Below are 288,358 nucleotides of genomic sequence, written 5' to 3'. Positions count from 1 at the left end.
GACTGAACAACAAAAACAGCAAGGCGGATGGGCAAGGAGAAGGATCTTAGTCAACTCAGACTGCCATAATAAATGCCACAGACTGCATGGCTTACACAACAGGAATTTATTTCCCTCGGTTTTGGCAGCGGGAAGTCCAAGATGAACGTGTCAGCAAGGTAGATTTCCTTTAAGACCTCTTGTCTTTGCTTCCAGGCAGCCACCATCCAGCTCTGTGCTCACATACCCTCTTCCTTATGCAAGTGCGTGAGAAAAAAGCTGTCTGGTGTCTCTTCTTATAAGGGTGCTCATCCTATCGTGAGGACCCCACCCTCATGACCTTATCTAATCCTAATTACCTCCCCCAAACCCCACCACCAGATAATATCACATTGGATCTTAGAGCCTCAACATATAACTTTGTGGGAGACACATTCAGTTCCTAATAAAAAGTGTGTTTAAGTGTTTATACTGGACAGGTGTTGTGGGACAAGGAAGTGGGAGTGAAAAAGCTAAATCTTTCTCCTAGTCAGCATAGCAGGTAGCGTCACAATAGAACATGTGGTGGTCCCCTCTAAATAGGATCACTTGAGGAGGGTTTATTTGCAAAGGAATGGATGTAGAGAAATCACAAGAGAGAGTGTAGTAACCCAGGGCTTAGAAGCCAGTGCACTGTTACCAGCCTTGGGCTCACAGGGATGAGTGGAAAAGTACATGGGGATCACAATCTAGAATGAGAATCTAGATTGAAAGAGTTTAGAAAGTCTCCTGTTGAGGACACAGCCTGCTGGATTAGGTGGTCAAGGAGGGAGCCAGGAGACATTCTGATCTCACAGTCTTTTCTCTCTCGCTCTGATCTCCTCTCCAGGTTCTCCCAATAGGAGAAACACAAACTCATCTGGAAGCCAAAAGGCCCATTCATCAGCCCACTGATGTGCTCCATACAGATGAGTTTCTCTGAACAGAGAGCAAGGAAAAGGGTAGAGAATAGATCCAGAGGACACAAGGGAGATAGCCAACACAATAAGAAAGTCGAAAAACAAAGAAATCAAAGGCATGATCCTCTTATGTACCCAGCAGAGAATTCTCAAAGAGTTTAAAATAGTTGCCTTTGTGAAATAAAAATCAGAAATTAGGAAATCAGGGTTGGGAACTGCTTTATATATGAGTGAGTGAGTGAAAGTTGCTCGGTCGTGTCCGACTCTTTGCAACCCCGTGGACTGTAGCCCACCAGGTTTCTCTGTCCATAGCATTCTCCAGGCAAGAATACTGTAGTGGGTTGCCGTTCCCTTCTCCAGAGGATCTTCCCAAATCAGGGATTAAACCCAGCTCTCCTGTTTTATCTTTTAGTTTTGCTTCCTTTTTGGTCTTTATCCTACTGGGGTCTTTGGGAACTGTGCATATGTGTAACAGCATCTACCATACCTCTTCATTTTAGCTTAGGCTGGATCTGAAGAGCCAAAAGAGGAAAACACTTAAGGAGACCTGAGACTCTCACAGAGGAATAAATTAGAGCTGCTGTTTCTTTTAGCTTTGCTTTCCTGTTCTTTATTATTATTTTTTAAATGTAATCTCTTCTTTTATCAACTTTCATCATTTCATACTGTAAGAAAGTAAAATCACTAAAGGCAAATAAGCTTATGAATCTGCTGAGTGTGAAGAGAAAAGGCCATGGTATAGATGAATGGATTAGGAGGGAGACACCTAACTTTAGGAGTTTACAGTTGGTAAAAACTCAGGCTTTGTTGTACAATAAGTATCATTATGTGTTACACAATGACTGGGTACTGATTATAAACTTTGTAGAACAATTTGACTTTTACAAACTAAATGTAAATTTGACAGAAATAATTTTTAAGTGCTCTTTGGATTTGGAATGAGAAAATCATTGATAATCTTTTGCCATGCAATTTCAGTTAAGTACTGGGAGTTGAGGTCAGATTATAGTGGGTTAAGAAGAGAGGCTAAGACGAGTGGGAGATGAATTCTAAAAAGCAGCCAAATGTTATTAATCAAATGTTTAAATAATGTCTTTAATAGCTAGTCTTTTAGTTTAGCTAGGTCAAAGGTGTGGTGCATGGATTTGTGTTTAATGAGCTCTGCATATTGGGCCCACATATGTAATTCATGTGTCTAGTATATTCATGTGAAGTTTTAGGATTCAGAACTTTGTTTTGTGCTTTTAATTATTAAAATGGTTTCTGGCTGTTATTTCTTAACCTGTCCCTGAAATAATACCTTGCCTTTGACATCCATTCCTCCTGCTCTATTTTCTTTGTACACCTTTGTATACCTTCTCAACTCAGTCAAAATTTGAACCTTCTTTGACCTCTTCTTTCAATTCTAACATGTCCTTGCCAAATGCTATACATTCTACCTATTAAACGTTTTCAGCTCCTTCTTTCCACCCTGGCCAACCCTGACAGAGTGTAAGCCATCAGGATTTGTTGATGTCAGTATGAGACTAACTCCTCTGTAAGCCTCTAAATTCCATCTCCACTAGGTCCCCTTGTTAAATAAATTTTCCTGGTCTTATTAAAAACTATTCTTTCAGCCACAGGTCTTATTACTTCCCCTTTCTTGAGCCAAAAGCTCCTTTGGTGCTTACCAAGAGTTCCACTCCCCAGGACTGCGTTCACACTGCCGCTTCTGCTTGCAGCACCTCACTCTCGTTTTCTCTGTGTACCAAATCGTTCCCAGTCTTCAGGGCCCAGTTCTAATGTCTTGAATTGGCTTCTGGAGATGCTTTCCAGGAAGGCATGAGCACTGTTTCCAACCACCCTCCCCCCCACCAACCCCGCCCACCACCATCACTTTCTCTGAAAGAAATCCTTGTATTCTGATCCTTGGGGTGTTTCACTTAAAAGCAACTTGAAGAAAACTTCCCTAATTCATCTTTGTTTACCTTGAGCAGATAGCATGGCATCCTGTACATACACACACTCAATACATTTGTTGAATTTTAAATAAAATAGCCGATCAGTATTTTTCCTACTTTATTGATAATATAACTGGTATACCAAAAATTTCACATAATTAATGTATATCTTTTGGTGTGTGCTTAGTCGCATCAATCATGTCTGACTCTTTGCAACCCTATTGACCATACCCCACCAGGCTCCTCTACCCATGGGAATTCTCCAGGCAAGAATACTGGAGTGGGTTGCCGTTCCCTCTTCCAAGGGATCTTCCCAACCTAAGGATTGAACCTGCGTCCCTTATGTCTTCAGCATTGGCAGGTAGATTCTTTACCACTAGTGCCACCTGTGAAGTTTGAAAAATTTATACACTTACGGAACCATCACCAAAATCAAGGTAATAAACATATCCATCCCCTCCAAAATTTTCCTTGTATCTCTTTGTTTTAGTTTTGGCTTTTGGTAAGATGACCTAACATGAAATCTACCTTCTTAACAAATTTTAAGCACATGACATCTTATTGTTAGCTATAGGCTTTATGTTGTACGGAAGATCCCAGAAACTTACCCATCTCATATAAATGTAACTTTATATGCATTGAATGACTCCCCTATTCCTGTCCCCATGTCCCTTGGTAACCACCACTCAGCCAGTCAATATTTGACTCTATGATATGCCGGAGTCCGGCTCCAGCAGCAAGGGGATCAGCCTGAAGGGATGAGCGGTTTCGGTGGGAAATAATGTAGCCTCTGACTCAAGGTATGGGACTACATGTTTATTTCAAGCATCAGGTTCTCTTTTATACTTTTTCAAAAGCATTAAGTCAGAGGTTTGACATTTTCAGTTCCCCCTCACCCAGATTATTGTCTCCTTGTTGCCCTTCAAACAGAGTTCCTGCTTCAGCTATTCTCTCAGAATCGTGTTTACTTGTGATTACATTGTAACTCATGCTTATGTCTGGGCTGCATACCACATTCCTCAGTTTATTTCTTATCTTTCTAAATCCTGCTTGCCCCTAGTATCTTAAGCTCAGATCAGATCAGATCAGATCAGTCACTCAGTCGTGTCCGACTCTTTGTGACCCCATGAATCCCAGCACGCCAGGCCTCCCTGTCCATCACCAACTCTCAGAGTTCACTCAGACTGACGTCCATCAAGTCAGTGATGCCATCCAGCCATCTCATCCTCTGTCGTCCCCTTCTCCTCCTGCCCCCAAACCCTCCCAGCATCAGAGTCTTTTCCAATGAGTCAACTCTTCCCATAAGGTGGCCAAAGTACTGGAGTTTCAACTTTAGCATCATGCCTTCCAAAGAAATCCCAGGGCTGATCTCCCTCAGAATGGACTGGTTGGATCTCCTTGCAGTCCAAGGGACTCTCAAGAGTCTTCTCCAACACCACAGTTCAAAAGCATCAATTCTTTGGCTCTCAGCCTTCTTCACAGTCCAACTCTCACATCCATACATGACCACAGGAAAAACCATAGCCTTGACTAGACGAACCTTTGTTGGCAAAGTAATGTCTCTGCTTTTGAATATGCTATCTAGGTTGGTCATAACTTTCCTTCCAAGGAGTAAGCGTCTTTTAATTTCATGGCTACAGTCACCATCTGTAGTGATTTTGGAGCCCAGAAAAATAAAGTCTGACACTGTTTCCACTGTTTCCCCATCTATTTCCCATGAAATGATGGGACCGGATGCCATGATCTTTGTTTTCTGAATGTTGAGCTTTAAGCCAAATTTTTCACTCTCCACTTTCACTTTCATCAAGAGGCTTTTGAGTTCCTCTTCACTTTCTGCCATAAGGGTGGTGTCATGTGCATATCTGAGGTTATTGAGATTTCTCCCGGCAATCTTGATTCCAGCTTGTGCTTCTTCCAGTCCAGCGTTTCTCATGATGTACTCTGCATAGAAGCTAAATAAGCAGGATGACAATATACAGCCTTGACGTACTCCTTTTCCTATTTGGAACCAGTCTGTTGTTCCATGTCCAGTTCTAACTGTTGCTTCCTGACCTGCTTCTCTCAAAAACAGTAAGCACCTTTACATTCTTTCCAGCCAACTCAACTGAAGAAAGGAAGAAACAAGTCAGAATCACAAGAGCTAACTCCTTCATCCTGGGCCCATGACTGTGAATGAGGAGAGGGGACTGGAGCTGTGCCTCCATTTTGTCAGTAATGCCTAACGTGGCTCCCGACAGTGATATACTGTCATTTGAAAAGGCAAAAAAGAGCAGTGATCTTAAGAACTGCTGTCATAATAAGACCAGCTAACTTCAAACCCCAGGTCCCAGGAAGACAGGAAAATATTATATGGTTCTTAAGGAAAAGATAAAGAGTAGGGGAAGTGAAAGGTTCTATTAAAACTGAGAAGCCAAAACCCCATATTGTGGCCACCATGTAAATAAAGTATGAGTACAAAGGTATTGGAGTTAGATTAACCTTAGTTAAAATCTTGTCTCTGCCCCCAAGGGCTGCATTTTCTCAGACCAGTTAGCTTCTTTGAGCCTTCTTTCCTCGGTTTCCTTCTTGGAAAAATTTATACAATAATGTTATCTACCTCCCAAAGTCATTCATATATTTAAGTGAGATACAGGCATAGTTCATTTTATTGCACTTTGCTTTATGGCACTTCGCAGTTACTACATTTTACAAATTGAAGGTTTGTGGCAACCCTGTGTTAAGCAAGTCTTCTGACACCATTTTTCCAACAGCATTTGCTCATTTCATGTCTCTGTATTTTGGTATTTCTGTCAATATCACAAACCTTTACATTATTATTATATATACTATAATGTTCTGTGATCTCTGATCTTTGATATTACTACTGCACTCACTGAAGATTCAGATGATGGTTAGCATTTTTTAGCAGCAAAGTATTTTTAAATTAAGGCTGTACATTGTTTTTTAGATATAATGCTATTGCACACTTAGTATAGACTATAGTATAGTGAAAGTATAACTTTTATATGCACTGGGAAACCAAAAATTCATGTGACTTGCTTTAGTGAGATATTTGCTTTATTTTGATGGTCTGGAACTGAACTCATAATGTCGCCAAGGTATGCCTGTAATACACATGAAGAGTTTTGCAGAATGCCTGGAATACATCATGTACACTTTGTAAATGATAGATTCTTTTTTTTGTTATCAGTGTTGAGAGCTGTTAGGCAGTTGTCAAGAACACTCATTAGTTTTTAATCAAACAGAGCTGGGTAGTTCTTATTAAAAGTGATGAGGGAGGGGACTTCACTGGTGGTCCAGTGTCTAAGAATCCTCACTCTGAGTGTAGGGGCCCAGGTTAGATCCCTGGTCAGGGAACTCATCACACACATCACAACTAAGAGTCCACATGCTGCAACTTAAAAAGCTTCTGTACAGCATAGGAAACAATCAACACATGGAAAGGCAATTTGTAGAATGTGATAAAGTATTTGCATACCATGTATCTGATAAGGGGTTAATAACAAAAATATATAAATAACTCTTATAACTTGATAGGAAAAAAATAAGAGGTAAAAATGGGTAAAGGGCCTGAAAAGACATTTTCCCAATAAAGACATTCAAATGGCCAATAGGTATATGAAAAAGCATTTAATATCACTAATCATCAAGGAAATGCAAATCAAAACCACAATGAGATATCACCTCACACCTGTTATCATGATTAGTACCAAAAGGCAAGAGTTGGCAATGGTTGGATAAAAGAGAACCCCTCTTGCACTGTTGATGGGAATGTAATCCAGTCCAACAATTATGGAAACAGTATGAAGATTCCTCAATCTGGGTATATCAAAAGGAAATGAAATCCGAATCTTGAAGAGATATCTGCTCTCCCATGTCCGTTGCAGCATCATTCACAATAACCAAGATGTGGAAACAACTAAAGTGTCCTTCAACAGATGAACGGATTAAAAAAAAGGTGGCATATTGCTAAAATAAAATAAAATGAAGACTGCTTGAAAACCCTTCAGGCAGAAAAAACCATTTAAGCCACATAAGCAAAACTCAAATGCAGCTTATATGATGTATGTAAGCAAAACTCAAGTTAATTCTTCCTCCACTCTTTCCAGTTGCTATAAAGTTAAAGAATTAGTTCTGCTGATCAGTTTCATAGTAATAGCTAATCATCATTTAGTATTCACAACACGGAAGACACTGTGCTAAGTACATGCTTCATCTCATTTAATCCTGTTAGCCTTGCAAAAGTAGCTTTTGTTATCTTTGGTTTGTAGATAACAGTAATAACAATCCTTATAGTGCAAACATTTTTGACTGCTTGGCATGGCCCAGGCACTATGTTAAACCTTTAATATAGATTGCCTCTCTTTATTTTTATTAATAACACTATGTGGTAAGAACTAGTTTTAATCCCCATTTTTTAGATGAGAAACTAGAAGTACAGGCAGGTTAAGTAACTTGCCCAAGGTCATACAGCTAATAAATGAGACAGATTCAGACCTCTGGTCTCTGTGATTCTAGAGTTCAAGCTTATTCCCCTCAAAAGCGTGGCCCAAGTTTAGGCACAGACATATCTCTGTGTAAGTCTCAAGGTTCCTCAAAATCAAAAAGTCTGTTATCCCTCTTGATAGCTCCAGCAGCAGTTTCCTTCAATAAATCATCTGTTGCCTGACTAGCTTCACATTTAATGACTTTATTAATCTCCAGTTTGAACTTCCCCTTATCAACCTGTTTTAACTACCTCAAATGATTTCTCCATGTAATGTTGTCCCTGAGGCATTGGAAAATATATCATTTGAGAAAAAGTTGTGTAAGATAATATACAAAATATGTTTAGGGTATTATCTTAGTCTCCATTAGTCTCCATTGAGACTAACCATAGCACAATATGTTAAACAGGATTAATATATTTCCACTTTTGCATTTGCATGTATTTATTGGCAACTTCCTCTCTGCTTAGCATTGTACTTGACATTCTGACCTCTCAGATCCATGACCTCATTCCCCCCCAATGATTCTTTACTCCTTCTCTCTTTAGCCACTAATCCCCATGGTCATACCTGGCCTGGCCATCACAAATAATGTCAATACTTTGGACTTCCCTGATGGTCCAGTGGTTAAGAATCCGCTTGCCAATGCAGGGGACACAGGTTTGATCCCTGGTCCAGGAAGATTCCACCTGCCGCAGAGCAATTAAGCCTGTGCACCACAACGAAGAGTAGCCCTCACTCACCGCAGGTAGAGAAAGCTCACACAGCAACAAAGACCCAGTGCAGCCAAATAGTAAATAAATAAATGTTTTTTAAATGTCAAAACCTCAACGTTCAATTAATGCACTCCTGTCTCTGATCATCATGTTCTATTCTTTTAGACATTCTTATTCTTACTCTTCCTCACTCTAGTTTTTGACCCTACAGGGAATCCATTGACTCTACCACTTTTTTATTATCCATCAATCATCTTGTGTCTTCCCTTCTCTTTGAGCCCATCTTATATTACACAGCCTTACCATGACTCCCTTTGAAACACTGTTAACTTGCTTGCCTTTCTCTCTCTCCATACTCCTTGTTTGGCAAGTTGTCAACTGGCTAAACTCAAATATTTGCCAGGCATCCACACCAGCTCCTGAGTTTTTAAATTTTTTGACTGCACCACGCGGCATGTGGAATCTTAGTTCTGCAACCAGGGATCAAACCCTTGTCCCCTGATATGGAAGCACAGACTCTTAACTACTAGACTGCCAGGGGAGTCCCTCTCCCTTTACAACAGAGGAGGGGTTCCTTCTCTCATTAGAGGTGTGGTCTATGGATCTTGCTTGTTCAGGCAGACCACTGCTAGTGTGAATCCCCAGTTTCTTGCATCTTTAAGTTCTCCCCACTGGATAAAGCATAAAGGCATCTCCCATTATCTTTCATCTTTAAAATAAATCTCTTGAGCACACTTATTTATAGCTTCTGCCCATTTGTCTGTTTCACTTCAGACCAGAGGTGTTCGTGCTCAGCATCTCCACTTCCACACTTCACACTTACTCTTTAACCTGCTCAGTTATACCCCCATCCCCACCACTGCCCTGAAACCACTTTTATCTGACAATAAGGGCAGTGTTGCCAGATCCAGTGTTCACTTTTCTGTTTTGATTTTCCTCCAAATCACAAAGGTTTGTGAGATGATGAACTAGCCCCCTCATGTTAGAAATGCTCTTTTTTTTTTGATGGTGCTAGAAGTCATGTGGGATCTTAGTGCCCAAACCAAGGTTGAAACCCGTGCTCTGTTGTGGAAGCATGAAGTCATAACCGCTGGACCACCAGGGAATTCCCTATATTTATTTGTTTTTTGACATCTGAGAAAATACTCTTCTGGTTTTCTTACCATCTCATTGGCTGTTCCTTCCTCTAAGTGTTCTTTAAAGGCTTCTCTGTAGTACTCTGGCATATTCCAGGGATTGTTCCTCAGCTTATTTCTCTGTCTACCTACACTTGATCCTTAGGTGGTCTCATTCAGTCCCACAGCTATAAATGCTGTCTATATGCCAATGATTTCCAAATCTCTGTCTCTAGACTAACATGTCCAGACTCCTGTATCTAGCTGTTTCCTAGACATCTCCAGTTGGATGTCCAATCTGCATCTCAAATGTGACATAGGTAGAGAACTCTTGATTCTACACATTATCCCCAGTCTAGCCTTGGGTAAGCAGCACTACTATCCACCCAAATTCTTGAGTCAAAATCCTAGAAGTGGAAACTTCCCTGGTGGTTCAGTGGCTAAGACTCTGCTTTCTCAATGCCTGGTGTGGGATCTAGATCCCATATGGTACAACTAAAAGTTTGCGTACCATAACTAAAGATTCCGCATGCTGCAGGGAAGATCAGAGGTCCCGCATGCTGCAACTACAACCCAGTGCAGTCAGGTAAATAAATACATTTCCAAAAACCTTGAGGTGAAATGTCTACAATATTCAAATCTACTGAGACAGAAAATAAAGTAGTGATTTCCTAGGTGTCCTGCATTGAATGATGGCCCCTAAAACGATACGGCTGTGTCCTAGTCCCAGGAGTTTATGAATATGATGTTGTTGGAAAAGAGTCTTTGCAGATGTAATTGAGAATCTTGGGATGCAGGCATCCAAGATTCCCCAGATGGGCCCTAAATCCAATGATAAGTGTCTTTATAAGACAAGAAGAGAAGACATGGAAGAGAGAAGGCCACATGAAGATGGAGACAGAGACTAGAGTGATGCAGCCACAAGCCAAGGAATGCCTGAAGCTTCCAGAAGCCAGAGAGGTAAGGAAGCATTCTCCACTCGAGCCTTGGGAGGAGCACAGTCCTGCTGACAGTTGATTGTTGACTTCCGCTTTCCAGAACTATGACAGTAAGTTTCTGTTGTTTTCAACTATTGAGTCCTGGTAATACACAGGGCTGCCAGGTGGACAGTATTTATGAATGACTGCCAATAGGCGGGAGGTTTCTTTTTGGAGTGAATGAAAATGTTCTAAAATTATAATAATGGTTGTACAACTCTCAATATAGTAAAAAACCATTGAATTAAGGCACCAAATGGATGAATTTTTTGGTATATGGAGCATATCTCAAAAAAAAAAAAAACCTAAAAAATGTCTCAGAGTTATTTTTTCACTCTGAAATTTAAAAACTAAAGATTTCTTTAGGCTCAAATCTAAATCCACCAGCAAATCTTTGGACTGTCTTCCAAAATGTGTCTCAAATATAACCACTTCCCTTTATATCCATGGCCACCCTTTTAGTTCTGGCCTTGTCATCTCTGGACAATATAACCACAAGAACCTGTTTCCCTGTTTCCACTCATTTAATCCCTAGTCCTTAAAGCAGATAAAATGGTTCTCTTACAGTGTAAATCAAACCATGTCACTCTCTTGCTTAACCCCTCTCTACCCATCCCCCATGGCTTTCCTTCATATTTGGAATGGAATCAAAACTCTTCACTTGGGACTTCCTTGGTAGTCAGGTGGTTAAGAATCCCCCTTGCAATGCAGGGGACACAGGTTCAGTCCCTGGTCAGGAAACTAAGATCCCACAGGCCTACACACTGCAACTACTGTTGTGCACCACAACTAGAAAGTCCACAGACTGCACAAAAGATCCTGTATGCCACAGCTAATGCTAGAAGCAGCCAAATAAGTAAATATTAAGGAAAAACCCAAAACACCTCTCCACTGAGTCCCAGTGGGCCTTCTATGACCTACTGGGCCTCTGTCCACATCTGATAGCTCTTCTCCTTACATATGGCCTTTGCTCCACACTTTATCTGCACAGATGTCCCTTTAAGATCCTGGTGGTTTAGTCACCAAGTTGTGTACAACTCTTGTGACACCCTGGACTGTAGCCCGCCAGGCTCCTCTGTCCATGGGATTTTCCAGGCAAGAATACTGGAGTGGGTTGCCATTTCCTTCTCCAGGGCATTTCCCAACCCAGGAATTGAACCCGCATCACCTGTTTTGCAGGCAGATTCTTTACCGACTGAGCTATGAGGGAAGCCCCTTATAATCCTAGGACAGATAAATCTTGTTTTTGCCTCAAGGCTTTCACCCTTGCCATTTCTCCCACATGTTGCACTTGGCTTCCCAGTTGCCCCACCACGTCTTTTTGTCAAAACCATTCTGACCACCGTGTATAAAGTTCAGTTCAGTTCAGTTGCTCAGTCGTGTTCGACTCTTTGCGACCCCATGAACCACAGCACGCCAGGCCTCCCTGCCCATCACCAACTCCCGGAGTCCACCCAAAGCCGTGTCCATTGAGTCAGTGATGCCATCCAACCATCTCATCCTCTGTTGTCCCCTTCTCCTCCTGCCCTCAATCTTTCCCAGCATCAGGGTCTTTTCAAATGAGTCAGCTCTTCGCATCAGGTGGCCAAAGTATTGGAGTTTCAGCTTCAACATCAGTCCCTCCAGTGAACACCCAGGACTGATCTCCTTTAGAGTGGACTGGTTGGATCTCCTTGCAGTCCAAGGGACTTTCAAGAGTCTTCTCCAACACCACAGTTCTCAGCTTTCTTTATAGTCCAACTCTCACATCCATACATGACCACTGGAAAAACCATAGCTTTGACTAGACAGACTTTTGTTGACAAAGTAATGTCTCTGCTTTTTAATATGCTGTCTAGGTTGGTCATAACTTTCCTTCCAAGGAGTAAGTGTCTTAATTTCATGGCTGCAGTCACCATCTGCAGTGATTTTGGAGCCTAGAAAAATAAAGTCAGCCAGTGTTTCCACTGTTTCCCCAATTGACTCTCACTCATGTCACTTTGTGTTATTATTCAGCAGTTTTTATGTGAAATAACCTTGTTCATATAATTAGATACTTTTTATAGTCTATTTCTATTTTAAAGATAAGTTCTATGAAAATAAGGACTTTATCTGTCTTGCTCATTGCTAAATCCCTGCTCCTGCCACAGGGCCTGACAAAACAGATGCTCAATAAATATTGCAGATGTGAATAAATGAAGGATACAAATCATATTGCACAGCCTTTTGCCCTGGAGATGCTCACAGTCTATCAGAGAGCTAAGACATACTTGTACTCTCAGGAAAGATTCAACAGCATGGGACTTCCCTGGTGGTCCAGTGGCTAAGAGTATGTACTCCCAGTGCAGGTTCGATCCTGGTCAGAGAACTAGATTCCTACATGTCGCAACTAAGAGTTTTCATGCCGTGACTAAAAATCTTGCATGCCACAACTAAGACCCAGCACAGCCAAATAAATACATTTAAAAAATAAAGATTGAACAGCAGTGTAGAAGTGAAAACTGCCAATATGTAAATAGAATTATCTTCTGAAACAAATCTGATGGCCATCCCACAGTAAGAAGCTCTGGGAAACATTCTTTCCCAAGCCTGCACCAACTGGGCAGCTGGGGAGACTGAAGCGGGTGGTGAGGTCCATGAGCTGTGCAGGTGCTCATGACTTTTGATGACCTCTGCTAAGATGCAAAAGAAAGTTCGGGGACCCATGGCCCCTTTGGGCCAAATTCCAGGACCAGTTCCTGTGTCTTTACAGCATGTATTCCTCATTCTTATCCTTTGCACCTTCTAGATTTCAGTCTCTACACTGTGAGTTCAGTGTGTGTGTCTGGCTCAACAGTCTTGGCTTTTGTGGCATTTTGAAATGTCCCTCTGTTGGCCCAGTCCTTTACAGGACTATCCCCTGAATCCTGGAGCGAGAAATTCCCTTCCCCAACTCTGGTGTCCCAAATGCCCCTCTTTTCCCCTAAAATCTCCTCTCTCTACCACAGAGGAATTCAGGCAACTGATATCAAGGTTAAACCAAGATGTGGTATAGAAGAAAAAAGCATGAGACTTTGTGTCAAAAGAAAAATTTGGATCACAGCCCTACCACTTACTATTTGTGTGATCTTGAGTCTTCCTTTCATCCTTTTTGAATCTCCAAAGTAATGTGTTCATGACAGGGTTGTTGAGATGAAAAATAAGGAAAAGCCCTCTTTTAACCGCTATTTCTCCATCACTCCCTTTTACAATGTATTCTGTCTGGGCATTATTACCATTTACCTGGTGGCTCAGACAGTAAAGAATCTGCCTGCAATGCAGGAGACCTGGGTCTGATCCCTGGGTCGGGAAGATCTCCTGGAGAAGGAAATGGTAACCCACTCCAGTATTCTTGCCTGGAGAGTTGCATGGACTGAGGAGCCTGGCAGGCTACAGTCCATTGGGTTGCAAAGAGTTGGACATGACTGAGCAACTAACACTCACTTCACCCAGCTGCTCAAGTCAGAAATCTGGGACACATTCTTTAGGGTTTCTCCAGATCTACTGCCTGCTGTTCCAAAGCCAAGACAGCTATCATTCAGGTTCACTTTTTTTTTTCCCCATTTCATTGTCCTAGACAATCATCTTCCACCTAGAATATAACAACAGTCTTCTAAAAGAGTTTTCCAACACTGGATCCATTCTTCACAACAACCATGGTTATTTACTAAATGTAAATTTCAGCATCTCACTTCCTTGAAATTTATCTAAGGCTTCTCTTTGGTATCAGGACAAAGTACACAAAGGTTGCCATGACCCCGATCCCTCTCCAGCTTTACCTTGACCCCTCTTGTGCTGAGCTCCAGACATACTGGTATTTTGTCCCTTCTAGAACCCTCCAAGCTCCATCCTGCCTTAGACACCATCATATACTCTTCAGTCTGCCTGGAGCCCCCTCCTTCTCTCTCCACCTTTCTGTTCCTTGTATCCAGTTTATTTCTGCCTATTCCTCAGGTCTCAATTGAAACATTTTAACATTCTCAGAGATTTCTCTCACTCTCATTTCCCTCAAACCACAGTATGTCCTCCATGAAGTGCCTCCATCACACACACACACACACACCCCTCATCACTCTTTCAGTTGATTAGTATCTTAGTCTCAGCTGTCATCTATGCTCCCTGAAGACTGTGCCATTTTGCTTAGCTTTGGTCTCTGGTGCCAACAGTGTATAGTAGGTGCACAAAAAAATGCTTGTCAGATTAATGACAAGTAAGAGTACGTCTAAGTGTTTTTTAAACTATAAGTGGATGGACTATAAAAATAGCAAATTTCACTTTTTTATTGCAGTCACATAATTAGAACATGAGGAATCTAGCTTTGAGCTTATGCAGTCATCATGATGCCCATAGCTATGGCATATTTGGGTTCCTGGCTATTTGATACTAATCTAAATAACTATAAAAACTTCTGACACTTACATTTCCTTTATCTTTATCCTATAGGTTTCTTCAGCTGATAAAATCAATGGAAGATAGCATAGGCTTCATAATGGCAGAGACAGTCTCTGCCTCATTCATTGCTTTCCCTTAGATGTAGACTGTAAGCACATATTACATGCTTATTAAATTGTTTGCTAATGAATTATCCCTTAGATGTAGACTATAAGCACATACTACATGCTCATTAAATTGTCAGCTGATGAATGAATCAGCCAGGTTTAATGACAGTTCAAATAAAGCACTCCTACCACCACCAACATATCCCAAACTCAAATTTTCAATGTAAGTAATATGTATATAGGTAGATGATATTTTATTAAAAAGGAAAAAAAAAAATCACTTAGTGTGCTCAGAGAGGAACACAGGTTAATCCATTTCTTTGTTAAAAAGAGTAGACTAGGCCGCGGCGCTGCTGCCCAGTCGGCGCCGGTTCCTGCAACTGTCTCCTCGTGGCGCGAGCCTGGAGCCTCGCTTTCTCCGGCAGCGAAGGCAGCAGCAGGAGGGAGCGGAGGCGAGCGTGCGGCGGGCTCCATGGAGAGCGGCGGACGCCCGAGCAGAGGCGGCGCTTCCCCCCCCGGCACCCGGGCTCCAGTGAGCGACGCTCGCGCTCTGCCCCGCGTCGGAGCGGTCGTCTGCTCCGGGACTGACCCGGCCTCGCTGCCCTTCCCCGCGCCGCCTCCTCGCTTCCCTGCGCCCCGATTCGCCCTCGACCCCACTGCCCGGGGGGGTGGCGGCGGCCAGGGCAGCAGCGGCAGCAAGAACCCGCCTCTATGATGAAGTTCAAGCCCAACCAGACGCGGACCTATGACCGCGAGGGCTTCAAGAAGCGGGCGGCGTAAAAAAAAAAAAAAAGAAGAAGAAGAAGCGGGCGGCGTGCCTGTGCTTCCGGAGCGAGCAGGAGGACGAGGTCCTGTTGGTGAGCAGCAGTCGGTATCCAGACCAGTGGATTGTCCCAGGAGGAGGAATGGAGCCTGAGGAAGAGCCTGATGGCGCTGCTGTAAGGGAGGTTTACGAAGAGGCTGGAGTAAAAGGAAAATTGGGCAGACTCCTGGGCATATTTGAGAACCAAGACCGAAAGCACAGAACATACGTGTATGTTCTTACTGTCACTGAAATATTAGAAGACTGGGAAGATTCTGTTAATATAGGAAGGAAGAGAGAGTGGTTCAAAGTAGAAGATGCCATCAAAGTTCTCCAGTGCCATAAGCCTGTACGTGCAGAGTATCTGGAAAAACTAAAGCTGGGTTGTTCTCCCACCAATGGAAACTCTTCAGTCCCTTCCCTTCCAGACAGTAACACCTTGTTTGTAACTGCTGCACGGACCTCTGGGCTGCCGTCTAGTGTAAGACAGAGAGAATCGGAAAGACCTCTTCCACCCTGTGCAGTCTTGTGGGCAGAGGCTTCTTTATTATCCTTGACAAACATCTGAATGACGCTTGCAAACTGTCTGAATTTGCCATGCAGGATTTTCAAACAATTTGCATGTTTTTTAGATGCTTTCAAATCGTCTTTAAAAAAAAAAAAAAAAGATAGTGTAAAATATTTTAATAAGCCAAAGCCATGTGGAATTTTTTTTAGATGCCTTAACTCTACCCCCCTTACTCCAGTCCACCCACCCACCATGTTATTTTGGTTGGCATTTCACAGCATATTGTTTTTCCGTGTTTGTCCATTTGCCATCAGTCTGTGGGTTTTGTCACATCAACTTATTTGTGGGTATGTTTTCCCCCCTCAAATTGTTTTGTCATTTACAAAGCACACACACACACAAAATCATTTTCACATACTCAACAAATCCTTCTGTTTGGGGAATTTATGACAATAATTCTTGATATTAAAGCAGTCCATGAACCCAAAAACTTGTTTCATAGGATCACAATTTTAATTCATAGATCCCAGATTTGGACTGTTTTTTCTATATGATCCTATTTTCAGGAATTTGTCAACTTGTCTCAATTTTCACAAGGGGTATTACATCACCTGGTATGGCCAATTCCTGTAAAGGGACTCAACAGTCACTTTAAGACAAAGTTGAACTCTATAGAGCTAGTGATTGTTAGGCAGGTACTATAAGCAAATTGCATGTAGTAGATAACATCTTATCATGAAAACTGTACTCCTAGAATTTGAGTTAACATGCTCCATGGCCAGTTCCCTTTATCCATAATCTCTCTTCACACAGAATACATGAGAACTATACATCCCTCAGTGTAAACTAATTTTAAAAACATTTGGTTTTCTAATTTAGTGACATCAGTTAAACTTGCTGATAAAGGCCAGTCGATGCTGACTGCATCACAGTTGAGTGAAATGGCCTTGTTCAGCTGTTACAGACCTAGATTGTTAAGGCACCTTAGAACATCTCATCTTTTATAGCTGGTCAGTAGGTATTATGTAACTAAATACTGGGGCTCTGGAACATACCTGGACTAAGAATTTGTCTTACACTTGTCTTTATATTCACTTAAATCCAAGAATCCCACCTAACAGAAACACATGAATACCTTGTCTGTACTTTGCTGACCAAGCGAGAAATGAGGTGGGGTAAAGTGAAAGATGATTCCATATGTAGACATTAGCTTTTTGTAAACATCATAACTGATGAATATAAAGTAGAAAGTAAGCATAGTTACACACTTGTTCTCTAAATTGTCAACCTTTAAAACATAATTGCTGCTAAAAATAGAATACTGTTACACTTACGGAAAATTGGTGCCACTGTTTTGAAAATGAGATCTTGTGCCGTAAATGCAGCTGAACTAAATATAAATATTAGTTCACAAATGAATGCTGTCAAAGGAATAAGTAAAGTAAAAAAACTTAACCAATGACATATCATCCTAAATTATGTAATGTGATCAAACATGATCATCTAGAATTTTTATATTTTTCTTTGTACAGAGGTTATGTATTCTGGGTGTTTTTTTTTTTTTTTTTTAAAGGAAACATTTTAAATCCCACAGATTGACACTTTGTAGTTTTTTCTCAGTAATCTCTGAAGTTTCTTTAAATTATATACTTAATGCAGCAGAGAGAACTGGATTGTTTTTGTATATAAGACTTGTGTCCACCTGAAATGTCAGAAGTACTGGGGGAGGGGGGCTGGGTATCTTGTATATGATATTATTAGAGGTAATAATGCATGAACTTATTTTATAAACTCCTGGACTATGTATTTGACATGTAAAATATGTACAGTATTAATGTCAGCCCATTTCTTAAAAGTGAGCCTATAAATATTGTTGTATAATTTTCTTTGGTCAGAAACATTTGACCAAAGGGCTGCTTCTTTTCATCCTAGTGGATAAGGCTCCTGGCACATAAGACCCTGGACTTTCCTCTGAGACCAAACCTGGTAGCATACCAACTAGTCAGAGCCACTGTGGTTTACCGCCATCAACTTCACCTAACTCATTCCCACCTCTCCTGCCATGTGGAGCCCTGGGTCCAGAAAAGCCCAACCAATCACTTTCCTTCTTCAGGAAGAGGCTCCTCAAAGCCTTCCCTGTTGCCCAAAGCTTGGACAGAGATGGATATCATGGAACATGTTGGGCAAAAGCTCTGGAATCACAAGGGGCGCAGGGTTCTACGACTCCGCTTCGTGTGTCAGCAGCCAAGAGGTAGTGAGGTTCGTGAGTTCTGGTGGCATGGCACTTCATCATTGGACACTGTCTTCTTGTTACTGTATTTCAATGACACTCAGAGTGTTCAGAAGACCAAACCTCTCCCTAAAGGCCTGAAAGAGTTTACAGAAAAAGACCCTTCTCTTCTCTTGAGGAGGGCTCGTCAAGCAGGCAGTATTGCATCTGAAGTTCCTGGCCCCTCCAGGGAGCATGACGGGCCTGAAAGTAATCTGTGTTCCCTCCACCCTTTTCAAGTCAGCTTCCAGCAGCTGGGCTGGGATCACTGGATCATCGCTCCCCATCTCTATACCCCAAACTACTGTAAGGGAGTATGTCCTCGGGTACTACACTATGGTCTCAATTCTCCCAATCATGCCATCATCCAGAACCTTGTCAATGAGCTGGTGGATCAGAGTGTCCCTCAGCCTTCCTGTGTCCCTTATAAGTATGTTCCCATTAGCATCCTTCTGATTGAGGCAAATGGGAGTATCTTGTACAAGGAGTATGAGGGTATGATTGCCCAGTCCTGTACATGCAGGTGACAGCAAAGGTACAGATAGATCAGGTTTGCCCAAGAAATTAGAAAAGGATTTATAGTAAACAAATATTGTTAAATCTGAAAGTGCTCAACCCAAGTGCTCTACCCAATCTGTAGATTCTATTCCTTGCCTTCAGCACTGTACTTTAAGTCTTCTTCCCCTATTTATGAGTGTCTCACTTTATAAAAACAGTTCTGATGCCAAATATCAGTATGTTTTGACCACTAGTCCGTCTTCTGAGGATCTAGAAGGTTTGGGGTGAAGACAGTAACTTGAGATTTTATACTCCTCTTCCTTGCCTCCTGAATCCTAGAAACTATTACCTAATTGAAGAGACCGCTTGCTTCTGTGTTTGGATTTCCCTCTAAATCTAAAACTGTTTCTTAGATGGACTAGGAAACTTTTAAGCAGTAATCTCCCTAGAAATCTTTTGAAGGAAACAGAAGGGAATCTTTTTCTAAGCCATCAGGGTTTTTCCTCTCAGGCTCTGAACCTGGCAGAAATGCCTGGGATGATCCCTTTATTATCCTGCTGTGAAGAGAGCAGCCGTTAATAAAGCCAGTAGGGAAATGTGAATGGAGCAGAGATGACAATCATTTCAAAACCTCTTATATCTATAGTGAAAAAATGAAGAGTTGTCATTGTTGATTAGAATTATGTATGGGGGAGTCATTTTAAATTTTCTCTGGAACAATAGATTTCACAGGGTATTTTCTCATTTTAGGTAATCCTTAAACCCTTGTTAATAATCCTACAGAGAAAGCTTGCTGGTGGCTCAGAGCCTGAGAGGTGGCCTGGTTGGGAGTGGAAGGCATAGAAGGCTGCAGTTAGGAAGGTCAATAGGGCAGTGGGGGAAGGGTGAAATGTGTTGAGACCTGGGGCTGACTTCATACTGGGCTTGCTTGTTTGTGTGTTCAGCTGGGCTCTGAGCATGGGTCTCTGGGGGAGACAGGCTTGCTGTATTGGGAGGCATGGAGTTCTGCCTTGGACTAAATAATGCTTGCACTGTGACTCTTTTCTATTCCTGTGCTGTATTGAAGTGATGGGGACTGGGTTGTGTTGCAAATAAATCATTTTTGTTGTTATAAAAAAAAAAAAAGAAACATTTGGAGTAAGTAGTACCACTGGGTCAGGATGTTCTTCAGTGCTGTTTAGCAGACCACCTGTCTTTAGTCTGTGCAACTAGGAAAAATTTGTATAATGCATCAAAATACTTCAGTTGTCACACTTTAAATTTCACACTTCATTATTCTTTTGGAACCCAGCCTAGCAAAATTTCCTACAGGAAAGGCCCTAAGGAGACTTATTTCTGTTAAGAGAAAAAGCCGACTTTTGCAGACTCAAGAGCTGACCCTACTGTAGATAACCAATAGTGTCTACTAGCTCAACTCTCCAGAGTTTACAGAGTGTTGGGACTGTCACCTGTGCTTTCTGTGGGGTAGCAAGATAAATTTGGGCAGCTAAAATTTTCAGTTCATTGTGCCTCCTAATTTAAAAAGTTTATAAAATAACTTGTAGACACAAAGTAGCAACTGGCTTGCATGTTTGTTGCTGGGTTGTTGGTGTGTTTTTTTTTGTTTTTTTTTTTTTGTAAACTGGTGAAATTTTTCAACCAGGCATATGCCATTCAATTTTCTGTCAATCACACAGAACTGAAGGGGAAATGATTGTTGTATACACTTTACTTTGCATGGTCTCATTTGAGATAATTGGTGTAAGAATCTTGACTTTTTTTATATTTGGAAACATCAAATAAAAAATGGAAATGAGTTAAAAAAAAAAAAAGAGTAGACTAAATGAACACAGAATTCCCTTTAGTTATAAAATTCGGATTCCAGGATTATATGTTAGATGATTTGAGAACAGGTAGACAAGCTTACTATGAAATAATTGGGTTCATGGGACAATGGTGCAACTGACACCCCAATTTAGTATTGACTTTTCCCAGGACATTAACAAGGACTTTGCATTAATTAGTTTTAAAACTTGATGACTACAGCATTCCTGTTAATAGATCATCTTGTAACTTAAGAACAGTTTTTCAAAGAGACTCAGAAGAAGGTTCTAAATTCTTCCTCATTAGTACTGGCTTACAATGGCAAGGCCAAGTACTGGAACAGAAAGAACAGTGGTCTGGAGCCAGAATTGGGGCAAATCCTAGTTCTCCACCTGCACTGACTGTATGGCTTTAAATACATCATCTACCTCCTGTGAGATTTAATTTTTCTTAATATGTAAGTAAAACTTTACCAAGTAATCTCTAAAGTACCTTCAGGTTCTAAAGACTCATGATTCTAAGAAACTATAAAAGCTTATAAACATGCACATATTGTTCCCATGCTTTAAAATTCCCAGTGCTTTCCACTGCACTTAAAAAATCCAGATTCCTTATCCTGGTCTAAAATCTCTGTATGGTCTGGCTCCTACCTACTTCTCCACCTGCTCTCAATTCTTAACACTTGCTATTTTATTGTCTGTGCCAGGCATGTCGCTACATCAAGATGGAGCATGTACTTTTCTAGCAGGTATAGTCTAGAATATTCTGCCCCTAACTCTCTACTTTGCTGGCCCCTGATCTCATTCAGAGTCAGCTCAAATGCTACCTTGTGAGAGAGGCCTTTCCTGAATACGCAACATGGAAGATGTCCCCACTCCTCAAGCCGTTCTCTGTTGCTTCATCCTTACCTTATTTCCTCCGTTGTACTTACCCTGATCTGGAATTATCTTGTGTAGTTATTTGCTTCTTCGCTAATTGATTCACCCTACTAGTAGGTGCAGACACACCTGGAGATACTGCAGGTTCAGCTTCAGTTCACCACAATAAACCCAGCCACACACATTTTTTTGGTTTCCCAGTAAAACATGTAAAGTTATATGTGTACTCTGCACTAGCCCATTAAGTGTGCAGTAGCATTATGTCTAAAAAACCAATGTGCATTCCTTAATTAACAAATACATTTTTGCTAAAAAATGCTAACCATCATCTTAGCCTTCAGCAAGTCATTGTCCTTTTGCAGTCATAGCATCAAGGATCACTAACCACAGACCATCATAACAAATATAATAATGAAAAAGTTTGAAATATTGAGAGAATTACCGTCATGTGATAGAGATACAGTGTTGGAAAAGCAGCACTGATAGACTTGCTTGAGGTAGGTTTGCCAACTTTTAATTTATCAAAAATGCAGTATCTGTGAAGCAAGAAAGCAAAGCACAATAAAACCAGGTAAGCCCCTGCTGCTGTCCAAAAGCAGTAAGTAGTACCTGTCTAATGCCCCACTGCAGTCCCTGTACCTGCCCAGCCCAGTGCCTGCAACCAAATTAGATTCTCAATAAATATTTACTAATTTTCAGGCTCATGGTCAAGTCCAATTGTTCTCTCTGCACCAGCATTATTTATTTGCCCTGTTGACTTTTTTGCATAATTAAGATATACAATATAACTTTTGTGCAATCAAGCTATGTACCCAAATGTGAAAATGTGCTCAGAAAGAAGACAAATCAGAAGACATTACTTTAGCTTTAACAACACATCACTGGTGGTCCAGTGGTTAAGACTTTGAACTTCCACTGCAGGGGACACAGGTTTGATCCCTGGTTGGGGAACCTTAGTTCCCAGGTGCCATTTGGCATGGCCAAAAAAAAAAAAAACACATCACTAAAGTGAATGGATTGGGGCTTGCAATTACATCACTGAAAAGTTATGGTGAGACCCAACAATCCCACTACTGAGCATATACCCTGAGGGAACCATAACTGAAAAAGACACATGTACCCCAATGTTCATTGCAGCACTGTTTACAATAGCCGGGGCATGGAAGCAACCTAGATGTCCACGGACAGATGAATGGATAAAGAGGTTGTGGTACATATATAAAGTGGAATATTAATCAGCTGTTAAAAGGAATGCATTTGAGTCAGTTCTAATGAGGTGGATGAACCTAGAGCCTATTATACAGAGTGAAGTAAGTCAGAAAGAGAAAAACAAAGATTGTATATGAATACATATACATGGAATCTAGAAAGATGGCACCGACGAACCTCTTTGCAGGGCAGCAGTGGAGACGCAGACATAGAGAACAGACTTGTGGACACAGTAGGGGAAGGAGAGAGAAGAGCAACTGAAAGAGTAACACCAAAACATGTGCATTACTATATGTAAAATAGAGAGCCAGAGGGAATTTGCTCTGTGATGCAGGGAGCTCACCCAGACGAATGCCCATGGCTGATTCATGTTGATGTATGGCAGAAACTACCAATAGTGAAGTGAAAGTCACTCAGCAGCGTCTGACTCTGCAACCCCATGGACTAAACAGTCCATGGAATTCTCCAGGCCAGAATATTGCAGTGGGTAGCTGTTCTTTTCTCCAAAGTATCTTCCCAACCCAGGGATCAAACCCAGGTCTCCTGCATTGCAGGCAAATTCTTTACCAGCTGAGCCACAAGGGAAGCCCAGGAATACAGGAGTGGGTAGCCTATTCCTTCTCCAGGGGATCTTCCCAACCCAGGAATCAAACCAGGGTCTCCTGCCTTGCAAGCAGATTCTTTACCAACTGAGCTATCAGGGAAGCCAATTATATTGTAAAGCAATTATCCTCCAATTAAACATTTTAAAAGTGATGGTATCACTGGATATCTAAAATAACAACCTTTATCAATAAGCAATGAGGGGCTTAGAAGAATGCCATCAATTCATATTGAACTGCTAAAATTCTTCTCCAATAACTATTCACTTTTTTTGCAATCTATAATTTGTCAATGGCTGGAATCCTAAAAACTAGCTTAATAAATTTAAGACTAAATTTAGTACTGAACTAATATATCAGGTCCCCATGATTCACACTGCTTCTATAAAAAAAATCGACTATTTAGACTCCCAGAAAATTACTTCTGGAAGCATCTCTTACCTTACCTTACCCTATCCTCTCAGGCTTCCATGTTTTTGTTTTTTAAAATTTTTTAGTTCTTGCCTTCTCTTCCTTGCCACAACATTAGGCAGTATAAACTGAGGAGCGCTTCTGTAAATTCAGCGGAAGGTAAGAGGATGACTCAGTTGTGCTTCACAGTTTCTCATCTGTATTCAGCTTCATGAAGGAGTTCATGAAATTTTTGCCAAATACTCTGATGGATCCCCATCAATATTGCAGTCGTCTAAATCTCAGCCCGGAGAGAAGAATTGACTTCACAAATTGCAATCACAACTTTCATGAAACATTAAAATGAACAGTGAAAGTGAAAAAAGGGAAAGTGTTAGTGGCTCGGTTGTGTTTTCGCGACCCCGTAGACTGTAGCCAGCCCGGTTCCTCTGTGCACGGAATTCTCTAGTCAAGAATACTGAGGTGGGTAGTCACTCCCTTCTCCAAGGGATCTTTCCAACCCAGGGATCAAACCTGGGTCTCCTGATTTGCAGGCGGATTATTTACCATCTGAGCCACCAATAAATATTCAATATTATGTACATGAATGGATTGTTGGAGCTGGGTGTGAAGATGAAGATCACATAAGCTGAACCTTTATGTCTCACATAAAAGAGAAAACTGACATGGGGAGACTAAATAACTTATCCAAGGTCACACAGTGGTAGAGCCAAGGTTCCGAGTGACTGCTCTTTCCAATAGGGGATAGAAGAATCCACTTTGATGGTCCTCTCACATTGCAGCCAAGGGACTGCTTTAAGGTTCGCAATAAACATTTGTTGAATAAATGAGACTTTTACCTTCAAGTTCTAGCCTTGTTTTAGTCCATAAAATAAGGTATTTATCCATAAAATAAGCTAGACACATATTTTCATGACTCAAAACTGACCCTTGATGAATTTTGCTCATTGGTTCAATGCAGATGGTATTCTGCCCATTTTCCTTCCCCCCACTGCCTGGAGTCCATGGATAAAATTTAGGAAGTCCATAAAATTTAATGGGAAAAAATTACATCTTCATTATCACTAACCTTCAACTGAAATACAGCAATATCTTCAATTATGGACAGAGAAAACAAACCACGGTATTATTCACATTGACCACCCAGTAGTAATAACAGATGTTTTATACTTTTCATTATAATTTTTGCAACTATCTTAAAGTATTATTTATAATAAACATTACTTAAATGTTACAGTAGTTATTGGGTCCAGCATGCATCATGTTATTTAATATATTTTTAAAGAATCACATGTATTACTGTATCATAAATTTGTTTTCATAACTCTTCAGTAGACATAATAATGGTTCCCCAAACAGAATCAGGGACATAGAGAAAAGACTGGTGGTTGTCAAGGGGATACTTTGTCAATACTTTGGCCACCTGATGTGAAGAACTGACTCATTGGAAAAGACCTTGATGCTGGGAAAGATTGAAAACAGGAGAAGGGGACGACAGAGGATGAGATGGTTGGATGGCATCACCAACTTGATGGACATGAGCTTGAGCAGGTTCTGGGAGTTGGTGATGCTGCAGTCCATGGGTTGCAAAGAGTCGGACACAACTGAGTGACTGAACTGAACTGAACTGTCAAGGGAAAGAGGAGTAGGAGAGAGTTGGATTGAGAGTTTGGGATTAGCAGATGCCTGTGCTCTGCAACAAGAAAAACCACTGCAATGAGAAGCCCTTGACACTGCAACCAAGAGCAGCTCCTGCTTGCCACAACTAGAGAAAGCCCACACGCAGCAACGAAGACCCAGTGCAACAACAACAACAAAATAATAATAATAAATAAGTAAATAATTTAAAAACTAGTTCCCATCCTAACCTTCAGAATGTGAATACATCACCCTACAGGACAAAAGGAACTTTACCAATGTGCTGAAGGATCCTGACATGGTTAGATTATCATGGGCTATGCAGCTAGGCCCCTTCTAGTCACAAAGGTCCTTAACAGGGAAAAAAAAAAGAGAGGAGAGTCAGAGCAATGGGGCTGTGACCATGGAATCAGAGGGATATAATTGCTCGCTGGGTGTCCTGAGCCAGAGAATGTGGGCAATATCTAGAAGCTCAAAACACAAAGAAACGGATTCTCCCCTACCTAGAGCCTTCAGAAGGAGCACAGCTGTGTCAACACCTTGATTTTGGTGTCACAAGACCTGCTGTAGATCTCTGACCTCCAGACCTGTGAGAGAATAAATATGTGTTGTTTTAAAGCCATTGGGTTTGTCATAATTTTTTTACAACAAAAGGAAATCAATGCAACATTTTATTAATATGATCATTCATTGCAGCTATCTTCCTTTGTAATTTTCTCTGCAGTTAATTTTTTGATTTAAAACATTTTAGTTCTGCCAGTTACTAGCTGTTGTGATGCAGAGCAAATTATTTCCCCTCTGTTTCCTCACCTGTAACATGGGAATAAAAAAATATCTGCATGCCAGGGTTGTTGTGAGAATTAAATGTGACAATTTATGTAAAAATCATAGAGCACCAGGCTCATAGGAGGAACCCAGCAAAACATTCTTTCCATTGTTTGTTCCCCCAAACCCTAATGATTATGAATTTCTTAATAAATTTCAAGATAATAATCAGCGTATGGCATTATGACATTTTCCAGACCCAAACAGTGTTGTTAAGTCTTCATTGTAGCTACTGCTAAAAATATCTAGGACCAAGTTGCTTACTTTGACTTTGACCTTGAAATATTCAAATACTCACAGTGTGTTTAGAAGCCTAGTTCCACTTTTGACTAGCATTTTCTGAATAGCTCTAGGCAAAAAAAATTATTGTTTCTATTTATACCATTGCTTCCTTCCTTTGCAGTAACCTTTGGTACATAAATTCAAATATAATTTATAATTGAGATGGCAATTAAGACAGAAGGACGTGACTGGGTATTTTCCCCAGAAAGCATGTGCAAGAAACATTACTGTCTTAATGATTAAATTGTACTTAATGAACCCCGTATTCTGCCAGTGTTTGAAGCAGTTCCTTGTTAAATAGGCACCTTTGAAACCCTTAGACTTTGGGTGTCTATTTGATATCAGGAAGGCGTGACAGAATAAGTAGCCAGATTATCCAAGTTTCAAAGTTCAATGCATTAGACATCCATAAGTACTTATCAAATCCCTGCTTTTCTATTAGTTCCTTGAGGACAGGGATTTTGTAGTTTTCTTTCCTCACATTTTTGGATAATTTGGACAAATTATTTAGTATGTATTACATTCAGTGATGCCTTCAAAAATTTTAAAGCAGGATAAGAAAACCCCAAATTGCAAACAAATTACTTTACAAAAGTTTATTTTTTCTTAGCATAGTTTTCTATAGAAATTGTGTGTCTTATTTTCAAGCCATCTCTCTTTTTAAAAAAATTTATTTATTTATTTATATATTTTTGGCTACGCTGGGTCTTCCTTGATTTGCTTGGGCTTTTCTCTAGGTGCAGCAAGTGGGGGCTACTCTTTGATGCAGTGCGCAGGCTTCTCATTGCGGTGGCGGCTCTTGTTCTGGAGCATGCGCTCTGGAGCAGTCTCAGAAGTTGGGGCACATGGGCTTAGCTGCTCCGCAGCATGTGGAATCTTCCTGGACCAGAGATGGAACCCGTGTCCCCTTCATTGGCAGACAAATTCTTAACCACTGGACCACCAAAAAAAATCCATACCTACCTCAGGACTTCTTGCTATGAGAAAAATAAAAGCCCATTTGATTGAACCAGTATGGGGAGAGGTACCTTCTCCACCAAGGTTTCAGTGGGTTTGGGGTAGGGCTTTGGAAAGGGAGTGAAAAAAGGGAAAGTCACTCAGTCCATGGAATTCTCCAGGCCAGAATACTGGAGTGGGTCGCCTTTTCCTTCTCCAGGGGATCTTCGCAACCCAGGGATTGAACCCAGGTCTCCCTCATTGCAGGCAGATTCTTTACCAGCTGAGCCACAAGGGAAGCCCTTTGGAACCTGCATCTTTAACATGAGCTCTGAGTGATTCTCAGAGCAGAAATCCAAGATCATCCTGAGGAAACTCTGCTTCTGCAGGTGTAAATAGGAAATTTAGTGACAACTGGGGAGGAGAGGAGAGAACCATCACAAACTTAATAAGTGGTAGCAAGTCAAGTTACAAATTGCCAGTGACACATAAAAGCTTACAGATGATTATTCAGGCTTTACATTGTAATCTACCAACATGATCCTTATATTTTCTAACTTACGAGATATCAAAGAAAAGAGCTGTTGTTCAACTCAGTCAAGTCAGACTGTTTGTGATCCAATGGACTGCAGCATGCCAGGCCTCCTGTCTTTGACTATCTCCTGGAGTTTCCTTAGACTCACGTCCATTGTCGATGATGCCATCCAACCATTTCATCCTCTGTCACCCCCTTCTCCTCCTGCCCTCAATATTTCCCAGCATCAGAGTCTTTTTCAGTGAGTTGGCTCTCCACATTAGGTGGCCGAAGTACTGGGGCTTCAGCTTCAGCATCGGTCCTTCCAATGAATAATCAGTGTTGATTTCCTTTAGGATTGATTGGTTTGGTCTCTTTGCTATCCAAGGGACTCTCAAGAATCAAGTTCTCAAGAAAAGAGAAATGGCAAAACTGGAAATCAGTTTTAGCAGATGCAGTAACCTCAATCCTCATTTAGCTTTATTATGAAATCCTACTGAGTAGCTAAAGTGAGAGGATTTTCCTCCTAAGAATGGTTGCTCTATAAAATATTGTCTTGGGTGAACCCATACCAAGAAGTATAAGACCTATCTGATTCGCCTAAGTGCAGTTCAAACTCCTTTTCTAAGAGGCAACACTGAATATAATAAATGGATGCCATCTGTGTCTAAATAAATCAGTGATTTTAACTGTTGACGTCAGGACGAAAAAAAATTCTAATTTGCTTCTTCCTGAGAGTTTCTTATTTACAGACATTAGCCCTAGTCCTCATTTTTAACCATGACAGATCACTTGCTGAAACAAATCCAGACAAAAAATAGTCTATTTCTCCAGAAGAGATACTTTTGTTAATGTTCCTTTTTGTTATAAAATAGCAAGCTCCTTAATGAGTTTAAAATTGGGCTTTACTGAGACATAGCATTAGAATTCTTAAACCGAAAATTTTCAAAAAATGTATATAACAAATATAATGTCAACGGAGTTTATCTTATGCAGGAGTCAGGCATTTAAGTGTGCCCAAAACACTCAGGTGTAGACATAAATTGACTTTGGAAACCTCTTAAATCATCCATGCAGTATAGCACCAACAGCAGTTGTCTCTGGTCTTCAAAGACATGCATGTTTAATACAGAATCCATCCTTTCATACTTTCAGGGCTAAAAAGGAGGAGTTGAGAAGAACTGACAAAAACAGCAGGTTGAGATTACCCATAGCTCTGAATCCTCAGAGGGCAGGGGATTCAGAGAAAAAGAGCAAAGTCTTGACCCACCAGGGGTTCAGTCTGGTGGAGAAGACAGACCGGAAAACAAATGGGGTGAGTGCTATGGGAGAGTTATGGATTAGTTGCACCATGGACCCTAAAGGAGCAAGTTCTGAGCTCAACTTGAGCTGAACTGAGCCAGAGTGAAAGGGGGGCAGCCAGGGCAGACATCTGAGAAGGTGCTGGCATTGCAGCCATTTCACAGCAAGACGTAAGCAGCTGTTTGTGTTGTCCCCGGAAGCAGGAAAAGAGGCTGAGGTTGTCTCCCAGGGCTGGAGCATAGTGTGCTGTAGGAGACAGGCCCAATATTCGGTAAGAGACAGATGAGGCCCATGGCACAAAAAGCCTCAGAGACAATGCCAAGGAGCTTTAAATGTATTTTAAAATGAATGGGCAGTCATTACAGGATACTATGCAGAAAAATGCACTGATTAGACATCCGCGTGAAAAAATGTACTCTGATCAAATTTGGGGTCTATGGTCATTTCTGTAATGAACTTGGTTTTAGAACCATGGCCAGAGGACTTCCCTGGTGGTCCAGTGGCGAAGACTCCATGCTCCCAATGCAGGGGGCTTGGGTTCGATCCCTGGTCAGGGAAAAGATCCTGCATGCTGCAACTAAGACCCTGCACAGCCAAATAATAAATAAAAATTAAAGAAAGAAAGAAAGAAACCCTGGCCAGGAATTTCACCTTCTAACATGACCACTCTGAGCTCTTTATATGTCCTCTGAAACTGGCACTCCAAAATGAAGATGATTTCCCGGGCAACCCTGTGTATTTTTCTGACTTTTTCTTTGGACCATTCTAACCCTTGAAGCCTTCTCTTTGAATCCAAGAAATTAACTTAAAAATAATTCAATCGAAACTATCCACTCCTTTTCATTCACTTATTTCCCTTAAAAGTCTAGTTTTTTAATTAATTAGTTAATTTTTTTTTTTTTTTGGCTAAGCTGGGTTTTCTTTCCAGCCTGTGGGCTTTCTCTAGTTGCAGCGAGTGGGGGTTACTCTCTGGTTGCAGTGGGCAGGCTTCTCATCGCAGTGGCCTCTCCTTTTGCCAAGACTGGGCTCTAGAGCACAGGCTCTAGAGTGCCAGCTCAGTTGCCCTGAGGCATGTGGAATCTTCCAGGACCAGGCATTGAATTCATGTCCCCTGCATCGGCAGGAGGATTCTTAACAGTGGTTAAGGTAAAGGTAGATAGTTGTCCAGATCAGAAGTGAAAGATAACACTAATAACAGGAATAAGTAAATTCATATAGTGTTCTGAGAGGGGCTATTCTAAGTACTCTGCATTTCTTGACTCATTTAATCCTTAGAGCAACCCTGTAAAGGAAGCTGGTAGCAGTAAATTGTACTACCTCTTTTTGTTTGTTCATTTTATTGATTTATTTATTTCTTCCCCATTGGTAGGTCCCCAGGGCTAGCTTTTAAGTGAATCTATATAGGGGGGATACATGTGACCAGGGACCACCACTTCGTGCTTTAAATGCAAATGATAATTATTATTGAAGGCAATGAAAGATTAGCCCAAATCTCTAGTCCTTGGGGCAGTATTTCTATCATATGACACTTTGTATTAGTCTATGCAAAGGAAATTTAGAATCAAAACCAATTGTAAAGGAACCAGTTTGGAGGATAGAAATCCTGAACAATTATTCCATTTGCCCAGAGGCCATGCACAAGGATAGACTGCCTATCTATGTTTGTTTATCACATAAATCTGCGGCTTCCCTGGTGGCTCAGCTGGTAAAGAATCAGCCTACAGTGAGGGAGACCTGGGTTCGATCCTGGGTTGGGAAGATCCCCTGGGGAAGGAAAAGGCTACCCACTCCAGTATTCTGTCCTGGACAATTCCATGGACTGTATAGTCCATGGGGTTCCAAAGAGTTGGACACGACTGAGCGACATTCACTCACTGAATGTAAGGTCACAAGTAGAAAAACCTTCTCTAACCTGAGCATATTTTAAAATAGAACTCAAGGGACTTCCCTGGTGGTCCAGCGGGTAAGACTATGTGTGCTTCTAGTGCAGGGAGTGCAAGTTCGATCCCTGGTCCGGGAACTAAGATCCCACATGCCAAATGGACAAAAAAATGAACAAACAAGCAGTGAAAAATCCCGAATTCAAACTGTAACGTACATCTTCATTTGTTTCTCTGTTAATTGGGTGTGCAGCGTGGTGCCATAGTTGAGAGCAAAAGCTACAGAACTAGACTAACACGGTGCAAATTCCAGCTCTGTCTCCTGCTGTGTGATTTCGGGTACATTCTTTAACTTTCCAGAGTCTTCATTTCCTCATCTATAAAAACGGTAGTACAGGACTTCCCTGGTGGCACAGTGGATAAGAATCCACCTGCCAGTGCAGGGGACACAGGTCCAATCCCTGGTCCAATAGGATTCCACATGCCAAGGGGCAATTAAGCCCTTGCACAACAGCTACTGAGCCCGTGCTCTAGAGTCTGGGAGCCGCAACTACCAAGCCCACGTGTTGCAACGACTGAAGCCCTGGCACGCATGCGCACATGTGCCTGGAGCCTATGCTCTACAAGAGAAGCCGCCACAGTGAGAAGTCCGTGCACCACAAGGAAGAGTAGCCGCACTCACTGCAATTAGAGAAAGTCCACACAAAACAGAAATAAAAGACCCAGCACAGCCAAAAATAAATAAGTGAATAAATTAATGTTTTAAAAAGTGGTACAGGGTTGCTCTAAGGAATAAATTAGTCAAGAGATGCAGAGTAATTAGAACAGTGTCTTTCAGAACATTTTATTTATTCCTACTAGAAAGGGTTATCTTTCACTTCTGATCTGGACAACTATCTACTTTACTTTTTTAAAAGCCTGAAAACTATTTTTAGTGGCACAGAAAAAATTCTAAACATATGACTATTTGCATGTTTATTTTCCTTAAAATCAAAATAGGCACTGTGCAGGTAAAAATATAATAGATTTGGGATATATCCCCCAAATACTAATGCTTGACCCTATTTAATGATCTCTGATAAAATGAGTTTGTATAAACAATATTTCAAAACAATCTTAACATCCTTGGGTGAATGAAAACTGAATAAAAAACTTCACTGAAGTAGAGCTGATTTACAATGTTATTTAGTTTCCAGTGTACAGTAGAATGATTCAGATATATATATGTGTGTATATCTGAAAAAGACATATAACATATTTTATTTTATATTTTTTCAGATTATTTTCCATTATAGGTTATTACAAGATATTGAATAGAGCTCCCTGTGCCATACAGTACATCGCTGTTTATCTATTTTATATATTGTATTGTATACCTGTTAATCCCAGACTCCTAATTCATCCTCACTTCCCCTCTGGTAACCTAGGTTGTTTTCTATGTCTGTGAGTCTGTTTCTGTTTTGTGAATAAGTTCATATGTATCAGTTTTTAGATTGCACATATAAAGCTATGTCATATGATATTTGTCTTTCTCTGTCCTATTATATATACAGTACATCTTCTTTATCCACTCATCTGTTGATGGACACTTTAGTTGCTTCCATCTCTTAGCTATTATAAGTAGTGCTGCTATGAACATTGGGGTGCATGTATCTTTTCAAGTTTGAGTTTTTGTCTTTTCTGGATATTTGCCCAGAAGTGGGATTGCTGGATCATATGGTTTTTAATGGAACCTCCATAGAGTTCTGCATGGTAGTTGCACCAATGTACATTCCCACAAACAGTGTAGGAGGGTTCCCTTTTCTCTACACTCTCTCTAGCATTCATTATTTGTAGGCTTTCTGATGATGGCTATTCTGACTGGTGTGAGGTGATACCTCATTGTAGTAAAACTGATTTGTAATGGAAATCACTCTCTGAGAACAGTACTGGTGAGCAATAACAGCATCATTGCGTGACAGGTCCAGACACATGCTCTCCAGCCTGTTAGCCAAGAGAACAGACTAGAACAGAGAATTTCCTGCTTTTAAACTTTGACTTTTCTAATCTATGTTAATGCTATGCTATGCTAAGTCACTTCAGTCGTGTCCGACTCTGTGAGACCCCATAGACGGCAGCCCAACAGGCTCCCCCATCTCTGGGATTCTCCAGGCAAGAACACTGGAGTGGGTTGCCATTTCCTTCTCCAATGCATGAAAGTGAAAAGTGAAAGTCAAGTTGCTCACTCATGTCCGACCCTCAGCGACCCCATGGACTGCAGCCCTCCAGGCTCCTCCATCCATGGGATTTTCCAGGCAAGAGTACTGGAGTGGGGTGCCATTGCCTTAAGGCAACCACCAAATGGATGGAAAATATTACCAGTTGCTTAACAGTAGTATTCTCTTTCTTTTGTGATTATTGAGTACGTGTATAGTCACATTGAAAATTTATACTAATTATAATTAATTTACATAATTATATTAATTTATACTATAGACTTCTGTTACCCTTACTGTATCCTAGAGGCCTAAAAAATTTTAAATATGCACACATCTGTCATTTGGATTGAAGGTCCCAATATAAGTCTTTTCACTTCTTTTTAAACTATATATGTGCTTGGTATCATACAACTATATTATATATATTATAAACATACACTAAGATAGAACTTTACAAAGAATGAGTTAAAATATTTGTTAAAGATCTGCATTAGCTCCCTGTTGCTGCTGTAACACAAACTTAGTTGCTTACAGCAACACAAATTGAAACTCTTATGGTTCTGAAGGTCAGAATCTAAGATTGAGGTGATGGGGCTGTAGGCTTCTAAGAATTCATTTCCTTGCTTTTTCCAGCTTCTAGAAGCCACCTACATTCCAACCCTTTCTCCACATCATTCCAGCCTGTTGTTTCTGTTTTCCCATCTCCTGCAATGCACTTTGATCCCCCCCATCTCCCTCTTCTAAGGACTTTTGTTATTACTTTGGCCCACCCAGGTAACCCAGGAAAATTGCCCCATCTCAAAGTCTTTAATTACAGCCACAAAATTCCTTTTACTGTGTAAGGTAACATATTCACAAGCTCCGGGAATTAGGACTTGTGCCTCTTTGGGGACCCATTCAGCACACCACAAAGTCTGGTGTTCCTAAAATCTTCTGGGTTGCATGAACCTTGCTGTAGAGATGACCAGTCTGGATACCCGCTGGGTGGCTAAGCCCAGGGAGCTTCACCAGAAAGTCCTCCTGGACCATCCTGTTTCAGGCTAGTAAATCCTGGCAGGCTCTGAACACATATTTGTTATTCATGTAATTTGTTATACCCGGGGCGGGGGGTGGGGGGGTGGGGGGGGAGCAGTAATCACACGAAAGGAGGATTGAGTCTCTCTAAACCCTTCCCCGGCGTGACCATGTGAGAAAAGATGTACAAGTCTGTGGGGACTGGATCTTTGAGCACGGAATGAATCAGCTGAAATCCTGGAGGAACAAATTTGAGGGGTGTGTCCTAGATGGGGATCAGCATCTTCCATGGTTCCCATCCCCTTCTGAATGAAAGCCAAGAAGTTCCACCAACTGCTCACAGCCCATTCAGGATCAGACCCTTGCCTCTCTGTCATCCTCTCCCTGAGCGCCCCCTAGTGGTACGTTAGGTGCCAGCACAACCAAGGCCCCTTCAGTTGTCCTGTCCGTCACATGGATTCCTTTGCCCCAAAGACCTGCCCGGCACAGGAGCTCTGTGAGCAAAAGTCCTCCTCTAAGGAATTCCTCCTCCCTCGCTGCCTCAGTGAAACATCCCCTCAGACTATGGGTTCTCTTCTCTACCCTCTTTGTAACGTTAGTAATTCTGTACCTATTCTAGTGACGATGGAGCTACATAATTTGTGGAGCTCTGTGCAAAGTGAAAAATGAGGGGTCCCCTTGTTAAAATATTATTAAGAATTTTAACGGAGAAGGAAATGGCAACCCACTCCAGTATTCTGCCTGGAGAATCCCAGAGACAGAGGAGCCTGGTGGGCTGCTGTCTATGGTGTCGCATAGAGTCGGACACGACTGAAGTGACTTAGCAGCAGCAGCAGCAGCAAGAATTTTAAGACAGCAACAGCAGAGTGTTAAACCAAGGACAAGGCCCTTTTAAGCCCCTGGCCATGCACTGTTGCACAGGCTGCATACTCGTGAAGCTCGCCCTTGACCCAGCGTGGGTCCCCAGGCCTAGGTCAGGGCCCCCTGCATGCTGGCACAGAAATATGGCAGTAGAGTACACCCACCCACAAACGGATGAGGTGTAGCTGCTTCATTCCGGTCCGACTCCATCAGCACATGGCCTTCTTTCCTCTGTGTGTGTCTTTGTGCATCATCTTGTCTTCTTCTCTTGACTGTGCCACACGGCATGTGGAATCTTAGTTCCCCAGTGAAAGGAAAAGTTGCTCACATGTGTTGGACTCTTTGCGACCCCATGGTCTGTATGGTCCATGGAATTTTCCAGGCAAGACTGGAGTGGGTAGCTTTTCCCTTCTCCAGAGGATCTTTCCAACCCAGGGATCAAACCCAGGTCTCCCACATTGCAGGCGGAAGCCCAAGAATACTGGATTGGGTAGCCTATCCCTTCTCCAGCGTATCTTCCCAACCCAGGAATCCAACCCGGGTCTCCTGCATTGCAGGCAGAGTCTTTACCAACTGAGCTATCAGGGAAGCCCCAGGTTATCAGGTTAATTCTCCAAACAGGGATCAAACCCATGCCCCCTGCAGTGGAAGCGTGGAATCTTAACCACTGGACCACCAGAGAATTCCCCTCTTTTGTTCTTATAAGGACAGCAGTCATTGGATTTAGCACCCACCTTAATCCAGTATGACCTCTTCTTAACTCATCACTTCTGCTAAGTCCCTATTTCCAAATAAGGTTACATCCTGAGATTCCAAGTGGAGATAAGTGAGGAGGAGGGGGCTCACTATTCCACCCACTTAATTTGCTAGAAAACCTTCTTCAGAATGTGGCAAGAATATTGTTTACGGATAGGTATTTAACAGTTCATATGACTTATAACTTAATTTGTATTTGCTACAGAAACTTAAAGGAGTCATAATGCCACACAAGCTGTAAAGAGGCATGCATAACAAATAGACCTTAATTATAACCTGGAGAACTAAAAAAATTGGATGTGATCATGTAACTAATAACATTTATGATCGAGCATCTTGGAAATATGAAAAGTAACAAAGAAGGCGGGGAGGAATAGGATAACATATTTTTTTCATAAGAAAAGTAAGGTGAAATTCAGAACTACTCTGTTTTCTTCCAAGTCTGTTTGTAAATGACTGGGACCTAACTGGCTAGAGTTTCCTAGGTAGTTCCCCTCCTCGCTGGAGAGACTAGGGGAAAATCTAAGAGTTTAGAATCTCTTTGGGACTCAGCAGTTGACATAAGTGTTCCTATAAGGGTTAGGAACAATATATCACTTTGCGCATGTTAAGTAGATGGGGATCTGAGAGAGGCCTCTTGAGAGTTTCATTAAAGTGTTGAGATTTTGCAGTTCTTTGCTGAACCATTACTTCATTAACTGTTTAAACTATTACGGAAGTATGGAGGATTTAAGGAATTTTTTTTAGTTTCATTGAGGTATAAAATAACAATAAGTAAAATTGTAATGAGCTTCCCAGATGGCTCCATGATAAAGAATCCGTCTGCAAATGCAGGAGACTCAAGAGACACAGGTTCAATCCCTGGATGAGAAAGATCCCCCGGAGTAGGAAATGGCAACCAACTCCAATATTCTTGCCTGGAAAATCCCATGGACAGAGAGAAGCCTGGTAGGCTACAGTCCATGGGGTCAGAAAGAATTGGACACGACTGAGCACACACATACACACACACAATTGTAATATATTTAAAGTTGTACAAAATAATGATGTGATATATGTCTACATTGAAAAAGGATTCCCACAATCAAATTAATTAAAATATCCATCACCCCATACATCTTTTTTTTTCCCCTTTGATGAGAACACATAAGATCTACTCTGTTAGCTGACATTAGGCCCTCAGAACTTAATCATCTTATAATTGAAACTTTATACACCTTGATCTTTATCATCGCCCCATTTCCCCCACCTCCCACCCCCTCAGAACCACCATTCTGTTCTGTTTCTGTGAATTCACCTTCAGTCTTTGTTTAGGTTCCACATATAAGTAAGATCATATAGTATTTGCCTTTCCCTGTCTGCCTTAGTTCCCTTAGCATAATGGCCTCCAACTTCATTTTATTGAAAAAACAGCAAGATCTCTTTCTTTTCTATGGCTGAATAATATTCCAGTGTGTGTGTGTGTGTGTGTGTGTGCGCGCATCACATTTTCTTTATCCATTCATCCATCAACAGGCAGTTAGATTGTCTCCATATCTTGGCTATTGTGAATAAAGCTGCAGTGAACATGGGGGTGCAGATATCTCTTTCACATAGTAATTTCATTTCCTTTGAATATATACCCAGAAGTGGGATTGCTGGATTATATGGTAATTTTATTTTTAATTTCTTGAGGAAATGTAATACTGTATAGTGGTTGTACCAGTTTCAGTTCAGTTCAGTCGCTCAGTTGTGTCCGACTCTTTGCGACCTCATGGACCGCAGCACGCTAGGCTTCCCTGTCCATCACCAATTCCTGGAGCCTGCTCAAACTCATGTCCATCGTATTGGTGATGCCATCCAACCATCTCGTCCACTGTCATCCCCTTCTCCTCCTGCCTTCAATCTTTCCCAGCATCAGGGTCTTTTCCAATGAGTCAGTTCTTTGCATCAGGTGGCCAACGTACTGGAGTTTCAGCTTCAGCATCAGTCCTTCCAATAAATATTCAGGACTGATTTCCTTTAGGATGGACTGGTTGGATCTTCTTGTAGTCCAAGGGATTCTCAAGAGTCTTCTCCAACACCACAGTTCAAAAAGGTCAATTCTTCAGCACTCAGCTTTCTTTATAGTCCAACTCTCACATCCATACATGACCACTGGAAAAACCATAGCTTTGACTAGACAGACCTTTGTTGTCAAAGTAATGTCTCTGCTTTATAGTATGCTGTCTAGGTTTGTCATAGCTTATTTTCCAAGGAGCAAGCGTCTTTTAATTTCATGGCTGCAATCATCATCTGCAGTGATTTTGGAGCCCCAGAAAATAAATTCTGTCACTGTTTCCATTGTTTCCCCATCTATTTGCCATGAAGTGATGGGACCAGGCACCATAATCTTAGTTTTCTGAATATTGAGCTTTAAGCCAACTTTTTCACTCTCTTCTTTCACTTTCATCAAAAGGCTCTTTAGTTCTTCTTTGCTTTCTGCCATAAGGGTGGTGTTATCTGCATATCTGAGGTTATTGATGTTTCTCCCGGCAGTCTTGATTCCAGCTTGTGCTTCATCCAGCCTAGCATTTTGCATGATGTACTCTGCACATAAGTTAAATAAGCAGGGTGACAATATACAGCCTTGACATACTCTTTTCCCAATTTGGAACCAGTCTGTTGTTCCATGTCCATTTCTAACTGTTGCTTCTTGACCTGCATACAGATTTCTCATGAGGCAGGTCAGGTGGTTTGGTCTCTTAAAGAGACTCCCATCTCTTTAAGAATTTTCCACAGTTTGTTGTGATCCACACAGTAAGAGCCTTTTGTGGAGTCAATAAAGCAGAAGCAGATGTTTTTCTGGAATTCTCTTGCTTTTTCGATGATCCAACAGATGTTGGCAATTTGATCTCTGGTACCTCTGCCTTTTCTAAATCCAGCTTGAACATCTGGAAGTTCATGATTCACATACTGTTAAGGGCTGGCTTGGAGAATTTTGAGCATTACTTTACTAGCGTGTGAGATGAGTGCAATTGTGCAGTAGTTTGAACGCTATTTGTCATTGCCTTTCTTTGGGATTGGAATGAAAACTGACCTTTTCCAGTCCTGTGGCCACTGCGGAGTTTTCCAAATTTCCTGGCATATTGAGTGGAGCACTTTCACATTATCATCTTTCAGGATTTGAAATAGCTCAACTGGAATTCCATCACCTCCACTAGCTTTGTTCGTAGTGATGCTTCCTAAGGCCTGCTTTACATGTACCAGTTTACATTCCCTCTAAACGTGTATGAGGTTTTCCTTTTCACCACACCTTTGTCAGCATTTGTTATCTCTTGTCTTTTTCATAATAGACATCCTAACAGGTGTGAGGTGGCATCTCATTGTGGTTTTGATTTGCATTTCTCTGATGATTCGTGATGCTGAGCACCTTTTCTTGCTCCTATTGACCATTTGGATGTCTTCTATGGTAAAATGTCTCTTCATTGCCTTTGTCCATTCTTTAATTTGGATATTTGGTGTTTTGTTTTGCTATTGAGTTATAAGAGTTCCTTATATATTTTGGATATTAACCCAATATATAAGGGTTATATATTATGTACATGGTTTGCAAATACCTTCTCTCATTCCATAGACTGCCTTTTCGTTTTGTTGATGGTTTCCTTTTGGATGCGGAAGATTTTTAGATTTGTTACTGAACTCAGGTTCAGGGGTGCATTGCTCAAGAGCCTAATAATGAGAGACAAGTGTTGGGTAAAAAGAAAGATAGCTTTATTGAGGAAGCTGGCAGTCCTGGGTGAAAGTGGACTTGTGGCCCCTTGTTGTGATCTCTCAATTCTCTCAAATCCCCAGGGATTTTTTGAAGATTAGATAGGAAAAAGAGGAAAGGGCTACATGCTGTGGAGGGGTTAATATTCTGTTTTCATAGATGATTATTTCCATCACGTAGTTCTAAGTAGCCGTCCTGTCTCACTTGTGGTTGGAACATTACCTGAGCCACAGTTCTCTGGTTAGCTGGTCCTGGTGTTAACCAGTTTGGGGTCTACATGCTAGTGGTCAGCATACAATTAACTTCTTGATCTGGGGGTTTCAGTATCTGCAAAGCAGCTCAGAGGGTATGGATCAGAATAGAATCCATGTATAAGGAGAAACTAAAGGTCCTTGACTTTGTTTAATAGCTAAACTATTATTATTTCTGACTTGTTAGACTATTTTCATTTGTTTCTGCATTTTATTTTTCTGATTAAATTTATACTTTGCCTAAAGTTTTTTGTACAGACAAGAGGCAGGCAGAGGACATAGGGTGGGGGTGGAGGGGGCAGTCTGTCCTGGGAAGGCCCCATAGGGTCCTGCTCAGTTACAGCTTTATGTAGTCTCACTGGTTTAATCTTGCTTTTGTTGTGTTTGCTTTTATTTATTTTATTTTTATTTTTGACCATGCCTTTAGGCTTGAGGGATCTTAGTTCCTGGACCAGGGATCACACCCAGGTCCCCTGCAGTTGAAGTGCAGAGTCCTAACCACTGGACCACCAGGGAATTCCCATGCCTGAGACTTTACTGTCATGCCCAAAGAAATCATTATGAAGAACCGATGTCAAGGAGCTTTCTCCTGGGAATTTTATGGTTTCAGGTCTTACATTTAAGTGAAGTGAAAGTTGCTCAGTCATGTCTGACTTTTTGTAACCCCATGGACTATACAGTCCATGGAATTGTTCAGGCCAGAATACTGGAGTGGGTAGCCATTCCTTTCTCTAGAGGATCTTCCCAACCCAGGGATCGAACCCAGGCCTCCCTCATTGCAGGCAGATTCTTTACTAACTGAGCCACCAGGGAAGCCCTAGAATAAAATTCCATAAAAGGAATTTTATGGCTTTAGGTCTTACATTTAAGCCTTTAATAATTTTGAGGTGATGTTTGTATATGTGTAAGATAAGGATCCAAATTTATTCTTTTGCACACGGATACACAGCTTTCCCAAAATCATTTATTGAAGAGAGTGCCTTTTTCCCATTGTGTCTCCTTGGCATCTTTGTTGAAAATTAGTTGACCATATATGCGTGGATGTAAGGTTTGATCAATGCATTCCTTGTAAAATTCCTCATGCCTCAGTATGTGAAATTTTCTTCCATTAGCAAGAAGCCTGGGGGCAAAATTTTAAAAGGGGAAATCTGAAAATATTTAGGATGGGGGAAGTGAGAGAGGAGAAAGGTGTTAAGGGGCCAAGCTAAAGAGAGGAACGGCCGCCACATCCCAGAGTGGGTTTGCCTGGGCAAACAAAAAGACAGGGAGGCTCCCCAGAGCCCTGACCCACCAATGTGGGGAGACCCAAAAGGCCACACAGATGCATACAACTGGAGTCGCAGCTGACCAGAACCCTCTTAACCCCATACTTCAGCATCATCATAATTTTGAAATTATGTCAAAATTCCAGGTGCAAAACTATAGCCCGGTCCTCAATGGTAAGATTCTATCAGTTGGGAGGAAGGGAACCTTGAGGATAGAAATTAAATTGAGTTACAGAAAATAAAGCAGCCCTTGCTTGTTCTAAACGTAGTGGATAAGTATCAGGGGCAATTCACGGCCAAGACAAGGAGGCTCTCCTATTTAATTTTCTCTCCTGAGCTGCACTGATGTAGTTGGCATAGGGAAGGGTAATGCTGGATTTTTCTTTTCTTATTTTGGCTTACACAAGAAATGTAAACTTTTGGAAAATCCTCAGCCAGCACCCACTTGGTTTAAAAATTAAAAAAAACAAAATTAATTTGGCTGCACTGGGTCACATAGATCTTTGTTGTGTCACTGGGATCTTTCCCAAATAGACTCTCTAGCTTCCGCACGTGGGCTTCAGTAGCTGCGGCCCAAGGGCTTAGCTGCCCTGTGGTATGTGGGATCCTAGTTCCCTGACCAGGGATTGAGCCTGAGTCCCCTGAATTACAAAGCAGACTCTCAACCACTGGGCCACCAGGGAAGTCCTAAAAATTTCTTAATAAAGGATCCAATCACATTGTCAGAGAGATTACCTATTAGACTCTTTTTTCCCCCCTATTAGACTTCTTAAGACAAATGGGGTGAATGACAGGAGATTCTTCAGAGGAAGGCTAAGGTGAGCCCCAACCATCAGATGTGTGTCTTTGCCTGCCTCCTGCACTGACTGCGCTGCTGACGTCTGATAACCAGGTTGCCCTTTTATTCCTTCCCTTCTCATGACTTAGAGCGATCGATGTTCCTGTCCTAGAGCAAGTTTCTTCTTGTGGGATATTTCTTTATGCTGTTCTGCCAAAATGAGAGCTAAACCTGAAAACTTGAAGACTCCTGAGATTGGAGAGTGAATTTGGCATGATTAAGATGGGAAGGCTGGAACATAGAACCAGCAGCTCTGGGCTTTTGTGCTTTATTCTCCCATTCTAGCAGTTTACTGAGCACTGTGTGCTTTTAGTGAGTTAGAAGAGTGTGTCTTCGTGAGTAAAACTTGTGTTGAATGTGATTTTTCATTAGATACTCTACTTTAAAAAATTTTGTATGTCTAGTGTATTTATGATTATATGTGCTACATTATTGAACATATTCCTAGCAGGAGACAACTTCCATTTTAACCAGACATTATCAAGAACTGAATCTTCTGTTTAAAATTGTACCTGTCTGGGGACTTCCCTGGTGGTCCAGTGGCTAAGACTCTGCGCTCCCAATGTAGGGGGCCTGGGTTCTATCCCTGGTCAGGGAACTAGGTCCCACATGCCCAGCTGAAGATCCTGTGTGCCCCAAAGACCTGGCACAGTCAAATAAATAAATATTTTTTAATAAAAAAAATAAAATTATACCTATCTGAAGATTAAAGGAACTTTCTGTACTCTAGTTACTGATGTCTTACTTTTGAAACCTGGTTTCTCCTCCACAAATAGTGTCCTTCCAGAGCTTAGCACCAGAGAACACATTCATGTCATCGTGTGACAGCTGGCCTGCATTTTTGTGTCAAGATGCCCGTGAGTCAGCAGTCAGCCATAGGAGTATACTTCTCAAACCTGAACAGCTAGCTAGAACTTAACCACACATGGAAGTGGATTGCAGCACACAAGCGCATCCCACTAACCCCCAATTAAATGTATTCTCTTCTCAACCTGCTCGGTCCCCAGACTGTCTGCAGCCACTTGAATGTCACTCTTCAAGAAGGGAAGTGGCCCAGGCGGAAAGCGGCATGGGGTAACATGGTGATCTTAACCATTTGTGGTGAAGACATCTTTACTTGTGCAAATTTTACCCAAACACATGACCTTGTGAAACAGTGGTGAAGGGTCCCGTGCAGGGCCTGTGGAAGGGGCCTGTGCAAGTGAAGGAACCCGAGCTTTTAGCTTCATTAATGTCACAGTAAATCTTCTGAGAACAGGGAGCTCACTAGCTGCTGCTCTGCTGAGACTGAGTCTTGTGTACCCACCTTAACTCAGCTGGTGAGGTGGCTACACGTCTGCTCATCTAAAGCAGAAGAGCCTGACTCTGAAATAGTCATTTCTCTCTTATTATTTTGGCCACACTGCACAGCATGCAGGACTTTAGTTCCCTGACCGGGGATCAAACTTGTACCCATTGCAGTGGAAGTTCAGAGTACTACCCACTGAGTTGCCAGAGAAGTTGCTGAAAAGTCATTTCTCCCTGAACAGTTATTTGCTGTGCACCTTCTCGCCCAGGCACTGTGCTGAGGGTCAGGACAGAAAGAAAACGTGGACCCCTGCTCTTGAAGGGGTCACTGTCCAGCCAGGTGGATTTCTGTACTCAGTGGCATGTGCCACATGTGAAAAATGAACAGCAACTTTAACGGCCCCCTAGAAGAAGCATGAGCCCCTCCAGACGTGAGGGTGTGGCCGAGGCAGGGAGGGAGGGATGGTGTTGGGGAAGGTAGGGGAGATGATGCCTGAGTTGAGTTTCAAGGTGAGGAGGGTGCAGGTGGAGATGCAGGATAGCAACGCCCTTCAGCCTTCTCCCTAGGCTGTGATAGGTCATCCTAAAGCCTGCAGGTGGATGGACTGGCCAGGTGGGTAAGAAGCATCCATTGTGCAGAAGGAAAGGGAGGAGTATGTTCACAGAGCCCTCACTACGGCCACACAAAGGAACTGAAGCAATCCCTCCAGTCCATTTTCCCATGAACACACCCCTGCAGAGACCTGGTAACACATGTGCATTCAGACTAAGTGTTCACTGGCCCCAGGCTTTTAAGCCAGCAACTCTAATCTCACGAGCTCTAAACTTTTTATCTGCATATTTTATTTATAAATTTTGGAAAAGAGTTATAGTATTGATGTATTATGTACTTTATTAAATATATGCAGATATGGAAGTTAAAGATATGAGATGTCAGGAAGCATTTAACAGGAGGCTTCCTGTGTGCTGTTTTGGATCTGTCAGGAATTCTCTGTTCCTTATTAATTCTTGAATATTCAGGAATTAAGAGGAGAGGCAAGCCTTTCCTGGGGACTGAGAAATCCAGGCATTTCCTTCGTTAGTTTTTCTATATGGTGATAAGTACCCTCTTCCTTTTTCTGAACCATATGGTAAAAGTGATTATTTACAACTCTCTCTCTCTTTAATATGGATCGCCTATGTTTTGTAAGTCTGGAATTTTAATCTTTATCTTTGCTGAAAATACCTACAGTATATATGCCCACACCATGTTGATTAAAACACCTTTGCTCCATCAGAAGGAGAAGGCAATGGCACCCCACTCCAGTACTCTTGCCTGGAAAATCCCATGGATGGAGAAGCCTGTTGGGATGCAGTCCATGGGGTTGCTGCGAGTCGGACACGACTGAGCAACTTCACTTTCACTTTTCACTTTCATGCATTGGAGGAGGAAATGGCAACCCACTCCAGTGTTCTTGCCTGGAGAATCCCAGGGATGGGGGAGCCTGGTGGGCTGCCATCTATGGGGTTCCACAGAGTCGGACATGACTGAAGCGACTTAGCAGCAGCAGCAGCAGCTCCATCAGAGCACTGGTTCCCGTGTCTTTCTTTCTTTCTTTCTCTCTCTCTCCCTGGATATTTTCTTTGGAGGGCAGAGGTCCTCTGTGTTCATATTCCTGCCCGGGCTTCTAAGACCTTCTCGAGAAGGTGCTCTGCACCTTCACCCCATCGAGAGGGCACTTCGTGAACAGAGCAAGCCCGGTGAAGGGGCTTTATTGGCTTTCTGCGTAAACCAAGGAATATCAGCCTCTTTCTCTCTCCTTTACTTTCTTATCAGTCGATTCCGGACCACCAGGTTCTGGTCCATTAAAGGACCTCAACAATGACATATAAAAAAAATGTGAAATTTGAAAAGTTTAGTATTTCCCCTTCTCACCCACTGGGACCATCTTGCATACTCATGGGGTGTACTCATCATTTTGGAGCCTTCTGAAAAGCAGTGTGGTCAAATTGTTCTTAGAAGCAGTATCCGGAGAGTGGTTAAAAATGTAGATGCAGGGACTTCCCTGGTGGTCCAGTGGCTAAGACTCTGCACTCCCAATGCAGGGGGGCTCAGGCTTGATCCCTGGTCAGGGAACTAGATCCTACGGATAGATAGTATATTCAAAAGCAGAGACATTACTTTGCCAACAAAGGTCCATCTAGTCAAGGCTATGGTTTTTCCTGTGGTCACGTATGGATGTGAGAGTTGGACTGTAAAGAAGGCTGAGCGCCGAAGAATTGATGCTTTTGAACTGTGGTGTTGGAGAAGACTCTTGAGAGTCCCTTGGACTGCAAGGAGATCCAACCAGTCCATTCTGAGGGAGATCAGCCCTGGGATTTCTTTGGAAGGAATGATGCTAAAGCTGAAACTCCAGTACTTTTTTGGCCACCTCATGCGAAGAGTTGACTCATTGGAAAGGACTCTGATGCTGGGAGGGATTGGGAGCAGGAGGAGAAGGGGACGACAGAGGATGAGATGGCTGGATGGCATCACTGACTCGATGGACGTGAGTCTGAGTGAACTCCGGGAGTTGGTGATGGACAGGGAGGCCTGGCGTGCTGTGATTCATGGGGTCGCAAAGAGTCGGACATGACTGAGCGACTGATCTGATCTGATCTGAAAGGAACCCATGTGCCACAACTAAGACCAGGCACAAGTGAAAATGTAGACTCAGGGGCCAGCTGATCTTCATGCAAACCCTGGCTCCACCACTTCCTCCCTGTGTGATAATTTCAATATCCTTTTCTTTAAAACACAAATAATAAGAGTACACACCTCACTAAGTTCTTGGGAAGGTTAATTAAAACATTGACATCAGTGCTTGGCACATGGTAAGCACTTGTTAAATGTTAATTATTATTTTTCTCAATTCCCCTATTGAAAACAATTTAAAATATTTTGCTTTACATTGTCCTTAAAACAAAACAAAACAAAAAAATCCAGATGGGAGGAGAAGGAGAGAGAAGCCTGGAAAGACTTCCTGAAAAAGGTGATCTCCAATCTGAGTTGGAACTTTCAGAAGCACACTAGCTTGCTGGGTGAAGGTAAACAGGAGTCTGCTCAGCCTTTTCTTAGGTAAACTGTACATTTTATGAACACTTTTTCCATGGATGCTATTCTTGTCTCTTAGGTCTCCTTCCTGTCGTTCTTCGAAACTCCTCTTCAGAACTCTCGGTTGTTTCCAGGGGCTTTTTCACCTAGTGCCTTAGAGGAATGTCAACTTAGTGCCTGGCTTTTGCTCACTCTCCCTTATGCATTCTTGATTAATTCCACAATCAAACAGTAAAACCAACCCCATTTCCAGCCTCCATAGCTGTCAGAGGATGGCAGTAAGACCCCTTTCTGTCCCAGAGGGGTAGGCAGAAGTCCATGCGCAGGCACTTCTTGTTTCCTCTAGCTCTGCCCTACTCTTTCTGCCCCAGTGAGCTCACAGAGCCAGTTAAGGTAATGCCCGTCTCAAAACCACAAGGATAAAAGGATCTCACTGAGGCTGAGAGGGAGCCTGGTTAACTGAGGACTTCCCTGAGCAGCTACACCAGCCCTGGACTTTTATATTTAAAATTTATACACTTCCCCAGCTGCTGAAGAGCTGCTGTTTTGGGGGTTTGTATTACTTGCCGCCAAATACACTCACACGTCTGGATTTACCATGTCAATAAGGGATGTCTAATAGACATTAATGAATAAAGGCCTATTGGAAAGGATAGGCTCCTTGAGAAGTGGGTTAAATCCAAACCGTTTGAAACCCAGGAATTCAGACACTTCAACTACTCTGGTACTGGTTATTGCTGCCATCTAGTGGCAATATTTAGGAACTAAAATTCTTTCTGGCCATGAACTATTTTCACCTGCAGATTTTTCTTCTTTCCTCATTCAGTTACTCATGTTCAGTCTACAAATATTTTATGAGGAAGTACTATGTGTGGTGAGACTTCTTAAATACAGTAAGGAATATGATAATGAGTAGAGGAAATCCGGTTTCTTGCCACTTTAAACGTACACATCTGGGGGAAGATGGCCATTAATCAAATTTAAAGATGAAAAGGTATTGGGAATGGCTATAAGAGAAGACTCTGATGCTGGGAGGGATTGGGGGCAGGAGGAGAAGGGGACGACAGAGGATGAGATGGCTGGATGGCATCACTGACTCGATGGACATGAGTCTGAGTGAACTCTGGGAGTTGGTGATGGACAGGGAGGCCTGGCGTGCTGTGATTCATGGGATCGCAAGGAGTCGGACACGACTCAGCGACTGATCTGATTTGATCTGATCTGATCTTGTGAATTGTAGTGACCACAGAATTACTTTATCTGAGCATGAACTTAAAAAGGAATCAGCTAACACACAGGCCTGTTAGCTCCACCACCACAAACAGAATACATATTCTTCTTCTCAAGAGCACATGGAACATTCTCCAGGATAAACCATATACTAAATCATAAAACAAGCCCTCATAAATTTAAAAGAAATCATACCAAAGTATTTTCTCTGACCACAGTGGACTGAAATTAGAAATCAGTGGCAAGAGGGACTTCCTTGGTGGTCCAGTGGGTAAGAAGCCACACTCCCAATGCAGGGGGCCTGAGTTTGATCCCTGGTCAGGGAACTAGTGGAGAAGGCAATGGCACCCCTTTCCAGTACTCTTGCCTGGAAAATCCCACGGATGGAGGAGCCTGGTGGGCTGCAGTCCATGGGGTCACTACAAGTCTGACACGACTGAGGGACTTCACTTTCACTTTTCACTTTCATGCATTGGAGAAAGAAATGGCAATCCACTCCAGTGTTCTTGCCTGGTGAATCCCAGGGACAGGGTAGCCTGGTGGGCTGCCGTCTATGGGGTTGCACAGAGTCGGACACGACTGAAGTGACTTAGCAGTAGCAGCAGGGAACTAGATCCTGCATTCATGCTGCAACTAAGAGTCTGGATGCCTCAATGAAGATCCAGTGAATCACAACTAAGACCCAGTGCAGCTAAAATAGATTTAAAAGAGAGAGAGACTAAAGAAGGAACAGATTTTTTAAAAAAAGATGACAAAGAGTTGGACGTGACTGAGCAACTGTAAGTGTCACTGTCTAAGGGAGAAAGGCTATTAAGTGCAAACAAATAGCAAATCAGAAGCTAAAGAAGGAATCACCGTGTTAAATAGATATAATGTGGAGGGGAGAGGGTGACACTTTTGAGTGTTTAATGAACGCCTCACAAGAAGATAACCTGCAGACAAATCTCCTGGCATTGTATCTTCTGGGGAAGGCCATTTCAACAAGTGTAGAGACAAGAGCACAAGAAAAAGTCTGGCCTGTTTCAGAAAGCGAAAGGAGACCGGTGTCCCTAGAGTGTGTTTAGCCTTGAGAATAATTTCATCTCAGGCTGAGATTTAGGTGCCAGATTTAGGTGCAGCACGAGACTAAGGGAAGGCTTTCTCCAAATATAGGGCATCATTTCAGGTTCACGTCTCTCTTTTGATCGGTAAACAGCATGAAAGAGCGTGTCTGAGGCTTCCGGAGGATACCAACTAATTTGAAGTTTATAAATCGACAGTTCAAGTCGACTAAGTTTGTAAGTCCTCCTTGTTACTAATTTTCGTATAGGCTGGAGCAAGTAATGGTTGACCTCAACAAAGATGGCGGTGACGGCTTCACACCCAACGGCGACCCCGACACCGTTCGTCAACAAGGGAGATAATGTAATTTAGTTCCGGCCTGCCTGTTTGACGTCACTTCCGGCCCCCGGCCGGCGCTGTGCGCGTTTTTCTTCCTGTTTTATGCGTGGATGTGCAGAGGCAAAGCAGAGGGAGTTTCGTGGAAGGAGTCGGAGAGAATGTGGGGCCAGCAACATGGAAGGGGCAGGCGGGAAGCCCACGGCTGTTGTTGCAGTTGTGACTGAGCCTCGATTTACTCAGCGATACAGGGAATATCTCGAGAAGCACAAACTCCTGGATAGACAGCACCGTGTGAAAAAGCTGCGGGATGGCACCGTGGCGCTACCGGTTCTGAGAGAGGCCCTCCTTGAGCAGCATCTGCGAGAGCTGAGGAATCGTGTGGCTCCAGGCAGCACCTGTGTGCCGACGCAGCTCCTGGATCCTGTTCCTTCAAAGAAGGCCCAGAGTTACTCACCTGCCCAAAGGCTGTGTCTTGAGGTGAGTCGCTGGGTAGAGGGCCGCGGAGTGACGTGGTCGGCCGAGTTGGAGGCTGACCTGCCCCGATCTTGGCAACGACACGGTGATCTCTTGTTGCTGAGTGAGGACTGTTTCCAAGCCAAGCAATGGAGACATCTGGAACCAGAACTCTGGGAGACGGTTGCCTCGGCACTTGGCGCCCAGCGTTTGGCCAAACGAGGGCGGGTGTCCCCGGATAGCACTCGGACTCCAGCAGTGAGTCTGCTGCTGGGCGACCACGGCTGGGTAGAGCATGTGGATAATGGGATTCGGTATAAGTTTGACGTGACCCAGTGCATGTTCTCCTTCGGAAACATCACTGAGAAGCTTCGTGTGGCGTCGCTGCCCTGCGCCGGAGAAGTGCTGGTGGATCTCTATGCGGGAATTGGTTATTTTACCTTGCCTTTCCTGGTTCATGCCGAGGCTGCTTTCGTCCACGCTTGTGAGTGGAATCCCCATGCGGTAGTTGCTCTGAGAAATAACCTTGAACTCAATGGAGTAGCTGATCGATGCCAAATACACTTTGGGGATAACAGAAAACTGAAGCTATCAAACGTTGCCGACCGGGTGAATCTGGGGCTGATTCCCAGCTCTGAAGAAGGCTGGCCCGTTGCCTGCAGAGTGCTAAAACAGGATGCTGGAGGCATTTTGCATATTCACCAAAATGTGGAGTCTTTCCCAGGGAAGACTCTCCAGCCTCCTGGAAGCAGTGAGATGGAGGAGCATTGGCCTTCTCCTCATCAGATTATCAGCAACCAGTTGAATAATGGAGCTACCAGTGATTCTAGGAGGAAAACGCTGTCAGTGGCCACCAAGCCAGAGTGGCAGAGGTGGGCCAAAGCTGCAGAGACTCGAATTGCCACACTTCTTCATCAGGTGCATGGAAAACGGTGGAAGACACAAATCTTGCACATCCAACCAGTGAAATCCTATGCTCCCCACGTGGATCACATAGTCTTGGATTTGGAATGCCGCCCCTGTCATCTAGTTGGCTAGAGGAGGTGGATCCTGAGATGGGAGGATCTACTTGTGAGTGACCCTGAGAGCATCAGCTCAGGCCAGGTCTCACCCCTCTTGTCTCCTGGTAATCTAATATTTTGTGACCCTGAAAGCAGGCCCTCAGTCAATACATATAATTTCAGTTGTCTTCCATTAACATGCTAACAGAATGAGCCACATCTCTGGGAGAAAGCAGTGTGGCTTATTGAAATGAGACCTGTCTGCGCAGTTACAAGGTCTGAATTCTGGCCTCGGTTCTGTCAAGTGGAAGACACAATGCAGTTTTCAAGATCACTGCAGCTGTAATATGGAAACTTGCCTGGAGTGGTGCCAGAATGGAAGCAGGGAGATGGGTGAGCAGGGCTTCTGTGGTTATTGAGGCATGAGATGATGGTGGCTTGTAGTATGGTGGTGGCAATGGGAGGAGAATGGACTTGAGAAATAAAATCTGTCTAAGCAGTGGTGTCCAAAGCAAGACAGAGTGGTGCTGTTTGGTTATTATGACTGACTAAATTAGGGAGGGATGAAGACAACACTTACTCCAGTGTACTGACTCCATTCCCTACTTTAGCATTCCTAAATGAGTGTGTGGGGAGCAGGGTGGAGAGAGTGTGTCTTATGTTAGGTTTATTGTGGCAGAGAAAGTGTTAAAGAATGACTACATTAAATGATAGGAAAACTAGATTTCCAACTGTAGCTTGTGCAGTAGCTGCCAATTGCTAGATATTTTTTAAAGTTTGAGTTAAAATCAAGGATCTTTACAGGCCCCAATTCCCTTTCCATCTTCCTTCCTGGCAACATGAGGGCCAACATAAGGAGCCCTAAGGAATGTCAGAAATTGTGAGTTTTCCAGGCCTCACCTTGGTTTACTGTTGAAATGACTAATTATAGGGAGTCAGTTTACCTTTGGGGTGACTAATAGTCAAGAATCACCTTTCAGAGCTTTGTTTTGGGGCACTCTGAAGCCATATGGGCCTGTTTGCCTGATGAAAGAAATACAGAAAAGTGTGGCCTGAGAATTCATGGTGGCCTAGTGGTTAGGATTCCAGGCTTTTACTACTGTGGCCTGGCTTCAGTCCTTGGTCAAGGAACCAAGATCCCAAGAGCTGTGTGGCCTGGCCAAAAAAAAAAAAAAAAAAAGCCAAGTGTGGCTTTCTCAGGATTGTGATTGTACCTGGCATCGGGCTGGGTTGCCTGTCCTTCTCTTGCAGCAGTGGCAGTAAGGACAGGATTGCTGCTATGTGTGTTATTCTGCAAATATTAAATGCCTGCTGTCTACATGAGCCACAGGAAATATGAAGAGACATTAGATGCTGTCTCTGAGGGTCTCCCAAGCTAGCAGCAGACCTAACAAATGCAGAGAGTTGGGACACAGTAAGTGCCACGTGGGTGATAGTTGTCGTCGGAATGTGAAAGTGGGGAAGAAAAGCTCTCTCAGGGAGGTCTTCAGAGAGGTAGTGTTTGAAGTGGGTCTTAAAAACTGGGTGAGATTTTGTTAAGTGGAGTTGGTGTGGAAGCAGGTGCTGCTTGAAGAGACTACCAGGTGCCAGTTTGCTCAGAGAGTGTTTGAAGCGGTGCCAGTAGATCAGTTTGGAACAGAAGCAGCAGTGAGAGGCAGGCTGAAGATGAGTGTTGACGTAAGGATTAAAAGGAACAGTGTCTGGTGCAGAGCAGACTGTCATGTGATCCTGCAGAGGGAGCCTGGGTTCCATTCCCATCCACAGAGTGGCCTTCCTGTGTTTGCCTTCATCATTTCCTCTTTCACACACTGGGTTTCTTCTCACATGGGTGCCTACTGCTTTCTCTCCTCAAGCTCAAGATGGCAGGCTGGGGCTTGAGCCAATATGGGGAGGAAGGTGGCGGGGGGCGGGGTACTGAGGAACGACTCAGGGAGCCACATGTCCAGGGGCTGAGGCTGCCTTCCTGCCGTAAGGTGTGGGAGAGGCAGCTCATGTCAGGTGCGCCCAGGTGAATTCACTCACCTTGTCCTGCATACCAGGCCCTGAGTGTTAGTGGGGAAGGGAAACATGTGGGCTCTGCCTTCATGGAATTCAGGTTCATTCATTCAGTTCCTGGCAGGTCTACACAGAAGTGTGACCTGAGGCAAATCGTCAATCTCTATTTTGTTTCCTCACCTGTAGGTTGGAGTTAACAACTGAACATGTCCTGAAAGGAAGGTGTTTGGGTTTAAATGAGTTAACATACGGTAACTGTCATCACAGTGACTGGTATATCTTGAATATTTCCGTCAGTCTTTGTATGAGGGTTACTACCATTTCCCAGTTCGCCTGTGAGTGATTGCTACACATCTGCTTTACTTATAGCAGAAGGTCCTTATTTTGAAGGCCATTAACTGGCTAATGAGGATTTTCTATGAATTCTGCACATCAGGCACTGGGTAGAGGGCCAGGGACACAGGTGAGTGAAGCTGAGTTCTGCCTACATGGAATCACCATCTGGTGACATAGACATGGGGGAAGCAATGTCAGTGCCATGTACTAAGTGCACATACAGAAACAAATGGGTATTTGCAGGCACACGTCGGGAGGCACCACCCACATTTGGGGATCTGGGTTGTGGGAGGTGGAGAGGGTGACTGGGAAGGTGGGAGCAGGGATGCCTAGGCTGAAAGTTCCAGAGTGAGCAGGAGTTGTGTGTGAATGGAAGAAAATAAGGGTCCCTTAACCTTTTTCTCCAGTTGAGTATATCCATTTACATTACAGTTTTCTCCAAGCACTTGCCGGATGGCCTGACCCAGAAGAGACGTCTAATGAAACCAAGGAAAAAAGACTAAAGGAGTCAGGAGGCTCACTGAGTTCCTTACAGATTCAATCTAGGAATTTGTAGAAGCTCTAAAGCTTTCCTTCGTAGGTGTCAGTATTAGTTGCTGATTAATGCTCCCACTTGACGGAGAAGTTGTGATTAAAAAGCAATAATTTTATCAAACTCTTAACTGTAAGCTGTATTCATTAACTCCATAATTTTATAAATTATATATTTGTATTAATATACCAGTATCATGTATAATTTTAAATATGCAAATTTAAAATGAGAAACTAGTTTATAGAAAAGCATTTTTTTTTTCCAATTTAAACCATATCTTTAGTGGTTTTTTTTTTTTTAAGAAAAATGGATGGCATTAGGTTTTTTTAATAATTATTACATTTTGCATAATACATTTGATATACAATAATGAGCTACATGAATCAGGATTTAACTGGAACGGAAATATAGGCGTTATGAGGTCATTTTTCTCTTAGAAAAAGCATTTTTAATTTCAGTTTTTCCCACCCTGAACACATGTGTGAGAAGAAACTCAATATATGTCATTCTGAACAGCCTCAGGGTGCAGCTACTTCACATTGGACAAGCCATTAAAATAGTCATTTTCAAGCCGAACTATTATTTTAAATGATTAAAACTATTTTCATATTTCTAAAAACATTTTTGAGTTTTGTTCTGGAATACAGGTAAGTTACTTGGAAACAGTTTGATCTTTTGGAAACTTGTTTTGAGCATTTGTCAGAGCAGCATTTAGTCATTAATTTTTTTCCATCATGAAGCAAGACCGTTCTTCATTCTCTGACTGATGCCTTGTGAATTAGGACATTTGCCGCTCTTGCTGGTAGGAACAGGAATTATCCACACCCTGTGTGTGTGAGCTCTGAGTATTGTTTCCTGTAATCCTTTCGGATGGTTCTTCTGTTGGCCTTCGGTAGTTTCCTGTCACGTGGGCTGGCCATTACTCAGCTGAATGCTTTTAGGGCCTGGTCAGCAGATCTCTGGAGTTCCCTCTGTGTGTGGCTCTCTGCTTCCTGGCATTCTACCCTGTGAACTCCACAGTTACTTGGGCTCCCAGGACTCCCAGCCCCATCTCCTCACCACAGGGAGTCTGGTGGCCTCCCCTGGCCTCTTGTGCCACAGCCTAGAATGCTTCTCCAGGCAGTGGGCCGAAGCAACTGTATGGCTCACCTTGTTTGTTTTCCAGCTCTCGTGGACCGTTGCCCCCTTCGTTGCCTATGTCCAGTGGCTTGTGTTGTTTCATAAATTTTGTCTAGTTTTTTAACTATTTAGAAGTTTACAATAATTGTTTTGTACATAAATGTACAGCTTTCACAATCATTGAAGAAATTCACTCTAGCAATAATAAATATATATAATGCACTTCAGTTGACATGTTTCAATGTGTAAAGCACATAAGAATTTCTTGCTACATTTATGTTTTAGCAGTGATATCTTTCTGATTAGATATGATAACTTGCAAGATTTATTGACCAACAATCACACATGATTTCAGAGAGGCCAGAAACAGTAAGAAAACAGGTATCTGCCTCTGGGTATTTAAGAGGTCAAGGCTGAATCAAAAGTAAGCAGAAAATATTGAATATGAAGCTAAAACTGAATTTTGGTATAACATGTTTAGGCAGGTAGATATAGATGGATAGACTTAGTAATTGAGTTTTATTTTAAAATCAAAGCTATGTATACTTATGAAAAAAAAAAAACAAAACAGTTCTGAAGCTCATTTCCCTTCACTTTGTCTACTTTCAACATTCTCAAGTGGGCCTATGTGCCAAAGGAGATTCAGGACCTAACCTAATGTACCAACAGGAACCATGAGTCTGGAACTGGGCCTGAGGATGTGGGGTCAGAAGCAACTGCATTCATACAGGACAGAAAACAGTACCCATCTACCCTCTGTCATAATATAGTCTGGAGAGACCTGGACCATCTGAACCTTCCACAGAATGTCACTATTACATTCATGACATCATTACTACTTGGGCCAGATAAGTGAAGTCGCTCAGTCGTGTCCGACGCTTTGTGACCCGTGGACTGTGGCCCACCAAGCTCCTCTGTCCATGGGATTCTCCAGGCAAGAGTACTGGAGTGGGTTGCCATTTCCTTCCCAAGGATAGGAAATAATCACTAGTAGGATAGGAAAAAATCACTAGTAGGAACCAGCATCCTTTTTTACATCAGTGAAATTTTTAGGGTCCAGGGTGGTCTGCTTGAATGTCAAGATGTCTCCACAATAAAGAATGAATTTTTGCATCTCACTCATTTTATCAGTATTATTCTGCCACCAAGGATCCACATCAAGCTCCAGCCTTAATTCAGAACCTGGGAATACTGCTCTGATTCATACACTGGGTGACTGGAAGGCTGCCAGTTTTCAATGGGATGCAGAGCACATAAAGGCTATGTAGCAGGTACAGGCTGCAGTGTAATTAGCGTTAATGCATGAGTCATTCGATACAGGAGATTTTCTACAGGACAGGGGTACCTGATAAGCAAAGCAGTCAGAGTTTATGGCAAGACTCCAATGGGAGAATCCCAAGGTAGACTTCTAGTTTCTGTAGCAAGGCCAAGGAATCTGCCATGGAGAACATGTCATTCACAAATGGCTCCTTGCATGCTGATGGGCCTTGGTAGGAACAGCATCTCGTGGGGCATTAAGTGACCCTATAGCCCAAGTTGCCCGTGATGAGCTGTTTTGTCAGACGCACCAATCAATCCATCATAAGGTGGAAACAGTACACCTGGGGTTGATGACAAGTAGGCCGGGGGAAAACAGGTGCACAGGCAGGCGGCCCAGGCTCCCACATCACACTTACAACTCTGGCACCATGGTCCCTCCCACAACTCACAACTAAGGCTGCTTGAGAGGCTCTTTGTTTAGCTGATGGAGGCCAAAAAAGCCCAAGCTAAGTTCACAGATTGGTTTGTGGGGATATGGGTTCAAAACAAAAACAGACTTTTGCTGCCCTATAGTCCTACTCAGTAGTTAAATGACAGGGGAGTTTGGGGTAGTATTCCTGATCATCCATTTTGTGTGGAAAGGGAAGTGGCTTGAAGTAAAAATAGACCTTCTTGGCAAGTGGCAAATAAGTTAGGGGATTAGGGGCCTGGAATGAAAATGATTAGAAGACAGGGGACAAGGAAGCCTGGAGAAGCAGCAGTAGAGTCATCTATGGGATTGGGCATGTGAGTAAAGAACTTTGGGTTGTATAACAATGCCTACTGGGGACTCCACCACAGTAGAGGCACTCAACAAACAAGAAAATGGGTGTGGCTAGTTAACCAGCAGCCGTGTCACCAGCTAACCCAGTACTGGGCTCATGTATGTAGTCATGTCCAGGAATTCGGGTGAGAGGCCAGCAACATGGCCTCCACTCACCCACGGGCCACTCCCTCATGTTCAGCCCTGAGCACTTCATACAACATCATCTGCTTGATAGCATGTTGACTACTCTGGACTTCTATCCTGAAAGGACAGTGATTGACCCTGACTAGAATCTTGCCGTCGCCAGGTATGAGTTTGCCTTTCCTGCCCACAAGGTGTTGGTCAGACTACTTAGCCAATGATTTCCAAGTGTTTGATCCATCAATGTGTCCTGCATAATACTGCCTTTGACTTAGGGACCTGATTTACAGCAAAGGTGGTGTTTCAGTGGGCACATGGCCATGGGATTCACTGGTCTTGATAAGTGTATCTGAAATTTAATGAGAAAAACTATAAAGTAATTTAGGATCAGAGATTATTTTTTAATTAATTCCCAAGGTCTGAGATAAAGTTATGGTATGTATTTATCCTTTGGGGAGGGCTATCAATCCCTACCCTTCAAACTAGCATCCCCATCTTTCATTCAAAGGAAAAAATACATAATACATTGGGGGGGGGTAGAAATTCTAAGTGCTGGTTTCCTATTTTCTTCCACTAAGGAAGCTGCTTGTATCCACCCTCTGCTGCAGCTTCTGTACAGATGCCTGTGTGCTGACAGGTGTCTGACTCTTTTGCAATCCCACGGACTGTAGCCCCCTCAGGCTGTCTATCCATGAGATTTTCCAGGCAAGAATATTGGAGTGGGTTGCAGTTTCCTTCTCCAGGGGATCTTCTCCACTCAGGCATCGAACCTGCATTTTTTGCATCTCCTGCATTGGCAGGCAGATTCTTTACCACTGTGCTACCTGGGAAGCCCTGGGTACAGATATATAATACAATACGCTTGACCAACTGCATGGTCACTCTTGGAGCTTGAAATCTTGAGGACATAATTAAAACAATTCTCTAACAAAATCTTCTTTTGCTTCAGATAGCCCAGAATCAGTTCCTGTTGCATGTAACAAAGACTTGGCTGATGAAAATATAAACTGAAAATTCAAATTAAGTTTTACACATTTGACATCTAAGGGCTCTTTAGAGCTACTGAAAAGGCTTTTGAACCACTAATGTCAAATGAAACATTTGTATTTTTGAACACTGTAATTTATTAATACATAGACACCACATTATTTTTCTGAGTAGACTCAGTTTACTATATACATGAGCTGTGCAACATTCAAACCAATGTAGAAGCCAGAGAGATTAGATTCAGTGAATTGCAGCTGTTTCTTTGAAAGTTTATCTTTTATCTTAAAAATTCCTAAAATTTTTCTAAAAACTACCTCACTCATATAATTTTAAGGTAGTATTTTAAAGTCCTTGCCAGTATCTTATTCAAACCTTCATTTTTACAGATGGGGAAAGTGAGAACTAGTGAGTTTAAAGAGACTTGCTTGAAGTCATATCTGAGTAAGACAAGAACAACTGTGCCACCATCCTGAAAGTTCTGGTCCCAAGGTGGTATTTAGTTTTAATTAGAAATTCTTATACTAATAAAAATATGTGCATCAGATTTAAATCAGAAACTGCTAAAACATGAATAAGAAAGTGTAGGAAAGAGACAAACGCCTTTTCCTAGGTTCTGTGGCTGGGGTCCTGGAAATTAAACTGATAAAATAAAAATTAAAATTAATTAACAAGAGAAAAAGAAGAGTTTATTGACTCATGTGGTGCACAGACGCCTGGGAGAAGCTAAGTGTCGAATAACTCAAAGAGGTGGCTACAGTTTGGAGCTTATACAGCATCTTAACAAAGAACAATGTATTGTAGAGAAATGGATACAAGAAAAAGGGTTTATTTAGGCTTTCAAGGATGGCAAACTCTGGGAAGGTAAACATTTGGGGGAAAACTAATGGAAGATAAGGATTAGTTTAATAAGGTTTGAGGGTGTTTGAGCTGTCCTCTTGGTAAGGGGGCGGTACACAACTTTTACCAATAGAAATTTACGTCTGATTTTTAGGCAAATGGAGGACTTCCCTGATAGCTCAGTTGGTAAAGAATCCGCCTGCAATGCAGGAGACTCCGGTTTGATTCCTGGATCGGGAAGATCCCTTTGGAGAAGGAACAGGCTATCCACTCCCTTATTCTTAGGGTTTCCCTGGTGGCTCGGCTGGTAAAGAATCCACCTGCAGTGTGGGAGACCTGGGTTCAATCCCTGGGTTAGGAAGATCCCCGGGAGAAGGGAAAGGCTACCCACCCCAGTACTCCGGCCTGGAGAATTCCAGGCAGAGTCGACACAACTGAGCGACTTTCACGAAATTAAGATCATTTAAGCAAAGGGAAGGGGGGAAGTGCTGAGGTGGAAGGATTTTTGTTTGTTCCTGCTGTGTCCCAACTATCTTCAGCTTAAAATAATCATGTCAAAATGTCTTATTCTGGAGTCTTATGTTCTAATCCGCTACAGAAACATTAAAATGTATGGTCTCTTCCGCCTTGAGAAGGGATTGCCTGGGTATTCTTACCTCAAAGATGTGACCCAAATACCAAGGCCAGAGGTCTTGTCCTTGACATCCTAATGTGGCCAACTAGGGTCCGCAGTTCTGCCCAATCGGGTAGGAGACACAAGGATAATGTGCAAAGGGATGTTTTTCTCGGTATCGCTTACCACACCCTGCCCAAACCACAGCGTCTGCTCCATAGCCCGCGAGCAGCGACGCCTCCAACAGAACCCCAGGAGGCCTGGTAGCATCTTTGCCGGAAGGTCGGCCGCTGAGACCCGGCCTGTCGGTGGAGTTCAGTAGCTCTGGCGGGCGGCGCCTTTTGGCTTTCCAACTCCAGCAGCTCTGAATCATGTTTATGGGACGTTTAATGGGCTCTAATAAAGCACCTAGTAATTCCCATCCGCGGAAACAGGGAAACCCGCACTGCCCCGACGCTTTTAGGGTGAGGCGGCTACCCGGAGGTTGCGCCACTGGGTGGCGCCAAAAGCCGTGAAGGCGCCGAAACCATGGTAACGAGAGGGTCATCTGCTACGCCGAGCGTGATGACTGCGCCGGATTATGACGCAACCGTCGGCGCGCAGGCTCAGCGGTCTCGCGTGACCGCGGGCGTGGCCTCCCGGTCTGGCAACAGCAGCAACGGCAGAGGCGGGCAGGCGAGGTCAAGATGGTGGCTCCGCGGGCGGGGGAGGCGGTGGAGGGAGGAGGAGCCAGACCGTAGCCTGCCGGAAACACCGACACCCGGAGGCCTCCCGGGAGCCGCCTCAGCCGCCGCCTCCGCCGCCTGCTCCAGCTCGAGAGACGCGAGCGGGCGGCGGGGCGGGCCGTGAGAGAGACACGAGAGGGAGGGCGGGGGCGGAGTCGCCTGCCTTCGCCTCCGCCCCCGGCCGCCGTCCCGGGCCCTGCCCCGCGCGGCCCGCCCAGCCCCGGTGTGGCAGCGGCTCATGGCGGCGGTGGGGCCCCCGCAGCAGCAGGTGCGGATGGCCCATCAGCAGGTCTGGGCGGCGCTCGAAGTGGCGCTCCGGGTGCCCTGCCTCTACATCATCGACGCCATTTTCAACTCCTACTACGATTCCAGCCAAAGCCGGTTCTGCATCGGACTCCAGATCTTCCTCCGGCTCCTTGGTGAGAGGAACGGGGTAGGATGCGTCCGGGGACGGCTCAGCAGGCCGAGAGGTGCAGGAGGGGGAAGTTGGCCGTGCGCAGGTGGATGGGGGTGGGGGCGTGTGTGTGTCAACTAGTTTCGTTTCCCCCCCGAGTTGGAGGGGGGGCGGCGTCTTTGTGGGCCGGGCGGGAGGAGATGACACTTGTCTCGGAGTTGACAGCAGAGCGGTCCTTCCAGCGAGTCAGCCTCCTGTTGGTTTTTGCCTCTTGAGTGAGGGTGGGGAGGAAGCAGCGATGTGCGAGCATGTGGCCCTGTGCCTGCTGCTCTCTTGGGGAGTGAGTCTTGTCTCACCGCGTCCTATGCGACAGCCTTGGAAAAACAGCACCTCTGCTTACGTTTTGCCATCTCGCCGTGTGTGACCTTGGGCTCTTCGTGCCGAGACCTGGGCCTCAGTTTCCCCCTTTCCAAAATGCGCAGTATTCGTGTGTTGTCATCTGAATGACATCCACACGAAAGAGAATGTCAATCAAACCTTGAGACTTGCCAAAGACCTTCATGAAGAAGGTGATACTTAATAATGAGTCCTAAAATTTTCCGTGAATAGAGGAGAAGGTATTGAGAACGGTTATAAAAAGGTGGCTAGAAACTGATGAGATTTATGAAAATCAGTATCTTCGTTGTGTAAGAGTGGAGTGTGAAAAGCATCATGTACTTCATTCCCCATTTTCTCTTGCATTGCCAGAGTGAGAAGCATTTATGTTTAAGTTTTTAAGGAATTGAAACGTGGCAGATTTTGTTGATGAGGTAGAGTGTCAGGTTTTAGTGAGGTAGTGCCTTTGAAGTGTTGCTGAGGACAAGCGGATGGTGAGATCTTTTCTAAGCCTTTCTGAGTTAGAAGCCATCTGTTGCTACTTTATTCTTTTTAAAAATGATAATATTGAGTTTTCTTTTCAGCGATAAATAACAACACTTGACATTTTTTGATACTTTACTTTTGCAGCGCATCTTCACTGGTATTATCTAAGCTGATTTTCAAAAATCCCTCAAATCCCTCAAAGGAGATTGGGTGGTGTTATGAATAGTTTCATTTTACAGATGAGGAAACTGAAAGTCCTAGAGGTTGATACACAGCAAAATCCTAGACTTAACGTTGTCTTAAGACATCAGGTGTGCCTCATTTTCTTCCTCAGTACAGCTGTAATCCAGATACAGAATGGTATAGTAATGATCATAGCACTACATCTTAAAAACTAACAGATGTGAATGTGATGTTCCTTAGCACAAGACTTCTCAGTAACGTAATCTCACTTACCACTGCAAAAATGTGATGCCCTCATCATTTGTAGCAAAAATGGAGCTGTGTGATTTCCTGTATATAGAAATAGCAAATCATTATATTGGTCACCTGAAACTATTATGTTTTCTACCACAATATAAAAAGAGAATTAGCAACCTTAATGTTTTGTACTTAACATATTTTGTTTAATCCTGATAGTTGCGGGGGGGGGGGGAGGATAAAAATGAAATTAGTTAAATAATGTTACGGTGAAATTAATAAGAACAGGAACCTGATGGGAAAGCATTTTTTTCCTGTCATTTAGAAGTTCCTCATCATAATAAGGCAGTTGCTTGTCTCATTATATAAATAGAAAGGTGGTCCCAGCTGAGCCCATGACTGCCAACCCCTCCCCCCCCCCCCCATACACACACTCATCCACCTTAAATGATGACATGGTAACATACATGCCTGCAGTCAGTACCTGTACTGATTCCTGGAGTGGGGAGACTGAGAAATGGAGAACATTGATCGTTTCTATTCCTGAACCCCATAGGAGAAGAGAAAGTTTGCTAGAGAGTAGAAGCTAACAGACTCCTAGAGAACTTCATGAAATTTGAAATTACGCAGTTCTGTTTTGGGCAATAAATAACAAATGTAACATGGACTTGAGGGTGGTAGGAGGGGCTTCCCCTGCTTCTGCTTTGAGAGGAGGCAGGAAGAGGCCAAAGTGGAGGAGCCAAAAAAACCCACAAAACTGGGTTTGAGAGGATTCACAAAGTCATTCTGGCAGCGGTGTAGCCAATGCCTTGAATGTTCTGGCCTGTATACTACAGAATGCAGGGCGCTCACGGTTGAGCTTCAGGCTGCTGTGGCTGCTAAGTCGCTTCAGTTGTGTCCGACTTTGTGCAGCCCCATAGACGGCAGCCCACCAGGCTCCCCGTCCCTAGGATTCTCCAGGCAAGAACACTGGAGTGGGTTGCCATTTCCTTCTCCAGTGCATGAAAGTGAAAAGTGAAGGTGAAGTTGCTCAGTCGTGTCCGACTCTTGGTGACCCCATGAACTTCAGCCTACCAGGCTCCTCTGTCCATGGGATTTTCCAGGCAAGAGTACTGGAGTAGGTTGCCATTGCCTTCTCCGGAGCTTCAGGCTAGGGAACTTTGAACGAGTATTTTCTTTGATTAACTCTTTTGTAATTCAAGAACACTGAACTAGTATTTTCTTTGTACTATATCTATGCTTCTTATTTATGTAGCAAATCATGGAAGTTAGTATTTGACAGGTTAAATAAGAATGTGACTCTGTCAAGTTACTTACCTGCTTTGTGCCTCTTTTCTTCACCTTTGTGAAGATGAACCATAATACTGTATTTCTCTTATAGAGTGTTAACGGCAATAAGTAAGGCTATAAGCTCTTATAACCGTATCTGGAATCTAGTAAGGAACATGTCATTGTAGCTACTAGTAAACATGGTATTAATAGCTTTTAAACAAAATTTTTATACTTCAGTTAAGACCATACTACTGTGTTACAGATATTTTGGTTTTTGGAAGTCATTAGCAAAATGTTGGTGCTGTTTATTTGAAAATTTTGATTGCAGAATGTTCTCTGGGTCAGATTTTAATGAAAAATACAAAATATTTTCCAAGTCTGTCTCTTGACTGCTCCTCACATTGTGTGTGTTAGTTGCTCAGTCATGTCCAACTCTTTGCGACCCCATGGACTATAGCCCGCCAGACTCCTCTGTCCATGGGATTCTCCAGGCTCAGAATACTGGAGTGGGTTGCCATTCCTTCTCCAGGGGATCTTCCTGACCCAGGGATTGAATCCAGGTCTCCTGCATTGCAGGCAGATTCTTTACTATCTGAGCCCCAAAGGAAGCTCCTCACATTATGACAATGTAATTATACTAATTTATCATATTTGTAAGAATAATAAAATTATTAAAAACTGGTTTTGGTGGGGGAAAATTTCACCCTGAATAAAAATAAATGTGCTAAATATTTGAGGATCATTCATTGAAGGACAGGAGAGCCTGGTGGGTTGCAAAGAGTTAATCACGACTTAGCAGCTGAACAACAAAACAATGAAGCATCTTGTTTATTATTCAGAGTGAGGGTTTGTGTGTAAAAGATACCCAAAGATGGTTGAAGTCAATTGTTCTCCCTGGGTAGTTTTTTAATAATTGTAGACCTCTCTGTACTACTGAATATAAATCTCAAAATTTGTCAATCTCACCTTTTTCTTAAAATGGAATTGTCAAATGGAGATCTTTTCTGCATCCAGTTTTATTTATAGTGTCCAAAGAATTTACTCTCCTACAAGAAACTATTACTACTATACTTTTATTTGTTATTAAACTAATACGAGAATTCTGCAGATCAGAATATAAAGCATCTCACTTTGGAGATCCAAATTAGATCCTATCATAATATATATAATTTTTAAGAATATTAAGCTATTCTTAGGAGGTGTTAAGTGCTAAATGAAATGTAACCCAGTGCAGTGTAATGCTGAATTAGCAAATCTAAATCCAAGGCAGAAAATGCAAGCATAGGAGTTTGTTTTAATAGTATTACTCATATAATGACAATTCATCGACGTGGAAAGGCCTTTCTAAACATAGGAGAAAATCCGGAAATTACAAGGGAAGTTTTGATAAATTTGAGTACATAAAAATGAAATACTTCTTGATGACAAAATTCTTTTTTACAAAGTTTTTTTTTTTTAATGACACACCAAGGGGGAAATATTTGTGTCATATTTAGTTGAAGTACTAGTAAGAGTTTTACTCTGCCGATAAGAAAAATATTTACTCCCGGAGGAAAATAGGCCCCAGGATAAGCATATCAGAGTAAATAAAATGTACAAGGTCAATAAGCAAAACAAAAATTACTCAGCCTCATTTATAATTAAAGAAATGCAGTTAAAATTTTACTTGCAAGATTGGTAAAGAATTCAAAGTTTGAATAAAAACTAGTTTGGCAAAGGTATGGGGAAATAGATGATGTTAAACAGTTTTGGTGAGCTGTTGTTTTTATGTAAAGCCACTTGGCACTGTCAACTGAAATTAAAATTCATTAGACCTTTTGACTCACAATTCTAGTTCTGAATATTTGTCCTGAAGATACAGTTTTACAGAAAATGTGGGCAAGAATATTCGTTGCAGCATTGTTGGTAATAACAAAACAAAAATTGTTAATCTAAATCTCTGTTGAAAGAGAATCTATTCATTGTGTATGTGTACTAGTTACAGCCATGCAGTGAAGTTGTTGAAAAAAGTGACTGACTTTTGGTGCTGTAGAAGGAACTCAGAAAACCTGTGACTGTAAAAACAAAGTGAAGTGATTGTAATGATTGACTGCATTGGGATAGCCTAGGGAGTTTGAGCAGATACCGTTGACATTTTGGAGGAATAATTCTTTGGTGGTGGGGGTGGCGGGATTGTGGCCAAATGATTGGTGCAAAATCTGATCCTGGTTGAGAACCACTGAGATGGACAAATAGACCAATAAACAGCATAGAGTTCAAAGCCCAGAAACAGACCACCTATGTATGTGGAGAAACTTGATGTGTTTCAGAGGTAGAATTGAAGTACAATTGAGGTAAATTAGATTATTCTATTTGTGGCCATTTGGTTACTTAAATGGAAAAAATTATATTGAACCCTACCTCACATAAGTATATAAATAGTTCAAAGTGGATTAGTATCTTAATGTGAAAAGCAGAACTTTAAAAAGTTAGAAGAAAATGTAGAACTTTTTTTTTTAATCTTAGAGTAAGGGAAAAGTTCTTTAAAACTATATAAAAGCAAGTGTATGAAATAATAAATTCAGTGATATTAAAATTAAAAACCTCTGTTAATCAAAGGGAGCATCAGAAAGAGAAAAGAGCAGTCCTACATCTGGAGAAGATGCTTGCATTACAGATAGCTACAAAGAGTCTGTAGTCAGAATATTTTTTAAATGACTATATTCAGCAAGGAAAAACAGCTCCATAAATAAATGAGCAAAAGATAAACTGGCATTTCACAGAGGAAGAAACATGAATGGTCAATAAGTAAGAAGATGCCCTCTTTGAGTATTCAGAAATGCAGTTTTTTGAAAAGGTTAAAAAAGACTCCATTATTATAATGGGATCTCCTTTGGGTAAAAAGCAAAAAGAAGTATTTATCCATGAGTGTGTTTATTTATGCAAAATTTGGTTAATTCTTCATTTAATACCTATGGGATTGGACTTTTTAAAAAATCATGTTCATATGTTTTTAATAAAAACATACTTGTTAAAATTTAAAAGCAATTTATCTTATTAATAAAGGACTTAGTATCATTTTTTTAAGTTTGATAGAAAAAATTTATCCTATAGTTTGTCAGGTACATCTACAGATTAACATTTCAAGATGTTTTATTTGTTCTACTTTTCATTGCATAGGTTTCCCTTGGGAGTAGTAAGGCAGTTATAACACTTATTTTAGTACTGTTCCATCTTTATTCTGTCAGGCGTTGAAATGTTTTTCCACAGCTTGCTTTAGGTTATATGTTATATATTAAAAGTATTTAAGGTACTTGGAGAGTTGTATTATTATTATTTCCTTCCAGTTTTTAGTCCCGAACTTCCAGAAAGGTTGTGAATGGACTTTACACAGAAAAGAGTTGAACATTGTGTTGTATAACGTACATGGTGGTTTGTTTTTTTGGTTTGGGGTTTTTTTTTTTTCTTGTCTGCTTGTTTTGTTTGCTCACTTTTGGTAATCCAAATTGAAAAGGCCCTGAACTCTTTTATGAATTGAGTTCATATATATCTTCAGAGCGCCTGAATTGACTTGGATTCCTGCCCCTTTTCCTGCCTTGAGGACTTAAGTAAAACTCGAATTACTGGAGAACCAGATCCCTAAATTGTGATGCTAGTTAGTTCTATTTGCCACTGTCCCAAGGTGCTTTTTCCTTGTAAAGCAGCATTTATATATAGCCTTGATTACTCATTGCAGGTCACTCTTAAATCTTAACGAGGAAACTTCTGTCTAGGAGCTAAATTTTCTTAGGCCTACAGGTTAAATATCAAGAGTTGAATGTCTGGAGTTGGGAAAATGAAACCAAACTTCGGTGTTATTGCCAACACTTCCTGAAGGCCTTGAGAGGGAAGAGTACTTGAGAGACTTGGAGAGTTGACTTACTTTTTTGCCATGAAAATGAGAGCTGATTCTGTATTCCATACACAGGAACATGAGTATAAAGGAAAAATTTAAGGGCCTCCTATGCATACAGACTTTGGGTAGGAATTAAAATCATTTTATACTATTCTCAAAATGTTTGTGGTGGCATGCATGTGCTCAGTTGTGTCTGACTATTTGCGACCCCATGGACTGTGGACTGTAGTCCACCAGGCTCCTCTGTCTGTGGAATTTCCAGGCCAGAATACTGGAGCCGGTTGCCATTTCCTACTTCAGGGGAGCTTCCTGATCCAGGGATCAAACCAGTGTCTCTTGCACTGGAAGGTGGATTCTTTACCACTGAGCCACCAGGAAATTCTGGTCATTATTAAATCTTGGGAAGTGATTTTAATCAGGAAAGAGATAATAGTATAAGATTGTTACTTACAAGGAGATATCCAGTCTTTGAAGTTGTAGTCTCACTGCCTTATTTGCCTGTCATATTCTCTTTTTTTCTTTTGGTACATTTGCACAAAGCAAAATGGCAGTTTTTATCCAGAAGTATTTCTAAAAACCCAAATCATTCCTTAATCTGTGTGTAAAAATAAGCTTTAGTGGTGGGGATAAAGCTATTAGAATAAAGTCTGGTTATAAGTTATAGCAAAGTTCATCAATATTGACAGGTAAAGATTAATTTACCACTTTGTGAATAGCAAGTTAAAAATAATTTACAGTTCCTACTTAACTCTCCCCTTTTAAAAAGTGGCATAAAGTAGAACTGAAGTTATCTTGATTTAGTTTTGACTTATTTTAGATTAAATTTTGTCTCAGGAAAAAACTACTGACTTTTGTTTTTCTCTTTAGAGAAATTAAGATTACATATGGCAGCTGATTAAATTCCATTTCCTGTTACCTTCCATGGAAGGGGTTTCTAATCCTGTTCAAAAAAAAAAAAGCCCATTTTCTATTGAAAGGGCCATTCCCAGCTGTCAGCTTTTGGGGAGATTATTAGTGGCCCACTTGCTCAGGAAAGCAGGTAGTTAGTTCTTGCACGGAGGTTGCTGTATTTATATCTTCCAGGTGATTGTTTCCTTCTGTTCTGTTTTTCACAAATGACCTGACAGATTGGCACAAAATAAAATTTGTGGGCAGTCATCATTTGGAGGAACTTCATTCTTGCTTCTAACTGCAGTGGATTGTGAAATGCCTCCATTGTAATGTGCATTATTGGTCTTGGTTACATACTGAAGTCACATGGGAAGATGGGTGTTTAATTTGGAGTTTGTCACTTTTTCTGTACTCCAGGGTTTCATTTCTCAGCTTTGTCTTGTCATAGTTTTTCATTTCCAAGTGGGCTGTGTTTCATGGATGCCTTTAAAAATATAATTCAGAATCCAACAGAAATGTTTATTTCCCTAGTGAATACTAATTGCACTTTATTTTCTACAAAATATTTTGGGATCCATAGACATAAAAGTTCAGATCCTTGCTTGCTATCAAGGACATATTACATAATCAGTTCAGATCAGTCGCTCAGTCGTGTCCAACTCTTTGCGACCCCATGAATCCCAGCACGCCAGGCCTCTCTGTCCATCACCAACTCCCAGAGTTCACTCAGACTCATGTCCATCAAGTCAGTGATGCCATCTGGCCATCTCATCCTCTGTTGTTCCCTTCTCCTCTTGCCCCCAATCCCTCCCAGCATCAGAGTCTTTTCCAATGAGTCAACTCTTCACATGAGGTGGCCAAAGTACTGGAGTTTCAGCTTTAGCATCATTCCTTCCAAAGAACACCCAGGGTGATGTCCTTTAGAATAGACTGGTTGGATCTCCTTGCAGTCCAAGGGACTCTCAAGAGTCTTCTCCAACACCACAGTTCAAAAGCATCAATTCTTCGGCGCTCAGCCTTCTTCACAGTCCAACTCACATCCATACATGACCACAGGAAAAACCATAGCCTTGACTAGATGAACCTTTGTGGGCAAAGTAATGTCTCTGCTTTTGAATATGCTATCTAGGTTGGTCATAACTTTCCTTCCAAGGAGTAAGCGTCTTTTAATTTCATGGCTGCAGTCACCATCTGCAGTGATTTTGGAGCCCAGAAAAATAAAGTCTAGCACTGTTTCCACTGTTTCCCCATCTATTTCCCTTCTTTCACTCTCCACTTCCACCTTCATCAAGAGGCTTTTTAGTTCCTCTTCACTTTCTGCCATAAGGGTGGTGTCATCTGCGTATCTGAGGTTATTGATATTTCTCCTGGCAGTCTTGATTCCAGCTTGTGTTTCTTCCAGTCCAGCGTTTCTCATGATGTACTCTGCATATAAGTTAAATAGACAGGGTGACAATATACAGCCTTGACGTACTCCCTTTTCCTATTTGGAACCAGTCTGTTGTTCCATGTGCAGTTCTAACTGTTGCTTCCTGACCTGCATGCAGATTTCTCAAGAGGCAGATCAGATGGTCTGGTATTCCCATCTCTTTCAGAATTTTCCACAGTTTATTGTGATCCACACAGTCAAAGGCTTTGGCAGAGTCAGTAAAGCAGAAATAGATGCTTTTCTGGAACTCTCTTGCTTTTTCCATGATCCAGTGGATGTTGGCAATTTGATCTCTGGTTCCTCTGCCTTTTCTAAAACCAGCTTGAACATCAGGAAGTTCACGATTCACATATTGCTGAAGCCTGGCTTGGAGAATTTTAAGCATTACTTTACTAGCGTGTGAGATGAGTGCAATTGTGCGGTAGTTTGAGCATTCTTTGGCATTGCCTTTCTTTGGGATTGGAATGAAAACTGACCTTTTCCAGTCCTGTGGCCACTGCTGAGTTTTCCAAATTTGCTGGCATATTGAGTGCAGCACTTTCACAGCATCATCTTTCAGGATTTGGAATAGCTTAACTGGAATTTTGTCACCTCCACTAGCTTTGTTCGTAGTGATGCTTTCTAAGGCCCACTTGACTTCACATTCCAGGATGTCTGGCTCTAGGTCAGTGATCACACCATCGTGATTATCTGGGTCGTGAAGATCTTTTGGTCAGGTTATTATAAACTGGGGCTTCCCTGGTAGCTCAGCTGGTAAAGAATCTACCTGCAATGTGGGAGATCTGGGTTCTATTGCTGGGTTGGGAAGATCCCCTGGAGAAGGGCATGGCAGCCCACCCCAGTATTCTTGCCTGGAGAATCCTCATGGACAAAGGAGCCTGGCGGGCTACAGACCATGGGGTCACAAAGAGTCGGACATGACTGAGTGTCTGAGCACACACACACAACTATAAACTACAATATTAGGTGATGTCTCAGTGTCTGTAGGATGGGTAGGATTTGGACAGTCAGGGATTTGGGAAGTTGAATGGGGCCATCCTGCCAAGCAAAGAGAAGAATGTAAATACAACTGTAATTACGGCAGAGAAGAAGGGGTGTGTTTAAGAAAGAAATCTGGAGTGTTGGTTCATGTGTTTAGAGGAATATTATTGATACTTTAAAGCAAATTGGGTCCTTGAATGTTAGAACAAGACCTGTAGATTTTAATCGGTAATATCAGAGCTGCTGCAGTATTTTGAGCAAAGACATGAAGAAAGGCAGTTTGGTGGCTTGCAGATGAATTTGAATGAAAGAGTTTTTGAGACAGACTAATAGATGAGTGTCACTGAGGGAAAGGGGAGGTATAGATATTAGTAGGTTTTGTCACTAATTTTCAGAGTTTGAGGATGGGGGTCTAAAGGTACAGTTAAAAGAATAATAATGGTATCTCTGACTGAAATTGGAAATCGAAAGGAAGAGCTGTTTGAGGTCAGTTTAGGCTTAGGTTTTAGAAATTCTGAGTATAGTAGTTGCAGTGCAGAAGTAGAAATAGATGAATATTTGGATGTGGTTTCTATAGTTGAGACCTTAGATAATAATGTTTATTGTAGTCTCACTTAAAAATTTGTCAGAGCACCAAGAAAGAAGGTGCTGGATGCACCTTATGAGACCGTATATTGGTGCTTATAGTGTGGGAGAGGGGGAAACTTACTAAAATACGTTTTGGTTTTCTGAATGCTGTTTTAGTTTGAAGAATTAGAAGGATGACTGTTTGAAGAAAGGGCTTCCCAGGTGGCGCTAGTGGTTTAAAAAAAAAACAAGAAACAATAAACCCACCTACCAATGCAGGGATTTGTAAAGAGATGCGGGTTTGATCCCTGGATCAGGAAGATCTGCTGGAGGAGGGCATGGCAACCCACTCCAGTATTCTTGCCTGGAGAATCCCATGGACAGAGGAACCTGGCGGGCTACAGTCTGTGGGGTCACAAAGAGTTGGACATGACTGAAGCAACTTGGTACACACACACATTTGAAGAAAAAGATTCAAAAGGAGAAAGGAAACGTGGAGGACATATTTGGTATCTGTAGGAAAGTATATACAGAAAAAAAGTGAACTTGGACCCAAGGGAGAATTCCCAAATTCAAGCAGCAGGAAAAATAAGAGCCAGCAGGAGTTCACAGTTTGAGTAAAAGGAGGAAATAGAGGTAACTATAAATGTAAAACTTAAACTTGACATTCTAAAGAACACTTTAAGAAAAATCTCAGATTTAATAGGAACAAATGTCCATTTTGCTTATTTTTAGTGTTTTTGTAATGAAGTAATCTTAACTTTTTTTAAGGTTTTCTTCAAAATTTTTTACATTATCAAAGTATGATAACACATAGACAAGAGATTTGGAAAATACAAAACAAGGTTATATATAGTTCAGTTATATATTACAATTAATTTTTAAGTAGATAAATTAAGATTTTTAGTTGGAGTTTCAATATCAAACTCTCAAAAAATAATAGAATTAGTATACAGAGAAGTAGGATATAATAGACCTGAAAAGCACTGTGAACCAATTCAACATAATTCAGATTTATACAGTTTTCACACAATAACAGGATACAAATTCTATTAAGTTCCCATAGACTGTAAACTAGGAGACACTGGAACATATCCAGGGGCATAAAACAAGGTGAAAAAATTTCATGGTCCAAAGATATTGAGATCATGTAGAGTCTGTTCTCTTATCATTGTGGAATTATGTTAGAAATCAGTATGAAGGGATATTTGAAAATAACCCACATATTTTCAAGTGCAGTGTGACATTTACCAGGAGAGACCTTCCATCTACCCATTGAAAGCCTCAATAAAGTTAAAGCTGAAAAAAACACGGAGGGTAATTTCAGAGAAGAAAGCATTTAAATGCTTTGGTATCAAGATGAGATATTAATATTAAAGATACTTTAAACAAAATCCCATGTATTTGGAAATTAAATGTCTACTTTTAAATGACAGGCGTATCTAAGAAAACTAGTTTTGAATAATTCTGAAATTATAATATACATTCTTTCAAGTTTAAAGCTTGTTAAACTGTATTATCACAATAATCTCATCTTGGAAATATTTTAGTAATTTGGTTTCTGGAGATATAATGCTACTTGAATTACTCTGAAAATTAGAAAATAAGGGGTAAGATTTTAAGGATGTGTTTGATCTGTCCTGGTGAACTCTGATTTTACAAAACACTTACGGGCCTTTAAGCCTAAACTGTCTTGAGGCATAATGTTCATCAGTTTGAAAATGTTCACGCTTATTAAAGGAAGAACATCATAACTTTTAGTGGAAAAACATGCTTTAACAACGTTTCGTTCGAATGACCTCTTTCTCTCTCTTTTTTTAGGTATGTTTGTATCCAGTATTGTTCTGATCTTGTCACAGCGATCACTTTTCAAGTTTTACATGTACAGCTCCGCCTTTCTATTAGCTGCGACTTCAGTGTTGGTAAATTATTATGCTGCTTTGCACATTGACTTCTATGGTGCCTACAACACATCAGCTTTTGGAATTGAGCTGCTTCCTCGAAAAGGGCCCTCGCTGTGGATGGCACTCATTGTTCTACAGCTAACGTTTGGAATTGGATACATCACACTACTCCAAATTCATTCCATCTATTCACAGTTAATTATTTTGGATCTCTTGGTTCCTGTAATAGGCTTAATCACAGAACTGCCGTTACACATCCGAGAGACTTTAGTTTTTACTTCTTCCTTGATTCTCACATTAAATACAGTGCTTGTCTTGGCAGTGAAACTTAAGTGGTTTTATTATTCCACCAGATATGTTTATCTTTTAGTGAGACACATGTATCGAATTTATGGATTACAGTTATTAATGGAGGACACATGGAAGAGGATTCGTTTCCCAGACGTCCTGCGAGTCTTCTGGCTAACAAGAATTACAGCTCAGGCTACAGTATTAATATACATTTTAAGAATGGCCAATGAAACTGATTCCTTCTTTCTCTCTTGGGATGATTTTTGGGACCTCATTTGCAATCTCATAATTAGTGGATGTGACTCTACACTCACTGTACTGGGCATGAGTGCTGTAATTTCCTCAATAGCCCATTATTTGGGTCTTGGAATATTGGCTTTCATTGGGTCAACTGAAGAAGACGATAGGCGACTTGGCTTTGTAGCACCTGTTTTATTTTTCATTTTGGCTCTTCAGACTGGTTTAAGTGGGCTAAGACCAGAAGAGAGACTTATCCGCTTAAGCAGAAACATGTGCCTTTTATTAACAGCAGTCCTGCATTTCATCCATGGAATGACAGACCCCGTATTAATGTCGCTCAGTGCCTCTCATGTGTCATCTCTTCGTAGACATTTTCCTGTGCTCTTTGTTTCTGCTTGCCTGTTTATTCTTCCTGTTATACTCAGTTATGTTCTTTGGCATCACTATGCACTAAATACATGGTTATTTGCAGTTACAGCCTTTTGTGTGGAACTCTGCTTAAAAGTAATAGTTTCTCTAACTGTGTATACGTTATTCATGATTGATGGCTACTATAATGTCCTCTGGGAAAAGCTTGATGATTATGTCTACTATGTTCGTTCAACAGGCAATATTATTGAATTTATATTTGGAGTAGTAATGTTTGGAAATGGGGCTTATACTATGATGTTTGAGTCAGGAAGTAAAATCCGGGCTTGTATGATGTGCTTACATGCCTATTTTAACATCTACTTACAAGCAAAAAATGGGTGGAAGACATTCATGAATCGTAGAACTGCTGTAAAAAAAATTAATTCACTTCCTGAAATAAAGGGGAGCCGCCTACAAGAAATAGATGACGTATGTGCAATCTGCTACCATGAATTTACAACATCTGCTCGCATCACACCGTGTAATCATTATTTCCATGCACTTTGCCTTCGGAAGTGGCTGTACATTCAAGATACTTGTCCAATGTGCCATCAAAAAGTGTACATTGAAGATGATATCAAGGATAACACAAATACATCTAACAACAATGGATTTATTGCACCCAATGAAAACCCAGAGGAAGCTGTAAGAGAAGCTGCTGCCGAATCTGACAGGGAATTGAATGAAGATGACAGTACAGACTGTGATGACGACGCTCAGAGAGAAAGAAATGGAGTGATTCAGCACACGGGCACAGCAGCTGAAGAACTGATTAATGACGATACTGATTAAAATAGCATTTACTGATCATTGAGGTATTTGTTTAAAATTAAGTTCATCCAAAATGGAGTAATCTGCTTCACTTCGTGTGTAACCAAGCACAAAAACAGTATCAATGTTGAATCTGTGAATGGTTTTCCGTTTACTGTGATGTGCTACTGTAAATATACCTCTTTAATTACTTCTGGTCTCTTTGGTGACCTATTTAAATTTGTGTACATTATTGTACATAGAATAAAATGTTTTCACATTTTTATGACAAATTTGAACAAATAACTTTTTAATAGATGTAATAATATGGTGCGTCAACTGTGCCAAAGATTCCTCAATGAAAGTCTGTGATGTATCCAACTCTGGACCCTAGTTTTTTTTTAAAATGGGTGAGAGAGAATAAAAATGCAAATCAGGGGAAACTATGTTAAATCAAGGAAATAAAACAACTTGGACCAGAGGATAAATTCTATATGTATATAGAGTATTTTGCAATTAAGGGGAAAATAGGCTGTCAGAAGTGACTGAGACTTTTTTGACACTTGATATTAGCATTGTAGTTGAGCTGGGTTTGAAAGTAATGATTCAAATCAGAGACTGTGAGAGTTCAGAAGTAGGCTTATTTATATCAACTAAACTTTGGTATAAACCAGGATGTGCTAATGGTTTTAATTTTGATGTAAAAATCAGTATATTTATTAGCCATTCTGTGTTTGCAGCATTGTCATAACATTGTCCTTTTGAACTTTTAAAGAAATTATAAAATGAAATATTTTGGGGGGTTTTCACTATTTTAAACCAAAACATTAAGTGATTTTAAAAAATTCTGATCTGACTTCATGGGTGGTATGCAGTGATGATACCTCTTTAGACAACTTCCAGCGAATTCCTTTATTGAAACTTAAGTTTTATCATGAAATTTTATATACATGGTGGGAAAATGGGAGACATATCAATTACATATCAGGAAAAAATATTTTAATAGTGTTGTTATATAGTGTATTGGCTAGTTCCAATGGATCTTCATCTCTTACTGCTGACATTATCTCCAGTATTTGACTAAAACAAAACAAAAACAGATAGTTAAACTTCTAAGTACATATTCTGTTTTAAAGATATTTATCTTTTTCCACATAAAAGATACTGTTTTAGCATCTTTAGCATAAAAAGCCTAACAGTATGTATTAAACTTTTCAGCAGTGTTAACAGAAAAGTTTAACTGCTAGGATATTTAAAACAAAGCAATTACAGATAGATTTCTGGGACAATCTTGCATGTCACTAGAGCCAGGAACCAGGTTCAAGTAAATTATAAAACCAGCCCACATGTGTCCCACAATTGCAGAACTAACCAGTGGAAATGAAGAGTCCTTTTAAACTGGGGGGTCATTACACATTAGTGGGTCATAAGGAACTTTTAAAAAATTAAAAGTACATTTGCATTAGTAAGAGAAATAGTGTTCCATTTTTGTTCAGGTTATATTTATATATGCAAATATGTACCAAGTCATACTGTGGTATTGTGGGGATAGCAGTCAGTTTGAAAGCCATTGCTTAGAGAACTAGTTGTAAAGGGCAGCAAGAAACTGCCGCATCATCACCAGCACAGTGACAGCAGAGGAAGTTAAGAACAAGTTACTTGGAAGTGTACGGTTATTGGGGGGGAGGGGGGAGGGCGGGGAGAGAAGCGCTTTCTCTTCCTGTAGGTTTTGCCCTGCAACAGAAAGGTGCCAATCTTTCACTTTCTTTGCCTAGAACGATGGTAATTATCAGTAGTGTTTTCTAGCAGTATTGCAATGTAGACAGAATATTTCTTACGCATGAATCAGAAAATTCAGTCGAATTAAACATTAAATATTCTTTGTCTTAAGCTTTTTGTTTCCCTTTATGGGTTTTTAAAATATGAACACCTAGAGGAATCAGAGACAGAGATTAGAGATTAACTGGAACTTTTAAGTTCTATAATAGGGACAAATGCTTTGTTTAACATACACGAAGTGACTGAAACTTTTATCTGACAAAGTATGCTAAAAGCAAATCTATTAACATTTAAAGTGACACTAAAGACCCAGTTTTCTTAGCAAATTACAGAGTTTTCTTCTATTAACTACTTGGAATTGGAAATTGACACATAATACTGAGAAATCAGTATGATTCCTGCCACCAGTCTCCCTTCCAGTCTTTTCTCCATACGGATTGATACCAGTTAAGTAACTTTCCTGCTTAAAATCCTTTGGGTCCTGGTAAAATCTAAACCACAGATGGTGGCACACGAGACACACTCTCTGGCCTATCCTCCCTATCACTTACTGAGCATCCTACTTTCTGCCACACTGCGGTCACTGTTCCCAGCTCTTCCCCAGCCTGCCTTCGCTCAAGGTGTGTGTGTATCTCGGTCTGGCCTAACTCCCAGTCCAGCTTAGAAAACAGTTGAAATGTCACTTGACTTAAGCGCTCTTATTTCCCCTCAGGGCAGGCAGCTGCTCTGTCCTGTGTATGTTCCTACCCCTATAACAGCACTACTGTCTTGGGTTATACTTACTGTCTGCTTGTTTGCTCCAGGAGGATCTTTGTCAGACTTGTTTAATGCCTTACCCAAAGTGCCCAGCACAGTGTACCTACTTATCTGGTGGGGTAAGGGTGGGAATGGTCTTCATTCTTTCGTGTGGCCTCAGTAACCTGTATCTCCCCTCTGATACTTGACAAGAGCTCCAGAATGTATTTCATGGAATTTACAATCTAAAGTGTGTGTGTATGTGTGTGTGTGTGTGTGTGGGAAATCTCTATTCAAATAATTAAAACAAAACTGTTAATAGATGCTAATTAGTATTTAGCATTAGACCAGAGGCATGTTTATTTCTGAAATGTAGTCTAAAATTTTTCAGTTTGCAAATGTTGATTTTCCCAAGGAAATAAAATTCTATAAAGTTCTGCACTTTTTTTCAGTTGGAAAAAGGAAATCCTTTCTATGATTTGTCCTTTTGTTCAGAGGCTTAAAGAACAGTGTTATTTCTTAGGTTTATTCAAGCTGTGAAATCATTTGGGTCTCCTGCTAAGATTGTGCTTTTATAACCATCAGCAGGAAACCTGCAAGATAACAGAACTTAAGCCAGGTACGGTAATTCTATCTATGGACAGCTTTAAGAGCTTTCCCCCTCCCTACAAAATGACAAATGACCAGAATTACTTAAAGTTCTTACTGCTATAATAAAACCACTTTGGGTTGAGAGGGTATGAAAAAAAAAAACGAGCTGATACAAATTCCTCCAAATCACTGCATTACAATGGTCTTTGATAACTTCATTTGGATTTCACCTTTAATTCTGTCCCTTGAATTCATTTTGTAAACAGTATTGGTGATTGACTTTAATATTCTGAAGGCCATGAAAACAAGACACTTACATTATGTGGCAGGGTTCATTTCTGTCTTTCAAACAGTGCCCGTTTTCCCACTTCTTTTTGGTAGGAAATGAAGTTTTTATATATTTTGATCCAGCATGTGTATTTTTGACTCCACACCAAGGTGCATCTAAAGATAAGCAAAGAAAGATTCTCAAAGATATTTACCTTTTTAAATTATTTTTTTAGTGAATATTATCAAACTATTATATAACCTCTAAAAAAGATAAGCCATGATTCAGCTTAAATGGTAAAAGGCAAGAGAAAACAGCTTTAAGAAAAGTACAAGAAGTTATGTATAATATCATATATGAAATGGGTCACCAGTCCAGGTTCGAGGCACGATACTGGATGCTTGGGGCTTGGTGCACTGGGACGACCCAGAGGGATGGTATGGGGAGGGAGGAGGGTTCAGGATGGGGAACACATGTATACCTGTGGCAGATTCATTTTGATATTTGGCAAAACCAATACAATATTGTAAAGTTAAATAAAATAAAATTTTTAAAGTACAAGATAAAATCTTGAACTGTACAAATTCTTTTAAAACTTTTATTCCTCTTCCCCCACTAACAATATGCTTTAAAAAAAATGATCTAAAGCTAACTAAAACAAAATACAGTAGTAACATGAAAACATTTAAAACTTTTTTTGCCTCCACTGAATGTAAAACAGTGGCTTTTTTTTTTGGCTGCACAGTGTGGCATGCAGGATCTTAGTTCCCTGACCAGGGATCAAACCCACGCCCCCTGCATTGGAAGCATGGAGTCTTAACCACTGGACTGCCAGGGAAGTCCCCAACTGTGCTTTGAATACTGGGATTATTTACTTACCTAACTCTCTAATAAAGGATTAAAATAGTTTACATATTTTACAACCATTAATAATTTTCATAACTTCCCTAAGGAAATATACCTGATTTCTTCAGAATGCCTCAGTCTTGACTTATTTAAAAACTCCATGTGTATAAGAAGAGCCTCGAGTTAAGGCTATAGACAGAATTTTTAGCTCTGAACTTTGTATTCCGAGGCAACAAATTTCTAAAATTCTTAAACCCAATTTGATTTAAATGTTTGCATTACTTTAAAAGTATTGTACAATTAAGCCATTGTATAAAGAAATTCTGAATAGTTTTTGAACCCATTCTTATTTAATAAAATACCTCCTTAGTTACCACATAATCTCACATTTTTAAATGCTTAGGCTTAGTCAAGCTTCTAAGTTGAAAAAATTGCTTGCATGAATATTTTTCCATTACAACTCCCCAAAGACTTTCTGACAATTGTTGAGGTTTGAGCATGCTTTTCAAAATAAAATATTTGTTATTACTTTTCTCTAAGTCTTGGGGGTATGGTTTAATATGAAAATTAAGTTCTAAAAGCAAACTTACCGGTCTCAATCATTAATTTTTCACTAGGTATTGACTTTAGAACTTCCAAATTAGCCTCAGTTTTCAGTGAGCTTTAAAAAGAAAAGTTACTCATATATAAAAGTGTATTTAATGAATAACAACTTTTTCATACTATAAACTTGTCTAAAACAGATTACAAAACTAACCCAAAATCCTGAAGGACTTTGGTTGGCTACAATGGAAGTATACTTTAGAAAAGTGTTTGCACATCCTGTCCTTATAGAATCTAGATTAAGATCTGTTCCAAGCAGATCTGACTTCAGGGGATGAAATTGTGTGTGTGTGGGGGGGGGGGGGGGGATGAAATTTTTTATGTTTATCAGTTGGTCATACAGTAACTTTCTGTAACAGTCTATGTTCATCTTTTAAAGATTTTGAACTGCACCCCTCATTCCTCACCCTCCCAAATCTGGAAACTTGTACGATCTTCCATTGCTCTAGACATTCTGAAACTTGATAATGTGTTTGGGCATGAAACTGTTTCATCCTTTTAGGCAGTTGGAACCTTCTGATTGAGATTTCCCCCCATGCCTAACTCAGGGAAAACATGGAAAAACAGGATGTTTCCTCTTTCATTTTCTCTCTTCCCTCTAGGACTTCTATTAGTCAAGTTTAGGACTCCTGAATTGGTCTCCTAGGCCCTGCTTCTTTCATACCTCTTTTTCTGGGGGATTAATTTTCATTTTCTGACTGTGAGACAGACTGGATTATTGGTCCCAGTTCTCTCTCCTTTGACAGAATTATATATCTGCACCTTTGCCATGATTTCTTAGTAGGAAGAAGGAACCTGAATCTGGCCATGGCCTCAAGACTTGCTTTGACTAACGGGATGATACGGCCAGAGGCTTGGAATGCACTTTTGTGATTTACAGTGGCACTCAGGATCTTCTGAGATAAGCAAGCACTAAGTAGCTGTTACCCGGGTGCCTAGGCGTCCGGAATGAAAACACAGGGTGAAGATCTGAACCCAACATGTATCCTGTGGCAGAGAGCTCACATTACCAATTAAACCCCACCTGACTCAGACCCATGTGTTAAAGTTTAATGTAATATGCCAATGAGTTTTGGGATGGTTTGCTATATAATGTGATGATGACTAATACTTTATGTTGCACTTTTTATTTCAAGACCTGTTATAACTATTTATGGAGTTTCAAATAGATACATAACTAGAATATATAGAACTCTCTGCCTGTATTTATTATCTAACCCCATCAATTATCAACTCCTGATTAATCTTGTGCATCCACTTATCCCTACTGTCTCCCAATAAGTAAAGTCCAAATGTAGTATAGATTCAACATTTTAACACATCTCTAAGCATAAGGACTTTTTAAAAAACAATACTATTATGTTAAGAAAAATCCAACTCTCTATCATATCTATATCATATCTAGTATTCAAATTGTCATACCTACTTTTGTTTGACCTAGGGTTCACATGAGGGACAAATATTACAGTTGGTCATCAGTGTTCTAAATTTCTTAACCTATTAAGTTCTGCATCTCTTTTTTCCCCCCGTAAAATATGTTGAAAAAATCCAGTTGTTCGCCCTGATAATCTCCCCGTCTTGATTTCATCTGTGCATTGTCTTTTAACAGGGTCCTGTGTCCTCTGCATTTCTTCAAGGAGCTCTAAAGTGCAATCCAGAATCTTGATCGGATTCAAGTTGAATTTTATTTTTTGGCAAGATTTTCATATGTATGATCTTCTCTCCAGAAGCACATAATATCTAGTTGTCCTTTAAGTCAGATGTGGATGCCCACTGCCTAGACTGATTAGTTCATAAGGAGTTGGCAAAATGATGATACTATAATTTCCATCAGCCTGTCATTAATTAGCTAGAATACCTGTATAAAGCGAAAGTTCCTGACTACTAGGTACTCAGTGGTAGAGGTAAATAACAAAGTCTTTTAAGTGTGTTGATTCCCTAGCTTCCTCCAGTGGTGCTATTATTTTTAACACATTAATTTTTAATCTTTTTTAAAAATAAAAAATGTTTTAAAGTTTTTCTTAATCTTTAAGATCTTCTGTATTTTTCCTGTAGCATTCTGTTCATATTTTATGGATGCAACATCTCAAATCTTTATAGGATCTCTTTTAAAGTGCTTTTCCCTAGTTTGCTCTAATGTTCATTTTTCTGTTTATCTAGGTCTCTTTCTTTCTGCTGGTTCACCTCATTTATCTGATGGTTCCCTGGTTATGTTTAAGGAAGCCTGGGTTGCCCATGTTGGGTTTCCTCTGCTCTTGTGTAAATAGGACTATTTTACTGCCAGCTCTCTGAATGGAGATTCTTCCTGGAAGCTCCTTGTGGGACAGGCCAGAACTGGGTATGCTGACCCACAATTTCATTTAAGGGTGCTGCTGCTGCTGCTGCTGTGTCTGACTCTTTGCAACACCATGGACTATAGCCTGCCAGGCTCTTCTGTCCATGGGATTTTTCTGGCAAGAATACTAGAGTGGGTTGCCACTCCCTTCTCAAGGGCATCTTCCTGACCCAGGGATCAAACCCTTGTCTTCTGCTTAGCAGCAGGATTCTTTACTACTGAGCCACCTGTAATGTACTATAAAATTAATTAAATCACTGGTTAAAATATGAAAGAAGCATCTAGGACATTTACTTAGGTCTTAATTCTAGAGCAAATAATTTCATGTTTCTATTCTCAAAAATGGAATTTAGTAAAATAAAAATAATGAACTAAAACACTGAAGAGGGGAAGGAAGTCTTACTATTTTGCAATTTATTTACTGAGCTACACTGATATCCTGAGAAAAGACACTGGTAAAAACTCGCCAAATTAAAAAACTCATTTGGAAGAAATTGAGCCCAGGGACCCAGCATGCTAGTGGACTGCATTGGGTGCCTGAAGTTTAAGTGTGTATAAAAGCAGGAAGGTCACCAAGTGAGGAAGAGCATAAAGTTCTCACACTGAGTGACTTTACACCTGTATCCTAACTTCTCTGTGCCTCTGTTTCTTGGCCTACAGAGACGGAAGACGACTGTCATAGCGTGACCTTTCCCTCACAGATGGATATCACTCATGTATATGCAATGCTGGGAACACATACATGTTTTAAAGGGATAAAATGATCTGGAAATACACTGCATTGCTAGAGAAAGCTAGCTGCTGACCTCAGCAGAAAATTGTTTTCCATCACTGGAACACAGGATGGCAGTTTATAATTTTCGAGCTTTAATTTGGAATAGTAACATACTATTTAATTTCTTACATTTATTACTAAAATGCACAGACCAAGATCAATGCAACACAAATTTTAATAAAACAAATTTAAATCTTTATCAGCATTTCACTATAACACAATTTAAGGAATCTGTTTAATATAAAAGTTAAAAAAAAAAAGCACTTAAGGACCTACCAACCATTGAACCCTATATAGAGACCCAAGTCCATCAAAGCAGCTGCTGCTTCCTTGGTACCATCAAATGAATGCACCTAAGGACATGAAGGCACAATTTTATTATAATACTTTTTCTTTAAAATTCTTAATAACCTTAATAAGGCTTTCTAAATAAAAATATAAATGCAATATGGATATTTGGAACATGGGATTCCAAAGGTGGTCACTACAGTTTTTATTTTCAAATCAAATTGCACAATTATAACCTGTTGTCTCCAATGTGATGAGGAAAGGAGGAGATGGTTGCCTAGAATTTCTGTCTGTGGCTGTGCTGAGGTCTCTGTACCTCTAGGAAGGGGACTGGAGGAGGGAGCCACATTCTAGGCAAGGCGTAAGTTAAAGCGACATGTACACAACTATTTAAAATTTTAGATGTTCATTTTTCTGTTAGAGGATACTTTTCTCCCTAAGAGAGAATTAAGAGACAAACTTTAAGATCTATAGAGATTGTAAGAACATCATTAAATTGAAAATTGTTACATAGTCTATATCAGCTCAAGCAAAATGGATTAAGATGGTCTTTTTCTCCTTCAAAGATAAAGGTTAAAGCAAAAATTTTCACACTTTTTGATATATTTGTTATTTATGTAATCAAAACAATACGTGAAATGACTTCTTTAAACACTAAACAAATGATGTCATGTTAATACAGAATCTAGAGTCTGAACACACTTGTGGATAATGTGTTTCTCAAAAATAAAGAAAACTTAACACAGCTGTTCAAAAGGGTTGGTTCCACCTCTCAGCATTTTCAGCTGAATAGAAAGAAACAGAGCCTCTGATAGCACCAGATAATTTGAAATACAACCCTCATAAACCACTGTAGATTAGTTCTTTATTTGGCAATTTTTAAAATAAATGTCAAACAGGTTGGATTTGTTGTTGCTGTTAATTTTTTTAAACTACATCTGACCCTTTAACAACACAGGCCTGAACTGAGAAGGTCCAATTACATCTGGTTTTTTTCAGCAGTAAATTCTACAGTACTACATGATCCTTTGTTGGTTTAATCTGCAGAGGCAGAACCATGAGGGCCATGCGCATACACAGGGCTGACTAAGTTATACACGGATATCCGATGCACCAGGGTCAGTGCCCCTAACAACCACCACCACACTGTTCAAAGGTCAACTGTATTATTGTTGCTGTTTAGTCACTAAATTGTGTCTCACTCTTTTATGACCCCACGGACTGCAGTCCACCAGGCTCCTCTGTCCATGGGATTTCCCAGGAAAGAATACCAGAGTGGTTTGCCATTTCCTTCTCCAGGGGATCTTCCTGACCCAGGATCAAACCCTTGTCTCCTTCATTGCAGGCAGATTCTTTACCACTGTGCCACCTGAGTATCCAACTATATTATAAAATCATCCAAATAAATTCTATTTACAAATAAAGAAAATGGTCTGAGAGGTAGAGCCTGAAGGTTCTAAGTGCCATTAATAATCTTAAGGGCATTAATGAAAGCCTCCCTCAATTCCCAAGGACAGCTTCTAAAGGACAAATTATAGCATCAGTAAAGTACTGATGATGATGGCATCTGTATAAAGTACAGGAGATGGCAAGAGTGAACATTGACATTTTAGGAATCAGTGAACTAATGACCCATTATATCTTCTACTGTGGGCAAGAATCCCTTAGAGGAAATGGAGTAGCCCTCAGAGTTAACAGAAGAGTCCGAAATGCTGCACTTGGGTGTGTTCTCAAAAATGAAAGAATGATCTCTGTTTGTTTCCAAGGCAAACCATTCAATACCACAGTAATCCAAGTCTATGCCCCAACCACTAATGCTGAAGAAGCTGAAGTTGAATGGTTCCATGAAGACCTACAAGACCTTCTAGAACTAACACCAAAAAAAGATGTCCTTTTCATTATAGGGGACTGGAATGCAAAAGTAGGAACTGAAGAGATACCTGGATTAACAGCTTAAGTTTGGCCTTGGAGTACAGAATGAAGCAGGGCAAAGGCTAATACAGTTTTGCCAAGAGAACACACTGGTCATAGCAAACACCCTTTTCCAACAACACAAGAGAAGACTCTACACATGGACATCACCAGATGGTCAATACTGAAATCAGACTGATTGTGTTCTTTGCAGCCAAAGATGGAGAAAGCTCTATACCGTCAGCAAAAACAAGACCGGGAGCTGACTGTGGCTCAGATTATGAACTCCTTATTGAAAAATTCAGACTGAAATTGAAGAAAGTAGGGAAGACCACTAGACCATTCAGGTATGACCTAAATCAAATCATTTACACTTATACAGTGGAAGTCAAATAGATTCAAGGGATTCAATCTGATAAGAGTGCCTGAAGAACTATGGATGGAGGTTTGTGACACTACAGGAGACACTGATCAAGACCATCCCCAAGAAAAAGAAATGCAAAAAGGCAAAATGGAAGTCTTACAAATAGCTGAGGAGGCCTTACAAATAGCTAAGAAGAGAAGGCAAAAGGCAAGAAAAGGAAAGATATACCCATCTGAATGCAGAGTTCCAAGTAATAGGAAGGAGAGACCATAAAGCCTTCCTACATGAGGAAAACAATAGAATGGCAAAGACTAGAGATCTCTTCAAGAAAATCAGAGACACCAAGGAAACATTTTATGCAAAAATGGGCACAATAAAGGACAAAAAACAGTATGGACCTAACAGAAGCAGAAGATATTAAGAAGAGGTGGCAAGAATACACAGAAGAACTATATAGAAAAGATCTTAATGACCCAGATAACCACAATGGTGTGATCACTCACCTAGAGCCAGACATCCTGGAGTCCAAAGTCAAGTGGGCCTTAGGAAGCATCACTATGAACAGAGCTAGTGGAGGTGACGGAATTGCAGCTGAGGTATTTCAAATCCTAAAATAATGATGCTGTGAAAGTGCTGCACTCAATACGCCAGCAAATTTGGAAAAAGCAGTGGCCACAGGACTGGAAATGGTCAGTTTTCATTCCAATCCTGAAGAAAGGCAATGCCAAAGAATGTTCAAACTACCTCATGATTGCATTCATCTCACATACTAGCAAAGTAATGCTCAAAATTCTCCAAGCTGGGCTTCAGCAGGACATGAACCAAGAATTTCCAGGTGTTCAAGCTGGATTGAGAAAAGGCAAGGGAAGCAGAGATCAAATTGCCAATATCTGCTGAATCACAGAAAAAGCAAGAGTTCCAGAAAACATTTGCTTTATCCACTACGCCAAAGCCTTTGACTTTGTAGATCACGACAGACTGTGGAAAATTCTTAAAGACATGGGAATACCAGACCACCTTACCTGCCTCCTGAGAAATCTGTATGCAGGTCAAGAAGCAACAGTTAAAACTGTACACAGAACAACAGACTGTTCCAAATTGGGAAAGGAGTACATCAAGGCTGTATATTGTCATCCTCTTATTTAACATATATGCAGAGTACATCATACAAAATGCCAGGCTGGATGTAGCACAACTGGAATCAAGATTGCCGGGAGAAATATCAATAATCTCAGACATGCAGATGACACCACCCTTATGGCAGAAAGTGAAGAACTAAAGAGACTCTTGGTGAAAGTGAAAGCAGAGAGTGAAAAAGCTGGTTTAAAACTCAACATTCAAAAAACTAAGATGACAGCATCCAGTCCCATCACTTCATGGCAAATAGATGGGGAAACAATGGAAAAAATGACAGACTTTATTTTCTGAGGCTCCAAAATCACTGCAGATGGTGACTGCAGCCATGAAATTAAAAGACGCTTGCTCCTTGGAAGAAAAGCTATGAGAAACCTGGACAGCATATTCAAAAACAGAGAAATTACTTCGTTGACAAAGGTCCACCTAGTCAAAGCTATCGTTTTTTCAATAGTCATGTATGGATGTGAAAGTTGGATCATAAAGAAAACTGAGCACTGAACTGTGGTGTTGGAGAAGACTCTTGAGAGTCCCTTGGACTGCAAGGAGATCAAACCAGTCAATTTTAAAGGAAATCAGTCCTGAATATCCATTGGGAGGACTGATGTTGAAACTGAAACTCCAATACTTTGGCCACCTGATGCGAAGAACTGACTCACTGGAAAAGACCCTGATGCTGGGAAAGATTGAAGGCAGGAGGAGAAGGGGGACAACAGAGGATGAGATGGCTGGATGGCATCACCAACTCAATGGACATGAATCTGAGCAAGCCCTGGGAGTTGGTGATGGACAAGGAAGCCTGGCGTGCTGCAGTCCATGGGGTCACAAAGAGGTGGACACGACTGAGCGACTGAACTGACTGAAAGGACAGATCAAAGTGTGCAGGATGGAAACAGCAGAGCAGTGCAGGAAACGTGATATCACTAGTAGTATGAACTAGGAAGCAGAGGCTAAAACCTTGAGAAAATATACACAAAACTATCAAAGCAATGCAGTGTGGGCATACAGTATGCGCTCCTTGCCAGCTCCACCTCCTTTTCTGGCACAGTATAACTATGGGATTTCATACACCTGGGCAACAGCTTTGCTAGAGATCAGTGAGTCTCCCCTAAAATTACATGTGAAAATTGTAGACATGAGCATTTTTCTGAGGCAATTTTCAAAGGAGTCTATGATTCAAAAAAAAAAAAAAAAAAAATGCTATGGATATCTGAGCTAAGTGTTAGATAATATTTATGGAACTGAATGACCACAGCTCACAGAAGCAAACTACATAAATGAGAATATGTCTCTAATCAGAGTGACAACAAATACAGTTACAAGAAATTAATGCAAAGCTGAAAACAGTGCTGAAATATTTTAAAATATTAAATTTATATTTTTGCTCAAAATTTAAATGGAAAAACACTGAGGAATGGCTGAGGGAAGAAGCAGAGAAAAAGATCATGCAGACAATTACAAAGTGTAGAACTAAATCATGGGATTTTCTTGTGAACAGAATTCTGTACTCATTCTTGTACTCTGAACAAAGTAAATGCAACTAAAAAACTGTGGTTTATATTTATACCTTATCTGGTCCATAGATTCAACAGTAAATTTATATGCCCTCAATTTAAGAGAGAGCAGAACCTTAGTAACTTTATTGCTGACATTTAAATTACTTTGTAGTGGCCAACCTTAATAACCAAGGTGCTTTTGTGCATCATTAAAAGTAATTTCTATACTTACCACTCCACCTACACACCGATCTCTATTTCTTCTCATTATGTCTGTGAATTTAAAACAGAAATACCTTTTAGCAAATAGTTTGATTTCTGCAAATTCTTATATGATATTAGCTTTAGCTCACCCAAAAATTCAGCATGTGAGTTCCGACAATGAAGAAACATGGGTAATTTCGTTTGTTCTGACAGTTCAAACTGTTTTTCAAAATACCTGCATGATGCAAAAAAAAATTTTTTTTCCTCATTAAGAATTTTATTTTAGCATGAGAAAGATAATTGCCAAATGATTTTTAAGTTAAAGGACTTTTATTCTCTAGAAATTATAGAACAGAAATAGTGAATTCAGGCATTTAAAATACATCAGACCTAGCCAAAGGCTTTTATAAAGACTCCCTAAAGTGATACTTGATTTTCTGGGATTACAAAATTATTTTCAGAAATGTCTGTTAGTTTTTCCATTATAACTGCCAGGTAATTAGGTAGTTCTTTACCATCTCATTGCTGGAAGTAAAGAGCTATATAAGGTTTAAGTTTACAGTGATGGGGACTGTTTTCCCCCAAATAATTACTTTTAACTAGCTTTCTGACTAAATCCCAACAAATGAGGTGGACACCCCCCTAATACCCATGGATCCCTTCCCCCAAAGCAGGTGCTGGTGGCAGAAGAGACACGGCCAGCTCCTTGTCCCCAAAGCTGACTGGCCACCTCCAGTGGGAATCAACTCATCCCAGGGAGCAGCCAGGTGTTACACTCAGTGGTTTTCACGTGCTGTTATACAAGAAGTTACTGCCACTGAGCAAAAAGGAGGAGTCCCTGAAAAACAACGCAGAGGATTTATTAAACGAATGAGCACAAAAACTGCAATACTCTTTCAGAAAAATGAAAACTACATGATAAAGTGGCAGTCCTGAACATTTTAGAGGACTTTAGAAAAAGGTTTTTCAAGCACCTCATACCATTATCTCGTCTAATCCTCAAAGTAACCCTAGAATAGGAAAGAGCTGATGTCAGAGCGGGTATATGACCTTGTCTAAGATCACAACACAGAAGAGGCTTTCATATAATGACAATATCACAGGACATGACAGGGTGGAAGTTCATGTCTCCTTTCATTTCAGTGGTGGTCCCTCTCGATTTCATTAATGGTCATGCAATTTAAGCTCAACCAGGAGTTGCAGACAAGGGTTTAGCTTTTATTAAGGTGTTTGGAAGAACAACTTTTCTATTTAACTTAAATCTCCTTTGCTGTGTTTTCCTATATCCCATCTCCTAGAAATGCCAGACAACTATTTTACTAGAGCACCTCCTTTGTAAAACTCTTGACAGTCTTCAATTTTAAAATCAGAAATAGAAATGTACTTCTCAAAGAAACAGTCATCCTGAAGTTGGTGGTCTATGTATTATCCATCATTTTTTTGTTTTTTGTTTCAGATTCTGCTGGACTAGAATAAGTAAAATTACTTTCAGTTAATTATCATGGTGCTGAAACTTCACAGTGCAGGAAATATAAACAAACACTTGGTAATTACTACTAGTCATTACTTCCATAACCTCTAAAGTAATTCAAATGTCAGCAGTGAAGTGTTCTCTAGTCATTATGTAAACTTCACTCTGTATCTGGCTTCTGGCTACACACAGCCACACAACCAAGACACAGATTTACAGAATCTAATGTTCAGCTTGGAAATAAGCCTTCCTATCACAGAGGAGGCAAAAGCACAATTTATGAAAATAACAGATGCCCAATATGCTTACAGGGATTTTATATACTTTGAGGAAAGAAAGGTTGATGTGCTCAAGCTAATAACTAGGTATTATATAAGAAAACTAAGAGGTAAAACAAAATTCCTAATAATACAAATTGAGGATAATTGGTACTTAACATCCTATGACTACTGGCTTTAAAGGAAAAACAACCCACATTGGTAATGGAATAACAGAAGCTAAAGGGCAGGAAGTGGCACCTATTAAGAGACTTCTCAGCTTCTTTTATTTAGGGTTTTTAAAAATTCAGAAATGGGAATTAATCTTTACTTCAGTTAGATTTGCTCTTTTTAGCAAAGTTTTAATTTGCTTCTGGTTGTAGTACTGCTTCTTTGATTTCAGGGTCAACAAAAGCTAAGGACAAGAGCTTGAAAAGTTCAACTTCAGAGTACCAGTAATTATTACAGACATATCTTGTTTTATTGAGCTTCTCAGATACTGTTTTTTTTTTTTTTTTTTTTTTACAAATTGAAGGTTTGTGGCAACTCCACATGAAACAGGTCTATTGGTGCCATTTTTCCAATAGCATTTGCTCACTTTGTGTCTCTGTGTCACATTTTGATAATTCCTGTAATATTTCAAGCTTTTTCATGATCATATTTGTACTGTATTGTATTACCGTATTTTCATGATTGGATCTGTGACCAGTGATCTTTGATCTCACTATAATTGTAGTTTTGGGGTGCCACAAACCTTGCCCATACCAGACAGCAAAACTGATCAACAGTGTGTGTGTCCCCTCGGCTCTCTTCCTCTCCTTGAGCCTCTCTATTCCCTGAGACACAACAACATTGAAATTAGGCCAACTAATAATCCTACAACGAATGGCCTCTGAGTGTTCAAATAAAAGGAAGCATTTCGGGTCTCACACTTTAAATCAAAAGCTAGAAATATTTAAGATTAGCAAGGGAGGCACTTTTAAAGCCAAGACAGACCAAAAGCTAGGCCTCTTGAGTCAGTTAGCCAAGTTGTAAACGCCAAGTTAAAGTTCCTAAAGGAAACAAAAGTGCTATTCCCCTGAATACATAAATGATAAGAAAGCAACACAGCCTTACTGCTGACATGGAGAAAGTTTTAGTGGTCTAGATATTAGATCAAACCAGCCATAACATTCCCTTAAGCTAAACGCCTGATCCAGAGCAAGATCCTAATTAACTTCAGTTCTATGCAGGCTGAGAGAGGTGAGGAAGCTGCAGTAGGAAAGTCTGAGGCCAGCAGAGGGTGGTTTGTGAGGTTTAAGAAAACCTCTGTGTTATCTCTATAACATAAAAGTACAAGATGAAGTTTGGGGTGGCTGCAGCAATTCTTAAGACAACCACGAAGTCTGGTTTAAAGGTGGTTTAAGAGGGAGGGGACATAGGTATATCTATGGCTGATTCATGTTGATGCATGGCAGAAACCATCACAATATTGTGAAGGAATTATCCTCCAATTAAAAATAAATTTTTTTTAAAAAGTGCAAGGTGAAATAGCAAGTGCTCATGTAGAAGCTGCAGCAAGGTATCCAGAGATCTAGTGAAGATAATTAATGAAGGTCACTATACTCAACAACAGATTTTCAATGCAGATGAAACAGCTTTATGTTGAAAAAAAGATACCATCAAGGACTTTCATAGCTAGAGAGGAGAAGTCAATGCCTGGCTTCAAAGGATACACTCACACTCTTGTCAGAGGCTAATGCAACTAGTGACTTTTAAGTTGAAGCCAATATTCATTTACCAACGTGAAAATCCTAGGACCCTTAAGAATTATGCTAGGACTTCCCTGGTGGTCCAGTGGTTAAGACTCTCTGATTCCACTGCAGGGTGCATGGGTTTGATCTCTGGTCAGGGTAGTTCCTCATGCCACGTGATGTCGCCAAAACAGTGCGGGGGTGAGGGGTGGGAAGGGAAAGGAGAAAAAAAGAACTATGCTAAAAATCTACTCTGCCTATTCTCTACAAAGGGAATAACAAAAGCCTGCTGTTGCTACTGCTACTGCTAAGTCGCTTCAGTCGTGTCCGACTCTGCGACCCCATAGATGGCAGCCCAGCAGGCTCCTCTGTCCCTGGGATTCTCCAGGCAAGAATACTGGAGTGGCTTGCCATTTCCTTCTCCAATGCATGAAAGTGAAAGTGAAGTCACTCAGTCCTGCCCGACTCTTTGCAACCCCATGGACTGCAGCCTACCAGGCTCCTCCGCCCATGGGATTTTCCAGGCAAGAACACTGGAGTGGGGTGCCATTGCCTTCTCCGAACAAAAGCCTAGATGAGAGCATGTGTTTACAACATGGTTTACTGAATATTTTAAGTGCACTGCTGAAGACAATGCTCAGAAAGAGAGATCCCTTTCAAAATACTACAGTTCACTGACAATGCACCCGCTCACCCCAGAGCACTGATGGGGATGTACAATGAGATTCATGTTGTTTTCATGCCTGCTAACACAATATCCATTCTGCAGCCCATGGATCAAGGAGTAATTTTTACTTTCTAGTCTTATTATTTAAGAAAAACATTTTGTAAAGTTATAGCTGCCATAGATAATAATTCCTCTGATGGATCTGGCCAAAATAAACTGAAAACCTAGAAAGGATTCACCATTCTAGATGCCATTAAGAACACTCATGATTTGTGGGAAAAGGTCAAAATCTCAACATTAACAGGAGTTTTGAAAAAGTTGATTTCAACCCTCATAGATGACCCTGAGGGGTTTAAAACTTGAGTGGAGGAAGTAATTACAGATGTGATGAAAATAGCAAGAGAACCAGAATTAGAAGCAGGGCCTAAAGATGTGACTGAACTGCATCATCTTATGATAAAACTTTAATGGATGAGAAATTGCTTCGTATGGATGAGCAAAGAAAGTTGTTTCTTGAGATGAAATCTATTCCCGGTGAAGATGCCGTGAAGACTGCTGAAATGACATGACATAAACTGAGTTTGATAAAGTGGTGGCAGGGTTTCAGAGGCCTGACTCCTATTTTGAAAGAGGTTCTACTGTGGGTAAAATGCTCCCACACGACACTGCATGCTACAGAGAAACAGTTCGTGACAGAAGAGTCAATCAACGCAGCAAACGTCATCGTCTTATTTTAAGAAATTGCTGCAGCCACCACCCTGGTCAGTCAACAACCATCAACGCTGAGGCAAGACCTCTACCAGCAAAAAGCCAGCAAAAAGACTGGCTGAAGTCTCAGATGATGGTTAGCAGTGAAATGCTTAGCTTCATTTTTCAGCAATGAAGCATTTTTAAAGTCTGTATATTGTTTTTTAAGACATAATCCTATCACGTACTGGACAGACTACAACACAGTGTAAACCTAACTTTTATATGCACTGGGAAACTAAAACATGCCCGTGACTTGCTCTGTTGTGATGGTCTGGAACTGAACCCCTGATATCTCCGAGGAATGCCTGTAATTTGGCTTGATGTAAATCCAAAACCTAAGCATTCCAGCAGGACACCTTAATCCAGTGTTAATCCTGCCTCAGCCAAATGGGAGAGTGAGACACTCCATGCCATCAGCCCTTGTGTTCCTTAATGCCCCAAATGATTATTTTGAAATTCTGTCTGATGTCTGATTAAATATGACTGCACAGTATCAACATTCTAAAATCCCAAGAAAAATGCCCAAAGCAAATTCTTCCCACTCAAATGAACGTAACTCTTAACCTGCAACAAAAAAGGAGTGCAGCACCAGGCAAAGCAACCGAAAATGCAGGGTATGCTTAAAGGCTAATCTTTCCATATCCAAATCAGGCCTTTTCCTATCTACTTGCTTTTCAAAAGCCCCAAACAAAAACTATAGCCAGTGTCTTCTTTTAGGATGGCAGTATTTCTAACACTTATTCAGTACTGACTCTCTGTCGGGCACAGCACAAGGGACTTTACACACCCAGTGTTAAGAAAGGTAGGCACAGTATCCCCGCTTTGAAGACGAGGAAATTGAAATCTACGAAGGAAAACACCAAAAGGCAGGTATGATTCAAACATAAAGATCTGCTGACTCAAAAGGTCTTATTTTTAATACGACGTTATCTATTGCCTTTTTTTGTTTTTCAGGTATTTTGTCTAGCATAGTAGCAGGTTTGTTTGGTTTTTTTTTTTTGGTCTTGCCTCCTCCTTAATCCATTATACTAATTTATTTTCTATTTGTCTCTTCTCATACATCATTTTCTTGACTATACATTTTTACTTAAAAAAGCAAAACAATGACAAATTGCACACTAGTAATTGTGTCAGATGGACAACTGGCGTATGTAAGCACAGACCAAAGTCTAAATTCTTCCAACAGACTCAACAGTAAAAGCTGAATTATAAACTTTTTATCCATGATGCTCTATAGGCATCAGAAAGATGCCTCCCTCATTATTAAAAATTCTGTGCACATTTACATCATGCTCAGAGTACTGTGCTAGGTGGCATAGGAACTAGAACATGAGGAAGACTTGGTCTGTGCCTTTGAAGAACTCAGACGCTAATGCGTTGTGGGAGTGGAAGGGGTTAACACAAACCCACTTATTACAGTGTGAGAAATGCTGAAACAAGGACAGAGTGCTATGTGGCAGAGAATAGGGGTGATGCCGTCGGTACACCTTATGGGAAAGGAGGAAGCAAAGGCAGATAACATAGCTATCTATGACAACAATCCAAATACAATCACTACTGGTGAGTTTTTTTTTTAACTGTCATTTGATGTTTTATAAGAAAATGAAATCTCAAACTGAACTGCCCGTCTGTTTAAAACTTCTACAGTACTTTAGTTTGTCCTTAGCTTCACCTGCTCTGGAAGAGGCCTCGGTCACATCCTGTCACCTCAGCAAAGCCATCTGACTGCCCCAGAAAGTGAGTCCTTCCCTCTGCTGTTCACATACTTTCTGATAGCTTTTCCAACCAATTTAATTATTTATGTCCTCTACTGTCTGTAGAGGCATAAGAACCAACTCTTTTTTTAAAATTTTATTTATTTTAATTGGAGGATAATTTACAATATTGTGATGGCTTTTGCCATATTTATTCTTCTTTGTATCAGACCGAGGAGACACTTGATAATCATTTACTTAACCAATGGAATTTAACTCTCTCTTACAGGACAGCACCTGGACAATTGGCATGTGTGCTGAAGCATAAACTATACGTTGTTGTTTAGTTGCTAAGTCCTGTCTGACTCTTTCTGACCTCATGGACTGTAGCCTGTCAGGCTCCTCTGTCAGTGGGATTTCCCAGACAAGAATACCGGAGAGGGTTGCCATTTCCTTCTGCAGGGGATCTTCCCAACACAGGGCAGCTCTCGAACCTGAGTCTCCTGCACTGGCGGGCGGGTTCTTTACCACTGACCCACCACAGGCGCCCATGAACTATGCACTGCTATACATATACTGTTTTTAAGTTCCAATCTCAAGATGATGGTGAAGTATCCACAGAGCTGATACTATCAGTGTTTTCATGTAACACATGCAAAAATCAGGTTTAAAGCATTTCGGCTGCATATCAGAATCAGTTTATGTCATCTGGATAAAGTCAAGGGCAAGAAATCTTGGGGGACTCTGCCACTGCCCTTGATGATCACACCACATGATCTGTTCACTTCCTGAGGCTCATCTCGACCAAAAACAGCCATGAAAGTGGAGGTATTATGACCTGCAGGCTTAACCTAAGAAACTATTACAGACAACTGCTCCTCTATTTAAGTGTGAATGTGTGAACTTCTAAGGTTAAGTGAACTGACCTACATGGTATTCAGAAGAGGTACAGAGATTTAGTAATCCTACCAGTAATCAGTCAGTGTCCCTGAAAAAACACAGCAAATAACAAGCTACCAACTAAACAGCTCTGAAAGGCTCTATTACCATGGAGCCTGAAAGGAAAGGTCCATAGAACATCACCCCATCGTGTCAGGTGGTTATGGTCCTTCAGGAATTCTGGACCCTGGAGTCCAGGGTACGACAGACTCGCTGTCAGTCTGCTCCTCACTGCAGGCACTTCACGTGGGCCAGACACACTGGGGCTGTCGTGTGCAGGCAGGGGAGCGCAAGAGGAAGCACACTTCCGGCAGGCATAATTTACAAAGCCCCTTCAGGCCACCAAGCACTGGCTTAATCCAAGATCATATGACAAAAATGGCTATTAAATATTATGAGCAAGCTAGACAGTATCTGAAGAGAGAATCTGATCCAGACTCCTCTGTCTTGTTTGAGAACCTAAGCAGGATGAAGGGCTGTTTATTCTTAAATGCTTGAGGAGCAGATATTACACCTTATTTATAGTTCTGTATGCTATGAGTTCCCAGCAGGTTCTGGCACATACCACTCCATAAATATTCACTGAATAGATGAATACCTAAATTAGCCTCCTCCAGAAGCTCATTCTGTTTTACCATCTGATAATACACTGTACCTGAAACTCAACAAAATGCTTAGGTCCTAAATTAAGCCCATGACACAATTTTTCTTTTCAGCCTTCAACACAACCCAACAGTCTGGCGACAGGAACTCCAACTAACAGCTATAGGCGAGGCTATTATAGGAGGTCTCTGAAGCTTGTGAGCTTGGCGTTTTCTCAGAAGACACCACTCTCAACATGGCTCCTACAAAAGGATTCGCAACTTCCAATCACAATATCCAAAGCCCAACAAGAGTGAAATATGCTTTTGTAGCTTTGGTAATTGACCCTATACTCTTTTTTAAAAATATCTTTTAAGTCATATGCCCCACAACTGAATTTATTTCACTGGAATTGTTCATGTATGAATGCACTTATTATCAAACAAACAAAAATCAAAAGTCTAGCATCTAAAAATCATCCCTGTTTCTAATAAATTAGATGGTTAAACCAATAGGGAACTGCATTCTTCCACCCCTCACAAATTCCATACAAGCGTGCATGGAATCTGTTTCGCTTAACTTCTTATATACAAAAGGGGAAAAAAAAAACTCTGAAGCTTAACCTAACTACATTCTGAACTGATAAAAACTGTTTAAAAACCACCCTTAAGATTTTACAAAAATTTCTAAAGACAATAAATTTCCTTACTTGAGCTGAGTATCTTTGGAACAAAACTGTAGTCGGTCAAAATCTTTAAAAGATAAAAAAGAATCAAGAATTACTCATGACTTGTAAAGAACAAATCAGCTATTTTCCTAAACTGAGTCACTCGAACGGGATGAGTTGACACTGACCAAGTCCACATTCCCCTATGGCTACAACTTTCCCCTTGTTGCTTTCAGCAAGATTCAGCAACTCCATCAGGTAATGATCAGGGTCATTCTTTTCGAATTCATCACATCTTGTAGGATGACACCCAACGGTGCTGAAAAACATATCTAGCACAAAATAATGCTTAGGATTATTTTCAAAGTATTTTTTCCGTATTTATATTTAATATGAAAAAAGAATATCACATAATTTCAACTGGTCCATTTTTAACAATACCCATAAACTAGTCAAACTATCAGAAATGCACTAGATTAATCATAAGAATTTTTGGAATACTAATGCCAATTTTGGACATGAATATGAAAACTGCTTTAACATGCAGAGGAGTGGAAGAACCGAGAACTTTTAAAAGCCTATCTGTTTGGGGATAACAAGTAAGGAAGGTACTATGGAAGTAATATTATGTATGGAAGGTAATATTCTTATACACATCAAAAGCCTCTGGGAAGATGTTTTTAGGACTTTAATCACTAAAGTGTCAGTGAATCCTAAAGTATGCATTTTCAAAAGATTTTAATAAATAACAGCTTTTAATGAATAAATCAGTATTTTGAAAAATAACATGGAATGCCTAATTCTTTAGTGTCAAGCACATGAAGTATGCTCCTGGCCCCTCCCCAGCAAAAACAAACAACAAAAAGGTTAAGTAAATAAACACCAGATAAAGGAGGGTGTTTTATATAACTAGGGTTCTTGTAGGAATCAACTCCAAAACTTTATGTTCATATGCCTGTATTTATTTAGCCTATAAAGTGAGCATATGAAGGGTTATATACTAAATTATTACTTGCATTCCTGGGGTCTTACACGGTGTCTCTGATCTGAATGATAAATATTTTAATAAATGATCTTTTGTAGCTTAAGTTAAAGAGCAAATAAAAAGCAACTCATATCTTAAACATATTACAGTATACACACAAAAATTCTGTATCGGGAATATCTGAGGTTAAATTCTATGCCTAGTGAACTTAATTCTCATTAACTGAAATCTTAAAATAATCCTTATTAAATACAAGAGGGCTCATCTGATATGACAATGGGCACTTTGAATCTTTTCATCTTAATCAGTCTATCTTCCTGCTGTGTCTACAGTCATGATCTGCTGTATCTGTACCTGAGGCAGTTCTCAGAAAGACTTCTTCAAAATAACTTAATTCACATTGTGGGAGGTAAAAGTAATATGAGGATACCATTTGTTTGTGCCAAATGCAGTGCATCTTTACTGTCTTGTAGATTTCCACCTGTAATCATAAACTGAAACAGAAAGGAATAAAATAAGTCCACTTTAACAGAGTGTCAACAAGCTTCCCAAACATGCTTTCCTGCTTTTTTTCCCAAAACGCTTCTCTCTCTTCGACTGTCACACACCAACCTGCAGAACTCAACTGGTCACTTTTTAAAACTGAGGTTTATTTAACTTACAAGCAGTAGCTACTAAGTGCCCTGATATCACACTATGGAACTTAAATCTTCATATATATATGTCTCTGTGTGTGTATATATATGTATATATATATATAGTTTATTTACTCATTATTTTTATTTTTGGCTGGGTTGGTCTTCATAGCTGTGCGGGCTTTTTTCTAGTTGTGGTGAGCGGGGGCTGTGCTCTGGTTTTGGTGGCGGAGTTTCTCATTGTGGGGGAGTGTCTTGTTGCAGAGCCTGGGCTCTATCTAGGGTGTGTGGGCTCAGTAGTTGCGGCTCCCAGCTCTAAAGCACATGCTCATCCAGTGGTTTAGCTGCTTCACGGCATGTGGGATTTCCCAGATCAGGGATCGAACTTTTGTCTTCTGCACTGGCAGGTGGATTCTTTACCACTGAGCTACCAGGAAGCCTTATGGAACTCAAATCTTATTCCCTGTGCTCATGTGTGGGCTAGCTTGCTACTTTAAAAAATGCCAGTTAAAGAGAAATATCTATTCAAACAATTTGACACTGAGCTAAAATTCATTTGCTTAGAACTCTGTAAAAGTAGTAGGAATTCTCCTGATTATCAAATTATTACCACAAAAATTAAAGTGTTCTCACAGTTGCTTGAAATGTACATAGTATAAAAGCTAAACACAGTGATTAGAGATATATCTTTTTGATGACTGCTTGCTGCTGCTGCTAAGTCGCTTCAGTCGTGTCCGACTCTATGCGACCCCATAGATGGCAGCCCACCAGGCTCCCCCGTCCCCGGGATTCTCCAGGCAAGAACACTGGAGTGGGTTGCCATTTCCTTCTCCAATGCATGAAAGTGAAAAGGGAAAGTGAAGTCGCTCTGTCATGTCTGGCTCCTAGCGACCCCATGGACTGTAGCCTGCTTACTTCTACCCAAAGCTAAATTATGTTATAAAATCTACTAATAGTTGCCCCTTAAGAAACCTAGTAATTCAGATGGATTTTAAAAAACTTCTTCAAGAAGACTTGGCCATTTACTAAATTTCTGATCACATGGAAGAACCACCCACAAGGTGTGTGTCACTTAAACTGATGAGAACATAAAATTTTGACATTTTATTTCATTAACTTGCTAATATAACAATACATATCACAAAATGCTAAGTGTGGCATTGGCTCTTTCTCATTGCAGTATTTTAACCAATATTTAGGTGTTTTTTTTTAAATCATAATAACAAAAATGAAACGTTACCTTTTTAACACCAATCTGAACAGCTCTCTCTATTACGTCCTGTAAGTCATCTGCAAGAGATGAAGCCCACATTAAAATCTGGTAAATAAAAACTCACTTACCTATAATTTAATTATCCTATATTGAATACATAGAAATCACAGTTACTAAATCCAAGTGAAATCAATACTATTTGATAAGTGCTTATCATATAATAAGACCTAGCAATACCTTAAGAAAAAAAAAAAGAAACCCATATAAGGCAAAATAGGTGAACTGTACTTCTGTTTTGTTGATCAAAAGGGCGAAAAGTCTGTTTGGGTTTACGGTTTGCTTTTTTTTATTTAGAAGCTTTTATTTCAATAATAGTAAATGGAAACTATACTGATTTACAATAGGCCTGCACCTCTACCTGATACTGCTGTTAGTTTCTAACTGGCCCAAATCTTAATTTTCTCATTTAGGCACATCTTTATAAACTTTTTTGGACCCTGATATTCAGGGTAAGTTAACTTCTTCCTTGGGGCAGTTTAGTATGAAAATTATGTTCACTGGCTAGCTTCCTTTAACTAAAGGCGTCTAGACTCTCAGGCAACCTGTCCTAGCTTGAGACCATACTTTATATAGATATTTAAGTGAATCACAGTATAAGGGAGGGAGATAATCCAGCAAGTTGGAATGTACTGTATGAACATACCATACATTTCTGCCATCACACATAGTCAAACACTAGATAAGGAGGCCTACAGTTAAGTACCAAATTACTCTTCCCAGACTGCTGCCCTCAGACACAAAGATGTACACTGGTATCCCCAGAAATCTGAAATGAACCCACACAAAAAGCAAATTAACAGATTATTACCTATGTGGTCCCACTGTCAAATTATAAAGCAATTCCACTATTAAAATTATAGGAAGCAGTTAATGGGACTACGAGAAAAGCTTCGTCCCACATACAGTAATATTCATCTAGTTTTCCATTCATCTATCAGCTGTTTTCACAAGATTAGCATTAAAAAAAACACAACCCCAAACACATCTAACCCTCAAATCCCCGCCCACACCAAATACTGGTCTTTGTCCATTCTGAGAGGACAGGATGTCCCAAGAGTGACGGAGGTGGGAGCCAATTCCCCTACAGCCTTCTTCAACCACCCCATCAACTGCTCTTCATTTCTCGAACTACCTTTCTTTTCCAAAGAGGTAATGCTGAGGTCAGTCAGAAAGGCTTTCTGAGAAGCCTGCCCTGGATTTCTGCGTCTGCTCCAGTCGTTTCACGATGAACCGGCTTGTATCAATGAAGCGCTCAACGCAGTTCACGAGACAGGCCTCAGCCCGGCTGTCCAACCTTGGTCCAGGCTTGTCCACGCACTTCTCCCAGCAAAGTTCCGTCATCTGGTGCACCAGCTGCTGGAAGCGCTGCTTCTGGGTCTCTACCTCGATGAAATGCCGCAGCTGCGGGTCGACTGCGCCCATACCCAACGCGGAGGAGGACGACGACGAGGGATCCATCCCAGCGCCGCCCCGCGGCCGGAGACAGACGCCGCGCCAACTCACGTGCCTCCGCGGCGGAACCGGAAGCACTATGGCTTGCCTTTTATGCATATGGTTATCTCAATTTCTATGTTCAAAGTTTTATACTTTATAACATTTTGTGACAATAGCTAGTTTACACATGTTCATGATCGTGGTTTACCAATATAGCTGATATGGGTTTCACTTCGTTTAGTTTTATCCAAGACGCACAATAAATCCTTTAATATTTCAATTTTAAGGGTGGGTTAAGCTTTTTATGCTCTTGAGTCAGAATATGTCTTCATAAATAGCTTAACAAAAGAAAAGTTTACCTTGATGCTTTTGAACCCCCCTATAAATTCCTCTGAACATAGGATCTGTCAAGTTGATACCAATATCTGTGGAAAGCAAAAACAAAACATATAATCATGCAGGGCCTCTATTTGAAATTTTTACTTTAAATAAAAGGTCCAGTTACTAACTTTTTCATTCACACAAAATCTAAGTGCCTATTGCTTGTCAGTCACTGTGCTAGACACTTGGGATACCAAGATGAAAGCCAGTAGTCCTGCTCTCAAGAAACTCACTGCAGAACTGGGAAGGCACACCCCTTAATAGCCAATTAAGACATTACAATTAGGGGACTTCCCTGGTGGTCCAGTAGTCAAGAATCTGCCTTGCAATGCAAGAGATGCAAGTTCGATCCCTGGTTGGGGAACTAAGATCCCACATGCCATGAAGCAACTAAGCCCACCAGCCACAACTAGAGAGTCCAGAGATTCAGGGTGCCACAACTACGATCTGACACAGGATCTTAAATATTGAAATAAACAAGCTGATTTTTTTTAAATAAAGAAATCACAAGAAGATACTAGCACTGTGGGACACACAAGAGGACCACCCAACTTAGTCTGCTAGTTAGTCCAGAAGAAGCTTCCAGAAAGAAGCACTTCTTGAACTGAATCTTCAAGGATGAGTTGGGGAGTTACCCAGCAGAAGACAGGAAACTCCAGATAAGAGGAAGCAGCAGAAACAAAGCATCTGGGGTCTGAAATAGCACAGTGATAGTGAAGAGATGGGAGTGACCAGAAAAGGGCAGACTCAACCATGTTACAGATACTTGTCTTTAAAACACCAGATGCACCAAGAAGCGCTGATGGCTTCCAAGACTGGAATTCTGGACCTCTCGTTCTGGTGTCTTTGTAGAAGGTGGGATCTGAATGGGGCAAATGGAGTCAGGATAGTTCATCTGGAAACAGTCAAGAGTTCCTACTTGCAATGAAGAGAACCTGAATTAGGGTTATACAAGTGGAGATGCAGAGAGGGCAATAAATTATTGTCTTTATTCACCAAATAGTTATGAATACCAATACTATGCCAAATATTATGTAAAGAGTTAGGGGGTACAGAAATGAACAAGACCTGTCACTTGGTCCCAGCCTTCTAGGAATTTACAGTCTATATAGGAACTGCAAATAACATTTGTGATATAAAATAAAGTGGTTTGACAGAAAACAAAATTATGTAATACAATTATCCTTCAATTAAAAAAAAAATAAGCTGGACTGTAAGCAACATGAGGCAAGACGTGTTTATCTTCTTCAATGCTCTATCCCTAGAACCTAGCATAATGGTTGGTATATAGTAGGAGCTTTATATACGTTTAAGCCTATAAATAATCACTTTACAGCTTTGTGCTTCAGAGTGCCAAGAAGGAGCATAGTTTTGGCAAGAATGATGAAAAGGCTCCACAGAAGATCGAGATCTTGTAGAAAGCTAAAGCTTAAACGCTGACAGACAGAAAGGGCATCCTGCATACAGGGGTGTGTAGAAGTCTGGAAGAGATTCACTGTGCTGTAGAGGTTCACAGTGGAGAGTGATTTTACAGTCCCTCTCTTCTTTTAACCTCTCCCCTCCCTGCCAACCCCTGCCCCCAACATCCAGCAATGTCTGTATTCATTTCTAGTCGTCACACTGAGGGGAGCGCTCCTGACAGTTCCTAAGAGATAGAGCTGGTTGACCCCACAGGATCAACCTGAGGTTGAGGTAATTGTTATTAATTACTGCCAGCTGCTCTCTCACTGGTTCATCTGATGGGAGTGAGCACAGAGGCTACTAGATGGGCATCTTCTAAACCTCTGCTTTTCAAACGAGGGGTATTCCAGAGTATGTAACACCCTGAGATTTCCTGGAGTATCCATTTTACTTTGGAAAATCTTGGGGATAACATAGCCTTTAATTTTAGAAGGGCACTATATTATTTCAAAGTTAAACACAAGACATCCAGAGAAGTTCTGTAAATGCATCAAGATTTACATACCACTGCCGCCACCCCTATCACCCGGAGGTATATCCTTCACTCTGGGTCCTTAAGTGACCTTTGGTGGGTGAGTTTTAGAGCAGGAGGGCTTCCCTGGTGGCTCAGCTGGTAAAGAATCCACCTGCAATGTGTAAGACCTGGATTCAATCCCTGGGTTGGGAAGATCCCTTGGAGAAAGGAATGGCTACCCACTCCAGTATTCTGGCGTGGAGAATTCCATGTACAGAGGAGCCTGGTAGGCTACAGTCCATGGGATTGCAAAGAATCAGACTGAGTGACTTTACTTTTTAGAGCAGAAACTCACCATCATTGAAAAGGGAGCTTCCACTCCATTCCAAATTTTACCACTTTGCAATGATTAAGCATAGATTCTTATTGCTATTCAGATTGAGAAGACGGTCACTTGTGGTATGATATGCAGACAATGTCACAGAAATTAGTCTCAAGTATAACCTAAGACACAATGTTGAAGTGTCTCCTAGGAGGGAGCAATATTTCCCATAAAACACAAATACTTCTGCTTCCTGCCCTCCTTCCCCAGATTAGAAACACAGGCAGCCATTGGTTATGCAATTTGAAAAGGGGGTAATGTAGGATTACAACCTGGGGATAGTTAGCTGTCCTAAATAAAAATCTAAGGTTGCTTTTATAACACTGGTTTAATTTTTCTATTATTAAAAAAAAAAAAAAAGTTGGCCATGCCGTTTGGCTTATGGGATCTCAGTTGCCCAACCAGGGACTGAACCTCAGCCATGGCAGTGAAAGCACTGAATTCCACCCACTAGACCACCAGGGAACTTCCTCCACTGGTGTAATTTTTCATGCAACTGCTACATGTAAAGCTTGTTCATGGAACAACTGTCCATGGGTCTAACAGGTTGTTTTCCAAAGTACTGCTCATGAATACTACAGGCAGAAATTTGTGTAGTGGGTCATAGGCAGAACTTTTTAAACGGCATGGAATAAACTCACATAACAAAGACAGAATGCATAGTATGATCCCATTTTTGTTATAAAAAGACACATCTGATATGTTTGCCTATTTTTATGTCTGTATAAATTTAAAAATTATGGAAGGATATAAACTTTAAACATTGTTTACCCCTGGAGAGTGGAAATGAAGAGCATACAGAAAGAAATATGTTTCAATTAAACCCACCTTCTGTAAGAAGTCTTTTCTAGCTTATCTGGTTGAGATTCCTTTATCAATTTTCTTACCACCTATACTAAAATTACACATCTTTTACCCACTCATTCATACTTCCACTGAACAGTCACTGTACTAAATAAGCCCCTGGGAAACAAAGACAAATACCACAAATACCACCAAGTATCTGCCTTAAAAGAGTGTAGACTAATGGGAAAGGCAGATATATAAGTATTTTAATTATAAAATAATGTGGTAAAGTAAAGGGTAGGTAAAAATCAACCAGGCAAGAGGATGTCAGAGACAGAAGGGACATTATGGTCCCAAACTGCCACTCTAAAACCTTTTCAGAAGGAAGAAACAGCACCTCCAAGTGTTTACAGAGCATAAAAAGGATGCGGTTGGAAAAGCGGGCAGGGCCAGACCACAGAAAGGCTTTGTATGCTATTCTGTGTGCTAGGTCGCTTCGGCTGTGTCTGACCCTTTGTGACGCCACGGAGTGTAGCCCATCAAGCTCCTCTGTCCGTGGAATTCTCCATGCTAGAATATACTGGAGTGGGCTGCCATTTCCTTCTGCAATGCTATGTTAAGGCACTTCAACTATGCTGAGGACAGTAACTAAAAGATCTGAAGCAGAAGAAACATGTAGCTGACTTTTTATACAGACCACTCTGGAGGCTAGAGAAAGGATTAAAGAGACATAACTCGAGGCAAGGATTAAGTTTTTATTACAAATGCACAACTTTTAAAAAGTGTGTTTCCTTTTCTTTGTGGAGGGTTTCGTGGCTCTCACCCCATCTACCCCATCAATTATATCACAGATTGTAATAAAGAGGCTGAGAGACACTGCACCTGCAAAGTGTCTCCAACTTCTGAGGACCTACCTGTCCCCCACCCCAGGCTCTCCCACAGTATTTTAAGAAACCTCTTTCGTGGCACTTTAAGGTGCCACTTAAACACTCTCCGCTGCATTCGCTTTGACTGTACATACCTCTCCAGCCTGAAAACTAACTGTACCACTAGATTCTTTATAATTCCACATACTTAGCACAATATCTTTGTAAAAAAAATGCTGCCCAAAACAACTCTTAGATCTAAGTTTATAATCCTAACCTCTTTGAATGCAAGACATTTCCAACTGACCAGTAACTGTCTCCACCTGATGTCCTGTAAGATTCTCACATTTACCTAATACAAATGGATTTCCTTACGTCTCCCACCCACTTCAGGCTTCCATTTCATATTGAGGTATTTATCCCAACCCTGAATCATGTTTACTCTCCCTTACTTGTAAACTCTCAGCCACTAAACGCTGCATCTGTACCTCTTCCCCATTTCTCTCTCCCTTTCCAATGCCCTTGCTCAAGTTCCGATATGCTTCCCTGCCTCTCCCTGTGAGCTACCAAACCTACACAACAGCTGTCATTTTCCCACTTCAAGTGGCTAGAAAGTTCACAAAGAAGGCACATGCCCTGCTTTACCCACTGCTGTATCCCACAGCCCAAGGCTCCCAATGTGAAACTGGCATCCAATGATTTGCTTAAGGAATGCTCCTTGTCAAAAGCCTCCAGTGAACCTCCACTCTATACACAGTAAAATTAAACTCAGCAACACATTCAATTCCCAAGTCAGCTTTCCAATCCTAGCTCCCAATATCCGTGCCCTCCCCTCGCCCCCGCCCCCGACCTTTCCTGAGTGCGTGGTACTAAATGCGCGTACTCCTTTAGTTCCTGTCGAATTCTTCCTCTCTTGTTCTACCGATGCTGAAAGGTTAGTGTACTTGCCAAGTACACAACTTGTTTCTCTTCCCATTGTCTTCCAGTTTCCCCACCAGATGGTGATGCCAGCAGATTAAGGACAGATCTGTGTTCCTAGGACGATGCCTGGCCCACCAGAGGCGCTCAGTAAATGTTATATGAACTATGATACGAATACAGTGAGTGAACACGTCCCTCGAAGCCATACCCGTCCTCCTCTCCGCCAAACAAGCGGGAAGGGGTGGAAGGTGCACGTAGGCTAGAAGCGAATACAAAGTCTGGCTTTGAGTTTTTTAGTGGTTGTTCTTTTTTTCTTTTTATTGAATACAACAACATATTGGAAAGAGCACAAGTCATAACTGCGAAGTTCGTCAATTTTCACAAATAAGTACACCGGTGAAGCCAGCACCCAGACTGAGCACCAGAACATTACCAGCACCCAGAGGCCTCCCCGCGCCCTCTTGCGCGGAGTGCACGTTCAACCCGGCAAAGAGCTGGAGAGCTCACGTCCTGGGCCCTCTAGCAGCGGTGCGCGATGCCCGGGAATCGAAATGCCCCAAATCCTGGCAAACTCTTACCCACGAATTTGAAACGACTCATGACTGCAGCCCCAGGTTCTCCTCGGCGGAAGCGGAAAAGGCCCTCTATCGCCCCGCCCCCTCGCCGCTGACATCCGGTTTCCCGGGAGCCCCCAGGGCCGCTGAAGGTGAGCCGGCCATCATGGCATTTTTGTCGTCGGGGGCCTATCTGACCCACCAGCAGAAGGTGCTGCGGCTTTATAAGCGGGCGCTGCGACACCTGGAATCATGGTGCATCCACAGGTGGGAGATGGGGACCCAGAGTGCGGGGAGGTGACCCCGGGGGCTCCCACAGAGGCCGAGAGGCCCTGGTACCGGGCGGCTCAAGGACTTCGGGGACGGGGTGGGAACGCAGCTCCTCGCCCCCAAAGCCCGCCTCTAGACCCGGGTTCGAATGCGGAATTCATCGCCCACATCTGGGAGACCTTGAAGACTTGTTTATCTGGCTCGGGCCTCGGTTTTCTAATCAGGAAAACGAACGCGGTACCCACGCAGAGGGTTGCATAACAAGAGAAAGAAAGTACCACAGATGGACTGTGTTGTGCCTCCAGCGCTCACTCAATAATAGCTTCCTTCGTGACCGCGTTCCTAGTATTGGCAGTCATAACAAGTGCGTTCTTTTCTTTAGTTCTCGCACCTCTGGGAGTTAGGGATGATTTAGCCTTATTTTATAGATGAGAAAAGGCAAGAGAATAACTTGCTCAAGGCCCTACAGCTGGTAAGTGGCCTAGCCAGGATTAAAACTCAGGTGTCTTAACTCTAAAGCATCATCACCCCCACCCCACCCCCATCAGCTTTCCTCTTTATAGCTTCATCCCACATAATTCTTTATCTCCCACATAATTTTTTTCTTTTCCTCTCTTGTCCATCTGGAACTAGTCTTAGAACACAATTTTAGAACCCAATCTTAAAACATGGATTTTTGTGATCTAAGTGCAGTGCCTGCTGGAGTAACAACCCAAGATGTATGAATGCAAGGGCTCTACTCCCTTAGCAGAATCCTAAGTCTAAGGAGAAGGGCTTCTGAGGAAAACTTCTAAGCTATAGGAAACTGAGTATGTCTGGAAAAGCTGTGAAGGGCATCCTTGAAGCCCAGATTTTATATATTTGGGATGATTGTAAGTCATCGGCTTACTTCTCTTTGCTAGGCAGCAGGATGGCCCGGTTCAAGGCTGTAGGGTTCGTTACTTTCCTGATTCTTTTTATTCATGTCAGAATTTGCCGTTCAGGTTCTATGCTGGCTGATGAATAAATAAATATTAACAAGGATTTTTTTCTCAGCTGTTGCAGTTTATGGATTAATGGGAAAGAAGGACATGGAAACAGCATAGAGAATTATCAGTTTTATAAGATTAAGGAAGTCAAGCCATCAAGAATTTAGGCAGTGCTGAACTACATCTGGGAATATTAATATTAGCTTTGGAGGAAAGGGTAAATGTAGTTACCATGATAACACTAACTCAGCGTTCCTTTAAATCTCCTAATGTCTCTTCTCTGTACTTTCCCGATTTTTTTTTTATTCCATTTGCCCTCACAGTGCTATTTGTTCTGCATGGGTCCATCCTAGACGCTTGATTATTGCTGTATATACACTGTGCAGCCTCATCTATTGTTGGGACTTGTCTCTCGAGCTGTATTTCCAGCTATTTGTTAGATTACCTACAGTGCTCTGAAGCTGAACTTACTTTTATTTTCACTACCTCATTTTGACTCTTCCCAAATTCCCTGTCTCAGCTAATGGCATTACTAGTAATGTAGTCACTCAGCTTTAAGTCTTAGTATTATTTTCGGGTGCTCAAAACTTACCCCTCTGCCAGAGTCATACACATACATACTTATATGCCGTGTACAACTGGACCTTGATTTTTGTAAGTTCTCGTCCCACTGTAATAATATTAGTAGTTGACATTGAGCACTGAGGATGTACCCAGCACTGTGTGAAGTGTGTTTATATGTTTTAGCTTATCACATCTTTAAGGACAGCCTGAAGATATAGATAATGTTATTAACACTTTAATGGAGGAGGAACCCATGGCCTAAAGACTTTAAGTAATTTACCCTAGATCACACAGCTAGTAACTGCAGAGCTAAGATTCAGTCTTAAGCAATCTGACTCCATAGCCTGCTCTCATAAATTTGTAGTCTAAATGTTTCTCTCCTGTCACCATCTGTCACTGTGGCTTGCTTCAGACCCTTATTATCTGTGGCCTGTATTATCAAAGCCCTGTTATTACTCAGCCATAAAAAAGACTGAAATAATGCTATTTGTAGCAACATGGATGACCCTAGAGATGATTATACTAAGTGAAGTAAGTCAAAAAGACAAGACTAATATGATATCACTTATATTTGGAATCTAAAATATACAAATGAATTTAATTACAAAACAGACAGACAAAACAAATTTATGGTTACCAAAGGGGAAGTTGGGGTGGAGGTATAAATTAGGAGTTTGAGATTAGCAGATACAGACTATTGTCTATAACAAGGATCTACTGTATGGCACAGGGAATTATATTCAGTATCTTATAATAAGCTATAATGGAAGAGAATATGAAAAAGTATATGTATGAATATGAAAAGTATGTATAACTGATTCATTTTGCTGTACACCAGAAACTAATGCAACATTGTAAATCAGCTATTGTTTTACAAATTAATTAAAAAAATTTTAAGCCCCATAAATGATCTCTGTATCTATAGCAGCCCACTCAAGTATCCTTGCCTGGAAAATCTCATGGACAGAGGAGCCTGGTGGGCTAGTCAATGGGGTTGCAAAGAGTCAGACACAACTGAGGAACAGTTTCACTAACACTTTCTAGAACCTGACCAGAACTTGCCTAAGGTCATGCAGCTAGTGTCAGATTCAGAATTTGAACCCAGGTGTGTTTTGAGCCACACTGTTGCCACCATGTTAATATCTGCCTTCCACATCTCTGTGTCCAGAGTTTAGATCAGTGTCTAGCACAAGGTAGGAGGAAGTTCAGTAAGTTGTCATTCAATGAATTGAATGATCCTCCTATAGAGGAGATGGGGAAAGAGGTTAGGCTGTGTTTATTAATAGGCTGTGTTTATTACTACAATAGTTTTTTGCTGCTGGTGTTTGGGGGGGTACTGCCAAGAAAGCTGTTGTAATGATGCGGCCGCTCCATTGACAGGGTCCAGGGAGGGGTGGGAAGTTGCACTACTCACCTGGGAGGCATTAGTGGAAGTACCGCCTCTTGTCAGATAGTTCTACTGCCCGATTGAGTAGATTATATTTCTAATCTCCAAAACCATTTTGGTTTAAGGGATAAATACCGGTACTTTGCTTGCTTGTTGAGAGCCCGGTTTGATGAACATAAGAATGAAAAGGACATGGTGAAGGCCACCCAGCTGCTGAGAGAGGCAGAGGAAGAATTCTGGCATGGTCAGCACCCCCAGCCGTACATCTTCCCTGAGTCTCCAGGGGGCACCTCCTATGAGAGATACGAGTGTTACAAGGTAGGTGAGGACCACAGGTGTGTTGAATTTCAAACCTCAGCCCCGGAAACCACTCGCCTTTTTAAGAGCAGCTAGATTTCTTTTCTGACAGTTACACATTTTTTTCAGTGTCAAGTTTTCTCTCTCCCAGATGCCATCAAGACTTTTCTTTCCAAACTCAGAGCCAGGGTCTTGCAGTAAACTCTTTGACAAAGGAAGGTCCTTAAGGAATGGGTAAATAACTCATTTTTGGATCTGGAAGTTAAGCAGTTTCAATTGATGCTTCGTATTCTAAGTGGTATTTCCAAATAACGTAAAGCCACATTGGATGTTTAGAGAGCTCAGGTAGGGGAGGGACGATCCCAGTTCTCTTTGGACTGATCTTGCTGTTTTTCAGCCCTAGGCTGTTTCAGTCTAAGGTGTTCTCCTTTATTTTGGTCCTCTGCTGTATGGCTTAGTGTCAGAAGCAAGTCTGGTACTTAGAATTGTTATAAAAATGCATTGATTTTTATCTCCTGAGAAGGCCCTCCCTGTGACATGTAAATGTGTTCTGTGGAGTGATGCTGTGATTTCCCCTCCTGACAGGTTCCCGAGTGGTGCTTAGATGACTGGCATCCTTCGGAGAAGGCGATGTATCCTGACTACTTTGCTAAGAGAGAGCAATGGAAGAAACTGCGGAGGGAGAGCTGGGAGCGGGAGGTGAGTCTTGCCTATACTTTCTCTTTCAGCTTGTGTTCAACATTTACAGCCACCTTAGAAATAGGTTAAACGTGTTTCCTGGTCTTCGGGCTTTTCTCTTCTTTAATTTTGCTTCTCCTTCCCCTCCATAATCCTTTGCTTGACTTTCCTCTACTCTGTAATCTTTTAATCTCCTCCACCAGCGCCCTGGGTATTTTTCCACTCATGATGACTGATTTATATATGTATTTAAAACTTACTCATTTTTTGGCTGTGCTGGGTCTTCATTGCTATGAGGACTTTTCTCTAGTTGCGGCAAGCAGGGGATACTCTCTAGTTGCCACTTGCAGACTTCTCATTGCGGTGGCTTTTGTTGTTGTTGAGCGTGGACTCAAGGGCATGTCAGCTTCAGTAGCTGCAGCTCCCAGGCTCTAGAGCACAGCCTCGATACTTGCGATACACGGGCTTAGTTGCTCTGTAGCCTGTGAAATCTCCCTGGATCAGGGACTGAACCTATATCTGGTGCATTGGCAGGTGAATTCTTCACCACTGAGCCACTAGGGAAGCCCTGATTTGTATTTTAAAAAATTCAGTCTTGCTGTAGTGTGAAAAAGAAATTGGAGAGGGCATGTGGAGAAGGGAAGAGACCGGTCTGGGTTATTGCAGTAGTTTTGTCCAGAGATTACACAGCTGGCACTAGGATGGGTACGGTGGGTGTGGAAGGAAGCAGCTCCAGGATATTGTTTGCAGGGATGTGATGAGGGATTGGATTGGGGTGGGGGGACTGTGTAGAGTGAAGGACAGGGGAGAATCAAGAATGATTTCCAGGTTTTAAGCTTCAGCATGTGGAGTTGCGTGGTGGTGTTTATTGAAATAGGGAAGAGAAGAGAAAACAGATGTCAGAGGACAATCAGGTGTTCAGTTTTAAATGTTTAAAAATGTTAAAGTTGAGAATGCTGTGAGACATCTGGTGCAGGTGTCAGAGGGTGACTTTGGATGTGCAGATTTGGAACTCAGAGGAGAGATTTGGGCTCAGAACAGAAATGGGGGCGTTATCAATTGTTTTAAAAGCCACAGAAGTGGGGGTGAGGGGCCTCTTCCCAGTTCCCTCTCCACAGCAGAGGAAGTGGATTAAGTGGAGGCTGGCGGAGAGCCACAGAAAGGTTTGAGATCCTTAGATCCAAGAGAAAGTGTTTCAGGAATAGTGGCCAGGGCCAGTCATCTTTGACGTGGACTAGAGTCCTGGAATAATGTCAAAAGGTGTTAGTTACAGAAAAGGCATTAGTGGCCCTGACTTGAGCTTACCTGTCACACAAAGATTGATTGGAACCTGAGGAGAAAACGGGAGGGAGAGATGGCTCTTGAACATTTGCTGAGGAGAATGAAGAAATGGGGCAGTAACTGGAGACCGAGAGATTACTTTCTTTTAAAATAATAATGCATATGTGCTGGTGAGATTTGGGGTGAGGGAGAGTCTGGTAATGCCGAATTGAGATGGAACAGGTACAGAAGGAAAATTTTTAAGGATTCCGAGCCTGTGTGGGGGCCTTTGAAAGGAGAAGGGATTCTTCCTCCATTCTTATTGGACAGAAGCTGTAGGTAAATACTTTTGGGTTAGAAGTTTTGATAATGGGGAAATGACAGACTTTCATGTGCTGGCTTCTCTTTTTTAAGTGAAATAAGGAAAAGCCAGGGAGTGGGCAAAGCATGTTTGCAGAACATGGAAAGGGTGTGATAATTGTGGGCCAGAGGATGAGCTTGCTTGAGAGGAGCAGGAAGATTGCCATGGGTTGCTGAAGGCCCGTGTGAGCCTGGGAATAGATGCGTTGTGACTCCAGTTTGTTGCAGATTTTTTTTTTCTCTTTAGCAATACTAAGCTGTACGGGTGCAGGCCTGCAGGTAGACGGTGTGGCTATTCTCTGTCAAGAGCGACAAGGAATTGAAGTTTACTCCATAGGGAGTGATTTTCGTGATGGAGTCTAGTCTAGCTGGATCAAGTAGGGAGGTACACAGGAGACTCATGCAGAGAAGGGCAAGTCATGTGGGAGAACATGTGAACTGGTAGCCTCTGTGAGTTCAAGAAGGCCCCTTATTTTCAAGGGGCCTTTAAGTAAATGAGCTGGAAGAGGCCACTGGTTACTGGGATATTGGGTTACTTGAAATCATGATTTTGTGATCAAGGAGGGCAGTGTTTTCCAAGAAGTATGTGAGCATTTGGCAACTTGAGGTGTGTTTGTTCATGGAGAGCAGCAGATTCGTTCTGCAGTTGACCGCTTTGGTAACCTCTCCCCAAAACCTTCCTCCTTTACTTATTCCATCGACATTATTAAACAGCACATGTCCTGTAGCCCAGGTTTGCCACAACCCAGAATTGGTTTTCTGTAGGGAGGTTCAAAAAATCATGGCTCTGGAATGTGGGTGCCTTGGGTCTCCTCCTCTGTTAGGACAGTGGTGGTCTCGGAGCTTCGCTGGAACAAGGGGTAGCTGGGCAGCAGAGGGCAGGACTGAACACGTTTGTACCTGATTGCTATTTGGAGGGCTTTTAAATTAACATCCCTAGTGTATTCAAATGGAGGTTTCTTAACAGTGCTTTTGGAGACCACTTTGCAGAGATACGAGAACATGGAGGGTGGTCAGGTGAAGGGGCCATAACAAGGGGAACTTGGAGTAGTAATTGTCAGGGTTTCGCTTAATGAGTAGGCAGTAGGGTAGGAGGTTTTGTTCTCAGCTTTGCTGTTTTAAGAATGGGAAAACCTTGAAGGAGAACAGCTTTTGTATCCGAGTTAAAATATGGGCATAAAAATAATGCAGTTCTGTATAAACAACCCTTTTCTATAGTGAGGATCAGAGTGTCACGTGACACAGTAGAAACACCGCTGACACCGCTCCACAGCAGAGGTCGGACCATCAGTTCGACTCCTTTTCTAATTGTTCTTCCTTACCCCTCTTCTAGGTGAAGCAGCTGCAGGAGGAAACCCCAGTTGGTGGTCCCCGAACTGAAGCTTTGCCCCCAGCCCGAAAGCAAGGTGACTTGCCCCCTCTGTGGTGGCATATCGTGACCAGACCCCGGGAGCGGCCCATGTAGAGAGAGGAAGATGCCTCACAGTCACACTCGCAAGTGAGATGAGTTAACGGGACACACACTTGCCCTAATAAAATAACTCCACCTGTGTGACTGATGTGTTCTTCAGAGCAGTGACATGCCAGGCGACTGGGCCGCTGTCCTTTTCTTAGCGGTTACACATACAAAGAAAAGTATGTGAAATGTAGTCGGTCAGATGTGTCTGTTCTTCCCCATTAAGTCATATTGATAAATATGCTATCAAGGGAAAACTACACAGCAGAACCAGATACAAGATTTACTTGAATAAACTTGAGTTGAAGGCTTCACTCAGCTGTAATGAGTGGAAGGCATAAGAGGCTAAGAGAAAGCACACCAGTAGTGAGGGTGTAAGATAACTTTTCTGTCCTAGATTCCACTCATGGAATTTTAGCTTTGATTAAGGGACCACTCTTAAGAAGCACACATTCAGCAAATAAGCATGCAGTTTATGGGGTTCTCAGGATTGGAGTTTGGTGTCTGGGGTTAAAGTGTTTGATCTGAACGGCACTTTTGTGACAGTCATTTCAAAGGCAGTTTTCCAGCTTTGCTTCCTCTACTGGAGCTTGGATTGTCTGCAGACACAAAGGTAAGGGTGGCAAAAACGAAATGAAGTTTTTTGGTTTTCTTCCTAAAGGTAAAGCCATTTTAGAAATTCAACCAAACCCTGCTAGTTGCAGTTCTTAGTAACTCACTGGAACTGTTAACATTAAACTCACTGGAACCTAACACTTAGGTCAGGCAACTAAATGTTCTTAGGGTGCACAGAAATGTTTCAGCCCATCTTCTTAACATTTGACCAAGACCTCAGCCTAAATTTTAATAAGACTTGAAATGCAGGGCTTTTTTTCTAGTGGTTCTTTATTTATAATGTAGGCTGAAGCAACTGTTACAAGGTAGAAGGGAGACACGTTACACAATTGTTATTTATACAAGTTTAGAACAAAAAACTGCACAGGGAGAGGTCAACTCTCAGTACAAACTAGCAACTAAACCACAATAATTTACCTTTAGAAACAATTTCTTTATTTTTAGCTGTGACACTGCTTTTACAATATGCAAAAACACAAACAGAACTACCCAAGGTGTTTTGTCACATTCTTTCTACATTGAATTTGGCAACATTTTATATTAAATTTATTCAGATTATACTAACGTTTAAAAACTAAACAAGTGAAAAGCTGTACCAAGGTACAGTTACATCCATTTATTTCAAAGGTTTAAAATACCACTTTTATCTAACGTAATTACCTTGCAGTGATTTCTGCTTTTGCAAAAACCATCTCAAGCATCATATGCACAATGCATCAGCTACTTTGAGTCATCAAGATTGGTGGGCTAAACCACAGGCACTACTGTTGCTTATATTCTGTAAAAGGAGCTTGTTTTTCAAAGAAAAAAAGCTTAAATAGTTTCTAATAATCATGCCTTTGCTTTAAAGCCATAACATAAAATGTCCTTGAGCGATCACAGCAGTGTTAAATGTTAATATATAGAACAGTGACTATACAGGTATGTTTCTTTCACATCCAATGCAGTTATGTATTAAAGCATAAGAGTATGTAGCCGAAGCTTAGCACCAACAGAGATCTGCAGGCCCTGGGGGACCTGCCAGGCTCTTTCTCCTTGAGAGGTTCGGTCCCAAATGAGCACTTTCAACTGACCCTACTAAGAGGCTGGCTTTTTTTTTTAAAAAAAAAAACACCGATAGAGTCCCCAGATGTGATCCCTTTAAATCTACAAATCTCTGTTGGCTTTAGGGGATGGGCATTATAACAAATTTAACTTTCACTTAAAAAAGAAAAGACAGAAATCCATTCCAAAAAACATTACCTAGAATACAAAAAAGAGGACAGTATAGTGGTCAGATTCCAGGTGACAAGAAAGAAATCCTCCTCTCCAATGTTTAGTATGAAGCCAGTTAACTGCCACTTATTTAAAAGAAGATAAGAAAAACAAGCCCCCAGACTGGTAAACACATTGGCAAGTTGCTAGACTCCAAGCTGGTTACCCTTGTTAAATCCGCTCGAGTTTTTTCAAAATATTTGGGCTTTTCAACGCACCCAGCCTGCTGGGCACAGTTAAGTAAAAGGCATTTGCTATATCTAAGAATTCCCTGCTATCATTTTTAAATGTTTTCACATTTTTAAAACTGCCTTACCATTTTGGATGCATTTGGACTCAATGAAAGTGGGTATAACAGACGAGTAACTGAAGTGGGGGTTCTATGTCTACCCGGTGGCGGCCGCATGCACAGGACTGGAGGTGGGTGCTGTGTGCAGTCAGGAGGAATCGTGGGAGAAAGGAAGTCCTTAAACACCCTACAGAAACAAACACTGCAATCCAGTATGGCTTATTCGGATGCATTTACCATGAAGCTACTAGAAATTCAACCTACGAGGCTACCCTTAAACGTAACAGGATTGGCTATGTTGACAGTGTGCCCCTCCCCCGGCCCTCCCCCCAATCCCAACACAGTCTACCATTTCCAGAGTTACTTCACTCCAGATATTGCTCATCAACTGACTCCCGCATTTCTCATCCCGAAAGTAGTTTGCTTGGATAAGGATTTTTACTCCTTATCCATTTTGTTTGTACATTAAAATAACTTGAATTTGCTCCTAAGCCAGACTACTACAATGCATCTACAAAAGCTTGCAGGAAAACAAAAGAAAAAAAGCTAAGTATAGTTATCCTTTCTTCTGAAATCACTAACTTTGTGGTTCCCCTGCCCGACCTCCCCCCGCCCTTATGCATTTAAAATTTTACAAAGACTTGTAAAAAAGTTAAATGGAATTTGGCACCTTCAGAAAAATCAAAAGGGAAACTTAAGATTAAAATGTGCAGAAAGAAAACTGTTGATATTTACAAATTAAAAGATCAAGGTTATGTCAGTTACGTATGTTGCTTTTAATTCTTATCTAAAGGTGTACTTTCAAAAGAGCTGTGTTCTGAGTTGCCTACAAAATCTTTTGATTATAGATTGGAATGGATCAAGACAAATTAGGTCTTATTAATTAGACAGTTCATTCCCCACTGGCAGCATTTCTTGTGAGCCTAAGAGAGCCTAAGAGAAGCGCGGGGCTGAGCGGTCATTTGTTGTGGTCTTCTTCAGTTTCACGCCCCTTCGGATGGCGTTCAGCATGTCTTCTCCTTGCGGGACGTCCCTCGGGCTCACATCTGCAGGGTCGCTCTCTGGAACCTGGCCTGGGGAGGCAGTGGCACTTGGGGGATCCCTCTCCTGGTCTTCGGCCTCACTTTCTGGAATCGCCTGTCTGTGCTCCTCGGGGATGCTCGGCTTTGGGCCTGGAAGAGGGGGGTTGACGGAGGCTTGGCCGCTCCACATTGAGGTGGGCACACTGGTGACACCTTGAGGGCTCTCAGCCACAGATGGCGACTCTGGGCTGTGCTCACCCCGCTCCTCAGGCCCATCTGGAGGGGCTGGCAGCACCCCAGGGAGGTCTGGGACCGTGGGGGTCTTAACAGGGATCACGGGTGTCTTGATGGGGATGGGACCGGCTCCTATGGTCCCCCGGCGGACAGAAGGCTTGGTGGAAGGGGTCCGTCGGATGGTTGCAACCCCTGGGGTGACCATAGCAGGTCCGAGGGTGGTGGGAAGGCCCGCGGTCGAGGCCGGGCGCTTGGCTTGGAACATCCTTCGATAGGACTGGCTGATGTCACTGTTTCTCGGGATGGTGGAGGATTTGTCAAACTCCTGCTGATCGGCCTCCTGGTCACCACTTACAGAGAAATAATCGTAATCTGAAACTGATTATAGGATCCAATTAGAAATCTCCGAGGTGGTGGCTGTGCTTTTTCATTCTCTGTGTTGGGAGGACAGAAGGCCAGGGACTTCACCCGCAACTTCACCCCAAGCCTCCCTGGGTTTCCAGGCCCCCACCATCTAAGAACTCCTTGATGGGGATTGTCATTTTGTTCACCAAGGGAGCCCTGAGCACCAGAGAGCACTGGACACAACAGGCCTGCACTCAGATACCGCTGAGCTGGAAGGATGCAAAACGCTGCCTCCGAGAACCTCTGGGAGGAGTAAAGAGGGTGGAAGGAGGAAATAGCCTCTCCAGCCTAGAATGCGATGTGAGAAACAAACCCCACATGGACCATACAGACCTCCCCCATGATCAGCCCATTCGTGCAAAGACTAGAAAAACAACGGAACTGGCAGCGAGTCTCTGAAAACTATGCACAAGACAGGTTCCATCAGTGCAGTGTGCTCACTTCCTCTCCCAACACAGGGTCACATGGGAGGGGAAAAGCGTCCAGCCTGAACACCTCAGAGCACGTTTCTGAACAGCAGCACTCTGTCATCTGGGCCAGGTCAGTTCTGGGGCGGGGTGCGGGGGTCTTTGGGCTGTATTATGGGATGTTTAGCAGCATCCCTGGCTGTCTACCAGATGCCAGTAGCACCCCCTCCAACTGTCACAACTAAAAATGTCTTTGCTGCTGCTGCTGCTAAGTCGCTTCAGTCGTGTCTGACTCTGTGCGACCCCACAGACAGCAGCCCACCAGGCTCCCCCGTCCCTGGGATTCTCCAGGCAAGAACACTGGAATGGGTTGCCATTTCCTTCTCCAATGCATGAAAATGAAAAGTGAAAGTGAAGTCGCTCAGTCGTGTCCGACCCTCAGCGACCCCATGGACTGCAGCCTACCAGGCTCCTCCGTCCATGGGATTTTCAGGCAAGAGTACTGGGGTGGGGTGCCACTGCCTTCTCTGAAAAATGTCTCTAGATGTTGCCAAGTGTCCTCTGAGAGAAAGACGGTCCTCCACTGAGACCCACTGTCTGAGAGACCTGAATGAAGGACTGCCAATGGGCTTGGCCAACTCTCACAGATCTCTCCTACTGGCTGGAATGCCATCGTGCTGGCCTTGTGGCTGTCTGGGGAGAGGCATCAGAGAGGTGGGTTCATAGAAAATTTGGCTGGAACAGGTTAAGAATTTGGGTTTCAGACTCTTGACAGATCTTAGATTCAAACTCTAGCTCTGCTTATTACTTGTGTGAACCCTGGGCCTCAGTCTCCAAGTATGTATATACACATGGGCTTCCCAGGTGGCGCAGTGGTGAAGAACCTGCCTGCCAATGCAGGACACACAAGAGACACAGTGTGATCCCTGGGTCAGGAAGATTCCCTGGAGGAGAATATGGCAACCCACTCCAGTATTCTTGCCTGGAGAATTCCATGGGCAGGGGAGCCTAGTGGGCTACAGTCCATGGGGCTGCAAAGAGTTGGAAACAACTGAGTGAGCATGCATACATGTTATATAAGTGGCTGTGACAAATAAATGGGACAATAAAGTGCTTAGTCTGTTTTTATCTAGTCGCTCAGTCATGTCCGACTTTGCAACCTTGTCCGTGGGATTTTTCAGGCAGGAACACTGGAGTGGGTTGCCATCCTCCTCCAAGGGATCTTCCTGACCCAAGGATCGAACCTGCGTTGGCCGGTGGATTCTTTACCCTCTGAGCCATCAGGGAAGCCCAGAGTACTTACTACAAAGTGCCAAACACAAATGATACAGTACCATTAATAGCATCTTGTGTTCATATGGGAACTGCCCTGAACCCTGAAGGTGAAGAACAAGCAAAGCTGTGAACGTCTGGCCACTTCCTTGGATGGCAGCCACCTAACAATCACAGATGGATCCCCTCCCAAGAATTCCAAGATGTCGATGGTGTCTGGACGGACTTCTGCCTCCTCCCAGCGGGGAGGGCCCCCCATCCTCACCTGGCACTGCTCAGGAAGCCCGGCTGGAAAGCCTAGGCTGCCTCCTACCTTGGGAGGGGATGGTGTCCTCAGAGCAGCAGGGGGTGGTGGTCTGGGTGCTGTAGCCACTGGAGCACTGAAGTGAATCCCGGCTGCTCCTCTGGGTGTCCAGCTGGAGGCCCCGAGACAGGGCCAACGCCAGTTCCTCACAAGCCTCCATCTCCTCCCCGGGCTGCAGGTGGGAGGAAAGAGAGGAGATCCCGGGGCTATGAGTCCCTGTCTGATAACCCCAGAGCCTTTCTACTCTTCCAATGGGGCTTTGACTGGACTCCTACTCTGTTCCCATGACCACCACTGGGTCTGTGGGCCCAGGAGGCTGTCAGCTTGCTTGGGCCCTAACCAGGCTCTAGAAAGTTCTAGAGTCTAACTCCCATATGAGACCTTCCCTGGGGGTCTTCTAAATGCCATAGACCAGGGAGTTGGGGAAAGGGGCTCAGGTCCCTCCAGCCGCTGGCCAGCACGTGGCCCCTGGCCAGGTGTGGAGGGCCCCGGCCAGCCGAAGAAAACAAGAGCGTTACCCTGGTGGCGGCTGATACGGTCATGCTCCTTGGCCTTTGGGCCTCCTCGGTAGCAGCAGGGGCACCTCCTGCTGCAGCGGGGCCTCCTCCGCTGGGGTCTGGCTCTCGCTTCTCTTTGCGGCGCTGAAGGGTGTTCACAAGAGGCTGATCATAAGGTCCTGGCTTGGCCCAGTCCTGAGTGGAGCAAGCGTGGTCAGGCACCAGGGCCTCGGCCTCCACTTGGAGGCCAGAGAACCCTCCAGACAGCTGCCCACCCACGGAAGGCGGCTGGTCCCCGCGGAGGAAGCTCACACTGGGACAGGCCAGCAGCCCCTTCTCCCCTCACCCAGTGCTAGCAGAAGGGAATGGACAGTCCTTTGGGGACCCCCTGGGTACCTCTCCTTTCCTCATATCTGCCCAAAGACAGAAAACACACAAACTGGGCATGGATCCTGGGGGAGACTCTTACAGCCACCAAACAGCTGACCAACTGCCTGCGGTGTCTAAAGGCACCAGCCAGTGGAAAGACATCTCCAGGGACTAGGCCTGATGTCTGAGGAAGACCCTGGCCTATGGGCTCAATTGATCGCACTTGCATAGCCTGGCCACCAGGGGGCACTAAAGGAACTTCAGACACTTTTCCTGAGGCTGAACCTCACTTCAGGGAAGTAGCCCCAAAGGGCACTTGGGGATGTGCCATCTGAGGTCCTCACAGAGGCAGGGAAGGCCCCTGGGTTGGAAGAAGGATTCTGAGGAGTCTGAGAGGTGTGCACCACTTGCTCAAAATGCAGGCTGCCTAGGGGCCTACTATTCCAGTTAGGGTCCTCCCAAAATATCCTCTGGGCATCTATTGTACTTGCTAGGAAATAATATAAAAACGTGTTTGTATATTTAAGCAATGTTTAGTGCTTTAAAGCAATGTTTATTGGTTTATATGTCTTAATATAAACCATTAAGACTAAAAATAAAGTCTGCATTTACTTTGAAGATTAAAAAAAAAAAAAAAGCCAAAACCTATCTGGAGGCATGGTTCTATTACCATGGCCCGATAAGGGACTCAGGGGAACAGTCTGAGGTACACAGTCCTCTATATCAGCAACTCCCTCAGGAATCCCCTAGGAGGGCAGAACTGGGATGTACACTTTGGAACCAAACATCCCCACCGTGCTCCATCTGGGTCTACTGGGGTCTAACCAGGGTTAACTGGTGTCTCCTAAAGGCAGCCCCTCCAATCCCAGCTCCGTGTGGACATCCTGTCTCAGAGCTGTCTCAGAGCTGCCTGCTGGATTCTGGTTCTCCTCCTGGGAGAATTTACTCAGGGAGGAGGTGTTATGGGGAAGAAGGCAGAGTGTGAGAGGAAGGGGGTGAGGGGAGCATCGGGGTGAGAATTGTAGGGGGAGAAGGGGGGTGAGCACAGAGGCAATGAGGGAGGGGGGAGAGGGCGGAGAGACACAAACCTTCCAGCTAGGGATCTGAGATGACGGGAACATGCCGGGCCCAATGGTGTAATAATGAGCGTAGTCTGGAAGATGGACAGAGGTGACCCGAGGGAGCAGGCGGGAGGCGGGCAGGCAATGAGGGAAAAGGCTCGCCCCTACGGGCCCCACATGGGACTCACTTGATAAACTATAGTGAGAAAACCCGTTAGACAACTGGAAACAAAAAAAAGGGGAGGAAAAAAGGAAAAAAAATTAATATAACAGGATGAGTGTGGAGGTACAAGACGGCATTGACATTCAAGGGACAGGGGAGACCTGAGTATTTACAAATAAACATCAGGGACTCTGCTGCTCATGGACAGTCCATGATGCGAGAGAAGAGCTCCACAGTGCAAAGAATGCACGTTTATCTGACACCAAGCATTCAGTGGGGGAAAATACTGTATCTACTTTTAGAATAGTTTGGAAATGATCGGTGTCCCAGTGCTCAATGGTCTTCGATTATTTCACTAATAATTTCATAGTGATGGTGATTTGCTCATCTCATTATGCAGCTTTCAAAACTTAACACCATCAGCTGAAGCTGTTTGTTCCAGGTTTCCAAATCATCAGAGTGTTCAGGAGCAGATTCTAAATTGGGGCGAAGAAGGGGGGGCTGCAAACGAAAAGGCGGGAAAGCACACAGCCTCTGACGCGGTGGAATGTCACATCCAACGACAAGGTGACGAGGTGGCCACGGTGGGTGGGGTGCGGGGGAGGGGGAGGAGGAAAGATGGATGACCATCCATGTCCTGGGAAGAAGCCTTCACACCTCCGAGTTCCCCATACCCCTTCCTCTCCCTCTTGATGACTGCAAGGTCACTGCTTCAGGAGCCAGGCACCCCTTCCCGAAAAATCCCTCAGTCTTGTCCCTCCCTCTGTCCCAAGAGGGTCTACTCTTGGTGGAGATTTTGAGTTTCTGGGTTTCTGCGGCTGTGTGGGAAGTAGCTGGCAGAGGGGTGTTGGGGGAGAGGCTGGGACCCCAGCCGGTCACCTTCTCCGTGGACGCCCAGGCGCCCATGGTGGAGCCTGAGCTGACCGAGGTGGGCGAGCTGCACTCGCTCACCGACTGGCAGGTTTCCGAGGCTTCGGAGGAGGCCGAGCTGGACGAGTTCTGCAGCAGGGGAGGGACCACACGAGGGGACCACGTGCCACCAAAAAAGAACATCCGTAAAAAATAAAAAGATGGGGGAAGGTGGGGGCAGGGGGGAGGAAGGTCACGCAACAGAGAGAGAGAGACAGATGTGTACACAGAAAAGGGAAGGATGAGAGAAGCAGAGTTAGGGTTATTTTTTTCCCCCCAAAGCTGCGCCCACACAGAGGCTTCCAAGCCCTGGAAAGGAAGCGCGACACCCAGTGAGACCCAGACCCGCTGGACCGTGAGGCTCCCAGGACCCTGACGTTGGCATGTGTGTGGTGCACGGGCTGCGTGCCTGGCTCGGGGATGCCATGCCTTTTACACCTCTCAGGTGCCCGGATGTTATGACGTGAGGACTGACCCCCCAGCCCGGGCTTTTGCTCCACGTCTGCCTGTTGTCGTTTAGTCACTAAGCCATGTCCGACTCTTTTGTGACCCTATGGACTGTCACCCGCCAGGCTCTTCTCTCCATGGGATTTCCCCAGGCAAGAATACTGGAGTGGGTTGCCATTTCCTTCTCCAGACGATCTTCTCAATCCAGATATTGAACTTGCGTTTCCTACATTGCAGGTGGATTCTTTACCGCTGAGCCACCACGGAAGCCCCTTGTCTCCTTAGAATAGCTCCAATTCCTGGATTCTCTCCCTTTATCACATGCAGCCTTTGGATCCCTAAGGGGTGGTTTCCAGCTGTGAAGCTGTATCTTCACAGGACATGATTTTAGGTCTTTCTGCCTGGGGGGTGATTTTGAGGCTTTGGGCAGTGAACTCCAGTGGTTAGGGCAATGTTTCTAGTGGCCATCATAGGGAGGGTGAACCATCCAGTGAGATCTGAGACATCACAGAACTGAGGTCTGCCTTGAGAAAACATCTCTTCAGGCTGATCTGATTAAACCTCCAGTCCCTACCCGTCTCCCAGTGCCAACCAAGCACCTGCTCCCAGGCCCTAACTAACCTTCAGCCGAAGCAGAGACTGCCTGTTAATTCAGTACTGCATCTTGACATTCTGTTCCTGTCCTGGCACGTGGCAGGTGCCTAACAGTGCTGAATGGATGAGTGACAATGACCATCTCTTCCATGTAACTGTGTCCTGCCCCCGCCCCCTCCCACCAGGGGGCATGCTCTGGGCCCACCCAGGCATGTGCTTTCCGTTTTCTTCACTGTTAACTGCAATCTCATCCCATCCGTATAAGCAAGTCTGAGCCTCTTTACTCTTTCCCTGGAAGTGCCCCTGTTTCACTGGCAAGGAGGCCAGATTCATGTTTCTGTCCCCCAGCTTTCACCCGCCAAAGGAAGGTTCCTCCAGCCTTGCTGTGTGTGTGTGGATCAGGCTGAATGAAGCAGGGTTTCAGCCTCCAGTTGTGTCGCGGGAAACAGAAGGTGGGCCTATTGGGACTGACTGAAATCTGAAAGCCAGTGAATCCTGCAACAGCAAGGAACCAAAAAGGCATTCCATGTGCACGTGGCTCCTTGGAGCCAAAGCCAGGGCAGACCCCACAGTGGAGGTCCTGGCTGCTTCCCCAGCTCAGTGTTTGGTTAGCAGTCCAGGATCTGAAGTCTGAAAATTTGAAGTCCTTTTTCTGCCACTTCCCAGGCTAGGAACCATGGGTTTAATCTCTCTAAAGCCTCATCTTTCCTCCTCTTTAGAATAGGGATCAATAGTATCTATTGGATGAAGATTAAATGAGATTGTATGTGTGTGTGTGTGTCTATGTATGTAGTGCTTAACCAACTGTAAACAAAAGCCGGTTATCATTATAATTTACCAGAACTACTTATTTTGGCTCCTCTAATTAAAATAAGTTCAATTTGAAAAAGAAACAGTAAAGCAGCCCAGGACTACAGGTTCTTATTTCCTTTGACTTCTGCTCATTTTTTTCTGAAGAGCCCCTTGAGTGGATGGAGTGAAGGGTTCTAGGCAGGAGCCCCACTGCAGACGTGGTCCCATCTCTCCTGGGCACACGTGGCACAACTTGTAAAGAGCACAGTGGAGGACGCGGAGAATCCTGAATACATCCTGCCACGTGGCATTCATTTACACCCGTGCACCCGAGGGATTTCGCTGCTTATGGATGTCTGCTCCCTTCCTCCCACCCAAATAAAGGTAATAATACTTCCCCTAGAAAACCATATACCCTCTGGCCTGTGTGAGGTGTACTGCTGCTGCTGCTGCTAAGTCGTGTCAGTCGTGTCCGACTCTGTGCGACCCCACAGACGGCAGCCCACCAGGCTCCCCCGTCCCTGGGATTCTCTAGGCAAGAGTACTGGAGTGGGGTGCCATTTCCTTCTCCAATGCATGAAAGTGAAAAGTGAAAATGAAGTTGCTCAGTCGTGTCCGACTCGTAAAGACCCCATGGACTGCAGCCTACAAGGCTCCTCTGTCCATGGGATTCTCCAGGCGAGAGTACTGGAGTGGGGTGCCATCGCCTTCTCCGTGTAAGGTGTACAATCTCCTTAAATTTCCCCTCTGCCTTAGAAGTAGCCATAATGCCTTTTTCAAGAAAAACAGAATTCTCAATTAAATTCTGCAGCATCCCTGAGTTTACTCAAACTACCCTAGAGTTGCTTTGCCAAGCATTTATCTGAGGCACCGGCTTTCAGATTTAAGTAAATCCCAACAATCCCGCCTTCTGTTTCCCTTGACATGACTGGAGGCAGAAACCCTGCTTCATTCAGCCTGATCCACACATGCACAGCAAAGCTGGAGCACATGGCCTCTTTTTTTAGAAAGGGGCGTCAGTGCACGATATTTTGTTAATGCATCAGTTGATTAAAAACACACACAGAATGACACTGCACATTAGAAAAGCCTTTGAGGAGCTGCAAATCCCTGCTCTCTCTCTACCACACTCACTGTAGGCTCACGAGACACACAGGTGCAGTTTAGTGCCACACAAGGCGGGACCTTGTAGAGAGTGAGTGAGCCAAAGCACCCAGCTAGGACAAGTAGAGGACTTAAAGCTGCAGCTCCCAGCTCCGAGCATTTCTGCTTAAAATTGAATCTCGACCCCAGGAAGACAGAGAGTGGCAACAGCGCTCCCAGGGACAGCTGTGAAATGACAAAGGCGGGGCTCCAGGCTGAGTGGCTCTGCGTTCATCAATGTCAGACGCATCACGTGAGTGGCTGTCTGGCTCCTAGAACATGACAGATGCTTCCTCGACGTGGAGTGCTCCCCAGAACACTCTGCTAGGGGCACCTTATGGCCAGGGTGGCGCAGAAAGGCCGCTGGACCAGTTGCTAGAAACCCTCGTTCCAGATTCCCACTGCAGGTCACATAACTGTGCCACTCGGGCAAACTGCTTTACATCTTAGCCTGTTTCCCCCCAAAAAACAGGGATAACAACACTCCAAGCGGCTGCTGGCCGGACTACAGACAACAGGCAGGAGCTCCTAGGACGGTGCCTGGCACCCAGGAGATACTTGCTGACTCTCAGGCAAATTGGATACCTGGATGAACAAGACAAGCACGTGACCTTCTGAATCCAAAGGATCTTGGGCCAAAGTCTGTGACTGGTCTCAAAATGTATTATATTGGGTTGACCAAAAAGTTTGTAATGTCTTACTTTGGAAAAACCCTAAAGATCTTTTTGGTGAATCCAATATGCAATGGGCTTGCAGTCACCACACTCCCCAGCAGATGGCGCTGAGGGGACATCCTGGATATTTCCTGGTTGCCTGTATGCTGTGCTTGCTAGTCTAGACACCAACCCACTGACACAAAAAAGGGACATAGAGGAGCAGGTGAAGGGTGTTCGATGCCCAGCTCCTGCCTTCTGCTCTTCTGCAGCTCTTGGGCTGGGCGTTTAGTGCCATCTAACCCAAGTGTATTCAAAGAGACTCAACACCTCCCCTTCTCCCAGGAGGAAGATGCCAACAGAATTACCTGCATGGGCTCTGAAGATACAAGAAGCTGAAACTGCCAAGGAAGGGCTCTGAGGCGTTGTTCAACAGCAGAATCTCTGTCCCCGTGTGCAAATGGGATAATGACTACATCATGCCAAGCCAGCCACAGGGACACTAGAGAGCAGCCAAGACTCTTGAGTCTGTCTACATACCTTTCTACACAAGTGTGAAAACTCTCCAAATCAATGGGGTGACAACCATCACCCGCATGGTGATCATAAGCTTTGAGTGAGTGAAAGTCACTCAGTCGTGTCCGACTCTGTGAGACCCCATGGACTGTGGTCCACCAGGTTCCTCTGTCCACGGAGTAGTTAGCCGTTTCCTTCTCCAGGGGATCTTCCCCACCCAGGGATCGAATCCAGGTCTCCCGCTTGTAGGCGGATTCTTTACCATCTGAGTTACCAGGGAAGGCTGATCATAAGTTTTAACCCCCACTTATATTATCTCCCCCTAAAGGGAGATCAGCTCATCTAAAGATGAGAAATTAAACCAGAGGTTCCCGGTGTCAGACGACCAGGGTCTGTCCAAGCTCTCTGGTTCCCTCTCTGGTTCCAGCCATCAAGACTGATCCAGGGCCTCAGGTGTGGCGGCTGCTCCTGGGGCCAAGGACACCCTTACCTGGTTGGGGGCCTCGGGCGGCATGGGGGACGGCGACTTGGACTGGAAGGCGTCCTGGGAGATGAACCCTGAGTCGTGGGAGGACACGCTGGACAGCCGCACGGGCGCCTGCTGGGCCAGGCTGGAGCCGCGGTAGCGGTAGTGGGAGCTGGGCGAGTGCGAGTGGGAGCCGTGGGAGCCGCTGGACCGCGAGTCGCTGCTGTTGACGCTGTTCAGGCTGCTGCGGGGGCAGCGGGACAGATGACAAGGGGGGACGGGGAGAACGGCATCACACAACCAGCCCCCAGCCCCAAGAGGCAGCACACACGGGGAGACATATTTTCAAAACACCCAATCATTAAGAGAGTAAACAAAAGGTCTTTTCTCTGTGAGCAAGGGGCGAAAACCAGCTATGGAGACGTGGTTCTCCAACGGCGCAATGAGGCATCTTTAGGATGGAAGGCTGTGATTTTAAAGAGTCAAGTGCTGCCCAGCTCTGCTGTGTCACCGACCAGCAAAGCCAGGGGACTCAATGTCTGTCTGAGGCACGAAAAAAGTTTATATCCTCTACTCACAAAAACCACAAGAAGGCTTTGGCATGACCTAGCTGGACCCAAGTGTCTTCCTTAGGTGAACCATCTGGGTCAACCTGGCCAACCATCACTTGGCACCAAGAGACTCCTCAAGGTGATTGCATCTTAAGTGTGCCTAATTCAAGATGCCCGTATGTGAGGCAACTCTGTCTGTGTTCGTGTATTTTACATTTTATTAATATTAACAAAGTTGGTGGTTTAATGAATGGCTTGACCCTGAACACAGGTACTTCTCTGTCCAACTATCTGTGAGCCCAGCAAACAGAACACCTGGCAAGAGGCAGGCAGCTTTCAGGGACTAAGGGTCGTCAATTGAAGCTGTTTGCTTCCAGGATGGAACAGTAAACAGGATGTCAGAAAATGACACTTGCCCTCTGGAGTTCTGCCTGTTCCGTTTCCAGTCGTAAGCAGTATGTCCTACACTCTGTCTCACCACTCAAATTACGAAACCCAGAAAACTGAACAAAGTCTCCTGGTCCAAACAGGCAGAGCTGACAGATAAAGGGCAGCTGTAGCAGCATGAGAAGGCGCGAAATAAACAACCCAGACTGGGATTAGAAGATTTGTGGTTTCTGCTCCTAACTCTGCAAGAGATTCTCATCAGATTTCACAAACTCGGCCAGCTAATAAGACAGTCAAGGGCTGACTACTGTGTTCTGGTGCTCTATACTGGAATGATTTGGTGCTAACGTTCCAACAGATATAGCCAAGTGTGTTGGAGGAGATCAGGGATAATTATCATGAGTTTTGCTTCCCCGCCCCGCCCGTCAGCCAGAACAGGGCATGTGGAGACTGACAGCAACGTTCATGGCAATTTCACTACAGCAAGCTCAGGGCTGGCGCTGTCCATATGACAGGATTTTCTGTTGACACTAAAACTGTAGTTTAGTGTCACGCAGCTTTGTTTTATACTAATGAGATAAAAGTTTTCTTCGTTATCAAACAAAAAGAAAAAATCCTCAATAGAAAAAAACCTCAGATCAGAGAAATGCAAATCAAAACCACTATGAGGTACCATTTCACGCCAGTCAGAATGGCTGCGATCCAAAAGTCTACAAACAATAAATGCTGGAGAGGGTGTGGAGAAAAGGGAACCCTCTTACACTGTTGGTGGGAATGCAAACTAGTACGGCCACTATGGAGAACAGTGTGGAGATTCCTTAAAAAACTGGAAATAGAACTGCCTTATGACCCAGCAATCCTACTGCTGGGCATACACACTGAGGAAACCAGAATTGAAAGAGACACGTGTACCCCAATGTTCACTGCAGCACTGTTTATAATAGCCAGACATGGAAGCAACCTAGACGTCCATCAGCAGATGAATGGATAAGAAAGCTGTGGTACATATACACAATGGAGTATTACTCAGCCATTAAAAAGAATATATTTGATTCAGTTCTAATGAGGTGGATGAAACTGGAGCGTATTATACAGAGTGAAGTAAGCCAGAAAGAAAAACACCAATACAGTATACTAATGCATATATATGGAATTTAGAAATATGGTAACAATAACCCTGTATACGAGACAGCAAAAGACACACTGATGTATAGAACAGTCTTTTGGACTCTGTGGGAGAGGGAGAGGGTGGGATGATTTGGGAGAATGGCATTGAAACATGTAAAATATCATGTATGAAACGAGTCGCCAGTCCAGGTTCATTGCACGATACTGGATGCTTTGGGCTGGTGCACTGGGACGACCCAGAGGGATGGTATGGGGAGGGAGGAGGGAGGAGGGTTCAGGATGGGGAACACATGTATACCTGTGGCAGATTCATTTTGATATATGGCAAAACCAATACAATATTGTAAAGTTAAATTAAATAAAATTTAAAAAAATTAAAAATTAAAAAAAAGAAAAAACCTCAGTAGACGTGTCACACACACACACACACAGAGCACACAAAAGATGACAGGAAACCAACCACCACCCTCAGGCTGCAGAATGTCAGGCTGTAGCATCTCAAGTCTGAGCTTCCCGTTCCCTGTACAGTGCACGAGCTCAAACATGAAATGAGAGGCACACGCATACACGTGTGTAGAGAGAGGTTCTCACACACAGATTCGGCAGCTCCATCCTGTTCTTTACTCCCAACGCTAAGTCACAGGAAGAGGAAATCCATTCGGCTTTGAAAAGTCAAAGGAAAAGATAGGCAGGGAGAGTGTACCAAGAAGGACATGATGCATGGGGGTGTTTTTACCCTCACAGGAAGGGAATAATCAACTTGGCCATCAGCAAGTCAAGAATGGTCTTGAACAGAACGCTGCCAGGGAACAGTGTTGCTGACCGACGGCAGAACTATTCCAATGGACCCTGAGTCACCAGGTTAACAATAACACCTAACAAAGCAGTGATGGTGGTGATTGTGGAGGTTAACAGACCAAGAATTCTATTCACTTTGTGAAGCCCTGAGACAAAGACTGGGGGGCGAATAGAGCAGGAGCCACGCTCACTGCCTTCATCTGTTCTGGCCACAGCGAGATGCATCTGCATGAGAACCGACCCCGTTCACCCTTTGGGAGCCCATGTGGTTTCTACTCTGCTAAACAGGAAAATCCAGTGAGAATTTATAAAATGGGGAGATTTTGTACCATGTACCCTGACAGAGAAAGCTGTGTTCACCAATTTAAGGTCTGATGGGATTTTTCCTTCTAACCCAAAATTAATTCCAAAACTAAAGAGTAAGACCAAAATCATGAGGGATCCTTTCACCCAATCACCATTTCCTGTTTAAAATGCACTATTTCAGAGTCCAAGACTGGCTCCAACATTCACAATTAGTGTAAAGCAAAATGCCACTTCCCAAGGCAACAGCCCAGCCTGGCTTCACCTACCTGCAGACGCTTGACTTGCGGGACATGGTGGTGCTCGGAGAAGAGGGTGGGGTCTGGTACGACCAACTGTAATCAGAACCTTTCAAGTCCAAAATCACCTAAGGGGACAGAGCAGGAGGGTCAGCAAAGTGCTGAGAAGGGAAACATAATCCGTCAAATCTTAACAACTGTCATAACGTCGAAATTCCACCATCATGGAAGAGTGGGGATCAAAGAAAAACATGTTGTGAAGAGTTTTCTTTTCAATGGAAGAATCATAGTACCAATCCATCAGTGTCATAATCCTTTTTCTGAGACAAGCAAAGACATAATTAATGGGGGAGAGGAAAACCACAACATACCTGTCAAAAAGAAAAAGATTTACAGTTATAATTCATAAGAGACATTTACACCAAGGTTAGAATTTATAGGGTTTTTGTTTATAGTACAACATAGATGATAATGCTTTTAGGATGTGTTGATTTTACACAATGGACATGAGTTTGAGTAAACTCCAGGAGTTGGTGATGGACAGGGAGGCCTGGCATGCTGCAGTCCATGGGGTCGCAGAGAGTCGGACACAACTGAGTGACTGAACTGAACTGATCTTACATCTTAGTCACTTGATAGTTACTCATGCCCCCATCTGACCAATAAAACCTGACAGAATTAAGAACAAACCAATTTTTCATAATTACTTCTACATCTGTCTCCCTTACTTAACAAAGAGCTAGTTGAATGTAAGCTCTACTTTCTATTCACATAGTAGGTGCTCAATAAATATCTGCTTACTGAGTGAATGCCTGCAGGCTGTAGTCTAATAAAGGCAATTTTGCAAGATGGAAAATATAAGCTCCCAAATTTGTCTGCTGAGCTGGCTTCCAAGGCAACAGTAAGAATTTTATACGAAAGGCAAAAGCATGTGATTTTTCAGCTGTTGCCCCACTGAACATAGTGTTAATGTCACATGAACCAAATGAATCAACATAAAGTCACCTTTTTCATAAGTGAGACCCTCATTCATTCCTTACTTAGAATGGGAGAAATCCAGAGAGAATGATTTACAGTGATGACCAAGAGACCCCACCGTCATATTCCTGGAGGAGTTTATCTCTAGAGGGTCAGCGAACACATGATTAAGAGCATGGGCTGAGGAAACTGACAGCTTGGTTAAATCCCAGTTCTACCAGTAACTGCCTGGTTAAGTGACTCTATCTCTCAGTGCTTCAAGGTCCTCTGTAAAGTGCGGATATTGGTGGAGATTCACAGAAAATCTATGTAAAGAGCTCAGAGCAGAGCCTGGCACACAGTAGGTGCTCTGTGATAACCTGTGCGGATGATGGTCACATATCACAATGTAAAAGATGATACCATTTTAAATGAGAGATTACCGCAAGGACCCTCAGGACTTTGAACCTTCGTCTCTTGGGTTTGTTGTCCTGAGCGCCTACTCCACGATGCCTACCTGTTCACTTGAGGAGGGCAGTTTGTGAGGGTCCATGGTCAGGCTTTTCAGATCTTCTGATATGGTCTGCAGGTGAGTGATTTCCCCCAGCATTGAGATTTCTTCTTCCTGAAAGTAATTCACAACCTGTTACCGTGCATGATTCACCTTACCATCTGGATCTGGCTGTTTTTATTAGGGAGACTATCTACACTTTCAACTTCTCAGAAAAGGAACACAGGAACTGGTTTATCTCTGCTGAAGCCATTTACCAACCCTTTCTTTGGGGAAATGGAGAACAAGGAATCAGCCATAACCATGGAGTGACTTGTGTGCTACACAACAAACACACAGGCCTTCCTAAAAGTGTCTGGGGGCTGGCACCCCTGCTGGGGGCGGAGAGGTCTGCCTGTGGGTGGGATCCTGCAGCACAGCCCCCTCCGCAGGCCAAGGCTCACCTGCCCCCTCCCCCTGGAAGTCAATCGACTTCAGCAGATGACACCATTTGGGGATATTCTGGTCCAGATTTGGCAGACCTAAGTGACAGCACATGTGTGTTCACTGGAGGTTCACTGCCCCTGTCTTTGTTTTTTCCATCAACTTAATCAATGGCAAGTGAGGCAAACTATGGGCTGCGGAAGAATGACATCACCAAAGCAGTAAGCTGGGGTTGTGGACCCAGGTAAGAACGATTCACGGGAAAGCACTATGCTCAGGGGGACAACTCAGATCTGGGCATTTTGCCAGGGCTGAGGGATGGCAGCTGGTGCATTTTTATCAGCCTCAAGAAAAGCTCCAGCAGAACTTTTCAAGGCATTCAACTAATTGACTTCAAAAATAAGTCTGCGTTGATTCACTGAGGCTTTTCCCCTATTAACCTCACAGTCACTCCTTGGCACTCATCTCAGTCACTGGGTCTCAAAATCAGCTGGAGGACTTGTTTTAAAAGCCCAGATGACTTGGTGGGGTTCCCAGCCCCAGAGCTGTGGATTCAGTAGGTCTGGGTTGGGTCTGAGAATGCACATTTCTAACCAGTTCCCAGGTGATGCTGCTGGTCTGGGGACCAAATTTGGGGACAACTCTGTGGGGCCATCTTGAGGAGAAAAAGTAAGCGGAACCACCACTGCTCAGAACGCAGAGAGGGCCGGCCATCAGCAACTTGCAGACAACTACTGGTCCACAATCCTGACTCCATCATCATGATTCCTGACACACCGCAACTTCTCAGTGCCTCCAGATAAACAAGGAGGGTCTCCTCAGAACTGGCAGTTTAAGCCTTCTGGAACTTTCCACTGACTCACAATCACGGGCCGCAGCATAGAAATGAAGGTGCAGAACCGGCCGCGTTCTTCGATCAAAGCCTTCCGGACAGCCTGCTTCTCTGTTTCCTCCAACAGGAGATACTTATCATTGACGTCTTGGAGCGCACTGTCCAGCTGGGGCTGGATGTCACCTCGCCCTGCAAGTGAAACAAAGCCCGGAGCTTGGCTTGCTGAAACAGCAGCTCTTGGAAGCAGTGTCCTCCTCCCTCTGGTCCCTGCTGGACTGGAAACCACAATTCCCCAGGACTTCTAAAAAACCATTTATTTATACCCAGAAAGGATCTAAAAGAAGCTGTTTTTCTAGGATCAGCCATTTCCAATTTCTAGTGCCCAAAGGGGATGCTTATCCTGGTTTATTTATGACAAATAAAATGTTCTGGGGTAATGTCTCCTGACTTGCATTCTGAAGAGGCTAAGGTATGAAGAACAAGGTGAAGGCCTGTGGATGTTTCCAAAAATGGGCACAACCTGGTTTTGTTGGGTCATGCTCAATAAAAGAGCCTCTGTCTGGAAGAGAAGTATCTGTCCCGGAATACAAAGAGGCCTAGCATCAGCTCTCCTGGCTCCGGGGAGCCCCCTGGGACTCCTTGGCAGCTAGTTTAACTCCCTAGTGGAGAGTCCTGAAGTCTCTTCCTGCAGGACAAGCTCAGCAACAAAAAGACCCGCAGAGCTCTGCTGGTGGAGGACTTAAGGGGGCCTGGGTATTGAGGCTGGCCCATGCCTGGGAACCACCTGGCCCCATCCACAGACCCCAGATACGCAGAGGCACCCATTTCTAGACTTTTCAACAACTCAAGAACTTGGTGAGGCTACTGTCTTTATAAATAAAGTTTTATTTGCACACAGTCACGCCCATTCATTTACAGGCTGTCTATACCCGCTCTCATCACAACTGCTGAGTAAAGTTGTTGTGACACACACCATTTGGCCCCTGGACTGAGAATATTTACAGAAGAAGTCTGGATAAACATGGATAAACATGGATAAACCTGGGCAAATAGACACTGTATCAGAGGGCGTGGCTATTGTAAATCTGATCTGAGGACAAGAAGGTGACCATCAGGAGACCAGCTCATGAGCTTCCACACTGGGCTCCCATGCTCACCTACCACCAGAACCAGAAAAAGAATCTCTAAATTCCTTCCGGACAGAGGCTTGGACTCTCCCAGCCTAGCCTGCAGTGAAATGCTGTCTGTGTATACAACAAGTACTCAATCGGTGTTTAACAGGTGTATACAACAGATACTCAATAGATGTTTAATAGTTGTATACAACAGGTACTGAATAGGTGTATACAACGGGTACTCAAAAGGTATTTAATAGGTACATACAACAGGTACTCAGTAGGTGTTTTAAACAGAATGTTAGCATGGAGGCGGCACTACGGGTTATCCAAACCAATCTGCTCCCAGTTCAGAGGAGGGGAGAAGGGGAGGACTGTCCAGGGCCATGCAGGAGCGGGCAGTCAGAGCGCACACAGCCTGACCCTCTGATGCTGGATTCCTCCTCCTCCTCCTCCACCAGCTGCCTCAAGTCGAGGGACTGGATTCCACCCACCACTTAGAAAGGGACCTGACTAGTCACCATGTACCCTCCTCTTTAAGAATGCCGCAGAGAACACTTAGATGCAATGTGTTATCTGGTCTGAAAAAGTACAGGGTCAGGGAAAACTGCCTTGAATGTAGGAATATATTCTGTATTTTCTCACAAGCAGATGAGAAAGCTTCCTCTGGAGCCAAAAAGGCAGTCAGGCGTCAAGAACATCCAACTAGCAAAAGTCATTGGATTTTTGGCAGGGGTTAAGTTCTAAGTTAGCACAAAAAGGGAAAATCAGGGACAAAGGTCATCCCTGAAAATGCCTTAGATGGCATTCCAGTACAGTCAGTGGTCTGTACACGGAGTCCTCACTGGTCAGGTGAGCATATGTGCTGGGTGCAGCAAAACAGTGTTAAAGTCCATGCGGAGGGATTTTATCCAACAACTATGTGAAAATTTGCTCTGACAACTTTTTGGTGTTATCAGCCACCATCCCTCCCTGACCCCAATAATTCTACCTGTTCTTCCAGTTTCTCTGCCTGGGAGCCAGTTTCACACATTACCCGGCTGCAGAGTCATAGGTTTCATGAGTTTTGTGGACAAGAAACTTGTTAAAGCACCCTTCCATTCTCCAAGGGGACTTGCAGGGAGGCGAGTGTGCGGGCACTCCAGTCCCATGAAATTGAGAATTTTCCCTATTCTTTTTTTTTTGACTGGGTTGAACCGCAGGCAGGATCTTAGTCCCCCGACCAGGGATCGAACCCACACACCCTGCAGGGGAAGCACGGAATGCCAACCACTGTACTGCCAGGGAAGTCCCAGTGGTTAGGACGCTGTGCTTCCACTGCCAAGGGCCCGGGTTCCATCCCTGGCCAGGAAACTAAGATCTCAAAAGCAAGGCACAGCCAAATACTTTTTTAAAATAAGTAAACAAAATGCTGGCTTGGGCAGCTGAATCCACACCCACTGATTGTGTATATGATACAAGCCCTTTGGTAATGTAACTCCCTGTTTCTCTACCACCTGTCAAACAGCCTGACCAAGCCTGCACAGTGAGGCCATGTGGTTGTTTGTGGCTGGTCCCAAGGCCTTCTTGTAAGCCTCTCAATCTCTCCAAGGATGCTCCAACTAAGGGACCACGGAGGACCACGGACCAAGTCAGCATGTTCTTAACTCCAGAGGCAAAAAGTTTAATTATGGTAGCAATTTCTTTCAATACTAGCCTATAATTATAAGAAATTGGGGAAATGGGTATCTTTACTTCCTTTCACAAGTTGTAAGGTGCACATCTATCTATGATTAATGACACTGAATTCTAAAAATACACTGACATAGGAAAGCAAAGTGACTAGAACCAAGTGTTACCTAATCTGGTAAATATAAATTTAAATCATTCTATGATTAGTCAAGTTATTTTAAATATGTATTATGTTATAATTAAAGGACTTTCAAATTATAGTATTCTAAAATAAGTATAATCTGTAAAGATTGCTATAATTATAGTCATAGTGAATACATTTCCATGTGGGATATATCATAACCTAGAAACACAATGTTTATTTCTTAAATTCAGTAACCACAACATATATTTATAAAAAAAAAAAAACGTGGAAGAAATTATTCCATGTCTCAGTTGGATATACTGGTTCTTACAGTCATTTTTTTAGGTCCACAAATTTGGAGTTGTGTTAGCACTGATTTAATATACAAAAGCCCATTCATTTCCCTCCCATCAGCAATGTTGGGAGAGCCGCTGCCGATGACTGCAGCAGCTCCCGTGTGGACTTGACTCCGTCTCCTCTTTCGTCTCTGCTACTCCCACCCTTCCTGCGCCACCTTGATCTCTCACCTGGACGGCTCCATCAGCCCCTGATAGGTCACTCTGACCGCATTTGGACGAACTTGCCTGGAACAGCCCTGAATTACTTTCAAAATGCAAATCTTATCACTTTTCAGTAGCTCCCACTGCTTTCAAGAAAGTTCAGTGGGGACTCCCTTGGCGGTCCAGTGCTTAAGATTCCACACTCCTAATGCAGGGAGCACGGGTTCGACCCCTGGATGAGGAACTAAGATCTTGGATGCCACCGCACTGTGCGGCCAAAACAATAAAAAGTCCAGCGTCGTGAACACACCTCAGGCCCTCCCCCTCCTCTTCCCTTGCTCCAGCGTCCGGCTCCACCCCCTAAACATCCCCTCTCCCTCCGCCCCAGCTGTCGGGCATCTGTTCATTCTCAGGTCACAGTTCTTCACAGAAGCCCTCCCTGAACCTTCTCACCAGACTAAATTCTCGTATTTAATTCTCAGAGATTCCTTCTACACAGCCTTCACGACACTCCTCCCAGTTCTCATTTCATCTTTACGCCTCCAGTTCTTCCACGGACGGCAGTCTCCCCTGGTGATCAGGAAACCCCACGAGGACAGAAACCACAAATATTTTTGCTCAGCACTGTGTCTTCTACCTCAGCACACCTGCCTGGAAGGCAGGTACTCAAATATTTGCAAATGAATAAGGCCTTGATAGGAGCTTCCCAGGTAGCTCAGTGGCAGAGAATCCCCCTGCCAATGAAGGTGCCACAGGAGACTCTGGTTAGATCCCTGGCTTGGGAAGACACCCATGGAGGAGGAAATGGCAACCTACTCCAGTATTCTTGCGTGGAAAATCCCATGGACAGAGAAGCCTGGCCGGGTATGGTCCATGGGTTGCGGGGGGTGGGTCACAAAGAGTTGGATGTGACTGAGCGCCATGAGGCACTTATAATAGCACAATGTGAGTTTGCTTACTGGTTCAACCATCATGCCCTTAAATGGCCTAACACTGGAAAACGAACAAATTCCAGGGCCGCCCATCAGCCAAAAGAAGAGAGGGCTTAAACAGGCTTTCCAGACAAAATTCCTCAGTAAAGCACTGCTTGTGGCCTTTTCTGTAAAAAGTCATCTCAGTCTCGAGAATTTTTTCCCCTGCGAGTTTCCAGGTCTTGGCTGGATTCATGTTGGAGAATTCTGGTGAATACAGCCAGCAGCTCCTTTACTTCCCCCAACAGGGGAAATCATATGATTATTCTCTTTACAAAAAAATGCTCCTGGGGCAAAAGCACTATTAATAGGCAGCAGGTCATGGACCAAAGCAGAACCCTCAAAGGAGAAAAAAAAATTTGATCAGTAGGTAGGGAGAATTCACAAAGCTTTCTGGAATGAAACCAAGATTCCATATTTTCCCAACATTTACATTTTCCTTAATCTTTACATAAACGTTCAAGGCAGGAATTAACACCCCCATTTGACAGAGGGGTAAACTGAGATTAGGGTGGCTTGCAAGAGCCCCTGAGCTAGGAATGGATGCAGACAGTTGCCAATTCTCCATCTTTCCCATTCGGAAGCCTGGTTTCTTCTAGCTTCATGCTCATAGCACGCATAGGCCCTGCGATTAGAATCCCATAAAATGACTTCCATATGTCCCTGACACACTCATGCAAATACTGTGTTTCATCTGAAGATGCCTGATTTTTCATGTCTATACTTTAAAAATTAAGATATATCTTACAGTCAGTAGAAGTCATAGTTTACACGGCATTTAAAAAATTTTTTTAATCAGTGAGAAAATAATAATGCATCTTACCACTGATGGCATCTGCAGTCAATGCAATAAGGGATATAAATACTGAAATATGGGATATAATTTCAGAGACAGACATGCAAGGTGATCTGGAGATTAGAATTTGGAATGAAAAATGCCCCCTTTCCACCAAAAGGTAGCTGTCATTATTCCTACATACATCATCTTCTACTCTTAATATCCTGCAGCAGTTTTTGATTGATTTTTCCAAAGCAAAACCAACCAGGGATCAAAAGGAGGAGAGATTTCATCAGACAAGACTGGAAGCTTTTGGGCTTGAACACTTTCAAACAAAGTCTATTTCTGCTATTCTTTCCACAGGCTGTGCCTCAGTTTCTACTCACATGGTTGTGAAAGCAGATGGATTCATTCACATCACGCACTCAGCACCAGACCCAGCACGTAGTGAGCTTTAGGAAGTGTTAGGCGCCACTGGCAGGAACACAGCATCTTTAAAGCCCTCCTCCTAAACCCTGGGCGTCTCAGCAGGAGACAGCCTGCCTCTATAACCACTAAATGCAATAAAAACTCTGGAGCAGCGAGCTCCAATGAATACACTGACATGCCTGGCAGGGGCACGGAGACTGCACCCACCTTGCATCCTATGGAGCGCCTCACCTGGGGGTTCATTTCTTTCCTTTATAGTAAACCAGCAGCCCTAAGAAACACTGCTTTCCTGAATTCTGTGGGTCATTCTAACAAACTTGTCAAACCTGAGGGGGTTCATGGGAGACCCTAAATTTGAGGTTGGCTGGGCACACAGGTGGGTAGCTTGTGGACCCCACTTGTGGCTGGTGATTGAAGTGGAGAAAATCTTGTTCTTAGTGCATGGGGTCTAAGCCCACCCCAGGTAGTTAGTATCTGAACTGATGTGACTTGGTGGATACCCAGTTGGTGTCAGAGAACTGATGTTAGAACGTAGATGCCTTTGCCATCGTGGAAACGGCTTGAGGGCAGAGGCCACTTGTGCCTCCATAGCCGCCAAGGGGATCTAGCCCAGAGGAGGCCCTTGATACCTACTTCCTGAATGAGTGAAGACACGCTCAGCTCACCGGGCTCCTCTGTGGCAGTCATGGAGAATTTATGAATAAAAGAGAGGCACCAGAAGTGAAACAATTTAACCCTGTGAAAACTGTGACGAGCTTGCAACTCAAGAAAGGCAGGACTATACCCCCCTTTGCCCATCTAGCCCTGCACCACACCACCCACTCAGTGTTCTCGGGGTTAATCAACACCATGGCGTGCGGGGGATGGGTATTTCAAGCACGTCCTCCTTTTTAGCTTCTGGCAAAACTAACACCAAGAAAAGCACTGGGCTCCTGCTGTGTGCTCCCCCTGCCCCTTAAACGCATCTTGCCAGCTTCTAAATGCAGCCACAGGGAAGCCAGGTGACTCACACCTTGACAAAGTCTCCTCGTGCACAGGGACATTTCTCCACACCTTCTTCGACTCCTGCAATCAGCCGTTTGCAGCCAGAGTCACAAGCAAGACACCCGTGAGCTGTATCAGGCCAAGGCTTTCCCAGAGACCAGCTCTGCAAAGGAAAGGAGCGCATAGCTCTGGGCCTCGGGTGGATCTGTTTAGTCTGTTTATAACCCAGCATTCCCAGGTATGAAATAGGAATCCCCTGGCCTCCGAAGACTCCACACTTTTACCACATATGCAACAGTCCCCTGCAGGAGCTTCTTCAGTTAGATTCCCACATCTCTACTGACCACAGTCAGGGATAGGTCACTGAACCACATGGGGTCTAAAGAGGAAAGCCTGACCACTGCTGCTGTTGAGACGAAGAAGTCAGGCTGCCCCTTTCGTATGCTTTTCCTCATCAGCCTGTTAGCCCAGGATGGCACGGCTGGCTGCATCCACTGACCTCTCCCTTCTCCCTGCTCACTCTGCTGATGGCTTTACCTGGCATTTCCTGGGCCAGAACGTATGTCAGGCCGCAACTCTCCAATGATGACTCATTAAAAAAAAGTCCTCCCCTGTCCACTTGACACAGGTTGTCCCATTGAGTAAAACTGCACCCATTCAAATATTTCGCAGGCTCCTATCACACCTTTCCCAAGCGTGGAAAGCAGCAGTGACCCAACGGTCTTCCCTGCTGTGTCACGTGCACTTGCAGCTAAATGTCCAGAGAGAGCGCAAGGCTACACGTGGTCATACAAGCCCTGGAGCGTCTCAGTGACCACCTGTCTGCATTTACAGGCACCCCCTGCCCTCAGAGGGAACTTTTCCAGCTTTGGTTCCAATAGAGAACAATCACTGCTTTTTGCTCAAGGTACACGTTTCCCAATCGCACTGATGTGGCAATCTACCCCTTCCAGGGATGCTCACTGGAGGGAAGAGGAAGTGGAGAAAACAGCCTAGAACCATGGACCAGCTCTTTGTACCTCCTCATCTCAGCATTCAGGAAGGATTTTTCATTTTGGGGTGTCACTTTGCAGAGAGCTGACATGCATCAGAGGGAGGTGGTTAGAGAAAACATCCAGGGGAGATTTCTGGCGCTGCTGCCTCCTTCCAGGGCTGGTCTCGCAATCCGGATCACCAGCAATTCAGGGCAGGCCACCTCCAGCCCCATGCTCACTCCGGTGGCCCAGGAGGTCCTGGGGGGACAATTTCTGACCACACCTGGAGGCACACCCATGGCAGATGGGGTTAACCACTAGAAGGGTCTCTTTGTGTGGGCCACACCTCTTTCTGAGCGGTCTGCTCTTCTCTATCTCCCCTAACTCAACAAAGGGAACAGAGCCTCTGCACTATGTCCAGCGAGGAAGCCAGGTGACCCACTAACAGATAACCTGGACTTCAGATTTGTAGGTGGGAGGTCCCTCTGGGCAAGAGGGTTCTCAGGGCTACTCCTCTTTAAAAACTGAAGCACGGGGGTGGTTGGAGGGGGCTGAGACACCTCGGTTTTTACCACTGAGGCAGGGAGAACCATCCACTCAACGACTGTAGTTTCTGGGGCATCAGGGGTTTCTGCCAGTTTCATAAAGCATTGAAGAAACCAGCCAGGAAATGCAAACATTCACGCTGATGCGGCCATGGAAACCACTGAGCCAGTGAAAAGGATTCGGCGTCACTCCAGCTTTCTGCTTTCTCCGTGTGGAGGAAAAGAACGGTGATGGGGGGAAAAGTCAGTCTAGAACGGGGTCTGATCAGAAATGGGGCTGAGTAATAGAACCATCTGGAGGCAGGTAGCCGAGGATGGGCAGTGGAGGTCACTGTGGCTCTCAGTTCACCCCTAAAGCTGACTCAGAGTCACACATTCCACAACCCCCACCCTGCAGCATGGTCACCCTTCCTTTTGGTTCTGGTGCCCCCGTGTAAATGATGATGGCTCACACACTTCCCTGAACCTTGAGCAGCCCCTGCCCCATTCTCCACCAGCCAATCCCTTGTCATCTTGCTCATCACCTGCCCACACCAAGCGTAAACGGGTTTCTTGCGCCTTGCCCCACTGCCGCACCCTCTGCTGATACTCATCATGGCTCTGAGCACACCAGACTGAACTGCAGTTGACCCTTGAATAATATGGGTTTGAACACAGGTCCACCTGCACATGGATTTTTTTCAATAAATACAGAATTGGCATCCAAACTCATGGGTTTTGCATTCGCAGACTGAACCAACTGTGGCTCATATACTGTTTACAATCCTTGGTGGAGTCCGTGGGTGTGGAATCGTGGATTTGAAGGGCTGACTATAGGACTTGAGCATCTCACAGTATGCGGCAGACCCTGGAACGAATCCCCTTGAATCCCGAGGGACAACTATAACTGGCTTGCCTCCACCAGAGTCTCCGTTCCTGGAGGGAGCAATGTACCCCTGTCTCAGTAGACTTCATTGAGTTATAAATGTCTTCCCTGTGGGGCCCTCAGTTAATTGCTCAAGCAGGATTCAAGGTAAATACTTCTGAAGGAGTCAAGGTAAATACTTCTGACCCGACTGAAAGAAAGTTCCATATATATATATATATATATATATATATATTTCTTTTGTTAAACCAAGACATTTTAACTATCATGAAATGTTGTTAAAATATACATGTCCAAGTTCAAAAATGACTTAAAACTTGTAAAATAAAATTTAATAGGGCTTTAAGTCAAATAGCTTTCTTACATCTTTACACCCAAGTTCACTGTTATGATCCTATGTCACTGTGGCTTAGTTCTGGGAGCCGGCCCCTGCAAGAGAGAGAACTAGAGGGGGCTGCAGGGACTCTTCATAGGATGAGCAGAATCCAAGTCACAGAGTCAAAAGGCTGTGTGGTTCCTTCACTCATCCCTAATCCCACTACCCATCATTTAAAACAAATAGCATGCCCCATTTATTCCATAGACAACTCACATCAAGCTTCCAAGCAAAGGTTTTAATAAAACTCTGTGTCCTCAAAAGGCCACATATTATATGATTCCCTTTATAAGAAAGGCCCAGAATAGGCAAATCCATACAGACAGAAAGCACATGAACGGTTGTCAGGGGTTGAAGGGGAGGGAGAATGAGGCATGACTGTTTTAAATGGCAGGGGACGTCTTTCTGGGGTGATGAAAACATCCTGAAATTAGACAGTAGTGATGGCTGCACAGCACTGGGAATGCACTCAAGCCAACTAAACGTACGCTTTAGAGGGGTTTAAATGGTACATTTTATGTTATATGAATTTTATCACAATAAGCAGAAGAGGGACTGTCTTACCTTCCTCCCAAAGGTACACTAAGTTGTGTCATAACCACAGCATTGAAGACTGGAAAGGATTATCACTTTAAAAAAGTGGGGGACATTACCCCAATGTCACCATGACGGGAAGGAGGCAGAGTTGTGTCCCCCGAGACAGCAGGTCATCCTGGCCCCACCTGCTAGAGGGGACCCATGTGGTTTGGGTTCCTTGTAGATGACAGAATCCAATGCAAAAATCTCTTTAGAGCTGTTCAGTGCAAAGGCTCAGAGAACACTCAGGCACACTCAGGCAAGATAAACCACATGGACAGCCCACAGACAGACCTTTCTGAGACAGAGGGACAGCCACGAGACGCCGAAAGCGACCTGAAGTTTTAGCGCTGTTGCCCACAGACTGAGGGTCAACATTTAGTCAAGAAGAATCACTGTGATTATTGAATTTGAAGATCCGATACCCTCGAAATGAAACATTCCACAAACTCTGCTGAAATAAGAAATACTTTTGATTTTTTTTAAAAATAAATGATTGGTTTTGAAAAAACCAAATGGTCCTGGGAAGACTAAGTTAAAGATAGTTGGCAAGCTTAATAAAACCAAATCCGATTTGGGAATTATTTTGAGAAGTTATTAAGTATAGCTCTCCATGTTTTGTCTGTGATGTAAATACACACATATACACTTAGATATGTATGTATGCATGTATTTTTTTCCTGTGGAAATCAGGGTTTAAGTCACTCTGTATTTCTTTTTTCCATGAGTCTAATACTGAATTATGAGGATGTAAAGACTCTTAGAATGTTAAGCTAACCCGTTAAAGGGTCAAACTTGAAAAAAAAGAAAATGATTGGTTGAAACACACGCACACACAATTTTCTTAAAATTATGGAAAATTAAGTAGGCACCGTTGATTGTTCTGAACTGGGAGGGAAACTGGAGCAACTAGCGTAGGTCTGGACAACCACGGAAAGCCCACAGCAAGGACCACACCGTGACCAGCCACCAGAGATTCAGGATGACAGACTTACCGAGAGCGTCCACTGGCAGGGGGCACACGGTGAGAAAGTGCAGGATACACAATTGACACAAAAAGGAAAATAATAAAGTCAAACTGGGATTCGGGCAGCAGTCTTACCTGTGTTAAAACAGTCCATGGTTTGCCACGGAATTTTATATTAGGGCGATTAAACCCACAGCCACTGAGAGCTGCAACCCAGGTTCCCTCCCCTGCCTTGCTAAGAGTCTTTACTTCCCATCTAAACAGACATCTTCCTAGTTTGTAACTGTCAGTCCTAGAGAATGCAACAACGTTTTTTTTCCTTCTTCTTCTTCCTTAAAAAGAGAGATGAAGAATATATTCCTGTAAGAAGTCAATTAAGATGCTTTCACAAGAAAAGCTTTTAGGTGTAATTTATTGTAACTTGGAAAGTCACTAAGGAAACAAGAATCCAAAGTTCAAGCTGGGGTGAAAATGAAAAAAAAAATTTAAAGACCTTAAAACTTACATATAACAGTGAATAATATGCTGATATCGGACTCTGGGAGTCTGTTTATTAGGTTTATAAATCAGCTCTGCAGTCTCGGGTGAAAGATGACACGTTCAACTATTTCAATGGTCAGACTCAAGGGTTAACATATTAAAATGTTCCAGCAGTTTCCTCCCTCAATGTCTCTGATTAAAGTAGTTATAGATGGAAACGGAAGGCTTTACAATAATTATTTAAGTGAAATTAATAACAATATGAGAATTAATTAAATGAGAAATAAGGCTGCTGACTGCATGGTGAGGGGGCAGAAGTGGGCAAATAGTACAAAATTTTTCCTATTTCGGATCCACTCTTACTTCCCCCAGTTGGGTTACAGCCAACTCTAGGACTTCAAAAGTCACGAGCTGATGCCAAGCAGCAGGGCCTGATGAGGGTTCAGGAGACTCCACTCAGAGCCTGGGCTTCGTTAGGGCCAGTCCCACGCTTCTCCACCCTCCCGCTACCTCTGTCCTGTCGCCCTGACCTGTCAGCAAGACTGACCCTGCCCCACGCATGGACCCCTGGCCCTCGCCTGGTCCCTCCAGCCCCCAACTCCCCACCTAGGTTTATGCCCCCTAGGTATTCAAGAAGCCTGCCTTCCACAAAAATAGGTATATTCACCCATGGCTGGAGCACATGTCAAGTTGTTTTAAAATGATTTTCAGATAAAGTCTAATCAAACTCCAAAAAACATTAAACACTTTTTGACAGTGATATTTAAATACCTTTAGGCTATAAACTACCATTATCTATGGGATAGTAAAAAAGTGTCAAATACAGAATGTGGCAAAAGGTGATACAGCTGCAGAGTGAAATTTAAGGTAAAATTAGTCGCAAGCGAAAATCACATCCCATATGTGTCTATGTCAAAGGGAATGCCAAATCCACAGTTAAATGCATAAAGGCATTTAAATGTTGAAAAGAATAATCAGAAGAATTTTTAGATCAAAGATCACAGTTTTGAAAAAAGGAATGACAAGGAGCTGCTCAATAACCGCCTGAAAACACATTTAAAAGGAAGTGATTATTGGGCTGTATAAACCAAATTTAGTTCTATCAGGACCAAAAAAAAGTATTCAAACCATCCTAACACGTGGTGCAAATCTCAGAAGGATCTACGAACACGTTATAAGCCAAAGTCTAGGAAGCTACCACTTGAAGGGTATGAACGCGATAGAGAGGCATCTTGGCAAAAAGGGAAACTTCAGCTAACCAGACCCCCCAAAATAACTGGGAGCCTCAAATAACCAGATTTCCTCCAGCCCTTAACTTGCAGTGCTTCTAGTCCATTCTCAGGCCATATATCTTCTAGAAGAGCACTTCATAATAAGAATTCACTCAGAAGGATGACTCTGGTACCTCCTAGGAAGCTCCAGTCACCCCAAAAATACACCAATGTGAGTTTTTAAAAGGCACTTACATAATTTAGAAGAAAAAAAATTTTATAAAAGAAATAAATAAAAATAATTTTCTAGTTGTTCCCTGGATGAACTAGAAAATCATCAGGAACACTCTAAGCTACTGATCTGACTTGGCTTGTAGACGTCAGAACACCGTCATGGCTCTCCTGTTTGGAAAGAATACGGTGCCCAAGACCATCAGCTATATGACTGGGGTTGACAAGATGGATGCTTCAGAAGCCCCTGATCACAGCCTCCACTGTCTCAGCCTTCAGGTCCAAGTGCCTCACAACCAAAAGCTGATTATTCCCCAGTCCCAGGACCAGCAGCGTCTTCTCACGTAATACAGTCCGGCACCCCATGTTTCCTGACTTTTTTTCCATCCGGCACCTTGATGGGGAGTTTGTTTCCCTCTCCAGACAGCCCAAGCAGTGCTGGGCAAGTCTAATTGCCAGAAACTTCCTTTTATGTTGCATTGCAATCCACCTATCAGGCATTCCCTGCAGGTCCAAATTCCGCTAATTGGACAATGCCAGTGACTTTGAGTGACAAAGACTGTTTCAGTCTCCAGGCAGAATTCAGATAAAAGGATTATCACTGCAGCCAAGAACTTAAGGCCTCTGAAAAGAAAATTCTGGAAGAGAGAAAGTAAAACAGCTACTTTTTTCCTTACCTCAACCTTTCCACCAAACTCCCAAATCTTTTTCAAGTCCATAGACTTGGACCCTCTCTGAAAACCCATTCATCTCTTTTATCTCAAAGCTGGCATGGTATCAATTAGGTAGAGCTCAGCTCCAAATTTTTACCAACCTGTTCTTCCATGAAACCTCAGATACAATGGAGTAGGGTGGCAGTTTTATTTACATTTACCTCTAGACTCACTAAAATGTTACTGGCCACAAAGCCTATTCCACTTGTGGAATGCTAGCTCCCAGGTGCCTAAGTTAGAATGTAAACTGCAGAAGCACCAAAAACAGGAAAACACATCCAAAAGGAAAACGGGGGCCAATACCAATGGAAAAACTGATCGTGGGTGAAAATCCTGCTGCCTTTATATGTGGTCTCCTGGTTATTATAAGAACTGGGGGGCGGGGGGTGGGGGGAGAGATGACACTTAGCTTGAAAAGTCTGTCCTATCCTCACTCCTCTTCTATCGACGTGTCCCATCTCTCCAGATGTTTCTTTTAATTCCAACTGAGAACCACTTGCTTAGGAAAGGGGAACTTTGGTTTTGGAGATGTCTACCTAAAAAAGTTGTCTCAAACAAACGCTAAAGACTACCCACCCACAGAGCATCCTGATAGGGGCGGAGGTGGGGGGGAACCATTTGCAAATTCAAAATCGGGTATTGAGAAGAAGAGTCTAGAGGGAATGTTACATTCTCAAGTTCAAGAAAAGAGTCCCTATATCTTGTTAGGTCTTAATAAAATGCTTCCAAAGTGGATGTAGCTAGATTTTTTTCTCTTCAAACTCCCAGTTCAAGCCGGAAGAGCAAAGCTGGCTAGCGGATCTGGTAATTAACTGGTCTGTAAACGATGATCGGCTAGGGGGAGGGGTCTTACACCAGCAGTCTCACTTTCCTTACCTGGCTCCCACCCTTAAGAACACCCATGAAAAATCTCCCTATGCAGGCATGATTTCCAGCTCCCACTGCAGGCTTTTCTAACATTTTCACAAGATTTAATAAAGGGTTTTGGAGATTATAGGCTATAAAGGATGGAGGAGAAAATTATATAATTTCTGCAATAATTACTATAGAACATTTGCATAGGGCTTTTATGTACTATCCCAAGGCTTCCAAGAAATTTATAGGTCTCATCACAATGCACAATAGACATGGAAACTGTCAAATTTTGGAGATCAGGTTGGGGGAGGGAACAAGTCAAGTACCACTTTGTATCTCAAATTAATAGATATTCTGCACTTGGGGACTTTGGTTCTGATAGATTCTATTAGCTCCTATCTGTTCACAGGACCATTATATGTAAGGAAGTCTGATTGAAGACTTTCTATTTCAAAGAAAAATCAAGCACGTGTTCATTTTCCCAAAGCAACATATTAATGGCAGAATTTGTACAGTTACCTTTTTTGGCTTTCTTCTGCAGTTTCAGTGTATCTGAGGACTTCTTTTTTATCTCTTGGCGAGCTTTTTTATATTCTAAGAGAGAGAAAAAAATTGAACAATCTTACCACTTAGCTCAACAGAAAACATTTTAGCAACAGCCATTACTTTTATCGCTGAAAGCATAAACTCTGATGTGCAATAAATACCTTTATTGGAATATAAAATGGTAAAAAATCTTCTGATGCATTTTACAGCAAAGGGGTCATGAACATGAAAACGGACAAAATGTACCAGGGTCTTTTCCTCCAGCATTCATTCATACCAGCTCTGAGAAAAGATGGCACTTGGGAAGGCTTCAATAAAAATGTTAAAATTCACAATTTCTCAGTGTAAGTAACAGGAAATATTTCCAGTATTATCTACTTTCCCAAGGCCCAAATCTACAGGGCTTCACTCCAAGAAGAACCCACATGGTTAGATGCTGGCCAGATGCTACAATTCAAAAATGAGCATCTCAGACTACAGGAGAAACTAGACCACATGGCAGAGAAGTGCGAAAGGCCTGGCTGCCTTACATTCACATTAATACCGAGGCTGGACCCTGTGGACCCAGTGGCGGGGCAGCCCACACGGCCACAGCCCCACCAACACTTCTCTCTGCCCCCCTCAGCTCATGCCCACCCCAAACTTTCCCATTTCTGTTGCTGGCATTTCCGTCACCCAGGCACGAACATCTGAAATGACAGTTGGCTCTGATACTTCTCTCCTTTGCTACCCTCATAGTCGATTAATCACCAATTTGACCAGTTCCCACAAAGCCACCCCCATCCTTTCCCTCCCGCCCGCCCTGAGCCTATCAGAGCTCTTTTTATATGCTCCTGGCATCCATCAGAGCTCTCTTTTATATGCTCTTGGCATCACTGCCGGCCCACACGCTTTCCCTCCACCACATTCACTGCAGGTTGTACGATGCTGGGAGCAGGGTCTCCTGACCATTCCACACCGCCAGCACCCCTACCCTTTGGTTCCAGGAAGACTGATGGGGTGATGTCTGTCTGGACCACTCAGTCCCTAGAGCCGACACGTGAGGTTTTGAGACCCACCGGTTGAAGGTATATACAAAGAGAATGGCCAGTTTTGGGCAGGAGACCGAAGGCTAACTTACATCATTAAAAGTCTGGTTTTCAAAATGTGCTGAAATGCCTGAAGTGTGAGTCTCTAGCATTTAAGCGTAAGGTTACAATCACTTTGAATTCAGCTGATCGCAACTGACGCCATGGGACAATGACGGCATCCACTGAGTGACGCTGCATGCCCCAAACCCAGCACTGAGTCCTGTGGTGGGATCACTTCCCACCCTTCATCCTCCAACACTGAGACGCCCACAGGAGCAGCGGGGGAGAAGCACGTCCTCCAGGTGACACCAGGGACCCCAGCAGAGGCACAGGCAGCAGCCGGCGACCTGCCATCTGAGACTGACGTGCGTCAGCCACCTCGCCCCGTACCTTTAGCGTGGTCTTTATCCAGCTGGTTGGCCACTTTCTTCCATTCTTCCATCTGCTCTTGAAGTGGGTTTATCAGACAGTCGATTAAAGCACTTGCACAAAAAGACAAAGAGAAGGAGAAATTACACAGATATAATCTGTTGTCAAGGTTTACACTCGGTTGTCAAAACACACCCGAATCATAATTACCTGAAGCAGGACAAGGCAGCACCCTAAGCCCAAGTTTACCTCCAAACCCCCCAATTTCACAATGACCGTGTCCTCAGGATGCTTTTCAATGACTGTTAAGAAGCTGTACACATGACTGGTTGGTGTGACCTCTTCTCATCGCCTTTTTAAAAAATTCCAACACTTGTATTCACAATCAAGGTTGCAGACCAAAGGGGTCATGCCCCTCACTGCATAAGGGAACCGGCTGGAGAGCTTTATAAGAGAAGACACCTGGGCCTCACCTAATACTTGATAGAAACTTGGGGTGGGGCCCCAGAATTACTTTAAAAAAAAAAGATCCAAGTGATTCTGATGTGTATTCAGGATAATGAGTCGTGACTGCAGATTGTGGACAGCCTAGAGAGGATCAGAGGGATGAAGGCTCTCCAGGTACACCCCTTCTTATTTTGTGCAGGTTCCCAAACAGATCGCGGTTAGACAAGTGGAAAGACAACACCCCATGGAGAGAAATCATGAGTCAGAGGACACAGGGTTTTCTGTACAATGGAAGGAAAATCAACCAAGCCTACGTTATAGAGATGTTGTCAAAAAATTAGAAAATACCCATAAATTGTTTGAATGATGTTGGTGAGAACTATGACAAAGGCAGTTTTCAGACTGCTTTTTGATCCTGCTGCTGCTGCTGTTTCTGCTTCTGCTAAGTCGCTTCAGTTGTGTCTGACTCTGTGCAACCCCACAGACGGCAGCCTACCAGGCTCCGCCGTCCCTGGGATTCTCCAGGCAAGAACACTGGAGTGGGTTGCCATTTCCTTCTCCAATGCATGAAAGTGAAAATAAGTCGCTCAGTTGTGTCTGACTCTTAGCGATCCCATGGACTGCAGCCCACCAGGTTCCTCCATCCATGGGATTTTCCAGGCAAGAGTACTGGAGTGGGGTGCCATTGCCTTCTCCGTTTGATCCTGAGCCTGCTGAAAATCTCCAAATTCTAGGTATGACCTCCCTGCTTTCTTACCAGGGTCTCCTGGCAGCTCCCACCCTCATATGTCCTCCTCCAGCCTCATTCCCTCCAGGTCTCCACTCAGATTTTTCTTCTGAACAGAGATGCTCCCTGACCAGCCTGTATCCAGCAACCACCATCCACCCCACCCCAAGTGTTTCTCCTCCTATCTTTCATTACTGCCTGACAGTCTGGCAGGTTTCTATTGTGTCTGCAGTGTAAGCCCTGTGAGTGCAGAATGTGGTCCTAGTCAGGGCTATGCTCTGTACACCTGAGATCGTGCCCGGCACATAGTAGGTGCTCGATGCACGGCGGCTGATGGAACTGGCGTCTCTTCATCATTACAATGGGATGAGGGTCACAAGACTGGCCCGAGGGTAAACAAGATGATGGGTGTGGGAAGAGGTGCGGGGGGCGGGGGTGCCATCACAGGGCGGACTCCCCAGGGGCAAGGAAGGGAGGAGGAAGTTCAATTTCGTCACCAGCTCCAGTGAGTGCTTTCTGCTGTGTGGACACTGTGTATATCTGCACAAGAACCCTTCAGGGATTCCTACACCCATCTGCCAGGGGCCGAGACCCCAGCCCCATACTGCAGGACACTTATGGCCAGCCAGGGATTCAAACCCAGGCCCAGCTGACTTCAAGACAAGGCGTGTTTGCTGCTACATTTGGCAACCTGAGATGGCCCTGCAAGAGGGTCAGAGGGCTTCCACCTTGCCAGCCTCTTTCGCAACTCGCAATTCACAAAGCAGACTGAGGACAACTGATAATTATGCTGATCTGTTTGGAAGGACGTCCCACTCTCGCTGGAACACTGGTGACTCCAAATCCCCATGCCAGCCACTGTCATTTCTACCCACTGTGGACGCACGTGAAACAGACAAGAGGCTGGCAGCGTGGAAGGTTCTGCGAGCCGCCACTGCCCTCCTAGGTGGGTCTGGAGGATGCACTCAGGGCCCGGGTAACAGGAGAGCAGTGCACACCCCACTATCCAGCATGGCAGCTTCTCCTCCTAGGAGGTTCCTGTAGGGGTGGGGCCCAGAGGTCTCAGTGGGATGCCCGGCTCCCCACACTGATGAGACACATAGAGAAGATCCCCAGGTTGGGGGTATGGGCTCCGCAAGGCAGGGACCCAGGCCATCCGGTTCTCCACCATATTCCCAGGGCCCAGACCAGCGCCTGGCACACAGCAATGTTAGTTGCTCAGTCGTGTCTGACTCTATGCAACCCCATGGACTGTAGCACACCAGGCTCCTCTGTCCATGGGATTCTCCAGGCAGGAAAAGGAAATGGCACATAGAAGACGCCCAGTGAAATACTTCCTTGGGGACTTTCCTGGTGGTCCAGTGGTTAAGAATCTGTCTGCCAATGCAGGGGACACAGGTTTAATTCCTGGTCTGGGAAGATCCCACATGCTACAGGGCAACAAAGCCTGTGCCCCACAACTACTAAAGCCTGCGTGCCTAGAGCCTGTGTTCTGCAACAAGAGAAGCCACCACAACGAGAAACCCGCACTCCACTACTGGAGACTAGCCCCCGCTGCTGCGACTGGAGAAGGACTACGTGCAGTGACAAAGACCCAGAGAAGCCAAAAATAAGTAAATAAACAAACTCGTTCGGTGAGTGAGCAGCGTGACAGGCTGTGATGAGAGACGGGTTGTGGGGATTTCATGTCACCGGGAAACCCGCGCTGCTCGAGGCGAGTGATGCTCCTCATCAGCTTTATAACCTGAAGTCATCAGGGCCGTCTGAGATCTGGGAGAAACATGGTCCTCACCTGGAGAACTGCCTCAGCTTGGCTTCTATGCTCCGATGCCTCATGCACATCCTGGTCAGGGCGGATCCGATCTCCCTGGTGCCACCTGGGAAAGCAACAGAGGCAGACGTGAGGGACAGGAGGCAAGTCAGAATCAGGAAGACCCTGAGAAGAACGAACAAATGGAAAAACCATCCAGATTTCACTGTGCCATAACCCAAGCCACTGTCTTTCCAACTTCTCACCAGGCTTGTGCACACAGACATAAACGTGTGTGTGTGTGTGTGTGTGTGTGTGTGTGTGTGTGTGTCCACGCGTGCTTAGTCGTTCAGTCGTGTCTGACTCTTTGCTACCCTATGGACTGTAACCTGTCAGGCTCCTCTGTCCATGGGATTTTCCAGGCAAGAATACTGGAGTGAGTAGCCATTCCCTTCTCCAGGGGACCTTCCTGACCCAGGGATTGAACCCGGGTCTCCTGCATCACAGGCAGATTCTTTGTTGTCTGAACCAGCAGGATACATACATGGCTACACATCTTGAAATAATCACCAAAATAAAAGCTACCTTTACTATATATAATAATACCCTCTAATATTTTCTATTGTTTTATTATACTGACTGTGACACAGAAGTTGATTTTACAACCCACAGGGTCAAAAATACTTCTCAAGGAAGATGATTAAAATAGTATCTGATATTTAGGGAAAAGCTGTAGTTTTGTTTTGTTTTCCACTTTTGGCAAAATCCTCCTTCTAGCATTATTCAGAACAGCCAGTGAAGCTACTGCATGAAGTCGCATATTCTAGAACGCAAGCAGTGCAGAGAAGGGCAGGGCTAAAGCAAAATGAAAAACAGGGAATTTTTTTTTTTTGATGGGTTTGGGTAACACCAGTGTGAAAAGTCCTCAAACTCAGCCAATGTCAAAGTATACTGAAATACGGCTTGGTTTTTCCCAAAATTCTTGTCGTACTTTTCCCTTCAGGCACACCCTTCTCTAAGATTATTTTTGAAGTTCCTTTCCTTCCCCCTCTTAGAAACGTTTATATCAGCATTTACTTGGGCTTGGGGGAGGGGGGGGGCAAATAGTAACTACAGATGGTAAGTCTGCACCAAGCCTGCACCAAGCACTGGAAAGCACAATTATCAATGTTATGAAAACACTGGGGCTCACGAAATCAGAAAGAAAAGTGTCCCAAAAAGCACTCTCTTTTTAAAAAAAGGAAGAGACAAGATCTTCAAGGGAAAGCCGCAGAAATTTATTGCAGGTTTAACCAAGTCAATTTAATAGGAAAACAATCCCCTCCCTCATTAGTACTCATGACGTTATTTATTATGGGCTGTATTTTCCGCTCTGCCTTCTCTCCTAGAAATGCCAGTGTGCTGCTTCACTTCCACCTATTTTCCATTTTATTCTGCAAAACTATCAGGTTTCCAGAACCAAAAAATAGCAGTGATGGTGATAAATATTTGATATTTCTATATTTTATTTTAGCCTGAAAAGAAGCCTCTGCAGCCATTCTTCTAAAACAGGGTTTCTCAGTCTTAACACTATTGATACACAGGCGCAGGTCCATTCTTTGTTAAAGGATGGTTCACGGCATTCCTGGCCTCAGCCGACCAAAAGCCTGTAGCAGTGGCCCCAGTCTGTGACATCCAAAAATGTCTCCAGACAGTACCAAGGGCTCCCTCGGAGCAAATTCTCCCCTAGCTGATTAAGTACTTCTGCAAAAGAACCTGAGTGAGAGTTACAGCTCATCTGAGGCTGACTTTCTAAATGGCCAGAAGGGTAAAATACTGCTCTGTAGTTCCTGGCATCTGAGTTAGTGCCAGTGGCAACCTGACCGTCTACTGCCGCTCGCGCTGCTCCACCAGGGAGAACCAGTAGAGGGCGCTGTTTTCACACGCGCCACTTGCCTTCTGGGCTCCCTTCAGATTCTTATGAGCATGGACTAGGAACACTTGATCCCCGGAGAAATCTCTCCTATTTTTCCAGGGCCTTCATTTGATTAAAAGTTAATAACTCGGCGACGCAAGGAAACTGGCGCACTCACTCACAGCTGGTAAGAGTGTAAACTAGTACTTTTCTGGAGGAAAATCTGGCGGCATTTATCAAGACATGTCTTACAAAAAAAAACAAGCTCCCATTTTGACCCAGCAATTCTACGCTGAAAATTTTACCCGAGGAAACAATTAAGGGTGAAAGCAAATCCTTACCTATGAGGATAGTCACTGAAATGTTGTTTACCATAGTAAAAACAAGAAACAACATCTTTTTCTAGGGAGCGGGCTGAATAAAACCCTAGGATGCAGCACATGATGGGAAAAGCATGCAGTCAGCCAAAGTGCTGGAGAGCGATGCTTCAGGTCCCAGGAAGGAAGTCGTTTGTTAGAGCTGAGGAAGTGCTGGGCCCCAAGATGACTGCTTTGCACATATGAATTCATTAAGTCAGCTCACCTGTTGTGCTGCCGTTCCTATCACCCCCGTCTTACAGACAAGGAAAGCACCTTTCGTAATCTGACCAGGGTCACACTGCTAGTAAGGTGGATTCCAACCCAGGCCAAACCTCCAGAGTCTGTGCATTTATCCATTCAGCACACGGCACTTATTACAGACAAGGGGAGATGGGAAGCAGAGCTAAGAGCCCAGAACATCCTGCTAAGCTAACTTATCTACACACTCTTATGGGTATCAGGGCTTCACAGTCCAGCTCTCTTATTTCAGTTCCCAAGCCTAGAAGTGTCCACAATTGAGACCACGGGGACTAAGCTCCAATCCTCACTAAGCTGCTCCACATGTGACCGAGAGCTGTGTCACTGATTACCCACGCCTCAGTTTGCTCAAAATAGAATGCCATGGTTGGAAAAGATCACCTCGAAGCCTGGCTCCCTAACTCCATTTCTCTGGTCCTGGATTTCTGGTAGCTTCCCCGATATTTTCACAGGTCACCACTGGACATATATCATCCCCGGGAAAGCCCAAGGCTTCCCGGCAACAACTGAGCTGTGGTGTGCTAACGAGCAGCTCCACACAGACCTCGTGCACGGCTCCCCTGCTCTGCAGCAGCGGGTCCCAGCCCTTGGGCACCAGGGACTGGTTTCATGCAAGACAATTTTTCCACAGACCAAGGGCGGGCAGGGGGGTGGTTTGGGGATGAGTCAAGTGCATGACACTTACTGTGCACTTTATTTCTAGTATTATTACATCAGCGCCACCTCAGATCACCAGGCATTAGATCTCAGAGGTTGGGGACCCCCTGCTCTGTGGCACAGGGCTTCCTGTGAGAGGAGGAAATGAAGAACCACAGGGAAAAGTCCCAAAGAGCAGCTTCTCTGTCCAAGGGGCATGAGGGCAGGAGACAGGCAGCTAACCTCCTCCGTGGACGCCAGGACCCAACCGTCAGAATGACTGCGGATCTCCGCCACTCCGGGCCCCTAAAAATAGCTCTATCTGTGGATGTGCTTAACAATGTCTTCTGCTCTTCCTGACCCTTGCTAAAACTTAAAAACAAAAAAATCAGCAGGTCTGAAAAGCTTCAGAGGAAACTGGCTTTAGTTACAAAGCCAGAACAGACATCTGGACGAGCTCTGAGCTGACAGTGAGAATATTTATGGAATCAAATGACTGAGACGGTCTCGGCAGCTTGGGAGTGAGGACAAGATCTTACTTGTTTCTGCTTTCCCTGCACCCGGCACTGGGGCTGAATGACGGAACCAACACTGACCGTTTTGCAGGGCAAAATGGTAGCATTTTTGGCTAGGTAGAGGCAGGGTGAGGGAATGGGTTTGCCTCTTGTTGAATGCATAAATATTTGTGTAACTTCTCTGTGCATACAATAGAAGATTCAAAATCAATACAAGATTCTTATTATCTTACCAAAGGTCTATACTTCTATACTGATTCAAGGTCAGCCTGGAGAAACAATGGTGTATTCGCCTTTTTTTTTTTTTTTTAAATTGGAGTATAGTTGAGTTACAATGTTGTGTTATTTTCTGGTGCACAGCAAAGTGATTCAGCTATGTGTATACATGTATATACATATATTCTTTTTCAGATTTTTTTCAATTATAGTTTGTTACAAGATAGTGAATGCAGTTCCCTGTGTGATACAGTAGGATTTTGCTTATCTGGTTTTCTACTGCTGCTCTAATAAATTACCACACATTTAGTGGTTTAAAGCAGTATGCATTTATTATCGTACAGTTCTGGAAGTCAGAAGTCCAAAATCAATTTCTCCAGGTTAAAATCAAGGTGTTGGGAGAGCTTCATTCCTCGGGAGGCCCTAGGGGAGAATCCTTTTCCTTGCCTCTTCCAGCTCCCACAGGCTGCCTGCAATCCTTGGCTCGTGGCACCTCCCTCCACCTTCAAGTCAGTAGTAGCGCCTTCACGCTTCTCTGACCTCTGCCTCCGTCCTCACATCTTCTATGATTCTGATCTTCCTTCTTCCTCCTTCTAAGTCGCTTCAGTCGTGTCCAACTCTGTGCGACCCCATAGACAGCGGCCCACCAGGCTCCCCTGTCCCTGGGCTGTATGGACCCACCTTAATAATCCAAGATAATCTCCCCATCCCAAGATCCTTAGCTGAATGATATGTGCAAAGCCCCTGTTGTCATGTACAGTAACATATTCACAGGTTCTGGGGTTGAAGGCATGGATGTCTTTTTTGGGGGGTGCATTATTCTGCCTACTAAAGATGAGTAGGAGTTGTTAATTTGGAGAATGTATGGGGCACTGGGTCCTCTGTCCAGAGTCCATTCATTCATCCTCAGATGATTAACTGAAACATGATCTCATTCCATCTGCTCTGGCAGTGGCTGGTTCAGGGACGAGACAAGAGACTGAGATGTTGCTGGGGAAGCCTTTGGGGAAAATATCCCTGATCTTAAGATCAACACCCACAAGAGACCCCACAGGGTGAGAACAGGAAGCAGGCTGCCCAACTGCTGTGGTTAACCATCTTTACAGCAGTGGGGACTCCTGCCTTAGGAGAAGGCACGTTCTGCGGGCGGAACCGAGAAGGAGCCCCAGTCTCCAGGTGAGCTCACAAAGCTGCCAAATTAACACACTGGGAGCCTACTCTCCTGAACCTGGGGCTCCAGTTCTGCAAATACACACAGTTCCTTATTTTTAAAGCCACTTTGATTTGGTTCTGTTTCTTGCCAGTTCAAAGAAGAGGGAAGGGAGCAACAGCCTCGTGCTTCCTCCCTGTACCAGGAAACACCCTGTGGCCAAAAGGCACAGTAAGTCCGTCGCTCACTGCTGAGGGAGGCACAAACAGTTGATGGCAACAATTTTCATTCTTTTTTGTGTAATATGTCGAAGAACGTCCTCCCATAACAAGCAAAGGTTTTTTATTAAAAAGTAGCGCACAATCAGTAGGCGATTGAAACGGGGTGATCTGCAAAGGAGACAATCAGTGGAAAGAAGTTTCACACAACATGTGTGAAACAGATCACTAGCAGGAAGTTGCTGTACAGCACAGGGGGCTCAGCCCGTGCTCGGTGATGACCCAGGGGGTAGGCCGGGGCGGTGGGCGGGGGCTTCAGAGGAAGGGGATACATGTATGCGTGTATACATGTACGGCTAATTCACTTCATTGTACAGCAGAAACTAACACAACATCGCAAAGCCTCCTTTAAAAGCCTCCTATAAAGCCTCTAATAAAACATAAATAAAAATAAAATAGAAAGAAGTAAAACATCTAGAGCTTAGGCTATCGAAGTATGAATGTGGGGCACACGAAGACACAAATTCCACATTTACTCAGTATTGCCTTTGTTTCCTAGGCTGCTGTAACCAAGAACCCCACTGGTTGGCTTAAAACAACCAAAACTTACTGTCTCACCATTCTGGAGGGTAGAAGTCTGAAATCAAGGGGGTTGGCAGGGCCCTGCTCCCTCTGAAACTTGCTGGGGAAGGATTGTTCCCTGCCCCCTCTGATGGGTGCTGGCCCTCCATGGCAGATAGAAACATCACCCCAGTTTCTTCCTCCATCTTCACCTGGCAATTTCCCAGTGTGTGTCTCTCCACATGGGACATACGTGAAGGCACCCTCTTCTCTGTGTGTGTCTGTGTCCAAATTTCTCTCTTCTTATAAAGACACCAGTTGCACTGGACTAGGGTCCACCCTAATGGCTTCATCTTAACCTGAAGACACCTGCAAAGACCTCATGTCCAACTGAGGTCAGATTCACAGGGACCAGGGGTAGGAATGGCAACCTCTCTTGGTGGGATGGGGAGTCACAACACATCCCCTAATAAGGATCTGCCATGCAACAAGGATTAAAGTGACGTCAAAGATGCTAAAGGTGGAGGGCCCAGCCTTGGAAGGACTGGCTGGGGGGATAGCCATGAAATGGTGCAGGGAACGTGATCTTTGCAGCAATCCTAGGAAGTAGGTACTACTGTCTCCATTTTATAAATGGAAAAACTGAGGCTCTGGAGGGTGACAGGCAGACCCCAAGGAGCCTGCAAGCCCCAGCACACCCATGGCAGCTGCTTCCCACTGTGGCTGGTCTGGAGTCTTAGCACAATGTCCTTGCCGTCTCCAGAATTAGTGTGCGGGTCAGGAGGAAGAGCAATCAAGTCAAAGGGTTAAGCGCTCAGCTCCGAAGTCAGACAGCGCGAATTCAAAGCCCAGCTCCCCCGTTCGCCGGCTGTGTCACTGGAGAGTTTAACTTGCTTAGACTCAACTGTTGATGACTATATTCCCAAGAAATGATTCTGCCCACTGGTGTTTCCTGTCATCATACCCCAAATGCACCACCCATGGGTTCCAGTTGGGGCTTCTTGAGAAACAATGTGAGGTATCCTAGATTTTTAAAAATCATTTTTGTCCCTAATCTTTTACAACTGCCTCATCCCTACTTAATCTGATGGCGAGCTACATATTTTTTTGAAAAGCAACTTGCTTTTATCTTAGCTTTCCAAACATTCCACTTATTCAGAAACAACCAATCTTGATTTTTCACATTCATCCCAAAGATTTATATACCTTGTAATTAAATAATGTAACGCTGTACAACTGGCATATACAGGTTTTGGAACACACATCTGACCCTTGGTCAAGCTGACAACTCAGGTAGAAGAAATGTATGTACCCAGAGAGAAGTCTACAATAAGTTGAGCTTATTGCAGGCAGAGGTCGGTACGTTATCATAGAGAAAATAAAGAGCCCTGGTTACATCAATGGGCCACTTAAGCAGGGCTCTGATACAGCAGTAATCAGTCAAGTCCTACAAGAAGGTGGAGGCCAGAGTAATTACCTCAGCCCTGGCTGGAGTGTCCGCCCACAATGATGTGCTAGCCAGTATGTGACAGTCCCCAATTCTCCCACATCTAACATCATCCTTCTCCAAGGATCTGGCTAATGGATGAGGCACGGAAGGCAGGGTAACAGTACAAAGGAACAAAGCCAGAATTGTCCCATTAGGGCTCAGGGTGTGCCACCCCCAAACATGCCGTAAAGAACTTGAGAAACGGCCAATGCAAGAGGGACTCTCTCCAACTCTCCTTTCGATCTCCCTGAACACAAGAATGGCATCTGCCCTGTGAAAGCTGTGCTCCCCACATCTGGAGATGGAAGGACACCCTTGTTGACAGAAGAGCATTCGGGCCAAGCCTGTTTAAACAAACCTTGTTACCTCTCTCATTAATTACCCCAACCCCAAACTCTGTTTAGATTCTTCCCTAATTGGACACCAAACCTACATTTCTTTGTCCTGCCTATTTCTTACAGATGTACTGTTTCATCTAAAAGTCTACAAGCTGCTAAGTTTGACTATTTCCTTAGTCCCGTTTCTATGAGCCCTCCACACACAGGAATTAAAATGCGTCTTTTTCTCCTGCTCATCTGTCTTGTGTCAATTTTATTATTAGTCTGGCCACAAGAACTCAAGAGGGGAAGAGGGAGGAACTGCCAACTCCCTGACAGCTCCTTCTTCCCAAACATCTTCAAAGACAAAAGTTCAAAAGGGAGTGAGTGGACCAGGGACTTCCCTGGTGGTCCAGAGACTAAGACTCCAGACTTCCACTGCAGAGGGCATGATCGATCACCAGTTGGGGAACTAAGATCCCACATGCCATGTGGCAGAGCCAAAAAAAATTTTTTTAAATAATAATAGTAAAAAAGGAGAGGTCCAGAAGGTCCGCTTGGGAAGGATCTCCTTGCTGTCAACAGTTATGCACCAACCAAGTGGTCGCTGGTAGAACTTGAAGCCGCGGGGCTGAGAGGTCCACCGGTCAACTGACTGCAGAGAATCTATCTCTTGGTGAACTATGCCTTCAAGACAGGGAGACAGGTTCCCCGGCTAACCAGCGCCTAAAGGTGTCTCCAGCCCGAGATCTCTCTTTGCTGTTTATTTTTATGTCGCAAAGCTTGGGACAGTTGTGGCACCAGCCTTCTGCTAACAGAGACTGGAAAGGAAATCCAGGACCGCTTCTGCAATGACCTGCAGCAGCTTGGAAAGCTGAGGGTTCAGTAAACGAGGAAACAGCATGTCTCTCTCTCCTTCCTCTCAAGCTCCTGCTCGCTGAGCCTGGAACTGTGAAATGTCAGGTGTCTTTTCACCTTGAAGGCTGACTAGAGCGCTGTCTGAGCTTTGCATTACAGCAACTGCCTCAGCATCCAGTGGCCAATGCTCTGGCCAGCCCAGCGGGTGGCCCACCCGCCGTTCCGGGTGATGCCCACGGCTCTGCGCCCACCACACCAGCATCACAACTGACTGTGAAGCTTGGCTCCCCCCTCCTGCACTTTCACTGCCATGTTTGGGACACTTTCATTTCACAAGTTTAGGTCTTGGTACAGGCTAAGAGGGCCTCCTAGGTGGCTCTGGTGGGCCCGCCTGCCAATGCTGGAGACCTAAGACACGCAGGTTCCATCCCTGGGTTGGGAAGATCCCCTGGGGGAGAACATGGCAACCCACTCCAGTGTTCTTGCCTGCAGAATCCCACGGACAGAGGAGCCTGGGGGGCTACAGTCCATAGGGTTGCAAAAGGGTTGGACATGACTGAAACAACTTAGTACACACACACACACACACACACACACACGCACACACACGGGCGTCAAAAGGGATAGTGAGAGTCCTGAAGTGGAACCTGGTTATAAACCCGAATTCCATATGCATAATTATACAAACTTGGGAAATAGAGATTTTTTTGTCTCTCCTTGTAACATTTTATTTCATGTGTGTGTGTGTATGTGGATATAGAGAAAGAGAGAGGTAATAGGCTATTTCTATAATATATACATTAAGCACAGCAAGCAAGGGCATATGCTCTCTGGGAAAAACTGAGTTCAGAACATATCATTTTATTCATACGTTTGAATGAAAATGGATATTGAATTAGTCAGGACCTGTGTCCCTTTTAGTTTTACAGGCGTCAAAACTAAAATTCTTACTCTTTTGTTAACGACAGATGTTTCTGTTTTGATCGTAGTGAAGCTTGAAAACTATCATGAGATTAATTTCCTCATATGCTGAAGTTTTAACCCTTCTTGTTGGGGTTTATGTACAATCAGAGGTACAGAGCATAAGCATCTGATACTTTTTTCATATTTTTCCTGTGAATTGGGATGTTTTACCTTTTTACTAGTCTTGAAGATGGCTTCTTTATTTGCAATTATGCTAACTGCACTCTGAGACTTTAATAAACGATTTTTTTTGGTTTTGAAAAAAAAAATATTAAATAAACCTGAATTCTAAGAGGAAGAAGGGAACTCAATTCTGATGCCCAGAGAGGCTCAACTGTGATGCGCCAGCCAACAATGTCCATGCTTTATGCAAAGGTTCAGTCCAAGGAACCCAATCGGAAAGGCCATTAGGTGGACCCCTACTGCAAGATCAACAGCAGGGTCATCGGGGAGCCCTGGGGACCCCAGGCAGGGAGATCTCAGCTGGAAGTGGGCACACCTGCTTGGAGCTCTAGGAAGCATATCTTCCTGGTGACCTCCAGGCTGGATGAGATGACCCTCTTTACCATTTTAAGAGAAATGATCTTACAGCGATCAGGGTGCTGGAGGAGAGATTAGCAGCATCCCATATTCCACCAGCACCGAGGAGACACTGCTGTGGTCTGACTCCTGTGCTGTGAGCAGAAGAGACAGCCCCCGCCCTCATGGGACGTGCCTCATCTAAACTCAGAAGCCACAGATTTCAGGGTGACCTGCAGGCTGGGAGGTGCCTTGGAAAGTTCAGGAAGCAACAAATATGCAGTGCCTTGCTGCTTGGCACCCAGCGCTTGCCTATAACAAGCAGAGAAGCCGCGGGCGCCCCTCAGGAGTCCTGGCCTCGCTGCCATTTCTCTTGCTCAGAGACATGCGTCCGCGTCCTTCGCTGCGTCCTTGTGAAGCGGCCGGCTCCTTTCAAGGGCACCATCATTCCAACCAAAGGTCAAAGGGGGCACTCAGACTATCCGAACATCAAACCAACAAACTGTGCTTCTCCTGGCTTCATTAGCATTTTATTTTTATCCTTAGGCACGAAAAGATGGACCACTGGGAGAGATGGCCTCATTTGATGTCCTGTATCTGTTTACATGGAGGGGAGGGTGAGGGATAAACAATCAGTTCCTGGTCTTACAAGTTACCCTGCAGACCATCTATCACTTACATCAGCCACATAAGGGAGCCCCACTCAGGGCAGGCACTGGTCATCACAGATCACTGAAGACTGTCCACATACTTTATTATGTTAGTCCTGAAAATGGCTTCAGAACTATCCAAACATTCCTGTTGTGCTCAGTTGTGTCCGACCCTTTGCAACCTTACGGACTGTAGCCCTCCAGGCTCCTCTGTCCATGGGATTCTCCTCTCCAGCAAGAATACTGGAGTGGGTTGCCATGCCCTCCTCCAAGGGATCTTTCTGACCCAGGGATCGAACCCACATCTCTGGTGTCTCTGGCATTGGTGGGCAGATTCTTTACCACCGCGCCAGCTTTCTGAATGTGCTATTTAAATCACCACAATATTCTTGCAACAAATACACAATCTGATTCCAAGGAAACGAACGAATGAGAAACGTGAGTAGTATTTTAAGCAGTGGAAGGATCTGACCCTTTGTCTTCACGAGGTGGCTTAGGTCAAAAGTAGAAAAACTTAAAAAGATTTTCAAAAATAAACCCTGAAAGCTCCCGGACAAAGGAAGTGTAACTTCCCTTTTGCTACAATGGCAAACCTAACATGCTTCCACCTTCAAGGAAGAGAAAAACACACAGTTTCCTGTGCAGAAACTGTATTCTTGGGCTCCTGTATGTGGCCGAGATATGTGGGACAATCCAGGTTGGTGTTCACGGGACATGCCATACTGCGCATGCGATAAAGGCCAAGGAGGGTTGGCGACACGTTTTGGGAAGACATCCTTGTGCCCATGTGTGGGTGGGGTGGAAGATACTGCAAACTTGTCAGCTGCCAAACTCACCTTTCCCAACTTCTCCCACTTCACAATTTTTCAAAAAGCAGAGGAAACAAGAAAAAAAAAACACACACAGTCCCACCACCATCTGGTGGCTTGAGACCAGCAAGCACGAGATTCTGGCAGGCACGGTACTGGCAGCCACAAGGACCGATATTCCGCTTCCTTTGTTGCTGTTTTAAAAGCAAAGCGAGACTGGTAATGTGGGAACACAGCAACACGAACACGCTCACACTTCTAGGAAAAACCAGAGTAGGAGCGAAGGCATTCCGATGGGGACTCTGCCCGCCTTCGTCTCCGATGGAGTGGAGCCTGGTTGAAAAGCTCTGGCGGGGGTGTCACTGGGAAATGCCTCTGGCTCCCCGACATCTATCACCATGCACGCCTGCTGCCAGGGTCTCCCTCTGGGGTACGGGCACAGAAAGATGCTCCCACCAGGGCCAGGCTGGAGGGACCCGAGGACACCAGCTCGTGCCAGCAAAGCAGATGTGGGCTGATGTGCAAAACCACACATCATTTTCCTAGCTCATGAAGCTGAACTGTCAGGCAGATAAGATGCTTGCAGCCGCTGATCTGTGCGTTATCTCTCAGGCAGTTTTTAGGTAAATCAGGGGGTCACTTGATGAATTTAGAAGCAGAGGAGGGAAGTTCATGGTTTTAGGGGTCAGAGCCAGAGTCTGAGGCACTCACTTCCTCCAAAGGGATGAGACCCCAGAAAGCAGGTCCATGATGCCACCCTCGGGCTCTACTGCTACTGCTGAAAACCTCCAGTATCTGGAATCAGGTTTCTCTTGAGTGTTGCTGGCCTAAGTACTATTCTGTTCCTTTAAGGGGCTTCTGTACCTCCCTGAACCATGCCAGAATGTGCTGACTTTACCATCTCTCAGGAAGCAATTCTGCTGCTTTCCAAATTATTAAGAATAGCTACCATCTACTGAGTGTTGGCAATCTAAGAGGCACTTGCAAGCACAATGTGTTCAATTTTAAAATCTCATTATACGCCTCCTGTAGGTATCATGGTCAGATAGGAATTATTATCCTCACTTTACAGATGAGGCCAAGGGCCTCAGAGAAGTTAAGCAACTTGCCCACAGTGGCACAGGAGAATTCAGGATTTTCATCCAGGGCTGAGTCCATAGTTAGAACCGTTCTTGAGAACATCTCGCTGTTGCGAATATGCACCAATGTATTTAGTGGATGAGAAGGTAGCTTTCTGCTCCCCATCCCCATTCTGTGACTGAAGGAAAACAACAACCTTGCCACCCAGACATCTGTGTCATCAGCCAGACTCAAAACACACTGCCACCACTTCCTGGCTGGACTGTGTATGGGTGGGCTGGTGAGCACGCAAGGCCCTGGGATCAGGTGGGCACAGACTGTCTTAGCACGCATCGCCCCCTGCCGGCTTCCTGCAGCATGGAGGCACTGCTTAGTCAAGCAGGGGACCCTTCCCTACTGGCCACAGATCACCCTTTAAGCTACTGATCCATCCCAGGAGGGGCCGCTGCAGGACAGTGTCCCAGAAACGGCCCGTCCCTGCTTAGCTGAACTCAGTGTCCCATGGTTTTCAACACTGACATCTTGTAAAACAGCACATAATGGGATGTGTGCACATCTTTGGACATAGTAGGTGCTCAACAAACGTAAGTGGGACCTGGCAGACACACCAAGCTTTGAGTACTGAGCCTGTAACACCCTTTCTTCCCAATTCTCTTAGTCCATCTCCCTCCTCCCCACTCTATTCCACACCAACGAGGAACCTGTCAGGAGAAGCTAAGATTTAAGATTCTAAGGGAAAAGTGGTTCCATTTGGGCTGAGACTCCACTGGTGGCTCCATAAAATCCAGGCAGAGTTCCATTTTGCAGCTAACTTCCCAGCCAAATTCATCTCAGATCATTCAAATGGACTTATTACCATCTTAGTGTCTTCTTCCCCTTGATTTCTATCGGGTTGTACCTTTCCCAATGGTTCCTGAATGACTGGATGGTTTCTGATCAAACAGCAACTGAAATTCTAACCGTGGTATAGCTAGCAGGAGGCTGGCTCTTACAGCCAAAAACGAGAAAGCAGGTCTAAAGCTCTGGCAGGCAAGAAAGCAGCACAACCAAGGTGTCCTTGGCCAGCCCTCCCTCCCAACCTCCACCTGTTTACAAAGGGTGGTGCGTGAGCGCTCAGCCGTATCTGACTCTCTGCAGCTCCACAGACTGCAGCCCGCCAGGCTCCTCTGTCCATAGGAACTTCCAGGCAAGAATACTGGAGTGGGTTACCATTTCATCCTCAGAGGATCTTCCTGACCCTAGGACTGAACCCACATCTCCTGTGGCTCCTTCACTGGCAGGCAGATTCCTTACCACTGAGCCACCTGGGAAGCCCACTTACAAAGGGCACAAACTGGTTTCAGTACCCAGTTTCCCAATGGAGTCTCAAGGTCAAGAAGTAGAATACAGATCCAAAAGCAATTAATTTGCCCAGTTTCCTGAGAAAGCCACCACCCTACAGATCAGATGAAATGCAGGCGGCCCCTGTGTCCTGGACTCGGAGGACCGTGTAGAATGTGACTGCTCACCATGTTCTATCTCCGTAGGACTCGGGGACTTCGGCTGGCAGAGGGTCCTGCTGGTGAAGCTTCCCCAACCCCTTCCCAGATGTCCTCCTGCCAGCAGAGAAAGGGCAACGCAGGATCCAGAGAAAAGAGGAGACTTGGGAGCACCCGACAATGTCTGAGTGCAAAGTGAGTCAAAGGAAGCTGAGAGGGGGTCACCAAGTGGCCTGGGTGCCTACTGGCCTGGGTCTCGCCCCATGCCTGGGACCTAAAGAAGCCTGCAGAGAACTCAGTATGCAAAGTGGGCATGGAGTAATCTTTCTCTTCTGCCTTTCAGAGGTCGAGCAGCTCAGAGGCCTCTTGCATTTGCATTTAAGGATGGAATAGTGGAGGGAAGGAGTGAATAAGGGGACCAGACAATCGCTAGCTCACCTCCCTGCTCCCAGGTACATATGTGCATTTTTAATGCTGTCCTGGGTGACTCAGCATGGGCTTACTACTTCTTGGGCTTTTGTCCCTCATTCACAGTTGGCCTCCAGTGACAATATCTGAGGCGCCATGGAATTCCCAGCGTTGGGGAAGATGCATGACCCATCTCTGACTCAATAGATATTTGCAGACAAAAAGAAAAACAAAGTTTAATTGGATAATAACATAGTCTGAAGAGTTGGACTCAATCTGAGCTCCCAGGAGAGGGCGCTAAGAGGTTCTTTACAAGTAAGACTCACTTGTGGATCCACTCGCCCACCGCCTCCCCCTGCCCCGCCCTGGTAAGAAAATAAAAGAAAACAGGACTTCTAGATCCACAAGCTGTGAGCTCTGAGAGGCTTGCCTGGTTTAAGGTTCAATGTCAGCAAGGGAAAGAGCATATCTAAATGCTAATATGATAAAGAATATTCAGATCAATGTTTGGCTATTCTGCCAACCTTTCAACTGAAATATTTGAGCATCTACTCAATGCCTCTTCTTCCAGGCAAGAACACACACAAAAGAAAAATAAGGAAGGAAAACAAAGAATCAAGCCTTTTTGTTTTAAGATACGGGGCTGATAATGAGCCTCAAAAATCCCCATTAGGATGGAAGAGGGCCCATTAAAACGTTTGCAATATTCAGAGTACATTTTTTTTTTAGAAGATAATTACTAACAATCTCAGGAAGCTCCAGATCCCCTCATATGCTGTTAGTAAAGCCTTTGCAGGAGCAGCTCTGTTGCCATGACAACAATCACTTGGCAGCGTGTAAAGGAGGACAAGGGACCTACCAAATGGTATTCTCAGCAGTCAGCCCCAAGATTTCTTAAAGCCACTTCCTAAAGGACCTTTGGCATCTCGGAGTCACAGAATTTACAAACTGAAGGAGGCCTTAGGAGTAACCCAGTTTTAGCTTGTCACCGTTATTTTTCTAGCCCTTGCCTGAGTCGCCTAGACTCAGCTGAAATATCTCTAGGGCCAGAGACCTTACTCTGCTCCACCCTCAGGGGAAGAGGGCAGGGAGCTTTCCCCCACCCCAAACCCCATAATCTGTGGAGTAAAGTGAGCACAGGATTAGGAAGAGAGGGGGTTATTTGAAGAACCTTTCCCTTCCCAAACAAAGGGCTTCTTTGGTAATGGCTGCCATTGTTCCATGAGGTTGAACAAAACAAGAGCAGCCATGGAAGGTGGCTCCTCGCAGGTCTTAAGGACAGAGCTGGTTTCTAATTCCAGCCACTGAATGCTACCTGAAGATTCATAACTGTCACCTACATAGAGCGCAAAGGACCCTGGTGGTGTTGTTAAGCCATTTGGGAGGTTGCACATGGCAAAAACACAACAACGTGCTTTGTGTTCACATGCTATACACACAGCGCACACGCATGCGTGCATGTACCCACAAACCCGGCAGGATGTGCCTCCCTCCTTTTTTTAAATTTTTGGCTGCACCTCACAGCATGCGGGACCTTAGTTCCCCAAACCAGGGATCAAACCTGCACCCCTGCACTGGAAGGTGGACTCTTAACCCCTGGACCCCGGGGGAAGTCACCATGGATATGACTCTGTAGTCACCCCTGCAGAGCATCATTAAGGATGGCTTCTCCCAGGGCCCTGGGCATTTTTTTTTAGATCCATGCACATGGATTCTTGGGCAATTCCCAGGAGGGTACATGTATGTAGCCCAGGTTGGGAGAGGGGGATGGGGTAAGCTGGGGGGATGGCTATCATAAAAGTGGGTGCAAGTCTGACTGAAGGGGACCCCCACACCTCATCCACATGTCCTGCTAGGAGGAGCAACCCGGCCTGCAGTGGAGGCTTCTAGATTCAACCGACATGAAAAGGCCACCTCCAAGTGTCTCTCACCACTTCCCAGGTGGCTTTGGACAGCATCTGCATCTTTCATCAGTCACTCTGGGCAAGGGCAGTGGTACCCAGGACCACCATCCTGAAGCAAGCTTAACTCATTTCATACAAGAAGGAGTCAGAAAAGTGTGAAGCAAAGAATCTGGTCCAGTGTGCTCGATGCCGTATAAAGAATCCCAAAAGCAGAACTGGAAAAAATGAAAAGGGTTTGCACAAAGAGATCGTGCTCTCCTCAATACCAAACACCCAACTGAGGGCTGATTTTCCTTGGAATAGATGTGATACGAAGACAGCACCAATGAGCAAGGGTCGCCCCAAAAGGCTGCCACACAGCTCCCCAGGATTACCCAGTCTTTTTTTTTTTAACTTATTTGGCTGCACCGGTCTTAGCTGTGGCCCGTGGAATCTCGCTCTTCGTTGCAGGATTTTTTTTAGTTGCAGCATGTGAACTCTTAGCTGTGTCACGTGGGAACCCAGCTCCCTGACCAGGAATCGAACAGGGACCCCCTGCATTGGGAGCTTGGAGTCTCAGCCACTGGACCACCAGGGAAGTACCCCCACAAATGTTGTTAACCAGGAACCCAGCATTCTTTTGGGGAAGAACCTAGAAAACCATCTTAATGGTACTTCATCAGCAAACTCTAAAGTCAGAGGCAGGAATTAGCTCCAGGAAGAATTGGCGTCAGTTTGGTGAGCATCCCACAGAGATGGGGACGGCCACTCCAAACCAGTAGTGACAACTGGGGGATGACAAAGGCAGAGAGCGGCTCCCCACCAGAAGGCGGAGGACGAGGGGTGGTGGGACTGGCAGGAGCAGGCTCGTTTCCTTCCAGAAAAGGAGCTGGCCCTCCCCCATCATGGGCCCGAGAGCCGCATTTCCAGATGACCGTGCTGCGCTACAGGAAGCAGCGCAGGCACATGGCCATTAGGCGAGCATGGCTCTGCGTCCACAAGCTGAAAAGACCAGCTTCCGGCCCTGGAGAGGCTGGTTTATTTTAGGAGCACAATTACCAGTTATTACAAAGCTGAAACTGACTTTTCAGGTAGAAGTCTCAGCATCAGGGATCTTTTGGTCCCAAGTGAGAAAACAGGAAAAACAATGACATTTGAATGACCTCAAGGTGAAAGAGTGCATCTTGGTGCATCTGTGTCTGTGTGTCTATGAGAGACAGACAGATATGGACATGAGTGAACCCAAGGGTAGGGACAGATGAGGGCATCTGACAATACTAAACTACCAGATTAACAAGGAAGGCTGCTACGTATGGCTGCACAGGTCGTGCACTGCACAACTCCAGCGGCCACCATTCCCATTGGCAATGAGTTGTGGGCATCCCAAAGTCTGATTTCTACCCCAGTGAAATACGGAATGAGGTCTGAGTGGAATCTGAGTCATGGACTACCAGCTCTGCCACCCTCATCGTCTGTTTTGTCTTTTGGCAAACTAAAATAGACAAATTCACTCTCAGCAAAGGGACAGCCCCAACCAGATGGGTGGAGGACAGAATGGGATAATCATCTACTACTGAAACCAGGTTTAAACCGAGGCTAGTACCAATGGCCCAACACGTATGTTATGCTTTTAAAAAGTCATACTTTAAATTCTCAAGAATTACTCAACTAAGAATGAGTTTGCAACACCCTTTTCCTCTCCCTTCTGGGGGCATGAGTAGATTTCTTTTCCTGTTGGAGAGAGGACCACTCATCTTTGTCCTCATTATGGGGATGGAAAATCATCTCTGATTTCTCAACCAACAGCAGACCTCAACTTACCAAATAAGTGCACTTTTCAGAAAACTGTTTATACTTCAGTCGTTTTGGAAACAGACATGATTTCTTTACCCCCAAAGAAACAATGAGGTGAATGGTAATTAAGTCCTCAGAGTAGATGACAAACTGAAGGCATTCCATGTCTAAACCATGTACTACTGAACCTGACCACGTCCCATCACAGTGCTTCTACCAGAAAAAAGTACTCAGGTTTTTTGTTTTTTGTTGTTGTTGTGCCACACGCCTTGTAGGACCTTAGTTCCCATACCAGGGATCAAATCCGTGCCCCCTGCAATGGAAGCGTGGATTCCTAACCACTAGACAGCCAGGGAATTCCTAAAAGTGCTCAATTTCAACTTGGGACATGGATTTTCATGGCAAAGAGAAAGGGGCAGAGGGAGAAAAAGAGGAGACTCCTGCATTTGAAAGGATGGCACTCCTCCTGTGCTTAATAAATATTCTACACCCGCCATGCACCGACAGTAAGATGAGTCAATAAAGCAGTCTTTGCTCTAAAAATAGCTCCCAGGCCATGGTACAAAATGACAGGTAAATGGGAATGGATGACGCAATGTGGTAAGGTTCCAGATTTGCGAAGTCAAGACAAGCTTGTCTAAGCTGAGACAGAAGGGGACAGACAGGCTAAGGCAGGATACCCGGAGGGTCCAAAAGGTTGGGGACGAGGAGCATTCCAGACAGAGACAAGGCAAGAAGAGGCCAGGCAGCAAGAAGGGACATGGCGTGTCTGGGGGCCTCTAAGGAGTCCAAGGGACCACAGCATCACAGACATGAGGGTGGTCCAGACGAGGAGGCTGGAGGGAGAGGCCAAGTGCGAGAGGGAGCCAACAATAAGGTCAAGCTTTGTGGGGCAACTTCACCCCAAGGCAAACCAAAGCACAGAAAGGTTGAAAAAAAGCATGGTAGAAGAGGTGGAAGCAATGCACATCTGCCTGTGGACGACGGATAAACAAGATGTGGTGCTTACACACAATGGAATATAACTCAGCCTTAAAAAAAGGAAAGAGAAACCCAGTGACACACTACAAACATGGGTGAACCTTGAGGGTATTCCATCAAGTGGAGTTAAGCCAGACACAAAAAGGCAAATACTGTATGAGTCTACATATATGAGGGAGCTAATATAGTCAAGCTCATCGAGAAGGAGAATGGTGGTTATAAGGACAATGGTCCCCCAGGGACTGGGGGCAGGGGGGGAATGGAGAATTTTTAATGGGTATAGAGTTTCAGTTTGCAAGTTAATAAAAGTTCTGGAGATCTACTGCAGAACAATATAGATATTCTTAATACTACTGAGCTGTATGTTTTAAATGGTTAAGATGGTAATTAATTCATTAATTTAAAAGTCAGGGGTGAGTGGCTGAGGTCCCAGATAAAATGGTAAGTTCTTGGCTACTGGTTTTTCTATTTTCAAAGTAACATAAAGTCAATCAAATCCATTGGAAGCTCTCTGATAGCAGGGCTGTTTCTCATGAAACCTTGGCCGGTGATGAAAGATGAGTAAATGAGATGTTCCTTCAGGAAGTGCCTGCTCTCAAGCCTGCCTGCAATAACCTACTTAATCCCTGGTCATTTCTGATACACACATCCCACGACCCTTCTGTGCACTGAATTAGTAATTTTGTTTCACCTTTCACCTGTGTTTCTAATAGAAAGCCCAGTTCTTGCCCAGGGCCCCTAAAGAACAGCAGTTCAAGGGCACAACCACCAGAGTCAGACCTGGGTTCAAAGCCCAGCTCCGCCAGTCCCGACCAGTCCTCACCTTTCCCAGCCTCAGTGTCTTCATCTCTACAAAGAGAAGCAACAGTATCAGGTTGCCGAGAGGACTCGGCAAGACAGCATCTATAAGACACAGGGCCAAGCATACGGTCAGCACGAGTGTAGGGGCTGTTCTACGTAGAACCCCTAACGCTGTACCCCGTGTAACTAAAAAATAGTTTTTAACGGTAACATCACTCAAAGGTATTCAACAGAATGGCAGCTGTGGCTTCCAGGCCCAAGTGAAGCACTGGAAAAACCTTTCAACAAATGTTAACAGTCGTATTTGGTTTAGATGAATCATAACACCTCTTAAAAGCAGAGGAAGTGGCCCAGGGGGCCCTCAGAAAAAATAAGTAATAGAATCTGGATGAGCTAAAGGGCACCCAAGTCCATCAGTCATTCTTAAGCCATACAAATACATACTCAAAGGAGCTCTACGAAAGGATGTTGTCAAACCTTAAGAAGGAAGGAAATCCTGACACAGGCGATGGCGTGGATGAACCTTGAGGACATTCTGTTGAATGAAATAGTCACAAAAAGACAAATACTGCCTGATTCTGCTTGCAAGGAGGTGTCTAGAGCAATCCAATCATGAAAATAGAATGTGGACGAGCCAGGGGCTAGGATAAGAGGAAGATGGGGAGCTGTCACCTAACGCGTACAGTTTCAATTGCGCAAGATAGGAAAGTTCTAGAGACTGGCTGCAAGACAATGTGAATATACTTAACACTGTTGAACTGTAAGGGCTTCCCTGATGGTTCAGTGGTAAAGAATCTGGCTGCCAACACAAGAGATGCGAGTTCGATCCCTGGGTCGGGAAAATCCCCTGGAGAAGGAAATGGAAACCCACTTCAGCATTCTTGCCTGAAGAATCCCGTGGACCAGTTCATGGGGTCCCAAAGAGCTGAAAAGTTTAGTGAATAAAACCGCCACTCTGAGCTATATACTGAAAAATGGCATTTTAAAATATAAACATGGAAATTGTTATATTATGTGTATCTGTCCATTATTGAAAATGAAAAATGTCAAAGGATCTCAGCAAGTTCACCTCAGCCTGAGTTTCTGCTCTGGGGATGGTTTGGGAGGAGGAATTGAGTCCAGCACAGGAATATGATGCCTTCACCAACCAAAGCAGTCTGGTGGCCTTAGAAGGAGTCCTTCAGGATCACAGGATGAACCTGCTCGGGCCCCCAGGCCCTTGGAAATGGCAGGGTCCCCTGTCCCTCCCCAGGACCACTTTCTCCTTTGCCACCATCAGAGGTGACAACATCAGGTCTTCATGACTCTGGGCCACATCTGCCTCCAACCAAAACAGGAATGCAATTTCACGTTTACAGATGCGGGCACAGATCTACCAGACCCAATGGGAAGACGCTCGGTGTACAAAGAACAAGCCAACACTCTGCCGTGGCTGTGTCAGAGGCTCTGCACTGTCCTGCGCTTGAGTCTGCAACACGTGATTCCAGGGCCGTGAGCTACACAGTGCGGTGTTCCCATGCCTCTGGGTGGACTGGAAGCTGGTGGGGCTTAAGAACACGGGCTCAGGCGCCTTCTCGGTCTGTCTGTGTTGCTGCTGCTGCCACTGCTACAAGTGTGCTTGGTCTCGGGCAGTAAAAACACCCCATCGGTGTTGCTCTGTTGTGTGGGCTTGGCCCACCTATATGCTGTTCGTTCTGACGTCCTGCCCACATGCCAGAGTTGTAGATGGATAAAAACAAGTAAGACCATGCCTGCATGAAAGAATCCATGGTTTCATGAGCATACATGCTAAGTCACTTCAGTCGTGTCTGACTCTTTGCGACCCTATGGACTATATAGCCCGCCAGGCTCCTCTGCTCATGAGATTCCCCAGGCAAGAATACTGGAGTGGGTTGCCATGCCCTCCTCCAGACGATCTTCCTGACCCAGGGATCGAACCCATGTCTCTTATGTCTTCTGCATTGGCAGGCAGGTTCTTTACCACTAATGCCACCTGGGAAGGTCTCATGGAAGCGTTAGATAAATACACAAATGGGCACCTGCTCGTCACAGGTATTAATCTCATGATGGAATAGGGGAACTGGAAAGGAAGAAGATGGAATAACTGGATCCAGTAAGTACCCACCCCCGACCCCTCATCCTCTAACACACTCCCTTTCTGAGTCTGAAGTGATTGCTACTAATGATAATATCCAAGAGAGAATTAAATTCTTTCTCAATTCACTCCTTGAGCAATAAGGCATTGAGCTGTTGAAATCTTGATTGCTTTTTCATTTCAGATTCTGAGCTCCTTTAGGAAAACAGGGATTGATTAGCAAACAATCAGATTAACTGGCATAAATCCACACCTAAGGACTAGCATTTCATCGGCTCTCTGCCTGCAGCAAATCCTAATGTCTTTCCAATCAGGATTATGTAAGGAGGAGACCCACAGCTGGAAAGGCTCTCGGCTCAGGGTGAGGGCAGGCTCTCTGTCTACCTCGGGACTTAAAAGTCTGTGCTTAACGTTCTTTCCAGGATTCCTTCCCAGAATGCTGGTGGCAAAAAGATGCTTTGTAGGCAGCCTGGGTATCCAGTGAGGGCTTCTTCCCTCCTGGAAGAGGTGCTGATGTGGCTGCCACGCAGCCCAGAGTCACTGGGTAACCAGAAGCTGCCACCAAGAGGCAGGGACCCCACACCTCTCTCCTCCATTTGAAGAACAGGTACCCACCAGAGGGCCAGCGGGGTCCCGGACAGTCCCCATTCAGGTTGGGTGGGAGCAGATATTTAGATCCAAAGGCTATTAACCCCCTTAACCCATTTACCTTCATTTTCCTGGCCAATGATAAAAGACCTAAAATTCAGTTCTACTCTTCAGAAATGAGAAAACCAGAGGGAAAGTGAGAAGGTCCTTGAAAAACCATCTGGTCCTTCAGAAGGGATCCTGCCCAAACCAGAAATTTGCAAAAAAGAAATTTTTTTTAAGCAGCAAAATGCTATTTCAATGTGAGATATTTCGAGGGAGAAAAGAGATCTATATCTGGCTGGAAGGGGTGGGAACATAAAGGGGGTCTCAGCAGACACCGATCTCCACCCCAAGGCCCTGGGCACCCTCCAAGAATCCACTTACCAACTATACCACTCAAAACCAGAGCACACCCAAACTTTAGAGACTTCTGAGATTTAAAAAAAAAAAACAAAACAGCAAAATTTACGACCACAGATTACAACTCTTGCTTGGGTCAGCAATCTTGTGTTAGGCAATGAATGTACTAGATTTCTAATATTCGTGTCAACATTATGTGCTGGGCATGACAATTCCCATCATGGATGAGGAACCTGAGGCACAAAAGCTGCAGGTATTCCAAAAGGTGGCCTAGCCCTTATCCTTCACCCTGCCCCCAATTCTGTTTTTGAAAGGGGGATTCTTTACATGTGCTATGCATATTTTCTCAGTCTTGCACAAAATATTGTGTGAAAGTATTCCTTCCAGATGGACTGGTATCTAACACGCCCTCAAAATATTCTCAACCTGCCTGTGCACAGAGAGGGTAAGTAACCTGCCGCAGGTCACACAGCCATGCAAGGGAGCTGGCGGCCTGCAGATCAGGTCCTGTGTGTCCAAAGTCCATGCACCTTCCATCACACTCACCACTTCTCTAAGTAAACCACCCCCCATTCTCCCACCAGGCTGCCGCCCAGGCTGCTCAGCAGGAGCTGAAGAGAACCAGTCGCCATCCCCCAGCTGGATCAATTTTTCACAAGCAAACGGACAAGTACTTAAAACACACTCCTCTGCTTCACCACGTTCCTGGCCTTCGCTCAGGTGGAGAGGAAGCCGCTGCTGCATCTTTCCACATTATCATAAGACAGATTTCCAAAGATGATGTCAACGGGACAGAGGATGAAGGCCAAGTTTTTCCTACGTGATCTGCAGTTGACAAAACAAATGCTTGGGCAGCTGGCAAAGCAGACGTGGTGGCCCTGCAGAAACCACACCTGCCTTGTACGCGTCGTGACCAGGCAGAAGGGCGGCAAGGAGGGGCAGGAGCCCATGGTCACTCCTTTCATTCCCAAGGGGACACCAAGTACAGGGTTTCCTGCCCATCCTTCCCTAGATCAGCTCTGTGGCTGATGACCCTGGTTCTCCAGGAGTCTCCAGAAGTCAGGAGCCTGTTCACCCTCAGCACCACAAACACAAGGCCAAGAAGAAGGGGCTTCCCCATACACAAGGGAAAAAGAAGGAAAAGAAAACCACCCCCCAAAGCATGAACTAACAACAAGCAGGCTGAGATCCGGTTCTAAGAACCAACATAAAAGGGAACAGATGTGAAGTCATCTCAGGCTTAACAAGGACTTCCGCACACCCTCAAAGTCATTCCACAACAACGGATTTACAACATTCAGGGCTGTGACGGCTGGAAAATGTAAAGATGCTGTGCTCTGCTCCAAATGGTTTGGACAGATGTTTGCTAAGATGGTTGATGGCAAATTTCCTTGTACTCAGTATCAGAGGTAATTAGTATTCACGGGAGGAGGATTTCACCTGCATCACATAGAGTTGACATCCATTCGAGTCAACAGACAAAAAGGCGGATAGCTGTGAATGTTCTTTTAAACTGGCACCTGAGAATCTTTGGGAAAAAAAAAACCAATCCGCACAAACTGCCAACACACGCACTCCAGACAACTGGCATCCTAGCAGCTTCCAAACATCTCGGCCTCCCTAAACCCTTGTCTCTCATCTTGGTACACGCTGGGACTCTGTGCCTCCATGTGACCCTGTTTGGGTGTTGCCAGGACTGAGCAGCGTTCCTGGAGCTCTGCCTGCAAGGGGCTCCCTCTTGCTTGATCTCTGTGTCCATCACATCTTGTCACACATCATCCTGCCATTGTTTCTTTACTCCGTCTCCTCCACCAAGAATAAACTTCCCGCAGGCGGGGCTCCTGTCCGCTGCACAGCGCTCAGCATGAGCAACACTCAGAAGACACCTGCTGAATCAAGGGGAAACGATGGGAGGAAAGGGAAGGTGGGGAGTTTGGGCTGGACATGGACACATTGCTCTATTTAAAATGGATAACCAACAAGGTCCTACTGTACAGCACCTGGAGCCCTCCTCAGTGTTACGTGGCAGCCTGGATGGGAGGGGAGTTTGGGAGAGAATGGATACACGTATATATATATAGCCAAGTCCCTTAGCCTTGTTCATCTGAAACTATCACAACATTGTTAATTGGCTACTCCAAAATAAAATAAAATAAAAAGTTAAAAACAAAATATGTTGGACAAAAAAGAAGCTGCGAAGTTGGGAAGGAAAAAATCACTTGAGGAATAGGGTAGGGTAACAGATGTCATTAAAGCCAATGGAAATGCAAACATATTCATGCAAAATAGACTTGGTTTATCTTTTCCAACTTGTTTCAAAAGACTTTTGTGACATCTCTAGCTGGTTAAATACTTGGACTTCCCAGGTGGCACTAGTGGTCAAGAACCCGCCCGCCTGCCAATACAGCAGATGTAGGAGACACTGGTTTGACCCCTGGATCGGGAAGGATCCCTGGAGGAAGGCCTGGCAACCCACTCTAGTATTCTTGCCTGTAGAATCTCATGGACAGAGGAGCCTGGCAGAATATGGTCCATTAGGGTTTCAAAGAGTCAAACACAACTGAAGCAACTCAGCATGCACACACATACCACAGAGTTTAGACTCTTGGAACTGGAAGGGATCCTTGGTCATGTGGCCCAGCATTCCTATAATGCAGGAAACATATGTCTGCTTTGCTCCTAGCACACCACTAACGCTCTGTTACCCTGGCGGACATTTCTCCCCGAAGAGCCATCAACTGCAGGCCAGAGAAAAACAGTACACAAACCACAGCAGATTTCTTTGCTTTCCACTGCTTCAACTTTATCGCTGCTTATCATCTCCATCAGAGGCAAAGAAACTTACGAGTTAGGGCTTGATATGCAAAGTTTGAAGTTTGTCTTTGGGAAAATGGCATGGGGCAGTCAGAAAATGGAGAGCTTCTGCTCAACTCGTCTAGATAAGGCGCTTGAGAGGTCGTCAGACCAACTCCAACTCCCAAGGGTGCCTAACAAGATCTTGGCGGGCAATGGAAGCTCAAAATATTTCATAGTTGATCTTATACCATCGTAAAACCCAATGTCAACCACACGCCTTCACTTTTGAGGCCCTCAATTTCTTCCCCAAAAATTCCCATCATGTAGAACAGGATGAAAAGCTTCTTAGGAGTCACCTAAAGCTTAATAAGGGCTTCCCTGGTGGCTCAGATGGTAAAGAATGTACCTGTAACATGGGAGACCCAGTGATTCCCGGGTTGAGAAGATTCCCCTGGAGAAGAGAATGGCTACCCACTCCAGTCTTCTTGCCTGGTAAATCCCGTGGACAGAGGCCACAGTCCATGGGGTCACAAAGAGTCGAACATGAGTGAGCAACTAGCACTTTCATTTTCATTTTTTACTCTCACTGAAACTAATTAAGTCAGCCAGTTTTATAGCAGAGTAATAATGCCAGGGCCAGACCCCTGCGAGGACAGACATTTCAGCGGCAGGAACGGCAGCCTTGTGCACACAGCAATAACACTCTGAGAATCTCCAAACATCTCTTCTCTGCCCGAGTGCAAAATTAAATTAAAAAGCAGAACAATGGGATTTCGATGCCTCACCGAGCGCTGATAGGGCAAATGAAACACCGTCTAGAATGACCGGACAGGGAATACGGTTTCTCCTACTGAGCTCGGCGGTCTAGTTCAAAGGCCGTCCTCGCCCACATTCCAGCCCCTTCCTGGCATCCCTCCGGAGAACCAAGACAAGAGAAAGCAAAAGAAAAGTAAGCAGGAAAAGCACAGCCACCCTGATCACCTGGAATCCCTTCACCAGAAAGGAAACTCCTCACAAACCACCTCCTTTCAAACCAGCCCCTTTCTTCCCGTTCCACACCCAAACCCACAAGGAAAGAAAACACGGGTGCCACTGCCATCACCATGACTCTGACCCTTAAATGTTTAACCAGGGATCTATTTTTTAAGAGCTAGATAAAAAGGTAGGTGATTCATTTTTAACATGAGTCACAATATCCCCAACAGTGAAATAGTTTAATTAAAAATTTAATGGCCTTAGGTTTTGTTTGAGGCACCCTTGATGGCGGGGCCGTGTTCTCTCCAGTCATGATCTCACGGCTGAAGGATAGGCCCCAGGGAGGGAGGGCAAGATGCTCTACACCAGAGCTGGGAGGCAGTCCTGGGGGCGGGAACGTGGCCAGCATGGCAGCGTTATCTTTTGGTCACAGAGAAGCAGTGACCTCTCATCATCTAATCCCCATTGCTTTTCCCAGAGAATCCTCCTTAACCCTTGGAGACACAGGAGGATTCTCAAGGGGGCGCTTGGCATTGACACGCAGGGTTCAGGATTTGGTTGGGTTTTGTTTCTCTTGGGTGATGTGCTACCATGAGCTGGCCTGAGTCTCTCAGTTCAAAAGACCCTCGCTGATTGGAGTAGCCAGAGAATAAGGAGAGGGGGCTACAGTAAGGTCAGAGTGCAGACAACTGCACCCCTGTACAAGAGTAAGAACAAGCTGACCTACTTGCTTTTATTGGCCCTTTCAGGAGCTGAATGAAGTCCTGGGGATTAGAGGAAACAGTCCAGTGACATCTAATCAGAGGCGGGTTTCATCCAAAGGATTCCACTAACAAGAGAATCCCCACACTACTCAGTGTAGCTGTCACAGGGTGTGCTTACCCTACTGAAAGCGTTTCACTTCATTTGTTGTCATCAGAACTCACACAAATACTTTCCTTCTTACGAAGAACACAGGGGACTGAACTGCGTGTATTTGAGTTTGTGCGTATGTATTCAATTTGTCATATTTCCCCCAGATAATTTCCACTAAGGTGCTGATCCATCAACTTCACAGGTGGCAAATACTGAAAGGCTAAAATTATTAGAAAATACAATGTGAACACCATATTTTCTTTTTCCCCCAACATAAATAAATCCAGAGATCAAAATAGTTTGGTGCCCTGACCTTCTCCCCAAACCACTCACCTGCATAGTGAATTTCTGTTGAATTAACAAATTGGCCAGAAAGAGTGAAGTTTATAATATAGACCATCCAATTTAACCATTTGGCTTTAAAAAATAAAGAACGTCTAAAACACAGAAACACCTTCTAAAATATGTTGCCATCTTGCTCTTCCCTGAGAACATAGGAAAAAAATGCCGCCTCTCTTGTCCGCTCATCAAAGCTAGCAACCATGGGATTTCCCTAGTGGTCTGGTGCTTAAGACTCTGTGCTCCCAACGCAGGGGCCCAGGTTCGATTCCCAGTCAGGGAGCTAGAGCCTGCACACTGCAATGAAGATCCCATGTGCTGCAACTAAAACCCAGCACAGCCAAATTAAATCAAAAAAGGCCATGAGCCATTGCTTCCCTAGGGGAATTGTTAACTACAGGTTAAACCAGCTTAAAACAAAGGGGAGAGATTTCCTCCAAGGCTGCATTTAAACATGCTAGTCAGCGCTCATGCATGGATCTGAGAAGGCTCCTGGTGTGCAAAGACCTGGAAAGACAAAAGAGGAACAAGGCAGTCCTTCTCCCAAGGACCGGATCCCTGAATGGGAGGGGACGGGAGCCCGCACACACAGCTTTAACATGAGCCACAGAGGAGCTTCAAACCCACAGGCTGTGTTCAGACGCCAAGGGACCGCCATCTTCCTGAGCAGGGCGGGGTGGTGACCAGTCTGTCCAGGAGGGTTGATGAGAGGCAGGGACCACAGTTCAGAGAGGAGGGGACCGAAGGCAGACTCAGGGGGCGATATGACAGAGAGAAAGAAAGGGACGGGCATGAGAGGGTTTCAGGCAGCCGCACCTGTTCACCTTGAGAGCGGGGAGAGAGTGAGCAAGGCAGGACCGGGAATCAAAACAAGTCTGACGTCTGCGGTCCAGACAACCTCCACTGGGAGTTCCATGAACAGACATGGAAATCAAGAGGCGGTGGTTTGGTTTGGCTGAGTCTCAGGTGCCACTGACAGGGCCAAGCAGCCCTGTATCATGCCAGGTGTGTCGATGGCGCTGAAATAAATGTCTGTCCAGATAAACGGAGACCAACCAGCAGATGGCGGGAGGGGATTGGAGACTGACTCAAAGCAGTGGACACGCCCAGCGCGGGGAGGTGTGGGCACGAGAATGAATGAGCCCCTACACAAAGCTGTTCCCTTCCCGCCACATGACAAATGACAGATGTCTGGCAAATGCCTGGCAATTTCCTGATGCTCTCAGTTCACTGTACTTGTTTCACAGATGAATGCTATGGACGACGTGGCCACATGTCCCCTGCTACAGACCTCAGTGGCTGGAATAGCGTGAGGCCCCCTGTCTGTCGGGAGTTTGGGTGTGCGTGTTTCAGATCCAAATATGCAAATCATGCCTTTTCAGGGGGCCGGGGGAAGGAATGGCTTTCTGAGCAGGACTTGGGAGCCAGAAAGAAGAGTGAATGAGAAGACACGTATGAGTGGTTGTCCTCTTTGTCGGGAAGAATCAGGCTCACGTCCTGGTTCTGCCTCCCGCTAGGTATGGCACCCTGGGAAGGATTTTTTTCTGAACCTCAGCATGCTTGCCTGCAAAGTGGGCCTTTTAAGATTCTAGTTAGGGAACACAGAAGATAAACCATGCAGATAGCTCCACCAGGGCAAGAGTTTCTTGTCAAGGGGTAGGATCCTTCAAATCTTTGCAATTGAACCTATCACAATAATTCTGACTCATTCTTACAGGCAGGAGGTCTAGTCCAGGGAAAAGAGCGTGCGGTGGAGAACTCAAGGCTAGTCATAAAACCCCAAACTTGAGATAGATCGGTACTTTCAGACACAGACTTTTAGTTCCCCAACACAGGCGGCTTTCATGGCCAAGTTCAGCTGGTGCAGACCATCTGCTTGCGAGGCAAACTCTACCCCCAGAGACAGCCCAGTCTTTGCTCTGAGAGAGAGGGCCAGTCAAGGGACCCCACGCCCTGAATACACACACACACACGCAGCTTTGAGAACCACTGTGAAAGGCACTCAAATGCCCCAGCTGCAAATGTGGCAATGCTGTCTTCTTTAAACACATTGAGTTTCTTTTTTTTTTTTTTTTTAATTTCTTGATGAACAGACTCCCTGGCACTGCTGCTGAACAGGAAGGCTACACATCCATTTTCATGAGCAAACCCTCATACACAGCAGGGTATCCATCCAAGAAATCCAGATGACAGGATTACATGCAGGCGACGTCCCCAGTGCCCCTCACACCTTCCAGGAGGCTTACAGGGTCAATTTTCCACAGTCTGCACCTTCGATGTAAGCAAAATGAGCACCCACTACATGTAGGATACTGTGCAGAGTCTGATGAGAACAGGAAGGGGGAGGTTGAGATTCAAGCCTAAGTGTGACTACTCCAGGGCCAGGTGTCTTAAGCACAACACTGTGCAGACAAGGATGATAAAGATGAGAACGGGTGAAGGGACCAGACAAAAACAAAACCACCGCCAATCGGAAGGGCTGTGGGAGAGGAAGTTCGGGTGCGTGAATCTCCCAGGAGTAGAGTAATTTCTCATCACATGGAGCATTTCTAATGTTTTGTGGGTTCTTTCCCAGAGAACATTCTACATGCACAGCGCTGGGTTGGTCCAGCCCACAGACAGCTTTTCAGCTGCCTTTTCTGCCATGATGCTTGAGCTAGAAAACAATCCCATGGTCCAAGCAGACCCAGGCAAAAGGACCCTGAGAAGCCTGAAGTCCAGAAATGAGCAACCTCAGCCACTGAGCAGAAGTTCATAGGTGGAGATGGGGATCTAGTGGGATTCCATTCCCTGAGGCAGTGTCTGTTGGGAGGCACACCACCTGCCCTTAAAAAAAGAGGTGATGAAATGTACCCGATCACAGGACAGGGTGGTTAGAAATGACCAAAGCTCAGTGAGAACAGATCAGAGTGTCCTGCAAGCTCCGTCCGGGATATCCAGTTGCAGGTTTCTTCCTTTGGGCATGGCCCCAGCCTCTGTTCCAGCAGACAAGAGAGAAAGGAAGGAGGAATGGCATCTCCACGGTGACCATCACAGGGGCTGGTGCTAAGAAAGGTCTCCCGAGGCATCTCCCGGTTACTGCGGCTGATGAGCCAGCGGTCTGCTCGCAGCCCCTGGTCAGCCTGCACAGCCGGGTGGGAAGTGAGCCTGTCACAGGGTGCTGCTCCATCCCTGGTGTCCTCCCCACATTTCTGTTTGCCAGGTCAAAGCTGGTGCAGAGAAAACCTTGCAGGGCTTCAAGAAGCTACCACCCAGTTCTCCAAAGAATACCCAAGGCTGTATTTATCATCTCTGGCTCCCTGGCATCTCTGACAGGGTCTTCGTGGTGCCTTGGGGCTGTCTGAAGACCCGGAGTCCTCGTAAGCTATCTAGAACTGGCTGCTCCATTAGGCTATTTAAGTGAGTGCTCAAAGGATGAGACTTGGAGATCAGGGAGAGGTTGGAGGCCAATCACTGCATGAGCTAACACTTCTGAGCGCCACTGCATGCACTGGGCACTCAACACTTCCCCTTCTGCACAACCCCACAAGGCAGACTTGATAAAGGAGGAGACTGAGCCTCACAGAGGTCGTATCACTTACTCAGCATCACAAGCGGAGAATGTGTTAGGGCCAGGATTCAAAATGGGGCTGTCAGGTACCAAATCCCCAACTTCAACTCCTCCTCCACAACAGAGCGGCAGACGAGGAAAAGGGACCTGGGACCGGGAAGAAGTCACGGAGGGGACAGGATGGGGTCAGAGCCCAAGCAGCGCTGTGGGTCCCTCAGGGACCACCCAGTGGGTCAGGTAGGGAGGTGAGAGACCAGCCTGAGTATGTGAACTTCGTCAGGCCACAGGGACCCAGGGAAAGAAGCACTGGGAAGCCATGTGGGCTGCATTCAAGCAGGAAAAACAAAAAAAAAAAATCACCATTTGCTTCACACAGAACTACCCAATGGATAGAATACTAGCTGTGATGCAAGGTGCGTAAGAGGCCACTAGAAGGAGCAGAGGCTAAACACCTGGCGGGGGAGGAGGCATGTTTCCCATCGCAGGAGCGAGCCTGAGCTCCACCAGCCTCCCACCCCCGTCTTCTCACTCCCCGATCGTGCTCCCCAGAACGCTGTACCAATTATCTCTTCCAATTAAACCACCACCACAGGACTCTAAATCCAGTGACACAAATCAGCCTCAGGATGCTCAGCCAGCCCTGGGCTGGCATTTATGACCCTGATTAGCAGGAGGGCTCCCACAGCTCACCTAAGAACATGGGCCATAGGTGAGCCCAGTGGGAGCCCTGCCTCCACGCCCACAAGCCCCCACAGGAGGTGCTCCAGAAAAGGGAAGAAGACACTGATAGCAGAACCTGGAGAAGACAGGGCTCACTCACCTTCAAGTCCACTGTCCTGCACCAGGAATTTATTTGGGGATTATTTATTTATTTAGGGATGCCGATGGCAAAGGCAATCAACCCCAATGGGGGTTCTTTCCCCACTGACAAAAAAAATTTACAGAACATCCAAGTTATAGGCATTCTGTTAGTTGCCCAATAGATTCCTAAGACCGTATGCCTACGTTGGGCCAGAAACTGCAAGAAGCACCTGATATAATTTCATCTAATCCTCGCTTATGGCAACCCTCTGAAACAAGTGTTAAGTTACCCACCCATCCCATTTTTAAAGGTGAGGAAACTGAGGCTAAGAGAAAGCTTCTGTGTGTGGGTCAAGCTAGGATTCAAATCCAAACAGCGTCCAGCTCCAAAGTCTGTACTTCATGCCCCAACACGCCATGGCACCCTCTGGAAGGAACACACGTAGATTTTGTGTCATCCTGGACTATCTACAGGAAAGTTTTATCCACCAAGATAGTCCACGGGGCAAAGAGGGCAATGGGGAGCTAACATACATGGAATGCTCAAGAGCCAGGTCAAGGTGTAAGCTTTATATATATGCTAATTTATTTTTGTTCCTCCAGCAACCCCGTGAGGAGGTACTATTATCATGCCCATTTGACAGATGAAGAAACTGAGTCTCAGGGCAACTAGGTCATTTAAAGTGACACAGCTAAGAAATGCTCAAGCTGGGTACTGAGCTCTCAGGATACCTGACTCTGACACCCAAGATCTGACCACTGAGCTACACCACAGCTGTATTTTGTGTAAACTCTTCCCCAAAACAGACCCCAAGTACCTACACTCCCAGTCGCTGAGACAGACACAGTACCTCCAGCGTTACGTAGCCTCCTGTCCTGATGGAGGTTGGGCGGGCACTGTTTCCATCCCAACCCACAGAGAGCCTGCCCTAAGAGATGCTCTCTTCTCCAACAGCGCAGTGCAAGGTCTCCCCTGCACCCTGGAAGAATGAAGGGTTTCCCTTAGTGAATCATCCGAACAACTAAAATTCCCTCTGCGAGCATCGATAAGTCTTCATTTTAACTGTGAGCTTTTAAAAAACATATTCCACACATTACGCCATCCATCAACAGAGACACAGACAGACAAGCAGGCCCCCCTTAGAGAGATGGTGTCATTCACACGGGGATGAAAGGTGACGTGGGGCTGGAGGATGAGCAGAGCACAGACCTGGAGGACGAGGAGGAGAAAAGACTGGAAGAAAAAAGAGGACAAAGGATGCCACTGATATTTTTCATTATTTTGATTTTCAAAGATTTACATGATTTCTCTCTGCAATTCTAAGGAAGGAGGAGCAAACAAGACTTGATGTCCTTGGGTTACAAATAGTGGAAGTGAGAATCAAGGAAATCCAGCCATATACCAGGTGGTGTAGACGCTTGCTATACAAGGGGACCCATAGCCCAGCAGCAAGACCTGGGAGCCGCCCGCTCCAGACCTCTACATCACAGCCTGCATCCCACCAAGACTCTTGGTAATTCACTGGCCATGTGACCTGGAGCAAGCTACCGAGCCCAACAGGCCTTCTCACTCTCATCTGTAAAGCAGGACTTATTTACAGGGCAGTTGTAAGAAGTAGACAAAATAATGCATGTAAAGCACTTAGCACAAAACCCGTACCCCACCTCCCCAAAACAGCAGTGGGCTCTGCTATTGCCAACGTGTAAAGGTAGAACCCAAGTTAGCAGATACTGCTTCTCATTGCTTCCATCCTTCTGGAAACTTCTAGACATGGCACTTTGGATCCTGCCTGGTAGGCTGCAGCGTCCTGCCACTCACCACTGTGCTCTTAAATACACAATTTCACACAGCATTATCACCTAGATAAGCTGCCAACCACACTTGCAGCCAAAGATCCATTTGTATAAGAAAAGGCAAATAGTGACCGATGGTGGTGGCACCAGACATCTCATCAGCCAGCACCCCGAGGCTTTGCTTTTGAGCCTAAAGCACCTCACACACTGGCACTGAGGTCAAAAGCAAGGAAGCCAGGGGATGGGACAGGCTGGCTCTTTTGGACTCCGATTCCAGGTGAGCTGCCTCAGCTGGGGGCCGGGAGGACAGCACAGGCCAACGGTCATTACCTTGACCCGTGAATCTCCTGACACAAAATGTCCTTTACTTTCAGAGCCAGCAAACACACCGATTTCACAACAGGGGAGACCTTTTGGACATGAAATACATGCATGCTCAGTCACTCAGTCGTGCCCAACTCTTTGCAACCCCATGGACTATAGCCCGCCAGGCTCCTCTGTCCATGGACTTTTCCAGGCAAGAATAGTGGAGTGGGTTGCCATTTCCTCCTCCACGGGGGGTCTTCCCGATGCAGGGATCGAACCCACGTCTTCTACATCTCCTGCATGGGCAGGCTGAGTCTTTACCACTGAGCTACCAAAGGCACATATGAAATCAAGGCTGTCTACACAACAGGTAGACAACCTGTGCAGGTCAGAGCCTGTTCCAGGTAGCGGACATGACCCCGCTCATAACTCTGCTTTTCCTTTGAACCTCACCAGGCATCTGGTCTCAAGTCCTGGTCACCTCCACCCCATCCCTCACTCACCCCATCTGTGTCCCAAGATGTCCCTGGCTCCATCCTGTGCACTTCATGCCCAAAGCCCCCGGGTCTACCAGCATCTGTCTCTCCACAGCTCAAACCATTTTCAGCACTACTCTCGTCCCTATCAACCTCCAACAATACATCCTGCCTGCCCAGGCCCTCCTGCTGACAGAATAAGACTCAGGGTTCCTCAAAGCCAAACGCAGTTAAGCTAAGGCTCCATTACCGCCCACTCCCAGCCTTCTGGAGTACCCTGAGACAACAGATCTGGGGTCGGCTGGTGGTGGTGGTTGGCTGTCTGGTTTGGTTTTTAACAACCCAGGAATATGGCTGTGGGCCCCAATATTTTGGAATACTTGGAGCTTCTTTTCTAAAAAGCTCAGCTATAAATTTACATGTAAATAGAGAAAAGTGAAACACTTGACACAGCCCAGCCAAAGGCCCTAACGCCTCTGTTCCTTTAAAAATCCTCCATCTCCCTCCAGCCAGAGCACAGCAAAGTCCTTATCACCATCACCTCTTGTGGGTTAGCCCCCATCTGCTATGCTAAGCTGCTTGAGGCTGGACAGAGTGGTTTACTCATCTTTACACCTTCCCAAGCAATGCAAGACCCAGGAGACAGTGAGTGCTCAATCACTGCTCTTGGATGTCCTAGCTGTTCCTGTCTGTACTGGAATAGCCCTAATTCGAGGTGGACTCCACTTATTTTATGACCCTGATTTCACTCTTGTTCGATTGCTATCATGTTTTCCACCTGGTTGCTCAACAAAATAATGAGAAAGTTTATCTTGTCTAAACAGTCTCACCTAGGCCAAATATTGAATAAATGCCCTGTGCATACACCAAGTACTGAAAAGTCTCCAAGGAAGGCCCTGAACCCAAAGGTGAGAGGGTCTGTTTGCCAGGCCTCTTGGGCTATGACACAGCAGCCAAAGCGGCCTCAGACACAGGTTCCTGGGTTTATTTGCAGTTATTGCCAGATTTTGTTTTTTTTCCCTCTTTTAATTTTTTAAATTATGAAAGTATGATAACACATTTACCAGAGACTTGGAAAATACAGAACAATAGTTACATACAACTACTATATTATGTTGTTGTTCAGTTCCCCGGTCATGTCCGACTCTTTGCGACCCAATGGACTGCAGCACGCCAGGCCTCCCTGTCCCTCACCATCTCCCGGAGTTTGCCCAAGTTCATGCTCGTTGCATCAGTGATGCCATTCAGCCGTCTCATCCTCTGACGCCCTCTTCCCCTTCTGCCCTCAATCTTTCCCAGCATCAGGGACTTTTTCAATGAGTCGTCTGTTAGCATCAGATGACCAAAATACTGGAGCTTCAGCTTCAGCATCTGTCCTTCCAGTGACTATTCAGGGTTGATTTCCCTTAAGATTGACTGGTTTGATCTCCTTGCTGTCCAAGGGACTTTCAGGAGTCTTCTCCAGCACCACAGTTCAAAGGCATCAATTCTTTAGCATTCTGTCCTCTTTATATAACTATATATAACAATAATATATACTTCCACTATATATTACAATATTTAAGCAGATAAATTAAGTTTTTAGTTGGAGTTCAATATTAAACTCTCAAAAATTAATAGAATGAATATACAGAGAAGCAGGAGGATCCAGTAGATCTGAAAAGCACTGTGAACCAATTCAACACAATTAAGATTTATACAATCTTCACCTAACAGTAGGATGCAAATTCTATTCAAGTTTCCATAGACTATAAACTAGGAGACACTGGAACATATCCAGGGACATAAAACAAGGTGCAAAAATGTCACGGTCTAAAGGCACTAAAATCATACAGTCTGTTCTCTGATCACTGTGGAATTATGCTAGAGAGATTTCTTTCTTTTTTTATTAAACATGTTTTGAGACTCCAAATGCAAGGAAACTGTCACAAAGGTTATTAACTCAGGGAGCTTACCACCACAAAGTTTTCCAGAGGGCAGCCAGTGTGACACGATCATTCTGACAGCTATGACAAATTAAGCTTTGTTTGCCCGAGAGTCCTCCCTGTTCCTTTAGCTGTGATCACTGAGTCCTCATGATCCTCGCTGAGGAAACACACACCCAGCTGTCACTCAGAGCTCGTAGATGGAGTCTCCGAGCTTCCTGCACAACCAATCCCTCTGAACGCCAGCACTCTTGGGGAGGGCGCTCTGGAGAGGCAGCTGTTTCACATCTTGGCACGTGGGACTCCTTGACCCATCCTGATCTTACGTGATGGCCTCAGAGTCTCTTTAGCAGACCCAACGGTCAGCATTTGCCAATGGCAACTGACTCTACCGATCTCATACCTTTCAGGACTTGTTTACATCATTTAAAAATTCAAAGGTATAAAACTTGGAACTAAGAAGAGACTTTGCTCTGGTGTGCATGGAAATGGCTAAGGAAGGATCTTTTATATTTCTTTTAACTTTTTATTTTATACTGGAGTATAGCTGATTAACAATGTTGTGATAGTTTCAGGTGGAGAGTGAAAGGTTGTTGCTGATACATGAAAAGACGCCGGGATTCTTGGCCTCCGGGGGAGGAGAATTCAATTCAGGGCCAGAGACGAGGCTTGATGGCTCAGAGCTTTTGTGTAATAAAGTTTTATTAAAGTATAAAGGAGATAGAGCAAGCTTCTGACATAGGCATCAGAAGGGGGCAGAAAGAGTACCCCCTTGCTAGTGTTAGCCACGGAATTATATGCTCTCTAATTAGTTATTACAGTGAATCAAAAGAATGTCTGGAGGTTGTAAAGACCTCACTATACCCACCCCCATAATTTACATTTTAAGATAACAGGATTAGCCAGAAGGTTTTTTTCCAGAGATCGTCCTCAAGCAGGATACATTATTGTTATATAATCCTAAGGAATGGAGAGGGAAAAAAGTTTGTCCTTTCTTCCTCCTTGAGAATTCCAGACCCCTCTCCCCTTGGGGACCCCTGGACTTCTTATCAATCTGCCTAAGAACTGACTCTCTCAAGAGCAAAGGGGCTCAGCCATACATATACTTGTATCCATTCTCCCCCAAACTCCCCTCCCCTTCAGGCTGCCACAGAGCACTGAGCAGAGTTCCCTGTGCTACACAGTAGATCCTTGTTGGTCGTCCATTTCAAACAGAGCAGCTGTACATGTTGATCCCGAACACCCTAATTATCCCTTCCCTCATCGGGAAGGAGGTTTTAATCTTCTGCTGTGTGCCCTGTACCATCCCCTGCTCTGATATCACGACAAGCCAGAGAATTAGACATTTATTCCAAAGACCAGGAAACCACAGTCCTGCTAAGACTACAGAAGTAAGCACCAGACTAAGGACTGTCTACTCTGAAGCAAGTACATTTGTTTCTGCTTTTCTAAGGAGTCATCCTGCTCCCTCAAAACAGAGTTCAGATTAAGGTGGTTAGATTTTTAAATGAATTTATTAACCTAATCCCTCCCAAGTAAATATCCTATGAAATGCAATAGAACAGGGAAATGGGATGGTAACTACAGAAGCAAATAGAATCAAGAGAGGTTTAGGATGGTGACAATAAGAGATATGTTCACTAACAGACAATCCCAAATGAGGGATGCACAGGGCTAAGATGTCCGAGAGGGCTGGAGTGGGTGGATAAAAGCCCAAGGAAGCAGTTCTCCTGAGACAGAAGCAGAGGACAGGGCTCTAATGCGAATGAGCTGGTGGGGCGGGGCAGAGGGAATGTGGTACCGGAAGATGAGCAATGAACACTTGTAGAACTGCAGGCACAAGGGGGTTAGAGCATTTGCAAACCCTTGGCCTTAGCCCAGCTGCTGTTTCACGCTGGGCCCTGTAGGAAACAGGTGGTCATTTCCATTCACATCCTGGCAGGAATGGAATTCCTGTGTCACATTTGGGCCTCAGAGTCTTCACCCAAAGCAGTGTTCTCCCGATGAGTCTTTAAGTGAAGGGGTGATCTGCCTCTAAAAGTTTAAAGAGCTGGGTTTCAATAGCTACACTGTGGATGCAAGCACTTGTTCATTCGTTCATTTCATACAAATACCTACCGAGCCCAGGGTAGCTGCTATGGGAATGAATATGAAACCAAATCAGCCTAAACTTGCCCTCAAAGAAAGTCTGCTCTCATAGAAGACTTAAGATTAAGACACAAGTTAGATAAATTAAGGAGGTAAAACAAGTTTGGGAATTTACAGAGAAGTTAGATTAATTTCAGTTGGGACTTAGGATGGTCCTTCCCAAGTCTTACTGCGCATAATAAAAATCGCCTGAGGAACTTCCCCAACAAGGTCTCTTATGAAATTCTGTGATTCCTGTATATTTTTATGGCAGAAGACAGTGACTGCTTTATGGTTATCATCCTTTAAGTCAGAGAATGTAGCCTTCAACTATAAATCTAAAAAAGATGTTAATCATACATATATTTTTAACCTTAGAAAAACCCAAGGAAAGTTCAAATGTCATGACTACAAATGGTTTAAAGCTTGAATACTGCTGCCCTTCTATCAATGGAGAAGACAGTTAAGAAGCTGCACGCAAGCCTTTGTGATCAAATCCACAACCCCAAACTGGCCCCCCCGTAGCACTAAATAACGTTGCTGGACCGAGCTTCAAAGGAAGCTCCAGGCATCCAAAAACAAGCTCGGAAGGAGAAGAGTCCTGTCTGAAACAGGAAAAAAGATCACACTCGGACATTCCATTTCTAAAGTTCCTTCCCTGGCAGAGATCCGTGCCCTTTGGAGCACTGTCAGGAAACTGCAGGGTCCGTGATGGGATAAGCAGACACCTGCTGTCCCCACATCCTCAGGGCAGTTCTGGTCTCCCTGGGGCTCCAAGAGCACAGAAAGGGCCACAGAGCTAATTACCACCATTCAAGCATGAAGCTGAAATATCCCCCAAATGTCTCCCTCATAATAACGTAGGAGTTTTTAGATTAACTCCCCTCATAGACGTTATTTCCTGCCAGTTCAGTCAGGACGCAGGAGGGTGATAAGGACCCTGAGGCCACAAAAGAATGAGTAGGAGAGGACAATGATGCTTTTCTTAATCACTAATAATTATTGTTTTAATGTTAAAAGCAAACAAATGATAAATCATTTTCAAAACACAGAAACAGCCCCCACGAGGTAAAGAATTTTAATTAACTGGGAAGGCCACTTTGAATTCATCAAAAAGCTGAACTGGCAATACAAATGAGTGTATTAACTACACATTTTTAAAATCTTTGAGTATGATTGCTTTACGAAGTTGTGTTAGTTTCTGCTGTACAACAAAGTGAATCATACATTTTAAACAACAACAACAACAAAGACTTCATTTTTCAAATGTATATATAGAAATGAGCTAAGTTTAAAGGTGTTGGCAAGCAGAAATACTAGAAACCTGTTTTAATGAAGATAAAAAATTCTCACAATGAAACTGTGTAAATAAACTTCTCCAAAGTGCCATTAAGAGCAGATGCTGTTAAACAGACAATCTTTGATAGTATTCACTTGCCCTATAGAGTTGTTTTCTATGCAGCGTTAAGACCGTTATGTCTAAATGTTCATAAACTTGGGATCTGGGAAGCCTAACTGAACCAGATTTCTGCTAAACTTCTTCCCCTCAAAACTAATAAACATAATAGTGAATAAGATAAACATTATAAAGACAGAGCAATACAATAAGCCTATCATGTTTATGAGCATCTACTACGTTGAAGGGCTTCCCTGGTGGCTCAGATGGTAAAGAATCTGCCTGCAGTGCAGGAGATAAGGGTTCGATCCCTGGATCAGGAAGGTCCCCTGGAGAAGGGAATGACAACCCACTCCAATATTCTTGCCTGGGAAATCCCATGAACAGAGGAGCCTGGCAGGCTACAGTCCATGGGGTCGCAAAGAGTTGGACACCACTGAGAGCCTAACACTTTTTCTTTTTTTTAACACTATGTGAAAAGGCACTTTCACATATACCATTGACTAGCTGGATGCTCCTCAACTGCAGTGCTGGGCAAGAGCTGTTCATCCCATTTTACAGATGAGGAAACTGAGTGGTTTCCCTTAGGTCTCACAACTGGTCACTCTGGGTAAGAACCCTGCTCTCTAGACTCCCAGGCAGCCCCCTCACTGTTCTTTCACCATCTCACGCCTATTCCCCACCAACCAACCAGAAGTGATGCGAGGTAATGCAGCCACTCTGGGTCAGTGGAAAAACTGTCCTGTCTGATGAGATGGTTGCTTGATTATTTTAAGAATTCAGAGCAGGAAAGGACTCAGAAACTACATATACACCCCTTAAATAATTTACTTTGACTTAAAACATTCATTCCTCAATCTTGTGATAAAGGGCGAAGGTCTTTCCTTTCACGTATGGATCTGCTGAACGGGAGGTCTGTGATCTTTCTAGCAAAAAAACCCACACCCTGCAATGTCTGATTTCAGGTTCCTTTAAGGAGAGCCGTACTACTTGAAAAGAGAAGAATCCTTCTAGATTTTAACCACCACCATGCCCCCTCTTAATTTATACCAATGCAGCTCAACCACATCTAAAACACCAGGATTTTTTTTTTTTAGTAAGTTGTTTTTCAAGTCTTTCCAAAACACACAATGGAGTTTTCAGAAAAACAAGTTCTCTTCATACTCAAGATTGTGTCTGTTAATATATGTCATTCAATGACATAATTAGAAATAGCAAGAACTTTGGGGGATAAAGTACAATTAAGCAGGAAGCAGAGAATTGGTCTGGAGGAGGCAGACATGGTCGGGCACAGAGAAGGGGCAATCACAACCCCACCGAGGGCCACAGGGAGGCACAGAGGGCAGCACCTCTGGCCAGCCGGCCCACTGGAGGCCAGTGAAGACAGGGTCTGTCACACGCACCTGTAAGCACCATGGGACAAACACTAGACGATTCCATGAGAAAGCAGAACAGTACTAGAGCAGGAGGAATGCTGAGACCCAACAAACACGGGTCCAAAGAACCACGACCTTAGCAAGTCCCAGGATCTCTCTGAGCCCCCTAACAAGTGGTCAAAAGTGTCTCTCTTGCAGCTGCTGCAAAAATTCAGTAAGAATAGATGGAAAGCATCCAGCCCCGGCCTTGGAACATAGAAATGTTCAATACACATGAGCTCCTTCTCTGCCTGTGTACTTTTCCCCCTCGGAGCCTGGCAACACGCTTCAAAGGGGAAAGCACTGCAGAGGGAGGGAGGGAGGGAGGGAGGGATGGACGGACAGATGGACAGATAGAAAGGACAGCCGGGTAGACAACTGGATTGGTGGCAGAACTTTAAAATCCCTTCGTTTTTGTAACTTCTTTGGCTCAAACGGTCCCAATAAATGAATCAAGAAGCTATATCCTGAAGGAGAGTTTTCCCCACCAGAAGATGAGTTCTAATTTTATCAACAACATGGACACGGATAAAAGGAAGAGAGGCAAGCAGAAAAAAGTTCAGAAAGTATCAATCATGCATTCCATAAATTTACGAGGATATTTTCATGAAAGATTGCCCTATTTCATTCCGGTTATTCCCATAAATGTCATATTTTGGATATTATTTAAAATTATCTTAAAATTTATTTTTCTATTGTTTGCTGGAATACAGAAATTCAACTTGATTTTTGCATATTTATTTTGTATCTAGTAAACAGGTTAAATCTATTAATTTAAACAAATCATCTGCACCTTCAAAAAGAAAATAAAAGAAAGTATCAGTTCCAGATGTTAAACAAAAGAACTGGCTCACTGGTGGACAGATCTTTTTTCCCTCTTCCTTCCAATTGTAGTTATTGAGAATGAGGATACATAGAATGCATGTGACTTTTTTCCAAAGGGCAGATTAAAGTACAGACAACTAAATTCAGTGAAAAGATAAATTATTCACCTTTCGTTGTCAATAAACAGCAAGTCTGAAACGGAAAGTAGTTCCAGAAGGACAACCATGTGGCTTGGTTTCAAGTACTTAGCATTGCATAAAATGCACAGTTAACTGGAAGGATGCTTAAGCTCTGAAATGAAACAGGTGCGGAACACATACTTTCCGTGGTGGAAGTGATATGAATGAAAACACAGGCAGAAGGGAAAGCCCTGAGCTCAACACATCTTAAGTTTTTTTTTTAATGAATCAACCACTGCAAATAAGGCTTTCACCAACTCTGTAGACTTTTCTTAAACAAAAGTTCAAAGTGCTAACGAGACACACCCAAAACACCTTGGAAGGGGACACTACATTCTGGGGAGAAAAACATCTCAATTTTAAACAGTAGCCAAAGGCAGCTTACCCTTCTCCAACAGTTTCAGCTAATTCCCGTCTTCTTCCAACAACCCATGTGGGTCTCACTAAGCTTTAAAATAGCCAATATTTTCTCAGCTAGTAACATACGCATTAACCCACCCAATCTGGAAATATGAATCTCTTTAGGCAGCCTTACTTGTCTTCACTGTAACTTAAAGAAAATATGAAAACAGTCATCAGCCTCTGTTTCTCTAAGCCTCAGTGTACTCATCTGTGAAATGGGGATAGTAAAACCTATTCAGACAGCTCACCCACCATCCAGTAGGGAGGTATCTTGCCAAATCCTTCCAAAAGAAGTATCTGGCATTACAGAACAAAAGCCTTAAAAATGCTTGTGCCCTGACTCAGTAATTCAACCTTAGGACTCTAACCTAGGGAAATAAGATACGCAGAAAGATGCCCAGGAATGCTTGCTGTGGCATCATTTATAATACCGGATCCCTAGAAACAAGAAGGATACAACTAACAGCCAGGAAATGGCTACAGAAACAGTTGTATGTTCACATGTGTTAATGTTTCTGTGGCCCAGAATTACCACAATATATATAATTTAAAAATTAAAACCTGTGCCCCAAACTTAGAGACTTTATATGTAATATATAAATATACTTTAAATAGTATGCATTCACACAGTTAAATTATACACATATGCATGTATATATGTATATCCATATTTATGGAAAATATTAGAAGTACAACAAAATATTATGTTAGGTATTTCCAGATGGCGAAATTACAGGTTATTTTTATACATCTGTAAGAGGAAGACTGCTTCCTGTTTTTAAAATTCTGTACAAAGAATTTATTTTAAAAATCAAGAAGAACGTTACTAAGTTTGTGGGAGAGAGAAGGGGGGGCAATATAGGGGTAGAAGATTCAGAAGTGCAAACTATTTACATAAGCCACAGGGGTACATTTATTGTATAACATGGCTATATAGGCAATATTTTATAATAACTATAAATAAAGTATAAGCTTAAAAAAAAGGTTTGTGAAGTGTGTGTGTGGGATGGAGAGAAAGTACTGAAAGAGAGATCCCACAGTGTATTTTCATGAAAACCAACTGGAAGGACACCATTAGTAGCTGATGCTCGAGCACACAGAAACAGGGCACAGAATATGATCCCCTGAGGCCCACAGTTTGAGCTATACTAAGCCTGGGGTCATTTCCTTGAAGACCTAGGCACATGGGCATCACCCCTTTCCACATATGTATCATCATTTGTGTGTGTGTGTGTGGGCGGGAGCTCCCAAACCACATTGAAATGCAGGAGTAGCACATTAATTCTGCAGTATTTTGGTTTCCCTGGCAACCTTATCTCTGTCTTCTTTGATCTCAGCTACAGATGAAATCATCTTTGTCCTCCAAAGTCCCTGAGACCCACTGCCAGCACCAGAGTGGCCGACGGTGGCAGAACACTCACTCGCTAAGAAGTTCTAATTAACAAAATTGTTCACAAATGCATACATTTGTTCATAACACAACAATCATAAAGAGCAGAATCTTGATATATTCACTATTTGAGTTCCAAACTGTCTGACTTTCACATATTACCAAAATTTAATTTTAGCATCACATAAACATAATTAATCTTTTTCATAAGGGGAAGGAAAAACGAAATTACACTTAAGTCTCCAACTTTGTTAAACAGTACTGATGTCTAAACATTTACCTACTGTCTCCACCTGGTGTCAATTGAGCAGCCAGTGAGGTGTTTCCCAGACCTAATTTTAACAAGTGCAAGTCAAAATGAGGAAAACAAAAACCTGCCTTGCTGTGAGCATGGCTTTGACATCTGAACATTATGGACAGAAACTTATGGAGCGACCAGGAGATAATTTCAAAGAGGGGGATGAGGAAACTGAAGTCATCCATTTATGACCTGTTAACTGTCCGACTCTTTGCGACCCCATGGGCTGTAGCCTACCAGGCTCCTCTGTCCATGGGATTTTCCAGGCAATAGTACTGGAGTGGATTGCCATTTCCTTCTCCAGGGGATCTTCCCGACCCAGGGATCGAACCCAGGTCTCCCGCATTGTAGGCAGACGCTTTACCGTCTGAGCCACCAGGGAAGTCCAACTATTAATATAAAAGGACTTAAAATGTTTTGTCCACTCCTTGAGTCATTTTTGAGGATGGCTCTGGCTAGATAAGATGGATAAAGTTAGGCATGTCATGCACAGTCATTTAACCATAAGCATCTAGTGGGGGTTGACCATTAGTCTGGCAGTATGATAAGTACTGGGGACCCAAAAGTCAAAAAAATTCACCTGACTCAGAGACCCCCTCACATTAGTCAAAATACATCTTTCCGTGAACACAACAAAACAGGGGGTCCCATACACACAAGGTGGCTGGTGGAATTATTCTTCCCCACAAGAACCCCAGACACTTATCTGAGAGCAACTACAATAACATGTATCCACTGTGAAATCTCAAGTGGAAAGCATACCCCTTTACCAGATTGTTTTGTTTTGTTTTTTAACTATTTTCCCCAAATCTCATTTTCTCTGTTACAGCTCAGCATGACTTCTAATTTCAAGCCCAGGCCTTTGACTTCAACTCCTTATCATGAGTGCCCAGAAAGCAGTAACGACCACATGCATCTTACTATTCTGAGCACTTCTAAGCTTTCAGTGGAAACAGTTGTCCATGTTCCCCAACAGACAAAACCCCAGCTTCCTTCTCCCTCAGCCCAGGTGGTAACACAATGACCTTTGCTCTTTTGGGTCGGAAAGGTCAATGAACCTCACTTGATTTCAAAGAGACTGTGGTTCCACCAGGAGCTGCTAAGGCAGCTAAAGGCAAATGAATCCCAATCAAGTCTGCTCTATGTCTCCCCCTCTCTCCAGGGTTAACTTAGAAAAAGTAATGTTAAGTACTTTAAAAACACTTAATGGACAGTGGAGGTTTTTTAAAATTACATTTAATTCATTTTTTAGAGGCAGTCCTGGGATATCTTGTTTCAGCTCCTTCAGGAAACCAGGAATTCATTTTCTCCTGTATTTTCTTTCCTTTCTCCCAAGGTAATATTACCAAGGCTGAGCTCACAAGCTTTAGTCCTTTAACCTAATGGATGGGTCATCTCATCTCTAGTCAATTACATATTAAACAGTTTATGACCTGGAAAATGCATACTAAATATAGCTGTCATCAATCAGCATTTCTTTGTAAATAAATGGAATAAATAAACAGATACTAGAAAAGTTTTTGAAGCTTCTAAACATATTTTCCTGGATCACAAAGAATAAGTACTGGAGTTTCTCAAATTATCTTTAGATAAGACATCTCTTACACATCCACTGGTTTTTAAAAGCAAGTTAAATCCATACTTTGATAATTCAGACAACCTGCAAGAAATCCAACGGCAAGATCCCTCAAAACTTTAACTACTACTGAGAAAAATCGTATGCAGTATTTGGATGCCACAGAAAGATTTTCAAAATGCTCTAAAAGACTAAATGCCCCCCAGTTTTTAAACCTTTCAGACTGAAAAGAACTATTAGACAGCTATTACCCAGTACCTTAAAGGAAATTTTCACTTATTTTCACTAAATAAACATGTTATATTACCTACTGGATGATAGCTAATAGCTATCTACATGGTTAAAAATAATCTGCTGCATTTCACAGACTTTTTTAAAATAAAAGAACTTTACCTACATCTTCAAGAACTACCTCAAACTACAAATTCATACTATTTATGTACATATTATGTAATTTGTTTGGATACAGCCAAGATTCTGGGACCTCTGTATAACAATTTGCTTTGGGCTTTTATTAGACATCAAAGTTTCATGTTTACCAGTTTTTATCTTTAATAAAGTGAGCTCTAATAAGCAAAAATGCGTCGGTGTGTGTGCCTTTTGAAGTGTTCCCATTCCTTCTACGCTCATTATCATGTTTTTAACTAATTTCAAAAGTACTACAAAATAATTTCTCACTTATTCCTAGTGCTGTAGCTGGTCAGTGGTAGAAAGTAGGACAATTCCAGCTTTTTGAAATATAACTATGTGGTCACATCTCTGATAACAGAACCCAGGATCAAGGCTAAGGTCATGGGCATGGAAATCTAGAACTCCTCTGCCTAAAACCAGAGGATAAATGAGAGCTCCTGGAGTCACTCACAGGTCTCTGGTGTGACCCAATCCATCCCAGATGATGGGACATGACTCCAGAGACCTCCATCTTGGAAATAATTGTCTCCAACTCACCTTACGTTTCAAGAACAGGAAGGCAACCAGGTGGGTTACAGGACCGAAGCAGACTTCTTCCTTCAGGGCTAGAATCCTATTTAAGGTAGGCATGGACCATCAGGTTCTTTATTAACATCTGAAATCAGGAGGGCCAAGACTCACCCCATCCCAGCATCTCAAAGCCTCTTACAAACAGAGGAAAACACTGAGGATAAAAGAACGCAGAGGAGCTCCCAGAGCCAATTCAGAGATGCTGCGCTGCTGCGTGGGGGTGGGGGAGAGATCCAGGCGAGAGGGTTTTGTTGTTGACACTGTTTAGTTTGGGGCTTTGTTTGTTTTTAAGTATTTCAAAGCACCCACCATGGGCTCATTAGGTCACCCCTGACAGTGACTTTCTGCCATTTTAGCAGTCGGGCCACGCCATGAAAAATTGCTTAAAAAACCCGATACACACCAAGCAGCACCAGACAGAGACTGCACAGCCTCCCTGGACACTCACCTCGTCCTCCTCCTTGAGCTCCTCGGGCCCACAAAAGCAGCTCATTGAGCTCCTCAGCCAGGTGAGGAGACTAGCACCCATACGCGTGCATCCATTTTCAGATAATATGTTAACTCGGAAAGGTCTGGGGTCCTGGCACCAAAGCTGGTGGGAAGTTCAGGGGCATTTCCAAAGGATGTCCAGCAGCCACCCAACACCCTGGTGTCAGATTCAAGAGGCAGGAAGCAGAAGCCACCCTCCACCCAAACTGCAGGTACGCCCAGAGGTATTTCAATGCAAAGTCAGTGAGATTAAGTGAGACTCCAAGGCTGCAGGGCCTACCACGAAACAGATGTGAAAAAGCTGTGAATACACCAAGATGAAAAATGCCTAATTTATCCAACACCCATGGGTTCCATGTCTGCATTCGCCAAGCCGTGGGGTGCATACAGCCAGACCTCATGCAGCTTCTACAATATCCAGACTCTGTGAGAAGCCCCCCAAGTAAGAACGGATCGTGATTTAATTACCTCCAAAAAAAAGTGACCCTTTCTGTCTTTGGTGAGCTCATCTGTTGTCCTTCTTCCAAAAAGTCAGGAAATAATAGTCCTAATAATAATAGCTATTTCCATTCAGCCAAAACCTTAAGTCAAGAGTTGGTAGATCACACCCCGCAGGCCAAATCTGGCCCACTGCCTGTTTTAGTTAAATAAAGTTTTATTGAAACAGAGCCAGGCCCACCCAATTACCTATTGCCTTTGGCTGCTTTCACTCAACAATGGCAGAGTTGAGCAGCTGCGACAGAGACGCTCTCAAAGTCTGAACTATTTACCCTGCAGCCTTTACAGAAAAAGTCTCCCGTAACTGGCACAAAGCATTTAAACCTCTAGGATATACATATCATTATCAGCAGGAAGCAGCCCTCACCTAAACAATGCTCTGGTGTGGACAGAGGGCTGGGGGCCCTGCTTCTCACCAGCTTTTGAGACCACATGACACTGGCAGGCCGCAGTTCCTCTGCCTATACAATTAGGGCTGCGATACCGGCTTTACAAGGCTGTTGTGAGGCTCAGACATGAAGGCATATATAAAAAGCCCCTAGAACCAGGCCTGGTTCTTCAATGTGCTCTATCCATACTAATGACCCACACCAGGGCTCCCGGGGTAAGAATTTAGTGCTAAATGTGAATCACCGAGAGCAACTCACTTCTATGAGTCACGAAGGCGCTTCTCACCGTGATCTCGAAAGGATCATGGACTCAGAGCACTATAATCCAAGGAAAGGGTGCAATGCTCTTTGCTGAGTCACAGAAAGTTAAAGGCTCTCGATTCTGTTCTTGTGTTTGAAGGAAAATACTGTGAACTGTTTGAGGGTGGACTCCAATACAAAATGGAAGGCCACCCTCTGGATCCAAGACTTAGCCAGCAGCCCAGAGTCCATCCTCAAACACTGCGTGTGTAACCTTATTAACAGGCGGCAAGTGGAAGAGCGGATACCCAGAGGGTGACCAAAGCACGCTGCGGGCCTGCCAGAGCGGCAAGGAGGCGGCATTTTAAAGGGCTGTGAAATCAATCTCCTGTTGCTTCACGCTGAGGGGTGTGACTCCGGCCAGAGCACACGGCGACGTCAGGGAACCAGATCATCAGGAATACGGGGCCAGCTGAGTGCCCGACACGACCACATCACGACCACATCCCGGGAGCCTCTCCTCCACCCTCTCTCCTGCCCTCCCGTTTCCACTCTATCTTCTCTGATGTTTGCAAACCAAAGCCATGCACGCACACAGCCTTCAACCACCTGAGACTGCCTCCAAACACTAATATGACACAGGGCAATGGAGGCTACAAAACACATCTCATGAGGTAGGGAGGGCAGAGTTTAGGTACCAGTGTTAGAGTTGGGGTAACCGAGGCTCAGAAATTCAGTATGACCTGGCAGCAAAGTCTCATCTATCAGACTCGTTCACCACTCCATATCCATCTCGAGGCCCAGCAAGACGTTGAGAGTTAACACAGGTGCCCAGTTCATTGCTTAGGACCTAGATTCAAACTCCAGCTTTTCCATCTACTAGCCTTCGACTTTGGGCATGTCAATATACCTCTCTCTGCCCAAGTTCATTCCTCTGTGAAATGGAAATAACATTAATCTAGCACACAGGGTCACCATAAGGCCTAAGTGAATTAATACACAAAGACTGCCCAGGACAGCGCTTGACACTAAGTACAAGTCCACTGAACGCTGGCCACTGTTATCTGCTGAATCGAATCTATCTGACTTAAACCCAAATCTTTGGACCAGTTCTGCCTTCTCATTCATAAATCATTCCCCAAACACGCCTATGGCAACTTTAAAAATTATGATCCAAGGGGACTTGCCTGGAGGTCCAGTGGTTAAGACATCACCTTTCAAAAGCAAGGGCTGTGGGTTCAATCCCTGGTCGGGGAGCTACAATCCCACATGCTTTGGGGCCAAAAAACCAAAATATAAACCAGTAGCAATATTTGTAATAAATTCAATAAAGACTTTAAAATGATTCCCATCAAAAAACTTTTTAAAAAAATTAAAAATATAAAATTATGAGTTAAGAAAGGCCAGCTCTCAGGTGGTATAAAAGCACCAGGCAACAGGAGCCTTTTTCCAAAGGACATCTGGCTTAAGCTGATAACATGCCACAGAGCAAACTGATAGCACCCATCGGTCACGCATGTGAGTCTAAAATGAGAACTTGAGCGTGGCACGCCCGCTTGAAGAGCCTTTGTCACACACGCACATACCATGCTCACAGAAGCAATATCGAACGGCTCTGCCTGCTTTGAGCTACTAAACATGGTCCTCGCTGGCATTTTTTGGCCAGACGTGACTACAGTTGGGAACACGTCACATTAAAAACATGTCTCTAGGGTTCTGCCCTCTAAATAAAGGCCCCTGACGATTCCTGACTGCAGAAGGGCTCATTTCTGAAACCACAGGCCAGATAAAGAACAATGTGAAAACCTTCAGAAGCAAAGCTGTCATTTTCAGCTGTTCTGGGACCCGAGTCCCCACTGGGTGGCACAGTCCCCACCGAAAGCCAGCAGGAAAAACCCCTCACTCAGGAAGAACGTGCTACATCACCGAGGGGCACGGGGACAGGAAAATCACTGGGCTTGGGTCACCCTGATCCCCAGATTAGGGGACCAGTGATGCCCTATTTCTGGGTTTCAGCTTTCTCATCTCCAAGCTGCTGCACGTGCCATCCTAGAGGGACAGCTTCTTTTGTGCTGACTCCCAGACCCTCCTTCCTCCTCCGGGGCAGAGGGTGGGCCCTGCCTTATCCATCAGGGGGAGCCCCATGCAGATTCCTTTCCCCTGAAGAATCTTCACTCCCCAACTTCAAAACTCATCTAACCGCCAACTGCCTCTGAAGCCCTTTCCTGCATATTCCACCCATTTCAACCACCCCTGGGGGTTCCTTCTCATTTTCCCTCCCCTTCTGTTTACCCAGTCATAAACTCTTTAATAACTGGATGAGACCCAGAGAATACCCATTCTAATTTCCTACCCACATTTTCAAATTTCTAGTGACCACATTAACATAAAAGAGATGGGAAAAAATAATTTTAATATATTTTATGTAACCTATCTACAATATTGTCATTTCACTATGAAACTAACATACAAATTATTAAAGAGCTATTTTAATTCTTTTTATTTCCCATAAGTCTTTGAAATCCAATGTGTGATTTCCACTGGAAAGTACATCTCCATCGAGACTAGTCACATTTCCAAGTGCTCAACAGCCAGACGTGGCCAGTGGCTACAGTATGGGACAGGGCAGTTCTACACCATGGTGTGTTGGCATTCCTACATGCACAAGGGCTTCCCTGGTGGCTCAGACGGTAAAGAGTCTGCCTGCCACGTGGGAGATCTGGGTTCGATCCTGGGTTGGGAAGATCCCCTAGAGAAGGGCACAGCAACCCACCCAAGTATTCTTGCCTGGAGAATCCCATGGACAGAGGAGCCCAGAGGGCTGTAGTCCATGGGGTTGCAAAGAGTCAGACATTACTGAAGCGACCTAACACTCAACCTTACACATAATTTAAGACCAAAACTGTTTTAGAAGGCAGCACAGCTCTGCTTCCTCCGAATAAGCCCTAAATTTCTGAGATGTAGGAAATTCAAGTTTCACCAATTCAGTCCAATGTTCCCCCTCCCACCCTTAACTGGAATATGAGGACTAGCATAAAGGAAAAAAAAAAAAGAAGGATAATTACATGCACAACAAGCATTCCTCTTAAAAGTACAAAACAAGCAGTATTTCTCTTGTCTAGGGGCCTTTAAGACACACCCAGTTCCTCCTTCCACTGCCAAAGGATACAGTGAGACAGTGAACCTTTGTATCTTTCAAAAATGGATAGGAAGCTATAATATTTGTCATCAAAAGTGCTTCCAAACATCGACCCCATGGGTTCTGCTTTAATGAATAACCACCTAAAACACCCTGAAGTTCTGCCCTTGTGGGAAATACCTGTGAGGAGTTAACCTCTGCAATCTTATTCACACCTCTGCCTCACCTGGACCACCTGTATTCCAAGCTATCTGTCCCTTTGGGGGCAACATTCAAAAGGGAGTGACTGGGGACTTCCCTTACAGTCCAGTCATTAGGACTCTGTGCTTCCACTGCAGGAGCTGCTGCTGCTAAGTCGCTTCAGTCGTGTCCGACTCTGTGCAACCCCACAGATGGCAGCCCACCAGGCTCCTCTGTCCCTGGGACTCTCCAGGCAAGAACACTGGAGTGGGTTGCCATTTCCTTCCCCAGTGCATGAAAGTGAAAAGTGAAAGTGAAGTCGCTTAGTCGTGTCTGAATCTTCCCGACCCCATGGACCGCAGCCCACCAGGCTCCTCTGTCCATGGGATTTACCAGGCAAGAGTACTGGAGTCGGGTGCCATTGCCTTCTGCAGGAGACATGGGGTCAATTCCTAGTCAGGGAGCTAAGATCCTGCAAGCCACATGGCACGGCAAAAGAAGTGACTGATTTAAAGCCAAGACATATTCAGTCCTGTGCCCAGACACATGAGGGCTGGCCTTTATTTGGAATGCCCAGATGGGGCACAAGTACAAGGAAGATGTGAGTGGGGGGCGGGGGGTGGGGGGGGGAGATGGGTAGGGATTCAGAAAGATGGACCTGACAGGAAGTCCAGACTGGTTCCCTATGCCAACAAGGGGGTAAAAACTGGGGTTGGGGCTTCTAACACAGCAGTCCTCTGTCCAGTGACAACTGAGGACAGTACAGAAAGGCTTTGGCTCAAAGTTATGCCAAGTATACTGTGTGGCTTAGTCCACCACCTTGAAACAAAATGGCCAGCTAATAACTTTCCACAAGCTTTGTCTTTTATAAGTCTTTATTCATTACAACTATGTAGGTAGAACATCAGGGAAGAGAGATATGTGCTTTTTTTTATTTTATTGTAGTACAGTTGATTTCTAATGTTGTGTTAATTTCAGGTGTGATTTAGCAAAGTGATTCTGTTATATATATACACGTATATTCACTCTTTTTCAAATTCTTTGCCCATCTAGATTATTACAGAATACTGAATAGAGTTCCCTGTGCTATATACTAGGTCCTTGTTGACTGTCTATTATATACATAGTAGTGTGTGGACGCTAATTCCAAACTCCCAATTTATTCCCCATCCCAACCACATTTCCCCTTTGGTAACCATAGGTTTGTTTTAAAACTCTGTGAGTCTGTAAATAAGCTCATTTGTATCAGTTTTTAAGATTAGATTCCAAATATGAGTAATATATATGACACTTGTCTTTCTTCGTCTGACTTACTTTACTTGGTATGATCATCTTTAGGTCTACCCATGACACATGCTATCTTTAAAAAAGTACAGAACAGGCCTTCATAACATTACTTGCATAAAATACTCCTTTTCCTCCTAGGACTCACAACACGTATGAGTTTCTGTGACAATGATGGGGAAATTCTACAGTCCACAGAACCTCTAGAAGAGTTGCTAAGTTGTGTCTGACTCTCCATAACCCCATGGACTGCAGCATGCCAGGCTTCCCTGGCCTTCTCTATCTCCCTGAGTTTGCTCAAACTCATGTCCATTGAGTCAGAGATGCCATGCAACCATTTCATCCTCTGTCACCCTCTTCTCCTCTTGCCCTCAATTTTTCCCAGCATCAGAGTCTATTCCAATGAGTATGCTCTTCACTACCCTGGAAGAATGGTGAAAACTAAAAAATCTTAACTCACTGATTCCCTGAGTGCCCATTGGGAGGCAGATGGAGGCTTTGGCTACAAAAAAAAAAAGGCCTCTTTCCTATCACAGATTCAGGCAAAGCAGCCACGTCTCAGGTTATTTACATTCCAGAGCTCCCGGTGCTGGGCGGATGCTTCTGGAAATATCTTACCACTCCCCTACATGAGGGTAATGAGGTATATCAGCATCACTAACTGGCCAGCTAATAGCAGGCTCAACTCCAAAGAAAGAAAGGACAGTCCTGAGGCATTTCTGAGGACAGTTGCCAACAAGACCCTGAGGAAGAGAATCTTGGCCAGATGAATTACTAACCTATTTTTAAGCATTTGACCTTCTTCTCCTATCCAGTCTTCATTTAAAAGAAATGCATCATTAGCAAAGATTCACTGTCTTGCAAAGCATAACAGAAGCAAAAGTTCCCACCTAGCCCTCAGTCTCTGCCATTTTCCATGGTGATTAACAGCGTCTGTAAATGCAAGGCACATTTATAAATTTTATAGCAGAGATCAGGAGAAAAGGATAAATAAAATTATAAAGAGTTTAAGAAAAGCGAGAGTTTTATTAAGTATAAACATTCAAAGGTTCACACTAAACCACATGAAGCATATTCTTATGCCAACACCACCAAGAACCTTCACCCTAAACCCAGCTTGGTCACTACTAACAATGTAACTGTAACCAGCGGGGAATCTATCTAGGTCTCAGATGCTGTCCTAACAGACAGAGGTCATAATTCATACAATTACTCTGCGAGGAGCAACATGTGACCCACCTATTCGCAAACCTGATGACTAACATGAACAGTCTTTACAGTTTACTTAATGTCTCATCAAAGAAGAAGTATCTTCTGCTCATTCTAGAAAAGAACAAGCTGAGGCTCAAATAACAGGCACAACTCATTTTACTGTGCTTTGCTATAGTGCACTTCACAGATACTGCTTTATACACACACACACACACTGAAGGTTTCTAGCAACTTTGCATGAAGTCTACCATTTTTTGAGCAAGGTGCCATTTTTCCAACGAAAAACTGCTCACTTTGTGCCTCTATCTCCTATTTTGGTTAATTCTCACAGTATTTCAAACTTCTTCATTATTATATTGGTTAGGGTGATCTGTGATCAATGATCTTTGATGTTACTATTGCAAAAAGATGAATCATGAATGATCAGAGATGAATTCCACCATCTGCCATAAAAATGATTTTTCTGCCTGTTCAGAACAGCTACTTCTGACATTGTTGGTGTTATTTAGTAGCTAAGTCGTGTCTGACTCTTTTGCAACCCTATGGACTGTAGCCTGCCAGGCTCCTCTGTCCCTGGGATTTCCCAGGCAAGAATACTGGAATGAGTTGCCATTTCCTTCTCCAGGGGATCTTCCTGACCCAGGGATCGAACCCATGTCTCCTGCATTGGTGGGCGGATTCTCTACCACTGAGCCACTAGGGAAGCCCACTTCTGACATTAGGGCAACTTTAAATAAATAATAGCCAAATGGTATCAATTACCACACTGATTTAAAGCTCAGATTCTGTATAGCTAAGAGTAATCATTTATTAAAATTTCCCCATTAGTCTTTTTTTTTTTTTTCATTAGTCTTAATCCATTTCAGTAACTTGAATCTCAGGAATGATCATAGATATGGCAGGCCTTTGTTTGATAATATCAGGAAAGTTTCCCTTTAAATAAAGCAAAATGCTTGGATCACAACACATGGATCACCACTCTAGGCTTATTCCAGAAAAGCTACCTAAAAATCACACGGAGCTACTCAGCTCATTTCTCAGGAGATTAAGGCTGAGAATTATGATTTGACTTCAGAAAAAAACAGCCAACACACTTAAATCATACTGTTCCCACTGATTAAATTATGAAGTCCGAAGAAATCCTTGGGAGGAAAGAGACCAAGCACAATTGTCACAGCATCCAAAGAGATGACATAAAAGTAGCTGGTCATCACCCAGAGCCTCTCCCTAAGCACACTGATGGGACAACACCCGGACCATTCTCCTCCCACCTGGGTGCCCTCCCTACCCTGTTACAGATGCCCCTCCCAGCCTCTGATCCCATTTCCCCAGGGCTTGTTTCCCAGGAGTATGTCCATCTAGACCAAGTCCCTGAAGGAGAGGCCTGTCACTCACACATCTTCTAATCAGCAGCATCAAGCACCGTGCCTGGCACACTGCTCGCACTCAAATGCCTGCTGAGTGGATGGCAGGTGGGTAGATGGATGAGAGAACCCACTCAATCCAGCCTGAAAAATGAACGAAATGTTCAGAAGAAACAGGATGAACTAAAAGTACCTTGAAGACATTAGAGAAAGGAATGGGTATTTATATAAGGAACAGTTAAATCAACTTCAAGCAGTGAGAGCTTTCCTGAACATAGAATTAAATGAGAGTCCAAATAAAAATCACTACGTATGTAGAAATAAATTAACATATACACCACTAGAAGGAATAATGCCTCCTCCTGACTCTGTGTCTGTTAAAACCAGACCTTGTGACCAAGGAATTGAAACAACAAAAGCCACAGAAAATTAGAGACAGTGTCTATTTCCACAGACTCAAAGGCTCTGTCTGCCTCGCTGTCCTCTCTCAAATGTGGCAGGTGGGACGGTCATTCTAACCAGGCAGACCTCAAAACCACACAACTGTCCCGATGCCATCTTGTACTTCAAGACAGTCTACCCATGGACATTTTCAGAACTTTGAAAAACCCTACTCTTCTCTGGGCTCAGCTATGGAGGATGAAAAGGCACCAGGAAGCCCTGAGTTAGGTTTCAAAATAGCACAACCATTTGAGCGATTTAGAGTAGACTGGGCCAATGGAAACACGAGCCTCAAACAGAGGAGCATTTAAACCCAAAAAGTCAACAGCGGAGGGGAGGGGGCAAGGAACCAACGACACAAGTTTATAATTAGAAGGCATATTTTGGTATTTAGAAAGAAGCACACACACACATATCCTTGAACGGGGGAGGCAAGATCAAGGCAATAAATCAGCAAATCCCCCACAACGGCAGGGATCACTGCCCTGCTCCTCCAAAAGAAAGGCATTTCCTGGGTCAGAGCTTAACCGGCTCCCACACGCCTGGGCTGAGATACCTCCGCTACTGGCCAAAAACGAGGCCAAGCCTTCGTGTGGGGATCCGTGTGGTCACGACACTTCTGTGAAGCGAGTTCTCCATGCATATGGCACCGGTGGTCCTGAAATTCTGAATGTGGTACAACCTCGTGCTAGCTCAGCCCTGGAAGCCCCCACACTCTTCCATGCCTCCCTTCCTCCTGGGTCCACCACTCCCCCAGAAATCCTGGGTCTCCCCCCTGGGAAGGGGCTTCCTACCGTGTCCTCCTCCCCCGGAGGGGGCAAAAGGATGAGGGATCAACACCCTACAGGCACTGCTGAACTCATGCACACACAATTAATTTGGATCACAGTCTAGCCTCTGAAAAGTTTCACCTCTCAGCCCTGAGGCCATTTTCAATCTACAGAGAAAATGGGAGACAAGGAGGCACCCCATCTGTGAACAGGAAAAACCAGAGCCAGCCACCAAGCAAGATGCCAGAGGGCAGGAGGATGAGCCTGGTCTTTAGAACACTCATCACTCAGAACCTTCACCCTCCGAGGAAAAAGAGCTTCCGTAAGAAAAACTCACTAACCCATCTATGTTTTTAAAAATACAGCTGACTGCTTTTTCCAAAACCAAAGGGGAACAGTGCAAAGTAAAAAGGCTGGGACACTATCACCCATAAAACCTACCACCCAGAAACAACTTGAAAATTAGATGTGTCAGCTTATTTCCCCCAGGTTTTTTGTTGCTGTTGTTCTGTAAACAGATGGATATTTGCAAACAGTTCCTGCCTGCACAAGCTGGTTATTACAGTATCTAGACAAAGGGCAAGCTTCATGATCCCCAGTTCTCACCAAAGCGCTCGTTCTTAGAAACAGAAGCCACGATTGTCTCAGGCTAGTTCAAAAAGAACCATGTAGTTGGGAATATGCATGTGACCATCACTCAGGAAATGGTTAGGTAGTGGGATCCTAGCAAAGCCACTGGGGCAGAGACATTGCTGAGCAAGAACACAAACCGGAGCCTCTCCTGGCCAGGTAACGAGTGCAAGGTGCAAGCCTTCCTTCCTGGCCCAGCCTCGCCCTTCACAGACGGAGCTGGGGGTCGTGGCAGGGCACCTGGGCATCAGCACAGACACACGAAGGATTCTCTATTCATTGAAACCACCGAAGATGTTTTAGTGATAAGCCTGTTCACAGTTTGCACAACACACATTCAGAACCTGTTACACCTTTTTTGGCAAGTGTCAGTTTGCACATACGCCTCCCAGCTTAGACTAAGCAATCCCTAGGGTTTGGGGCTGTGTTTCATTCATCTTTGCATCCTCTGTGTCTAGCTGGTGCTCAGGAAATGTTTGCTGAGTACATGGGCAAACCCATGAATACAAGGAGTGAGTGGAAGGGGTAAGCCATGAAACTTCAGTTTCCTTTTACATTAGAGAAAGGCGCAGGCTCCATTCCAGTCTTGTCTGCAGGTTCTATTCTTAGGCTCAATGGGAAGGTCAGGGTTGCAGTTTTAGATCTATTTATCCTGTTTGCTAACACTGACAGTATTCCGGGGGTCCCTTCTGGGTGAGTTGGGTTCCAGGTTCATGGTGGGGAAGGGATAACCTCAATGCTGTTGCTACTGGGTGTCTTTTCTATGGCACCTGGGAAGAAAACCAGGATCCAGTGATGCCTAAGAAGGAACAGAAGTGGTCTCCACACTTTCTAGGATCTAACACAAAAAGGGCGCCCCCAGGGAGGCGATTCCAGGATGACCAACACCAGCGGTGCTCAGCACTGTATTCCGGGGTCAACCCCACAGCAAGTGCTCAATAAACACTTCTGAGTGAAAGATAACAGGTGCAGGGGACCCCAAGATACACGGAACTCCACCTCTGCCCCGAGGAAGCTTTCCCATCTAAGGCAACAAATCTTGATCTAGGCATTCATCACAATTACCGGGAGATGGCGAGCCTTCCCAAAACACTCAGGAGCCACGCTCTCCCCTGGACCTCCCGAACCGCCTCTGAAGAAGGGGTCTGGCAAGTGTTCAAAGAGCTACCCAAGTGATTCTGACACACGGTTAAGAACCTCTGATCCAGAGATTGAAACTCAAGCTATTATTATTTTTATAAATATTGGAGGGCAGGTACGGGGGAGGCGCAGGTTAATTTTTTTTTTTTTTTTCCATTTGTAAGGACCAACATCTCCATTCCTGCCTTCAGCTTTTTAAACCTGACAAGTACCCGCCACGATACAGAGCACGTAGAGATCAAGGGCATCTGCCCAAGGGTCCAAGTGACGGAGCTGGCAGCCCTCTTTAGCCAGACCCCAGAGGCAGCAGCCCTCTTTAGCCAGATGAAGACAGCGGATGTCAGGGCCCCTACCCGATATGCCTTCTGGGGCCGCTGTGGCAGGAGCTGACCACCTGGTCTTCAGGACACAGGCTGACCTGCACCCCGAGGTCTGCGAGCACGTCTCCTCCACCCACAGCCCCAGACTCCCTCTGGGGAGTTAGCAGCACGCTAACTGCGCTTGCAGTTCTTCTCAAGTCACTCACTCGCTCAAACCTCACCAACAACGCATGTCTACTGAGAAAGTCATAGCCTCAGGTGCCCTCTGCTTCTAGAAGCCTCGCCACAGAGAAGCCAAGGACACTCATCCCTGGAGTGAAGAAAACCCTAGCAACTGGTGCTCGCTGGCGGGTCCAGAGCCCCCTCCTCCCAAAGCCTCTGAGAGCAGGACTGGGGACTCAGACGGCCAGTGGGAGCCTGACCTCCTATGGGCACGACTGGCCCCGAACCATCCACTGGCCCGAGCTGTGACTCCGTCAAGGTCAAGAGTAGGGCTGTCTCGACCTCCCCTGCCCCCATGCTCCTTAACGCAGTGGACTCTGTGCGTTCGTTTCCTTTTCTCGGCAGGGCCCATGTGGCCCCCTGTTCATCCACATTCAACAGCTGCCTTCCTCCTCCGACGACCCTCAGAGTATCACCTTTGCTCTCTGCTCTGCCCAGTGCTGTTTCGTAAAGGACCTACTGTGTATAAAGCACAGGAGATGGAAAGATAAATGAGATGCAGCCCCATTCTCCAAGGGCAAAGACAGAAAACAGGAAAGTATGGTAGAAAAACAGGACAAAAGAGATAAGCCGGGGAACCGGGGCTGAGAGAGGATCAGAGGGTGCCCAGTCTGGGTCCAAACCTAAGGACGAGTTGCTGACGGCCGAGTGGTGTTTGCAGAGCAGGAGCAAAACACAGAGGGAATCCTGTTGGTCTGTGGGAAGAAATCAGACACCTGAGTGGGACCTGTGGGTGCGGTGGAGATGGCAGACAGGGGCTAGAAGTACAGGGCCACCCTCTCTTGAATCCCCCAGGTGCCACCCACGCTTTTGCTAGGCTTTTCCCAGGGGTGGTTTCATGCCATAGAGCCGCAGACCTTATTTCGACCTGTCATCACGGGGCAACCAAGTTTACAGCTCTAATTAAAGTCGCCTGAGACCCGGGCGTGGCCCTTTCCTCCCAGCAAGGCCTGTCACTACATAAAGGCTTCTCGACCACAAGGGCCAGAGTCCAGGTTCTCCACGCAGCTTCCCATTGGCCTGTAATCTGGGAGCACCCAGGCACTGTAGCCTGCAGCCGACCATTTATGGTTACAAAACGTCTCTCTAATGGTTGGGAGCGTGGAGATCAGAGTGCAAGGCTAAGGAGAGGTGAGAGGCCAGGCTCTGCAATTGAGCCCTTTGCCCCTCTCGGGCTTGGGAGAGGTCGATGGCCACTGGGTTGCAGCGTGCCTAAAAGCACCCACGGTCACAGCCCGCAGTAACACAGAATTACAGGCAACAAGGGCTCCTGCCTGTTCAGTCTGAACAGTCCCAACCAGTCTGAAATCTGCAAAATCTGCAGAAAGAGCACTTCCCGGAGAGCTTTTGCTTACATCAAGCCATTAGTCACTGCAGCCTCAAGGCCTGCTTCCTTCTGTGTGTTAACACCGCCGTCACCATCACCACAACGATCTGAATTACTGCTGTTTGTCTGGCACTGTCCACAAGAACCCTAGGAAGCAGAGACTGTATTCCATTGATTCCAGAACAATCCTAGACTCAGTTCTGTGGCCAATCCTTTTTTGTCCCACACTTTTAACATCTCTGAAAGGCATGTCACAGTTTCACTGGCAGGATTTTTTCCTGAGTGGTACAAAAAAATTAAAGTTGCAGCTTAACTGAAGTTATCTTGGGGTTGAGGAAGTATCTGTTTTTATCCTGTTCTTCCTGATACAGACAGTGAGAAGGGAGAGGGTAAATGACTCACCCTAATGCAAAGTTCTGTTACCAGGTAATCTGCTGGGTGTCTTGCAGCATGGAAATCATTTGAATGTGCATATAGCCAAGAAGCAGAGCTGCCTTTTAACACTAAAAACAAATATTAGCCCCACAAAGTCTAAGGCATTTTTCTCTCTCTAGGATTCTTTAAAGATTCCTCTGCTCAATTCAATAATCTGCACACGAGTTAATTCTATTTTTCCCCCCTCAAGCTACTCAGGGAATACTGCCTTCCTCCCCTTTCCCAGCTCTACAGACCTTCGTTCATAAAATTTCATCCGAAGTTCATTCACTTACTCAGCCTCATCTTTGGGCCTCTGCTTACTTTGTCTCTATACTGCACCCTCCTCCAGGAAGCCTTCAGGGATTTCTTTCTGGCTACACTCTCTCTCTACTCCTTGTCTCCAGCCTCCTTGTAGGGTCCTGTCTTCCTGCTTGATGAATGGGGAGAGCTAAGGGAGAATGAAGGGAGTCACACATTTCAGAATGAACCCAGCAGAGGGTTAGAAGGCCAGTTGGTAGAGTTTGAAGTTTAATTAGTAGCAAAGGGGAGCTATGGAGGGTTTTCAAACAGGGAAGTGGAGTGATCAGATCTGAGCTGCTGGAAAGAAAATCCACCAGCACATGGAGGTTAAGTAGGAGAGGAGGAAGAAGGCCGGCTGAGATACCACTGGTGGAGTTCAGGAGAGAGAGATGGAAAAGAGGGTGAGAATACGAACAGAGAGCAAGATTCCCATTTCAGGAGCAAGGAAATATTCCGGTGAACCACAGACAGAAATCAAGTCTTGAGAGCTCTATAAAAAGGAAAGAACAACTCGGGGAGAAGGCTAGGGGGAGAAGACCACCTCCATCTCCTTCCCTCTTAGAATTTGATTTTAGTTTGTACGTTGGAGGTGTGGACAGGACATCCGTGGGTCACTCTTCCCGGGAAATCTGGAATGTACTCATCACTGATGAGAACCTCAGCGGAACAGAACAGGGAGCCTCATTCACCCAGACTCTTCATCCACCCTTAGCGACAGATCCACTGAGAAAACACATTTCTGTAGGTGGTACCAATTAACATAACAGATTCTTAGGAGACGTCCAATATTTAGGACAGCAAGCCCTCTTGAGGTGTGATATGGTAGAAAAGATGCCACGGAGCCCAAAGTCCCACATTCAGACCTCAGTTCTTTGGTGGGGGGATGCAGAGAGAATGGGGAGTTATTATTTTGGGTATAGGGTATCAGCTTGGGAAAATGAAAAAGTTCTGGAGGTAGATGGACAGCAAAGTGAACCTACTTGATGCCACTGAACTGTACACTTAAAAATGGCAAAAGTGATGGGAATTCCCTGGCCGTCTAGTGGTTAGAGCTCTGTGCTTTCACTATAGGGGTCACAGGTTCAATCCTTAGTCAGGAAATTAAAATCCCACATGCTGTATGGCACAGCCAAAAAAAAAAAAAATGGTGAAAGTGGTAAATTTTATGTTAATATATTTTACTTCAATAAAAAATAATAGCCCTGCAAGGTGTTATTTTCATTTCTCAAGAGAGAAAACTGAGGCTTAGAAAGGTTCTGTAATTACTACAAGATTGCACAGATGCTAAGCTGCGGAGCTAAGATCCAAGGCTTTCACCTCCGCTGGCTGACTCTACAACCAAGACGGCGGCAGCACAGCCCGGTGGGTTCCCACAGGCCGCTGAGGGGGCTGGAGGAGGGTGACATGATGGTGTCTCTACTCTCTATCTGTGTTTTCTTGCAAGCACGACCAACTCCACAAGTCACAGCTTGTCAGTATCGTTTTATTCTGGCTCTCAACCTACAAACGTCTTCATGGAGAATGACACTGTAGACAGGAGGTGTCCTCAGACCTCCTCGATCCAAAAGACACAAAGTTAGGTTGCCACACCTCAGTTAAGAGCTACAGCAAGAATTTCTCCCATCTCTTCTCCAATCTCAACCTCCCCTTTCTCTTGCCTACCCCTACTACGTCTGCAGACAAAGTCCTCATTCCATGAAGAAATTCCTCCCCATAGGCCATTTTGTTTCAGCCTTCTCTGTTTAGACCTAAAAGGCAATGGCACCCCATTCCAGTACTCTTGCCTGGAAAATCCCATGGATGGAGGAGCCTGGTAGGCTGCAGTCCATGGGGTCGCTAAGAGTCCGACACGACTGAGCGACTTCACTCTCACTTTTCACTTTCCTGCATTGGAGAAGGAAATGGCAACCCACTCCAGTGTTCTTGCCTGGAGAATCCCAGGGACGGGGGAGCCTCGCAGGCTGCTGTCTATGGGGTTGCACAGAGTCGGAGACGACTGAAGTGACTTAGCAGCAGCAACATATATACTGACACTTGTTAACAGCATGCCAGATTTGGTTGGGGGTGGGGGTGGAAATCAATACCTTTGAATGTGACCAGAAAATCAAAATGTAAACACGTCTAAAGCAGTTAAATTGAAATCCAGGTCTCAGTGTATTCAACCAATCAGTCAAAACTAACCACCCTTTTGAAGACAATTCCTTTACCCAGAACCCAAACTCCATTCTTAGCTTTATCTTCAGATCTCACCTGCTCTGAGCTTTCATGCAGCAAATTCTACAGAGCTTATCAACGTGTGACTCACTTTGTGCCTATGACGTAGAAGAAAACACCTTTTGGTACACATGGGCCCTTCCCTATACAGCCATGGGCCTTCAAAAATGTCCTGAATGTACCAGGTTCCCAGTCTAAGCTGCTGAATGCACACAAGCCTCATGGTTGAGACAGACCAAGTCTATCTGGCTTTCAAACCTTGTTTCAGAGTGGGTTTACTGCCACTGGATTTAATTTTGCTGCCCTTGAAACCTTCAGCAGAATCTCTTAGCAAACACAAGCAACAAAATAAGACCCTCACCACCCACACACTCCCAAAGTGCAATCCTTAGGAGATGGTGATAACACGGTACAATTAGAGAAGGTTTCAGCCGCACAGTTTTAGATTTTCCCTATAAATACTTACTCATTTTCTAATTAAACAAACAATTAGTAGAAAGCACAGCCTGAGAAACTGCGTGGGTGTCACTGTCTTACTACTCGGAGACTGGGTGACAAATGACGCTAGCCAAGGGGCAAATAAAATGTGTTTGGCTCCAAATGTTTGCACAAGCTGAGATGACCCACTCGGCCTGGCTTTTAAAACACAGCTTGCTCCAAATCTGAAATATACACACTTAATGCTAGACATCCTAAGTGGAAAACAGTCCCTTTAGATATAGCCTAGATTTCTTGGAGTGGGCGGGCGGGGGGGAAAAAGAGCTTGGCTAGGGAATATATTCAAGGCAGGTTTTTTATTTGTTTTATAGGATGCTGCAGTAAGTACTACAAAAGGGGCTTCCAAGGTGGCTCAGCGGTAAAGAATCCACCTGCCAGTGCAGGAGACATGGGTTCAATTCCTGGGCCAGGAAGATTCCACTGGAGAAGGAAATGGCAACCCACTCCAGTATTCTTGCCTGGGAAATCCCATGGACAAAGGAGCCTGGTGGGCTACAGTCCATGGGGCCGCAGAGTCAGACACAACCTGGCGTCTAAACAACAACAGTACTGCAAAACGTACCAGCCAGAAATGAGTCAAAGAAAATGAATCATATATTTTTGGCTCTTTTGGTTTTCTTTACAAATGTTCAGTGTCTCTGTCTACACAAACTCAGGGATACAAGGCAAAGTGATGACCTTTCTAGCTCATGTGCTAAAATGCGTTCATTCCACTCGACTAAACAAAGTTAATATTTGTTCTCCTTGGTTTAGTTCTGGTAAAAGAAAATGGATAGTTACAACAGGAGAGCCTCCTTCCACTACATAAAGGCAGATGGTAGGAGTCTCCCTCATGCTCTACTAATAGTATCCAAATATCACTTCCACAGAAGGATGTGTCTGCAAGCACAAGCTATTTTTAAATTCATTCATTCAAAATTCTGATCCATTCATTCATTCAATAAATCTTTACTGAGTGTCAGGTACTGTGAACACAGATATACATAAAATTTTGCCCTCAGAGCTTACATGCTAGTATAAAAGAAAAGAGATAAAAAGAGGTCATGCAAAATAAATTAAAATTCCATATAATTATAAAACATGGAAGTGAACCAGAATGACTGGGGAAGGAGAGTGCAGAGGAAGGAGGGTGGAGGTATTTTATCTGGACTGGTCGGAAGGTCCTTCCAAGATTACATTTGAGCTGAAACCTACAAAAGTCTAGGGAAGGACATTTCCAGCAGGAGGACTGCAAGTACAAGGATCCTGGGATGGAAAAACATTTTGCCAGTATGACTGAGCACAGCAAACTGGGGTGGATCAAGAGATGGTGGGGAGGAGGGTGGAGATCAGGAGGGACGGGGACACCCCATGCAGGCTTGCAGGCTGTGGTTAGGAACTTCTGACTGTGTTCTCAGGTGGCGCCAGTGGTAAAGAACCCGCCTGCCAATGCAGGAGACGCAGGTACGATCCCTGGGTCAGGAAGAACCCCTGGAGGAGGGCATGGCAATCTACTCTAGTATTCTTGCCTGGAGAATCCCATGGACAGAGAAGCCTGGCAGGTTACAGTCCAGGGGGTCGCAAAGAGTTGGAAGTGACTGAAGCGACTGAGCATGACTGTGTTCTACCTGCGAAGGAGTCTCAGATACCAACAAGGAGGTACTACTTAAAATGCAAATGTACGGGTGCTCTCAGCAAACTTACTACATTTAGAATTGATTATTTGAGAGGATAAAAATAAGAAAGTGGGCTTATGATAAACACCATTTATATAACACCCCAGGGCCTATCAACAGCATTCACCGCATCTCATTTGGACAGTTATACTGAAGGCAGGGCACAGCAGAGGTTAAGGACCAGCTCTTAATTACTTGAAACCAACTTGTCCCACCTCTAAAGTGGTTAAAGAAGATAACTCCAGAGACTGTAGATGAAAGAAGGTGGCTTTACAGCTCTTCTCCCACTGAAGACTTCAAATGATTTCTTTAATACGGCTTCAGATACAGACCCATGAGTCCAAAAGGCCTGGTCATCAAAAAACTAAAACAAACAAAATCCACATATGTCATATTAAAATACAAGACACAGACATCCTTCATTTTCCCTGTTGATCAGTTCCACTGAGACCTTCTGCAACCCTTGCCTTTTGGGGGGTTTGTGTGTGTGTTTGTTCTTGAAATGCCTTCTCATCCCTGTTGCTAAGTTCATCAGCTCTGGGTTGCCCCTACCACCATCTTCCTAAACTAGGCTCCCTTCCAAGTGTATCTAGACCTCCTTAGACACTTCTCTCCCACTATACTCCTTTCCCAAGAAATCCCACCACGTCAACATCCATTTGCTTTGTAAACATAACTTAGGAAGAAGAGACTGAGATCCTCCATTCATAAACATCATGATCAAAACTATTTGTACAGGACAAAAAGAAGACAAACACAAGCTCAATTTCTGCTCTCTTCAGTGACTTTACAGGAAAAATCCCAACTGACACAACACACGCTAAGGATACATGTCTCCACACCTAGTAAGCACCATTATGCAGAAGTTTTAAGGGAAATTAAGCAGCCAAAGTCCCACTGCATCTTTAGAGATGCCACCTGGAATTCATGCTTTATAATTATCATAGGGAACACAAATGAAGATGCATTTTTTAAAAAAACACATGTGTGGAGTAACAAGATGCACCCAGACTGTAAGGAACACAAAGGCAGCATCAAATCATCATATTATTTTCTTCCACTTAAAATTATGGAGAAGGGCATCGTGAGAAATGAAGCCTTTCATTCACTGGGAAAGAGAATCAAGCTGACTTCTAAGGGATTGGCTAAAAAGTTTGTTCAGGTTTTTCTGTAAGCTCGTATGAAAAAACCCAAATGAACTTTTTGGCCGACCCAATACTTCCTTTCCTCTTAAGTTAAACCTCAAGAGCCCAGTTCATGCCCTTGGCTCTACGAGTAAGTAGTCAGGACCTCCTTCAGGGACTCTCCAAGCTCGAAATGAATAGCTCCTCGATGGACTGATGTATTATGTTAGTGAGGCGAGGTTGGCTTTAAAGTGGTTCTCAAATACGTAATGACAGCTCCAGAGAGGTGAAGGAGGGCAGGCCGGCTAAAATGAAACAGCAAGAGGAGACCACACACATTCCTCCTGCAGAAAAGCACCCCTCAGAGGGCTGCAAGGGGAGCCCACGCTGATCACGAGCACACGCATGACCCAGAAACAAACATGCAGAGTGAGCCCAACACATGCCAAGATGCCAAAATCCCGCGTGAAAGTCCCCAAGGGAGACGAGAGAGAGGGGGCTGCTGTCAACCCCGCCACCCTGTGCTATTTTAAGCACCATGACTTCACTCTTGTTTGTTCTGAAGCAGCACAGATGGGCTGCATCAATTTCTGTTACTACAGGAAGATAAGGACACTGAGACTTGAAGAAGCATCTTTCTCTTGCCTCCTGTTCGAGCATTAAGAAGCTGGAACTGTGACGCGTCAGCATAGCTGAAAACACTGTTGCTTTTCTTTTCTTTCTCCTTTATTTTTAAAGTCTAAGAGCATTTCACAAACATTGCCATATGTCATGGAACCAGAGACCAGATCCAGCTGAAAAATGGCTCAAGGTGAACTGCTGGTAAAGCACTTCAGTCTTTCTGGTTTTGTCAAAGCTATCCAACTGCAAGAGCAGCCCTAGACACAGGAAGGCTAGTCCTCGTCAGAGAGCAGAAGGGGAAATGCCCACAATTCAAGCTGGAGCGTCACTTAAGGTCACTGAGCCTCCCACACCAACTCTATACAAATATACCTCTAAAGGCACAAGGCTTTTTCCTTGAAGCGTGCCAAAAAATTTAATGAACCAGACTCTATTGATACAAGGGGCAGGTACATATGTAACAGATAACATTCATTACACCTCTCCCAGGCACTGCACATCTTATTAAGAATTCCTAATGATCCTCTTCTAATTCTTAATAATTCTATTTTAAAGTAAACAAACCAGCTCAAAGAAGTGGGAAAGAACCAGGCCAAAAAAACAGAGCTAGTAAGAGTCAGAGCAGAGACTAACCTGTCTGCTTCATGGTGGAGGCTGTCAAGAAACTTTGAGAGAGGCAGACTTGAAGCTGCAAGAGGAATTCTGATCCTTCCCTCGTCTATCCAGTCTTGTCAGCTTCTGCCACCCTGCCAGCAAGCATCATATGGGAACAGCGAAGACAGGAAAACCTAGGAGCCAGTTCTACGACTGCCGCTTCCTAGCAACGTGACCTTGATCAAGTCCTATCAGCCTTGGGCTTCAAGCTCCCCATGTGCAAAGGTGTGTGTAGCTCTCCCTCTGTTACAGCCTGGAAAACAAGGATGCCGGGGACTGACAATTCCTGGCCATTCAGCAGGTGTCCTACACACGGTGGCATTGATGCCAGTTATGTGTGTATATATGCATGTGTGTGCATATACGCTTTTATTGGAAATGAAATCATGACTTAACATAAAATTATGCTTTTTAAGTGAAACTGATGTAACATAAAATTAGCCATTTTAAAGAGAACAATTCAGCGGCATATGCAAAAACCACCTCTATCTAATTCCAAAATATTTTCATTGCCGCAAAATACACTCCCATGCTCACAGGGAAGTCAGTCTGTTTCCTCTTCCCACCATGGACCTGTTTTCTGTCTCCGTGGATTTACCTATTCTGAAAAATTTCACATAAGTGGAATCATATGAGACCTTTGTGCCTGACTTTCGCATAGTATAACGTTTTCAAGGTTCATCCAAGTTGTAGCAAATACCACATTTCATTCCTTTTTATAGTTGAATAATATTTCATTCTGTGGATATACCACATTTGTTTATCCATTCATCCCAGGATGGACAGCAGGGCTGTTTCCACATTTTACCTAATGTGAATAGTGATGTGAAGAATATTCGCATAGTGGGCTATCTCTTAAAGCACTTCTATAAAACATTGATTCTGACAAGTTTGTGAGGCAGACCTTGGTCATATGAATAATATTTGAGGTACACTGCTTTCATTCATTTATTACACTCAACATCCCCCCCCCCACTATTTTTTTAATCAATAAAAAGGACTTCTGGGCATACATCTAAAAAAGATGAAATCTCTAAATTCAACAGATACATGCAACCCCAATGTTCACTGCAGCACTATCCATAATAGCTGAGACTTGGAAGCAACCTAAATGGCCATCAACAGATGAATGGATCAAGTTGTGGCATACATACACAATGGAATACTACTCTGCCATAAGAAAGAATAAAATAATGCCATTTGCAGCCATGTGGATGGACCTAGAGACCATCATACTAAGTGATGTAAGTCAGACAGAGAGACAAATATCATATGATATCACATATGTAGGATCTAAAAAAGTGATATTTACAAAACAGAAATAGACTCACAGACATAGAAAACAAACTTATAGTTACTAAAGGGGAAGGACTGAGGAAGGATAAATTGGGAATTGGGGATTAACAGATACACACTATCATACATAAGACAGATAAACAAAGATCTACTGTATAACTCAGTGAACTATATTCAATATCTTATAATAACCTATAATGGAAAAGAATCTGAAAAAAAGATACACATATACATGTATAACTGAATAACCTTGCTGTACATTTGAAACTCACACAACATTGTAAATTAGCTATACTTCATTAGAAAAAAGACAAAGAAAAATGGCAAAGGACTTCTGAGGCCAAGCAGACACACAAGGACTCTGCGAGGCAAGGAATGAAAAGCTGTAAATTATGATTTGATTTTTTTTTTTTAATTCATCATAACTGAGCGTGTGTAACAGGAAGGGACTTACATACCTGGACATCATTCTTAATGTGTGGAAAACATAAAGCCTGTGAAAAAATTAAATTCTTTAAAGAGTAAAGATACTGCAGTAAAAAGTAGATTAAACCCTTTAGAAAGTAAATGTGAGAGAACGAATGTCATCCCGGCTCAGCCCTTCCTCGCCATCTCATTCAGGGCCTTCAGGACATGCAGCCCTTCCCTCGAGCAATCACACTGACACTTCCACTCCTGTCCAGAGACTTTCAGCTCAAAACCCTAAGTGAGGCAGACAGCCCGTGGGCAACCGTGACAGCATGGGACCCTCACAGACCCTCACTGCACTTGTCCAAGGCTGGTCCAATGGAAGGACAATTTGCCCAGATCTAAACAGGTGGCTCAGTGGTAAAGAATCGCCTGCAATGCAAGAGACGTGGCTTCAAGCCCTGGGTCGGGGACATCCCCTGGAGGAGAAAATGGTAATCCACTCCAGTTTTCTTGCCTGGAGAATCCCATGGACAGAGGAGCCTACAGTCCACGGGGTTGCAAAGAGTCGGGATACGACTGAGGACTGAAACTTTGGCAAATTAACATGGTCATTGACTCCCAAGACCACTCCTCATTGAGACAGAGAGACCCAACACCTTGTCAGTGTTAACACGCTCAAGTTGTCAAGAAATAAGTCTCAGTGCCTTTTAATCCTCTGTTCATCCAAGGTTTGGGACTTCGGGTGCAGTGTAAAGTGAACCTCATCACAAGAAGGGCAAATGCAACCTCACTCTAGGAAAGAACCCTGCCTGTTGCAGCCCCCTGCCCATGTTGATTAAGTGAGCATTGCTCACTATGTCATGTCAAGCACTCGTCATTGTAGCCATAATAAAGTCAGTCAGATGAACATTCTCATACTGTGATGCAAAGAAAAAAGCTGGCTGTTCAAACTGTTAAAGGTACTGGGTTGAGACACAGAAGGGAAGGGAGTGAGAACCATAAGAATCCTTTCGCTGAACTGTATCAGAACCTTCCTTCTCATGGGAGTTTTCCTGGCAATGCAGTGGTCGAGACTACCACTGCAGGGGGCGTGGGTTCAATTCCTGGTCAGGGAACTAAGATCCTGCATGCAATGCGGTGCGGCCAAATTTTTTTTTTTAATATTTTAAAAAGAACCTTTTCTCTTGCTGTCTCCACAATCGCCACTTCTTAATTTTCTTCTTTCGTCTTCTTCTCCAGTCTAGATTCCGAATTTATGGATATGCAAATCAAGAGGGGGGGATTTTTTAAGAGATTCAAATTTTACCCAAAGCAGGGAAAAAGTAAAGAATAATATTTTCCACCTTTACTCCCATCCCCTACCCCTTCTTCCCAAGCTACTTTGCTTTCAATCAGGGATTAGCAAACTTGTCTGCAAGGGGTCATTTAGTAAATATTCTAGGCTCCGTGGGCAGGTCAGTCTGCTCCTTCACTCTACTGAGGTCACACAAAAAAGTAGTCACAGATCAACCGTGGACAGAAAGGAGCTGGCTGTGTTCCAATAAAACTTTATGGATGGACTTCAAAATTTGAATTTTACATTAACTGTCACATGTCACAAAATATGACTCTTCACATTTTTTCCAATTATTTCAATTATTTAAAACAAACATCCTTAGCTCATGGGCCAGCAGCAGGCAGGATTGGGCACAGAGGTTACAGCCTACCAACCCTTTAAATTATTGATGCCAGCTTTTTAGGGATGCAGTGTATATGATTTTCTCGCTTTTCTTTTTCTTTAAGAGGAGAGGGAGGCTCAGAGATTCATGTAAAGCAGGACAGAACCAGGGAAAGAGAGGATTACAACAGTATATTTCAGAAAGAAACCACATACCTCTGTTACATAAATCCCAAGACAGTTTGAAAACTCTTTTAATCACCTCTTGGCAGAGGACCACGAATTTTAAAATGTGCCTTCTTCTGGAAGTTAAAAGTTTCACTCCCTTCTCTTTGAAAAAGGAATGTAAGAGATATTATATTATCTGAATCAGATCAGCAGGCACTCACTAGATGCCTCTGTGTGTTCACTGGTCACACTGCTGGATGTGAAGGACATCAGAAAATATCTCTCCTCCTAAAGGTCTTTGGGAGCTTAGCTGGTGGCTCAGATGATAAAGAATCCGCCTGCAGTGCCAGAGACCCAGGTCTAATCCCTGGCTTGGGAAGATCCCCCGGAGAAGGGAATGGCTACCCACTGCAGTATTCTTCCCTGGAGAATTCCATGGACAGAGGAGCCTAGCCGGCTATAATAGTCCATGGGTTCACACTTTCACTTTACTTTCAAAGGTCTTTGATCCCCAAGAGCTTTCAGGGGTACAGCCCCAGTACGGAGGTGACAGATTAGGGTTGATCCCTCCCAAACCATGATACGAGTTGATTCTCCCTTTGATCCACTGCAACCATTTTAGAGATGATGTTAGCTCAGGGTTAGCAGCATACATGTTTATAAAAGCAACAAAGTTAGCATAGTCCTGTAGGAACAATTCCAGGCTTCAAAATACTGACTCTGCCATAGCTCTGTGACCCTGGGGAAACTACTGAACTTCTCCAAATCCTTCATCCTATAAGAACAGACATAAAAGCAAGTTTCTCAAATAATCCCAACACGTTGGTGCAGGGTCTGGTAGGTACTAATTCATCCTCTCATTCAACAAAGGTTCAATGAGCCCCTACAATGTACAGGGTCCCCGGCACACAATGAACAAGGCAGATCCAGTCTCCAACACTGGGACTTACAGACCAGTGGTAACGCATTGGTTTTTTTCATTAACAACAAACATGCATGCCAAAAACACTCCTTAAACTATAAAATGCCTATCCTTCCCTCACTTTCTCTCCTTTTAATTCCACTTCAACCTGCAATTCTGAGAGTGACACCAGCTTTGGAACAATCACAGACTCAGATCAACACATAAAGCCTGTCAGGTATCTGCCATTTTTGCATGATTTCAGGAGACCACTGACATTCTATGAGTTAAATGTCCCTAGGGACTTCCCTGGGGTCCAGTGGCTAAGACTCCGCCTTCCAGCACAGGAGGCTGGGTTCAATCCCTGCCTAGGGAGCTGAGACCCCACATGCCTCACAGTCAAAAAACTGAAACAGAAATTATAAATGATATCGTAACAAATTCAATAAAGACTTTAAAAATGGTCCACATTAAAAAAAAAAAAAGTCTTAAAAAAATTAACATTCCTGATTGAGGCTATTCTTAAGGAATCCTACAGCAAGTGCTAACTCATGTTGTGCCAAGGCAAAGTCTGAATCCCTTCCCGGGATCATGATATGCTGCCCTCCAAGATGCCACTTTCCTGTCAGAAATATTTTAAACCAAAGGGATTTGAGAACCGGCAGGTGCAGGAAGGACTCACTGACCTCGGAAGGAGGACAGGAGGGATCCAACCAAACAGACCTTGCTGTGTTTCCCCAGTAACTACCCTTTGCCCACTCCCTTAGGGCCCATCATGTTTTCCCACGACTTTCCACTCTTCATCAAACTAACTATAAAAACACTCAGGTTTAACCGTTTCTCAGGGTCTTCATTTCCCTACAAAGTCTCTCGTGTCACATAAAACTTACATTAAATAGATTTGTATGCTTTTCTCTTGTTAGTCTGTCTTGCGTCAGGCCAATTTACAGGGCCCCAGCTGGAAAACCTGAGAAGGTAGTAGAAAAAGACATTTTTCCCTCCCCTAGAGAGGCAAGGGTGGTTTGGGAGGGCCAATCGTTTGGCTAGTGAGTAAGCCAAGCTGAGCACTGGCATCTCAACCCACGTTTGTTCTCCTCACTTAACAAATGGTTGTATTTAATCCCTGCAATTGCTCTAAGTCAGTATAACCATATTTATTGACCATGTGTAGAACCTGAAAGTAACTGCACACTGGAGACTTTTTTAGCATTTCAAAACCCACAAGGATCTTGTGCTATCAGCCTCCAATGTTCAGCGGTAAAAGCAGTGGTTCCTGACCTCAGCTGCAATCCAGGTGCTTCAGAAAATACTGATGCCCAAGCCTCGCTTTTGATGAGTTAAATCAGACCATCTGGGAGTGAGGCCCAAACATTAGGATTTTTTAAAGGCTCCTCTGAATCTTTGGGTAGAAGTTGGAAGGTGACAGCCCATGGGCCAAATTTCATTGGAAAACTCTTGAAAATCAGAAGCTCTCCTGTAATTCTCAGATTTTGGCTGCATCCACAGCTGCACTGCCCAACATGGTAGCTGCGAATCACCATGTGGCTCTTTAAATTAATTCAATTAAAACAAAATTAGGAATTCGATTCTAGCCACACTGCAAGAACTCAAGGGCCACATGTGGCTGCCATATTGGATAACGCAGACACGGGACATTTCCACCGTCACAGCGCTGTTCATAAAAATCCAGGAATCAAGGCCCAAGTTCCAACAATACAACCCTGGTCAGAGGGTCATTTGTCTGCTTCAAACAGGGTGCACGCTCTCTTGTTGGCGGGCTGGCTACATTCATTCATTTACATGCCCTTCCCATCCCTTAGACATCATATGGAAACCCTGCCTAGACATTACCCTGCTAAATAAAACCTGCCCAAGGGCTTGATTAGACAGATTCAAAGTCTTCACCTCTAAAGCCTAACACCATGGGTTGAGTGTTTCCTTTCTCCTTCCCTCCCTCCATCTCCTGGTTTTTGCTAAGCAGGAGGGTTAACCAGTATGACAACAGAGTCTACCTGACAAGTGGCCTTCTGGCTTTTGGAGTTGGCCTCTGCATGCTGAACGTACACTTGTCTTACAAGGTTCCCTGTGCTTTGAGAGACCAGATTCATCCCCCTGTCTACCAGAGAAGATTCAGGAATTCATACTCCAACACCCATAGAAACAGTCCCTTTCTCCTTTGAGAGACAGGTGTTAAGGGACATGAATTCTCTCCCATTCTGGACAGTCAGCCCTTCTGGGCCCGAATCCTTGTCTAATCTGCTTTAGCAGCTCTTTCCAGAAGCTGGCCCTGTCCTCCAACCATGGAACGTGCTCAGACTGTGTTGGCTGAACCAAAGAACCAACTGCCATTTGGTAACAATGGAAAACCTGGATGCAATGCAAAACCCCACGGTATCAGTCAACTTGTAACTCCTCCATATCCGGGCTCAAAAACGAACTTCAGAGAATGCCAACAGACGATTTACAGATTGTGAACATCTCAGAATTACCCACACTTTCACAACAAGGCTTAAGTGAAAGAGCCTGGAAAGCTGTGTAACTCTTCAATGGGCGAAAATTCATACAACACGTTATACCTGGATTTAAGCAGGACTAAACCCAACAGTCATCCTCAAAAAGGGAATTAAAACCTCACACACCCACTAATTCAAGATTTAATTAAAATCTCGTCTAACCACTGCCAAGACATTCTTTACATTTAGTCTTTTATTATCCTCTCCAGAACTTTTCTTTTTTAGGATGTAGGGTTAGCAAAACAGTGAGTCGGGTTTTCCCGATTGCTATTTATACACTAAGCCTGGGAAACACACAGGGAAAATGAAGAGTCCTATGGGAGTTTCAGTTTTCAGTACATAAAGCGTGAAAGACAGAATGGGCCCCTTGGAGGGGGGTTTTGAATGGCAACGTTTTTCCCACTGGCTCAGACTACATCCTAGAACATGGTGCTTCTCCCAAGCAGAACAACTCAGTCCCCAGCTCAGTCATCAGGCATCGAGATAGAGTACCAGGACTCTGTCTCTATCTTTCTCTATTACAAGACTCAAAGTCAGGCGGTCTGGACCAGGAGGGGAATAAGCCACCTGCAAAAGACCTTCATCCCTCCAGACATCAAACCTGCAGGAGCCTGCGTCACCCAGCTATGGCCTCCGCTCTCAGCTAAAAGTGACAAAGAAGGAAGACTTATGCAAGGATGTGCTGAGAGAGGAGGCCCTTAGTCCAAGATAAAGGTAGGAAGGAGGATTATAAGAAAAAACAAAGGCTATTTATACGCCAGAACTAGGGCACTTAGCTTCCAGAATCCAATAACATTTCTATTGTATTAATAGTGTATAATATACCTATTACACTGATAGTATATTATCACAATACTTCTGTTACAGTTATCTCTTTGAAAAGACACCCAGGAACTGACCACCAAAGTACTGAAACTTGACAACCTGTTACATGCCTCAGAGAACAAGAGAACATTCACTGGGGCCAGGCACAGGTTTCTACCGAATGAATGAAGAGCACGCCCCTCAGCCAAGCAGGAGAAGCTGCAGGAACTCCAATCACCATCCTCACTGCCTTTAACACCCCGCCATGGTGGTGGGATAGTCGCTAAAATGTGTCCAACTCTTTCTGACCCCATGAACTTTAGCCCACCAGGCTCCTCTGTCCATGGAATTCCCCAGGCAAGAATACTGGAGTGGGTTGCCATTTTCTCCTCCAGAGGATCTTCCTGACCCAGGGAATGAATCTGTGTCTCCTGCATTAGCAGGCTGATTCTTCACTGCTGAACCACCAGGGAAGCCTCCAATGCCTTGCTATCTGCATTTGCTCTTATCCAGCCCTCCTTCCTATGGGCTTCCCTTGTAGCTCAGTTGGTAAAGAATGTGCCTGCAGTGCAGGAAACCCAGGTTCGATTCCTGGGTTGGGAAGATCCCCTGGAGAAGGAAATGGCAACCCACTCCCAGTATCCTTGCCTGGAAAATCTCATGGACAGAGAAGCCTGGTGGGTTGCAGTCCATGGGGTCGCAAAGAGTCGGCATGACTGAGCAACTAACACTTAACACTTGGCCCTCCTTCCTACAGGAGGAAAGCTAAGCCAAGCCACAAAGACCCTCGAGGCCAGAGTGGTGGTTTCCCTAAACCACAGCAAAGGAGCTCCCGAATCACAGGAAAGCAATCCACGATCTATTCAAGGCCACCTGGGGATGCAGCCACAGAGCACAGAGGAGGAACGTTGCCCCCACACCCGTGCCCACCCCCCCTGCAGTGAACTCCAAAGGTCAGTGTTAGAAACAAAAGGGAGGATTGTCATGTTCAGCCTCCTCCCAAGTGAAAAGCTGGACTTTGGAATCCTTACAGACTGTCGAGCTCAAAACAACACAGGGAAGTGGTGTCATTCTTTAAAAAAATAAATAAATAAAACAAATGATATACTCAAGTAACTAACCTTCCACGTGGCATCACCAACCCTCTCTCAGTAGAGAGAAGAGCCGGCCCCAAGGCTCCTGCACATGGTTACATTGGAAAAGCTGTTTCAGGCCTGAAAGGGACTCTTCTGCACCATTCCCAGTTGTCGCACTGTTGGGGTGTATGTTATTTAAAATATCCACAATGAAAATGTACACATCCTGCATATATTTCATACTGTTTCAATGACAGGCAATCTGACCACTGTTTAAAATCAACACCGCCTATCTAAGAACAACTCTCCATAAAGATTAATTCATACAATCTACACCAAGCACTCAGCACAGTGCCTGGCACAGTCATGTGTCCTGATACACAGGCACAAGTCCAACTGTCAGGCTCTCAGTTGTGTCCAACCCTTTGTGTCCCCATGAACTGTAGCTCGCCAGGCTCGTCTGCCTATGGAATTTTCCAGGCAAGAATGCTGAAGTATTTCAAGAATACTGAAATACTGAAGGGCTGCCATCTCCTTCTCCAGGGGATCTTCCCTAACCGAGGGATCAAATCCCAGTCTCCCACATTGTAGGTGGGTTCTTGACTGTCTGAGTCACCAGGGAAGCCACTGATACATAGGAGCTCTCCTTATTTATAACAGCAGCATCCGAAGGCGACTGTGGACCAGGCATTGAACTCTGCCCTTTACACACAGTCTCAAAGACTCTTCCCCACAACCCTGCATAAGTGCCCTTATCAAGCCAATTTACAGATGAGACAACCAAGGTACACAGAGGTTAAACAACTTGCCAAAGGCCATGTGGCAAAAAAAAAAGCAGCCTGTGATTTAATTCAAATCGAAGGTTCTTTGCCAGCGTGCTATGCAATTTCTTAACTCTAACGACAGGGCAGCATACGCACCAGGATAATTTACTGTCTTCTCCATTTCACGCTGCAATGATTTTTGTGGTCGTTTTCATGTGGAATGAAAGCAGGATGGGGAAGCCATTTATCAACGTGTGTCCATCACCGTCAGAGGCCATCAGCAGCCAAGAGCAGCCTCCCTCACGCTGGGCTCAGCCCTACTACATGATAGATTTTCCCTGCAGCCTCAATTCTTGCAGGCTAAGAATATACCAGAGAGTAGGCTGGCATGGCCAGTCTTGGCCCCTGTGATGTAGAAGGAAGCAAGTGAGGACATCAGAAACTGTCTCAGTGAGATGGTCAACCAATGGCTAGACAGACACACTCAGGACTGAAGCAATGGAACATGGTGGAGAAAAGCCTGAAGGCTCGGGAATCAGACCCCAGCTCACCTCCTGCAGTGGTAGGAATAGAAGCTGCCCTGTGACTACAGTGAGTCAGCGAAGCCACACAGTGAGGGCTCAGCACTTGGTGCCCACCCGATAGCAATCCCATCACCTCCAACCCCAACACCTCCATGACCAAACCAAGAGTGAGCTTCAGCTCCTTGGAAGGCGGGCCACAATGTGACCAAAGCTTTGGGTTTCTCAAGCACTGATCATCCCAACAAATGAAATTTTGCACCTGCCAACGGCAGAACACTTAGAGAATGGAAATGATCTTTTGGTTTGCAGCCATGGCCAAAATTTTGAGACCTCAAATGCAGTCACAAGGGTAGAAACAGCCACAATAAAACCAAAACCTTTCATTATGTTTGTTTTTTTTTCCTAGACAAATGAACTGTAAGCTATTTTGCATTCTTTTCAGCTTTTTTTTTTTTTTTAGTATCTGATACGATGGCTATTAAAAACAATCTCTAAAAAGTCTTTGTTTGAGCATCAAAATGAGACAGCTGGGATACTGGCATGAGGAAACGTTCAATCTTGTCATTCTGCAAAAGGATTCATATTCATAATTAATGACGCTTTTGTCTATGCCAGAAAGAAAATCTAGAGGCTCAACTATGCTTAAGTAAATTCTACCCAAGCCAACTGCAATACAATTTTATAAATTATAGAGCAACAAAGAAAAACAAGATTTTGTGACTTGTGAGCATAAAGAAAAGGATTAACAACAAGGCAGCCATTCTTCAAGGACAAAATCGGGGTAAAAATGTTGATTTCTGAAAGGACGGTTACATTTACTTTCTCCTCCGTGTAGGAAAGAGGAATCCAAAACTTTAGCATCCTAAGACATGACATCATTACGTGTATTTGAAAGACTCAACACCTCTTTGTTCCCAAGAGCACCAGACAAGCACACCACCAGGTACAGGACCAGTCCCCCATTATAGCCCAAAATGTAAACTGAAAAATAACCAAGACGAGCAGATAAACTACCAATTACCTTTGGTTTTAGAGGCATTTCTATGGCAATATCAGTAGAGAAGAAACCCCTTAAATGAATTTCCTTAAAGATAACTTTTCCTACTTTTCCCATTAAAGAGCCATTGAAGAAATATACAAAGACAAATCAAAGTTAGAATAAAAGCTCATTTCATTCATTCAACAAAGTTTTATTTAGTAATAACCATGTTGTTGTGTAGTCCCTAAGTCACGTCTGATTCTTCTGTGACCCCATGGACTTGTATCAGGCTCCTCTATTCATGGGATTTTCCAGTTGCTCAGTCATGTCCGATTCTTTGCGACCCCATGAACTGCAGCAAGCCAGGCCTCCCTGTCCATCACCAACTCCCGGAGTTCAAACTCATGCCCATCAAGTCAGTAATGCCATCCAGCCATCTCATCCTCTGTCGTCCCCTTCTCCTCCTGCCCCCGATCCCTCCCAGCATCAGGGTCTTTTCCAGTGAGTCAACTCTTCGCAGAGCATCAGTCCTTCCAATGAACACCCAGGACTGATCTCCTTTAGGATGGACTGGTTGGACTACCTTACAGTCCAAGGGACTCTCAAGAATCTTCTCCAACACCACAGTTCAAAAGCATCAATTCTTTGGTGCTCAGCTTTCTTCACAGTCCAACTCTAGTAAGATGTGGACTGGTCACAAAGTTTTATGCACAACTCAGCATGGTGGTCATTTCCCAGATGAAACCATGCATGGACCATCAAATTTCTAAAATCCTAACTGAGTTATAAATAATTAAAAGCCTAGCTTAAATGAACCAAGCTGTCCGTGACTGCCTTAAGAAAAAGCAGAACCACAGGTCCATTAAGCTGTCAAAGAACACAACCTAAGCGGTCTTGCTCAGTGGTTCTCCACCAGGGTCATTTTGCACCCCAGAGGATATTCAGGAATGGCTACATATTTTTGACTTTAATAACTGAAGGGCTGAGATGCAGTGATGTTGCTGAACAGCCTTCAACGCACAAGTCAGCCCCACACAACAAAAATTTACACAGCCCAAAATGTCTACAGTGATAGATTGAGATTCTAAATTCCCAAGTGATTCCAAAATACAACTGATCTCGGAGATGGAAAGAAGGTGGATTGATGGGTCCCAAGGAGGGGATACACACACACCAGGCCCTGCTGCTGCAGAATTGTGTGGCATTTTAACCAAGGCACTTCAAGTCACCAGCCGGTTTCCCCTGTTTGCAGAATGAGGTTCTTACTACCTTCTTCAATGACACTGAGCAGCTGAAGGGCTAGTGGAGAGCCTCAACAGATAGAGGGCCCTCAGAAGACCCTCAAGGTCAAGGCTGGACTAAGATCTCAGCCGCCTGCAATAGTCAAAGACTCCAAGGTACTTCACTGTTTCTAAACAGAACGCACTCCTGATATTTGCTTTATACAAACACATTTGGAATAACAAACACCAGAGCACAAAGGCATCCACCTAACAAGGTTGGAGGCAATTTTATTATCCTTCAATCTCTGGAAACAGGAGTTGGTTGACAGGCAGTGGGAGCCTGGCGCCGGGGATCGCTGTGTCTCCTGCACAGACATGCTGTAAGCCCACCTGTGGCCGCTGACTGGCAGGACCGCCACCACCCCTGGGAGGTCAGGGGGTGTGTTTACATGGCTCATTATGTCCTCCGGTTCCAGTATAAGCGACACATCTTGCTTTAAATCATATTATCCGAATGAAGTACTACTCTCTCGTAATCAGCATCCCCTTTCAACAAGCACAGATGGCTCTCACGTGCTTAAATGGCAAATCGAGGGGTGAAAATTCGGACGAGCTCTCCAGGCGCTCGGATCTGGTTCTCCAGGCGGGTTCTGAGAGAGAGGAGGATGAAGCAGGCACATGCCAAGAGCTGAAGAGCTTTTGTCTGCCGTCAAGCCCCCTGGACAAACTAAATGGGCTCAACCAGAGTCAGTGGGAATAAAGCCGAGTCAGCCTTACACGCCCCAGAGAGAAGCCTGCAGGTCAGCAACACAGGAAGAAGGTCTCCCTTTCACTATCTCCTCCACAGTCTCTTTGTATTTCATCAGGTACCTTTGGCCATATTCAGGGAACGGTACTGCCCCACTATAGATCACATTAAAAGGGTACATTTTAAAGATCTCATTCTGCCTTAGCTAAAACAGTATTTTCTTTTTTATTTGTAATCACTCAGCTTTCCCCCTCCCCTAATTTCAAAGGTGGTGGGGAGTGGGGAAGAAGCAGCATTGCGGCTGACGGTGAGATGCACTCAAATGCAGCTCTGAAGGCAAGCACCACCCAGCGGCTCCATATTGGTTTCCATGGTAACCGGGGTCCCTGGGCCCTGGCGCTCACAGCAGGAAATGCTGCAGATTTCCAAAGCAGTATCTTTTCACTAGACATAAGACGTCCCATGGTGATTTTAAACATTTGGGAATCGAAAAACACTCCGTGTGTGCGTGTGTGTGTGTCTGTGTGTGGACTGTATGTGTGTGTACGCGTGTAGGTGCGCACGTGCACATAGAAAGATACAGTCACAAAACTAAGACAATGTAGATGAAAGAAGCCGAGCTATTATTACAGATAAATATGCTTCTGTCAAACATAACAAATTATTAAAACACAAGAAAACAGGCTGTCACACACTTACACACACATACGAGTTTAAAGGAAAACAAAATCATCTTTAATAGAAAAAGAACTGCAATGGAAGTGGAAAACTGCTTTGGAAAACCAGATGACCAAGGATTCCACATAAAGAAGCCAACAAAAATCTTGACTAATGATAACCAACTGAGAGCCCAGGACAGAGCTTTTTCCCATAGCTCATGATCTTTCCTACTTGAATGGTCTCAACAGGCGAAATTAACAAGTGGGCCAGGAGGCTTTCAGGGAAAACATGGGACAGAAGGCGCTGCTCTAGAGTGAGAATCCCACTGTCCCTCCGTGAGCCGAGCAGCCTCAGGCAAATTACTTCAGCTCACAGCCTGCCCTGTGAAAACGAAAAGGTTGCACTAGATACTATATGGTCTAGAACAGACCTCTCCACCTTCTAAAAATAAAAGACCAAAGCCTTATGTTAAACAAGGCAACAGACCCCAGGTAACTGCCATGTCAGGCCACAGATATGTTTCCAAAAGTAGTGTATAAAAATCAAATTTCTTTAAGATGTACCAGGAGAATTCACTGCCAGATTCCTAGTGACAGAAGACCTTTTGAATATTCTTTCTCTGAGCTATTTTCCAACACCAGATCTTTCCTCCTGCAAAGCACACGAAAACAGCTAAGGTGAAAATTTTAGTTCATAGCAGCTTTCACATTTCGTGCATGTTTTCAGGCTGGGGCTTTATCAGAGCAGAGGGGAGGCAGCTACACAATCAGGCAAAATAGACTCAGCCTAGAAAAACACTAGTTTGACAAGTGCAAGGGTCTTCCAATGCACATTTACACTCCAAATGGTTATTTTTACAACAGGCAGAACAAACCAAGTTCACAACTCTATGGCAAACAATCTTCCACAAGCATTGTTTAAAAAAACAAAAAATGCCTCATGTGTATGAATTGAAATAACTGCACTTTTTCATGAATGGTAATTTATGTTTTACCAAACATGACTGTGTGTGTGGTTAGCAGGATGGGGTGAAGGGGCATTAGTTATTTTAAGCCAAAATGAAAAGCAAAGGGAAAGAGCTAGGGTGGGGAGAAGGGTGGGAGAGTCCCCACTGCCCCAGGCAGACGGCCCTGCAAGCAGCTGGAAGGATGGAGCTGCTGAGTAAACCACTTCATTATGCAAACTGCCTAACGACACAAACAGCCCTGCGCACAGACCAACTCAGTCACCCATAAAAACACACATCCCCAGCACGCTCGGACCTTCCTCCTGACTGCCGCCGTGTAATTCACCAGCGATTATTAGGGCTGCTGGGGTTAAACGGCACAGTACACATCATAATTCAAGCATCGCCAGGGAAAAGAGGAAACACTACTGACTTCAGGCGGAGCAAATGCTTCTCTTGGTTAGTGGGAGGATTAGCCTTAAACGGACACTCGGCCATGGGTGTGGGATTCTTCCATCCCGAGCTCTCCCTGATAGAGGATTTTAGGATTCTGGGGACATCCTGCCCCGGACAACGTGGGAGTCAGGTTAGTGCCCTTCTGGTGAGCACACAATAACTGTTTGAGTGTCATTTTGAGAAGACGCAGTGAAAAGTCAAATCCCACCTAGGCGGGACACAAGGAACCACAAGGAAAGAGCCCATCTCTGGCAACTGTTGCTACCCAACCAAAGATCAACAATAATAACCACTTGTAGAGTGGAGACCAGTGCTGCTGTCAGGGATCAGTTTTAACGTCAAGATCAGTGAGGACGGAGAGGAGGGATTTTCATTTCAGCAGCAGTGATGTCAGTTCACTATTCCAAACTTCGTGAAATACACAAATTGGCCCATCAGATACATAAAGTCCCCATCTCCCAACTCCTTCGACCCAAAAAATAAGGGGGGACAGAAAATAAAATTTTCTTTTAGAAATTTATTAAATAAAAATACTTAGTAAATATGTGGGTTCCTTTGTTATTTCTAGTCCTTACCTATAGTGTGATCTGTAAAAGAAAAAAATGTTTAAAATACACATGCCACCTTACTGTGCTAGACTCAACACCAAGTCTATCATATAAAACAAACCAAAAAATAACTTTAAGAAAATGGAAAATGGTTAAGACAAACTTGATATTCATAGTGCCATTAAAAAAAAAAATTGTTTTATCCTAAACAGAATATGCAGGATTAAAGGTATTGTGCTAAACAGTTAAAATACTCAAGGTCTATCAAAGTAGACTTGCCTGCAATGCAGGAGACCTAGGTTAGATTCCTGGGTGGGAAATATCACTTGGAGAAGGAAATGGAAACCCACTCCAGTATTCTTGCCTGGAGAATCCTGTGGACAGAGAAGCCTGGCAGGCTGCAGTCCATGGGGTTGCAAGAGTTGGATATGACTTAGTGACTAAATCACTATCAGAGTAATAAAACACCAAAATAATGAAACTCAAAGCAAAATGTACATTTATCAACTCATTCTAAAAGGCATTAAACCTTTTTATGTCACCACTTACTAGGTCAATGATAGCTCCTTGAAACTGTATTTACATAATAGGCATACAGTTTTAGCTAGGTTATTATTAGAAACAGCAATAATCTACAAAAGTTTTTTCACACTTCATATGATTGAAACTCATAGGTATTCAGTATAAACATAGACGTACATATACATACTCAAATCTGGAGTGGCTTGGGGGCTTTAAGGAAATTAATGAGGCTGCTCAGTCTCATTGTTTAGTCGCTCAGTCGTGTCAAACTCTTTTGCGACCCTATGAACTGTAGCCCTTCAGGCTCCTCTGTCCAAGGGAATTCCCAGGCAAGAATACTGGAGTGGGTTGCCATTTCCTTCTCCAGGGGAACTTCCCAACCCAGCGATCAAACCCACATCTCTTGCATCTCCTTCATTGGCAGGCGAGCCACCAGGGAAGCTCTGTTAATGAGGCTACACTAAAGCTATTCCAGGTTTTGGTCCCCCCACCCCACCCCACCCCCGCACCCCGAGCCCTCAGCAAAGTCGTAAGCATATCAAGGATGAGCCCTGCATAGAAACCAGTCGTCCTGGAACACAGAATTTGTGTCTCTGTCATTTTAGGCAAGAAACTGCTAAGACCAATCTAATGCTTTAATTCTTTCAACTAACAACATACACACACACACCTATGTGTGTGTGTGTGTGTATATATATATATGTTATATACACAGGTTGTTATATGTTATAGATATTGGTTGTACAGATACTATGTGTATAGACAGACACAAACGCACACATCCTCACTAAAAGGATTACAGCTATAAAGCCCAATTAATAAAAGACTGTTTGATACAACCCAGCATTAAAATTGTTCTCTGCATCACGGTTAAGAACAAAGAGTGAATACATAACAGTGAGGTGGACGCTCAGTCTTGGCTGCCTCTGAATCCACTTATTATTCAACACTAGGTAACTTTTTGATGAGTCTACAGAGTCTGTTAATATGGATTCATTTTGCCAAGTTATTTCAAATAAAGGAGATATACCAACAGCAATCACCTTCCTCAAGTTCATGAAAATTACTTAAATGCCCTTGGAAGGAGGCAACAAGCAAAAAGGCTGACCTAATGTCTTAAAAGCTTAGACTTCATCACAAAATAGTTTTGTCAAGCTTGTCCCTTTTTTCTGCTCCCATAAAGAGCCTTTTTGGACACATTCCTCCTAATCAGCTCCCTTCCTCATAAAATGTTAATTTCACAGATGTGTGTATGTTTGCATATGTATTGTATGCATATCTGTACCTGATATATAAAAAGGGTAAGACCGCCTTCCCTTCTTAAGAACCAATTACCCCCTGCCCCTTTGGAACGATATCTTATCCATCGTGAATCCATGAAACAGATGAAACAGACATGCTATAAAAACAAGTGGGAAGCACTCACTGTTGGGAATTATTATTGCTTACATGCCTGTCTAAATCCCTCTACCACCCACTGACCCAATGCCTCAGAAACAGAACCTCTTTGCATTCTTTACCAGGTACCTAGTAAACTCTCAATATAGCAGATATAAAACAGAATAAATCAGGTGACTCATAAACTAGTACATTTACTGTTAAAAGCAAAATAAGCCTTTCTTTGTAGCCATTGTTATACCCCTTACATCCATGCTGTGTTATGTGGTAGCTACTAGGTATATGCGGATATTTAAAATTAAAATTTAAAAATCAGACATTCAGTTCTTCAATTATACTAACCATGTTTCAAGTACTTGATGACCTCAGGTGGCTGCTGGTTATCATACTAGACAGTGAAAATGTGTAACACTGTCATCACCATAGAAAATTCTATCACAGAGAACGGCCCTGGCCCAGCCTAAAAGCTCCAGGAGGCCAGGACCACATTGGGGTCACTCACCACAGCGCACGCAGGACACGTCAAGTTCTGGCATAAAGCAACACAATTAAAAAGAGACAAACAAGAAATTGTCTTGGTCTTGCCAATTTCCCACTTTAATCAACTACAAATATTCTTATTTTTCATAGCTTTGTTCTTACACCCCACACCCACCTAGAAAACAGCAATGAGAATTTCAAAATGTAACTACCAGCAGAGCAAAATTGGCTTCAGGCTTCCTCGGAATAATTCATGTGAATCAAAATCAAGAGGTCAAATTCAAAACTGCGAAAATGAAAGGCAGTAGAGTTTCTAGGTCACTGTCAATACCATCTGCTCAGATTCATGTTCTAAAATGTCAGAGAATAGAGCTGCTGGTCCATCCACTCTGTAAGCAAGATACAAAGTACTTCACTTTATCAGTTTTTATTTAACAAATCAGCAGCAGCTTCCTGGGCATCTATAATGTGCCAAGGTTCCAGAATATTAGAGCTTGGCATTAATTTTACTTAGAGCCTGTGTAGGGTTGTCAAGGTGGCCCTGTGAGAACCATATCCAGAGTCTGAGTAAAATTCACACCAGCCAGTTTTCCGTAATACTTTGAGGCTCCTCATGCTTTCTGCAAGGTTCCTTTTGCTCCCCAATACTTCTAAAGCCTCAACTGGAATAAGATCATCAGAAAAATGAATACACTATCCTTGAATGTTTCAAAACCATAAACTTGGCTTTTAAAAAAAATTACAACAGAGCTGTTTCCTTAAATACTCATAAGGGCTCTCCTCTTTTAAGAATAGTTAAGGACAATAACCAAAAATGATTAAGGAACCTGAACTGGCCTATCTGAGTATAAAACCATTTTAGCGATCAACAGCCAGATCTAGAGATCAGTAGATTGCAGTTTTATGCCTTTTTCTTTTTAATTAAGTGAATTGAAACTGTCCAGGTTTCTTTAAGGTCATCTTCAAAGAATGTGCAGCTCCAGGCCTGTGAAAAAGTTTTTTTATGACCTATTTTGGGGCTTCCCCGTTGGCTCAGCAGGTAAAGAATCCTCCTGCAATGCGGGAGACACAGGAGATGCAGGTTTGATCGCTTGGTCGGGAAGGACGATCCCCTGGAGAAGGAAATGGCAACTCACTACAGCATTCTTGCCTGGAAAATCCCCTGGATAGAGGAACCTAGTGGAGTACAGTACATGGGGTTGCAAAGAGCTGGACAAGACTGAGCAGGCACAAGCACAATGACCTTTTTTATTGTTATTTTTTCAGTTTGTGGCTGAGCAGCTTCCTAGGTAGAAATCCTGCCTTAATTACATGAAAGAGAGTTCAGGTCTGAAACACTGAAGTCAATCCAGAAGTTAAGGGTCAATGAAGTCTCAGTTAAACAACCTCGTTAAAATAAAACTTGTGGGCAAACGAAACCAAGTATGGCTGCCTCTTGGAAATAGCTTGCTGGCACCTCCTTCCCAAAAAGGAAGATTTCCCCTTCTTTTCCAACTCCAGCCAAGAGCAGACAGCTGCCATCCATCCACCCGCCCACTTCCTGTAACCCCCATCACAGATGTGCTGGGCCCTCTTGGGCAACAGTGAATTATGAAGTCACATAATCCAGAGACTCAACCACCGAGAGGGGTCCCAAGATCTGAATTCTGAACTCCCAAGTGGAATCTGGCCAAAGACCCCATGTTACCAGGCTCCTGCCTCCAGAGATGACAGCCTTCCTCACCCAGATCCACCAAGGACTGCGTGCAATGTGGTCTGCACCTTCCTAAATGCCAGATACTTATTAGCACTTGGGTACCTGAGTTCCTCAGAGAGCAGCAGGACCCAGGCCCTGCCCTGGAGGTGGCTGAGTCTAGCGGGGAAGATGGTGACCACACAAGGAGGCAGGGGAGTGAGACCCCATTTACTCTGGGGACGGAGGAAGGGGGTGGTGAGGGCAAGCGTTTCACAGGTAACCTGACTCTTAAACTGGCTCTAGGAAGATAACCCAAAGATCCTCAAGCATCTAAAGGGGGTGGAGAGGGGGTGGGCTGGGAAGGGCACCCTGGGTCTGGAATGCACAAGTGCAAGAAGAAAGGGATCAACAGTTTAAAGGGATTCAGGGAGCCAAGGGCATTTTTTTGTGGGTGGAACTGCCGGCCGTGGGCAGAGATGTCACTGGGCAGGTGGGTGACAGCAAGATGGCGAGAGGCCTTATTCTTCTGGGAAGCCTTTAAAAAATCTAAGCTCCACTCAATTCATCAAGAACCACAGGTATAAGGCAGGACTCTGAAATCTACTTTTTTTTAAACTTTTTATTTTACATTGGAGTATAGCTGATTAACAACTTTGTGATAGTTTCAGGTGGACAGCCAAACAACTGAGCCAGACATGTACACGTATCCTTCAAAATCTGTAGTTTAAAACAAGCTTCCCAAGTAATTAAGATCCATCAGTGACGTAAGGAAAGCATATCATTTATCAAACTCTAAAGTAAGGGCTTCCCTGGTGACTCAGATGGTAAATAATCCGCCTGCAAGGCAGGAGGCACCGGTTTGATCCCTGGGTTGGGAAGATCTCGTGGAGAAGGGAATGGCAACCCACTCTAGTATTCTTGCCTGGGAAATCCCACGGACAGAGGAGCCTGGCGGGCTACAGCCCATGGGTCACAAAGAGTGAGAGACGACTGAGTGACTAAGCACATACTAAAAAACATCACGTATTTTTATGAACAACACTGCTCTATTCAGTTTGAGTCCTGGAGACTGTCTTCATCAGTTCACAGAACGTCAGCAATCCGGGCTCACTGATTAAAGTCCACCTCGACTGTCTGGACTTCACTGGGTGTCCTGAAAGCTCCAGCTTCCATCTGCCCTCCTCACGCACACCCTGAGGGTCTCTTCTAAACATATTTCTCACCTAACCTGCTCACTCTTTATCCTCCGCTTGCCCCTGCTTCCTTTGTCTCCCAAGCAAAAATCAGAAACTGTAAAGATAATACAGAAAAAGAAAATTTAGACTGTCCAACTTAATTTGTATTTTAAGATTTAATAGGGCCAAAGAGAGATTTTAAATTATAGAGTATTAGAGCCAAAAAAAGATTACTTGCAACTATCTAAGGCTCTACTAGATCCTGGGAAAACCCCTTTTACAAATGGGGAAATCAAAGCCTGAAGAAGTGAAACAAAATTACTCAGGGTTACAGAGCTGGCCAAGCAGAAGACAAACACAGCATCCAACCTCTGACCTAGTCGTCACTTCAAGGTGCTACGTAGATTGGTTTCTTTTCAATGCAATCAGGATTAATAAATTTAAAAGCAAACTTAAGGGACTTTGTTGATGATCCACAGGTTAGGACTCCACACTTTCACTGCCAAGGGTGTGGGTTCGAGCCCTGGTCAGGAAACTAAGATTCCCACAAGCCATGCAGCCAAAAAAAAAAAAAAAAAAGCAAACTTAAGTTTATACTAAACCCAGCAGCTTCTTACATAAAGCATCATAATTTAGTTGTTAAAATCCAGACTCTGGGCCAGGCTCCAGTCTCCCCACTTCCAAGCTATATGACCTTGGTTGGTTTAGATAAGCTCTCTTCACCCAGACTTCATCATCTAGAATGAAGATCATAAGCACTGATCTCAGAGAGCTGTTCTGAGAATAAAAAGACTCACTGCATGTAAAGCACGTGGGACAGAGCCTGGCCTGTGTTACGTATTCTACAAAGGTGATTGGAGACCATCTAGTCGGCCGGGATCCATTTCCTTCCTTCTTAGAATCTTAAACTCCTCACTTTGGGTCTGGTGCATCGTCATCTCAACATCCCAGAGATGGCTGTTCAAAGCTATAAAGCGATTACAGAAGCAGACAGAGGCAGCCAGAAATGAGAGTCACACAGCAGTATGCTCTCCAAAGGCCCTTGCTGACACCAGCAAATGATGCAGCGGCCACGAAGGCCAGTGCTGACTAAGACGGAGCATCTCATCGCAACGTGCCCCTGCCTTGCAGTGAAAGGGGGGTAAGGCCTGGCGGGCACCGGGCTGCACGCTTACGGGTGGAGGAACACTGCTCCCCAGACCGACCACCAAGGACTGCGAAGCCTCCCCGCACCTCTGTGCTTTCTCTTAAGTAACTCAGACAACTGTGCCCCAGTCAGTTCAAACCACTCCCATGACAGCCCATGTGCTCGTCCATCACGGCCACGAGGAAAATGGAGACCCTGCTTCACAAAGTCAGGCATTCTTTGTACACCAAATGCCAAGACACTAATTCTTTGTGGCCAGTAACACGCAAACAGGTGTACTTTCATACTGAGCACAAGCTGTATATTCATTCCAGAATGCAAAGATCAACAAAATACTGAACTGTATGTATTACGGTGTTAACTCTTAAATTCCATTATAGTTTAATTATTAACCTAAACACACACATTACAGTAGCAGCTTATACTCTTAAAAAAAAATAAACAAAACAGCTCGAATTTATTTCCACATTCATAACTACTTAACAGTAGTTACAGGACTAGATTGACTTTGCTGTCATAATGACTAGCATTTAAAAGATTTTTCTAAATAAATTATTTTCACAGCCAGTACAAAATATTTGCTAAAAAGGACAAAAAACCTTTCAGAGCCATTTCCTCTGGGAAACAATATGGAATGCTAATATTTTGGAAACCAGAGACCCGCTAGTTTGAGATTCTGGATGCCTGTCCAAAAGAGACACACATAAGAATAACTGTTACTCCCTTCTCTTACTTAAAACAAGGGCTCGAAAAACATTACATCTACAGGCACTAAGCAGGCTTCTCTGGCGGTCGAGTGGTTAAGAATCTGCCTGCCAATGTAGGGGACATGGGTTCGATCCCTGGTCTGGGACAATCCCACATACCACAGGGCAATGAAACCCCTACTGAGTCTGTGCCCCCTACAGCCCACATTCTGTAACAAGAGAAGCCACTGGAATGAGAATCCCGAGCACCGCAACTAGAGATAGCCCGCATGCAGCAACAAAGACCCAGTGCATCCAAAAATAAACGAACTAAGCAAGAGACTGGACTTTCCAGAGTGTGTAGATATCAAACTGCAAACTGTATTAGAGCTGCAGCCTGTAATGACTGTGAGCCAAAATATATTCGCTGCTGACCAAAACAGCTTGACGCATTTTTTAACAGATTCTTCATTTCCCTGGAGATGCATACAACCGTTAAAAAGAGATTACCCATAGATCTCTAGAAGCATGTACACATGGGTATTAACTGCAGTGTAGTGTGTAACAGTGAATAAGTGGAGATAATCTAAATATCCCCAAAAAAAAGAATGATTAAACTGTGCTATACCCACACAAGAAATTCCATTTGGTGGCTAGAAAGAATGAGGTAGATTCTCTAGGCGCTGACATAGAAAGATAATTATAATATACTGGGAACTAAAAGCATGGGAACAATGCTTCTCATGGGCCACCTTTTGAAAAAGATCTTAAAATATATTTTATTCTATATATCAATTTACATGTTGTTCTATGATTAATTTTTCCTGCTATATATGTTTAAGAATGCAAAAAAAGTCTATAAATGTCACTAAACCCCATCTCTGCAGAGGGTACTCGGAGGGTAGACTTTATATACTTTGTTACATAACTTTTTTAAACTAAGGCGCATGTTCTGCATTTTGCACTTGTTAAGCAATTGTTAAGTAAAAAATTAACTTAATAAAACTAATTTGACATTTAATTGAACATCAGATGTGCCTTCAAGTTTCTCTCTTATTGCCATAAAATACACCTTTCTTTGTGTCAACCACACATTTTTTCGGTCATGTGAGTTCTCACACTCCTACATTTAATAGAAAGTTATTTCTTTCAAATGCATATAGATTCTAGACATCTCGAGATGTCAAGTACTGTGGTATCGCTAAAAAATGACCTGAAATCAGATGGTTTAAAAATAGATCCAAGTAGGGATCTTGTTCACTACAACATTATTCGTGTCCTGTCAAAGACATCGCTTCCAAACTCCTTTACCTCCACCAGCACCACAGAGAGGTTAGTCCGGTTTCTTTTCCCACAAACAATGGTTTTTCCTCCCTTCAACCATGAGAATTTGCAGGCCCTTCAGTTTCCCACCAAGAACCCTTCTCAGCAGCAACTTCTGCAAAAACCCAGGTTCCTGTTGCAGGAAATTATGGACAATCAGAGAATACCTTTTATTCCATCCTCTAGGTTCCACTGAGTAATTAAACACTAAAACTTAAACTTATGAATCACAGAGCCTCAAAAATGCAGCACCAGATACTTAGGTTCTTATAAAATAATAGAGCAACTCTTTAAGAAAGACACACTGTGATGGTCATTGTAGAAAGACATCCTCATGACTGGTGAGTCCAGTCCCAAATGCTGCTGCAAAGAAAATATGATAAAACAGACCCAATAGCACTAACAGCAGTGAACACTGGCCTGAATATCACATTCCTCTTTATACTTGTATATTCTAAAGATTTCATAACAAACACACATTGGTATGTAGAAAGTTTTTTTAAGGTTCTTAAAAAGATACTGGTTAAGACCCTGGTCAAGCTGACAAACCAACCCTCTGGGTCTCCAACACATTCTCCCAGGGAACCTTTGAAAACTCCACTGGCATCTTGGAAATGAGGAGAAACATTACCTCTCCTGGGAGAACTTTGACTCCCTGAGCTGAGCTAATTGCTCACTTTTCCATATTCCCTGAGCACTCTGTCCTACCACTACTACCACACCAAACATGTTATTTCTACACTGAGATTCTTGATTTGCAGGTAGCATTCCAAGCCCCTCCAGGATGCAGAACATGCTGATTGTTGTGGTCCCAAGATAGTGCCTGAAATATCAGTAGTTTTCAAGCATCTTGAATGAGAAGAGTCCTCATTGCAAATTTATCTCAATATTTAATTAAGCACCTATGATAAATAAGGATGTACTGAAGTCCGCTAGAGGTACATACCCATTGTGGGCTTCATAGGTTAACTGTTGGGAGCAAATCCACCCAACACTGGCTCCCGACACCCATATTTTCCAACGTTACCACGATGATAACAAGAACAGACCTGTAGCTGTTAGTGTACAAGGAGACCCAGAAAGAAGGCAAAAAAAAAGCAGCAGAAGAGATTCTCTGTCTCAGAATGAAATGGGAAGCACCCCTCTTTGAACAGGGGTCTCTAGGTTATGGGTAATGTCATACTTCTAACGATGGTGCTGGGTAGAGAAAGATTTACTTGCTTCTCTACAGACCTTTCACAGGTTATAAATATTCTTTTCCATGATTCAATAGTCACTGAAACCAATACAAATTTTCAAAAGAATTCCCTCTGTTCACTGATTTAATAAACACACTTTAAACATCTACTGTGTGTGAAGTGCTATGTTTTGGGAAAGTTCAGACACGCACCAGTCAGTCTATACCTTGAGGGCTTTGAAGTCAAACGTGGGACACACATACAACACGGTAGGAAGCTACTTATAATGGTTTCCTCATTTTATGGGAACCCAGGAAAAAATGGTCTAACCCATCATCCTCACTGCTTCTCATTCCACAAGGGAATGAGGAAAATCTTAAGACGACACGTATGAGGAGGGAAAAGCAAATTGCAACCAACACACAGCTCAGGACTCTGCAACCAGCACGTCGTTAAAAGTGATGACAAGCACATCAAGCCATCTCAGGCACAAACACTGGTTCCTTTGGTTTATTTTTCCTTCTTCTCATGCGCTTTATTATCTGGAGAACGATTTGCAGCATCTACTATGCAGAATCCCCCAGAGTTAAAAATACATATATTTTTAAATATGAGTCAGCCAAGCTCTGATAACTTGAGCTCTATCTTCGTGTGAAGCTGCCAAGGGTAAGAGCCCACATGCAGAAAGCCATCCCTCCATCTGCTTACCACGTGTGTTGGTGGCCATGTCAGCCACTTTCTGGAAGGCGTCCAAGAAGGCAGCTGCTGCTACGACTGTTGTCCTAAAATGCAAACAGATAACAAAAGCATGAGGACTGTCTCACACCAGCACATGCGTGACAGCAAAAGGGCCGGAATCCCTGCCAGGGACAGAAAGTCACCCTCCAAGAGGGAAACCCTGACTGGATACAGACAACCATTGGCTTAGTGGACTCTTTTTTTTTAATTGGAGTATAATTTCTTTACAATGTTGTGCTGGTCTCTGCCATACAACAACATGAATCAGTCATAGGTATGTGTGTGTGTGTGTGTGTGTGTATCTTTATATGTATGTGTGTGTGTTTCCCCTCCCTCTTGAACTTCCCTCCCGCCCCCTACCCCATCCCACCCCTCTAGGCTGTCACAGCGTACCAGGTTGGGTTCCCTGTGTTATATAGCAACATCCCATTAGCTACCTGTTTTGCATACGGTAATGTATATGTTTCAAAGCTACTCTCTCAATTCATCCCACCCTCTCCATCCCCCACTGTGTGTGGACCTACTTTTTAAAGACTTTCTCCTACTGCACTGTACCCCAATAAGGTATGGCTCATGCAGTACTAATCAACAAATGCTAACCATTCTTCCTACTCCATTTCACCTGATGGTATAAAATTATTAACAAGTAAAACTTCACAAAGAAGGAAAAGACAGGTGTTTCTACCTAAAAGGAAAAGCATTTAAAAAATATATATATAAGTGGTATGGCTGAAAGATACTTTAGAGCAGGAAAACAATATAGCTACATGAATTGGTAGAAGGGATCCTGAAGAGATCTACGTTAAACAATTCATCTTAGAGATGGGAAAACTGAGATCACCAGTTCCTACCACAGCTGAGACTAGTAGCCCAGCATGACTTACAATCCCATGTTCATCCCAGCTATGTGACTTTCCCCCGTAAATCATGACTATAGTGAAACCAACATACTATTTTTTCAACATTAGAATGCTATCTCAACAGCATCTCCTGAATTCCTAAAAGCTGAGACCAAGGAGGGGTTACTATCTCATTTACTTTCCTAGAGTTCTCTTGAATTCTTCCCATTCTCTTGAGCACTGGGAGATGCCTTGAGCACTTTGTGATCTACTGGTTCCTAGAATCATGGTCCAAGATGTCATTCAACAAAGTAATCACCACTGCATCCCAGGGCTGTGAACAACCAGGACAAGCAAGCCAGCCCCAGGCTCACTCACAAGAACACGTACAACAGAGTTTACAGCCTGATGTTAATGTCCAAGTAGTTCCCATATGAATACAGTCCTTATAGATCATCCCTAATAATTCAAAGTTGGGAAGGAAGAAGATGAGAAAAAGAAAAAGGACTAAAAAGGGAAGAAGATGAGAAGGATTTAAATACAAAGTTCAAAATGGAGGAGGAAAAAAAAAAGAAATAAATGACCTTTGAGCCTAAGCAAGGCAGCTGCGAAACAAAAGGCTCTTGGAAGGTGCTAGAAGTGGTCCCCAGGAAAACCTGGGCAACAGTCCCTTAGAGCCAAGCTTCAAAATGAGGCCTGATATTTTCCAGTAGAGCAGGAAAACATTCTGGTCAAAACACACACACAGACATACACACTAAACAAAAACAAAAACCCACTTCAAAGCATATTTCTTGAAGAGTTGGCACCAACTGCAAACCATGGAAAAGTTAGCTTTACACTCTGAGATTTATAAACAACTCATTCAAATTTATAATTAATATCTGACCCAACAGCTGTATTTACTCTCACTCAAGTCAAGGCCGATCTTCCAAATGAGCCAGCTATAGAGGTGCCTCAAGTATTACATGGTCACCAGGGCTCCCGTGAAAACAAAGACTGTGGTCAAGTGTGAGGAATTAAGAGCTTTTAAACACCGCCTTCCGATGAGCCATATTTCACGGACTGCTTTTGTCACAGGACATCTTAGCCCTCTCTGATGGCGCAGAGCAAACATGCATCCATTAGCAGGAGAAAGGAGTGATTCAGTTTACACGCTCCAAGAGTCTGCCTCTTCTCTGGTTATCCTTACCCACTCTCTTAACACAGAAAATTAAACCACAGGCTTGAGCTTCCCACGGTGCTCTCAACCAGGTACTAGTAGCTTGACAAAATAAAGTAATGGTCTCTGCCTCATGGAGCCTATTGTTTAACATATATGTACACACACACACATGTGTGTACATATATGTTATGTACATATATAGCTTGACAAAATAAAGTAATGGTCTCTGCCTCATAGGACTTATTGTTTAACATATATGTACACACACACACACACACACACACACACACACGTGTATGTGTATGGCTTCCCTGGTGGCTCAGAAGGTAAAGAATCTGCCTGCAATGCGGGAGACCTGGGTTCGATCCCTGGGTCAGGAAGATCCCCTGGAGAAGGGAATGGTAACCCACTCCAGTTTTCTTGCCTGGAAAAACCCCATAGACAGAGGAGCCTGGCAGACTACAGTCCATGGGGTCACAAACAGCGGGACATGACTGAGCAACTAACACTTTATATATATAATATGCATATTATATCTATATAGGGCTGGCCAAAATGTTCATTTGGGTTTTTCCATAAGCTGTAACATAAAATCCTGAATGAACTTTTTGACCAACCCCAATATATTATAATGTACTTTGTACCAGTAGGGATAAGATTGCTTTAAGTCTTATTCTGTATGTTTAAGACAGCCCATCAGTTAATTATTTTAAGTTTTTGCTGCTTCATTGGTAAAAGGAGAAGAGCATCTTTTCCCTGGTCAACCCTGAAAACCTGCCAGACAATTAAATGAGGCCAGATAAGAAGAAGCGTAGCAGGGAGGGGTTGTACTTACATGTTTTACAACAGGAGGCGACCTCCTACAGGATGGAGACTAACCTATTTGAAATGAACCATGATGGGGGCAGAGTTGGGGGAGAGGGCCTTACATTCTGAGAAGAGTAGGTTGGATCTGATCCAGGACAAAGTAATCATAGGTTCTCAAGCAAAGAAATGGCAAAAGGACTCAACAAGCAGCAAAAGGGCCATATTCTGAAGCCCATGGTCCACCTGAATGCCCACTCATGACTCTGGAAATCCCAGGCCCCACGAAGCTGAATAATGGACTGGGAAATTTCCACATCTCTCAAGTTCTCTCCTAATCTACAGGGGAGCCAGGGAATGCCCAGTCCTGTGGCCAAAGTTCTGGGCAGGAACCCCTGGGGTCAACAGGCAAAGTCCTAAGAACATCATGTTACTCCTCCCACCTCTGTCTGTCATCCATATGGTTTCTTATCCTAGAAAACACCTACCTGCTTCGTTCTCTGGAAAACCATCCCCGTACACCTTAACCAATCCATGTCACCCCCACAGCCATGACCAGAGTCATGAAAACAACCTCTTTTTCAAATGTCCCAGCTCTCTTGAAGCACCCACTAAGTGCAATCACAACCCTCTCCCCACTGATTTTAAAAGCATACGGCTTTAACAAGAAGATGTTGCCATATTTTCTACTGTATGTCAAATTATGTATTAACAAGCACATGATGAGGCAATAATAATAGCCCCTTAGAGCAGATCAGCATTAGATCTCATTGTTTTAAAGCAGCTTTATTGAGACATAATTTGTATACCATAAAGTTCACACATTTTAGGTGTGTAAGTTAACAATTTTTCAGTAAATTCAGAGTTATGCAAATACCACCGCAATCCAGTTTTAGAATATTTCCATCACCCCAACAAGGTCCCTCATGGCCATTTGCAGTCAACCTCCTTTCCCACTCCTAGCCCCAGGAAACCACTAGTCTCCATCTGTCTCTATAGATTTGCATTACATAGACAATTCATGGAAACGGAATTATACAAACTAAGCTTTAAACTCTGTAAGGATAGGCAGGAAGCAGAAAGAACTGTGGAGCCAGACTGCCTCAGTTCAATTCCCTGCTCTCTCATTTACTAGCTGCGTGAATTTGGGTAAGTTATTCTCCTTATCTGTGCCTCAGTTTTCTCATCAGCAAAATGGGATAACAACTATACTTACCTTTTGGGGTCCTGAGATTTAACTGTTACCATATACCTGGCATGTAGGGAACACTCTTTATATATCATCCATGGCTACCTTACATATAACTGACTTCATTTGACCCTCAAAATTCCAGTGGAAGGAGGCAAAGCAGATATGAGTTGATTTTACATACAGGAATCAGTGGTCAGGACACATGGCTAGTAAGTGGCATGCTTCTCTATCTGTAAGACTTCCAAAAGTAACCCTAGTTCAACTCTTGGGTCCCTGTTCTTGCATCCTTTGTCTAAGGCCGCTGCCGTTTTCTTGGAGATGACATGCTTCTACTTACCGAAGCTGGGACTGCAGCTTTCCGGCTTTGTTAATGAAATCTTCCCAAACCGGATAACTCCCCTACAACAAAACAAAGCCATTGATCAGTAAGTCCAGCTGTGACAGATATCTGATGAAGACATTGGTAGCACACCCAACTCCAATGATGGGTGGGTCCAAATTCTAGATATGTGGAACATGTAGGCCTCTACCCTGAACCACCTGATGATGCCTCTGGCTGTTCCCCTCCTTATCCCAGAAGGCAGGGAGGAGGGAACCAGAGTGTTTGCAGCTCCTCTCCAGGACAGGAGGCTACTGGCAAGCATTAGATGGTAAGGAATCCTCCTACAATGTGGGAGACCTGGGTTCGATCCCTGGGTTGGGAAGATCCCCTGGAGAAGGGCATGGCAACCCACTCCAGTATTCTTGCCTGGAGAAGCCCCACGGACAGAGAAGCCTGGTGGGTTACAGTCCATGGAGTCGCAAAGAGTTGGACATGACTGAGCAACTAAGCAAACAGCACAGCATTAGTCTAGCAGAATCTCAAGGTTGGGAGGTTACCTAAATATAGCTGCTCAGCTGATGGCTTGAGGCCAGCATCTACATACTACACAGTTATAGGTGGTTCCCCAGCGTATTGCAGCTAACAGGACACTCGTCACCCTCCATGGCAACCTACCTACATCAGCCAAGCTTTCCTTTCTATCCACGCAGTCTTACTCCTAACCTAGGAATCCACAGAGTTAAATTGATCCTGCTTCCATATCCATCTTTTCCAAGAACGAAGGACAACCAGCACATTCATTCACAGCATTCCTTCTTTCAGCTCCCAACTGCAACTCCATTTCTACACGGGACCCTGTCTCACATCCCCACAGTGTCTTGGGGATATTCCATTACGTGTCTCTACTCTTCTAAGTATGGTATGTGTGTGTGCTTAGCTGCTCAGTCGTGTCCGACTCCTTGCGACCCTATGGACTGAAGCCCACCAGGTTCCTCTGTCCATGGGATTCTCCCGGAAAGAATACTGGAGCAGGTTGCCCATTCCCTTCTCCAGGGAGTCTTCCCAACCCAGGGATCGAACCCAGGTCTCCCGCAATGCAGATGGATTCTTTACCATCTGAGCCCCCAGGGAAGCCCTCTAAGTGTGGTGCTTGAGACAAACCCTAAACCGCAGGTGCAGTTCTGGCTGGGGCAAACCAGAGTGGGGTCTGACACAGCACATTAAACGTATACTAAGGAAAAAAAAAGAAATGTATACTAATATCAGGTAACCAACTAAGAGTCCGTGCAAAATAAACCCAGAGAAGAGGAAACTATGGTTAGAAAATCAGTGTCTGGCATCAGATCATTTAAACATAGAACTCAATGGACACGAACTTGAACAAACTCCAGGAGACAGTGAAGGACAGGGAAGCCTGGCATGCTGCAGTGTATGGGGCCACAAAGAGTCAGACACAACTTAACAACTGAACAACAAGATCAGGTAACCAACTAAGAGTCAATGCAAAATAAACCCAGAGAAGAGGAAGCCGTGGTTAGAGAAGCGGTGTTTGGCACCGAATCATTTAGACATAGAACTAACTCTAAACACCTGGCAGATTATGGTTGTAGGATAGAATATAAATGTTATGAACCTTCACAAGGTAAAAATAACATATGACACCTCTTGATTTCGTCATTAAGGAGAGAGGATGGAGAAACTGTAATACAGTGAATCATCTCATTTTTTATTATAGAAGCCCCATCAATCCCCAGGCAGCAGGAAGCACAGAACAGTGGGGCCTTCCGTGGGAGCTGTGGACTTCTGTAAATACACTAAAATCTTCCAATTAAAGCTATGCCCAGGAAAAAAAGGAAAAAGTAAGTCCCATCAAAATAGACTAAAACTGAAACTGAGTTAAAACATAATGATTTCAGCTTTCTAATTTTTCCCCTAATAATTTTAATAATCTCTTCCCCCCTTACTCTTTATTTCAGTTATTATTTATTTTATTGAAATATAGTTGATTTATAATGTTGTGTCTTTTTAAAAATTTTTAATTTATCTTCTAATTGAAGGATAATTGTCTTACAGAATTTTGCTGCTTTCTGCCAAACATCAACAAGAATCAGCCACACGTATACATATGTCTCCTCCTTCTCGAACCTCCCTTCCACCTCCCACTCCATCCCACCCCTCTAGGTTGTCACAGAGCCCCAGTTTGAGTTCCCTGAGTCATACAGCAAATTCCGACTGGCTATCTATTTACAGGTAATGTATGTTTCCATGTAACTCTCTCCATACATCCCCTTACTCTTTAAGAGCATACTTTCTGAACCTTGCCACCACTGACATTTTGAGCTAGATAATTTTTTTTTTGTCAAGATGGAGGTGGGGGCCTGTCTTGTGCATTACAGGGTGTTCAGCAGCTGCTCCAACCTCCATTCACTAGACGTCAGTAACACTCACGGATGTCACTGGATGTGACAAAATGCCCAGACATTGTTCCTACAGGGCAAAATCACCCTTGGTAAAGAACCACTGCTTCAGAGGAATGTCTGGGAAATGAGTTTCTTCTGGTGAAGAAACAGTTATCTGAAGCTCAGCAATTTCTTCAGTATTACTTCATTTCAATGTCAGTTTTTTAAATAATTATTATTTTGAAAATATCTTGCACAGAACATCTGTTCTAAAAGTGTGTTCATTTATATATTTTGAGTCTTCTGGACAGCAAGAGGATCAAACCAGTCAATTCTAAAGGAAATCAACCATGAATATTCATTGGAAGGACAGATGCTGAAGCTCCAATACTTTGGCCACCTGATGCAAAGAGCCGACTCACTGGAAAAGACCATGATGCTAGGAAAGATAGAAGGCAGGAGGAGAAGGGGGTGACAGAGGATGAGATGGTAGGATGGCATCACCAACTCGATGGACATGAGTTTGAGCAAGCTCCGGGAGTTGTTGATGGACAGGGAAGCCTGGCGTGCTGCAGTCCATGGTGTCACAAAGAATTGGACATGAGTGGCTGAACAACAATATATTTCTTGAGCTATCAAGTCTGCCTGAAAATGTGCAAGATGTCAGGAAAACCATCTACCCAACATTAAAATGGAATATTCCTGGGAGCTGAGATTTGGACCAATGTGTTGTGTTCCTGTTTGTACTTTCCTCCATGGCTATAGCTTTCTGTTGTTGTTGGTTTTTTTTTAAAATAAGGGTCATACATCATTTTTATGAAAACAATGTAGTCACCACTACACTTAAAAAAATTTAAGATCAAATTAGCGGTTCTGGCAGTAATAGCACCTTGAATTTACAATCCATACAGCCCCTAAAATCTGTTTCACCCAGGCTGCTAGATCACATCCATCAATTCTGCGTCTGTGCACTGGGGACCTGCTCAGCCCAATTGCACACTCTGGATTTATTCCTCCAAGCGGCAATGTGCTCCCATGGGACACTGAGCTGCACCAGGCCAGGGAATCTGCCTGACTGGCTCCTGGCAGAAGTCCTTTGACAGCTACATCTGAGCTACTGACACCAACACTCATGCACAGGTCTGGTCATCATCTGCTAAACCACTTAGCCTCCATCCCATCTCTGTGCCCCAGAGAGTCTCTTTAACCCAAGAGCGCAACTTTGTTTTTGAATGAAACCTCTAAGGGCTCAGGCTACCTTTCCAGGTCCATTAAGACATTATCGGGAATCCCACCTATAGCATTTACCATTTTGTTATCAAAACCAAATATGAACATGCCTTCTATTAAAATATCTACATCCAGGTAATAGGGGTATGGACCAAGATCAGAGTCCTCTGGCTGGGCACTAGAGATCTCTGTTCAGATGGACTTCAGCATCCCTCAGAACATGAGAGCGTTACCAACCAATTACAGCCTCATCTAGCCAGTCCTTCTCTTTCTGGTCGACAAGACAACATGAGAAGCTTTACGAAAAGTCTGAGGATATTCACAGACACTGAGCATCAACTTCCAGTCAAAGGAACTAGCATCTCCCATCTGCACACAGGACATGAGAACCAGGCCCCCTCTCTCCAGCACCAACCACTCCTATCCACAGAACCCCTGCAGAAGGTCACCAAGATGATCCACAGTATTTAAGAAAAAGGTGAGACACATTCAGGGAGAATACACCAGAATGGCGGGAGCACCAAATCCTGAGTTCTAGCCATGGCCCTGGCAGTGAACTATGTCGGGGGCGGGGGACGTCACTTGATCTCTCAGGCCAGCTCTTTATAATGGTCAACAATAAAAAGGTATAATTCCATCACCATTATTGAACACTGACATCACGGAACACTGAAAGAATGTAGGAAAGAAATAAGGAACACAAACCCCGGGACCAACCTGCTGGCCAGAATCTTAGCTCTCCCCCTCTGCCACGTGACAGCGGGCAGGTGGTCTGACTCCAGCAAGCGTCAGTCACCACTGCCCCGGATTGGTTCAAGGAGGAGATGAGGTCAGTCATCCCAAGTACCCAGAGCAGTGCCAGGCACTCTGTAAGGGCTCAATAACCTTTGATAGGTTTGATCCGAGCGTCTGCAGGCTCCCAAGAATCTCCTTCGGGATGCTGGGAGAGATGTTTACAACTCTCCAGGTTGGGACTTCCCTGGGGGTCCAGTGGTGAAGACTCTGTGCCTCCACTGCAAGGTGGGGTGGGGGTTCAATTCCTGGTCTGGGAACTAAGATCCCACAAGCTATGCAGTGCGGCCAAAAAACACTCCTGAGGTCAGACGGTCCACCCAGGCTGGAATCCCTCATTCTCAATGCTAAGAACAGAGCCAACTGTGCATCCTGAGTTCCCCACAGTTAAAGCAGACATGGAGAGAGACAGCAGGACACACAGCGTCTGCCAGTGTCTCTGCGGCTCCTAGTACAAGGTGGATGAGTACTCAAACCCCAGACGCATGTGCCTGAAAACAAGTGCTAGAGCCACTTTAAAATGACTACCTGCCCCCACCTGGAGCCTCATTTCAGTCTTTACCAAATTAGCAACAGAAGGAGGGTCCCCGCTGCAATTAGGGGGTACAGCACCCAGCTCTCCGCCTACGAACACCCACTCTGCCAGAAGAAGGCTGCCAACAGCCACTCTCTCCTGACTTAATGATATTTGACAGTCTAGATATTTGACAGTCTATCAAAGAGTATCAGGCCCACCTGTTTTAGGCAATATATAATTTAATGGATTCTAAAAAAAAAAAAAAACTTCTAAGAACAGAAGACAAAAATCTCCTTGTTGAGAAATGTAAGTGTGTAAACGTTATTAAAATTTAAAAGGCAAGGTGATGTTGGGTTGTTCCAGATTTTTTTTTTTTTTAAGTTTCTTTCAAGGAAAAAAAAAAGTTGAAAATCATTTTACTACAAAAATTCAAAAGCTTGGAAGGAATGAAGAAGGGACTTGGAAAATGAAAAGGTTACTGAGAGAAAAAAGCCCTGGGTTGTTCTAGACAACAAGGCTGGGTGAAGGGGAGCACACTCAAATTTCAGAAGAAATTTGCCAATCAAGATACCATATGCACTGAGAGGCCTTTTAGAAAGCAAGTCCAGTGTGGTCCTTAATTTTCTAATCCGCGCTACCCACCAAGAAATCCCAGAAAGCTGTCTCTTGACATTGTGTCTGGCGGGGCTCTATTCATGTTTAAGGAACCCCCAGGGACGCATCCTCAAAACTACGAGGAAGTCTCAACACAGACCCCACTGTGGAGCTCACCAGAGAACACAGGTTTCACAGCTTTCCAGACAGACCAAAGTCAAGGAAAACAAGACTCCTGCCGAGCACGTGGGTTCCGCCAAGTCCAAAGTCATGGGCAAAGGGAAACGAGACTCGCCTTCTGGAATCTCCTTCTTGAATTTCTCTGGGGGTGCCGGGGGACGGGGGGAGGGCAGGGAGGTTTTGAAGCCTTGGCAGTTTGTTGAGAATAGAACTCAGATCACACCAGGTTCTGGGAGAAAGGAGAGACCCCTGTTGCTGGAAACTGCTGTGTTTGCAAGCATGGGGAGGACTCTCTTTAGCAAGCTACCTGACCTTGCCCAGTTCCTACAGGGAGAGAGATGGGGCCTGCCTGAAGACAGGCTTTAAGTCTGCAGCCACAGGCAGGGTGCCCACCACACAGACTCCCCACCCCGAACCCCCACCCACACCGACTGTTCTCTCTTCTAACCTCCGGGGGGCATTCAATAATCTGGAAAACTCCTACTCAGCCATCAGCACCCAGTTCAAATGTCACCTCCTGCAGAGCATCCTGGGACCCGCCCCCTGCTTCCCTCACATCATGCAGTTCACTCTCTGAGCCTAGGTTTTCCCCACTGAACTGTGGGCTTGAGGACAGAAAAACAGAGGGAAGAAGGGAAAGTATTTCCAATAACAGGGACAAAGACAGGGAGACGGGGAGGACACATGTGGACTCCTCCAAGGGACACCAGAGTGCCACACTGATGCTGGGAGAAGCAGGAGATGGAAGAACGGACAGGGAGAGCGTGGGCAGCTGTCTAGGGCAAGATCCAGGGTTGAACTACAAATGGGGCTTGATTCAAATGGCGGGTGACTTGAATCCCAAACCAGTACAGCGACAAGAGAACCTGGCGACCCCATCACACACCTGAAGGCAGCCTGGTCCCTTGGAGGGTGGGGAGGAGAATAAAGTCATCTTCTTACTTCTGAGAGAAAGGCCCACCTATCTCGGTCAACTCCCCAAGAGGCTGGTGGCCACTTGAGCAGACAGACAAGCGGGCTGCCCTGGGTGTGTGCTAAGTTGCTTCAGTTGTGTCCAACTCTTTGTGACCTGGTGGACTGTAGCCAAGCTCTCTGTCCACACGATTCTCCAGACAAGAACACTGGAGTGGGCTGCCGTTTCCTTCTCCAGGAGATCTTCCCGACCCAGACTTGAGCTCTGGGGATACCGAGTCCCTATCGTCTCCTCCACTTATCCCACAGCCAAACGCTGGGCAGGCCACTTGCTGGCTTGGGGTTCTCTTTTGCTTTGTATTAAACAGATGCCCGGGATGGCATCCCACACAAAGCAGAAGAAAAAAACTGTAACTTACCAGCCTGGCTAGTTCACAGGGCCCCATAAATAATGCAGCCACCGCCTCTCCCAGCCCTGCCCACGTGACAGCGGAGCCTCAGGGACAGCTGAGGGAATGAGACACCAGGCCTGCCGCTTGGGGAACACAGAGGAGCCCGGAGCCTGGGTCGGAGGAAGGGCCATTTGAGAGGAGCCAGAGACTGAAGAGGACTCTCAGGAGGAAGGAGGATTTGCCTAAGCTGAAAAAGAATAGGGACCAGCAGGGACAGGTTACAGGAAGTGAGGTTCCAGAGAAAGCTGGCTGACCAGTGGCTATGGCTGATGAGAACCCAAGTTCTAGATATATGACTGGACAGGTCATCTCCCAAACCCCTCTTCACCTTGATAAGCATCACTGTCACCACCATTACACATCACCATGTTCTGAACAGTTGCTAGATGCCTCATTAACAGATCAGCACGTCCCCAACATTAACTGACAATACTAACATCTGGAGATCTTGCAAAAATGCAGTTCTGAATCTCTTGGTCTGAGGTGGGGCCTGGATGTTGTATCTTTCATCTGAGTGGTGCTGAGGCTGCCGGTCCATAAACCACACTTGGAGGGGCACAGCTTGATACACACTCTTACTACGTGTTCCAAAAACCCCATGAGGCAGGTGCTGCTGTTACCCCACAGCTGAAGAAACCCAGGGCCAGAGAGGCTGCATCCTAGCAGTCTAGGCTAAGCTAGAATGTGATCCCTGATCTGCCCCTCCAAGCACTACCCTGACTCTGGAAAGAGCAAGCAGCAAGATACACAGACCTGGCCCTAGGCTGCAGGAAGCCCAGTAGGCAGGCTGGATCCTGCTTTATATCTGGGTTCAGTAGAAGCCAAAGAATTGATGCTTTTGAACTGTGGTGCTAGAGAAGACTCTTGAGAGTCCCTTGGACAGCAAGGAGATCAAACCAGTCAGTCCTAAAGGAAACCAACCCTGAAAATTCATTGGAAGGACTGCTGCTAAAGCTCTAATACTTTGGCCACCTGATGCGAAGAGCCGACTCATTGGAAAAGACCTGATGCTGGCAAAGACTGAAGGCAGGAGGAGAAGGGGACGACAGAGGATGAGATGGTTGGATGGCATCACCGATTCAATGGACGTGGGTTTGAGCAAACTCTGGGAGATTGTCAAAGGCAGGGAAGCCAGGCATGCTGCAGTCCATGAGCTCACAAAGAATAGGATACAACTTAGCGACTGAACAACAATAAGAAAACCAGATAAAGTAGAATGGCGAGCAAGGGCTCCCCAAACAAATAACCCCCGATTACAACTGCAAAGGATCTGGGCGAGCTGTAATGTCACCTTAGAAATGGTCAGGATCCAGAACCATGTGAAAAAGAAAACATAAAAGAAAAGCCCTTTGTGCAGAAAACATCACACACCAGATAGACACACACTGGAAATGTTGAGTCACCACCATCAGCGGTGTGATTATGGCTGATTCTGTCACATCTTCAGGTTTCCTGTGGACACTGGAACTGATTGGCTTCTACCAGGAGGTGGGGGAGCCTGTCCCGAGCATCTCTCCAGGTTTCCATCCCCAGCCCCGCCACCAGGTCCCTCCCCAGGGTGAGTGTGAGGGGTACAGTCCACAGCATCCCTCCCCTTCTTCCAGGGACATCCCTAGGTGAGTTCAGCCTTCAGGGAAACAAAAACAAAGCTTCAAGAGGAAGTTTCTGACCAAAGCAGGAGCACCACTGGACTCCACGCTTCTTAAAGCATGAGGCAGGAATCTTCGACTTCCAGAAGTGGGTACCTGTCACAGCTTTGTCCCCAAAGCCACCTTTCCCCACCCCATCCAGCAAGATGAAGGGCTCCCAAGGTCCTCTGATGAAAGGAGCTGCGTAAACCCCTCCACCATAAAACCATTCCTGGGCTTTTATTTTCTGATTGGAGCTTGCCTAATCCACGAATTACCCCTGTCCGTCAAGTGGATGACAGCCTTGCGGATAATCAGCGGTTGCCTCCTTACACGCCCACCCTCACCCACCTACCCAAGCTCACCAGCAATAAAAATGCCTATGAAAAGAACCTTACAGCTCTGTGTACACTTCATGGATGCTGGCACCTCCCACTTCAACAGATTTTCCCTCCCACCAAACTCCACAAGCCCCAAACCCCACCCAGGCTGCTAGGAATAACACCTGGGCAGGAACCACCAAAAAGGGCTGTGCCTGTTACGTCTACAGTCATTACTCTTTTTTTAGAGTCTTTCCACTGAATGTCCATCTCTTTGCCTGGATAGAAGGCCCTGATGAGCAGCCATACCCAGTGTCTAAAAGGATCAGTGTGGTCTAGTGGGTGGAGTCAGGCTGCCCAGCTTCAGATCTCCCCAGACCTACATGACTCAGTCATCTGGTGACACTTTATCTTCATCTGTAAACGATGACCATGGTAGTCCCCTCCTCAAAGGATGCTAACAAGGGTAAGTCAAAGAAAAGGAGGGCGCTGAAGGGTGACTAGCATCTTGCAGTCCAGAAATGCTAGCAACTGCCATTTTAATGAGTCACGTACAAGGCCACCCAGACTCGGACGTTTCATGAGCACCTACTATGCACAGGTTGCGCTTCCCTGGTGGATCAAATGGTAAAGAATCTGCCCACAATGCAAGAGACCTTGGTTCGATCCTTGAGTCAGGAAGATTCCCTGGAAAAGGGAATGATTGGCTACCCACTCCAGTATTCTTGCCTAGAGAATCCCATGGACAGAGGAGCCTGGTAGGCCACAGTCCATGGGGTGGCAAGAGTCGGACACGACTGAGTGACTAACAGCAGTATGCACAGGCACCGGGTGGGGCTTAAAAGAAGCCAAAGTATTGAGGAACGCTGCTGTGTAAGCCACTGATCCCGGAGAGCACCACACTCTAGAGATAAAGCCCTGGAAGGTGCAATTGGTACAAATTTCTGGACAGAGTGATTCCTCACCGGGGTCTTAGATGACTGTAGCCCACCAGGCTCCGCTGTCCATGGGATTCTCCAGTCAAGAATCCTGGAGTGGATAGCCATTTCCTACTCCAGGGGATCTTCCTGACCCAGGGGTCTAACCCACATTTCTTTTGTCTCCTGCACTGGCAGGCAAATTCTTTACCACTAGTGCCACCTGGGAAGCCTGGAAGAAGAGGGGAAAGAAAGGAAGGGAGGGAGCATTCCCTGCAAAAGAAAAAGAATTAGCCAAGGATAGGAAGCACAGGAGATCATGCTACATTCAGACATGAGTCACTTTGTTCACCTGGAAGACACCCAGGGAACGTGTGATTTGGGGGATGAGAGTGGGGGGGAAGAACAGGGAGATCCCACCCACTCCACAAGCTGCAGAGGAGGCTTGTGGTGGCTCAGGGAGGCCCAGGAGCCACCCCCACCTCTTCTTACCCAAGGAAGACTCCCAGCACAAGCTCCCAGAGACTCATCACCAGGGAATGCCTGCTAAACCTACAGATGCCTGCACCCAGCCCCAAATCAACACGACCAGATCCCTGGGGGTGGGGCCCAGGGGTCTGCACTTAACACATTCCCCAGGGGACACTCAGGCTCTGATGGCCGAAATTACACACAGATCTGAGACTTATCACTCTAGACAACAGGCCACAGCCATCTCAGGTCTTGGATACTGTGGCCTCAGCGATCTCTCAGTCCTGATGTACAGGCCATGCTTCTGTAGGAGTAATCCCCAGTGATAATCACCTGCGCAGGGGAACGTGAACAGACACACATTTTCTGAAAGGCATTCGGCAATGGGTTTCAAAAGCCTTGAAAGTATGTGCCTTTGACTCAGGATAAATCTCTGTGGGGAAACCACCAATGTAAATCAAGGTGTAACTGCAAGGATCTATTTGCTGAAGAGCTGCTCATGGTGAAACACTGGACACAGCCTGATCACAAATCACTATGGAACTGGGCTCCTGACTCAGGGCCTTTGCACATGCTCTTTCCGTGCCTGGAACATTCATTATTCCTCTGATGTCCACATACTTCGTAAGTTATCCCCCAAATGTTACCTTCTCTTTGAGGTGAGGCTTTCCCCAACCACCCTATTTAAAAACAACGACACGGAGCCTGCTTTATCACACACACTCCTTCTAAAATACAACAGAACTGACTTATTCAGTTTGTCTGTCCCAGACGCCCATCCCTTGTCCACTAGAATGTAAGACCCAAGAGGACAGAGATCTGAGTTCATCTGGTTAACTGCTGGGTCCTCAGCACTTACAGCTTCCCAGGTGGCTCAGAAGGTAAAGAATCCACTTGCAATGCAGGGGACGTGGGTTCAATCCCTGGGTCAGGAAGATCCCCTGGAGAAGAAAACGGCAACCCACTCCAGTATTCTTGCCTGGAGAATCCCCATGAATAGAGGAGCCCAGTGGGCTACAGTCCACGGGGTTGCAAAGAGTCAGACAAGACTGAAGTGACTTAGCGCACACACATCCCTCAGCACTTAACACAGAACCTGACCCACAGCAGGTCCTCCAATAGGTGTCAACTAAATCAATTAACCATGAACAAAACAATGCACCACCACACAGCCATTAAAACTAACCCGGCTTCTAATTACAAGCACAGAAAGTGTTAAGTGAAAAGCTAAGTGGAAAAGGAAATTTCTGGCAGGGCAAAGGCTGCAATAGCCTTCCTCTAAAAGGTGTGTCCATAACCCACTTTGGAATCAAGTGGTTATGGGTGACTTTCATTTTTTACTAACCTGAGGTCTTCAGGTTTTTTTTTCTTCCATTAACTTTCAATTACTTGCATAATCTTAGAGAAGTAATCCCTAGAGAAATGCTCTCAAAACATTTGCTAACTCTTCATGCTAAATGTAGGGGAAAGCTTCCTTCTCTGTGATTTAATTAGGGTGTCCCTAATTAAGGCCAGCCCAACATCAAAGAGGCCAGGTTCCCAGGGACCCTGACTCGAGGTCTACTCCTGGTGGCAGGATGACCCCCTCCCCCAGCAGTGGCTGGAAGTCTCCCAGGGCCTGGATGCCAAGGGCTTGGCCATCAGCTGTCTCCTCCTGGCCCTGCTCCCCGCTACTTGCTTCCTATTGGGGTGCTTCATCCAATTATCCAGGCCCCAGATCACATCCTGCTGGAGAGCGGGCTTTGAAGGTTCAGTAAACAATCACTTCAAAACAAAGAGGGACCATTAAACCAAACTCAAAGACTTCCTTAATGGCCTCGCGCTCAGCTGCCGGCCGGGCTGCAGCAAGCCGGGCCTCAGAAGTGAGACTTAGAGGTCTTCCTGGGAACTAATCTTGCCGCCATTCTAACCGCCTCCCCTCCACGGCCCCCTTTCCTGTTGTGCAACCCTGTGGGCTGCAGAGCTGTTACTGGGGAGACCCTGACAGAGGCGGGGTTCTCCAGCAACACAAACATGTGTCATGCGGTTGTCACCTCGGACAACCACGTCAGACCCTTGTGAACCGCACCCCGCCTGCGCCCCACACACTTCCTTCTGTGGACGAGTCAGCGGCCCCCCAGCGATTTCATGTTGTTGGCTGGTCCAACTCCCTCCTGAAATAAAGGGAGGCCCTGCTGAGCCTCTTCAAGCAGCTCAGAGGAGGGCCTAGCTTTTTACTGCTTTATCTGGTTCGTCCTGAGTCCTAAAGTTATCAGTAGGATGATGATCAAAGTGATCACTGACATACCCACTACGGAATCTGAAAAGGAAATACTAAAATGCTGTAAGAGACAGCTCAGCCCTGTGGATTAAGGGCACAGACCCTGGAGCCAGACTGCCTGGGCTCAACTCCCACTGTACCTCTCCTAAGTTGCATGATGAGGGCAAATGGCTTACCCACTCTGCACTTCAGTTTCCCATCTGTAAAATGGGAATTATGGCAATAACTCCCTCACTGATAGATGCATTTGTAACTCCCTTCCTGGGTTGCTGGGAGGATTAACAGTCTCCATAAAGCACTAGTATAGTGCCTGGTTGTACCATACAAATGCTTGTTAAGTAAGTAAAATAAACCAGGGGGAAGGTTTTGTACTTGTACCAAAACCTTCCCCCTGGTTCTGTCTCCCAGCTCTAAATGAGAATCAGAGGTCTTCCCCTGACCCCTCTCAAAATTTCATGCTGACGTCTATTAAGGCACTGATCATACTGATTTCCAGTTACTTGTCTGTGACTCCTCTAGACTAAACAACTTTCAGGCAAGGTCATGGATGTATTTCTACCCACCTCCCCCGCCCCAACAGTGCCTGGCAGAGAGCAGGCGCTTTGTCATATCTATTGAATATGTGTACCGCATTCTCTCAAATTATTTACATGCTGAAAGTTGAAAAGCATTTCACTCTTGTCTCTACTGCATTATCAAAGCGAAGGTACAGGTTTCTTGTATTTTCTGAAACATCTGAGTACCACTGTGGGCAGGGTACTCTGCTAGAAATTACCAGCAGATTTCTGGGTTCCCTTGTGGCTCAGCTGGTAAAGAATCTGCCTGCAATGCGGAAGTCCTGGGTTCGAACCCTGGGTTGGGAAGATCCCCTGGAGATGGGAAAGGCTACCCACTCTAGTATTCTGGCCTAGAGAATTCCATGGACAGTCCATGAGGTCGCAAAGAGTCGGACACAACTGAGCGACTTTCACTTTCAGACATAAGACCATTTTATCTATTCATGCTAAACCCTTTGCATATACTTTCTCTTTTAATCCTCCACAACTTTAATAGGAGACTATTACTCCACCCATTTTACAGGTAAGAAAATCAAGGCTCAGGGAACAAGAGTGACGTGCCCAGAGTAATAGAGCTAGGAAGTAGCAACCTAGCTCCAAGGGCAACCACTTAAGGCAGCATGCAATGAGTACAGGTAGAATCAACATGCATGTGGAAAAATGCCCAAGAGTGCCTGATGTGATAGAAAGAGGAAGATGGAGAAATGAGCGACCTTTCTGGTGAGGCCTTAAAGGATGAGAAAGATCTCAGTAATGCAAAACATGGCAGAGAAGGTCCTCCAAGTGGGACAACAGCAAGAACGAAGAGCATGGGAAGTGTTCAAAGAAGCCAGGGGATCCAGGTTGGGGGACACTGGGCACAGAGCAGGCCACTCCACTACAGTCAATCACAGGGAGGCCCGAAGGCCTGGCTAAGACAGGTGGGCCACAGACAGTTAGTAGGCAGATAGTGAAAGTTGCTCAGTCGTGTCCGACTCTTTGCCACCCCATGGACGATACAGTCCATGGAATTTTCCAGGCCAGAATACTGGAGTGGGGAGCTGTTCCCTTCTCCAGGGGATCTTCCCAATCCAGGGATCGAACCCAGGGCTCCCTCATTACAGACAGATTCTTTACCAGCTGAGGCACCAGGGAAGCCCAAGAATACTGGAGTGGGTAGCCTACCCCTTCTCCAGCAGATCTTCCCAACCCAGGAATCGAACTGGGGTCTCCTGCATTACAGGCAGATTCGTTTCCAGCTGAGCTACCAGGGAACCCCCAGTAGGCAGGTAGGAAGAACCCAAACATGGCCAAGTCTTGGGAAGGGACAGAAGCCAGTACAAAGCTGTTGGTAAAATGGAGACTAGAGGCAAATGAGACTGCATCTCCTGGTGCTCACTCCAGAAAAAGAAGCCGCAACTCAAACAAGGTGGACAGGAAAAGACGGCCGGTACCAAGCACCCGTCTCTCCTCACACTGGTGTAAACATCTCTAAAAGGCTTTTTTTTTTTTTAAGCATTAAAGGCCCTGAGGACCTCAGCCAGGCACCCAGGCCTTCCCTACCTTTATCTACAGAGGATTTGCAAACAGAGAAATGCCAATAGGCCCTGCTGAGCCAGATGAGGTTATAATGAACTCAGGAGTGATTTATATACTTAGTAAGAAGAAGAAGAAGAAGAAGAAAAAACTCAACTTCTCCATTTCCTGCAACTTCATTTGCAAGTTCTAAATACAGCTCAGTAAAGGGTGGGGTCTTGTTTGCCCTAAGAAGTGGTGGAGATAATTATTGATTTCAAAACTACAGAACACTTCATTCCCAAATCTGCAAGACAGAATATAACCGCAGCGAACATCTTAGTCAGGCATGGTGCAAAGCCCTTTAACAAATACAATCTCATTTCAGAATCCCCCCAACAACATTGTAAAGATGGGCACTTTATGAGACCCATTTCACAGAAGAGGAAAATGAGGCTCAGAGAGATGAAGAAATTGGCCCACAGGATTTAAAACCAAATCTCTCTGCCATTTCCTTCTCCCCCTTGGAGAAGGAAATGGCGACCTACTCCAGTATTCTAGCCTGGAGAATCCCATGGACTGTAGACTGCCAGGCTCCTCTGTCCATGGGGTCGCAAGAGTTGGACATGACTTAGCGACTAAACCACCACTCTGCCTCCAAGCTCAGCAGTAGCTCCAGAATTTCCATGGAAGGGGTTTGGGGGCAATGGTGTGGCCGGAATGAATAAATAGGATGTGGGCAGGGAGCTGTGCTGCTGAGAAAGCACTGTTTTCACTTGGATGCCATGTTATAGATCCGCGCTGTCCAATACGGTAGCCACTAGCCACACAAGACTATTGAAACAAATTGCAAGTAAATAAAATTTAAAAATCAGTTTCTCGGTTGCACAAGCCACACTTCAAGTGCTCAAGAGTCACACGAGGCTAGTGCTTAGTGTATCTGACAAATTCCATGATAGTATAAAATCGTACTGGACAGGGCTATTACGGATCAACTAAAAACATCCAAGGATTCTAAAGATGCTTTTTGTCTGTTGCTATTTTTTTTAATTTATTCACTTTAATGTTTCACTATAAATTTATTTTTATTAATTGTAGTAAATACACAACATTGCCCATCCTGAAGCCCGGTAGTGTTAAGCAGATTCTCATTGCTGTGTCACCATGGAAAGACACTTTTACTCAGGCAAGGTTGAGAAAACATGTCAAGGGTGCTCAGACTGTGTATAGCTGGGGGTACTTTTAAAAATCCTAAAGCCCAGGGTGTACCCCAGAGGCACTGAATCAGACCCTCTGTGGAATAGGGTCCCAGGTATCAGTGTCTTGTTGCTCCCAAGAAATCCAATGCATTCATCGCTGTAACCATGTCTGTTCTACCAAAAGGGGCGCAGAACCGCCTCTTCCTCCTCTGGCCAGACCCACCCCTCCGGCTCCCTGAAGACCCCTGCCTGGGGGAGGTGTCGGGGAAGCGAGGCCCAGGCAAAACCCACTGTCCACCTCTAGGACTTGGGAGGCGGCTGCTGCTGACCCAGCTAATACTTTCACTGCTGTCCAAATTCTTCAAGGGAAAGAAAGCAAATAAAAAGACACAGAGCTCAAAAGCCACTCCATTGATTTTATTTTTCTTCCACCCACTTAAACTAGACAGGAAAAGAAAAACACTTAGACACTATGATGGAGGTCATATTGCCAAGAAATCGGCACAGAAGGGAGGTTTTCTTGGTGAATTCCATCAACTTGCCCCAAACACAGTCTTGCCATGGCTCGACTGACTCAACCCAACTGGAGGGTGACAAGGAAATAATTCAATACAGAAAGTCCTTTTACAAGAGAGTTCCAGGGCTGGACACAAAGTGAATTCAAGGCAAGGTGTTCTCATTGAGGAGTTACTGAACTTTGGGTGAATTTACTTAATTCATGTAATTGAGGGTACTGACAAGCATAGTCACCCAACCTCAGGGCCCAATGGGCTCCACGGACATATAAAGGCGGCCCTCTGGTCAGTCATGGAGAAGACCATAGGGGCTTTGTATGGGGACAAGGACAGAAGCCAAGGTTGGGGGTGACTTTCCCTTCTAGGAAGCCAGGAGGAGGGGAGGAGAGAGAAAGATAGGCTGTAAGTGGTAAGTAGGAGGAGCAGGGAAGCCACAACATGTTGATATATTATAAATTAAACCATTTCCACAAAAGTGACAGCCAGATGGGAGCCTCCCACCCCCATCTCCACTCCCCCTGCCCCGAGTCCTCCCAGAGTCTCAGCTCAGGTTCACACCCCCAGGCTGGCTCTGGGCTGCAAGAGCTGCGATGTGACCCCGATTCCTTGCTAGGTTCTCCTGCGGGACTCAGGCAAGTGAAATGCTGCCTTCTAAAAACTCATGCACAGCCCCCTCTCTACCTTAGTCATGCTCTAAAGAGCTCCAGCTGCTGCTAAGTCGCTTCAGTCGTGTCTGACTCTGTGCGACCCCATAGACGGCAGCCCACCAGGCTCCCCGTCCCTGAGATTCTCCAGGCAAGAACACTGGAGTGGGTCAAAGAGCTCCAGCTTTAGGGGTCAAACAGACCAAGGTCTGAATGCCAGTCTACCTCACCAGGGCGTTAAACAAATGATCAACTCAAAGCCTCAATTTTCTCAACTTTAAAGTGGGGGTGATGTGAGGACAACAGGAAATCCTGGCACATAATAGATTTTCATTGAGTCCCTTCCAGCCCCCTGTTCACTACATGCAATAAATACAGTTGCTGTTGTTTAGTGGCTAAGTCATGTCCGACTCTTTTGTGACCTCATGGACTGCAGCCCTGCCAGGCTCTTCTGACCATGGGATTTCCCAGACAAGAATACTGGAGTGGGTTGCCATTTCCTTCTCTACGGGATCTTCCCAACCCAGGGATCAAACCTGAGTCTCCGGATTGGCAGGAGGATTCTTTACCACTGAGCCACCAGGGGAGCCCAAATAAATACAGAGCACCTGTATGCCAGGTGGCACCCCAGAGCATCTTAAATTGGGAAGCAGCAAATGACACAGCCCCATGCCAAGGTCTTCCCTGGGCTAAGAGGTAGGAAACATTGATAATATTGGGGAGGGAGTTGGTTTTACTTTGGGGGGAGGGTTGTAACATGTATGTGTGTACGTGACACAGACTCAGATGAACCCTTCCACAGTCTCCAGCTCATTCAAGGAAAAACCTTGGCAGCCAAATACAATGCGCTTCCTCAGTGCTCATCCAATTAATTTATTCCATTTGTCTCTCCAGTTTGCTACTTAATAAGGACATATCAGCAGTGCGATCTGAAAATCTGAGTCAAATGTCTTCAGGCATCACGGTTCCCTTTCAGGGTCCCAAATGTGTCCTGTCTGCTGTCCTACGCAGCTGAACCTGCCCTGTAGCTTTTGTTTGGCTCAGGGAGAGGTATTTCTCTGTTTTTGCAAAGATGTGGGTTTTAGGGGAAAGTGTCCTGAAGGCAGTTCCGAGAAGTAATGGCAAACTCAAAATGATCTCATTTTCCCATACCCGACTGGAATATCTAAATGGTCTCACTATAGAAGGAATCTGGCCAGCTCTTGCCCATCCCTGGGAAAATGGAAAGGGCCTAGATGAAAATTACAGATAAAGAGCCTAATGAATCAATAGTTTCAACCTTTTCACCCTCCAAGCACTTTAAAGACCTCAAGTGAGCCGGCCAAATTGACACTGTTTTAGTTTTTCCTTTGTCTCTACCCCAAGAGGCAAAAAGAGTTCGAAGGCTAAAAGGTCAGCAGCAGAGTATGCATGGGACACACTTGTACTAAAAAATTGTTCACACTTGCTGAAAATACAGCATCAAGCTCAACACTTGTGACAACACCGATGCTTGATCAATACTGCAGGACTGTTAGTACACGTTAGTCTCATAAGAACAAAATGATGGGACTTTCCTGGCACTTCAGTGGTTAAGTCTCCACACTTCCACTTAAGGGACATGGGTTCGATCCCTGGTCAGGAATATCCCGAATACCACATGGCATGGCCATAAAATAAATAAAATTACTCTCTTAAAAAATATAAATAAAAATTGGAAAAAAGAAAGAACTAAGTGACAGCTGAACTGGGCAAAATTCAAAGTCAGCCTACCTTCCACGCAAACTGTGACTAGGAATGATCTTCTCTCAACTCTTACCAACTAGGATCTCAGAATACAAAGATTCATAGAATCAAACAAGTTCTAAACAATCTGCTTAAATATGATGTATAAGGGATTCTCCCCACAGAGACACTGAAACCAAGACAAAAAAAAAACTTCTTCTCAAACTGAGACAAGAAAAATTATACCTGAAAACCCTCGAAAATTGATCTACAGAGAGCAAACCCTGTATCTCTGAACAGGCACCATTCCCGGCAGTTCCCTGCTGCTGGTTTTATGACATCTTCACTTCTCTTCCTTCTCCCAGACGCCTATACTGAGGAAGCTGTAAAAGCCTGGGCAAACACAGCCATTTGCTAAGAGAAAAAGCGACGTGGGGCCCATCTGTACTTTACAAGGGCTTGGCTTGTCTGTCTGTGCACGTCACCATTTACAGAGCAGCCCACCTCCCTCAGAGCCCAGGCCACTGGCGGAGGCCTTGGCTGGACTTTCAGTATCTTTCCAGAGAAAAAAAATTTTTTTTCCTTCTTTTGAAAGAGTCAAAAGGAAGTCCGACAAGGGCTGACCAATGTCCTTCCCCAGGCTGGACTACCAGCCCCTCCTTCATGGCCACCATATTGAATTGAACTGGACAAGCAGCTCTCCAAGGGCAGCCTTGGCTCCTCACCGCCCAGCAAAAGGCCTTCCACACAGCAGGCCTTCAACAAACCCTGAGGAAGTGAACCTCTTGTCTGACAGCAACCCCAAAACAAAACAGTAAGGGGTGGGAGCAGAGAAAACCCTGAAATCATTATTCAGCCCTGGATTCACTGCTCACATTCTTGATCTTGTGATGAGTAAGGGAAAATATCATGATGTGTCTTCGAACCACAAAGATTTCCATGGAATTCAAGAAGTCCCTTTAGCAGGTCTAATTTTAGGTAGAATTTAGGAGGGGAGGATACTGGTGGCAAACAGAGGTGGGGGGCAGCGGAAAAAAACTGAACAAGGCCCCTATTCTGCTCGGCACAGGTGCTGGTAACAGGACACCCTTGCCTAAAGTGAGGCGTGGGGTGGGGAATTCAAGGTGGGGTTGGATATTCTTTCACCCCCAGTCACATTATATAACCCCAAACACACTTTCCAACCCAGTACAAAGTTCTCCCTGCATTCGGGCCCCACACAGCTCCTAACATGCTGACTCTTGAGCAACAAGGCAGAGGAAAATATGTGATTTTAGCCTCCAACTTCTTGTTTTTTTTAACTAAGTTAATTATTAAAAAAAAAGACAGGCATCAACAGGGTGAACTGACCTCAAGTTTGGCCAGGGTCTCCTGGTCTTAGAAGCTTTCCAAACATCACCGAATTCTACATGCCGGTTCAATTACTTAACTAAAAAGATTTTCAAATACAAATCTTAGGTCAGTATGTTGTACACCTGAAACCAATGTTATGTGTCACAGCTCAGTTTTAAGGAAAGTAATGGCACACATCTGCTGTTTGAAGCATTAGCTGTGTTTCTTGGGACTTGGAGAGAAATTCCAAAAAGATTTCAGGGTCATCTAATGTAGTCAACAGGGTTGAAACACCAGAAGTCAGTCATCTGGCCTTCCACAGTTGCTTCCAAGCTACAGTTCCCCTAGACGAACCGCGATGGGCCCGTGCCTCCAGCCACATGAATCCTTCCCTCTGGGACCAGCTCACATCAGACGACTTGATTTACGTGGAAAGGCAGCCAGTAAGCGATTTTGCACACCACCATTCATTGGTGACCACCACAGTAGAGTGGAAGAAAGGGAAAAAACACAAGGTTTCCTCTCATCAAGGAATCAATAAGTTATTTAACAGCTGCTGTGGGATCCCAGTGGAAGAAAATGAGGGTTTCTTCACTGCTCCAGCCCCCCTGAAAAGGATACAACACATACCCTGACAGCCCAGGACTTAGCCAGATGAAGGATCGTTAGAAGAAAGCAGAAAGAATCCTCCCCAGCTTTTCCATGTCTTGAGGTTCTTTGGTTTGGGAAGATGGATGGGGCTAAGCCTTGAAATTACTCCATTTTTTGTTGTTTTCTTTTTTTTTTCTCCAAAGAGGAAATTGACTCCCTTCCTGTGTTGCTGTACATTTTGGAGAATCAAATGCTACTTTAAAACAAAATTTTTTTTTCCTTACCCTTTCCTCACCCCACTTCAACATTACTTCTGAGAAAATAATCTAAAAATGTTCTCAAGATGGCATTCCAAATGAGCTTCCAAAACATACATGTGTCCTTCACAGCAAACAGAAAGGGGACCACAAGCGTCGTAAACTATCGTGGGAGTTCAAGAAAAAAGGAGGATAAGCAGGTCCTTAGAAAGACAGCTCACTTCAGATATTAAAAAGTGACTTTTATTGCTGACAACTTTGTGCATAAGCATCCCACACAACACTACATGCCCAAATTTTAAAATTCTCCTTTAAAATGTCACTGCCTACTAATCCACGAAGTCTTTTCCAAAGAAAACTCCAGGATAAACACTCTGCAACTTAGGCATAAACAATCATGGAAATTAGACACCCCCCCCTTTTTCCCTTATCTCTCTACTCCCCAAAAGTCTGAAATTCTGCAGATCTCAAGGCATGTTTTCATCTTCCACTCCACTTTGAAAACCTTTGACTGCCAAAACAAAATAAACCTTTAAAATAAATGTCTTCCCAACAGGATGTTAAACAAACCCGACTCAATTCAGAGAAAGAGCTCAGGAACCACAAACTATAGATCCAGCACTCAAAGGGTATTAAACAAGTCTTTATTTTTAACTGGAATCTTGTGGAAAGAGAAGCATACCACCTTAGCACCCACAAATTGGCCTCCCCAGCCAGAAAGCACTGCAGGGCAGCCAGGAGACACCAGGTGGGAAGCATGGGAGCCCGCCCTGAAGTGGGTTACTTTCTGAAGGGCTTGGGGTTCCAACCCATGAGAACTGAGCCTGGATTCTGGATTAATGAACAAAGAGGAGAAAAAAATCAGGTGTGAATGCACTGAGACTGCAGTGGGGACATGGGTTAGGTCACTGGGTCCACGTTATACAGAGGGACTAGAAACATCCATTTCTCTCCTCCAAAATGCACAAGCAGTTCTCCCAACCCATCTCAAAATCTTCCCCTGGTGATCATAATCCACGTGTGCCTCCAACCAAATCTTGTTTGATTACAAGGCCTGTAGATTTCACTTAAGAAATATCCCAGAGTCTACAGAGGGAACCAAGCTTTGTCTCAATTATTCAATGGGGGTTGGGGGCAAAGGAATGAAAGGGCTGTCTTTGAACAGGACATAATCCATCTAATTCCAAGGGGCTGGATTAGAGGCATTCCTGGGCAAGCCGGGTCGCTGAACAGAATGCTCCACGAATGTCAATTTCTGACAAAAGGCACAGGCTCTGCAGGAGGATTTCAAAATGGACCAGACCAGGACGCAGGCACCTTGGCAAAGTTCACCCTGGGTGAGGTGGCAGTTGGTGCTTAGAGGAGAAAACAGGCCATGACAGCTGAGCATTCCTTCCCAAAGTCCATCTCCCAGGCGGAACCCTCTCCAAACCTTACATTTCAACAGACAAAAGCACCTCCAGGCGCGCAGGCAGCGGCTGAAGAGGGGCTGTCCACACCCACTCGCTGCACAGCTTTCCAAACCTGCCCACTCGTTTTGGAAGCCGAGCTTTTAATTAAACACCACCTCCCCGGATCTGTTGAGGCAAACTGGGGCTGGGCTAGAGCCAAAGAGAAGCTCCCTAAATACACATGAAAAAAAAAAAAAAATTCCCCCCACCGCCCCCAATTCCCACCTCCAGCCAGCTCGCGCGGCTGGTTATATTTCCTTTAGATTAGTAACACAGGGCCCTGGTCTATCTCTATGCACAGAAAATCCACATTCAAGGATCAGGTTATCCCCAGTCCCACCCTTCGCAGGAAAAAGCCTGGGTGTTGTTCCCCGCCCCCATCATACACACTCACGCGCGCGGGGGCGGGCACGCGCGCACACGCGCGCACACACACACGCACACACAGTCTTCACAATCCTTCCAAGAGAAAACCTGGTGTCTGTGCGTGTTAGGCGGGTGGGGAATACAGCTGTTTAAGGTGCCCCAGTCTCGCCTTCGGGCTGGGAGCCTCAGTCTGGGGACGTGGGGTCCCCCGCAAGACTGCTCTGGGAACTTCTGCTCCACGCCCCAGGGGAGGGCCGAGGGGAGGCATGCAAACCCTTACCAGCTTTGGAAGAGCCTAATTAATACCTAATTTGCTCAGATAGCCCCCAGGTGGACCTGAAAGCCCACAAGGGAGAGGGATATCTCCCTCCCAGTCTCTCGGGCTGGGGGGCTCCTTCTCACAGCTGGGCAGAGCCCCTCCCCTCTCCCCACCACCGCGCCAGGCGCCCCCTCCAGTACCCCGGGGAATCAGGTGTCCGCCCAAGCATCCACCCCCTGCGGGTCGCAGACACTCAGACCAGCGACAGACAATGGAAAACTTGGAGCCAGGGCCCCGGGCCCCCAGGGAAATGGGATGATGCGGTCCCCTGGGACAATGAGCGGGAGCGGGCAGGGACCATCAGATACCGCTCCCCAACCCCCGCTCCCACCAAGAGAAGCCGCCCGCTCAGTGACCCAGCAGAACCCGGAGCGGCGCCCCGGGTGAGCAGGTGACACCCGGGCCGGAGCGCTCTCGCAGGTGGCCGGCGGCCACGGCGCAGGCAGGGGCCGGGCGGCTGGCCCGGGGCGGAGGCGAAGCCGCGCGGCGAGGTTAGAGCGCAGCGGCGGCCGCAGCCGCTCACCCAGCGTCCTACCTTCATGTCGCTAATGATGGTCTGGAAGAGGCCTCCGAGCGCGCTGCATTCCTTCTCAATCACAGCCTCCATTTTCCCGGCGCGGGCAGGGGCAGGACACACACTCGGAGCCGCCTGGACTGTGCGCGGGACCGGGGATCGCTCACGCCGGGAGGAATTTCACCCTCCGAGTGACCCAACTCCGACTCGCAGCCTCTTCTGCAAAGAGGACGAAATGCCCGATATCAACTGTTCTCTGCCCAAAATAATACTAAAAATTTTAAAAAGCCAAACCGCTCTGTAGGGCGCCTACAGGCAGCGCTCCGCTCCTGGCCTTAAAAATGCCCGGAGAAGACTGACAATCAGGCCACCACTGGTGCCCACGACAGAAACGGCAAAGCCCATCTCGAAGCAGAGAAAATCGCCCGCTGACCCGGGGCCAGCGCCATTTCAAAATGCAAGATTTTCTAATTTAACCGATGTTTCTGAAATGAAACAAAAAAATCGCCCAAGAGCAGAGCGGGTCTGCTCGCGGAGCCCTGATCTGTTGCTCGCAGCCGCGGCCGCCGCCTCCTTTTCTGTCCTGCGCGCCCAGCCCCGGCGCTCGCTACAGCTCGGCTCTTGGGGACGTTCGCAGGGGCGCACGCGCGCTCGCGGCCTTGCGTCCGCGCGGAGGCGCGGGGAGGGCGCGCGTACGGGGCCGCGGGGCCGCCGCACGAGGGCGGGGCTGGAAGCGCGTGCCCGGGAGGCGCGTGGGGCGCCGGCCGCAGAGAAGAGCCGGCAGGCGCGCGGGCGGTGCGCGGAAGATCCAAACCCCGCGGGAGCCTCCTCCGCTGAGCACCCGCCCCCCGCCTCCCCTGGGCCGCGGGTCGCAGAACCGAGAGGGAGTGTCAGCACGCGGCTGGTCGAGCGCCCACACCACAATGGCTGCGAGCGCCCGGCACAGAGGGTGCAGCCGTCGGCCTCAGGGACTTGCACGGTGGCACGATTAGCGCAGTACCTTGCAACTAGGGAGCGCTCGGTAGGGCGGGAAAACTGCCGCTACTGCTGTTGCTGCTGCAGGCTTCTAAGAGGCCCGTTCTCTGCTATCAGGACTGCAGAGCCAAGTCACGATTGCAAGCAGCCAAATACGTAATTAGGGAGAGTTCGGGGGCGTATCCTGCAGCGAGATGCCGAGTTCAATAAGTTGCAGGATTATGGGAAAGTGGATTGATTTTGCTATTGCAAAATAAATGGCACTGCGCTTCTGTGTCCTGCTCATCAGTTTATGGAGATTGCTGACTGCCCCTGACTTGGCGGTGGTTTTTCAGGCGCTCTGAGGACTTCCGGGTGGTGGTGTCACTGCAGAGAGCCCCGCTGGGAGTTTTAACCTGGAAATAGCACCAGTGGACTCAGGTTAATTTGGGAGCTGGTGGTTTGTTTTCCCAACTCCACCGCCTAATCACGCAAGCAGATCTGTCATTTAGATCAACACCAAATAGACAAGGAGGAGGGGAGTCAAATAAGTAGCTTTGCAAAGACCTGAAAACAAGCCCCCAGGCCTGGGCTGTTCCCTTGACCCTTGAAGCGCAAAGCAGGAGGAAAGGAAAATAGGTGGGAGAGGGTAACAAAAGAAACTGTGTGCAAAATGCTGTACAGGCTCCTAGCAGACTCAGAAATAGGAAAAGGTCTGGCTTTGAAAACTGCATAAACCAAAGCGACGCATGGAGCTGAATATCACAGCTGTAGAAGATAATTTTCCTCTGGGCCACCCTGCCCCATTCTTAGTTATCGTCTCCCTCTCCACCCCTGTTCCCCAAGTCATGAGTGTTACTGCTAGAATTAACTCATCTCTTGGGCAATCCCCTGGATCCTGTCCCCAGGGTCACTTGGACGCATAACTCTCATCTTCACCTTGCCAATAACCTTGACACATAGTTTGCTTTTGATCATTATCATTATTATGATTTCAATACTATCAGTATTATAACTATCAGAATCACTGCTTGTAGGGCCAGATTGCCTGGGTTCAAGCTCCGGGTGAAAACTGATTCATGGTATGAGCTTTGGCCGTACTAAATGGGTCTGTTTCTTCACCTGCAAATGGGGATACAGGGAGCATCAACTTCATAGGGCTGTTCTGAGTTTTTCCTGCACTATTATACATAAAGCATTTAGACCGGTTCCTGGCCTATAGTAAATAAGCACTCAATAAATCTCATCAACAGAAATAGATTCACTGCAGCACTGTTCACAATAGCCAAGATGTGGGAACAACCTAAATGTCCATGGCAGTTAAATGGATAAAGAAAATGTAGTCTATACACACAATGAGACATTAACCTTAAAAAGGAAGGAAATCCCAGGATTTCCCTGACTCTAAGCTGCCAATGCAGGGGGTGCAGATTCAATCCCTGGTCAGGGAAATAAGATCCCACATACCTCGAGGCCAAAAGATAAAAATAAATAAACCTTTTAAAAGAAGGAAATCCTGCATTATGGGACAACATGGATGAAACTGAGGACATTAGGCTAAGTGACAAGACACAGCTAAGTCAGAGGACAAATACTGCGTAATTCCACTCATATGAAGTGTGCAAACTTGTCAAGCTCATCAAATTGGAAAGATAAGAATGCTGGTCACCAGGAGCTGGGGAGTGGGGTCATGGGGAGTTTCTAATCAATGATCATGAAATCTCAGCTACATGAACAACTTCCAGAGGTCTGTTGCACAACACTGCTTATAATTAACCATGCCATATTGTACACTTTAAAGTCTGTCAGGAGGGTAGATCAAATGTGAAGTGTTCCTGCCACAATGAAATAAAATTTGAGAAAGAACTAGGGACCAGGTCAAGGGTCATTCTCAGCCTGGTCCCAGAGTGCATGTCGCAAGCCTATAGTGTTGGCATGCTGTCCCTCTGACATGGCTGAGGGCCTACTGTATACAGTCCTGGTGTTTTACCTGTGTTATATCTAAATCATCACCACAGACTTGAGAGAAGGTGGTCAATCAAGCCTTTATTTTACTGTTGGAAAGTGGCAGGCAGGACTCCAGCTGTGCCTGAGGTGTTCCTTCTACCCAGTCTCCAACCCTCCTGGGCTGGAGCCCCAAGCCTAAGCCCAAGGACCCTGCGGCTGGCTTTCCTGCCACATGCCTGCATTTAGATGCCCCCAAAGCCCCAACTTGAGCGGTGTTGCCCAGAGCTCACCTCTTTTGCCTCCTTATTCTTGGCTCTGCGCTGGCCTCGGATCTGAGAGGCAGGCCCTTGTCTTTCACAACTAAGTGAAGCATCCCAAATCACCTTGAGAGGGAGTCTGGGAGTTTCCACAAGGCAGGAAAAGCCTAGAGGTAGATGACAACATTTGGCATTTTTAATAAGGTGAGTTTGAGAAACAGAGGGATTATGAGCAGGAAAATAACAAAGTCAGACTGACACCCCCTACATGTCATGCTTTCCCCCATGTTTGAGCATCCCTCTAAGTTTTTCTCTCTTCAAAACACCCAACACTCACTGAGCAGGAATCAGGATTTTATTAACATGCAATTCGTCACAGGAGTATGTGCTTGTTTTTTAATAACTCTTAGGAGGAGGAACACAAAGTAATGAATCTACTGGAGGAATTTCAACTCCCCTGATCTTGGGAAGGAGACTTAGGAAGGCAAGGAAGTCTTCCCCAAGCAGTGCCCATCACCCTCCTTGCACTAGGGTGGGCATCACCATCTCCTTGCTCTGTGACCTCGGGGACACTGTATGATCTCTGCAGCCAGCCTCTTGGGAGTTCCTAACCCATGGGCCTATTACCCTGTAATGCCTCACACTGCAATTCCCTTCCCTCCCCAGATGTGAGTCCTAGCCTTGGGTGCATGAGCTGCACAAGGGCCTGGTGTGGTTCTCAAACTTGGCAATCGACATGCCGTGGGGGAATTTTAAAACACCCATGCCTGGGCTCCACTCCCATGGGAGCCTGACTTAACTGGTCTGTGGCCTGGGCCTCAGGACTTTAAAGTCTCCCAGACAAGTCTAATGTACAGCAAATTTAAGAACCCTGATCTAAGGAAATTGAACAGAAGATACCCATGCCCAGGTCCTACCTCTAAATAACTAAAAGAGAGTCTCTGGAGACTGGGATCCAGAATTTTTTTAATGTATCATACAGATTTCATTCCATCTTCCTAAAAGGATGTATAGGCATGTGTGTATGTGTGTATCTTGTCACTATTTGCCTTACATAAATGAGATCATATCACACACACGCACGTTTCTGGATCTTGTAAGTAACACTTTTATTAGCACCTCTTGCTAACAATTCCTGGAGAAATCCCTCCAGGTCAGCTAATATTGTCCTACTACGTTCTTTAGTTACTTTCACTTTTTAAAAAAAAATTTTGATGAAACTTCAGAGGTACAAAAACAGTACAAGGAGAGTGCAGGGCTTCCCCATCACTCTTCATTCGAGTCCCCAGATGATAACCCATTATGGTGTTTGCTCCAGGCCTAGGTGTGCTTTACAGCCTTCTCAGCTGGTTCTAATGTGCGGCTAGATTGTGTGTGAGGCCCCCAGTTTGCTGCGAGACTTCTGGCAATGTTAGTAAAACTCCTGACCCTTGTGAGGGGTCTTTGCATTAGAGGGAGCTGTGCGAGGTGGTTGAGTGGATAGGCTCAGAATCAGACTGCCTGGCTTTGAATTCTGGCTCATCCTCATCCTTTTCTGTGCCTCAGTTTCCTCATCTGTAAAACAGATCATGGAAATGCAAGGCATTAAGGCTATATGAGGAGAAGGCAATGGCACCCCACTCCAGTACTCTTGCCTAGAAAATCCGTGAATGGAGGAGCCTGGTAGGCTGCAGTCCATGGGGTCGCTAAGAGTCGGACGCAACTGAGCGGCTTCACTTTCACTTTTCTCTTTTATGCATTGGAGAAGGAAATGGCAACCCACTCCAGTATTCTTGCCTGGAGAATCCCAGGGATGGGGGAGCCTGGTGGGCTGCCGTCTATGGGGTTGCACAGAGTCGGACACGAATGAAGAGACTTAGCTTAGCTTAGCTTAAGGCTATATGAGGCCTGAATGGCATTACTTAGTCTAGTACTTGGTACATAGTAAGTAGTCAATAAAGGCTAGTTATTAATATTTTAAAAAATATTTTGGCCAGGTAGCATGCAGAATCTTAGTTCCCTGACTAAGAATCGAACCCCAGGCCCCCTACAGTGGAAGCATGAGCACATAAGCACTGGAGCGCCAGGGAATTTTCAAGTTATTAACATATATTAATCATTAGCACAGCTCTTATATGAAATAAAATTGGTTTAAGCTCACTCTCATGACCTCTAAGCAGAACTCTTTATGAGCCCAGAGCCACCAAATCCCTTGAAAAACTGAGGAGTTGTCAGTACATTAAGGGCTTCCCTGGTGGCTCAGTGGTAAAGAATCCACCTACAATAGAGGAGTCGGAGATACGGATTCAATCCCTGGGTCAGGAACATCCCCTATAGGAGGGCATAGCAACCCAGTCCAGTATTATTGCCTGGAGAATCCCATAGACAGAGGAGATTGGCAGGCCACGGTCCATAGGGTCACAAAGAGTCGGACACGACTGAAGGAACTCAGCACGCACGCGGTATACCAAACTGTCTCAAATGCAGAGACAGAGCCCCTTTTGAAAATGAAACTAGCAAGAGTCAACAAATCATATCTGTGGCAATGACTCACCTTGAGATGTTTGGGATGTGTTTGTGGATGGTGGCCTGGGAGACACTCAAATATAACCTCAGTGTGCAGAACATGTCACAGGGGCAGGAAACTCATGATAGAAGGTATCACTTCATGAACTGATTGGCTGCCAGGCCAAATAATGCTGGAACAGTAGGGTCACAGGCCCATGCCCACAGGGTCAGGCAGCACACCCTGAGTGAAGCAGGCCAGGTGCAAGCTCACCTGGTCAGGGACACTGTCCAGCTCTGAAGAGCAAGTTCTTCTTCTAAGTCCAGCTGCTCCCCAGTGCAAGGCCAAATGGGAAGGTGGGCCCTGAATTTCCACATATTCCAGTCCTTCTGGTAGAGCTGAAAGCTTGGACCTTGATGAGAAGTTTGCCCAAATCAAAATATTTTAAAATTTCCCTGTGTTTAGAAACTTGCCTGGAGACCAATGTGCAGCTTCTGGTCATGGGAATCAAATACAGTAATTCCCCTACATATGAACAAGCTCTGTTCTGAGAGCACATTCTTTTTCTTTTCTTTTTTTTTTTAACATATTTTTTAAAAATTATGTTTAACTGAAGAATAATTGCTTTACAGTATTGTGTTGGTTTCTATCAAACATCAACATGAATCAGCCGTAGGTTTACCTATATCCCCTCCCACTTGAGCATCCCTCCCACCCCTCTAAGTTCTTACCGAGCCCTGTTTGACTTCCCTGAGTCATACAGCAAATTCCCATTGGCTATCTATTTTACATATAATAATGTCTGGAGTTTCTCTCTGCATACATCCCACCCTCTCCTTCCTTCCCCCTACCCAGTCATGTCCATAAGTCTGTATGTTCTTAAGTCCAACTTGTACATAAGTCCAGCGAAGTAAGCCTGGGTACCCAAGTCACACAATCGGCTCCATAGTACCGTACTGCAATAGGTTAGTAATACTTTTCACAAAAATAATACGTACATAAAAAACAAACAAACATAAAAAATACAGAAAATGCTTTAATAACTGGCACACAGGGGCCTCTCACATCCTTCTCCTTATTTACATTCTCCCAAATGCCTGCTGACTACCAACCTGGCTTCTGAGGAGCCTCGATATTGAGAACGGCACTCCCAGGGGAGTTGATATCCCCATTGCATTTTTAGAACAAGAGTGTGCCAAGCCTGATCGCTTCTTCTTCTGAAGCTTAGCTTTTTCTGTTCCACACAACTCTGATGAGACAAAGGAGCATTTTGTACGTAATATATGAGTTCTGGTTAGAGTAGCAATAAAAGAAGATGAAAAGCGTATTATTTGAGGACACCCTACCTTTAACATACCATGCGAAGCAATTGAAAAACCATCTAGTTATTTCTAATCAATCAGAGGCATCTGAGTTGACCTAGAAATGGAAAACATTACACATCACACAAAACCCAACATTTTGTGATGTAAACAGTCTGAAAAGGAGACTTCCAGTTTTCGTAGAGAGGCAGATTCTATAACCTGAAAGCCCTCCAGCTATAGCCATGAAGACATTCAAGGTACAATGTAACCAGAATCCTTTCAAATACATGGCAGAGGGGGCATGAAAGAAAGGAAGTCCTCAGAGGCTGGAAGCAAAGAGGAAGCTGACAACCAGCAGAGAATATGTGGAGCTGATGCCTCCATTGCCCTGGGAGGAGCCCTTGGTTTCAGTAATCCAGGGGCCCAGATCTTCACCCACAAAAGGGTGGGTGAACATCAGAAAAAGAGTCCCTGGACCAATACATCCTCCACGTATGAAGGATGCATAACTGAGAGCCCTCTGCAGAGTCAGGAAGCCCCCTCCCTCCTGCAAGCACCCCCCACAATGGCACAGCTTCAAGGACAAGTGGACCACGAAGCACTGTGCCTAGCAGGACAGGTAGCTGATGTGGAGTGTGATAGCCTTGGTTCAGGCTCTGGGTAGGGGGCCAAAAAGCGTACACTGAGAATGTGCAACCAGAGGCCTGCATCACCACTGCGTTTGGAGTTTGAATTCCTTTTACCTTGAATAGATCCAAAATGCCCAACATAAGAATTAATGTGAAAACTTGTTACTGGCCTAAAATAATCCTGAGTATTTCAGCAGAAGCAACAGAGAAATGGCTCGGAGGGGACCCACTTTCAATCAAGTCTTCATAGGCCCACAGATATAGGCCCTGGAATGAGTTCAGAATTCAAAAGTATACATTACATAAAGGAATAGATCAAGAGTCAGCAGACAGGGACTTCCCTGCTGGTCCAGTGGTGAAGAATCCACCTCGCAATGCAGGGGACATGGGTTCAGTCCCTGAGTCGGGGAACTAAGATTCCAAATGCCTCAGAGCAACTAAGCCCAAGAGCTGAAACTCCTGAGCCCACACAGCACAGCTAGAGAGTGTGTGTGCCACAAGGAAAGAGCCCACATGACTCAGCAAAGACCCCATGTGCCGCAACTAAAACCAGACACAAAGAAATAAAATTTTAATAAAAAGAGCCAGTGGACATAACTAATATCAAGATTTAACCCAGAAGAGTTAAAGATAATCCAAGAGTCTGAGCGATAAGTATATCTAACACGGTTAAAATAAAGGAGGAAACAAAAGCACAACACGCTGTGAAAAGAGGAAAAGCACTGCGGAAGAATTACGTTGACTGCTTAGTAATAAAAACTAAAATCATTGAAACTACCATGTGTATTTGAACTTTGTATGGACAGGTTAGGAAGCCTCCTCATAGACACAGAACTGAAAAGAGAATTTTTGATCAGAAAGATCAGAAGAAAGCACATAGAAATAAAAAAGTAGAAAATAGAAAAAAAGAGGTTAGGATACAAGGACATAAGGAGAATAAAGCTTAATGTTAGAGAAAGAGGAGATGGGAAAACAGATATTTCAAGAGACGTTGGGTGAGAATTTTGCAGAGTTGATGAAATACATAAATCCTCAGATTTAGGTAGCATATTACATTCTGAACAAGATAAACTCAAAATATATATATTCTCATACTGAAAAATTATAATTTATGCTGTATACTCATTTCCTTCAAAGTGGTTTAAAAAAAAAACTTACAATAATAATAAAAAATAAAACTGTTTTTACTGAACATCCTTGCTCCTGGAGAGTATAATAAAATCACTTATTATCAGAACTTACTATCAGGGTTAACCACCATCTGCAGAAACTGAAGGAGGGTTGGTGCAACGGCCCTTTGGAAGAGACAGCGGTATCACTGTGCTGACCACACTTTTCCTTGTCAAATTCTCTTTCAGGCTGTTTATCTGGAGTTTTGTATCAGCAGGGTACTGGCAGGAAACAGATGGCCCAGTGCAACAGAAAATGGAGGAAGTTTAAGAAAGAGACACGGGCAGGGCTGAAGGAAACCAGTGGGACTGTGTGGTTCCGGGGGCTGAGGCAGGATGCCATGGCCACTCCTGGTACTGAAAGGCAAGGAGGGCTGGAGCCTGCAGCCCAGAGAGGCAGTGCACAGAGAGGGCCACCTGGTAGGAGCTGTCGGCTTCAGCAGAGTGAGGCAGCCAACCTCCCCTGCAGGGACCAAACCCCAACAGAACCAGGACCCCTGGTTTGCCGAGGAGAATTTGTTCACCTCCATTCTTCTAGTCATAGCAAACACCCTCTTCCAACAACACAAGAGAAGACTCTACATGTGGACATCACCAGATGGTCAACACCGAAATCAGATTGATTATATTCTTTGCAGCCAAAGATGGAGAAGCTCTATACAGTCAGCAAAAACAAGACTGGAGCTGACTGTGGCTCAGATCATGAACTCCTTATTGCCAAATTCAGACTTAAATTGAAGAAAGTGGGGAAAACCACTAGACCATTCAGGTATGACCTAAATCAAATCCCTTATGATTATACAGTGGAAGTGAGAAATAGATTCAGGGGATTAGATCTGATAGACAGAGTGCTTGAAGAACTATGGATGGAGGTTTGTGACACTGTACAGTGGGCAGGGATCAAGACCATCACCAAAAAAAAGAAATGCAAAAAGGCAAAATGGTTGTCTGAGAAGGCCTCACAAATAGCTGAGAAAAGAAGAGTAGCTAAAGGCAAAGGAAAAAAGGAAAGATATATCCGTTTGAATGCAGAGTTCCAAAGAATAGCAAGGAGAGATAAGAAAGCCTTCCTAAATGATCAATGCAAAGAAATAGAGGAAAGTAATAGAATGGGAAAGACTAGAGATCTCTTCAAGAATATTAGAGATACCAAGGGAACATTTCATGCAAAGAGGGACTCAATAAAGGACAGAAATGGTATGGATCTAACAGAAGCAGAAGATATTAAGAAGAGATGGCAAGAATACACAAAACTATACAAAAAAGATCTTCATGACCCAGATAACCATGATGGTGTGATCACTCACCTAGAGCCAGACATCCTGGAATTCAAAGTCGAGTGGGCCCTAAGAAGCATCACTATGAACAAAGCTAGTGGAGGTGATGGAATTCCAGCTGAGGTATTTCAAATCCTAAAAGATGATGCTGTCAAAGTGCTGCATTCAATATGCCAGCAACTTGAGAAAACTCAGCAGTGGCCACAGGACTGGAAAAGGTCAGTTTTCATTCCAATCCCAAAGAAAGGCAATGCCAAAGAATGCTCAAACTGGATTTAGAAAAGGCAGAGGAACCAGGGATCAAATTGCCAATATCCGCTGGATCACTGAGAAAGCAAGAGAGTTCGAAAAACATCTATTTCTGCTTTATTGACTACATCAAAGCCTTTGACTATGTGGATCACAACAAACTGCAGAAAATTCATCAAGAGATGGGAATACCAGACCACCTGACCTGCCTCCTGAAATCTGTACGCAGGTCAAGAAGCAACAGTTAGAACCGGACTTGGAACAATAGAATGGTTCCAAATCGGGAAAGGAATATGTCAAGGCTGCATATAGTCACCCTTGTATTTAACTTCTATGCAGAGTACATCATGAGAAACCCTGGGCTGGATGAAGCACAAGCTGGAGTCAAGATTGCTAGGAGAAATATCAATAACCTCAGATACGCAGATAACACCACCTTTATGGCAGAAAGCGAAGAACTAAAGAGCCTCTTGATGAAAGTGAAAGAGGAGAGTGAAAAAGTTTGCTTAAAACTCAACATTCAGAAAACTAAGATCATGGCATCTGGTCCCATCACTTCATGGGAAATAGATGGGGAAACAATGAAAACAGTGACAGACTTTATTTTTTTGGGCTCCAAAATCACTGCAGATGATGACTGCAGCCATGAAATTAAAAGATGCTTGCTCCTTGGAAGAAAAGCTATGATCAACCTAGATAGCATCTTAAAAAGCAGAGACATTACTTTGCCAACAAAGGTCTCTCTAGTCAAAGCTATGGTTTTTCCAGTGGTCATGTATGGATGTGAGAGTTGGACTATAAAGAAAACTGAGCACTGAAGAATTGATGCTTTTGAACTGTGGTGTTGAAGAAGACTCTTGAGAGTCCCTTGGACTGCAAGAAGATCCAATCAGTCTATCGTAAAGGAAATCAGTCCTGAATATTCATTGGAAGGACTGATGTTGAAGCTGAAACTCCAATACTTTGGCCACCTGATGCGAAGAACTGACTCATTTGAAAAGACCCTGATGCTGGGAAAGATTGAAGGTGGGAGAAGGGGATGACAGAGACTTAGATGGTTGGATGGCGTCTCTGACTCGATGGACATGAGTTTGAGTAAGCTCCAGGAGTTGGTGATGGACAGGCAGCCTGGCATGCTGCAGTCTGTAGGGTCACAAAGAGTCAAACACGACTGAGCAACTGAACTGACATACTGATTCTTCTTTCTCAGAGGTGTCCCAGTTTAGACAGTAAATTATTTGATGGCTCGCATTAGGGAGTTTGTTGGTACAATCCATAGCATCAGCTTCCTGGGGAACCAGGCAGAGTAGCCAAAGATGGAGAAGCTAGTGAAGGAATGCAGGTTGAGCATCTGCTACTTACCAACTTTAAGAGCAACTTTATTATTGGACTTCCCTTGTGGCACAATGGATAAGAGTCTGCCTGCCCATGTAAGGGACACGATGTAAGGGTTCAATCCCTGGTCCAAGAAGATTCCACATGCCACAGAACAACTGAGCTCATATGCCACAACTACAGAGTCCACACTCCAGAGCCTGTGAGCCCCCACTTCTGAAACCCACATGTTTAGAGCCTGTGCTCTGCAACAAGAGAAGCCACCACAATGAGAAGCCCGTACATCTCAATGGAGAGTAGCCCCTGCTCACTGCAACTAGAGAAAGCCTGCATATAGCAACAAAGACCCAGTGTAGCCAAAAATGAAATAAAATAGCTTTCGTATTCACATACCACTAAATGTGCCCTCTTCAAGTATAAAATTTCCTGATTTTTAGTATATTTACAGAGTAGGGCAACATTCGCTACAACCAATTTGAGGACATTTTCATCCCTTCTCAAAGTCACTCTCTACCCATTAGCATCACTCCCCATTTCTCCCCAACCTCCCTGAGCCCAGCCTAGGGGACCACTCATCTACTTTTTTGTCTCTATAGATTTGCCTATTCTACACATTTCATATAAATGGAACCATAAAACATGTGGCTTTTTATGTCTGGCTTGTTACGTAGCATATGTTTTCAAGGTTCATCCACGTCACAGCACACGTCAGTACTACATTCCTTTTGATGGCAGAATAATATTTCATTATGTGGATATACCACATTTTGTTTATTCATTTATCAGTTGATAGATATTGGAATTGTTTCCACCTATTGGCCATTATGAATAAAGATACTGTGAATAACTGTAAACAGGTTTTTTGTGGACATATATTTTCAGGTCTCCTGGGCATCCCCCTGTGGTGGAATTGCTGAGTCATGTGCAAAATCTATCTGTAGTCTTTTGAAGAATTGTCTGTTTCCCAGTAAGTAGATTTATACTCCATATAATTCTTAAGGTTTTTTCACAACATGAATTAGCTCTGATGGAGTCATTGTCTATTTATAATGGTGACATCATCCGTCCACATTGAGATAGTTTCCTGCTATGTCATCCCCAACTAGTCACTGATGGAGTGCTAACCCATTTACCCTGCATTTCACTCATAGTAAATTGTTTCATGAGGGTTCTAGAAACATAATTTTAGAGATTTAAACAATTATTTTAGAAGAATCCCATTGCTAAAGTGCTTCTAGCACTGAGTCCCAGGTAAATAGAATTCTACTATAGCCAATTCTATCTATACTTCTGTCTCTTATAAGTTTGGCGAGTGGGAGTCTATCACTAAGTCAGTCAATTCTGGATTCACTGACAAGGCCAAGACCCTGGATCTACAAAGCTCATTCTGATGTGTTTGGGCAGCAGAGTATATAAAGTGGGACAAGAATTAGACAGACCTGGAAATAAGAGGCTGAGCCCTAGGAACTTAGCATCAACAGTCTCTGTTCCACCCACTTCACACATTTAAGTAACATCAGTGGTCCAGGGCTCCCTCTTCTTGACAACCCCACAAGCATACCTGCAATTTCAGGAGGTTTTGCCAGGGCAGATGCCAGTTTCCTTCTCCTATGCCTGGAGCTTTTCTTTGAAATTAACAACAAAAACAGGAGCACAGGAGACCTGTCTTTAATGTGGAGACATGCTAGGATGGAATGGGTATGGGTTTTGGAATCATGGAGATTCAAGTTCAAATCGTCATGGCTTTGTATCTCAGCTGTGTCCATGAACAAATTACTTAACCAGTCCATACCATCATTGGCATAACACAAAATATAATGCTAACTACTAAGTCTTACAGATTGGAGATAATGTGGTTCTTGAGCCTAACCTGTAATAGACACTTGGAAGAGGGGACACTCTCCTTAACAAGACACTGCTGGCATTCCCCCCTTTAGAGTCCAATAAGGGAGGCTTTGTTTGGGGTAACAGAGGTGAATTTCAGCCTCTGAGCCAGGAGACATTTAATCAATTGTTGCAAAGCAGTTCTGCCTGTTTACTTTTAATAATGGGTTTGTTTGCTTTTAATAATAAGAACCAGACCCAACCCTCCTATTTTCTGAAGCTTGTG

General features: G+C 44.3%; 8 protein-coding genes across 22 annotated transcripts; 5 read left to right on the top strand and 3 right to left on the bottom strand.

Annotated features, from left to right (window-relative positions):
* Window positions 1-15,075: 15,075 nt before the first annotated feature.
* On the top strand, window positions 15,076-17,842 carry LOC133260374 (diphosphoinositol polyphosphate phosphohydrolase 2-like). The gene is made up of 2 exons (XM_061438659.1): window positions 15,076-15,419; window positions 15,455-17,842. The coding sequence occupies exons 1-2, from the start codon at window positions 15,360-15,362 to the stop codon at window positions 16,016-16,018; spliced, it is 624 nt and encodes a 207-aa protein (XP_061294643.1). The 5' UTR covers window positions 15,076-15,359; the 3' UTR covers window positions 16,019-17,842.
* On the top strand, window positions 17,124-18,900 carry LOC133260163 (bone morphogenetic protein 15-like). The gene is given in 3 exon segments (XM_061438364.1): window positions 17,124-17,133; window positions 17,899-17,910; window positions 17,913-18,900. Coding segments are annotated over 3 exon segments (864 nt in total). The 3' UTR covers window positions 18,755-18,900.
* A 30,025-nt stretch (window positions 18,901-48,925) lies between these two features.
* Window positions 48,926-50,857, top strand: TRMT12 (tRNA methyltransferase 12 homolog). Its single transcript, XM_061438650.1, has one exon. It carries the CDS (start codon window positions 48,991-48,993, stop codon window positions 50,377-50,379), a length of 1,389 nt encoding a protein of 462 aa, XP_061294634.1. The 5' UTR covers window positions 48,926-48,990; the 3' UTR covers window positions 50,380-50,857.
* An 8,759-nt stretch (window positions 50,858-59,616) lies between these two features.
* RNF139 (ring finger protein 139) lies at window positions 59,617-74,358 on the top strand. Its single transcript, XM_061438649.1, has 2 exons — window positions 59,617-60,111; window positions 72,203-74,358. The coding sequence occupies exons 1-2, from the start codon at window positions 59,931-59,933 to the stop codon at window positions 74,017-74,019; spliced, it is 1,998 nt and encodes a 665-aa protein (XP_061294633.1). The 5' UTR covers window positions 59,617-59,930; the 3' UTR covers window positions 74,020-74,358.
* A 516-nt stretch (window positions 74,359-74,874) lies between these two features.
* Window positions 74,875-106,294, bottom strand: TATDN1 (TatD DNase domain containing 1). Of its 4 annotated transcripts, XM_061438654.1 has the most exons (12): window positions 106,223-106,294; window positions 100,753-100,818; window positions 98,927-98,976; window positions 97,482-97,545; window positions 96,255-96,398; window positions 96,109-96,151; window positions 87,456-87,541; window positions 87,335-87,375; window positions 82,186-82,262; window positions 78,787-78,857; window positions 77,400-77,526; window positions 74,875-75,057 (listed from the first exon to the last, which is right to left on the bottom strand). In XM_061438654.1, exons 1-12 carry the CDS (start codon window positions 106,242-106,244, stop codon window positions 74,955-74,957), a joined length of 894 nt encoding a protein of 297 aa, XP_061294638.1. In that variant the 5' UTR covers window positions 106,245-106,294; the 3' UTR covers window positions 74,875-74,954. The 4 variants fall into 4 exon arrangements, with proteins under 4 accessions (XP_061294638.1, XP_061294637.1, XP_061294636.1 ...); XM_061438653.1 differs by lacking the exon at window positions 96,255-96,398; XM_061438652.1 differs by lacking the exons at window positions 100,753-100,818; window positions 106,223-106,294 and adding an exon at window positions 100,092-100,111.
* Window positions 98,927-100,746, bottom strand: LOC133260373 (mitochondrial import inner membrane translocase subunit Tim8 A-like). Its single transcript, XM_061438658.1, has 2 exons — window positions 100,092-100,746; window positions 98,927-98,976 (listed from the first exon to the last, which is right to left on the bottom strand). Exon 1 carries the CDS (start codon window positions 100,508-100,510, stop codon window positions 100,121-100,123), a length of 390 nt encoding a protein of 129 aa, XP_061294642.1. The 5' UTR covers window positions 100,511-100,746; the 3' UTR covers window positions 98,927-98,976; window positions 100,092-100,120.
* A 70-nt stretch (window positions 106,295-106,364) lies between the features above and the next one.
* NDUFB9 (NADH:ubiquinone oxidoreductase subunit B9) lies at window positions 106,365-113,533 on the top strand. 2 transcript variants are annotated; one of them, XM_061438655.1, is made up of 5 exons: window positions 106,386-106,465; window positions 106,693-106,832; window positions 109,513-109,705; window positions 110,270-110,383; window positions 113,316-113,533. In XM_061438655.1, the coding sequence occupies exons 1-5, from the start codon at window positions 106,451-106,453 to the stop codon at window positions 113,445-113,447; spliced, it is 594 nt and encodes a 197-aa protein (XP_061294639.1). In that variant the 5' UTR covers window positions 106,386-106,450; the 3' UTR covers window positions 113,448-113,533. The 2 variants fall into 2 exon arrangements, with proteins under 2 accessions (XP_061294640.1, XP_061294639.1); XM_061438656.1 differs by lacking the exon at window positions 106,693-106,832 and having other exon boundaries at window positions 106,365-106,465.
* A 932-nt stretch (window positions 113,534-114,465) lies between these two features.
* Window positions 114,466-275,314, bottom strand: MTSS1 (MTSS I-BAR domain containing 1). 11 transcript variants are annotated; one of them, XM_061438641.1, is made up of 15 exons: window positions 274,664-275,276; window positions 251,043-251,104; window positions 246,676-246,749; window positions 152,296-152,380; window positions 149,351-149,442; window positions 147,864-147,938; window positions 143,883-143,894; window positions 133,011-133,168; window positions 131,731-131,838; window positions 130,287-130,384; window positions 126,875-127,094; window positions 122,210-122,329; window positions 119,759-119,932; window positions 119,250-119,412; window positions 114,466-117,230 (listed from the first exon to the last, which is right to left on the bottom strand). In XM_061438641.1, exons 1-15 carry the CDS (start codon window positions 274,733-274,735, stop codon window positions 116,530-116,532), a joined length of 2,214 nt encoding a protein of 737 aa, XP_061294625.1. In that variant the 5' UTR covers window positions 274,736-275,276; the 3' UTR covers window positions 114,466-116,529. The 11 variants fall into 11 exon arrangements, with proteins under 11 accessions (XP_061294625.1, XP_061294620.1, XP_061294626.1 ...); XM_061438636.1 differs by lacking the exon at window positions 122,210-122,329 and adding an exon at window positions 121,195-121,389; XM_061438642.1 differs by having other exon boundaries at window positions 126,875-127,091.
* Window positions 275,315-288,358: the final 13,044 nt, after the last annotated feature.

The sequence above is a fragment of the Bos javanicus genome, chromosome 14, assembly GCF_032452875.1.
Source record: "Bos javanicus breed banteng chromosome 14, ARS-OSU_banteng_1.0, whole genome shotgun sequence".
Classification (NCBI taxonomy): domain Eukaryota; kingdom Metazoa; phylum Chordata; class Mammalia; order Artiodactyla; family Bovidae; genus Bos; species Bos javanicus.
Note: the sequence above shows the minus strand (reverse complement) of the source record. Positions and strands in the feature narration are given on the sequence as shown.

Excerpts from the sequence above, each read along its gene's own strand:
- TRMT12 (XM_061438650.1), top strand. The coding sequence starts at position 48,991 with ATGCGTGGATGTGCAGAGGCAAAGCAGAGGGAGTTTCGTGGAAGGAGT.
- TATDN1 (XM_061438654.1), bottom strand. The coding sequence starts at position 106,244 with ATGAGTCGTTTCAAATTCGTGG. Across the intron at positions 78,858-82,185 it reads TATATAGGGTTCAATGGTTG|CTCACTGAAAACTGAGGCTA; the intron begins GTAGGTCCTTAA and ends TTCTTTTTAAAG. Across the intron at positions 75,058-77,399 it reads AATGAACCCTGCCACATAAT|TCAAATACTGGAGATAATGT; the intron begins GTAAGTGTCTTG and ends GTTTTGTTTTAG.
- LOC133260373 (XM_061438658.1), bottom strand. The coding sequence starts at position 100,510 with ATGCATAAAAGGCAAGCCATAGTGCTTCCGGTTCCGCCGCGGAGGCAC.
- RNF139 (XM_061438649.1), top strand. The coding sequence starts at position 59,931 with ATGGCGGCGGTGGGGCCCCCGCAGCAGCAGGTGCGGATGGCCCATCAG. Across the intron at positions 60,112-72,202 it reads GATCTTCCTCCGGCTCCTTG|GTATGTTTGTATCCAGTATT; the intron begins GTGAGAGGAACG and ends CTCTTTTTTTAG.
- LOC133260374 (XM_061438659.1), top strand. The coding sequence starts at position 15,360 with ATGATGAAGTTCAAGCCCAACCAGACGCGGACCTATGACCGCGAGGGC. Across the intron at positions 15,420-15,454 it reads GCGAGGGCTTCAAGAAGCGG|CGGGCGGCGTGCCTGTGCTT; the intron begins GCGGCGTAAAAA and ends AAGAAGAAGAAG.
- NDUFB9 (XM_061438655.1), top strand. Across the intron at positions 106,833-109,512 it reads AGTATTGGCAGTCATAACAA|GGATAAATACCGGTACTTTG; the intron begins GTGCGTTCTTTT and ends TTTTGGTTTAAG. Across the intron at positions 110,384-113,315 it reads GGGAGAGCTGGGAGCGGGAG|GTGAAGCAGCTGCAGGAGGA; the intron begins GTGAGTCTTGCC and ends CCCCTCTTCTAG.
- MTSS1 (XM_061438636.1), bottom strand. The coding sequence starts at position 274,735 with ATGGAGGCTGTGATTGAGAAGGAATGCAGCGCGCTCGGAGGCCTCTTC. Across the intron at positions 246,750-251,042 it reads AAGCTGCAGTCCCAGCTTCG|GACAACAGTCGTAGCAGCAG; the intron begins GTAAGTAGAAGC and ends TTTGCATTTTAG. Across the intron at positions 127,095-130,286 it reads CGCAAGTCAAGCGTCTGCAG|CAGCCTGAACAGCGTCAACA; the intron begins GTAGGTGAAGCC and ends CTGCCCCCGCAG.